At 39.1% G+C, this 270,539-nt stretch overlaps 12 protein-coding genes and 2 long non-coding RNA genes across 25 annotated transcripts; 7 read left to right on the forward strand and 7 right to left on the reverse strand.

The window, feature by feature from the left end:
* Positions 1 to 4,295: 4,295 nt before the first annotated feature.
* slc4a8 (solute carrier family 4 member 8) lies at positions 4,296 to 42,291 on the reverse strand. The gene is made up of 25 exons (XM_008410102.3): positions 41,934 to 42,291; positions 28,087 to 28,168; positions 26,511 to 26,663; positions 26,018 to 26,153; positions 24,014 to 24,174; positions 21,029 to 21,205; positions 19,851 to 19,939; positions 19,467 to 19,624; positions 19,278 to 19,365; positions 18,755 to 18,901; positions 18,548 to 18,648; positions 17,691 to 17,865; positions 17,454 to 17,587; positions 17,121 to 17,366; positions 16,843 to 16,948; positions 15,746 to 15,907; positions 14,908 to 15,021; positions 14,489 to 14,650; positions 14,151 to 14,402; positions 13,940 to 14,008; positions 12,152 to 12,325; positions 11,933 to 12,064; positions 11,752 to 11,849; positions 11,429 to 11,534; positions 4,296 to 11,269 (listed from the first exon to the last, which is right to left on the reverse strand). Exons 1-25 carry the CDS (start codon positions 41,976 to 41,978, stop codon positions 11,264 to 11,266), a joined length of 3,273 nt encoding a protein of 1,090 aa, XP_008408324.1. The 5' UTR covers positions 41,979 to 42,291; the 3' UTR covers positions 4,296 to 11,263.
* A 3,778-nt stretch (positions 42,292 to 46,069) lies between these two features.
* LOC103465356 (class E basic helix-loop-helix protein 40) lies at positions 46,070 to 49,606 on the reverse strand. Its single transcript, XM_008410101.3, has 5 exons — positions 49,186 to 49,606; positions 49,034 to 49,097; positions 48,688 to 48,795; positions 48,235 to 48,358; positions 46,070 to 48,065 (listed from the first exon to the last, which is right to left on the reverse strand). The coding sequence occupies exons 1-5, from the start codon at positions 49,254 to 49,256 to the stop codon at positions 47,146 to 47,148; spliced, it is 1,287 nt and encodes a 428-aa protein (XP_008408323.1). The 5' UTR covers positions 49,257 to 49,606; the 3' UTR covers positions 46,070 to 47,145.
* A 2,802-nt stretch (positions 49,607 to 52,408) lies between these two features.
* Positions 52,409 to 139,511, reverse strand: LOC103465353 (inositol 1,4,5-trisphosphate-gated calcium channel ITPR1-like). 6 transcript variants are annotated; one of them, XM_017304776.2, is made up of 61 exons: positions 139,267 to 139,511; positions 138,067 to 138,181; positions 134,283 to 134,353; positions 118,952 to 119,061; positions 118,300 to 118,386; positions 117,811 to 117,969; positions 116,862 to 116,960; positions 115,762 to 115,845; positions 114,995 to 115,141; positions 114,827 to 114,922; positions 114,706 to 114,750; positions 113,823 to 113,977; positions 111,397 to 111,496; positions 111,049 to 111,209; positions 110,806 to 110,947; positions 110,498 to 110,656; positions 109,607 to 109,779; positions 109,340 to 109,459; positions 108,359 to 108,553; positions 108,025 to 108,276; positions 107,766 to 107,907; positions 107,150 to 107,303; positions 106,874 to 107,064; positions 106,657 to 106,789; positions 106,521 to 106,575; positions 106,277 to 106,442; positions 105,512 to 105,685; positions 105,358 to 105,429; positions 105,110 to 105,247; positions 104,900 to 105,025; positions 104,605 to 104,805; positions 103,806 to 104,057; positions 103,596 to 103,721; positions 103,388 to 103,516; positions 102,683 to 102,709; positions 101,618 to 101,738; positions 101,332 to 101,525; positions 101,104 to 101,252; positions 100,906 to 101,017; positions 99,723 to 99,758; positions 91,706 to 91,753; positions 89,193 to 89,325; positions 87,733 to 87,920; positions 81,061 to 81,244; positions 80,692 to 80,942; positions 79,649 to 79,849; positions 79,448 to 79,558; positions 79,200 to 79,295; positions 78,831 to 78,974; positions 78,593 to 78,700; positions 78,316 to 78,508; positions 76,662 to 76,784; positions 72,010 to 72,185; positions 69,707 to 69,871; positions 67,128 to 67,317; positions 66,944 to 67,036; positions 63,463 to 63,602; positions 61,452 to 61,617; positions 55,468 to 55,628; positions 54,613 to 54,774; positions 52,409 to 53,642 (listed from the first exon to the last, which is right to left on the reverse strand). In XM_017304776.2, exons 2-61 carry the CDS (start codon positions 138,156 to 138,158, stop codon positions 53,556 to 53,558), a joined length of 8,265 nt encoding a protein of 2,754 aa, XP_017160265.1. In that variant the 5' UTR covers positions 138,159 to 138,181; positions 139,267 to 139,511; the 3' UTR covers positions 52,409 to 53,555. The 6 variants fall into 6 exon arrangements, with proteins under 6 accessions (XP_017160265.1, XP_017160268.1, XP_017160266.1 ...); XM_017304779.2 differs by lacking the exon at positions 114,706 to 114,750; XM_017304777.2 differs by lacking the exon at positions 102,683 to 102,709 and having other exon boundaries at positions 139,267 to 139,510.
* Positions 139,512 to 140,958: 1,447 nt separating this feature from the next.
* On the forward strand, positions 140,959 to 146,993 carry sumf1 (sulfatase modifying factor 1). The gene is made up of 9 exons (XM_008410100.3): positions 140,959 to 141,259; positions 141,850 to 142,023; positions 142,140 to 142,214; positions 143,936 to 144,018; positions 144,176 to 144,298; positions 144,383 to 144,497; positions 145,437 to 145,550; positions 145,645 to 145,704; positions 146,661 to 146,993. The coding sequence occupies exons 1-9, from the start codon at positions 141,038 to 141,040 to the stop codon at positions 146,760 to 146,762; spliced, it is 1,068 nt and encodes a 355-aa protein (XP_008408322.1). The 5' UTR covers positions 140,959 to 141,037; the 3' UTR covers positions 146,763 to 146,993.
* Positions 146,994 to 148,809: 1,816 nt separating this feature from the next.
* Positions 148,810 to 162,148, reverse strand: LOC103465352 (leucine-rich repeat neuronal protein 1-like). Its single transcript, XM_008410087.3, has 3 exons — positions 162,039 to 162,148; positions 161,840 to 161,946; positions 148,810 to 151,868 (listed from the first exon to the last, which is right to left on the reverse strand). Exon 3 carries the CDS (start codon positions 151,695 to 151,697, stop codon positions 149,553 to 149,555), a length of 2,145 nt encoding a protein of 714 aa, XP_008408309.1. The 5' UTR covers positions 151,698 to 151,868; positions 161,840 to 161,946; positions 162,039 to 162,148; the 3' UTR covers positions 148,810 to 149,552.
* An 8,553-nt stretch (positions 162,149 to 170,701) lies between these two features.
* On the reverse strand, positions 170,702 to 173,128 carry LOC103465351 (uncharacterized). Its single transcript, XR_533780.2, has 3 exons — positions 173,016 to 173,128; positions 171,441 to 171,491; positions 170,702 to 171,282 (listed from the first exon to the last, which is right to left on the reverse strand). It is a non-coding gene; the product is annotated as an uncharacterized LOC103465351 (long non-coding RNA).
* A 15,363-nt stretch (positions 173,129 to 188,491) lies between these two features.
* Positions 188,492 to 203,585, reverse strand: LOC103465350 (sorting nexin-6). 2 transcript variants are annotated; one of them, XM_081607237.1, is made up of 14 exons: positions 202,878 to 203,585; positions 202,581 to 202,691; positions 202,314 to 202,421; positions 201,703 to 201,763; positions 201,445 to 201,569; positions 200,810 to 200,893; positions 200,653 to 200,727; positions 200,529 to 200,559; positions 199,883 to 199,970; positions 191,031 to 191,070; positions 190,863 to 190,949; positions 190,698 to 190,787; positions 190,459 to 190,524; positions 188,492 to 190,332 (listed from the first exon to the last, which is right to left on the reverse strand). In XM_081607237.1, exons 1-14 carry the CDS (start codon positions 202,881 to 202,883, stop codon positions 190,195 to 190,197), a joined length of 1,110 nt encoding a protein of 369 aa, XP_081463363.1. In that variant the 5' UTR covers positions 202,884 to 203,585; the 3' UTR covers positions 188,492 to 190,194. The 2 variants fall into 2 exon arrangements, with proteins under 2 accessions (XP_081463363.1, XP_008408307.1); XM_008410085.3 differs by having other exon boundaries at positions 202,581 to 202,694.
* An 87-nt stretch (positions 203,586 to 203,672) lies between these two features.
* Positions 203,673 to 206,464, reverse strand: LOC103465349 (dnaJ homolog subfamily B member 9-like). 3 transcript variants are annotated; one of them, XM_008410084.3, is made up of 3 exons: positions 206,379 to 206,464; positions 205,819 to 206,071; positions 203,673 to 204,032 (listed from the first exon to the last, which is right to left on the reverse strand). In XM_008410084.3, exons 2-3 carry the CDS (start codon positions 206,060 to 206,062, stop codon positions 203,725 to 203,727), a joined length of 552 nt encoding a protein of 183 aa, XP_008408306.1. In that variant the 5' UTR covers positions 206,063 to 206,071; positions 206,379 to 206,464; the 3' UTR covers positions 203,673 to 203,724. The 3 variants fall into 3 exon arrangements, with proteins under 3 accessions (XP_008408306.1, XP_008408305.1, XP_017160534.1); XM_008410083.3 differs by lacking the exon at positions 206,379 to 206,464 and adding an exon at positions 206,227 to 206,365; XM_017305045.2 differs by lacking the exon at positions 206,379 to 206,464 and having other exon boundaries at positions 205,819 to 205,892; positions 205,967 to 206,077.
* zc3h10 (zinc finger CCCH-type containing 10) lies at positions 206,314 to 210,736 on the forward strand. 2 transcript variants are annotated; one of them, XM_081607236.1, is made up of 3 exons: positions 206,314 to 206,446; positions 207,711 to 209,002; positions 209,817 to 210,736. In XM_081607236.1, exons 2-3 carry the CDS (start codon positions 207,866 to 207,868, stop codon positions 210,327 to 210,329), a joined length of 1,650 nt encoding a protein of 549 aa, XP_081463362.1. In that variant the 5' UTR covers positions 206,314 to 206,446; positions 207,711 to 207,865; the 3' UTR covers positions 210,330 to 210,736. The 2 variants fall into 2 exon arrangements, with proteins under 2 accessions (XP_081463362.1, XP_008408303.1); XM_008410081.3 differs by having other exon boundaries at positions 206,372 to 206,600.
* A 1,974-nt stretch (positions 210,737 to 212,710) lies between these two features.
* esyt1b (extended synaptotagmin-like protein 1b) lies at positions 212,711 to 233,315 on the forward strand. The gene is made up of 52 exons (XM_008410156.3): positions 212,711 to 213,382; positions 214,711 to 214,752; positions 215,719 to 215,853; positions 216,710 to 216,783; positions 216,856 to 216,928; positions 217,025 to 217,114; positions 217,284 to 217,339; positions 217,483 to 217,603; positions 217,686 to 217,862; positions 218,579 to 218,661; positions 218,840 to 218,888; positions 218,984 to 219,073; positions 219,191 to 219,286; positions 220,490 to 220,561; positions 220,656 to 220,742; positions 220,965 to 221,114; positions 221,232 to 221,345; positions 221,418 to 221,594; positions 221,894 to 221,979; positions 222,063 to 222,111; positions 222,310 to 222,399; positions 222,485 to 222,580; positions 222,676 to 222,747; positions 222,861 to 222,947; positions 223,040 to 223,186; positions 223,792 to 223,898; positions 223,989 to 224,169; positions 224,284 to 224,460; positions 224,543 to 224,625; positions 225,226 to 225,274; positions 225,356 to 225,445; positions 225,968 to 226,063; positions 226,194 to 226,265; positions 226,625 to 226,711; positions 226,815 to 226,961; positions 227,041 to 227,177; positions 227,327 to 227,390; positions 227,471 to 227,565; positions 227,665 to 227,806; positions 228,430 to 228,606; positions 228,694 to 228,776; positions 229,356 to 229,404; positions 229,516 to 229,605; positions 229,691 to 229,786; positions 229,873 to 229,944; positions 230,028 to 230,114; positions 230,202 to 230,348; positions 230,430 to 230,572; positions 231,261 to 231,392; positions 231,473 to 231,575; positions 231,825 to 231,874; positions 232,139 to 233,315. Exons 1-52 carry the CDS (start codon positions 213,017 to 213,019, stop codon positions 232,164 to 232,166), a joined length of 5,463 nt encoding a protein of 1,820 aa, XP_008408378.2. The 5' UTR covers positions 212,711 to 213,016; the 3' UTR covers positions 232,167 to 233,315.
* An 8,238-nt stretch (positions 233,316 to 241,553) lies between these two features.
* LOC103465389 (E3 ubiquitin-protein ligase DTX3L-like) lies at positions 241,554 to 243,411 on the forward strand. The gene is made up of 3 exons (XM_081607239.1): positions 241,554 to 242,291; positions 242,378 to 242,595; positions 242,686 to 243,411. Exons 1-3 carry the CDS (start codon positions 241,569 to 241,571, stop codon positions 242,753 to 242,755), a joined length of 1,011 nt encoding a protein of 336 aa, XP_081463365.1. The 5' UTR covers positions 241,554 to 241,568; the 3' UTR covers positions 242,756 to 243,411.
* A 4,778-nt stretch (positions 243,412 to 248,189) lies between these two features.
* Positions 248,190 to 255,073, forward strand: LOC145551718 (uncharacterized). Of its 2 annotated transcripts, XR_014087605.1 has the most exons (3): positions 248,190 to 248,412; positions 249,170 to 250,034; positions 250,551 to 255,073. It is a non-coding gene; the product is annotated as an uncharacterized LOC145551718 (long non-coding RNA). The 2 variants fall into 2 exon arrangements; XR_014087604.1 differs by lacking the exon at positions 250,551 to 255,073 and having other exon boundaries at positions 249,170 to 250,426.
* Positions 255,074 to 256,279: 1,206 nt separating this feature from the next.
* Positions 256,280 to 261,041, forward strand: LOC103465388 (uncharacterized). Its single transcript, XM_081607238.1, has 5 exons — positions 256,280 to 256,789; positions 257,049 to 257,115; positions 257,930 to 259,309; positions 259,404 to 259,621; positions 259,716 to 261,041. Exons 1-5 carry the CDS (start codon positions 256,782 to 256,784, stop codon positions 259,783 to 259,785), a joined length of 1,743 nt encoding a protein of 580 aa, XP_081463364.1. The 5' UTR covers positions 256,280 to 256,781; the 3' UTR covers positions 259,786 to 261,041.
* LOC103465347 (uncharacterized) lies at positions 260,754 to 265,596 on the forward strand. 2 transcript variants are annotated; one of them, XM_008410079.3, is made up of 7 exons: positions 260,754 to 261,041; positions 261,282 to 261,389; positions 262,991 to 263,189; positions 263,362 to 263,552; positions 263,635 to 264,822; positions 264,909 to 265,126; positions 265,217 to 265,596. In XM_008410079.3, the coding sequence occupies exons 2-7, from the start codon at positions 261,324 to 261,326 to the stop codon at positions 265,284 to 265,286; spliced, it is 1,932 nt and encodes a 643-aa protein (XP_008408301.2). In that variant the 5' UTR covers positions 260,754 to 261,041; positions 261,282 to 261,323; the 3' UTR covers positions 265,287 to 265,596. The 2 variants fall into 2 exon arrangements, with proteins under 2 accessions (XP_008408301.2, XP_008408302.2); XM_008410080.3 differs by having other exon boundaries at positions 261,303 to 261,389.
* Positions 265,597 to 270,539: the final 4,943 nt, after the last annotated feature.

Genomic DNA, 270,539 nt, shown 5'->3' on the forward strand with positions numbered 1-270,539 from the left:
CAAATTCTTCCCTTTTATTCTTGCCTGGCATCATTTCACATCCTGATGTTCTGCATCTGAGTACCTCATTGTCCTCTGGCACTGAGGAAACAATATTCAACCCTTGTAATAGAGGTTAGATTAATTGCTGACAAATCTGTATTCAGCAGTTCCCTTTCTCTTGGCTAGATAGATTTATGACACAGATTGATGGGGAGGAGGGATGAATTCAGAGCCACCTCTGTTCTGCTTGAAAAAAAAAGAAAAGCAGTTCAGTGTTCAGTGAGGCAAAGGAAAATAAAGGGAATACTGGGTAAAATTAGTGGCCTGGAAGGTTGATGTAACAACCTTCCACGTCATGGAAATGCATATGCAGGCCCGTGCAGAGATCACTAAAGGGGCAGGTGCTCAACAACAAAAAAAGGGCCCATCTAACCTCATTCTAGGACAGAATATTAACAAAGCCACTCAGCTTTCAGAGTTTAACAAACAATGATAAATTACAAAAATGTGACATATACAATCAAAGCTAACTAACATCTCCATATAGCATACAACTATGCATATGCAAGATATTTTATTAGTAATTTCTTTCTGCAGGTTTATTTTGTTATAGGAAAGTATTGCAATATTCAAACCCGCAATTTAACAAGTTATGTAAATCAGAGCAAGACAACCAGACATATTTTGTCTTTACAGAATTACACTATTAAAAATATAAACAAGGGCACAATGCAACTTTTTAGTGGACTGTAATCTATAAAAAAGAGCTGCCTGTTTGCTGCACTTGCAGTGGAGATGAAGATGGTCCATTCAGGAAAGCAGAGTTGCATCAAACTTTAACGTGGAACTGCAGAAAAACGAAGAAAAAAAACCCAAAAGCAAATATTGAATTGTTAATGCATGTCACCATGAGAAAAGCCTGCTGAGTTTTGCTTAAAAAAACGTTAAAAAAAATGTAAATCACACATTTTTGACTCATGAATTCGAAGTTAACTTTCTTTTTTGCAAAACAAACTTATTTGCGCTTGTCAGAAATATTTTCTTGCTATTCTAAGTTTGTGACTCAACATTTTGCTTGTGATTCTCACATGATGTCGTGAGCAGGGCCTAAAATCACAAAAGATTTCTGATGTGTGCAAATAAATGTTTATGTTTGGTAAAAATGAGTTATTCAATTAAAAACAAGTCTTTTAAACAAACCTTTTTCTTTTAAAGGAATCATTACAATTCCAAAAGTTTTGATTACAATTTTATTTTACTTAACTGAGTTTTTTTTTTTTCATTGAATAATTGGGAAACAAATTTAACTTCACACTCTGCAAACCAGACCCTAAACTTAAAGTCTGGGTTGAGTTTTTTCCCTTCATTAATGACACTTTTATTACATTCATTATATTTATCATGGTAATTCAGGGTGAGTTATTTTTAATTCTAAATGAATATCCTTGTTGGACTTTTATTTAAGTGCTATTCTCCTTCAAGATACGTTTACCTAACGCTAGAATAAATGAAATGTACATTATGCAGCAAAGGAAATTAAAAGACATATATCCATTATGGTGTTGATCGGTTTTGGACGGGCGATGTGCCCTTATTGCATAAGCGATACTGAAGAATGACTGATATCATTAAAAACACAGGGGGGAAGCTTTTGTAGTTATCTGGCTTTGCTAGCAAAGTCGTTAGCTAGCAGCTAGCTAATAGCACATCAACAACAGCCTAATGTCTGTATGATAAAAATACTGAATTGATAGATAAGAACAGTTTTTCCTCCCCTGGCTGTCTCCTCCTGCTCAGTGGTTCTTCAGAGAAAGGCAGACACAGAGGCCTGTCAGTGTCTGTTGTATTTCATTACCTCTCTGCTTAAACCGCAACTCCAAGCTGAAGCAGAAACGATACTTCAACGTTTTCCGTCATCTGACAAGTAGAAAGTTTACTCCTCCTTCTGCACGTGCCTGTACGTATGCATTTATAGAAAGAGACATATTTTTTCTAACTGTCTGAAGTTTAATTAGTCCAAGTTTTTCTTGTTTTGCCTTAGGTAGAATTACCAAAACTTTCTCTATTTGCTAAATGTAAAGAAATTTGGCGGATTTTTTTTTTTGTTGCTTTTTGTAACTTTCCTCGTTTTGAAAAGTTTGGTCAATTTTTTCGGTATCTGGGTTAACTAACTGTCTTTCAAAATGTATGACTTTGGTCAATCATTTTTTTGGCTTCCTTTCCACAAACACATTTGAGTTAATTGGAGTCACAAGAGGGCTGCACAGTGGTGCAGTTGGTAGAGCAGTGGCGTCCTAGGTTCGATTCCTGGCCTGGGTTCTTTCTGCGTGGAGTTTGCATGTTCTCCCTGTGCATGCGTGGGTTCTCTCTGGGTACTCCGGCTTCCTCCCTGAGTCCAAAAACATGACTGTCAGGTTAATTGGTTTCTCTACAGACAGGCCAGGGTGTACCCCACCTCTTGCCTGGAATGGTAGCTGGAGACCAAAATGGATTCTGTGTACCAGAGATGAATGTCTTTTGGTCCAAAATGTGCAGATAGACAAAACAAAATTAGATGGGCTGGATACTCAGTGAGGAAGTAGCCTTTACTTCAAAAGAAACAAAGGAAGCCAGATTGCAGTTTACAAATCCACACATGGACAAAGACCTTCATTTTTGGAGACATGCCCGGTGGTCTGAAGAAACAAAAGTGTAAATGTTTGGTTATAATGACCATTGTCACATTTGGATGAAGAACAGGGATGCTTTCACCATTTTGTGAAGTATGGGGGTGGCAGTGTCATGTTGTAGGGCTGTTTTGCTGTAGGAGGAATTGGTACACTTCAATAACATAGATGCCATCCCGGGGAAGGAACATATGTTGAAGCACCATCTAAACGCATCAGCCAGGAAGTATTAGGTTTGGCACATATTGGTCTTCCAAATGGAGTACTACCCTAATCTTACAGCCAATGTGGTCATACAGTGACTTACGGACAAAGAAGTCATTGTTTTAGTGTGGCCATCACAAAGTCCTGACCTCAGTCCTATGGAGAAGTTGAAACATTCGTAAAGGTGTGCGCAGTAAGGCCGGCTACGAAATGGACTCAGTTCCACCGGTGCTGTCAGGAAGAATGGCAGGAACTCCAGCAAACTATTGTGAGAAGCTTGTGGAAGGAAATCCAAAAGGTTTGAGTCATATAGTTTAAAAAACAATTATCTCTAATACTGACCATGTAAGCTTTGAATTCGAGGGAAGTTATAAAAAAAATATATATAAAGATGTATAATAGCCTTACTTTTTCACTGATGAGAGTAACATCAGTGAATGTTTTGTAAAATTTTGTCTAGTGATTTGGTTTCATCTATGAAAAGCTTAAAACAGCCTTACTATGTTTTGCCTTTCCCTTATTTGACTTTATATTACTAAATAAAATGTTTCATTAAGTGAGAGCATTATAACGGTGTGTAATCTGGCGTTTGGATCACATGGCCCTTGAGGCATACACATGTCACAGCTCCATGCATTAGGGCAGAGTATGTTTGACCTCAAACCCCTATCCACAGGCTGTTCTTTGGCCATTGCCTCCAGATGTTCAGATTGTTTTCTAACCTCTGGAGAAAAAAACTGCTGAGTGAAGTGGTTCAGCACAAGCAGACCGGGACAATCTGACGGACATGAAGGTCGGAGTAAGGTAAGGAGAATAATGCTCCACCAGGTGAGGATGGTCTGATGAGTGTTTTATTTCAGTATGAGGAGCTTGACTGAATAAATGGGGAAAAGGTTTAATTAAAAGAAAACCATGGCAGTGCTGCCACCTAGTGGAGAAGCTCTTTTATTACATTAACACGCCGAAGAGCCAAACAACACGTTGTTGTGCAGAACCTCTCATAAATTTTAAAATCATTTATATCTGGTTATATATTTTAAGTTCAACTTACGATTAGAAAACGATCATCAATAGAGGATCAAAACTAAATATGTCAAAACAAACTAAGAAATTCACCAAATAAATGGAAATAAATAAAGGAACTGTATTAGGCAATCATTATAAAGCACAATGCAGTATAAATAAAACATTTACATTTTATACATATAAATATAAAGTTATATAACTTTACTTGCTTTTATTAACTAATTAATTTCTGTGAAATAACTGTTTGCGTTTTGCCCCTTTTGCTTTTAAATGTTTATATTTTATTCTTTTTTTTTTAGTGTTCATGAATTTGTTTTCTTCTCGTTTCCCTTTGGGTTGTGGTGGAATGTAGTTGAAGCAATAACGACAGTCATTTATTACTGCAACACCACAAACACTCAAACTCACACTCAGATATTCATATTGCAGTTTCAGTTTATTTTCCATTTTGCTGTAATTACAAATTAAATTACAGATACATAGAAAAACATTATTATTCCAACAGAAGACATCACGCTCGTTGTGGCTCAAATCACACAAGGTTACAGCAGAACAGGTGCTCCTCTTTCACTGCATCTTCTCACTTCTCATTTCTCTGTCGTCACCTTGTCCTCCTACTCAGCACGTCTATTCTCCAGAAGGTCACCGCCCTACATTGTGCAGGGATTTTTTCTTTTCTTTCTTCTTCTTCTGCTCAAAAACTATAGTGGCTACAGGATTGTGAATGAAGGTTTGGTTACAATAATCTGAAATGTGACTAAGGAGAAATGTTTTCTGAAAGCAGGTACTTCATTACTGACTGAAGCTGTACTTTTTGCTTGGATGTAAACACAACAGAAAACATCCATTACAGGCACAGATGTACTCAAAATAGATTTAAGCTCACGTCTATCTAAATGTGTTGTCTCCCTTGGTCACATGTCCTGTGCAGTCATGGTGAGTAGAAAGTAAACCGCCTTTAAACGGTTTAATGTGTTTTTAGATCCAGCTCAAAATAATGAAGTCTTACAAAGTATTTTATACGGCTCACCTTCCACAGTGGTTTATTTGTTTTTATTCATTTACAGCTGTGGCCAAATTTGATCAAAAACAAATAGCCATTGCTTCCTTCTCATTTAATGAATCAGCGTTTCCATGGCAACCAGGTGCAACAAGGGCCAAGAACAACTGATTGTGTTGAGGTTACGCTGCTGGCTCTAAAAGCAAGTCTGCCCAGACACTTCACTTAAAACAGAGATCATTTTATTATGTTAATAGTTGCAGGACAAAAAAAGTGAGAAATCAACATCTGTCTTTGTGTAGAGATTATGGTGTGATATTGTTTGACGAACTCAAAACAAAATGTTTTATAAGTTTGCCCAATTAGTTGTAGCTCTTTTATGATTATTCACTTGTTTTGGTTTTCTATTTTTTTTCCCTTCTTTCTTTTAAAGTAAAGACTGTTGAATCAGTTTTCTTTTGTTTTATGAAAGCTCAGACCCTCAGGAACAACTTTAATACTGTTTATTTAAAAATATGTGTGTCAATTTCATCTTGATGCAGCATAATAAAAAGTTATTCAGATGTAGAGAATTTCAAATAAATTGTAAATTGATAAACAGTGATTTCCTTCCTTTTTTCCTTTTAGCTGAATGAAAAATTTTGCCATCTTTAAAAAATTTAAAGATGGCAAAAATTTACAGTCAATGTGCAGTATGTATACCACTAATGCCTGATGATGCACATTTAGCACAAAACAAGCAACATGTTTAGTGATGCATTATGCATAATCTAGTGTGCGAAGTTATCTGTAGTCATGCTAAATACCTGTATGGGGTATTTTTTCATGACCAATCTCTCAAAAACGCAAATGTTTATTTTTTTAATAACTGTAAATAAATTCAGGCAATAAGAATAAAATGCTTACCCCAGTCAGAGGCAACCCCCCAAATTAGTTATTAATTATGACTTGGTAACATATCTTTCTAGCTCTGAACATTTCTGTTTGCATGTATGTAACTGGTTATTCAACATATCTTGTAAATTTTATTTCTCAAACTTAAGCAGAGGTCAAGTCTGCTTGTCTCAGGATTTCTCTGCCAGGGTTTTTAGGACTTACTTCAATTTTTGCAGTTTTTTCCATGTCTGTGTTTTCTAATGGAGAGTGATGTGGAGGGATCTTTAAGGTGTGCTTCAGGAAACTTAGACTTGGATTCAAAGAACTATCAAACCCATTAAAGGCCAGCTCATTTACACCCTGAAGCCTTAGAACTGACGGAGGGTGTACTTTCTTTCTACCATGACTGCATACATAGTTAACCAATAATATTCTAAAGGCAGTTTACTGTTTAATTCACCTTACATCCACATAATAATGAAATATGAGTCAAGTTTAAGACACATTGAAATTGCATTTTTCCTCATAGTTCTACTATTGAAGCACATTTACATCCTTTAAACTCAAAATGTTGAACTGCGATTTCACACTATTGCACATCTCATGGTTTAAGCTTGGGTAACAACTCTGTGGTTTTGTACATATATTTACACTTCGATGTTTCATTCATGCTTTTGATTAAGTTCGTTTTGGGTCATTGCTCGATAACCTTTCACATTCAGAAGTCTGACAGACTCAAAGCAGAGTTACATGAAAGCGCTGCACAAAATGCTCGTTAGTGCCTTTTTTGGAAGAGGTATTTTAATTAATTGCTTGTGCACTTTGCTTTAAAGAAAAAAGGAAGAATCCAAGGCGTGGTTGTATAATAATACATGGGATAATATTAATTTACATGTATTTTGTCAGCACACATACATTGCATTGTAGAGATTTTATGAAATAGTTTTAATATTAACACAGCAGTTCTTTGATAACGTGCGCCTTTATCTTTGTATTATCCATTTTAATTTTTTCTTAAGTGCAAACCTCGCGTTTCTTGTCTAGGTAATCTGGATTGCTTTAAGTCGCTCTACATTGACTTGCAAAAGTTTTCATAGCTTCACATTTTATCACTCAACAGTCACAAACTGCAGTATATTTTATTGGGCCTTTATGTTATATACCAACATAAATGGCTTTCAACATGTTTACAACTAAAAATCTGGGAAGTGTTACAAGAATTTGTGTTATAAATATTTGTTCTACAAATAGTCGATCTTTGTAGGACATCCGTCTTCCCATCTACTCTGACCAGTTCCTGGCATCAGCTCCAGAAAAAAGAAAAAACCACATTATGATGCTGCCACCACCATTCACTACACAGGGAGCGGTGTTTTCAAGGTGGTATGAAGTTTCAGTTTACCACCATAAACATAGTTTTGCATAAAGTCCCAAAAAGATTTGTTTAGGTCTCATCTGAGACAAACACATTATTCCATGTATTGCCTGTGTTCTCTATTACGTTGGGAGAAACGCCAAACAGCTTCCTTATCTGAGATCCCTGATGGTCTAGTGGTCAGGATTTGGTGCTCTCAACGCCACGGCCCGGATTTAATTCCCGGTCGGGGAAAGTCCATTTCCTTGAGATAGGCACCAGCAACCCTCCCGACTCCACTAGGGACAAAGGTGGGTGGATGGATGGCATCCATATCTATGGCATTTAGTTAGTTGACTCGTAAAGGCTGTTACATGCTGATTTTTTAGAGGTAGTTCGTAAAGAGGGCTGGATACATTCACAAGTCCCACTTCTCAGGCTTGCAATTGTAAAAAAAACAACAACAAAAAAAAACAACAACAACATTGCAACCATTTATCTCTTTGTTCCACTGTACTACTGCATTACTTTGTGTTGCTGTGTCACCTAAAATGTAAGTTTATGTTCTGCAAGGCAGTGTAGAGAAAAGTAAAGCCTCCATTTTTCTCAGCTGTTATCTTTGATCTCCATTAGATGAATACGTGCTTTCCTCAGCCTCTCTCCTCTTCCTTGTTACAGAATATACATAAAATATAAAGAATAACATATCATTTTACATCTAAAAATAAAGAGCTGTATTTTTTTGTAAAATAATTTGCTTAGAATATCATAAGAGAATAAATATATCGTCTTTATCTACAGAAAGTGCACATAAATAAGTATTACTGGAGATTATTGTTTCTACCAATAATCTGTCTGCTTATCTTAAGGTGCCAATAACATAGGCTAAATTGGGGGAACATAGCTTAAATAAAGTTAACTAATAAATTCAGAATATAAATTAACTAATAATAAAACAACAGATGGACATTTAGGTCAAATTGTATTATCTAGGTTTTAAATGTTTCAGGACATCCTGAAACAAATGCAACAGAAGCAGTAATGCCTCTTATCTCTGTGCAGCTGGCATTTCCTTTTTCAACTAAAAAACTTTTCTTTTGTATCCAACTTCTTACAGGAAGAAAGAAGAGAACACCAAAAATGGGAAAACCAAGACAGCACTCATGGAAAATGTACTTGATAGATCAAAAACTGAGTTTTGGCCAATTGAGGTCAAAACTAAGACTAAATTATTGCTCAAAATATTCTAAAGCACATTTTTTTTAAATCACACATCTTTAAAAACAACAGGGTACCTGACTCCATCTATGTGCCTTTCAGTTGCATTCATAATCTTGTCTGAGTTCAAATGAAAGTAAAATAAAATACATGACAAGACATTGTGCAGAGCATCCTCCAACCTTCATAGTCACTACTAAAAAGGCAACAAGAGGGAAAAAAATTAGATTTAAAAAAGAAGGTGAATTGCTACCACAGAGGTGGCTTTTTAACCTTGGCACCTTTCAGTTTCAACATCAAAAAACATTTTACAATTAAATGACAACAATAAAGAAGAAAAGAAAAGAGATCATGGCAGAATGGATGATCTGGCTTTGAATTGTTTTGACTGAAAACAAAGAGCAAAGTTTGTTTTAGTATTTCTACAAAAGGAAGTTGGATTTTGAGTCATTATTGTGATTTGTTGATTGAGTTAACATATTTGGGAAGAATGTCCTCAGTGCGGTCACATAGTGAATGAAAGCTTTGTACACTTCGAGCAGATCCATTTCAAGGTCAACCAGAGGTCATCCAGTTATTTTTCTGAGGCTTGAATGTGTTTTTGGTTAAGTTGTGTTTATTTAAGAGACTCCATGCTGTTGATGTCGATAACAAATCTTCCTCACACCAGTGTTTGTTAGGGAGATCCACAGGGCTCTGATCTTTCAATATTACTTTTTACTTATATTTTCTAATATTTATATAAAATCTTTTTCACTAATTGGACAAAACTTAGCATTTAACCAAGAAAAACACAATTTAGCTAGACTACATGACTAAGTAAAATCTAAATGATTCAAAGTTTTCTGCTTTAAAGGTTTGAACTGAGCATTCTTGGAACTCGCTTTCTGGTTGATCAATTGTCCATCAGGTACCAAGTTTGCCTTTGAAAGTCTACTTTTAAAGGGGCAGTATGATGTAAAATCAACTTTTTTTAGCTTTGCATCATCTTCTAATGTTATCCCTCATGAAAAACATACTTGGAGTGTTGCTTTGATTCTTTCATGGATGCTTGAAAAATCCTTTAATCTCTTTACATTTACAACCATTTGCCTGGGTGGACCTGGCTCCACCTCTGAGCTGCAGCTTTCAAACTCACACGTTTTCACATAACAGAGCACTTTTCCTCCACAACTCCCCCACTCAGCTCCTTCAGACTAGCCAAAAGCAATTAGCAAACAGCTGGTGGAACTGAGCACCTGTTGAACTGAAGCTATTTCTCAGTGCAACGCTGGTAAAAACATTGCTAAATGGTTAATATAGAAGCGATGCATTGACATCCTAAAGGGGGAGTGGCAGAAAGAGGAGTTTTTAGACAGAGGCCTAAATTAAATTTACAAAATCAGATTTCGGTAACACTTTAGTTGATGGGGTGTGCATAAGACTGACATAACATCTGCCATAAACATGAAGAAGTCTTTATGAATGTTTATGACTGTTGTCATGAAGTGTCATTCAGTAAATAATGACACTTTTAACCTGTTAAGTTGTTTTAGAAGTTGCATTAAGTCCATTAAAAGGGTCAACTTTGCATGATTTTGTAAATAATGACACATTAATGCAAAGCTGACATATTTAATGGAGTTTCAATGCAACTTTTAAAACAACTTAACAGGTTAAAAGTGTCATTATTCACTGAATGACACTTCATGACAACAGACATTTATAAAGACTCCTTCATCTTTATGGCAGATGTTATGTCATGTTTATGCATACCCCGTCAAATGAAGTGTTACCAAAATTTCTTTTCAGTCGTATCTGATATACATAATTTTTATAGCAACTGAAGTTGTCATAGTTGCTTGATTTTTTGTAAAAAGTGCCTGGAAAATACATAGTACTGCCCCTTTAAAAGGCGTACTGAAAGTTTCCCTTTGTCATGGAATATGGGATAATTTAGGTAATACTGACACATGTCTCTTCACTCTCTTACCTACCTATCTTTATTGTCTCTTGAAGCTACAAACCGGAAAGATAAATTGATCAATCAACTGTCAATCACTCAGTCAATCAATCTCTGGATATAATTTCTTAACTAATAATGTTTTATGGTCAGTTTTTTGACCATAAAAAACTCTCCTGCGTTTTGGATTTTGGTGACATCACAAAAGGCACAAGGCAACTGACCCCAGTCTGTTTGCACTTTCCTCATTTTTTCTATTTTACTGAACGTTTCTCATAAAAATGATGGCTCATTTGGCTCTTCTGCCATAAAGTTAATGTCAGTCTTGTACCTCTTGTGATGTCATCAACCCAAGGCAAAATTACCACTTTTTTTTTTCCAAAGGATGCTTCATAAAACAATGCATTTTGTAAAATCCTGCGGTGGAAATCTATAATTCAGCACATTTTGTGTTTTTTATTGTCGATTTATATTTATTGGTGAAATAAATTATTGCACATAATACACTACTGTGTAGTGTCTTTAACGGTATGAATGTAAACTATCATTCTGTCATTGCCTTGTATATCTTTTCTTTCCTGGTCTTGTCTTTTTATGTTTTTCCACCATCATCCTCTCAGATGTATCAGGAAAATTACATTACTGGGCTGAACTGTGCTGGACGGATACAATAATAGAATATTATGTTTTGCTGCGAGTTTAAGTGTGAAAATATCAACATTGTGATGCTTTCAACCATATATCAGTTAAATTTAGAGTATGGGAAAAAGACTTGAATCTCTATTGTATCTACAAACCTGAAACAGACAGAAGTACACGTGTGTACAGCTCAGCTGACTTTCTCTGTATGTTTGTGGCTGATGATGCGATTTTTTTTTCTTCTGTAAGCTCTGAAGAGGCTGCTTTCGTTTGGTCAACCTGTGGCCTCCGGTGGCCCAGAACTACAGCAAGGTGACACAGCTGAATGTCTTCACTCATCAATGAACGTGATCCCTTCAATCCTGCAGGACGAAGCACACAAACACAGAGTCAAAGCAGCTCACAGGACCAGCCAGCTGACTACAATGAAACAGAGAACAAACAGCAAATCATCAAACAGCAGAAGATGACAGTGTGCAGCAAGATTGTTTCCTCCAGGTCGGGACGAGGGATGGCCTTGCCTTTTTAGCAGCCAAAGGACGAATGTCCTTTTGATTGGAGTTGAGGGATTTCCACACAGTGGTTTTAGACATTTCATCAGATATGTTAATCTCAGAGGGATCACACCTGAGGGACAGGAGGAGGAAAAAGGGTAAAATTGAGGAGAGGCATTTGAGGAATATACAGGATTCACTGGGGGAACATGAAGACAGAGTCCCACACACCAGATAATAAAAAACACAGGCATGCAAGGAGATGGATGGGAAAGTGACAAATCTCTATATTAATCCTATTAATCAAGACCATATTCATCTTGTTTGTGTAGATGTGGTGTGTGTCTCACTTGGGATCGTGTGCTTTTTGAACAATTCTGCTTCCCTCCATATTAATCTGAACAGTAGCTGATTCATCTCTTTTCAAGCTCAGCATTTCTTGCGATTCCTACATGATGCAAACACAGGAGCGGCCATAAATAAGAGGAATTAACAAGACATTTGAAGATCTCCCCCCCCCACTCAGATTACCTCTTCCAATTTTTTGGAAGCATCATCCAGGTTTTTCTTCTTCCACTCAGGCATCAAGTCATCGAGGTAGCTCAGCTCTCGTTTCGAAAAGCACAAGTCCAGCAGCTTCCGGATGAAAACCAGAGCCAGGACCTGCAGGACCAGGAGTAAAACAAGATCCTGACTAGAGAGAAATTTCAAGAACAAATTAAGTGTTTTTTGGTCAGTGACAATAATTACCATCATGGGGAAGATGATCGCAGCAGGGGAGGTCTTAATGACCCAGAGTAGCACCAGACAGGTGAGCTGAGTCACAGTGAACAGATGCACCTTTCTCAAAGGGACGTGTCTCAGGTAGATGAAGTCTGGCTGGTGCTTTGCTGGCATACCAAAAAGCTTTAGGCGGTCAAAGAACTGAGACGAAAACAGTCAGAACACAGGGGGGGGAGGTTAGAAATAAATAAAAAAATCAGTAAGTGCAGAGGAAGAACACCACAGAATGATTAACACTGGTGAATTGCAGACTATATGAGAGATTGGAGATTACATGCTGGTTATTTTCTTTTTAAAACAAAGAAAACACACAAATCGTTAATTGAAAATTTAGTCACGAAAGACGTTCAAAAACTGACATCCAAACGCCATGGATACACAATGCCATTTAAAATCTAGTGCAACTAATTAGAAAACAAAGTCCACTGGTGTGTAATGAGGGATGAAATCCAAGTTGGTTTTTATTTACAGAGTTGCAGTTGAAATATATCAAAACCAAACATGATAACCAACATGCCAAACTGTTTGCAAAGTGGTATAACATTACCACAGCACATTACCCTCAACAAGCCATCAATTGTTATCAATAGAATTGATGACCTGTGTGAATATATTGAAACTGAAATGACAAAATAAGAAAGAGCTGATGTGTAATGAAAAATTCAGCACAAAATCCAGAAAGCTTTGGTTTTGGAATAAAGGGATGTTTCTAACGATGGAAAATACACGACCAAAGAAAGACGGGCAGAGGAACATTTACAGGAATAATCAAGACAAACAGAGCCAGCCTTCGCTCCACTAGTCGCTGTCAGAGTCCTGCTGAAATCCCAACGTAAGCAGTGTGCTACTTGCATAAATTAAAAAGAAATGTGCAAGTGCCTCAGGCTTGGCATGAGGTTTATCACAGTGTCTGTGACAGCTCAGAGTGAGAAACAGACTGCATAATGTCAGTGGACGAAGTCCAAGGGAATTAAAACCTTCCTCAATCTGAAAATAATCATCTGACATTAAGAGAAGAAGCAAAGACTGTTAAAGCACAGACCACAGACATTCATAATGAAAACATCAATATTATTCAAAACCAGTTTGGATGTGTTTATTGTATTATTATTGTATTATTTGTAAATCTATTTGTACCCAAATATGATTAATCTAACCCAGATTTAATTATTTAAGTGCCTTTGAATCGGATGTTCAAGACAACTCCCAACCGAAATTTTACTGAAATTTTATTGAAAATTTGCAAACTATGACACATAGTGTCATAGTTTGCCAAACTAAAACCAAACCCATTCAACCTTTAACAAAAACTATTGTAATGCATCATTAAAAGCCCTTAGATCAGTGGTTCATAAACTTTTTTGAGGTACCGAACCCCCCAGTTGCATATGCGCATTCACCGAACCAGAGATGCAGATGATGATTGTGCATACATTTTTTCCCTTGCCGTTGCTCTTGAGAAAGCAGCAAAATAATCTGGAGTCATTGTCTTTTTATTGAATTTTCTCAGCTTCCCTGACTTAAAAGGCGCAGTAGAAAAGTCAAATTAGGTGAACTGGGCAGAAAAACAGCTGGACACACTTTTAGATATGACATTTTTATAGGAAAGTAGAGATGAAAATCTTCGAGTTACTTTTTGTAAGTGTCATTAAACAAATGTTTTACAATTATTTAATGTTGTAATTTTACTACTTTGAAGAGCAAAAAAAAAAAAGCTATCATAGATGTGCGGTTCATAAAGAAATATAGTTTTACCTGAATGCCTTTTAATGAAGATGCTCCCATGTAAAGAAAAACTCCGTACAATACAGGCATAGGAATAAACTGAAATACGAAAAACGTTAGAGTTAGACATAAATTGTTGATATAATAAATAATTTGGCACCTAACAGTCAAGTCAAGTGTTGCCACTTTTCCATTCTTTCATTTCTTTACTCAACAGACCTGCATTGTGATTGTGACCCACCTGCAGGGCTCCAGTCATGAACACGGAGCATCCCATGAGCAGGAAGATCATCAGGCCCGTGAGCCGCTGCTCTCTGATGCCCAGGAAGCGCGGCTGCTCTCCTGGAGCTGCGCTCTCCGACTCCAGTTTCAGGCTGTTGACATGAGAGATGGACAGCACAGTGGCTGCCACGAACCAAGGCAGTCCCATGATGGAGCACACAGCCAGCATCACCCCCACCATCAGCAGGTCTAGGTGGTACCCACAGCCTTTCTGAAAAACAGAGAGCGGGTCAGATACGGGTTCAGAATCCAAGCCTGAAGCAGTATTTTTATTTAATGTTTTTATTTTCCTCTTGCCAGTAGTTTGTGCTCCTTGCGGTTGATGATGACAGCAGTTATCTGTTGGTCCATGAAGATGAGGATGGTGCAGAGAAGAGCGGGAATAGATGCGACCAGGGCTGTCCACCAGGGGTTGCGCCCGATCGGATTGATCAACCAACCTCTATCTTCTCTGGTAGGCTGCATGCAAAGAGGAAAGGTGCGCATGTTGACATTTGTATCGCTATTTCCCTGCAACAAGTTGTCCTTATTTAGCTCACAAATAAGTGCTGAAAACTGGGAAAAATGTTGAAGGTAAGGTGAATTTGCTTACTTCCAACTTATCATTACTTTAACAGCTTTTCATCTGCACTTACATATTGTTTAGATGGAAAGTAAAGTTTGCTTTATTTTCCATATATAAAACATTTATTTCTTGTACATTTCTCTGGAATTACCTGGAATTTGCTTGGCACCTTCAGCTTTTGGGATGGCACTCCAATGGCAAAGTCGAGCAGGACCATGACGACAATTGTAAGAAACACTGCAAAGTCACTGATCATGGACCGCACCTAGGAGAAACAGATTGCTGCATTTAGACGTCTGTAGCTATCAACTCAATTAAAGTTGAACGTAAACAATCTCAAACACTTTTATCTTCCTAAATTACTCATATCCCTTGAATCTCCACACATTTTGTCAACAACACAATTTTTTGCAGGATTTCATGTGACAGGCTACATAGAGCAAAATAAATAAAAAAAAAATGAAAAGAAAGCACAACTATTCAAAATTGTCAACATTGTAAAACAAATCGCAAAAACATTACATGTGTTTGTTTTTGGCCCTCTTTTCTCTGATACTCCAAAATAAAATTCAACACAACCAACCACTCGATTTTCTACTCCGGTGTTGATTTGCTACAATTGCACCTATAAATCTGTTGAGGTATGTCTCTGCCGGATTCGAACATCTAAAGAACAATATTTCCATTCCACTTTGAAAAATGGCAATAAATAATAATTTTCAAGTCAAGGACTTGGGCTAGACTTTGACTAGGTCATTCTAACTCAGAAGTATGCTTTGATCAAAACGCTTTCATTGCATCTCTGGCTGTGTGTTTAGAGTCATTGGCCTGCTGGAAGGTAAACCTCCAGTTTAACCTCAGATATTTCTTCCGTTTATTTACTCTATTTTCTTCCATTAAACTTCCTATCAACTTTGATGGGTCCCTGCTAAAAAAAAAAACTAAGAAAAAACATGATCCTGCCAACCATCAACAAGTTGGTGAGGTACCTTGGTGGGGAAATAACGACTTGTCTTAAACTGCTTAAGGAAGGCCGACATGAAGAACGTTGAAAAAAACAAGATGATGGACCAGAAGAGAACATCTGGGGTGAAGGGACCGTGGTGTCCACATGCTGTCCCAACAAAGTGTCCTTGCAGGCTCATACACTCCTGTGGGGACACAGACAGATTTCAGCCCAGACTCAAGAAAAAACAACATGGAGAACCCTTTATTTGAGCTGATTGGGTAAAAGAAAAATAATAATAAAAAAACTAAGTAATTACATGTTGCTGAAAATAAACACCTTTGTGTTGTCAAGATGAAATGCTAGAAATGTCAGCCTTACAGATGTCCTTCAGAGAGATTAACTGCTAAAGGGAAGATGAGGTTTTGTTGAATGTTAACCAAAAAAAAAAAAAAACATTCTGAAGCAAAGAACTATAAACAACAGAAGGATGTAGCCTCAGGTTCTGAACAGTGAAGTCCAGTAAAGGTTTTGTAGGAAAGCTACATATTGACTGAAAAGTTAATGACATGCCTTGGTAACAATGTGACAGCATATTTTTCTAGGTATTTTTTTGAGGATGCACTAAGTTACTTAACTTCCCTCATTTTCTCTTCTTTGGTCACAAATTGCTGTTTGTCATAAAAGCTAATATTTGTAATTGGTTTTTGTTATTTAAAACCCAAAGCACCGGATGGAGCTCAATAGCATTGAACTAGCATAGCTTCTTTCTCTCTTTAAAACGCCAAACAAATTAAAATTAGAATGTTATTTGGTCATTTCTTAGCAAACAGCATGTAGCTTCAAGTGATAATGAACAAAAACAAATAGGTTTTCCTGTCAATGATGCTCGATGAATGCCAAATGATTTGAAGGTAAAGTATCTGATTAAAAAAAATAAAATTTGAGGCTGTAAACTCATAAAACTAACATACTTTCCTCTTTAAATGTGAATTGTTTATTAAAAACACAAACATAAGTAAAATAGTGGCAGGATTATGTGTGTTTTTTTATTTTGGACAATCAAAAATATGGCCTAAATAAATCACAGCATGCAGGGATGATGAATGAATGGAAAGCATATAGATGTAACAAAATGACCTTGACAGTCAGGTTTTCCCAGGATACAGTCGAGGCCGTGATGTTTCTCTCGCTCCACAGATCTAAGGTTTTATTACTGGGATTATCAGGCTGTGAACACCTGCAGCTACACAGAGAGATGGACACAAAACAGGGAAATTAACATTTGCTGGCTGACTAAACAAATACGTTTAGGTTCTATTTATGTTTTTCTTTTTGTTTCTACAAGGGTTTGGAAAAAAGATGCAAATAAGCTACAAATACACAGAGGAAAATAAAAAAAGAAGCCGTTTACTCACTATGCTAGCGTGAGTTTGTCCAGCTCGCTGTTTGCATTGAAGGGGTACAGCTCTCCCAAGTGAAACAGTTTCTCCAAGGCCTCGTAGATGAAGATGAGGCAGATGAGGGCAGCGAATGCCTCCTCAGTGAACCGAGTGATGTAGCAAACCAGAGAGCTAGCGTCTGTGGCCACTAATATGAAACACAGCAGTGCCGTCCACAGGCCAATGCAAGCCCGGAGAGACAAATATGACAGTTTGTAGTCCCTGAGAAAGAAAAGAGAGGCGGGGGTCAGAGGAGGACGACAAAGGCCCGATTACCCCGCAAAGGAGCCGTTTAATTTCTCAACGTACTTGCAGAATTTGAAGAGTATCTTCTCAAAAACCAGTACAGGACCTGTGCTGCCCAGAATGGTGAGAGGCTGGCCGGCGAACAGAGAGTAGGCCACTCCAGTCATCGATGCACCAAACAACGACTCTATGGCGCTCTGCAACGGGTGGTGGTATTGCATTGTGTTTGATTCGTCTTCACTCACACATGATGAGAACAAACAGCACCGCATGGTGGCGTAAATACGGTTTTGCTCTTACAATACGCCCTTCAGTCGCTTCTCCTAGCAGTCCTCCAAAAGTGATGACAGGAGACATGCAGGCGCAGTAGAGGAAGAGGAAGGAGGCCACACACTGGAGGCTCAGGCCGTCCTTGAAGTCACTCACATAGAAAGGAACTTTCCTCTTAACGTCCAGTATGAGGCCGCCGAACAACCTGACGACAGGTTGTTCATTTTAGAGAGAAAACAAGCGCTGCTATATTTATATGTATTGAGGATGGGAAACGTATTGCCACTTTTTAAAAACAAGCCAAAGGAAACCAGGTAAATAATCACCAGTCTTTTTCAAACAGTACAAAATAGGCCACCATATGGCTCAGTGGTAGAGCAGATGCTGCGTATTTATAGGATGTGGTCCTTGACACAGCTGCTCTGGGTTCATTTCCTGACCCAAGGCCATTTACTGCGTGTCTCTCTGCCCCTCTCCATGTCAGGCTACTGATGAATAAAGGTCACTAGTGCCACAAAATCTTTAAAAAACATTTTTTGAGGAGCTAATAAGTGACATGCACGGCCTTGCAAATGTTTTGCAGATTGTGGCCACAAACTTCAATGTGTTTCACTGGGTTTCTGTGTGTTTGATATATATGAAGTGGTGCATAATTATCAAGCAGAAAGAAAAATACAAAACCTTTTACATAGTATCTGAGAAGTGCTTTAATCCTCTTTGGGCACTTAATATTGTCCCATCTCATTTCTTCAGAAATTCAGTTTTTGCCCATAGCAGCAACTAAGAAGCAGAATGCTAAAAGGTTTACACATTCAGTCAGAATCATCCATATTGATCATAAGTAAGCAACAAGTCTCTGTAATAAACCTGACTGGTCAGCTGCTTACCTTCCTGTCCTCTGCAGCTCCGGCCCGTGGTGTTCAGCATGCTGTGGTTCTTCTACCTGCAGGGCTGTGCCGTTGGGGACTCCAGGCATTTTCCTCTTCTCCTGCAGGTCAGAAGCAAGCAAAAAAACAAGTCACACATATTACATAAACAACTTTAAGTGCCTCTGATGAGGTCAAAATCCAGGGCTGAAAAGTAAGATGCATTACCTGAGAGGGGACGTTCTTTGGGGGCTCTATTCGGATTGAAGGGTCCCACTCTCCTGGCGGCAGGACAGTCACCTGGTCCAGAAACTCATCTATCCCTGCCAGCAGGTCACTTCTGTCCTTCGCCTTGTACGCTACGTTGTGGAAGATCTGATCCAATGAGAAATTAAAAAATAATTAAAGAAAAACGTTGCAAGAAAGATGTTCAGTTTTTCTATCATCGTTGGTTCAGTAGCTGCAATATTTTTGCAAAGTTATTTACACCTCTTTAACTTTTTCATTTTCTTTTGTAATGTACCAACACAAAGTAGTGCATTACAGGGGTGTGGGAGGAAAATAATAATAATAATAAAAATAAAAAAAACTGGCATGCATTTATTTTTACTCCGTTTTGCTATGATACCCAAAAATATGATCTGGTACAGAAAAGGGGGAAAAAAAGCACAAAAACTGTGATTATGTTGCAAAAAAATGCTAAAAAGTTCAATAGAGTGAATAGTTCTGAAAGATCTGAAAGGTTTCTCACCTCATCCGTCATAATGGTCGCCATCGAACGTCCAATTTCGTGGTACTGCTGAGTTTTTCCATCAGGGCCCAGAAGGATAAAGAGGAACCTGATTTGGACCAGCAGATAAACCATACTTCATAAACTCTCCTCTGAAAGCTGAATTAACATGACCTGCCAGCAGGGCCTGATGGACCTGTGTCTGTCTACCTGGTGGGGATGGGAACCTCAGTGAGTCCAGTGAGGAGAACAGCAGGGGAAAGGCGTACAAACGCAACAACGGGCCTCTCCAGGAAGTCCAGGACACCAACCAGCACATTTGAGGCCTCAGCGCCCTCTGGAATCTTCTTCATGAAGTGCAGGTCAACCTGTTGGAGGAAAAAGAGAAAACTACCAGAGTGAAGCACAGATTTAAAACATCCACCTCCTGCACTAGAGGTCAAAATAATTTGTAGCTCATCTCAATACAGATTACAGTATTGAGATGAGTTACAAATTATTTTTGGATGTGAATATTCATAAATAAATGATATATTTTCCATTACTCATCCATATTAATGAAATGGATGAGAAATCCTCAGCCGGTTTGCTTACCTTACTGAGGTCCACTTGACTGCTGTCCGGTCCTGCGCCGTTCTTGGCCGGTTCCATCGGCAGAGGAGGCTGGGGAGACGTGGCGGACCCTAATGGATGGTAAAGTGGGGGTGTGTGCATGTATGTGATTCACAGAAAACGCAGCTGAATCAGAGAAAATATCATTCCAAGAACAAAGTGTGTCTCTTTTTTCACACTTTGGTGAAATTGGCAAGAGATTCCCCTTGCCAATTTCTTAATTCTTGGAAGCAATGAAGTACTGGAGGGTCACTGCGTGAAGAGGATTATGTGGTGCCATTCAGAAAGTATTCATTCTTTTTAGACTAACACAAAGTAATCAACAACCACAACAATGAAGGGAAATTATAATTTCAATATCTGTTACAAATAAAAGGTGAAAAGTGTTGTATTCGTTTGCATTTGGCCCCTTTTAATCCGATAGATGAAATCTAGTGCATCCAGTTGGCTTCAGAAGTGACCTTAGTGGTAATTACAGTCCACCAGTGAGTAAGGAAGCCATAAAAACCATCCAAAGGTTTCCACAAACTGGGAAAAACACTGCACACCTCCCTGTACTCACTTCCATCAGCACCACGCTGTGGGAACGCTTTTCTTCAGTGGGTATAAAGAACCTGGTAGGATTGAATGGGATGGAGCTAAACACAAGACAATCCTGGACGAAAACTGTTTTAGAGAACGAAATGTAACAGCCAAAGTCCAACCCTAAACCAAACTGAGAGATGTGGCAAGACTTAAAAACTGCTGTGCACGCAGTGGCGCAACTACACATTATTCAGGTGGATGCAAAAACATAGATCGGCGCCCCCCCCCCCCCGACCGAGGGACGGAACGTCAGGGTGAAGGAGCGACGCTCACTCAGTACACTAAGGCGCGCATTAGTGTACGGGAAAACATCATCGGCGCGCCGCGCCCTCCAGACGGGGTTTTGGCGCCCCCTCTGGTGCTGCGCCCCTATGCGTTGCATACCCTGCATACCCACTTTTTGCGCCACTGTGTGCACGCACACTCCATGCAGTGTGTGGTTGTAATGTGATGAAACGTGAAAACATTTCAAGGGGTGTGAACACTTTTGCAAAGCAATGTAACTTGTGTGTCTGTTGCTTTAGTCCTGCAAAATTAAAACCGCTCTCCACTGATGAGTGTGTGATGAGTCGTACCTACTACCTGAGGCTCGGACTGTTTGCGTGCTCCCTCGGTGATGGAGCGTACCATTGGGATCAGGTTTTTCTTCTTCTCGTTTTGGTGATGGTGTCTCTTCAGCAGAGCCTCACGCACCCTAACTCTGACGGTGTCATCCAGCTCGTGCGACGCCTCCTGGTGATCCAGAACCATGTCTGCAACGCAATTTTAGACTCACACTGGGCTTGTGGGCAAAAGCAGCTGGGACTTGATAAAATAGTATTTATGTAGTTTGCTAAGCACGACTGCTTTTGTCTCCGTGGAGAAGGTTTGAGATCACATGTTAAAGCCTGAAATCTTCACAATTAGCCCATTAATTGTTTTCAAATCAAAAAGTTACTTTTAAAATGTCCATTTCTGACACAAAAATTAGTTTTTGGAGTTGCACCCCTGGGATCAAATACATAATTTCATATGGCTGACTGTCTAGAATCTGTTACGGCACTCTCTAAACAACTGCATCTGATTATGACTGTAAACAGAAAATAGACTTATAACAATGCGTTTTTTTTCAATAGCAGTTTGTCAAATGGAAGAGGATGCGCTGAGCATTTCTTCCAAAATGATCATCCATGCAGGAAATTCTAACAAACAATTTGCAATATTGTCACTTAACTTTAAGTAACTGTGTCAGGTCAAAAACACAGATGAACAGAGTTTGACAGATGATGCTCTTGGATTAACATTTTGACAGAGACATTGTCAAAACCTCATGTGAACTTTTTTGTGCTTTTAAATCTCCATGTGCAGTTCCAGTTGGTTAGTTCTCCAATTTACAGTCCCCACAACATTTCTCCTGTCCTTTTTCTCCTTTCTGGATACATCACCATAAGAAGACGGTTCCAAACGTAAGAAGACCACACTTCTTCCACTTTCACTGCATTTAGATATTTGTATATCTTTACACATTCCTTGATTCCAGAAGTTAACATGAATTATAACTAATTATGAACTTTTAGCTCATAAACAACTGAAATATAAAAGCTGAAAAAATATTAAATTGAACAAGAAATGTTGCAATAGTATAACTTCACTAATCTTTTTCCAGTGTTCTCATACATCTGTCTGTCTGCGCTAAGAGCAGCCTATGTGCTGCTGAATCAATGCTGCTGACATAAGAGACCATATGGGCCTGAAGAACAACATCTTCTGTCTGTCTCTTGTTTAGTCAGCACAAGACTGTGCATTAGTCTGCTTCCTTTCTTTACCCACAGCCACCGAGAGATTCTCTCGCACAAATTTTGTATGCAGTAAGTGAATTTATTCTGAGCGCACTTTAAGATCAGCGATAATGAGCTGACCTCAGTGAAACTTGTTAATAAGGACAACGACAGCAGAGCAACACAATGAAGCCTGCATGCAGTAAAGCCCAGGAAGCTTTAAGGGCTGCAGGGTTATGTGTGCTAACTAATTAAAACTAAAGCCAACATGCTCTTGCCTTATGTTATGAAGAAGTCTGTTGTTTTCTTGCTCTTTGTTTCTCCATTTCAATGTGTAACTTATGAAGAAAAGATAATAAAACGAACTCTTGCTATCTGTTTAGAAACTAGATTAGAAAGCAAAGTCAAGATAAATGCATGAATATAAAAAAAGTTAAGGCTTTACTTTTATCTGAGGCAAGACTATGTTTAGCATGGTGTAAAAATGCCTTTAACATTTTCATGAGTGACAATTCTTGAAGAACGTCCACTTGAAAATGTTTTTCTTAACATGACAAACTTTAAGACACTGCCTGCGTTGGAGTGAATCAAATCTAACATGAGAAACTTTAAGGAAATACTTATTTAAGCAAGAAAAGTTGTGAAAAAAATGCTCTGTGTGTGTGTGTATGTGTGTGTGGGCGTGTGTGTGTGTGTGTGTGCGTGCGTGTGTGTGCGTGCGCGCTTACTTGCAAGGTTTAGGTTGTTACACATATACGAGCCTCTGTAGGGACCCATAAGTGATATAGTATGCCTCCCTCCTTTGCCTTAAACTCAAGGCTTATGCCCTAAACGTGAACATGATAGATTATACTCATTTGTTTCTGCAGTTCATTTCTGCTTGTACTCTGCAAGAGCCTTCTGCAGGCAGGGGGTGAGTACAGGTTGTGGGTTTGCAGACGCAGCAGAGAGAGAGATAAAGTTGCATCCCAATGCATTCTGTCACTTCTAGCAGCGCTAGCTGGCCATTATACAAATTAAGTTAAGCCAAAATAACAACACAAAAAATGTAATTTGTCTTTGTGCATGATGATTTTGTTTGACAATATTTGGTCAAAGAGCAACACTAAGTTTGTAGTGGAATGAAAATGTTTTCCTGTCCAAATTGTTTCTGATTTTGGTGTCTGGCATCTAAAGCAGGAGATTGTGTAAATAAAAGAAAAATAATTATGTGAGAAAGACAAACCAGGAGAGAAAAAAAACTAAAGGAATTGAACTTTCAAATGTTCAAAATGTAAATGTTACATGACACCATTATTGATGTGCTAATTATGACATCTTAAAATTTTTTTAAGATTAGATGCAACAAACATTACAAACTAACAAAAAGCAAAAAGGGTTGTGACCTTAACCTTTTTTTTTTTACTGTATTTGTAAAAAAAAGATGAATGAATGCCAAGTAGTTTATGTTTTATATGAAGTCAGTTAAAATATTTATGTACAGAGTCATTAATGTGAATCAGCTCAGGTGTAACCTCTATGAAGAAAAGTTAGAATATTGACCATGGTTAAGTTCAGCTAATGTAAAACGTTAATGTTTGCTATAAATTATTTTGATCTTGAACTAAAGAGCTCATTGAATGTGCTGGCGTCCCACTTAATATCAATAAGTCTCATTTCTACAAAAGGAAAGCACATAAAAACGGATGTTGTCCATTATTACAATGAAAACTGACTTTTTGCAACATCCGTGACAACTTTTCATGTGTCTTTTAGCATTCTGACGTTGAGATGCTGGTTTACACGCGAGAGGAAATTTCTCACCTGCTATCTCCTCAATGGAGTTGGCTCGCATGTCCAGCAGCACGCTGCCATTGATGATGCAGCTCCGCAGCTCAAACAGGCTGTGGAGGGAAAGTGTGGCGACGTAAGGCTTGCTCCACCTCTCTCCACCGTCCTCCACGTCCTCCTCAAACTTCAGCCACCTGCGGCATACAAACAAGCAGCAGATCAGGAGCTTTGCCTCAATAGAGTCCAGTTTAAATATTTCTATTTTAACCCTTGTGTGGTGTTGATGTTTTATTTAAAGTAGTGCTATGTACACAAACTGAACTGATTACTGAATTGAATCTGAATTAAAGGAAGATGATGCACGAGAGAAGCTTTTGGCTTCTCTAGTTTTATTGCTACCATCAACTCCACTTTTGTTTAACAGTGAAAGTACTTCTAGATCCCTGCTTCTGTGTTTCGTTTTATTTGTTTTGTTCTGTTGCTTCGTCCAGGCTGCTCAGGGTCAGCCTGGACGTTTCTTCCTCATAAAGATACGTGCTCAGGGATTGCTGCAAAGCTGCTCACGTTCATTCAGGAGAAGTAAATGCTCAGCGACTTGTAAGCAAAGAATCAATTATTGACATGATAAAGTAAATCATTTCCTTTCTGATGATTAATATTTTGACGGGAAATTTTGCTTACACACCACACTTCATTTTATTTATGTTTTTGGTTGAGTGTGGCTTTTATTTCTGGTTTATTTGTAGTTTTTTGTTGAAATATCTTGCACTTGCACTGAGTTTGAAAGAGTGAGCTTGCATTATTGAAAATGGTCTCAAAACCAAAATATAATCACTTGTCACGATAATTACTGGGACAATTTATGATTTATTTTGATGCAGTCAGCTGGGTTTCCTCAGATAATAAAGGTTTTACCAATTTGAATAATAAACATTCATTGTTTTACAATGAGGACTAAACTGTACATAACGAACTTTGAATCCGTCTCTATTATTTTATTGATGAACGCGACGTGGATTTGTTGAATTGGTGCTGCCTAAGTGAACTGAAGCGATTTGAACTACGGTAATTAGTTTTGCGTCAGACCTGATTTTCTTCAACGAAAAACCGGACAATAAAACCAAACTCCAAAATTAATATCTCGATATGTAGGTGTTTGGACCTGGGGAATCATTTGCTTTTCCGTTTTGATCATTTCCTATAAGCTCTTGGCATTTTGGTTTATTCAGTTGTTTTAGTTATTTTATTCATCTGTCTTGCCCCTTTGTGCTCTAGATTGTAGTTTCTCACATTATTCTTTCCTCCTGTGTTTCTCCTTCCCTGCTGTCAGCCTGCTTAGCGGCACACCTGCTGTCCATCTCCTCTTCCTCACGTCTCTCTGATTAACTCCTTTGGTTCCCCTGCCATCAGTGTTTATATAACATTTCAGTGTTGTTCTCCTCCACTGGTTCTTTCTGTTATTCTTTGTGATGCCTCCATTATTTCACCGTCTTTGCTCCATGCCTCGTCTCTTCCTGCTTTTTCCTGCTGTAAATCACCCAATGTTTATGATCTATTTAAGCATCCTGCTTGAAAAGTTTCTCTGCGCTTGGGCTCATTGGACATTTTGCCTACATTGCTAAAATTATTTGACTGGATTATGACGCGTTTAGATTCAGAAGGCTTTTTCCTAAATTCAAAGTTGGCTTGCTTTTATTTTATTCTCAAAAGTTTGATCAGTGCAGACCAGCTTTTGACCAGCAGCAAACTGCAAGGAGAGATTACTTTTCCTCTCCCATTTTCAGCATCGTAACAGAAGATTTGCACAATTATTTTAGAGGGGCTCAAAGGCTTGACATTAGCATGTAAATCTGAAATTCTTCTCTTTTTGAAAGTAGTATTTTGTAATTCATCTTCACACCTGGAGCGATAAATGATTCCCTGAGCTGTAAATGTAATAACCAGCTGTACATGTATGGATCTTGTTCTGCCAGCCCTGCAGTGAGACACTTTATTACAGGCTGTGTTTTCAGCTTCTCCCAGCGGAGGCTTCCTGACCTGGCCGTTTCCTTCCACTCGGCATCTTTGCCATCCTTCACACAGATCTCATCCAGCTCGGTGAACAGCTCATGGGACACGTGCTCCGCATCCTCCTCTGTGCCCAGGATGAACTGGACCCGCTGGGACGGCGTATCTGACGGAGTGAAAGAATATGAGCGAGCGAGGGAGGGAGGAGGAACACAGAGGTGAAGCTTTGTTCTCAGAGACAACACAGTCTCTTACATATGTCCTGCCTTTAGATGGCAGCACATTCACTTTCACAAAAAGCTCTACACAGAAATCCAATCCTGTTCCTAATTGGGTCATTAGTGGCCTGTCAATTGTTGCCTGAAGTGCAGTGGTCGTACAACCATGTGATGAAAATCAGCAGGATTGATCTTAGTGGGAGGAGCCTGTGCGTACATGCATACGTGTGACAGTAACGAGTCATACAAAACAGTAAAAAGGAAAATCTTTATATTGACGGAGTGTGTGTGGCGATGTGTGTTACCATGACTGCTGCCAGCTGCCTCACTGTCCTCGCTCTGTTGTGTCGTGATGCTTCCTGCCCTTTTATCTTTCTTGCGGTGGCGGGATCCGTGGGGTTTGTGGTGCCGATGGCTCTGCCTCGGCATCCGAACCCCCACAAACAGAGTCCTGTGTCCTAAAGGGAGAGGTGAAGATTTTATTAACGTTTACTAAGAGATTTTTTTTACCTGACACCGTTAGGAATCAAAAACGCGGCATTCTGTAAATTGACAGGTTGGGCGAGAGAGCCAGCCTACGGGCTAAAAGTTAACTCTGGTTCAGGTTTAGAGGTGGGAGAAGTTGTTGACAGATGTGTGAAGCTCTCCATACATCTGACCTTTATGGGTAAATGACAGAAAGAAGCTAATGCTAACAGAAAGCCACATGAAGCTTCTTCAATGCAGACAGGAAGGCCGGTCAGCTTTTGGGCCATCGAACAAACAAGTTAAATACAGGAGAGATAGGCTGCAAAAAGTTTGAGATTGATGCCACGGTTTAACCTCAAACAGAATTAGAAAATGATGAATACCGCTTTAGTTTTTCTATTCCTTTTTTTTTTCCACGTTACTGGCATTAGTAGATGGCGTAGCTGATAATATCTGACAATATTCCACAACTGGTATCAAGGGAAGAGTCTTGAGATGAAGTTAATCCCCTAACACAGCTCAAATTACATATTATATATCTCTGCTGTTAGTTTTACATTAACAATTTTAGCTTAACCTCACTCTTCATAGTTGATTTCTTTAAATGGGTGCTTAAAAAAATCAAAACAAAACAAAAACCACAGCAGACCAGGAAAGGACTGAATAAAGAGGGAACAGATTAGAAGAACAATGTAAACACAGTATCTCCCATATTTATGTTTCCATCCTGCCGTTTTCATTCCTGCATTAATCTCAGCAATCCACTGGCATTTTTATCAGTGGATTTAATTTTGGATGCAACAACAAGCTGAATGTCACACTTAGTTTCATTACAGCATTAAGGAACATTTCTAAAAACAGAAATATCAGGAAAATTAATACTTAATTTTTTCATTGTAAGTTTTGTTTTGTCAGTTTAATAATTTACAATTATGAAAGACTGTGATAATTTAGTAATACAAATACTTATTTACATAATGCAATCTTTTATACACTTTAAGATCTGATTTATGTACCAATTGCCCTCATCCAAATTCAAAAAACACATTGGAGATTAGTCATGCACAAAAACATAACATTAAAGTTGTGAATTATGTCAATTTAATCATCTGAAAATAGTCAAATTTCACTGATTTGTAAGCATAAAAACAGACACAAGGCCTCATTCTCCATTTCAACACTGAAATATTAGCTTTCTTATTAAAAAGCACATACAGGCTAAAAGCATTTCTTCTTCTTCTCTGAACAAATGAATTTGTTTTACCAGACATGAAAATGCTTTTGTATGGCATCTTTATTTGTAGAATAATCTGCCAGATAGACCACAAAGAAAAACCAATGCATGCCCCCAGGAAGAGACAACCACCAGACATTTAAGATCAATGCAGTTTTCCAAATATAAATAGTTCTCACCTTCCAGCTCCTCTTTCTCATAGTGAATGTTCTTCACTGAGCTGGTTCCTCCCTGGTCCACCACCACTTCCTCATCGGGTCTCTGACAGACACAAACAGAACAGAAAGCATACAGCATGAAGTCAAAGTTCATATTTGTTCTTTCTGGAGCAGACAACACATTGCTTTTCTGCAGAATAACATCAAGTGGACATTGTTATAACTTCGAAAGAGTTATAAAGCTTTTCAAAGATGCCCTGAAAGGTCGAAACTCGATGCTTTGATCCGAACTGTTCCCTTGCAGCCTGCTTAGGTTTGTTGTTCTGCTGGAAGGTGAATGTCCACTTTAGTATAAAATCTTTACAGGCTCTAACGTGATTTTTTTTTTTCTCAAGGATTTAGCTCCATACATCAAGCAGCGTCAAGCAGCTTCTTCGTCTCTTTGAAGAGAAACAATGTGTTAGTTTTCCATTTCACATGTTTGGCATGCAGACCAAAACGCTGAAAATTTCATTTTGCCTTTTTCCAGATGTTGTCCCCTCTTGTTAAAAACAAAAATAACTTTGTACAGCTCTGTTTCAAAAGATGGGTAGACCGGAGCATTTGTGAAATGTTGAAGGCGTGACAGGATAATGTTTCATTACCTAACTCTGCTTTAATCTTCTCCATAACTTTATCCCTGACCTGTCTGCTGTGTTTTTTGGTCTTTACTAAGGTTCCCTAACAAACCTCTGAGGCATTTGCAGAACAGCTTCATTTATTCTGAGACTCAAACTTTATTTACTAATTAGATCATCTCTGAAGTCGATTGGTTTCCACAGAATTTTATTCAGAGTAAAGGGGACTGAATACAAATGTTGACCGCACTTTGTGATACAATGCATCACTTGCCTACTTATCAGTCGTGTGTTTGTGATTGTGGACGTCGCTGTCCAGAAGTTTCCTGACACCATTTTTTTTTTACACAAGCCTTTGAAATAGAAGAATCGTTTCCAGACAGTCTACGCTCCGTGTGTCTTGTGGACACGTATTAAAGTTCTTGCGGTAATTAGCAACAAACTACAGACAAATACATGTCATTTATAACGACAGGACGAGTCATTTGGAAAATGGACAGGACTCTGCTATCCAGGGGGAAACAAATCAAATTACCAGAACGCCACATCAATCAGCTGGACTGCTGTTGGCGAACTGCTGCAGGATGTTACTGCAGATGGTTTAACTATCTGGTGACAAGGATTTCTCAGAAATGCTGCAGTCTGCTCTGCTCGGTCTGCTGGAGTCCCGTCTTAACATCACAGGTCTTATGATAATCATAACAGGATGATATTAAAACATCATAGTGCCTGTGGAGTTGCTGTGTGACTGTGGTGACTCTGCACTGCCTTCGTGTATAATGTTCAAAAGAGTGAATATTTAAGCCAAATGTTTTAAAAATGGTTAGAGTTGTTACTAGTAGAGTTAATATGTACTAAGAAAAACAGGAGAAAGTATACCTGCATGCTAAAAAATGTAAATACAAGCAACGTCTTTAACTGCAGCCGATAATTCAATTAATGCTTAAAAGCTGCTCAGTTCACTGATCTTGCACTGCAGCTTCACATTCTTAAATCTCCAGAGTGGCGCTTTGCAGCTGGTTTGAGGTTTATCTCTTAAAACAGATTCCTGTGGTCTTTGCTTTCTCCATTCTTCACACATCAGGCCCTGAATTCTCACCTTTGACATCACATTTATGATGACATTTGATCTGATGTCTCCTTAGGAAGCAAACCACTCTCACAGTGTCTCATCTTTATATGTCAACTTATCTGAATACTCATGCTCCTTTTATAAGGTTTTACTTTACAAATCAAGAAATGCAACATTCATACACATGCACTTAAATAAACTGTGGTTGTTTACATACTTCTTTTTCTGGCTCTTCTCCTTTGTTGTAACATGCAGTTTTATAGCCAAGGGGCAGTCAGTTATCTACGTCATTCTGCACAATAATTGCTACACTGGTAAAGATACAAACTTCTTCAGATCCACATATGAATCCTGCAAAGACGCCACCATGTGCTGCAGCTATTAGACACAGTTTCAGATATTTGTTCTGCGTGTAGAAATGGTCAAGTTCAAGTGAAAAGTTAGCAATGCTTTTTTCATTTTGAGACTGCTTATATGGAGGACCAAAACTGACATAATAAAAAACAAAAGCATAAATATATATTTTGTTTTTCCTTTCCTCTATACATGCGCTGTCATCAAAAAAGAAAATGTATATCATAGGTGTACATGCATTTTTTCCATAGCTGTGCTATGCTAAATGACTGTGGACAAGGCACTAAACTTTAAGTCGCCTAGTGATTGATGGATGAGTAAATGAATCTGTGTTTGTGATTGTGTGAGTTTAGCTGTGGTGTAAAGTGTTTGAGTGATTAGACCAATATAAAGTTTTGTCTTTTTAAAAAATATGTAATCGACATGAAAACATGGACAGGATATGCAGTGATAAATTATTTGTCTAGAATATAAATTCCCAGAAGGAACAAACTGACTTTTAGGGTCAAAACTTTGTTTTAAGATTTTGGATAAGTGCTGGGTACTGTCTCTAAATATAGCAATTTTTGTTTTTGCTTTTGGACATCGCCCTCTATCATGAGCACATAATGTTTGTAAAATTTTCAAATCTAGCTCCACCTAATTTGCAGGCTTGTTCCATCTGGAGCCGGTTTCGTGCTTCCTTTCTCATTCACAAAGCACCATATAAGTGCATTGGGATTTCATTTTCTTTCCATGACTGAGCACTTCATTATCCCAAGAGAGTTCTGTCGTTTAAAAGAATAAAGCTTCTTAATTAGAAAGGCATACTTTGGCCGAAGTCTGAATCTGATTTGTGGTTTTATGCAGATGAGGAAAGTATGGCAGCAGGAAAAGAGTGCATTTCCAACTCTGCACAATGTAATAAATTTGAACAAACTACTTCCACGTGATATTCATGCGTCAGAATAACAGGCAGCAGTTAATGCTCAGGACACCACATAAACACAAACATTCTTACTTAATAATTTTAAGTCTTTTTGAAAGTAGTACACTAAAGTCTTAGTTATTTTAGTTTTCACATCTTTGTCAGGATCTGAGTTTTTTTGTCATGTTTTGAATTTAGGTTTTGTCTGTTTTTAGTTATTCTTGGATATTCCTCCTATAGTTTTTGGCTCATGGTGCCTTAGGCCTGGGCTACAAGGCAGGATTAGTGATTCATTGAGGTTAAACAGTGTTTGCAATAACTGCCAATGAGTCATTTGCATCATGGCTGAGGAATTTTGGTCCAGTCTAATCAGGAAAATGTCTTTATTTCGGCTCCATTGGCGGGTGTTTGAGCATGGTCAACTTTCTCCTTCAGTGTTTCCTGCAAGAAAGCAGAAGTCATGGTTCCATCATTTATGGTAGGTCGTCCAGGTTTTGAAGCAGAAAAGTAGACCATCACCATGTTTGACTGTCTAGGTGATGCTCTTATTTTGAAATGCTTTTAGGTTTATGTATGATGAACCAGGATGCATCTTCCTGAAGTTTGTGTTGCCAGGACACAGAATATTTTCCTCGATCTGTAACCTCAACACTGTACTGCAGAGACGTTTTTATGCAAATTTGAGTCCTGGAGTAATTTGGTAGGCCATCACTTCTGGGAAGGTTTGTCATTCTTCAATGTCTTATTCATTTGTGAATAATAAAAATAAAAATAAGTTTGCTTCGAACCTCCTAATTGATCGGTTCTTTTAATAAGCTTTCATAATCCAGGGTCAGTAACCGCCGGAGTCCTCTAGGGGACATGCAGGATTTTTTTCCCTTGCAAAACTTTTGCCATTTTCATGTGCAGTTCTAGCTCAAACTTACACAAACAGACATAAACATGCAGTGAATAAATACATTTTCAATCAATTTTTTGCACCAAAGAGTTAATAATGAACACGATTTCACTGAGGGTTATTTAAATGTGTATATATATTTGACATTTTAAATCGACATTTGTGACTCTATACAAAATAGATCAGAAAATATTGCAGGAAGCATATTGTGAGGGAACGCAAAAGAACGTTTTTTCCCCACGTCCCCTAGAGAGCTCAGCAGTAACCAAATGATGAAACCCACCTTTGTTTTAAAAGTTAAACATGATTTTCAACATTGAGCAGCCGCCCAACGGTTATCCATCTTGCCATGTTCGTTTATTGAAAAGTGCACGTTTATTCATACTTTTCTGCTGAATCAGGTCATTTACTTTAGTCATAATGTCACCATAGTGACATTATGACAAGCTGACCACCTGGGAATTAAATTTACATTATCTGGGAGTAATCTCAAATGGGTAAGTTGTAAAGTTTTAAGACAAATTAAAACTTTAGGGTTTAAAAGTTTTAATTTGTCTTAGGGTTAGGGCTTCTTGCATGTAAATTTTGCATTCACATGCATTTACATGCAAAATGGCTGCATGTAAATCGTAGCTTCATTTTCACTATTAAGCATTCAGCATCTCGGGTTGAGTGAACCATCTGCAAAGCGTAGCCGGAGAGTCGAAAATGTATTTATAAGCTCACTGCATTGATTCATAAGCCATCTGATGGTAAGTCTGCCTCATGGTGTTTTGTGTTGCTTTTAGATGAGTTATGCCTTTAACCACCATTTTACCTTGAGGTCACGTTCTTCATCGCTCAATCTTACTGAACTCACCATAATTAATTTAGAAAGGAACACATCTGTCACTCAAGTGTCACGGTGTAAGAAATATTTGATAACTGAATTGTGACAAGACAAGTAATGTCTTGCAATAATTATTTTACATAAACAGCAAGTTATCTTTAATTCTAGATCAGTAAAAGCATCACATTCTGATTTCGAGCAGTTTTACCAACCAGTTAAATCTCCCTGTACTCTGAAATTGTAGTTCAGATTCTCCTTCAGAAACACAACTGTGTTTATCAGTGTCTGCAGCTGTGCTGGTGAGCCCGGGCTCCTGCGTATTGTTTTTCAAATCAAGCTTGAGGCATCAGAATTAGAGCTTTACCAAGTTACACTGATGCTCTGCAGGAGGGAGCAGATAAAAAAAGCAACTCTAAAAGCTTTCTGTCCCAGAATGGGTGGCAGAGTATCACATCTGATCAATCTGGATCAATTTGGTCTAAATAAAGGGAAGAAAGAAATGGAGGAGGACGAAGGTTAACACTCTGTAACCATTAGGTAATGGAAAAGAAAACAAGACCATCACAATAAATGTAATTCCTTATGCCATTATCTAATTATGTGGTCCATATATCCATTCATCCGTCATTGTCAAGCTGGTTTTGTACTGACAAACTAAAAATAGTTAGTAAAGGAGAGGACTTTGGTCACTTTAAAGTAAATAAGTGTGGAATTTTCAAATGATAAATAGGAGCGCTGCTGGATGTTGCACTTTTCTTTACATGTTTGTTAAGACGGCCGCTGTTACACGGGTCACAGTTCAGTAACGACACCTTCTTAACCAGTTCATGCAACTGAGTGTATTTTTAGCAGGTTAATGGTTCCCTGTCATTCGTGTCTCACTTCCCCTTGTGTCACATTAAGTATTTTAGCTAATTTAAAAGCTCATGATGCACTTCTGAGATTGTGTTTGTCTCTGCTGCTGCTGAACACATCTGCGACCCTCAAAGCATGAACGCTCACAGGGAAAATAATCCGCGTGTCGCCACCAGATTCTATCACCTGGCAACCGTCCCTTTTGTCTTCCCTCTTGTCCTTAGCTGGGTATCAGCAGCAGCAGCAGCAACTTCTGGATGTGGTTTATGACTCATGCAGATTAGCGCCTCCGTGCCACAGAACTCACACAGAGCTGGACCCAAAATGGCTGCATGCCCTTGAGGTTCTGCCCTTTATGGGCATGCTGGAGCCAACAGGGGCACATGCACACAGGGGAATCCTTGTTTCCAGAGAAAATCATGTGATACAGGGAGGAACTGAAGACAAACTGTGATGTGGATTCAAAGAGTTTAAACTTAACTATATTCTCAACAAAGGGATCCTGCTCCGTCTATTTTTTTACCAGAACATTACATGCTGATTTTAATACTTGATTATTATTTGAAGATTATATAACTTTCATTGGTCTGAATTTAGCTAAATCAAAGGTTGCTCAACTCAAGCATTTGAACAATTGTAAGGAAGTCATGAAAGAAATAAGTTTCAAAAAATACTTAAAGGCGATTGGTGCTTTTCCATTGGAAGCTTTCATTCACATTTTTAACATAAGCTGTAATTTGGAGGGTATATCATAAGCATTTCAGTATTTATACAAACATACATGAGCTTTAAATTTTACTGTTTTTAATCGCATAGTCACATTTGGGTTGTTTGTGGTCTAATTTACTATGCCTGGCAAAAATGGTTGTCAGAAACTGAAGCTTTAATGTATTTGATTGGTATCTTTATGCAACAGCCCAACAAAAAGTAGTACATCGTTTTAACAAATTTAAACGCTACATGATTTCCATGTTGCTGTAGGAATATCTGAAATGTGTGGTGTGCAAAAAAACAAACAACAACTTGTGACTTTTAGCTTTCTGATTAAAACAACAGAATAAAACTGTTTTCCTTCAACTCCAGAGTTATGCACTGCTTTCTGTTTGTCTACATCATACAGTTTCAATAGAAACATGGTAGTTTGTGGTTGCGACATAATTAAATGTGAGAAGAATACAGCTAACTTTTCTGTTAGCCATATCCTAACCATCTTTCTTTTTGTATGATGCATCTTTGGGCCCACAACACTGACTCCTAGGATGGCTTTAGACTGTCTCATCTCAAGTCTCAGCATGTGAGAGCCAAAAATAGAGCAATGCCATCAATCACCAAGAGATTCAAAGATGCACAGTGTTTTCCAGTAAAGCACCAATGCACTAAAAATATGCTGGATTCCCAGAATGGTAATGAAAAGTAAAGTTACACAAGTGTCCTATTTTTGATGCCGAAAAATCTCCCATTCATGCAGAGAAAGCATGCATAACATTCACGCAGGGGTTTTGACAGAAGAACTAAAGAACTGATACACAGTAAGAAAAAGAGGAGCATTTGTTACATAATTCTCAAAAAATTCTCCCTTGTGAGTTTATGTTTTATTGTAAAAATGTTTTCTCGTCAATTTCCTTCCTACAGCCTCACTTCCTGGAATTTTATATTTGTTTAAAAACAACATTGCCGACAATGCAAACGGAGAGTCCGGCTGCGTTAAAGTAAAACACATTCAAACTGGTTGAGCAACAAGAATTTGCATCCCTGTGTCCCGACTAAGTGGGGCAATCGATGTGTTGTATCAAAATGTCCTCACGCTCTATATGCACCATGAGAGGAACCAGGCTCCACACAACACTGAATAATTATTTCTGCTATATCTATTTCCAATGTCAAACAGCAGGTAAAAAGCACTGAAATTAATATTTATCATTAACCAAGAAATCATTACTGATATCAATTTGTTATAAAAGTATTACTGATTGCACTTTAAAAATTAACTTTAAAAGTAACTTTATGTTATTAAAGGTAAAGTTTAAACAGTAATAATTTCTTGGTTAATGTCAAGTTGTCATAAAGACATTTTGAATAATGTCAACTTTGTATTAAAAGTGTCATGATTTACCGAATGACGCTTTATGACAACAGTCATAAATATTCAGGAAGGCCTATTAATGTTCATGACAGGTGTTATGTCATGTTTATGAAAGTGTCATGACAGTCTTATTCACCCCCCTTCAAATAAAGTGTTACCAAAAACTTTCACAATAAATCAGATGAGCGTATCTTCAAAACAGTAATTTTCCTTTGATCAAGCCGTTAAAATATTCAAATGCTCATAATTTGCCAAAAAAAAAAAAAAATCAGTGTAATATTCCTTGAAAGGGAATCCAGTTTCTAATAAACTTTGGTTCCCTAAGAAGAGGCTGCTTCATTCTGGAAAAGCACGAGAATTACAGCGCGGTGATCTACTTGATGCGTAGCTAACCCAAACCCACTGGGTGGAGGCGTCCAGAAGATCTGATTTCAAATAGCTGCACAACAGGATTTGCACACATAGTTAACTCACAGGGATAATAGTTTGATACAGTGGTATTTTGCAGGATTATTTAGATGTTACTGTAAAACATTTTTGGTAAATTTTAGATCTGAAACTTGGTGACCTAATGGTTCTGATAGCTGCTTTATTTTATTTTTTTAGTTTTTTCCAAAATTGTGATATGTATAAATGTTTACATTTTCTGGCTGAGCCGTAGCAATGCTGCTTCAATATTTTATGCAACGACCGAAGACTATAATCTTAGTTTCATTAGAGCGCAAGGCATTAATGTCTTTTGTCCCTGAGAGCATTTTCAGACGTGGATTTGTCTTTTTTTCTTTTTGGGTAATGGATTCTTTCAGCCAATATTGGCACAGGACTTGTTTTACTGTAGATAATGACCCTCTGTAGCCCGTTTCTGCCGGCATCTTCAAAACATCTTTTCATTTTATTGTGGGGTTGATACACTCATCTTTCACCAAAAACACATTCATCTCTTGGACACAGTGCCTGTCTCTTTAATGAACTGCATTGTACCTGGAGACTTCTGTATAGTTTACTCTTGATCATTATTGATTGAGCAGATCAATGCGTCACATTTGGGTGTCTAGAAATGTTACTCAAGGATGAATCAGACCTGTGAAGGACTACAGTTCTCTTCCTCATGCAGAGTTTGATTTCTTCACATTTTGTTCATGATGTCACATATTGAAGCAGTGCATGGTGCTCTTAAATACAAGGTTCTGCTATCGTCGTTTGAAGATTTTACCACATCATCTGTAAATGGGGGCAGAGATCATTTTTTAAGGCAAAAATGCAACCACCACTTCATATTGTGTCACATCTACAGTACCCAAGTTTCATCAGCTAATCTCCACCAAACGCCTCCTTATTTTCCTTCTCGAAGCCAAACCAGCTACTTGCTCCATCCTTGAAACTTCCTAAGCTGACAGCAGGAACACAGATCCTGACTCTAACAACTGGGCCTGTCACTTCCTGAACAGAGTTTGGCGTCTGAGATCCAAGACTGGCACTTCGTAACATGTCCTCGGGCAGCTGCTGCCCCCGCTCGCATCGCTGCAGTGTTTCCAGCTCACTGCTATAAGAGACACAAGAGACATATCTTCACTCCTAGGAGGGCTGAACATGAATGGATGAAAATAAGAGGTAATGGTATAAGTGAAGACAGGAGAGAAGGAGGCTGGAGAAGATGGAAGGAGAGGGGCGGCTGTTTTGACTGCTTCAGCCCACGGGTAGCATGAGTCACCTCATTCTGCTCCACACATACAAGTCTGCCTCCAATTGTTTTCTTTCTACAAATATTAGCAGGATTTATGGGTGGGGAAAACAGCAACACTCTTCACAATTAGAACTGCTGAGTTGTTAATCAAATTATGAAAATTAAAAACAACAAAAGCTGTGTCAAAGGTGGTCAGTGGTGCTGCTTAAAAGGTCTTGGTAACACTTTATTTGAAGGGGTGTGCATAAGACTGACATGTCACTGTCATAAACATGACATAACACCCGTCATGAACATAAAGAAGTCTTTATGAATGTTTATGACAGTTGTCATGAAGTGTCATTCGATAAATAATGACACTTTTAATGCAAAGTTGCTCTAAAAGTTGCATTAAAAGTCCATTTAAAATGCCAACTTTGCATTAAATTATCATAATTTACAAAATCTTTCAAAGTTGGCACTTTTAATGGACTTTCAAAGCAACTTTTAGAGCAACTTTGCATTAAAAGTGTCATTATTTATCGAATGACACTTCATGACAACTGTTATAAACATTCATAAAGACTCCTTAATGTTCGTGGCAGATGTTATGTCATGTTTTTAACAGCGTCATGTCAGTCTTATGCACATCCCTTCAAATAGTGTTACCAAGTTTTTTTTTTTGTTTTTTTTTAACAAATGCTGAGCAGATTTTTACACAGACTGTTTGATCATCACAGCACCGAGAAAGTCAGGAAAACAAGAAAAAAAGGAAAACTGAACTTCAGAAAAGAGTCACTGATGCTTATCAAGACAGAAATAGTTACAAAACCATCTTTCTTATTTATAAAGTGATTCTGTACAAATGGAGGAAATTCAGGGTCATTGTTACCCTCAGCTTGTGAGCTGCTTTAACAAAGATCACTTCAAGATCAAGGCTTTTATTGTGTGAAGCCTGAAAGAACTCGGTGTAACTTTTACATAACTGCGTCACATTGCCTAATGTTAATATTTGCAAGTTCACCAGTGGAAAGCGGAAACAATGGTGCGCATGACAAAGCCAGGGAATTTTTTTGTTTTTTATCATGCTCCCCAGACAGATTTCTGAAGTATTATAAGTTTGCAAGGGATCACATGGACAAGGCAGGATGCTGCTTTATTAAACAGTTTGTGATACGACCAAAACAGAACATTCTTTGGTTGAAATGTGACTTTTTTTTTTTTTTTAAATGGAGGGAAAACACGACGTTCCAGCTCAAGAACCACATGCTATCTGTTAACATCAGGCTGATGCCTCGGTCATGTAATGCTCCATCTGCTCCAGATCATATTATTATCATGGATAATAACAGGTGTAACTGGCCTAACATGATGCCAGGCAACATTATTGGTGCTGATGTGCACCAATAATTAATGTGTCAAATTAGATTTCTTTTTTTTTATCTACAGGATAATTTGCAGATAAAAGTCAGTGTCACTTCTAATTTGCCAAACTGGACTAATTTCACAAATAGAAAAAAAACATTATTTCATATAAGTGACATGTCCCAAATCTAAGAGACGTATGATCTTCTTGACATCCTTCAAAACATGTCAAAGTTTCTCTGAATGAGTAAGAAATTATCCTTTCTAAAACCAAACTCCAGTGATGAGATATAGAGCAACAAATTGTTTCTAAAATTCAGAATTTAAAACAAAAATTTTTTATGCACAATATTTTTGATATAGCACTATAATTTAACAAAAGTCTAACATTGTCTGGTTGATCTGTCCCTCCTGATGTCTCCCATCTGATAAATGATCCTACTGAGCTGGGCTCTGCTCTGGACAGAAGGAACCAAAAAACTTGAGAATAAAATATTCCCAACTGAGTTAGACCCAGACCTATAATCGCCTTGTAAGTTTGCAACGTAGCTTTGCTACACTTTACACTTTACACCTAATTTTGTGTAAATGTCCTGCAGGATTTCTGCTTTGTATTTGCTTCACGTGTTGAACATGAATTCTGTTTGACTTTGTTTCTAAATTGAAGAATAATCCCCTCATATTAAGACCAGATTTTAATCCATAGTGATGATCCACAAAGTCGAGCCCGTTTTGACATTTTCCCCTCGATATAAAACCTCCCTTTGATCTGTGGTTGTAGAGTAGAAAAAGTGTAGCGTCTTAATTTTGTCTTCTTAAAGCTTTGGGGGGAAAACCTTCTATTTTCAAGAAAACTTTTTCAGGAATTACAAGAAGCATTTAGTTTAGCCTCCTTTGAATGAATGAAGTTAGTGAAGTTTTATAAAGCAGCTGTAAACTCACATATGTAATATTAGATCATTTTCCTCTTTCGTTAAGCAACCAAATGTTTTATTTTCAACCTTTTACGGTAAGTTAATTGTTTACATAAATGTAACAAGTAGCAATCATCAAATTTAAAACAATATAAAGTTGTAAATTTTCAATCTTGTACAGCCTTATTTTTGCCTTCAGGTATGCCACATAACTACATTCATTTAATATATGGAGGGATATACTGAGTGCTACTTGCATACCAATGTGTACAGCTGTACTGTCCAGAGTTCACATTCAGTCAGACTTGCTTATGGAGCGCTCCAGCTAAATGGAAACTGTGCCAATAAACTGATTAAAACCAAAGTGCGGGACACATGCCAAATAACTGTAAATGCAGTAGAACTGTAAATGCAGTAAAACAGAGAAATGTAACAGCAAACACACACGGTATGTTAACGGTGCACGAGATATTTACACAAGTCCATTAAAAAGTCAATCTTTTTGTCTCTCTGATATTAAATCACTCAGCTTTTCTTGGTTTAAGTCAATTAGGATCAACAAAATGAATTATGTCAAAATGCTAGAGCTATGAGAACAATCTAATCTAATTCATCTGCATCTAATTCAGAGGTTTATACACTTCCATTTGTTTTTTTGTAGAATTGCGTTTGAACTCTATTACTCTGGTCAGAGGATTCGGATATGTTCCCACAGGCTTCGCACGGACAGTGTGCTGAAAATTTGACTCATTCCTTCTCACAGAACCGCTGCAACAGTCGGGTTTGTAAGCAGCTTTCCTCGCACGCACCTTTTCAGCTCAGCCCACAAAATTCTAGTTTTGTGACCAAAGACAATTATTTCCTTGTGCTGAGGCAAATTTTCAACTAATTTGGTGGTTTGTAGCGTTTGTCAAGTCATGGTCCAGATAGAAGACTCAGCTTCTTCAAATGTTGCTTCAATATCTCTGCATAATGCTCTTTCTTTGAAAACTGCAGCAATAGTTACACAGAAAGATTCCAGTATGTCAACACTTTTTAAAAACATTCACCACCAACAACTGTGCCACATTTAAAGTAACTGAGATTGCCATTCTTTTCATTTTGGTGCACAGTTTGAACTTTTAATGTTTTGGTGTCCTCTGGCTACAATTTCTACATGTCTGAGGGAAATTGAGAATAATAATATGCAAATAATAATAATGCACGTAATTGTTGGCATTTGTTCAAATAATAATATGCAGATAGAAGTCCCATGGGAAGACCAGTTTGTCACCTGGGTATCTCATTGGCTGTGGCCGTAGTAAGTGGGCATTACAGCATGTTCCAGGTGAAAAAGAGTTGCAGGAAAAGCAGACTGCACAACAGTCCAGGTGTTTCAGATAGGCAGCCTTACACACATAACAATAAGGTTGCATAATTTTCTTCAAGGGTGACGCTCAGAGGCCATTTCTCCCCCTGGTCTGAAAGCGCTCCATTGATATCTGAGACTCTCCAGCTCAGTTCTGGTTCTTCTCCGCCTGTTTCCTGCACACGGACAGGATGTTAGTCTAACACACCGTGATGACATGACTGTTGAGGTACAGCCTGCAACAAGTCCATTAAACTATTATGCAGCAGAGAAAAGTGGAAGGGGGACCTATAACAGGGTACTGGATGTCCCCGCTTCCCCAGTTTAAGTCACACTGTCTGTCATGCTCTCACTGAAAGTAGAGAGAGCTCCGTATGAAACACGGTGAAGGAATGGCGTCAAGGTCATTTGGGGGGTAATTACTAAATAAACACATCTCCAAAAGAAATAAATAAAAGGCCCAAATCCTATTCTCCTTCCTCACAGCACGTGACCCCCAGGGGACGAGCAGTTGACTTTTATTAATGCACAGAGAGCGTGCTCAGCGGACACCCTTCTGTCCCTAATCAATAACTCTCTGCGCTCTCCCAGTAATGTGGCCATGACGTCTCCATCCAGAGGACACGCGTTAATGTATGCCTGAGCCGTGGTCTCAGCAGCTGAGGTCCGCCTGTGCAATGCAACGTGACGCGATCTCAGAACCGATGCACGTGCTGGCACCTCGCAAAAAGACAACATCAACAATCCCCGTTCTGTCACGAGCGCGACACGGTTCAGCACATCACGGTCCTCGGTGACGTGCGGGAGCGTTCTCTAAGTTAACGCACAGTGGTGGGGGGGGAATAGTTAAGAAAATGTGAGAACTCTCCATTTCTGAGTTTGTTTCCGCTCAGATCAGTTCCAGCTGTTGGACGGTGCACCTGCTCGCTGCGCTGCACTTTATGAAGCAAAAATCCACTTTACCTGGTAGCACAGTAAACTCTGCGGGTCGTTCTCGGACACGCTCATGGCTCCCGACTTCACGCTGCCGGCGTTCACCGAGTGGAAAGGTGAGACTTTCACTGAGTCAGACTGCCGTCCGCCGCCGTCTTACAGGACGAGCAGAAGGAGCGGTCACGGGCAACTGGATGCGGCCGCAGCTTTTGTCACCCCACACATGCTGACAAATGACATCTCTTTCACATGACGAGGGAAATGATTATTTTGTCTCTCTCTGTTAAGTGATGATCTCCGAGCCGCGCCTCCAGCTCCCCTCCCCTCCTGTCCTGCCTGACAGAGCAGGATGCAGACAGCATCACTGCGCCCTGAGCCAATCAGAGCGCTGAGACACTGCTGCTAACCAGTAAAGCCAATGAGTCCATACAGCAGCTTCATCGTACACGGTGTTCGCTTTAAAAGCTTCAGCGTTTCCGCTGCTGGATGCAGTTACCACTGTGCGTAAGTTTCAGGGGCCGCCGGAAGAAAACGAAACGCTTTGCGTTCAGCAAAAGACTGTTCCATCCGCATAATCATCAAAAGAAACACACATTGAAACTAAAATCAAACTGTACCAAAAAAAGACAAACAAAAAAACGTTTTAATGAATAGACCGTGCACAAAGGTGATACTATTTTCTCCTTTTAAGGTTTCCTTTTATATATATTTTGTTTTCAAATGTTCAAGATTACTACAATTTAATACAGATAAAGATAACTTCAGCAAATTCCAACTGCTTTCAAATGATGGTTTTATTTATTGAGGGTGGGGGAAACAACTATTCAAACTTAACTTTAACTTGTGCAGAAATTAAATTGCCTCTTAAACCTAACAACGTAGAAACAAAGGCATTTATGTCCACGAATCTGAAATCAGTTGTCACAAAGCTAGGAGGCTTTGACCAAGTGAACTGCAGTGAGAGTTATCCAGATAAGGAGAAAACATTGAACACCATAAAGCCTTCCTAAGAGTTGCCTATTCCAGAACTACATTGATGGCTCATCACAGTTAAGCACTGTGTTCATAATTTCAGGAATCTGGGATAAAATGTCATCTATGATAAGGTCCCAAAGTCAAAACCACTTCAGATCAAAAAGAGTACAAACGCGCATACAGCCAAAAAAGTCTTGATGATCCCAAAGACTTTTGGGAAAAGATTCTGAGGACAAGATAAAAAATGTGAAATTATTTATAAGGTTTGTGTCCTGATAAGATATGGAGAATTACACATCACACAAAAAGAGCATCATACCAAACTTCAAACATGTTTGTGGCAGTGGGTTGTTCTGAGGCTGCTTTGCTGCTTCACCACCCTGGTTTGTAATCATGGCTGTAAAAATGTGATCAAAGTTCATGATGCACTCAAAGCTATAATTTTACTCAAAACCTCATGCCATTTTAGAGTTATCAGCTAAACTTTACCTTTAATAACATAAAGTTACCTAATTTTTAAAGTGCAATCAGCAAGTAAAAGTGTCATAATTTACCGAATGACGCTTTATGACAACAGTCATAAATATTCATGAAGACTTCTTCATGTTCATGACAGGTGTTATGTCATGTTCATGACAGTGTCATGTCAGTCTCATTCACCCCCCTTCAAATAAAGTGTTACCGAAATGTTCAAGACAAGACATTTGAAGAATGCACCAGCTTTACTCTAGATATGTTGCCGTATATTTATTAAAGCCTTCACTGTAAATAAAATATTACAGAAGATACTGATCTATGGTAACTGAGAATTTACACTGACAAGAAAATGGAAAGCAGTCAGCAAGATGTGAGTCATAGGTAAAAGATAATCTGATTTATCTTACTTCTTGAACGGAAATAATCATAACTCACATAAATGTATTTCAATATTTTCAAATTCCGTGGAGAGAAATTGATATCTAGCAGCTCAAACTGTGTTAAATCCTACCTCACAATGTCATGGGACACCCATAGAGGTTTTTGCCTGTCTGAACTGCTTGTTGCTCTGTCGGGGGAAATAAAGTCATAATATTCTGGCTTACTGCTCTACACAAAATGCTGTATATTTGGAAAAGGTAACGCAGCTTTAAGATGTGTGCAAGGCTAATTCCTTATGTTTCATAAATCTGCAATATATCATCTTAACCCATAAACTTAATTTTAGAAATCCTAATCAAAAAAGCTGTGTTTCTATGAAAAACATTTTAATGACATCAGTTATTAAGGGGATTAGCAGTACAGCTCAAAGTTATTTTTATATGCTATGAAAATATTTTATAAAACCTTGATTGTAGAAGTCAATTCAAGACTTAAAATTTCTATAAGAAGAAAAAAAAGGAAAAAAACAAAACCCCAACAATAATAATACTTTTCTGCGATATTTAACTAATAGACGTATAGAAACTGCGAGTTCATTCAGAAAAAATACTTGCCAAACAAGTTTTTTGTTCCAGAACAGGAAACTACACAGAACTCATTCTAAAGCCTCGATCGCCCCCTTGTGGTGAAATGCAACTTAGTTCAAAACACATTTATGTGTTAAAGAAAGAAAGCGTATTTTGCTTATATCGACGATGACGTCACGTTTTTTGAAACAGAAAAAAAAGATGAAATAATAAAATAAAAATAATAATTAAAAAAAAACATAAAAATATATTTAAAACAGGAATGCCAGCCTAATGTATCCATGTATTATTTTGCATTTGAGCTCAATACTTGGGTGGGCTTTCTATTGCATGAATTACTGCATCAGTGTTTTGTGACATGGAGGTGATCAGCTTCTGATTTTTCTGAGAGGTTACTTTAATCGCGACCTACAGGTGTTTCTCTTCTGGTTCAGGTCAGGCCAGTTCTCTGGTCAATAAAGTTTGGTCAATGAACCCGCATCTGGTACCTTTGGCAGTGAGGACAGGAGCCAAGTCCTCCTCTGAAAAACAAAATCAACATCTCCATAAAGCTTGAAATGGAAGATTGGGGATTCCCACTTCGATCTGGGCAGATTCCCTTTCTGTTTTTGCCTCAGTGTAATGGAAGGAAGTGTGCAATATTTCACAGGAGCCATTTACTGGTCCTTTGGATGTTGATGGTACTTTATTGACAGCTGATCAGATGCTGCTTGATGATGTTTTTATAAGAATGACTTTAACATATTCTATTCTATTCTGTTCTGTTCTATTATATTCTATTCTAGTATATGTTGTGATACCCTTAAATGCCCAGCAGATGGTAATAGAGGAAAAATAACACTTTTAGGTCAATCACCAGCTACTACAGGCAATAAATAAAATATGAAAGTTCTAAGAGGTTACACCAGCATCTTTATCACTCACTGATCTGCAATTGATTGATCATTTTTAAAATCAAAGAGTAAATGATAACAGGTACCTTAGCCACCTTTATAAGGGCTAGAGACATGGAAAAAATGTGCACTGGTCCAAGTTATGCATTGCTGGAGGTATTCAGTGTTTAAGTAGACAGGTCGGCAGAAACGGGTACAATTAGGGAAGACTTCAGTCATACAACAGGTGGATATCTTGATCATGACCCCTTACCTGTATTAAGTACTTTATTCCACCCATATTAAAAACAACTAATCTATAGCAGTTAAAGGTCACAGTGATCATCAACGGATCAATATCAGTCGAAGGAAAACTAATTCGAAGGTATATTCAAGTTGCTGGAATGACCTTTGACTTCAGATGACTTGACACTTTGAGAGTTCCTACTAAATGACAGTAGGAAAAACACCTTGAGATGAGATGTTATAAGTGGATACTTTCTACTGTTGTCAAATGCTTGCAAGGACAAGGAATAGCTGCGAAGTCAACAACTTGATGCATTCATCTGGGCCTGTGATTATTACAAATTATAGTGTTTAATCATTTTTTATTTAACTTGAGCATCTTTAATTAGATCTAAAACTGAGCACAAAATCTAAATTGTATTGGAGCGAATATAAAGTTGCTTGTTTTGCAAAGTGGCTTACGTTAACACTAATTTGGTTTTCCAAATAATTAGCACATAGGCTTAGTTAGCAGAGGAAGCTAAAAGTCAAGTTTTTCCAGGTGTGGCTTGTTGGAAAGTATCTAATTGTTTTATTGTCATCACCCACATCTTTAATTATTAAAAGATACACACAATAAAAACAAATATCCATGGGAAAAATACTTTATTAATACACTTATGATTTATATCAACATTTATAGACAAAATATGTACAACAAACATCTCTCTTTAGGTCCCAAAATATAAAACCTTAAGTACCTCACTTTCTATAGAAAACTAGTCTTCTGGTAAAACTTACATTCACTTCACCCCTTCCTCGTATCTTTGACTCCAGGTTTAATACATTGTACAGAGAATAAACATCTGCAGTTTATCAGCTTCTCACAAGTAAAAGGCAACAGCAAGAACAAACACCGGGTTTGACTTGAGCAGAAAACACGTCGAGTACGCAGACCAGGTCCAGCACAGTGCTACAGAATGTACACTTTCTGAGTACGCAACATTGTCCACACTCTGCAATCCCTCCAGCTGCCTGAGAGAGAGAGCAGAGTGCAAGCACAGGTATCAAAAATAGAAATATACAAGAAGTCTATGAACAATAATTACAGAAATCCCTCTCAGTTCATCAACACAAAAACAAGACATGTCACTCGTTTTGGCCGTCTAATGGCCTATCCCTTCATCCACTAAGGCCATCTCCTTACTCATTCTGTACATACTTCAGAACTTTTGGGTGTTTAAAGTCATCAATATCAAGTCGAGAAAGGGCATTTTAGTGAACAGAATGGTGAACAAAAGACATAGGCAACAAACTTTGGGTGATTAATTACCACTATTTTGGTGCAAAAAGTTTTTAAAGTAAAGTACAACATGGCAATTCTTTGTCACAACAGCTACATAGTGAGATGGATAGTTGTTGTAGGCTTTTACATTTCCACAGCAGCATCTTAAAGACTTCTTTCTTTACATTCAACCCATCTGTATGTATGTGCAGGGCAGTTTGGGGTTCAAACAGTACATTTGTAAATGAGGAAAACCACTGAGTTTTAAACATTCAGCCAGAGTTTTGCATTCCTCCAAGTGTGAATGGGTACTATCTGACGTCCGGATGAGGAAAAGAGAAGATGAATGATTATAGATTACAAACAGCTCAGTCATGTCGTCCACTTGTTGACGGTGGCCATTAGAAAAGGCATTGTCCCTTCGCCTGTTCCTTCATTTCTCATTCTTTGGTTTCCAGGTTGAGGGGTGGTACCTGCTTTAGTGCCTGAAGGAGAGCAGGGGAGTCCATGGGGGTCTGAGATAGGGCTGGGGCAGGAGAGCCTCCTCTGGGAGACAACACAAGTGGAGGTGGTGGTCTGTCGCCAGACATGGTGGGTGAGGAGCCTCCCATGCCAGGGTAGAGCATAGGCACTGCTCCAGGATACCAGCATTTCTCCAGCATTGGTAGGTAGGCCGCAGCTGAAGGGGGGATGAGGTAGAACGGCATGCAGAGAGGATGAGGAGGGGGAGGTGGGTGGGTGGGGGATGTGCTCATGTAACTACCATAACCACTGGACGATGACGAAATCGATGACTCTCCACTTGAGAGCACCTCATCCTCAGAAGACTCCACACGGAGTCGCTTGTGGCGCGGCTCATCGTCCTCCTGCTTGATGGCAGAGCTCTGCCTGTCTCCCAGCGGTCGCTTCTGCTGGCTGTCATGACCATAATAATCAGCGCGTCCCTGCAGTGCCCCCACTTCAGTCTTCTCCAGCTCCCCCCCATAGCCACTGTCTGTGTCTGTGTCACTTCCACTCTGCTCGCCACTCGCTGGCGCGTATGCCCGCTGGATAACTGGAACGCAGTTCCTCCCATAGCCCTCAGAGGGCTTAGGGGGCAAGGTGGTGGCCATTTCCTTGTGAGGCTGGCGCTGGTGGTAGGCCGGAACCTCTTCGGGTTGGGGGCTGTGAGGGGTGCGAGGTCTAGCCGGGCTCTGCAGCACTTCAGCAGCCAGTTTGTGAAGATGGCCGACGAGATGAGTTGGAGTCAGGTTTCCATCAGCCTCATGATTGGCTAGGTACTGGAGAATCTCCTTGGCACACATGTGGAAACCAGAGCGAAACATCTCCTCTGACTTCTCCTGGCTAACAGTGGGTTGCTCTGTAAAAAAAAATGTAATTCAAGAAAACCCATGTGAGCAAATCTGCAAGAAACTGTAATTTTCGTTCAGTTGGAAAATGATAAATTGTCGTAACATCTGCACAACGCCACCTTGATACATTTGTTTGACGCATTATTTTCTACATTTATGCAAATGTCTGTCGCTCACCGATTTGCATGCCACTCTGCAGAGAAAGGATCTTCTGCTGCTGCTGCTCCAGGAGAGAGGTGAGGGCTTTCACATGTTTGAGCGTGAGCTCTAAAACCACAGCCTTCTCCAGATGGCCCAGAGTCTGCGGAAGACACGCAAAGTCAGCACATCTTAACCGCTTATTCAAAACAGAGGCTAAGCTGCACAACCCCATAAAGGCTTCTTGTGCTCTCCAACTTTCACAGCAATTCAGCCATAAGGCGAAGGAAATTCTCAGGTCATTTACTGAACTTTGTTTAATAGCACACTGGCAGCATGTTAGGATAGGACAGAGCATAATCGGGCAGCAGCCAAATTGGTGCGCGCTGCTGACGCACAACTGTAATACCGCCGAACAACCACTAGATGGTGCATTCTACTCAACATTTGTGCATTCCATTCTCCCTTCCAGCCACTTCAGTGTGAACTTACGGTGAGTTTCAGATGTTCGGGTAATAAATCTTTCAACTGAGCGATGCATTCGTTTATCCGATCGCGCCTTTTCTTCTCGATGAGTCTGTGGGGCAGCTTGTAGGTGTCCTATGAGAAACAAAGGCGTTGCGTAAATCCTTTGTGTTAGCAGGGAGTTACACCCATAGGGAGGAATCCAGGAGTTATGTCATAGCAGAAATTGGGTCAACCATTTATGGGAACTGCTGCTACTCTTAATTCCTTCCTTGTAGATTACGTGCAACAAGCTCTGCGGTCGGGTCGTAACAAGTTTGCAACAAGTAATAAAGTGAATATAGATGTAACAGAAAAAAAAAAAAACACAAACCTTGCTCTCTTCTCCCCTTTTTATCCCTCTTCTAGGCTTATAAACATACATTTGGAAATCCATCCTAAAGAAACAAATAGAGCGAACCCGTAAGGAATCTGGGAACAATTTAAGGGTAAAGGTGTCACGGTTTAGGAAGGAGTGTAACTTACCCCTGCACGTCTGACAGATCGGGCTGGTGTTTGGAGAGAGAAGGCGGTTGCTCGCTTGGGACTCGCTCCATTCTTTGTTCGGCTCCAAATATATATATATATATGTATATAAATATATCACCAATTCAGCCACAAGCAAACGCGCATTTATTTACGAGCAGAGTGAAGTACGCTAAAGCGCATCAAAAATGTTTCAGAAAATTTTTTTAAGAATGTGTCATTTTTAGAGCGGCTCTTATTGGTAAGCGCTGTCTCAGGTGCGTTCAGGTTAAGTCCATATAAATTCCACGCTGTGGTCCCGCCGCAGGAGGAAGTCCACCCTCTCCTAGTGGCGCGTCGGGAAAGTGGGGGAGTACGGAGCGACGAGTTAAATAAACCCTCTGACTCTCCACTCGGTCTGACCTACCTCTGTCACATGAGGCTCACGTGTTAAGCGGTGCTGTATCCTCGGCGGGGAGGACGGCCCACCTTTCCCGGGCGAGGCGCCTGAGTGGCCCGGGCGCTGCGGACGTCAGAGTGGGAGGCGGCGCGCCGCGGATCCCGTGTACCACCATGCTGAAGTGTATGGAAACAAGGCTGCGCAGCAAAAAGGGAAGGGCGGCGATGGCGGAGTATTCAGCGGGAGTTTCTGCGTGAGCGAATAGGCTACCTACCGCCAAGAAACACGTACAGCAAATAAAAGACTCTCAGTGGGGATGTTCTCTGGGACTGTTGCTCAATGCATGATTGGGAAAGATAAGTGGGGAATGGTGAATTGTTTAGGAGGCCTTGTAGCACAATCAATGCAACAATTGCAGCAATAACAACAATATTTTCTTGAAACTGCACGGCTCAAATAGGGGCGGGAGGATCCACGTGGACCCGCGCATGGGCTGCTGCGTGTAGTCCGTGTGGATTGTCATGAGGCGGTGCAGACTGTCACGTTGATCTCCTCATGGCCCCAGGAGCCCGCTGACCCTGCCCATCCAGCTTATCCTGCACACGGTGGCTGCACCTGCCTGCTGCTGTCCCTGGATAACACCCCCCCGCCCCCGGCCCCACCACCCAATCCGTTCATCTAGTCCTTCATTTTTATGTTTTAAGACCTTATTTTTCTTACTTCAAAAATGCCTTACTTGTATTTCCCTTCTAGAAAATATTGTGTCACATAGACCCACAAAGATCAACATTATTCTAAATCTTTGAGGCTCCAGTCCTATTTAAAAAGGGCTAATTTGAATTTTCATATTGTTATAGGTGGCAGCCACACAAGCTGCCTCGTGTACATCTAACAATAGAATTGTTAAAAAAGATATCACAAGTCATTGTCTACTAATTTAGGTGTTTTTGCATCAAGGCAGCCAGATGATAGTTTTTCATGTCCAATCAATAAATTGCAACGCATAAAATTTTTTCTTTGCATGATGGGAACCTGCATTTGCATACATTTTTCACATTTGTGTCAATTTAAGTTTGACCAGTCTAGATATGGCTAAAGATTATATAATTATTGAAAAACTGTGAAAGAGCTCTTGAGGTTAGCCGTGAACTTAAATGTAATAAATTTCAGCAAATCCATCAGGTGGAAAAAACAGCAATCGAAAGCTTGGTTTGGGTGCAACTCACTTATCACTTATGACAAACGCGACTCATCACACTTTCTTGTGAATGTCATGCATAAATATTCATATACTATAAGGGCTAGATTTTAAAATGCATTGGTGTAAAATTTCAGAAAACGTCATCTTAATGGTGCACAGAGTCACAAGCCAAACCAAAGTCTAATTTTCCATTAAATCACAAGAGGCGGCCTTAAAATCCATCTTTTTAATCTGACACAAGCAGCTGTGAACCCCCCGCCCCCCCACAACTTTCAAATTGCACAACTCCAAACTTTTGTTTTCTATGACACCTCTTCTATGATTTTTGTGATCAAACATATGTATCCCCACTTCAATAAAAACTCTACAATAGTAACAAGATAGTGAAAATATCTATTTCCCTGTAAAACTTTCAAAAAACCCACCCCGCTGTAAGAACTCATCGGACGTCCGACTGATGGTGTTGCTGGAAAACCACCAGAGACTGAAATAGCAACAAGGCAGCCTGGGGGTGGGGGATTTGTTCTAGAAAGTTTTTTTTGTTGTTGTTGTTGCTATAATCAGATCACATCAGTGACAACGTTCCTTAGGCTAAAACAGCAACCTGGTGATATACCTTTAACTGTTATAATAAGACTGAAATTGTTTATTTGAACAACTTTAATCTGATGTAAAATATCTAGTAAAAACATCTGCAGGCAATAAAGTCTATACACACTACTTCTCATATAGTGGAATCATTTTGTCTTTACAGAAAAAATATTCTATTACGGAGAAATGTCTTTGATTGTGATGTTTGGATCGATACAAATTAGACATGAACTTATCTTTCAAATGAAAATCACTGTTGCAATCATTATATATGCATTAGTCCCATCTGTCTCAAAGATTTAGAAACAAATTAAAAGATATCTGAACTAACTATATGTATTAAGACACACACCACCAGACTAAGCCTGGCACTTTTCTCATGGAGATTAAAATGAATGTCTTGATTTTAATTGTTCTGTGCAATATTTAAGAAACATTTAGTCTTAGATATACAGTACTATAACTTTATGATGCCCAACACTCTAACAAGGTCCCCCAGAGTTTTTAGCAGTGATCCTGGATTTTTCTCTTTATTTAATTAAATCATTTACTAATTTTCTTGAATGAAACTGCCACCAGTTAAGAATAAAGATGATTTTCTGTAATATATTTTATGTTATACTAAATCAAAAGAAGTCCAAATAAAAAAGTAATTAATCAATTTAAATATTTTCTATATATGGACATCTTCTAAAGTCTTAAAATTTCATATACTCAAAAAGTACACACCAATAAATAAGCACGCCTTCTTTACACACAAGAGAGCACTTCCTCATTTGTAGAGCACAGCGCATATAATTTACAAACTGTACTTTTCCACAGACTTCTTGAGTCATTCCTGCCTTTAACGGCTTACAGAGAACCGTGGCACCTACACTGTCTACTGGTCAGCGGCTAAAATTTAACGACGCACTCAGAAGCATTAAAATAAACTGCGATGAAGCAACTTGTGGGGGGAAATACCAGCCAAACCTTAGTTTCCTTTTAGTATGACATTTAGTTTGGCATCCTCTTAATTTGTCAGAATGATTCAGAGATAGTTTTTCACAGAGTATTTTACACACTTTATTTATTTAAATAAACTCCAGGAATGGAATGTACAATTCAGACACAAACCGTCAATTAGTAGAAAAGCTTAGTTTGGTCAAGCAGCACGCCAAGTGACCTCATATACACTCAAACACTCAAGAAGGCATTTTCATGAGGATGTTTTACAAAGTAGTTGTGTGCTACAAAAATATCAGTGCTTTGGACTAAATAGTAAAAAAAGATACATAATTCAGTGTAGACACACTAAGGTTTGTGTTTTACTGGCTTCTATAAAGCCCCCATTAATAATCACAACATAGAGATATTTGTAAGGATTTTCACGGTCCCTACCGGGATGTTCGTACTAGACATAATTTAAAGTAAAAGCTATGGACAGGTTTTAAGAAGGCAAAGTAATTTTTTATTACAAAACGTTTCAATGTGAACTGCCCTACGACAAGCAGGGCCTCAGTTAGAGATACTAGGGAGTTCAGAAAGTGACAAATAACTACCTCGAAATTAAAAAAGGAAAAGACACTTAAGTTTTTATAAAAGAAAAAAAAACACAGTATGGATAAGCTATTGTGATTGTCGTGGATTCATGTTTTAAATACAAAATAAACTCTCAATTAACTCAAGTAACTCCAAAATAATTCATCTTTGTTTACACATTGCATATTATATAATCCTATTGCCGTCAGACGAAACCAATTCTTAAATAACGTGCCAAAACAAATCTTCAAATCAACCTATGGCCTGAGTTTGCTGGTGCAACACAGAGGATTTGATCCTCAACAAAAGGACACTTGATGAGAAAATCTCCTTCAGTAACAACGTGACTGAACTTTTGGCTTTCAGGAGGGACAAAAGGCACAAAACGGTCGGGGTCCTAAAGCTCAAGTCACCATGTTCATTTCCTTGACTTACAGGATCGACTTCGCAGATCTCCAGGCACTTTGTGCAAACTTAACCCACACAGACATACACACACACTGCTGAGGGTAACAACTTCTTTCACCGTACATAGACACAAACATGTCTGCTGAAGAGCAATATTTGATGAGGGTCAGGTGAACCATAAAGTCAGATATCCACCTGAAACAGTTGGACACATTGCCCTGCCAGGGAGTGCTGAGGCTCTGGTGAAAGGTGGACTCCCCTCCAGGGAAATCAGGCAGGCTGCTGGGGATTAATGTTCAGATGTGGGGGATGACCCAGAAGTCCCAGTCGTTGTTTTTGCTTCCTCTGCTCGGTCATCTGAATGGGGGGAAAAAAGAAGAAGAGCACAAAGGTGACATTTTAATTACAGGGACTTCTGTATTCTAGTGTTATGACCTTTGCCACCTCGCATTGCTGCTGTCAGACTGAGCTGTGTACACCGAGAGGGCAGCTGGTGGAAAAACTTTGTTAAACTAATAAACAGCAAAAAACGAAATGCTGGCTATTATAAGAGTGGTGCCTTCTTAAGATTTTGTCAGTGCACCAGGGAACATAAATAAATGTAAATGTCTCTGAGCAGGAAGTGGAAATGCATCAAAGATGGGCTTGTAACCAGAATAAGACTATTTTCATCTTCAAAACTCAAAAATCTAATGTTTTCTGATCAGAAAAGGAACCAAACTAAAACTGATTAGGTTAACTGACGAGTTTTATCTCTTTAAAATGAAGCTCAGTGTCACAAAGATATAGAAAAACACAGTTTTTACTGTTTACCTACAGAGTTTCTCAGAAGGGAAAGATGGTAAACAAGTAATGCTATAACTGCTCAAAATCTACTGATTTTTGGTATAGTTCACATCAACCTCATCAAAAAACCAATGGGGAGGAATAGATGTTTGTGGTTTATATTGTAAACTGAATGTGCAGATGCAGACATTTTCTTAAAAAAAGTGTTAATTTAAAACCAGCTATCCAGAGTAGTGTAGCTGAGAACTTGGAGTAACTATCTACAGTGTAGAATATACAGAGACTACTGGTTTAGTGTCAGTAGTTGTGCTAACTCCGCTACATGTAATAGTAAAAGCTCATTTCACAGTGACTGCCATATTACTGGTCTCTTGCTCACTCTAAGGGTTGTTTGTTGTTTATTGGTGTGGTATTTTGGGACGTACTGCTTCCCTACAATGACGACGGCTCTACCAAAAAGGAACCAAAAGACGGAAGACGTTTAAATCCGGGGAGGGTGAGTTACGTTACGAGCGAATCTGTAGCTCGGTAGCGCAGATACCTGCTCCTTGAGCTCCGTCAGCTGTCCAGACAGGTTGATTACTAGTCTCATGGTTGACTCCAGCTTCTCCTGCAGGCTCCTGATTTCATTCTGCTCCCCCTCTGAGTCGCTGCTCACCAGGGACATGGCGCGCATCCGAGGAAACCAGTCCAGGTTGTGCTCCTGTGGATACCCAAGAATATGACCGTTGTGTATTCACAACACCTGAGCAGTAACTTTAATCAGGATGTTTCCCTTGACTTTATGTCGTTTAGGGAAAAGGCTGAAATGTTAGAATCATAGTACGACCAATAAATCCTTGTAATGTTTTGCTTAGATTTAATGTTATAAACCGCAGGCTCGTGGTTTCTTCCTCTTTGGCTGCACCGGTAGGCTGGTATTGTTAAATGGTTATAACCAGCATGTCTGTCGGTTAAGATTAGAAAAGAGGAAGAGATTAGCACACTGGCATGAACGTGTTTTTGTGTTATGAGCCAGGACATGTTCGAAAGTGTGAATCAGTAACATTAACGGATGAAAAAACTTTTTTTGCCTAACTGCTGTTGCCAAAAACGTGACAGAACCTGGTTAGCTTTTGATTCACGACTGACGTCTGTGACTTAAGAAACTCCCTAGTTCCACAGAAAAACTTTAAAATAACTTTAAAAAAAAATAAAATCCTTGCAAAGTTAGCCAAGCATATGTTTCTGAAGAAAAGATATGACACAATCAACTGGTCCCTTTCAAGTAATTCAACCAGCAAATAATTTCCCAAAGTGCCTATATAAAACAGTAAGTGCAGCACGTTTCCAACAAATGAGCTTCCACCTTCTGCCAAGGAGGCACGGGTATTTCTGGGTGATTTGTTTCTTTTACCTTGATCATTTCTGCCACGTAGCTCTCGGGCCCTGTGTATTCTGTGGAATCTTTCACTTTCACCAACACTATGAAGTACAGGTAGTGCCACATGTTGTGCTCCTCTTTGATGTGCTCTTCAAACGTCACCGTCTTGTTGTCAAACTTGTCACGCTCCAAACCTGCAGTGCAGAAGGCACGGTGTTGGCAGTCGTGTGTGATTTAGAAATGCAGAAAGAGAAACAAGCAAAATTAACTGCTGCTGCTGCTGACGGCTTCTTATTCATTACTTTTCGTTTAACGGAGTCAAAATTGACTTTGTGCCTCACGTTTAATGAAACAGAATGAAATATTTACTGAAAATGAAATACAGATGTTTGAACTGAACAGTGGGGTATTGGTAACACTGCTGCCTTGCAGAAAGAAGATCCTGGGGGTCGAATTCAGGCCTGGAGTCTTTCTGCATGGAGTCTGCATGTTCTTTCTGTGCCTGTTTAGGTTTTCTGTAGGTGCTTTGGTTCTCTCTGATGGTAAAAAAAAAACGTTAATTGGTCTCTCTGAATTGAGTGTGTGAAGTGAGTGTGTGCAAGCTTGATTGTTTATCCCGTGTGTCTCTGTGTTTCCCTGCAACGGACCGGCGACCTCTCCAATGTGAACCTGCCTCTCTCCCTATGATAGCTGGAGATAGGCACCAGCTCCACCATGACCCTTCAAGGATAAACAGGTATAAATGATGGATGGATGAGTTTATCAGTAAAAATGATGCAATTTGTAGTAAACTGAGGTCCAGTTTGTACGGTTTGGGTGTAAACAAGCTCGATTGATTTAGGCACATTTTCAGTGTTGGCATCTACGACCCCAGAGTGTTTCTCCGTTGAGACCAGGACAGTCTGGGAGCAAGGCCATCTGGTGCAAAGCTCGTTGTTCTTTTCGTGATTACAGTTGTTGTTTATGACCCAAATCATATCACATTTAGTGTGAAATGACAAATCTGGGACTGTATTACCTAATGGCTCAGAGTGTGTATTTAGTGTGTGTATAAGTAATTAACTGCTATTTAGAGATGCAACAAGAAATCAACAAAAATAAAACAAGTTTTAGATAAATGTACATTAACCATTGACTAAAAAAAAAAAATTAAACCCTTTTCCAGATTTTGCCAGGTTTTCAGAAACAATGACAACAAAGTAGTTATTGTGTAGCAAAAGGCAGAAAACCTGTACATTTTAATAAAATTCAGCATCATTGCACTCAATAGTTTATTTAAAAATATCTAGAATGTGACATCATTAATAATTATTGGTGAATGGTTAACGTAGTGTTACTATGCAGGAGTATTGTAAAACAGTAATCCCAGTGCAACTTCACTTAAACACAGAGCGCCACAAAAAAACAAAACAAAACAACAACAAAAAACACAAGTCTGATTTACTCAAGAGTTAAGTCCTTTGCAGTCCCAATGGAACCTGGTTCTGGTCGGAATAAAATAAAGGACAACCAGATTCATTGTGACTTGAGGATTACAATGTATATCACTTGTCACATGTCTATAAATGCAATTAATAACCTATGGGACAACTATCTATCCATCTTATCAATCTATCCGTCTATTTTATTTATTTTTTCTCTCTATCTATCTAAAGTCTATATATTGTACTATTAACAGGAGTTTCAATAGAGGCTGTTGTTTTGAAGTTGAACAGGTTTTACATTGTGTTTGAGCTGGAAACTGTCAGTCAGATATGGCAACCCTGCTTGCAACCAATGACCTATCAATGCTTCGTTTAGTTGTTGAACAAGTTTATTATCTTGGAGCGTTAGCTTCTCTGTAGGGAATGCCAGTGTAATTTGATATAAAATAATAGAGACTTGTTTTTTTGAAGCTGCCCAGGAGTGTTGCCTCTCAGATTTCCTTAAAATATTGGTAATATCTCATTTTGTATTTTTCTCATGAACCCAATATTGTCTACCATTTCGGTAGACAATATTGTAGGATATACTTCTGAATGAAGAAGTATGTCCTCTGGCTGATTACACTTTTTGTTTAGGCAAGTCATGCCTGGATCCGTTTACTGGGTGATTTGTTTCTTTTACCTTGATCATTTCTGCCACGTAGCTCTCGGGCCCTGTGTATTCTGTGGAATACACAGGGCCCGAGAGCCCTGTGTATTCCACATTTTTGAAAAAAGGCCTCAGGAATGATCTGTTGGAGCCACAAATGTGCCACAATTTTTTATTTTGTTTTTTATTTTTTATCTGGTTGCACAGATGTCAGCCAAACATAACGGTTTTTTTTTTTTTTTGACTGAAAACTGTTTTCAGAAGAACTGTTTTCAGAAGAAGCAATCAGGTCTTCTTCCAGGGTGAGGGAATATCACAAATTACTGTCTCGAGGAGGAGGAGGAGGAGGAGGAGGAGGAGGAGGAGGAGGAGGAGGAGGAGGAGGAGGAGGAGGAGGAGGAGGAGGAGGAGGAGGAGGAGGAGGAGGAGGAGGAGGAGGAGGAGGAGGAGGAGGAGGAGTCAGGCGTTCCACTTCTGTGCTTCTTTCCTTTTGCCTTGAAACTCAAACCTTGGAATGATATAAGACTTTTATAACCTTGTTCCAGTTGCATGTTGGTAAACCAGTTAGATTAGCTAATTGTTGTACACATGGATCAAGCTAGCCTCCACTTGTAAGACAAGACAATCATTATATATTTTGCTAGATGTTACATGTTTGGTAACATATATTAGTCAGTGATTTGTGTGGGACTGGTACAAGTTGGAAATAAAATTGCGGCTAAAACCACGTTTTACCTGCTGAACTGCTATGTTGAGTTGTCAAACTCATTTTTATTTTGGTCCACATCAAGATCACGAATGTCCTCAAAGGGCCAGCTGGCAGAATGCATCGATAAAACTACTTATTAAAAAAACTGTTAAAATATTACAGAGTTCTCTGCATTTAATGAGTACTTCTTAAAAGGGCAGAATTCAAACACACTGTGCCTTTTTACAGCAAAATCAAGAAACTATGTTGCCTTCAGTTGTTATAAAATGTTGTATATCAAACATGACTTAAGAGAAAGAGAACTTTGTCTTCATAATTTGGATGCCTTAAAATTGGTCTCTGTCTCTTTAAGAAGCTCCTACTTTTTCAGATACTCTGCTTCCAGGATGTCATCACAACAATATGTCTCAAATAATAATACATATATTTTAACACTGATTTAATTCTAGAGTATAGAAGGCATATTATGTGCTATACAAATAAACTTAGATTTTGATTTGATTTGAGTTTTACACACGTCGTTTAGAGAACGTGTTCAGTATATTGCTTTAAAAAAAGCAGGGATAACTTTTCATGAAACTAAACAATGAAACAGTGTTAAAAAAAACACCAATTCTCAAATTGCAATGTTTAAAAAAACGCCAAAGGAAAAACTTGGTATGAGCAAGAATTGGTGAATCTCCAGTCATAAGGAAAACAAAGAGATATAAAGGTAAATAAGACATGTCTTAATTAATTGAAAGCTGAGATAGTAACATTATGATAATTAAACCAACAAAGTAGTTCTCATAAATAGGAGGAGAATTGGAGGACGGCGTGAAACATAAAGTGAAACTAGTCCTGTTTCCTAACTTTTTCCATGTAAGATGGAAGTGAGCTTGATCTGTTGCACAAAGACAAATTCGTCTACAGGTGAAAATCAGATCTGTGTGTGCAGGACGCACATGGAGTAATTCAATCATCCGCCACAAACCCCATGAGATCTACAAACTGAATAGCGCACACTGAGAGACAGAATGGCTTATAAAACCAAGCCGGAGGACGTCAGGCGACTTAATTCCTGCGGAGATCAGCTCCTAATCTCTGCATCTCCTGTTCTCTTGTGGTCCTTCTGGAAACCATAGAGACAGCAGCTCCCCCTGTGGCCTGGCCTTATTTAACGTGACTGACTCACAGCCGATGGCTGGCTGGCTGACATAATGCTGTTCTCCTTCCATATGCTTACCACTTGTTCTGACTGCCTGTCACAACATATGCATGCTCACACACACGGTCCCATACTGCGCTCACACTCATTATGGCTTGGATGCACACGCTGTGCGACATGTACTCCTTGGAAACATGTTTTGATCACATCAGGACATGCAGATAAACCCTGTTTAAAGCAGAAACGTAGTTTGGCTAATTGTTGGAGATGCGCAAAAACATATGGTAGGGAAATTAAGAGTATGCATGAGATTGAATGTGTAGGAGAGAATGTGTGTGCGTGTGAGACAGACATGAATTATGGAGGCGAACAGAGCGGTGGCAGGAAGCTCTCATGACTCAGCCTTCCTTGGAACGACAGTATAGTGAAAAAGAGGGAGGGGGAGACGAGGGGAACTTCAGCAAGCTACATAGACCTCTACAGACCTACTTACCAGAAACCACTAGCACAACCTGGAATCTGGTGCTCTAGGTTGGAAATTTGGGAATGTAAGGAGTCAAGTAGAAAGCCCTTCAAACAACAGAGAGTAGCCATATCACTCAGACATGAGTCTGCTCTTCAAAGTTACTGATAACACTACATGTGCAAAAGTGCAGTGAAAAGCCTTGAATATAATGGAAATTTCAATCTACTGCAGTAAATATATTTAACGTGGTTTTAACTTGTAGGTAATAAGGCCTAATTGCAGTTTCTCTAAAAATTAGAAGGCATAAGATCAATTAAATTTTTTTTTTTTTACTTTTGAAACGTTGAAATGTGATGAAGACTCTTGACATATTGGCTGCCCAATAGGAAGTTATTGATGACTTCTGTAAGAAGATAAACCCACAAAAACATATTGTTAAATGGCTGGCTGTCCACATAGAGCTGCATCCAAATATTTAAATGAAAGCTGAGAGAGAGGAAAAACTGGGGCAGAAAAAAGAGCACACATAGATGTCCCTGAGCAGGAACTGTAGCTTTCCTGTTGAAGTTGCAATATTGTTAGAAACTCCTTATCTTGGTAAAGGAAAAAAAAACTGAATTGTTGTTCAGTAGTCTAAAAGTCAAAATAGAAATATAATTTCAAAATTAGAGTCAGTTTCTCCAGAGTCTAGCACAAAACCCAAATTTCAGGTTCGGCGTGAGATTTCCACAGTCAGCGATGGTTTGGGGAAACTAGGTCAACTCCTGGTGTTTTCTGAAGTTCAAAGTCAGCAGGTCCATCTAAAGCGCATAGCATTTCATATTTTCTTTTGCTGACAAACTATTAAGATGTTGGTATTATTTTTAGCAGGACTTGGCACCTGCTCACACAGGCAAAAATGTCAGAAGCTGGTCTATTAACCAAGGTGTTATTGTGCTTGATTGGCCACTAAATCAAGCTGTTTGTCTCAGGACCCAAACTCCTGAGATAAACTGTGGAACATTGTCATAAAAACAATTTGTGACTCAGCATTTGGTCCTGAGTCTTAGCCCTTTAAATATTTGAGCTATGATGAAAATGCGCCCAAAAGAAAAAAAATCCTAAATAATTATTTATATCCGAACAGCAGCAGTCAAGGCGTAATTTTAAAAACTGCTTGTCACATACTTTTGAATCAGTTTCTTAAAAGCTAACTCTGTATCCTTACCCCGGCTATTTCATTGCTAATGGTAAACAGAATATTGTAGTTAATAATCGATTACCGAGGATAATGTATGCATACATACAAGCCAATCCTGAAATACAAGTCGTGAAAAACAAGGAGGAGTCAGTGTCGCTATGAGCTACCGACAGACAACAGTTTTTTTCTAAAAACATAATACATTTTATTAGGAAATCACACCAGTTTGTGAAAAAATGCACAATACTGCAAATTTCCTCTAAAGTCAGTAAATGCCAAGATATAGAAGAACTCGTCCAGACTTCGACACACCTGGTAAAAATGTGCGAAGCATAAACTCCCTTTAAAAAGTGGAAAAATCCAACCAACAGATTTATTCAATTGGGATTTTGCCAATAATTTACTCCATTCTGACCCAATACGAAAACCAGAACACACTCACCACAGATGAAGCAGGTAGTCTTCAAAATTTCTTCTTTCTTCTGTTTTTCACTTCTCAAATCGGCAAAGGTGTCGATGATGACACCAAAGATGAGGTTGAGAACGATGATGATGACCATGAAGAAGAAGAGCAGGTCATAAATCACTCTGGCTGCAAACAGTGGCTCCTAAGTGGGATAAGGAAAATAAGTGTGCAGTTTGTAAATCCTCAATGTAAAAGAGATATAAAAAGAAAATAAACTGATGTGGTTTCAGTGAGAAAAATAGGCCTGTGTTATAGATTCACATGTGGAGACGATTATTTGAGTTAAAAACGAGGTTAGGCTTGGTCGTCATGGATAGAAACGGGGCAACAGGTGCTAACAGAGGCTAACGTAACAGGTGACACCAGAGAGTTAATGTGATGCAGCCCGTCTTATGTCAACCTTATGTGTTCAGACTTGGATACGTGGGTCAAATTCAGACACTCATTTCAAATGGAGATGTCGAAAGGTTTTTTTTTTTTTTTTTACACCTGTGGGACAGACTTCTAAAGAAAAATACTAAATATGACATAAAATATTATTTTATTGCTGCAGCATAAAAAGCTAGCTCTTTACTTTTAGTGCATTCAATTTTGGGGGAAATATCCTATAAATAAGTTAAAATTTTTAAATTAGCCTGCCACTTATAAACAAGTGGCAGGCTAATTGGTACACCTGCTGTTAATACATTGTATCTTTTACCAACAGAGCATCACTTGGCTTATTTTTCTGACATTTAAAGAGATTAAAGTACACAGACAGAGGGATCATTCACCAACCCCCCTTTGTGCGGAGTCTACATCATCCAGAGTCCTCTTATGATTTATTTATTTTCTTCAGCTCACCAACACCGGGTTTTCATAAGATTTATGTCTAAGGACTGAGACGGCTGATTTTCTGTCTGACGGACCATTTCTGTATTGATTTGCCCCTATGCTTTGGATCATTACCAATTCCAAAATCCACATGAGCACAAGTTCAGTACCTGTGATAACATCTCCAGAACATCTTTGGTTTCTTAATAGCGACCCACTTTTGTGCTACCAGGAGGTTCACGCAACCTGACATGGTAGAGAGAGTCCCACCTAACAGTGGGAAATGCGGTGCTTTTCTACATTTTCATCCTTCATTTCAAAACCGATCCAGTGTGAGAGTTGTGGAAAAGCTCAATCTTAATGTTTTTCTACCAAAGAAAAGATTGTAGTTATAGTGCCAGAAGCATTTAGCAAACAATCATCACTAACAAAAATAAATATGGGATCTCGTTCAGGTCAGTAGCTAAAACAAATGGCCTTTGTTGTCATGGTGTGCTTGTAGTCCAATGTAACAGAAAGTTATGACTAATTAGAAACTCTGATCAACTCAAAAACAGAGAAAAAAGTCCTTCAGAAGAATATTTCTAAGCAACTGAAAGGGGCACCAACATGTTTGTCCCCCACTGAAAATATAGTTAAAAGGTGAATTTTCCCACATTTTCAGTAAGAAGAAATTCTTACTGGAGTGCAAGATTATTTTATTTTACTTCTTTAGCACGTCTTTATCAGCGGTGCCAACAAATTTGCATCCGCTTTTATTAAACACTCACCAATAAATTTCCCTACCCTGCAGAGTACTGACCAACTGTGCCTTTCTTCAAAAGTCTCAGCCGACATTTCACATTTCTGATCTGAGTAACAAGTGTGTTGCAAAGAGGGTGAGGGAGCAAGTCACATCCTCTTTTTGACGTCATTTGTGGTTCAAGTTGAATTCGGTGGAAATCTATTTTAAAGTTTCATTCCCTAACACAAGCCAGAGGCAGCTGTTGGGAAACATTGTGAAAGCGCCACGCTCTTGAAATAAAAACAAGTTTGGCTCACAATGAGCTCAGAGCCAACTCACATGACCTGTGCTGCAGAAGCAGCAGCGGCAGCAGCAGCAGCAGCAGATACAACGCCCTCCCAGGACACACGCACACGCACATGCCTGGAACCAATTCAGACTGGAGTTTACCTCCTTAGAAGGCTTGCGGAGAACATCTCCCACACCCCCTCCGCTCCTCAAGCCGTGACTCAGCACCGTAACAATACACATGAGAAGGGAATCGCACGTCCGCTCCATGTCGTTTTCATCCTCGCTGTCGATCCCAAACTCTGAGGAAGAAAAGAGAGCCGAGACATTTTAGTCAATCTAGAGCAAAAGGTTTTACAAGAACTACAAAGCAAAGCAATCGCAGTATAGGTTGGCATTGCTCTAGATTTTATTTCATGAACTGGTGTAACTGGACTATCAGGGAATTAAGGACTTTATGTAACATAAAAAAGCCATACGCAAAAGACTGTATATAAGCCTCACTAATTTCACTGAAGAAAGAGATGATCATTTTTTACATGCACCAAACATGAACTCCTGTTGTTTTTATGGCCAAATGTAGCTTTACTGGCAATATTTTAAGGAAAATAAGATCAAGCAAATATTATCTTTATTCAAAAACAGTCCATAAATCATCAGCTTGGTGGTGATAATAGGGCATAGTCTGGGCATGAGTCAGCAGCATAAGACTAATGGTAGGATCACTTGTGATTAAAAGGCTATAAACATAGGCACAGCATGTTTGCTATTATTGCAACCATATTAATTACTTCAGTTACAATAAGAGCATCTGTACAATGTATTTTTATTTTGATTTAAGTCCAAATTAGTCCATCAAAATGATTTTTAAATGAATCATGTCTTTGATAGAAACTGTTCTTGGCCTAATTTTCATGACTTGTTACAGTTCCCACAGGTTTAAAAGAAAACTCTTCCTTGTTGTCTTGCAACTGAAGTATTGCATAAACATGTAGTCAGTCCTGAAAATTGCAGTGGTCAAACGTCTTCTAAAGACGTCACAGGTCCAGACATAGCCTAACATTATTCCCAAAGGTATTTGAAAATACAGTTTACCAACACATCTACTTACATTTTTGATAAAAAAAATTCTTTAAGGTAGCATGCTGCATTACTGAGACTCTATCTGCAAAGTTTTAAATGGAGTACATCTTAAATATGATCGATCAAAAACTTTTGCCTGGGATTTAGTGGATCTCAGGGTTGAATACGACACAGTTTCGCTTGGCATAATGATTCATAGACAGGAAAAGGTCTGGTGTTGTCCTAATTATTTCAAAGTCTGGGAATAATTTGTGTTATTTGGAGAGATAATATCAGGAGTACCTTAAGACTCTGCGCTCGGGACACTTTTATTCAACATCTACATTTGACATACAACTTTATATTTTTGTGTCACAACTTGAAAATAGTCCATTACAATTGGTTAGTGTGTCCATAATGTTAATGAGATGATGGGTCAGAATTTCCAGCAGCTTAGCATCAGATAAAAGTGTTTTTGTTGCCAAGAATGCAAAGTTAGAAAAAAAAAATTCCCTAAACTGTATGAGGGTTAAAACAGCACATTATGCAAACAGTACTATGTGTCATTATAGACCGAGACCTCAATTTTTAAACTTTATTTTAAGGGTGTGAAGTGCTTTATGGACCAATAAAAATCTAGTCAGTTGAGGTCTGGTAAAATGTGGTAAAACTTTGACAGCAGCATTTGGGTCGAGTTGTAGCTGGTTGATAGTATTTCTGTTTTAATGGAAATGCTTTACTCTGGCTATATTTATAGGGTGGTAATCAGATGATTTTAAACAGACTTTATGTTCTTGTTTAAGGGTTTCTGGTCAGGTTTGAATCATGTAGGTCCTCCAGTCTTTAGAGACCCTGTCTCTAAAGGAGTTTAGAGACCCAAACTCCTTCGAAATGTTCAGAAACTGTGGGCTCCTTTAAATCATGACTGAACACATTATCGCTTACAACAGCTTTCTTACAATCAGCAAAGTCTACTTGGTCATGTTTTTTCTATCATATCTAAGCTATTTATTTGTCAAATTTGCATTTTAATGTCACCTTGTGAAGCATCAATTTTCAATCTTGTTCTTTTGATAAATTTTGTATTATAATGTAATTGTGATTTTTCTGTCCCATATCTCACATTGAATTACCTGGTGCTAACAAATAAGCTCACCTTTTTATACACAACCATGACATAGAATAGACACACCCACTAACATTAGCACTACTTTTCAAGGGTCCACTAAGCAAAATGTACTTACTTTCTACAGGTTATGAGAATACTTTCACAGTATGAATATGTGATGCACCAATTAAAACTGCACTTCATAAGAAAGCCTTTCGATGGGTCGGTACCTCACAACTCTTGTTTTTTCCACAACCAGAAACATTTCCAACTTGTCTTTCTTGTGAGTGAAAAGTGGAGCAGCCTTTCTTCAGCCAGCAAACAGGCAGTGTGCAGCAACACAATACCTGTACGGCATTACAATGATTTATATGGAAATGGAAATCTTTCCATATAAATACACATTTATATGGAATAGAAATGAATTCCCACTTTAAACTGATTTACAACAAGAATCCCTGACTTTGTTGCATAACTCCACATCAGTCGTGTTTACATGCTTTGGCTCCAAGTGTGACGCCTGTTAGTCAAAACAACAATGTTTTTGTTTTGCTGAAATGTGAGACGGTGAAATCTGAATCAAAGCTGTATGCAAGTTATCTTAACATTAGAGAAGGAGAGCAGTTTAATGCTCCAAAAACAAGACTTGTTTAAATTACACGTTTCTATGCCCAGTTTCAAGGTTGTGGGTTCAAAACCTTTTCTTGGCTTTTGGGAACATTTTCTGTCTTTTATGTAGGTAAAATATAGACATTACAGCTGTGGGTTAGTTCGTAGATAGTAGTTGTCACAATTTTCTTTGCAATAATTTTAGACCTCATAAACTTCGCTGCAAGTCTTCTTTTCAGTCTTAAGGTCACCGAACAGCCAGACTGATGGAAAGTTTTAGGGAATTTGTTGTTTTTCTCTGGGATGCAACAGTTAATCAATGTCACATGCAGGTCGACGAGGTCGCATGTGAACCCTTTGGATCAAATTGCAGTCACGTGACACTCGTATGAGTCACAAGCAGGTAGGTGTGCGTTGGTGCCAAAATGAAGAACAGAGGAAAACCAAACACATAAAAAACAAAATATCACAATATTATTTTCCTTTCTGTGGTCTGACAAGTCACTTCTCTGGTATCTTCCTCATAACACAAGCCGATTTTACAAACAACTACCCCTTTCTTTATAAAGTTATTCAACAGCCCGTTTAGAAAACACGGAACATGAAACCAAATCTGAACCAAAGCCATCTACCAATTCACTTGTAAGTGCTCAAATGAAAACCAACATTTCACCCTGAACAGGTCAACTCAGGGAACACAGGCCTTTGCTTCAAAAACTGATATGAAAACCATAATTTAGGCTTCTTGACTACCCTCAAACATTCAGAATTAGGTCCAATTTAGAACAGTACAGCCTTAAACCAGCAATGGCTAATAAAAACTCTTTAGACAGTCAGAATATGATGCATCACATTATTAAATACCTTCCTGCTGAGCAATGTTGCTGCAGTTCTCATTAAGGCCTCCTTGACACATTCCTGTGTTCAGAAACTCCCCAGCGAGACTGCCGCCACTCTCTATAAAGTAAAAACATAACAATGCACAGAATTTAGTGACATCTAAAACAACAAGGACAACTGTGACAAATGGACTGCGCTGTCCCCTTACTTTGGGTTGTGTTGGCAATGCGGTCCACCTCTAAGATGAAGTCGTCTTTGAAGAAGATGTAGCCGACGATGGAGAACAGATAGACCAGGATGAGAGCAAGCACAGCCGTCAAAACGATGGAGCGTCCGTTTCGGGTCACGCTCTTGATCACATTCAGCAGGGTCTCTTCTCTGTATACCAGGTCAAACAGCTGCAGAAAAACAGCATGAATTGAAAAGCAACAGAATTAAGAATCTGTAAAATGTAGAAAATTATAAGTTTGAGAATAAAAAAATGCTTTTTGTAAATTTTGTTTCCCTTCTCAGGAGACACAAAAAGCCAGTATGAATCTTGCGGCTTGATAAAAAATGTGTATGATCTATGTTCTTGATGTTCTGCAATTTATGGTAACAACGAGAATTTCACAGGCAGGTTGAGTAGTGAACCCTGCAGTCCGCTAATTATGTAATTATCTAATTGAATTATGTAAAATCAACTTTTTAATTTTTTTTTAGCTTTATAGCATGTTATAATGTTATGCACACCTAAAGTGTTGCTTTGATTTTTTCATTCATATCTGATAAATAATTGAATCACCTGTGGCAGCAGCCATTCGTTGGTGCCTAAGCACTTTCTCCCACAAAGCACCGCCTTGGAGCTCCAGTCTCAAAGCTCAGCTTCCACCCTAATGAGCAACTCCCCTCACTCAGCTCCTCTAGACTAGCAGCAGCGGTGATTAACAAACACCTGGTGGAACTGCACATCTGCTGACCCTGTCATATGAACTACTTGCTCAACGCTTCTAAGAACGGTTGTAAATGGCATCACGGAGAACCACTGTTGTGACGGCATACTTAAGGCAAGCCTCTTAAAGAGACAGAAGCCAATTTTAAGGTGTCAAATTGCAAAGTAAAATTTATTTTAAGTTATGTTTGATATATACAGCAGAATGTAACAACATTACTTTACTGTGCACCATGTGCTTGCAAAATACATAATCCCGCCTTTTTAGCATAAATGCAGTTTGTAATTTTCAAACAATCGTAGTTTATAAAAGTGATGAGTTTTGCTCCATTAGTTTCCAGATAACCGTCCTTGTTTTTTGTAAAATGTTTCCAAAATGTAGCAGACCAAATTCAACCAGCTGACCAGCAGTGCACAAGATTAGGTTGGGTAGGCGCTCTTTTCTACTCTATGCTCCAAACAGATAAAACTCCCAATCCATCTTAGACTTCCTCTGGCATCTCATTACTAGAAGTTTTTAAAGCATAACTTTACATTGGTACTGATAACTAGCCCTTGACTGCTGTGACTTTTAAAAACACTGGCATTGTCAGTCTGAAAGGTTATCAGATTGCTCTTACACCTTGAAAACTACAGCAGTAACATAAAAAACAACTTCCACATAAAACATTCCTCCATTCCAGAACAACTGTGCCTATTTTTAGAGACAACGGGTGAGAGGCAGATTATACTCTGCACTGTTGAGAATAAATCTGTGTTTTCCTCTCTGTCTTTTAGCTATTTGCATGTTCATATATGCATAGATGCCTTCACATAGATCACATGCGTGCAAAGCAGAAGCTAAAGGCAATGACATGTTAGGAAACACCTTCAAAGTTAAGGTTAAACAAAATGACACACTAGGGAACGCCCTCTTTAGCGTGTAGTTTAGACAGAGGCTAAAGAAAGAAATTACAAACTGTTGTTTGATGCCATTTTGCTCTGCTAGCCCATAAGGATAGCATGAACAATGGACCAGCTGTATTTTGGTATTAACAAATGAAATTCATGAATTCAACTCACTGACTCTTCTTCAACCTCATACATTAAGAACCTATCATGGAGAAAGGATAATTGTCCACAGCATATCAAAAGGACACACATGGATGCACTCACACCCATCAGCAGTTTATAATGGCAAAATAAACTGCTGATGGGTGTTTATCAGCAGTTTAAACACCCATCATTCTCATAGAATTCATTCTATGAGAATGAACTCATAGAATGAATTCATTCTCATTCTATGAGAATGAATTCTCATGGAATTCTATTCTCATAGAATTCATTCTATGAGAATGAATTCTCATAGAATGAATTCTATGAGAATTCATTCTCATAGAATTCATTCATTCTCATGGAATTCTATTCTCAGAATTCATTCATTCTCATGGAATTCTATTCTCATAGAATGAATTCTATGAGAATGAATTCTCATAGAATGAATTCTATGAGAATTCATTCTCATATAATTCATTCATTCTCATAGAGAATGAATTCATAGAGAATTCATTCTCTATGAATTCATTCATAGAGAATTAATTCTCTTTATTCTCTATGAATGAAGAGAATGTGCAATCTCAGCAGAAAAGCCATTAAAAAGTTCAGATTTTGAGGCAGAAATGCAAACAATGGCACAGATAAACAAACTTTTTGGTTTGAACCAAAATGAGCCTAAACTAAAAGGCTTTTAGTTTAGGCTCATTTGGAAAATTAATTTTCCATTTCAAAATTAAAAAGGAGAATGTGTACATGCCTATGAAAGTCGATGGATTTATATCCTGCAACAAACATCCTACGATTTACTGCTTCTGTCTTACCAGCAGGCTGTAGAAAAAGACATGACCAAACACTCCCAGGCAGCAGATGATGAGGTAGAGGAGATGATAGAGGAACTCGAAGTCCATCACCATGGCTTTGTATCCTCGTGTGAAAGTCCCTCGGTTTCCAACAAAGCTTATCAAGAAGATAATTTTATTACAAACCTAGAACAAAAAAGGTCATGTTTTGTTATTTTTAATGCCAATAAGGGATGATAAATCCTTAATACTTCTTAGAATGGCATCCTATTACCGGGGCCTTTACTATAGGAAAAAACGTGCCGACATCAGTGACGGTGAATTTTGAGCTAAATGAGGGCACACTGTTAGATTTATTCCATTTAAGAAGCTCAGTTTTCTGTGTAGATTAAGGGATTGACAAAAACCCGGTTAACACATCTTATGTATGGGTCCTGCTTGAGAAACCTCACTTCTTCGTCATATATCTGTATATAATGTAACCCACTTTCTTTCTAGGTGGTGTGGTGGTGTGTGTGGGAGGGTTTGGGTGATTACATCCTGGAAGGATTTTGATCAAAAACAAAAAGAAGATCTAAACAAATACGTAAAATGCTTAAGTTTGGGTGTAAATCTTTGGGTCTAATTCGAGAGTTCTGAATTTGTAAGAGAGAAAATTATAAACAGCAAAACAAAGGAGAAATCTGAAAACTTGCATAAAAACTAGATTTTAGAGTTACCAGGTTACTGCAGCACATAGCAACATCTCTGGTTTCTTGTTTCAACCTGGTTTTTTATCTCATAACCTGCTTTTGTTTGTACATGTCAACAAAGGAACCCAAAAGAAAGTAAATTAATTATTATTATTGTTATTTTAGAGCATTAGGTGCTTTTAGGAGCATAAAAAAAAAGAAAAAAAAAAAAAGAACTAGCAAAGCTGTAATGTCATTTCTGAGATCCAGCTTTGCATCTTACACCAGGCAACACGGCGCCGGCAGGAGGAGCTGGGAGGGCAGGAGGGGCAATGAGAGGGGCTTGTGTGGTTCTGGCTTGCCAAAAGACCGTTAGCATGGGAGGTGAAAGAAGAAGTGGAACTAGCTGGGAGGAGGTTTCTCAGTACTTGAAAGTGCATACACTGGTGACTTCGATTCCATTTCTCTGGGGAAAATTAATTTTAAACCACACAGAGACATTTTCTCACAGAAAGCATGAAGATGAAGAGTTTTAAATAGTTTCTATCAACGGTACTCAGTCATGTAGAGAGTTCTGCGAAACCAGCCAAGAAAATGGCCGTCCACGTAAACTGAGATACGGGGCACAGAGAGTGTTAACCAGAGAATCAGGTAAGAGGCCTTTGGCAACTTTGGATGAGCTGCAGAAAACCACAGCTGAATCTGTCAGTAGAACCAATATTGGTTGTATAAATCTTCTTTGGTGGAAGAACAGCAAGAAGGAAACCATTACTGAAAGACTTCAATAAGAAGTTCAGTTTTCCACAGTTCTGTATGTTCTTTGAACATACAGAACTGTTTAAAATACTTTTAAGACTCTTATGTATTGAGAAATGCCAACTTTCCATATTACCCTGAACACTCCCATCTCATGATGAAGCATGGTGGTGGCAGCATCATGTTTTAGGGATGCTTTTCTTCATAAGGGTCAAGGAAGATGGTCAAGGTTAATTGGAAGATTGGTCAACTAAATACAGAAGGTTCACCTCCCAGCAGGAACATGACTGTAGGCATGCAGTCAGCGTCACTGTGGACTGGTTGTGATTGAATGACCCAGTCAAACTCCAGAGCAAAATCCCACTGAGAGTCTGTGGTGAGACTGGGAAGCTGCTGTTTATGGATGTAAGTCATCCAGTATGACTGAGCCTGAGCTTTTTCAAAAAGAAGGATGGGGAAAACATGTCTACGTGCAAATAGCAGGCAAAGCAAAGACAAACTCAAAAAGTGATTATTTACTCAGCACTCCAAACTTTTAAGATAATCTGTGTAAAAAGTCTGAGAACTACGTACAACATCACACTTACCCACTAATTTTGGTTGCTCTATCACATGAAATATCAATAAATTATGTTGGTGTTTGTGGCACTTGCAGGACAACATTATGAAACAACAAAGGGTACAAATACTTTTTGCATAGCACTTATCCCACGAAGCAATTTTCCTCAAATGGAGTAATCAGTTACAGAGAAATTAGCTTAAGAACTAAAATGTATTTTTCCTTTTTTGTGTCTGAATAGTAACACAACCATACAAAAAAGTAACAATTTAAAAGCATCCAAATATAAACAGAAGTCCGTAGGCTAAGCAACATCGCAAGGTTTTAAGTCGACTCACATTGAAAGCACCCAAAAGGAAGAGCGTAGGCTCCAGGCCCACGGAGAAGATAAGACGGAGGATTGTGACAGCGACCAGGGCTAAGATACCCAGCGGCTTCGGCATGAGCAGAACAAGGACCAGCGCTGCAAAGAATCCCATCCACAGCAATGCAGACAGACGGGGCTCCAGGATTCCTGCAGAACACATACACACACACGCACACAAACACACACGCACAAAGGCAATTAAATGGGAAATGGCCAGACAGAACTCAGCCATATCTACCAAAGCCTCCACGATAAAATGTGATTTTAAAGAATCTAGCAAACAACCCCTATATTTTACCTGCACTCCTCATCAGGCTGAAAGTTGCTAATTATTTTCATAGAGTGAGTGTTAAAAGTTGAGATTACAGCTTTATAAATGTTCACACACTCACAAATACATACAAATATCACTAATATTTAGTCAAATGCCAATCAACAGGTTGCATAGTTTTTTATTGATTTTATTCATTTGCAGTTTAAAATGAACATGTCATAAGCGAAAGTTTTGAATAAAAAGGAGTAGTTAGAAGAGAAGAAAATCTTATATTTTATAGTTGATGCCTCTTTCTGGCAAAATCTGTGAACCTCATTTAAATCTCATTTCCAGCTATAAACCAAGTTTGTAGGCAAAGTTCATAAAGTTTTAAAAGGGTTGCGGTCGAGGCCTTTCCGGAGCATTAATACTGGTCTATTTTATCCATTTCAAAATCAGCTTAGATACATCTGGGTTTATTTTTCTGTTTGAACACCCAGTTGAGTCCAAGTTTAAACCTTCAAGCAAACGGAATTTGCAGGTTGTCCTCTTTTTTCCCCCTCTATCTACAAGGTGGAACACAGCAGTACTGGCGGCAGCCACATTCAGCATGATACTGCTACCACCATGTTTATAAGTTGGTATAAGAAAGCTTTATTTTGAAATCTCCAAGCATTCTTGTCTTTGGGAGTCAAACATCTTCATCTTTTAACAAGTCGCTTTTGAAGCAAGGGTTTCATTCTCGGCAGGTCGCCTGAAAGTCCCGGCTGTGGACAGTGAAGTCTGTTTTCTACCATCTATCAGTTTTGACAGCCTTGTCCTTTGGTGGTTTCTGGATTATTTCTGTATCCAAGGCATTTTAATTTCATCTTAGCGTTATAGTCTTGGTAACAAATGATTTAATGTTTGACACAATTCAAGTCAAGACAAAGGGCTAGTTAGTTAATTAATCAGGTGTTCCTAAAACAGATCAGAACTTTATGGACTATCCCTGGACTATCCCTATCCATACCTGGACACGAACACATTTAAATGAGCTGCTCTAACAAAGTGGTGTGAAATATCCAGCCATAATTACAGCAGAAGCTTGTTGAAAGCCACAAAATATGCCAAATATTACTGTGCATGTACAATATATTTTTGAGTCTGCATGTATAATTTTAATTATTTCCAATGTGTGCACCAAAATCTTGATTTTTTTATTTTCATTTTTTTAATTGTTGACGTTGTTCACTGTCTTAGTCCAGTTAAGGCCTAGAAGTAATTTGACATTATTACCCAGAATATGAGTTTTAGTTCAGTACCTTAAACCTCTCCTGCATTGGAAAGTATTTGATTTCAACATGAGTAAGTTACATAACACCAGAACGTGTATGACACAGTTTTGTTGGAACTGAGTGTGTACGTGTTCACACAAATCTTTAGAGGGAGCCAAACCGATGCTCCCTCTGATCCTGAACTAAATCCAGGATTAGAGCCTGAAACATGGCTTTCATTTGGCAATGTGCCCGTCAAGCTAAAATCTCCTACCGGGTTTGATTTGCTTAAAAGCCGAGGCCACGCTTTAGCATATCCTAAAAGATTACTCTACTCACTGCATGCTTGGTCACAATCAAGATTAAAACCAGAAACAGGCAAAGAAGGAGAAATCTTCAAGGAGAATGAGACAGACGGAGCGAGAGACTGCTGCGGTTAGTTTTTTTTTTTTCCTTCTCTTGCCCCCCCCTGTTTCATTCTGTCCTTCCCCGTCTCTGGTTTTCTCTCCTTTCCAATCCCAGTGGAGATCACATGACAGGTGCCACTTACATAACAGCCTCTAAAAATACCTCAGCTGAAAGATTCATGAGGAATGAGCGGGGAGCAGCACGTAGCTCCTGTGATGTCGGAGACAGAAAGAGGCGCACTTACGTGCGCTCTCAAACTCCCTTACGACTTCGTGCAAATATCTGCAGGACAACTGCAGAGCTGCACAGTTCGAAAGCTCGCGTGTGCTAAGAGTGTGGCATGCTAAGCAAACTTGCTCATCAAAAGCCAGTTAGTCATGCGTGCAGGCTGAACACACTGACCTAGATCTCTTGCTCCTATAACCTTCATTCTAAAGCCCTAAGTAACGGGGGAATGCGAGAGCACAGAGTGCATGTTTTCTCGAAGTCGGTGTGAGCAAAAGAGTAGACCCGGGGTCAGAAGTCATAAAAAGTGCCTGTTTCAGCAGGTCAAAGGTATGCAGGAGTCTCACGTGATGTCACGCACACAGACAGAGCTCCAGAGGGCATAGAGATACAGTCGGGCATTATTCGTGTTGTGTAACAATTATTTTTATGTATGGAAAACAGACAAGACATCATGGCTGCTTAGTTTTTATATCAGAACGTAGCAGTTTTTGTTTTCAACATTACAACAACTAAGTTATTCATTTAGTTTACTGGAAGTTTTATGATAGAGGTCTCTAAAGTTTCTGCTACAAAGACATCAACCTAAAAGTTCCCCTGAGCTGCTGCTGAGACCAAGCTGGCAATTAAATAAAGAAACTAGTTTGTTTTTTTAGATTAAAAACATAAAAACTTTTCTTCAGGTTTATCCCTCTAAAAAGTAGGTGTGCATTTTTACATGCTTTTTGATCTGGATGTTTTCTTTTCATATGATCAAAATAACTTTTAGACTGTTCTCAATAATAGTGGGTTACTCTTTTTGTTTTTGAAAATGAATTTAGCCACGCTTAATGAAGGGGTTTCTGGATTTTCCTGTTTCTGGTTCTGGTAAATTAAAATGAAAACAAAAGGATAAGCAAATAAAAGATGATAACATTGTACTGTACCTTAAATTCCCTTTTTCCTTTTTTATTTTTTTTATTTTGAAACCATGATTAATTTCCTACCTGGTTAAAAATTACACATTACTTTGAGTTCGTCTCAGAGATAAATTCCCAGTTAACGCTTTGAAGATCGGAGTTGAAAGGTGACAAAATGGGAAAACAAATTTCAAAGGGTACAGATAATTTTGCAGGATACTGTACATGAGTCATTTACCAATTTTATTTTTGTCACAACTGACAATTTAAAAAGGCTTAAACACAATACAGAAGTTTTACTTGTAGGTTTTAATGTGGTCAAAGACATATACATGATGAATAACTTTTCAGATCATCATCATATATCTGACCCGTATGAAAACCTTGAGGCGCTTTAGATTCTGTTTACAGTAAAGACGGCAGTGGCGCAGTGTTTATTTGTTGTTTCCATAGCACTGGAGGGGAAATATGACGGGAAGCAATGAAGGCTGTGGGTGTGTCTTAAACCAGGATAGTCCCGCTCCTAATCCTGATCAGGTGATTAGACGTCAGTAGATCTGAATGTGGTGAAGAAAAGAGATCAGTAGGTCACTGCTGAAAATCAGCCCTTTAAAGCCGGTTTTTGTGGGTGGAAACAATGCATGGTTTAAAATGGGATTGATGTGAGAAAACTTTGTTGCAGCTTCCGACTGAATTAGTTGACTTCACTGCTGCTGATTTAAAAAAACGGGCATGAAGCAGCAATGCTACAATCACTAACTTTAATGTCTTTTATTAGGATTTTATGTGAAAGTCTACCTGTAAAGTGTGCTTTGCATACAGAGATCCTGTACAACAGAGGGGCAAATTTTTTTTAAGATACGTCTTGACCAGCTTTGCACATCTACTGTCAGACTGAAAATAATCCACATTCTTTTTTGGAAAGTAGGCGTCATGAACACCGACTTTCACGTTTTGTCACATTCTGAAACAGACTGAGGCCTTGGCTTTAACTAGGACATTTTGACAAATGCTTATTTTCCTTTTCTGACAATTGTGAAGAGAAACATCGCACCAGCATAAATCTGTTATTTAGTGTTCAGAATGCTATGCAGAATGTGTTTTCTGCCTCCAATAGTGTTGTAAACGTAGTGCAAAAAGTTATGTTCTGGTATCACCTGACCAGTGAGCCTTCCTCCGCATGTTTGCTCGGCCCCCTAAGTGGCTTGAGGCGAAGCACAAACAGAACTTATAATGGCTTTATTTCAACAAAGGCGTTCATTTTGCAACTTTTCTATAAAGGTCTCCAACATCTTTGAAGTGTCCTCTTCATGTGCTCTTTGATGAAATATGAAAAACTTCAAAAAAGGCAATGCTCACTGCATTAGCCTTTTTCTGAACCTGGTTTTCTACAGAAGTCTGATTGCAATATCAAAAACGAAGAAAAACGGAACTCAAGTCTGAAAGCATGACTTCATCAAGACCTAGGCGTCTCCACTTCCCTTTCCCCTGCTTCTTAATTTATGTAAATATCTTTGAAATGAAATATTTCACAGTTGCACTTGCTTAACAACCTCTTGATGGTTAGATGAGCATGACTGACCTCCATGTACCCCCTCCAGGGGGTAGAAGAAGCAGACCAGCAGATTCATGAGCAGGGCCAGTTTAAAGGAGATGTTGCTCCACACCGACATGTTTCTGGAGCACCAGTATAGCACTGGCTCGGCTGGGGAGGAGAGGAAATACAGTCAGTCAAACTGAATTTAATTTTTAGTTCATTTAGATGCCAAAAAAATAATAATCTAAATGTACTGGTTTTCATAATCTATAATATACTTTAATGATCTAGAGATGGAATATGAGCGAATTAAGTTTGGACATCTGAACAGGAGAAAACTAAGAAATTGTGAGAAAATAAAAAAGAAATTTAAGCAACTTTGAACTCAGGTTCTTGAAATCCTGTCTTTCTTGACCTTTCTCCTCCAGCCTGACTTTTCAGACTTTGTAAACTTGGCTTTTATAGGAAAACAGAAACAGATGCAGGGACTTTTCAACGTCCATCCCCTCCTCTGAGTGAAAGACTAAATAAAGTTTGTGCGTGGGCACCAGAGTCTTGTATGTGGATTAGACTTGTCACAGGGAGTGGGTGTGGGTCTGCGTGTGTGTGTGCACGCACGATTGCGCACACTCTCACTTGTGATTCATAAGGTTACTGTACAAAACGCTTCACCGCTCAAATGAGTTTGGAAAGCCCCTGTCTGCTTTCACATAGCGGAAACATGCACTTGTACCACGAACATATAAAGGAGGGCAACAGTTGTCCCTGTACACTGGTACCTCAGCACAGCTGTCCACTTATCCTGCCCAGGCTTGCTTTCTGTCATCTATTAGTTCAGAAATAATCCACACATGCAGCAATTCACCACTATATAGTCACCTGACAAAATTAGGACACTCTAATAAACCCTTCACATATGGATGTCTGACCCAAAATTTTGCAAATCTGTAAAAAAAAAAAAATATTTAATTCAATTGCACTTAAAAACCAATAATTAAATAGTGTATCAGACAGCAAACTAAGGATAAATCGCATTTCCTGGGACTTGACGATATTTCAATGCTTTCTCAACCAGTCTTTGGTGGATTTTCTGGTAGGTTATGGGTAATGTTGCAAAGGCAGTTCCTTCTTTCTTTAGCTTTTCTTTTTTTTTTTTTTTTTACAGGTAGTGCCACATTTTCTTCAAGCACCCTCTGATAGAGTTCATGGTGGATTATATGATAATGAGCTGACCTGGTCCCGATGCAGCCAAGCATCCACAAACTATAACACTTCCACTTTTTTTTGTACAATTCACATAAAGTTATTTTACTTGAGTGATGTAATTAGGAAATACTAAACATTTAATTTTAGACTCATCTGTCCCAAGAACATTTCTCCAGAAGTCCTGGTCTTTGTGTACTAGATCTACAGCAAACCTTAGTCTGGCCTTCATGCTTTCTTAGACAGGAAAGCTGTTTCACTTTGACTTTCCATAAAAGTTAGATGTGTTTTGTGATTGAAAAAGCGCTTCCATATCCGCATCATCGGCAAAAACTTTAGGGTTTTTGATCTTGTGGATTTCTCTCAGGAAGGAAATATGTTAAAATGTGTTCAAAAAATGTTTAATCCCATTAGTACTACTGTGAGATACTTCTTTTTTACTTCTACTTTTACATGATCAAGATTTTTTAAACATGTTGGATATTCTTCACCCTACCTCTCAGCTTCTTCTGCCAGTTCATCTCATTGAAAAGGTCTTCTGCTCGCAGGAAGAAGTCATTAATCTTGCTGCCCTGCTCGTCTCTCTCGGTCGTGTAGTAGATCCGCAGCTTCGACTCCGAGGTCAGGAACTCGCAGATGTTGGGTACGGGGAATACTATCTCCTCCATGGTGCGATCCTGACGCACAATCTAAAACACAGAGGCTCAAACAGTCACCTTAGAGGGACTCCAATCCCTCTGCAACATTTAGCTTTAGGGTCGAGTGTGTCTGACCTCTATCTGAGCAGTATGCTTGGCATAAAACTCTAGGGCTTTGTCTCCATCGCCGCTGCCACCTCCAGGTTTTAACATTATGGAAAGCTCTTTATTATGGCGCGCCAACTGCAAAGTAGCCAACAAGAGCGATTTTTTTCACGAAAGCAGCAGAAAGAAGTATCTGTGTTTTCTCATATTTCGCATGAAGGCCAAAAAACATGATCTAATTAAGATTTTGCAAATACAAATATCCAACCTGGTGAGCCAGAATATAAATGTTGTGTCCAACGTTTCGAGGTGAAGCTGCATCATGTTCTTCTTCATCTCTAACATCCTCTTCCTCATTTATATCCACAAACTCTTCCTCACCCTGAAGATAGGCCTTCTTTATCACCTCCACCTGCAAAGACATATATTAATGCATCGGAAAACTATTCGCAAGTTTTACGTGTTTTGGCAAATTATAACCCCAAATTGAATTTATTTCCTTCCAATTTACACCTAGGCACTAGTTTTTGTCGGTTCATCGCACAAAAACCCAACAAATCATTGAAGTTTGAGGCTGTAACATGAACAAAAACGCAGTTATAGTATCAAAGCACAAGAAATAAGTTGAGTTTCCCACCAGCTCTTTAGGCTTCATGTTGTACAGGATCCTTTCTGCGTTCTCACTGTCATGTCGGCTCTCCATGATGGCGAGCAGCAACTTGGAGGCGTTGTTCTGGGAGGAGAATTAAAGAGACGCTTTGTGAGAAAATGCACAGAGGCATAGAAGCACATTATTTCTCACAAGGGTAGAAATGATCAATAACTGATGGCTAATAGCAACAACAAAGAAACAAAACTTAAGATTTAGTAAACTTCCAGCCTCACCTTGAGCTCTAACACTAGATCCATCCGTTTCTTTCCAAGCGGGTTGATGTCATTCAGAATCAGAGCAATAATGATGTCAATACCATTGGATTCATGAGTTGCTATACAGTTCTGGAGGAATTATAGACATAACATAAATAAATGCTGTATAGTGGGGTAGTGCAGTGAGAGAACCTCCTGTTTCTTTTGCATCTCCTGTACCTGGTTTTCATGACAGGGGCCTTGGCAGTACTCCGTCAGGCTCTCCAGCGTTTGGTTGATGAGGGCAACGTTGTCCTCATTGATGTACAGTCCCAGCAGCCCGAGGCCTCCGGTGGTGCTTCCACAGATGCAGTCCAAGAACTGCAAGGTCTCACAGACCAGGTTGTAGTTGTTCTTTTTGATCTGATTACGAAGGAAGTTCTAGCAGAACACAGAAATTACGCAGGGATACCGATTAAAGTCAAAAAGTTGGACCGGGAAATCCGGACTGATAACTATTTAGACTAAAAGCTAGTTTAATAATAAGACAATGACTGAACAGTTCAGATGAATAATTATGTTACTAACAACATAACTTCAAATGTAAAAGGTATGGGTCTGATACAGGTGCCTAGGAATACCACGGTATTTAGACTTATAGATGACTGATATGGACTTATGTTTTTATTATACTTTCTGGTATGGAGCATATAGTAGTTTGACTTTGTCTGTTGCTGTACACAAATAAATGTTATGAATTTGTGGCAATACACATACAAATTAAATTTTTACCCATTGTTATCTCAACTCATGCTGGAAGGTCTATACAAAAACTATTACTTCTGCAAAAACATGAATAAAGATAGTTCGCGGTCAAATGCGCTTCTTTACTTAATCTTGCAGCAATCATAAGGTATTTAATTAATAGATTTACCGTCATAAACAGAAGTAACTTTAGTTTATTATAAGGCTTGAGATAAGTAAATAAAAATTACACCCACAAAGACAAGGAGAGAATTTCTTTTTTCAACACTGGCCTGAATTACTGCTGGGTTTTATTTATGCTCCAAATGCCTTACTTTATTTTTTCAGAACATATCGAAAGACAAGAAATTAAATAAAGATTTTCAGTGTTTAGATCTATTCAAAAGCCGTGGATGTGTAAACCTGACATTTAACCCAAGCAATTATTGTGACAAAAGACAGCTTAAATATAATAGCAAAACTCATCTAAAACCCATGAATGATATACTGAAGCCTATCTGCTACGCAGTGTGTCCCACCTGCAGGTCGCGGTTGTGGTTCTCACAAAGCAGCTGCAGGAAGCGAAGAATCGGCTGCATGATAACGACCACAAAGCTCATCTTCTCCTCCTGGTTCTTGGCCCCGGCGCTGGGAATCCCGTCTGTTGAGGAACAGTGGTCCTCTGGCTCAGCTTCCCGTCGGTAAGAGTTGAACGCCTTCTTGGTGGCAGATGAGGCCTCTATCAATTGCTCTTTCACATCTTCTGTCATCGACACAGTTAAATCTCGGGCTGCAGCAAAGTTGTGAAACAAAAAGTCATCATTTAGTAGGTAACTATCAATTTACAAAGTCTGATATCTGACCTAAAAAATTAATGACCGTTTTCTGCTTTTAATTTTATGTCAGACCTTTTTTGCGAAGAGGGTCATCTCTGTCCTGGTTATCTTCGTCTCTTCTCTTGTTTCCTAAATCGCTGGTGTTTACCGTCACAGTCGCTTTGATTTCCTGCTGAGCCGACTTCATACGGTCGTAGAAAACCCGAAAGAACTTCTCTGAGTTCTTGTCATCGGTCAGACGGCAAAAGAAAGAGCGCTGGATACAAGGAAAAATATTGGACAATTTTATTAAATAGGAAAATGTCATCGTGTTTTAAAGCCAGAAACCCCAGAAATTTTCCAAACATGAAACAAAGTTGAATCACAACAAAAAATCGGAACTGATCACCAAGACGTTCTGTTTGAACATAGCTTACTTAGCTATACGGAAGCTCTGATCTTAACATGACAGAACACCTTTTTATAGTTTTAAAGCTGAGCAGGGCTTCCTGTCCAACATCAGTGTCTAACCTCACAAATGCACTTCTGGAAAAATGGCCAAAACCCCCATCAACATAAAAACACTCCTAAAGCTTGTGGAAAAACTTCCCAGAAGAACTGGAGGTGCTAAAGGATGAGCCAACAACACAACTCAAATTAAAGTTCATTTGTGTGTGAATTTAAATGAATGTATACTTTTTGGCAATATACTGTTTGCGTCAACTTTGGACTTAGAAATTAGCATGCCATCAAGATCTATAAGTTCAAACACATCTTAACAGGACAAACCTTATGTATTTATGGGTTTCAAACATGTTATCATGTAAAAGCTCTACAAAATGCATCAGCTATTGCCACAGCAAATGGTTTCACTTTCTGTCTAAGAAATCTTGAAAATAAAAGTTTCAAAGCACCTACAGCATTGTCCTACAAGAGATAAGGCAAGGAATTTAATTATTAACACAAATATTGCACTTTCGATATCAGTGAGAGCATGTTTTTATAATCAACACCATTCAAGAGTCATAACCAGTATCGCTTGATATGAGAAAACAGGTCTTATCAGGGCCTTCAGAAGATGTTATACAACGGCCATGAAGGAGGTCCAAGATATGAGCGGGTTTAACGCCATGGTTACGGCTGCAAAATGGGGTCACAGAGAATTAGAGCACTTTCAAGCTTGCCACGGACGATGTATACAGCGTGTCCCAGTCCAGAAGGCTGTTGTTTTGATTATGTAAGAGCTGTTACTGCTGCAGTATATGGAAAGGCTTTTTACCAGCCAAAGCAGCCTTGCCACACTTACAGGGTGAAAAAAATTACATAGGACAGACGGGAGGGAGAAATCTGGCCTACTTGCACAGATCGAATGGCAGAGACGGTGTGTGGGGAAAGCGAACGAGGAAGAAAAACTGACTATAAATGAAAAAGAGGGATGATTGAGTGAGGGGAAATGAGAGCAAGAGATAGGGAGGGACAGAATGTTATCAGGCAGTATTTAGGCCACTTCTCAAATTTTGTTACATAACCATCTGCCTTTCTAGGTTAGACGTAAGGCTGGAGAACAAAAGACACAAATTACAGTCATGATGTTTCCATTTCTCCTTCTCCAACAAAATACTTCCAGTGACTTTGAAATTAAAAAGGGCTGTATAGCTACAAAGCTACAAAAAAACAACAAAAAAAAAACAAGCGAGTCTAATCAGCTTTTTGACCAAAGTACCTTGAGGAAGAACAATGATATTAATCTGAACTCGCACTTCAAAAGGAGACCCGCAGCTCTGTGCCCCACCCCGGCCATCCTCCACTGAGCTGCAGACCTCCTGCACGTACACACTCTGCCAAGTCTCAAAGACAAGGAGATGGACAGCGTGAGGAGAGCGAGAGAAACCGCCGGCCAAGACAAGGCCATCGAGCAATAAACAACCTGATGATAGACGGGAAGCGCAGAGACGGGATTAGCTGCACCACTGACAGTCCAGCCAGGATTTTACAAGTCCAAGCACGCCTGTGGAGGGTATGAACATGAAGGAGGTGGGGGCTAGTTATTGTCGTGCTCATATAACTCTGTAGCAAGGGGTAAACAACGAGGCACGGCGCGAGTAACATACACCAACCCGACCGCGGGAAACACAGAGGAGCACTCATCCTTAAGCATTACATAACTAGCACCGCCGCACACAAACAAAAATCCTTGTACAGTTCAAGCACAAACAGACTGGAGATTGCACACACCAGTAGTACGCCCACTGACTTCTGCACTTGCGGAAAAAAAAAAAAATGGGTCAGCTGTCTCTGGCAATCAGCGCATGCCAGTTTTGAAAAGGACATGCCCACAATCGCACGCATGCCCTAAAGTTCAGTCTTCTCTATCGGCCATTTTTGTTCTTATGTAATCAAGCTGGTTTTCCACACTTTGTTTTATCAAAGCAGAATGGCTCCTCTGTAGGAAATGCCAGACACCACAGATATCCCAAACAGTGTGAGAGTGCAGCAGCACGCCAGAAGGGCCTTTTCATCTTTATTAGACGATCATGTTCCACGTTGGTAAAGGCTTGTTTGTTTCACTCCCATTTAAAGAAACCAAATGTGCTGGTCATCAAAAAAACATTTTCATATTCACCTGCAGCCTAGAAGCCCCAAAATGCAGCACTTTGTCAAAACTCAGTTACTAAGAACTACACTGTAGTGCGTCACCGAAACAAAGACAATGCCACAGCAAAGGCCAACAAAAAAAAAAAAAACAGAGCGACATAACTTTCATTTTTTGATTTCTTCAGAAATGTTTTTGACAATGAATCAGAAGTGAGAGCCTTAAGCTTTCATATCTAACCACGCTGCTGCCTCTGTAGTTTCGACGTTTTCCCTGAGAAGCTCATCGACAAAAAATCCGTGCCACTGCTTGCACGGCCCTCTGCGTGTTTTGGTAGGATGAAAAAAAAAAAAAAGGCGAGGACGAAAGCGTAGAGAGATGAGGTGGACGGAGAAGAGGGCCACGCATCTCAGGGGCCCCCCTGTAGTGTTGGGTAAACACAGAGCCTGTCTGTAACTATGAGACGGAGAGGAGCGGGGCCAGGAGGGGGCGGACAGTGCTGAAAAACAAGGTCATAGCGCTTTCCCTTCTCTCCTTCCGTTCCGCCACTTGGCATCAACAAAAGGATGTTATGTAACAGCTATTTATACTTGCGCTCCTCTTTTCCTCTCACCCTCCCTCTCACGTCAGCCAGCACCACATGTAGACCAAAACGGAGCTGCTGCTTAGCTCTGTTTTACCCCCTGAAGAAATGTTTCTCCTTTTTTTCTCTCATCCCTTTTCTTCCTCCCACAAACTATCCGAGTCTGTTAGGATTTTCAATTTTAAATCAACAGGGTTCTTCCCCCCCCCTCCATTCACAACACCTCGGCAGGGAAAGAGAGCAGCGTGGCGTGTAGTTAGACGGCAGATGGCGGATGAGTGAAATGTCACAAGTCACCATGTCACAACAGAATTTACAGTTGCGCTTGATTTGTCATAGCTCGTTGCAGCAAAGCTGACCGGAGACAGAGGAGAAGAGGAGAGGAAAAGAAGCTTTGTGTATGAGGTGTAAGATAGGGACTTTGGGAAAAAGCTACCACTTAAAAGTAAATAAGTGAGAATGCAATGACATTTTTTAACCATCAGAATTTTTTTGTGTTAAACCTAAAACACCACAGAGACTTTATGTAGAGCAAAAATGTTTTTGATCTGTTACTTTTGGAGAATAAAAGCCCACTCCAAAATGTTCTTCCATGACTAACTTCACCACTCTGACTGTATACTCTGGTAGTTGAGTTTTTCTAGTCTTGCCATGTTAAAAAACATATTTTTTATTTGTTTTTTTCCACATGTAAAAAAACCCCCATGCATTTGGCAATTTGGCAATTGATATGCAATAATTGTGCAAACTTTGAAAAGTATGGTTTGCATTTTATTTATCCTCTTTGCTCCAATCAATACTTTGTAGAACTGCTTTTTGTTTTGAGGCGTGTCTCTCTCCACTACTGTTCTACATTTAGATTATGGGTGCCCACGTCCAGAACCTTCATCTGTTATATCCATCCCTGACTCAGCACACCTGAATCAAATGGGTAAATTCCCTCATTAGAAATCAATCAGCTCTGGAGAGGTCTGGTAATGACACATTTATGAGATTTAGATGTGTTTGAGCTGCCCTCCAGGACTGGACTTGGACACCCCAGTTTAGACATTACATTTTGTAGTTATGCTACAGATTTTCTGTAACATTTACTCTGGACTTTGACTGGACCATTCTAACACACAAATATGCTTTGATCTAAGTCATGCTAATGTTTCTCTGGCTCGTGTTCAAGATCATTGTCCAGCTGGGAGGTGAACCTGCAATCCCTTCACAGGTGTTTTCAGCCTCTAACAGATTTTCTCACAGGATTTCCTGGCCTTTTCTTTGGTGAAGCAAAGCGTCCTGAGCCATGTGTTTGTGTGGGAACAGAGTTCATGAGGTGTTGTGTAATGTTATTCACAACATGCAATGTTTTGCTTGTTATTAGACACGTGAACGAGTTTCTTCTTTCTCCTGTCTGCAGTGTCCCTTACATGACTGGAAACAAGCTGCAAATTGGATTTTGTTCTTTTTTTTCTTGCCATCTCGTAAAATGCTCAGATTTGTGGAGCGTGTAGCTTATGGCTGAGCTGTCAGCTGTGGATCTCAGCACCTACTTCAACAGTAGCTTAGGTCTCGTGGACTGTTTCTCTAATTAATGTCCCCCAACAAGCCAGTCAGTTGACATGTGCAGCCATGTTTTATAACTTAATCATGTTTCAAAAACCTCCACAAAAGTATTGGTGACATGTCTATCGGTGCCTCGTGATGCCGTTTGTTCACTAATGTTCTTCAGGAAACCTCTGAGGAATTCACAGAACAGATACATTTGTACAGATATGTAATTACATAAAGGCACACAAATCCAGTCAACCATTAGGTTGACTGGATTTGAGTAAAAGGAGAATAAATAAAAATCCATGTCACACTTTCTACATTTAAAATTTCTGAAAACTTTGCATGATTTTCCAAACACTTATTATGGATTACTTTGTATGTTGCAATGAAACAACATTGAATTTTGTACTTGTAATATGAAAAAATGTGAAAAGGCTCATAAGGAATAACCCATTTCAAGAACTTCAAACTTATATTGTTGGCGTCATAAAACGTGCACATTATTCTTCCTCAGCAAGAGCGGTCATTTTCTTCAAAGATCCGCATCTTTTATTGCAACAAACATTTTAAATTTTACAGCATTATTTCCATCTGGAATTTACTGCCTGTCTTTGTTCTTCCAAATCCTGTTCCTGATCTTTTGGAAACTGATAATATTTTCAAACTGATAATTTTCTCAGAACTGCACATCTTTTATTTCCGTTTTGTATGAAAGCTCTAATGTGAGGTTAGAAGTCACATTAATATCAGACGTTGTATTCTTGAACACTGTCAAGACATTCTGGTTTAGTCTTGAAGTTCCTAAAATAATCAATTAAGTTTCTTACTGACACACTGAAGCATAGTTTGAAATATGCAATATTTTCTATCCAGTGTTCCTTGCTTGCTTTGTGCTTAGAAATATTTATTAATTATTGCATGTGGGCATTTATGCATTGGTCTTGCAGGTCCGATACAGTTTGAAGAGCTGAATGCCGGCGATTTACAGTACATAATTTGGCTATTTTTGTTCACCAAGTAGGGTAAGAGTAAATAGTTAACAGTGTTACGTGAAAACGAGATATGCGACACCCAACAGGTGTTCGGGAAGTAACAATGGATGATGAAGCTGTAAAAAAAAAATCTAAGCATGAGGTGATCTATGACTTATCACGGACTTGGCTTCCACTCACACTGCTGGAAACCTTTAGGATATTACCCAGTAACTTAAAGCAGACAAATGTTTCCATACTGTAGTATATTTCTATCTCAGCAGGATACATTTTCAAAATTTTTTCCCCAGGCAAACATGAGTTGGGAAGGGTTAGGAGATCTCCAGTTTTTCCTCAATCCCCTCTCTGTGTTTCCTCACCTCTCCACCCTCTCTCCCCACTGCCCCAGTTCCGGAGGCCCGGCATGACCCAGTTTGGGCGGCAGGAGAACCTAAGGGAGCGAGGCAGGAATGTTTTGAAGGCTGAGACATTCCTCATTGTTCATTCACACTGCCTTATGTAACACAGACTGATCACGTGACGCTGCTCTGCAGCAGCCGTGGGAAGCCGATGCATTATCTCCGCCTTAGTGGCTTCCTCGCTCTAATCTGATTATGCAAGCCCCGGCTTACACAACAGCACGCAGACTGACCGACAAGAATGGACAGACAAAGAGATAAACTGATTTAAAAAAGGAGAGAAACGGAGACAACATAAAGACCTACAGAGAGAGAAGGTCTGAAGGGCTACGGTTAAATCCAAGAGGGGGAAATGTTTAACGTAATTTCACAGCCTGATTTTTGTGGTTATCGACAGACTGGGAAAATGATTAACAGATGACCCGGTTTTTTGTCAACATAAAGTAGATTGAGAAATGGAGGGTGGGAATGTATATATGCACAACTGTGATGGCATACTGACCCACATGTAGTGCATTCTTTCCATTTTAGGCAAATAAAAAAATGTCAAAACTCTTCACTACTGACTGATGTTAAATACTCAGGCACTATTTAATAGTAAACACCATCCACAAAAACATGTAAACTCAAATGATGGAGTAAAAGACTTGTGTGACTGACCTGGATAGTTGTGTTTCCGCCTTCCAGCAATGCAATGGCCAAGAGGATGCTTTCTTGGAAGACTCTGTCACTGGTAGTGTTCATGATTAGATCAATAACGAGATCAGAAGCTCCTTCTTTGTCCAGATGACACTGAACCTCTGACAGAGTCATTTCCCCCCGACTGAGGCCGCCTGGACCCCCTAAAGCTGCAAGAGCAAGACAGAGCAGCAGTTAAACAAACGTAAATAAATTACATTTGACAAACTTTATTCACTTGTGTCACTTGTGACCGATTAATTATTTTTTTTAAGTTGGGGCTCCATTCACTTTTTTCAGTGTATGCTCCAACACTGTTGGACTAAGCACTGAGAGATTATGCATCAAGAAAATGAACTTATTCCTAATATCAACCTATGTGTTTGAACATACTGCGTTTGCACAGTAGAAGGACATGAAATCTTTTAGAATACCTAGAGGACCATTGATACCAATGTTTTGAATCTAATTCATAAATGCAGATTTTTAAAAAGAAAAAAAAAGTATTTCATTTTAAATAAATAAAAATTTTACAGTTTAGTATCTAGTCCCAAACAGCTCAGTTTTACAGCTGTGTAAGTCACTGCACCCAGCTTTTCCTGCACATTTCTCCCTCAGCGTGGGGCCCCAACCTCAGGCTGCATATTGAATTCCTTTCCTGGCTCTTGTTTCTGCAACAGGTGCACAGACTGTTTCCACAAGAAGCACCAGCCTGTCTCTTAGCAACAAAAAAAAGTTAATCATGGATGGGAGAGGGCATGCTTTCTGTGGTCTGGATGGTGTGCATGGGCAAGATGGGAAACTAGGATCCAGTATGATTGTGTTTATAAACTTAGTCAAATGCTGCTCATTACAGCAAGTTAGATAATGTGAATGAATTTTATGCCAGACAAATAATTTAATTTTAAATTCATAAAAATCATAGGCTCAGAGCAACTGTAGGTTGATAAAAAACACCTTATATAATTACAAATGTTAAAAATCAACCAATGACTCCAATAGCCATTGCGCATTGCTTCAGTATTTTGACTCCAGATAGTAACACATTGACCTCTTTATCGCGTATTGATAATAATGTTGTGCTCTGTGTGCTCAAAGGGCAGCTCGCAGCACAACCACAGGGCTGATAACCACCTCGGGGCCAGACAGATACAGCCACATTCTTGTGTTTCATCTCTTGTAAGGAGAAAAAAAAAAAGCAAAAGGTTCACAGAGGCTCTGCCATCTGATATCATCATTCCGGGCAGCAAGATGCCCTTTATGTTTTTTCCAAAGGCTTATTGCTTCACATCAGTATCGGGTCAGTTAAAGATGTTGCAACCAGTGTTCTCACAACCTTTTTTTTGCAAGCTGGGAAAAAAAATAAAATAAAATAAAAGGCACAGCAAAAAGATTTTACATTAAATGTTATGTTCAAGGCTGGAAATGAGCAAAACGGTCACCTGATTGACTCCTTCCCGGTCCTACCGGACTGAGCGGGCCATTGCCAAATGACGTCAGACTGTCCCTCCGCCCACTGCTCCGATGAAAGTTTCCATAGTAACGGCTCACCAGAATCTGTCTGAGCGCCTCGCCCTAAAAGTGGAAAAGAAAGGGCAGGATGTAATGGTGTGACGTCAGCGACTGGGGAGAGAAGGGAGATTATATAACACGAGTAATATATTCAGAAAAAAAACCTTGGAGAATATCTCAGACTGCCAACATGTTGGTAGCTTCCGAGACAGACAGGTCAAGGTAATCCTTGGTGTTTGCACACAAGTGCCACTGGACATGATTTTGGGTTTCGCCAATGCGACACCACAAGAATCAACAAGTCCAGCTCTCTTTAATTAAAGCACCAAAGAGCCTTTTCACCTTCTAACAATCATAACCAAACCCTGTAGCAGAGGTTCCTCCATGAGTGATTGTAAATATTTAAAACTTTCCCCCTGTCATAGTTCATCATGAAGTTTACATCATGTGTCTCCCATGCAACTGTTGTTTGTCATTGCTACAGTGACCCCATGCAATGACAATGGGAGGTCCTGGTTTTCACTCAGGCAGACCCGAGGGCAGCCCTCCCACACCGTGACTCATCCGCTGTCGAGCAGTCAGCGGCACGACTCTGCCGTTGCCGTAGCAACCGCAGCCCGTCGTTACCTGAAAGACCTCCCATGGGATAAAGTGAAGGAAATGAAAGAGTCTGTGATGCATGTGTTTGTGTGCGATTATGTGCAAATTATCGTGAGCTGTGGGTGGTCCTTGAAAGACGGCAGCGAAATTATATAAACTCTGCTGCCGGCGTCATGCTCTGGGGGTCACGATTACTTTTTGTAGGTGGTGTGAAGAACTCATTTTTTTATTGGCAGTAGGATATTCAGAAAGCGTGTATGTGCATAACGTTTATTTCCTGATAAGGTTTTAAATGATTTTTCTCTACTCTAAAGTCCTCAGGCGTGACTTTCCAACACGGACTTAAAAGTTAATCTCAAAAGTGTACACACCCCTAAAAAAAGGCCAGGATTATATGATGTAAATGGAGAGATTATGATGAATCATTTACAGACTATTCCCATCTTTAATTCAAAATTTGTCTTGTGTGTCTTCACTAATTAAGATGCATTTTGTTAAGAATACAAAATAGCCTGATTGCATAATCGTGCAGGAAGTTTTACTAATAACATATTGAAGTCTTGAGATGACACCTGTTGTTAATTTCAATGAAAATTAACAAACAAGACATAAAGCAGCCCTTTGTCAGTAGAATTTTCCTGACATTTGCATAAGTGTATTTCATTTTCTTCATAAACCAGGTAACAGCAAGTGTTTCTTAGCGCACTCCAGTATTTTATCGCTCACAAGTGGAGATGCTGTACAGCTGTGAGTCTTCAGAAATAAAGCCAGTAGTGTGGGATGACAGGAAGCGTCGGTGACTCATCATTGACGCAGTTCATGTTGAACGACTCTCCATACCACTAACAATATTTATGGACGAATTCAAGGTAGTGATTGATTTGAAGTGCTTCAAATTTCAACTATGCACCTCCTTCTCTTTGGAAATTATGTCTGATTCTTGTTTTTTCTACCGAATTGTACGCCAGCTGGCAGCACAATCCACATGACATCCTTACATCATTGCCTTCCAGGAGGGGGGCTGAGGTCAGAACCCCTCTGTTACAGCCCTGACAGCACAAGCAGTCACAGACTCTTGTGTTGGCTTCACTGGTTGAGGGAGTGATGCAATGTTTTACTGTTTGTCTATGAGTGCAAAAGTGTAAACAATTCTCAAAACAATATGTGTGACAAACTCTGCATATTGACAAGGTGCTTTTTACAGAGTATTAGTTTAGATGTTTTCAAAAACACGGACATTACAACACCTTTTTATTATTAACCTAACAGATTTGGGGTTTTTTTCATTAAAGATTAAGTTTGGAAATGATTTGTCACTCACTTGTTTTTTTACAGCACAGAAACCTGGCACATAAACACAGATGTGTAAACTTTTGAGATCCAAAATCTCAAATTGATGAACCAAACGCACATGACTCAGGGATTATCACCAACCGAAAACAGGATGTTGGTACTTCGATACGGTGTCATTTCTGAACGTTTTAAAGGCCAAACAATTGTGTCATAAAACTGGAGTGAAAGAGTCACCGATTTGTCAACGTGCTTCACTTTCAAAAATGGGAACAAAACAATGTAAAACGATAAAGACAATTTTTTTAGTCAGTAAATAATCTTGACATCAAAATCATGGAATTTTATTTGCAATGTTCCTGTCTAAGAGTGTAGTAAATTGATAATATAGATTTCACAGCTAATTTACTGTTTCACATGCATGTAATTAAAGTGATACTACTAAGATAAATGTAATACTTTTAAACCTTCATGTGAAGAAGGGTAACCACTAGTCTCTATTCGTCTCTATTAAAGATGTTAGTTAAGCTGCCATGCTGGTGTAAGTACCTACCCTTCTCTGGTCTGCCAACAGTTTCGGAGGCACGTTCTGATCCAGCTTCTGTATGCATTGAGTGGTTCAAGCATTGTAACACAAATACAGAGTTAATATTCATGCGGCACAGACACAACATTTCTCAGATTAATTACTACACAGTGCGCCTACCGGCTGTCACAAGTGGCCATGCAAAGATCTGCTGAGTACGCATTGCCATGCTTTTACAGCTAGATCAGAAACCAGGAAACGGCAAACATTCGAAACTATGAAAGGCGAGGTATTTATTGGATGCAAGATGCCCAATTAAACTATTTAATAAGGAAATGGTTAACCACATCTTTAGCTTGTTGAAATCAAGCCTCAGTTTCGGCCTAACATGGCAGTACGCACAGAATTAAATATACAAATGTAGGATCACAGGTTGACATGCTGAAAACAAAATATGAAGATGGAATGTAGAATAATATGTGAAGATGAAAATAGGACAGGGTGAACCATCAATGGGAAAAAGTTAGTCCCAATTCCAAAACAAATACTAACAGAGACAGTTGAGACAAAATCATGCACGTTTGGACAAACTCATCACTTCCACCATTTGACCTCACATGCATGCTTGTAGATTCTTCGAGGAGAACAATAATGAAAGCATTCAAAGAACGTACAGACTCCACACAGAAGGTTAACCAGGAAAAACAAGTCCTTAGATCTTGGCTTTCAGAAATATTTGTGCTGTCGTGTAAAGTATGTTCCCTAAAGGGAAAAGCAGTTTACAGCCATTTTGTCTTCCTCACTGGTTTCACATTCAAAGAACCTAAGTTTTGTTTTTCTTTTATTAAAGAATTTAACTCTTGTCATTAGCAAACATTAATCTTCCTGTCAGATTTTTAGATATATCTATTTTTTTTATTACACACCCGATATCCCACTTATCAGCTACATATAATAATTCATTTTGAACTCATGAAAGAAATAGTATGGATGATTAGTTAGTAATTTTCATCACAAAGCTCCTAAGTTAAAGTACCAATCAATGGAAAACAAGAATATGTAGATATCATTAAAAGATAATTCAATGACAAAATTTGCTATTGTACAAATGCATTTTTGGAGAGTATTTTGTTTTTTACTTAATTAACTTTGTCTTATATTAGTTAGTTACCTTAGTCTATATTTGCCACATTTGCTTATTTTTTTACACTTTATCTTATCTTTTAAAGTGCTATTTCTTTAGATTTATATGATTAATCCTCCCTTTTAGGAGCATCTCATTTATTTTTTAAGTATCTTATTTTGCTTGAGGTAATTTATCTTGATTTACATTAGTTTACTTTTAGCTTATTTTAGCTCATTAAGTTCACCAAATTCGATCTAATTCATATTATCTAATTTGCATAATTATAGCATTAAGACTAAATGCTTAATTAAGGCTTGGTGAAAAATTCACATCTTAAAAGTTTAAAAAATATATAACTTCATCATTTCATTGTTCATCACAAATAATAAAAAAAACATTATTGTTTTTAACTTTGAGGTTGCTTGTACAGACATACTGAAGCTACACAATTTAGCTAGTCCAAGAGACCTATAAACTACTTTTAAGGCTACAGAATTTATAATTAATGACAACAAAACAGATTATCACATAATCCAGCAGCTCAATTATATTTTGAAGACATGCAGAGTAATCATTTTAATTTACAGATTATATTCTGGGTGAAACTGCTACTTTGTCAAAGTTAGCATTGTTTTCTTGTCTTTTCTGTCTTCAGTGTTTTTACCACTCATTACTAAAGGCAGGCATTTTACCAAAATGTCAAATTCATCTTTTACAATTCAAGAACACAGCATCAACTGAGCAGAAACTGAAATCACACAGCAACTGTTAGGTAAGGTCATACATGAGTAATCAGAAAGTTAAGAAGTTTTGGTATGAGCCACGTTTCAGGGAATGTGCACAAACATCACATTTCAGAAGCATCAAATTAAGAGAATTTAGAGTTTTCTCATTTTAATTTTCCTCGCTTGCTCACCTGAAGACCGGTAACTTAGATTAAATATCATTTTAGCATATCCATATACCTGTATATTTATTGTACACCCACATGTCACTTGTAAAAGATGCTGCTTCTTATGCATTGTTATGTAAAATGCCGCATTAGGGGAGGCTAGAGAGGTGAGGGTAGAGGCAATGGGTGATTGGGTTAGAGTTACATAATCACGCCAAAAGAAACCAGGCCACGAAACCAATGACACAGAGCTGCTTACAGGGGCCATCTGTCACCAAAACACGGGATTATCACTGATGAAAGACAAAAAAATGCAGAAGAGTCACAGCAGAAGAGTCACAGAAGCCCAGTGTCCATGCTCTGACTAGATGGTGTCAGGGCCGCAATGTTTTGTAGGTTTTAGTGTTTACACCAAAGAGTCTTTGCACTGATAATTTCACTACACTAAGAACAGAAATGCAAGCAAAATGAAAGTGCAAGTATACAAAACACAACTGCAGTCAATATGTTAAGATGCGATAAGAGAGTCAAACCCAGCAAACATCACACAGCTGCTAAATTGTTCCAAAATCTAAAGTAATCCTAGTTACTCTCTCATTGGACATGTCCTAGCTTGACATTTGGTTACATTAATAAATATTATCCTCTAAAAGGTCTCAGAATCTTAAAGCATAGTGTCAGGACTGCCGTCACAATCCTTTTAACATTGCAGTTTGCGTGTAGTACAACGGTGAACTGCAAAAGCAGTCGTAAGCATACAACCACAAAGTTAGAAACTCTTCGAATTAATTAGTTTATAAACATTTGAAATGATAATCTGAGTATGATGCTGCAACTCCTCTAGTCGTGTATGTTTCTACGCTGCAAGTGTTGTTAAGACATTTGGCTGAACTGTTTTGCTCTGAGAAGCCCAGAGAAAAAGAAGAAGATATAATTAAGCTTTTGTTTTTAAATAAAGCATTGTTTTGTGGTACTACAATTATTCAAGAAAGAACCTCAAAAATGGAACTTGTCATTATGCTGGTGAATTAGACGAAATTATAACCAGAAGGGAACTCAGACAGCACAGTAATCCAACCCCAGACAGAAGACAGACAATTGTGCTTGCAAAAACATTTGTCTACACAGCCAACTAACATTTATTCACTTCCACTAAAGTTCAAAATAATAAAACTTAAACCTCAAAAACATCCTGTTTTTTTTTTGTTTTTTTTTTAGAGTTTATGCAACCATAACTGTTTTCAGTGTTGCTGCAATGTGATGTGACGCTTTTTAAAAATAGGTAGTAGTTACAAGATGGATTTTGTTGGCTCGTCTGTGTGGGTGGGGGCGCTAACGCAGACAGAGACAGAGCGAGAAAATGATAGTGAAGCAGGTGTAAAAGGCATTGAGGGAAACACGGAACATGCTCACATTAGGGCTTTTGAAGATATAAAATGCAAATGATGGCAATTTGAATTCTACACTATTATATTAATTTTGCTGGAATTTACCTCGGCTGACCATCAGTGTATCATGCAGTCTGACAATAAAATCAAACAAAGCTTTCTGTATTTTAGGTCAGTCAGGATTTCCAAAAATGTTTTATTTGTCAGATGCCAGAATAACTATGGCGATATCGTTTAACTTTCTTTAAATCTGTAAGTGTTCATAAATTGCAGTAATATCTGTAAAAGTTGCCTTTAAACTGTAAGACTTGGGTCAAACATTTTGGGTTTTCTTCCATGAGTTTCCAACAATAGTTTGCTAGAATATTGGCCAATTCCTACTGGAGTAACTGAGTCACTCCTAAACACACTTTTGTAACAAATTTGTTTGCATGGTTACAGTCATTGTCCGTTTGGAAGACCCATCTGTGACCATTCCTTAACTTCCTGGCTGATTTCTTTAGATGTTGCTTCAATATCTCCTTTCATCTTTCGTTAGGATGCCATTTTATGCAGTGCAAAACTCCCTCCTGTAGCAAAGCACCCACAAAACATGATGCTATCTCACTTATACTTTGCAGTTGGGATGTTGTTCTCAGTCCTGCAAGCTTTCCCCTCTTTCCTGCAAACGTAACAATGGTCATTGTGGCAAAATGCAGTAATTTTAGCTTAATCTGACCAAAAGAATAATATTTTTTTCCTTTAGTTCATCTGTGAGCTGAAATAAGGCTTTTTATGTTGCTTTTTGAGAAATGGCTGAGAGGTCTTTTAGCCCATCGTCATTATCATCTGGTCTCTGCTAGAGCTTTACCAAATTGTTTAAAGTTGCAGTAATCTTTTAATAAACCCCTGAATTTACAGAAAGTAACAAAAACTCCTGTTATTATAGCATTTAGCAAATAAAAACTTTTGGTAATTCTGTGAATTTCTAAGTATCTGGTTTCAACTATAGTTCACAACCTACTACAATTTTCTGTGTATAAACTAACACAGAATTTGACTAAAGCTTATCTAAAAAAATACAGACTTGCATTAAATTAATCAATTTAAGACTCTGCACATGTTCCAGTGAATGACGGCAAAATGAGACGTTGCACTGATGAAGAAAGTCAAACTTACACACAAATAACTGAAGCACACAGATCAGCTTTCAGCTGTTATTGCTCAAACAACACAAAGTTTGCACAAAAGAAAGCTTAAAAACTAATCAGTGAGCACCAGCTCTTTTAGAATCCAGAAGTTTATTATTAAGTCCTAAAGGAACAAGTTCAACGTAACCAGATCTTTAACACTGAGGACACAGAGTGCCATAGTTCAGCAGCAAAGATAAGGAGCTGATACACTATAATTTCTTACCAATCTATGGACATTATCTCTGTGTGACCACATCAAACTGCAGAGCAACATGTGGATCACAGCCGATATATGCAGCTAATCAACCCGGGCTTGACCACAAACACCACAGGGCAACCTCTCACAGCTCCCACATCCGCTGCAGCTAGTGAATTTTACTGAACTGGAATCTCCCCACGGCAAACCCCTGAGCAGTCTCACACCTTTCAGTTCCACTCTAGAGGAAACAAACGAGCGCACGCACACATTAACACGAAGAGCGCCTTCCACTTTGTTTCTTCTGAAAGTGCAAAAATAAACATATCTCTGCATCTCCGCAGCGTGAGACTGAGTCATCTTTAAAGCGGGGATCAATGACGCAAAGAACTGGGGTTTACCACTCTTTTTGCTTGTTTTATGCGTATAAAAACAGCGGCTAAATTAAAAGACCGCGGTCTCTCGTTTTCATTTCAGCTGACCTACTTTGTCGAACCAGAGTTGTAAAAATTTTTTTGTCCTGACCAGAGAGGCTGCGGCCCAGCTGCGAGCGTGCATGAGGGTAAATTTACTGGCTGGATGAATATAAAAAAAATAAAAATAAAGCCAACAATGAACAACGTGAGGCATGAAATGGATCAGAAATAGTTGCTGTTAACATAAAAGGCCTGCACAATTACTTTGGGAGCAACAAAGCCATGTGAGGAGGGCATCTTGAGAGGAAGAACGAGTCCTGAGTCCTTCTGGTTCTTGCGTAACTCAGAGAGCAGCAAGTCTAACTGCTAATCGCCTCACTGACATTTAGCAGCGGTGTGGGACACACGAAAACAAGGTCAAAAATACATCTACAGTACGAGGTAGAAAATAATGACTGAATCATTTGTTGCCAGGCAGGGCCTAATTACAGTGCCTCCCAAAAGTATTTACACCCCCTTGTTTCCCACATTGTCATGTTACAAAGACAGATGGGATGTTACAACTATAATGTTTAATCTGGTTTTTATTTTATTTTATATGATCACACAACACAAAGTAATGCGTAATTGTGAAGTGCCAAAAATGACAGAAGTCTGGTATGCCTTTGTATTCAACTCTATATTAGTCTGACACCCAAAAATAAAATCCATTACAACCAATTGAACTCCAATTGAACTGCTTCGTGATGGCATTAGAGGTTAGAGAGCATTTAGGCAAGGATAAAGTTGTAGAAGCAGTTACGGTTTAAAACAACGTCCCAATGTCTGAACCTCTCGGCGGACACTGTTCGATCAGTCACCCAAAGAGGGAAACGCTACCCGACTGCTGTTTACTTAAACCGGAAGGCCTGGTGACTCAGAATTAATCAAATACGTAGGAGTACTCTGAAGCATCTGTAGAGATAGACAGCTCAGGTTTAACTTTGAGTCATGCACTCTTCAAATCTATTTTTTACAGAGAGGATAATGAAAAAGAGTTATTGAAAGGAAAGCCATATGAAAACACATGGACATCCCTAAGGCACCATGCCTTAGGGATGTTTACCTCAGAGAAGCCAGTCAGAGTTGATAAAAAAAGGTGGATTAACAAATTTGAGCTGAACAAAAGATTTTGCAGTCCAAGACAAAAGAAAAGCATGCAAACACCTCACACACCCCACACCTAAAAGATCAGCAGGGGAGACAAAAGCTAAGTATGCATTTTCATATCACACCCACAGAAACATTCACAGCCAACTTAATTAGGTTTAGACAAAGTAGGTGTTGTTGAAACGGCATGAAGAAGGGTGTGAATGGAAGCGAAGTAGTATTTCAGGTAGTTCGAAAACTGTGTTAGAGAGATGTATTGGGGGCAAAAGGGCAAAACAGAATAAGGGGGGTTTAGCTCATTGAGAGGTAAAGTGTTGTCTTACATCACATTGAGTTTTCTTCTAAGGACAATGAATGCAACGCTTGACAGGAAAGACTCCTGCAAACACTTCTCTATCCCACCCCTAACCCTGCCTTTATATACACAGGTGTGCACACACTTGCACACATACAACAAGTGGGTAAACAGCTCCTCCACACTTTTATTGGCAATTACTGTTGAAGGTCGCACATCAGCGGCGGGGCTGAGTTCCAGGAAAAAAAAAAAAAAAAAAAAAGCCTGGTTCTTATGTAACCTCAGCCCAGAGTTGGCAGACACCCAGGAATCGTGCAGCTTGCAGGAAAGGGAAACTAGGACACAGCCTCAATGACTGCAACAGTCCCTCACATTCATTACTTTCAGGCATACATATGTGCACAGTCACAGTGCCCCCTGCTGGCACCGTAAGTGGATAAAGAGGAAACGCCACACACACACACGCACACACACACACACACACACACACACACACACCCCCCCCCACACACACACACACACACACAGATGGGATGTTGGTAAAACCGCCTTTTTAGAGGATAAAAATGGGATATGGTTTCTGTGGTTTTACTTTCTCTCCTGTAGTTTCTGCAGGAACAGGCGTCAGGTTATGTGATGACGTGCAAATGCAAATTGTAAAAAATGCAAAACCAGGCAAAAGTATTCACAACCCTTGGATTTTTCCACACTTAAGTAGGATTTTTTTGTGAGCGCAAAATTGTGCATAGATGCAAAGTGGAAGAAAACTGAAGAAAAACGAAAAAGTTTTCTATGAATAAAATGCCAGTGTGCAAAGTGCTTTTGTATTTGACCCAGAAGGGAGAGTGTCAGAGAACAACGTGAATAAAAAGCTCCGTCTGTTCTGGAGAAGAGAAAAAGGAGAAGTGTCGCAGGGCGGAAGTATTTTAACAGAAAATATGTTAAAACTGGTTTAAAACTCTCTTGATTATGTTTTAAATTGACTTACCTTTGAAACCTAAGCACCAAGTATCACAAATTGCATTTCCATAATATGATAAACAATTTCAGACACATCAGCCGTCAGTGTGAAAACAGTGAACAGACACATATGCACCTCTGCCACCTGGCCCAGCTAAACAGAGCTCCACCTCAGTGTTTGTAATAACCCAGCTTTACTGAGCAACACACACATCAGCCACAACACACACCTAACACCTCCAGCACACAGTTCTTTTTTTCTTTTTTTTGGTAAAGGCTGCAGCAGGTGTCAATACCAGAGCTGCTCTGCCCCATATTTGCTACCATCTGTGCCCAGAGAACCACCACTAACAACAGTGCAGCTACAGAACAGCTGAAGATGTTGCACAGACACAACAGACAGAGGCTCAGGGGGAACAGGGGCAGGACTTAAAGAAAAAGAATGACAACCTTAGGCATTTCCATCTCATCATCAAAGGCCCTGAGCTGAAAGAGAACAGAAGGTTTAAAGAGTTATATAACAATGCAGGAAAGAGGAAGTTTGCACTGAGGGCAATAATACAGCATGGCGTGCTTGTTAGGTGAGCTAAGGGTTGCTGAAAAGATCCAGAAGCTCACAGAGGTTTGGAGGGTTTTCTAAGTGGACATTAACTAAAAGAAGTCACTTCTTTTCATATTATTAACTGCTTAAGAGAAATGTGATGAAATATGTTTGTGTTTCTTAATCCATTCCATAATTCAATTGTATGAAGGTGTCACGCCACAGTTTGCTGCCTCATATTGCCGCTTCCGTGCAAAGCCCTGTGGAAGAAATGGTCTCTTTCATGTCTCTTTCATGTGAGTCTGCAGAGAAACCTTGGGCCCAAGAAATAAACTTAAGTTGGAAGAAAATCAAATCATCATTTATTATCACGATAAAGTGTGAAAAACTAAAGAATTATGTCAACAATAAAAACTGACATTGTCTTCCAATATTAAAGCCTCAAACAGGAAGACCTTGAAAAATACACAACACTTAAAGCTGTATCTATAGACTGATTAGGCATAACATTATGACCACTGCCTGTCAAAGCAAAGGAACCTTCTTTTATCTCATTCAGCATCGTGTCACTTCCTTCTCCTGACATGATGAGCGGAGAAAGCAGACAACTTAAGGGGCCATTTAGTGTAATATGAACACATAATAATCAAACTGATGTGATGTGTTTTGTTAGCTTTATGCCAGCAAATAATTTGCATTGCAAAGAACTGATCATGTTACCGACTTCTGATACGAAGTTTGTCAAACCAGTTTAGCCAAGTTTCTGTCATGATAATCAAACATCGACAGTAATTGTGTTGAAGCACAAGCAATGAAATATGCAGGATATAGGCTCTTGAGGACTGGAGTCGGACAACCTTGACTTATTATTTGCACCCATGAGAGTCATGCCACAGTAAAGCTGCAGAGACATTTGTGTATCCAGTGCTTTGTCAGAGACAGTTGTTGTGATGGAAAATAGGGAACCGAATAAATGCAAGGTGAATGGTCATAATTTGGAGAGGACCATCAGTGTATAAATAATCTAAAGTAGATGGTGAGTAATAAGGTTTATGATTGCAAACCATTTTACTTCAGAGAAGAGTATGTTACCTTCTCTCCATAACCTCGGTCCTTTGTCATCATTTCTCGAAGCGTTTGCAGAACTTTGATGCACAGTTTCTCTTCATTTTCTTCCAACAGTTGTTTGGTATGTTTGATCAGCCTGCACACACACACACATCAGATATAAGGTCTCAGCAGCACTTCACAAATCATGTTATAAATCACAAAGCTGACTGCACTGCTTACTTGCATATAAACCCTCCGCTCTCACACTTTTTGCGTGAGTCGGTGTTCTCAGGGAAGAGCAGCTCAGGCCGATGCAGCACATCCACCAGGACGGACAGCTCAGCCTGGACGAGTGGACGCAGGCGGTCCTCAAGAGCCGATACAATGTCCTACAAAAGAGACAAGCGCATGTCCTTAATGTCTGTCCTTAACTGGTGTGAGTTAAATTCAAACATCCCCAGATGTTACCTGCAGCCTCTCAATAATATTCCTGTAGTCCCTCGACACAGTCACCACCGATTCTCTGCGAGCCGACAGGTGCGAGTTGCGAACAGAGAGCCTCCAGCTAATGGCGGTCCTCTGCACGATGTTGTTGGATCTCACAAACAGGTTGTTGACCTGGTTGTCCAGGTCCACTGGGATGGCTATGGCTCTGCTTTTGGCTGGTCGGTACAGAGAAATGCATTTTATGTCTGCTACCAGTTGTGCATTCAAATAATTTAAGGTAAGCCTCGAAAAAGAGAGAAAATCTCACCAACGTCAGAGAGCACCTTGATGCAGGTTTCAACAGAGCCCTTCTGGCCTGAGCCCAACCAGTAGCAATGGTAGACTCTGAAGACCGCCTGCAACAGCTGCACAAAGACAGGCTGTCTGGTCTGAAAGGAAAACACCAGAGAATACAAAAAAACAGCTCAGTGTCTTCATGTCCTTTTTAATGAGCTTGTCTGGAGCAAAAGAAATAGATCCCCATCAACATAAAAGTCTCCCACGTTTCCTCGTGTACAGTGGTTCCCAAACATTTCAACTTCTGAAGTAATTACAACAAAAACAGCCAAATGATACACCAATACATTGGCTTTAAACCAGAATCAGTGATTTTATTAAAAAAAATAATTATATGAAGACAATAAAAACATTTTTTTAAAAAACAGAAAAGCAGATTTGAAAAGTGTGTTTATTACCTGCCTAAATGTTATTTTCAAAATATACCTTTAATCTGATAAAGAAAAAAAAAGCCTCCTTGAAACACATTCTAATTTAGTGAATATGACTAGTATTTGTAGATTTTTTTGTGAGGAAGGGAAAGATTTATGCAGAAGACAGTTCAAACATCAATCTAACCCTAAAACAGAGCTTTATTGTGCTTATTAAAGAAATCTGTAGCAGGTGGCCAGAGCTTTGCAAAATCGGTGATTGGAAATTATCTACAAAATCTCTGATCGGTGATGCTATTATTTCCTCTCAAAAGAAATCAGAGTTTATTTTCAAATGATTTCTTGAGATCCTCTCCAAGTTTGGGAACCACTGCTTCATTGCACCAACAGTGTTTTAATATCCAACACCCCTTTTCAAAAGTCAATAAGCAAGAGTGAGAGAAGTTATGGTTAGGTCGGCATGCTGACACAGTTTGAAGTAAATTTATTTTCCTGGACACACACGAATCCCACAGCAGACACTTATTCATATTTCACCCAGTGACAGTAAAGCTGTACTGTACTTCACAAAACCAATTAATGACAAGGAAAATATTTTTTGTTTTGCATCCCACAAAAAAGTTTTGCACTTTTCGTTATTTCCCTGCTAAAGAAATTTACTATACCTGCAAACTTTTCTTCAGACGTGTATCCTGTAGCAAAGGTAAACAATTCATGAAGAAGCAAACAAAAAATAAACTAAGGGGGAAAAAAATAAATAAATAAGGTTCTGTGGACACACAAGGCATCCCACAGACTGGAGGGCCAATTTATTAAAATAGAATATGGAAGTAAAAAAAAAAACATCATCAATTAAAGCAGAAAAGTTTTCAAACTATTTCATCTGCGAAAGACCTTGGAACCAGGTGCAACTTGCCACCATTCACTGTGGGTCTCAAGTGTAAGTCAGACAGTCAGGCAGGCAGTCAAAAAGGTGCTCTGGCCTGACTTTCTTCAATAGCAACATCAAGATTATTTAACCAGATTTCTTATTGAGTTTGGAACACACTGCATTTGGAGAACTAAATGAACATATATTTGCAAAGCAGAGTATCGCAAGCATAAGTTTTTTTAAATTTTTTTAATCAATAATCAATGTTTTAGTGACAGTTTAAAGTTTCAACTAAAATACAAATTTGATTAGCCTTCCTCTGATCCATGTATGGTAACCCGAGTCTACGACTCTAAATGGCTTCCTAAAAAAATGAAATTTAAAACCAAGTATATGGTACTTTAATCATCTTAAATACTTATTTATTTAAATATTTTCTCTGCAGTGTGACATTTTCTGAACAGGTGTGGTGTTGGAGTAGCCAGTGCAACTTGATTACCTGCAGGCTTGTACTCTGGTCAGAGAAAGGAGAACTGAAGAAAGTAGTTACGATGCTCATAACCGTCTCAGTCACGTAGCGCTCCAGAACGTTGTCTGCATGCTTACGGTCGCTCGTATTGTTGCACACCTGAACACCCATTTCAATGTTTAAGTGACACATAATTTAATTCTTATTTTCTACGTAAAGAAGGCGTATTGCTCCTTACTCTGCAAATGTCAACCAGAAAGTTATCAAAGAGCTTCCACATGTGGTTGGAGGTATAGATCTCCTTCATTTCCACCTCGGTGTCCACATAGCAGTGGTTCAGAAAGTTGATGTATGCAATCTTGATCTGAAGGATTACAGCAAGGAAACAAAATTAGTGAGAAAACATGTTTCCAAATACGCCCCAAATGCAACTTGCTACTCCCGTCACCTCAGGGATGCAGTCGTCATGGGTTACGACCCGCACTATGTCGTCCAGCGGTAACAGGGAGTTGCACTTTATCTCAGTGTAGACGTTCTTGCCCTCAGTGCAGACGGCCAACAGCTCCACCAGGTGTATGTGGTACCTGAGCGGGCTGTTCTCATCCATCCGATCTCGCTCCGACCGCATCATGCCGACCAAAGTCTGGAAGGAGGCCCGATCGTTGTAGAAGACCAGAACATCTTCTCCTGCATTCACCAGCTGTTTGAGAAACATAGCATAATACCAAAAGAAAAACAGTGACATACAGAACTTTGCAAATGTATCCCTGCCTGTTTATTTCCACAATTTCTCATGTCACGTAATGTGACAGGCCAACAAGGATTAGTGAATCACTTAAGTGTTAAAATAATTTGTAGTTTTCAAAATGGGGTTTGCATTTCACCCTGGGGTCAATACTTCACAGAAACAATAGCCGTTTAGGGCATGTCTCCACAACCCTTGCCCACTTAGAAAAATTTTTGCTAGAAATAAATATTGCCCATTCTGCTTCACAAAATTGTGCAAACTCAATCAGACTGAATTGAGAACATCAGTTTTGGATTGTTTGTGTATTTAAATTTGACTTAACAGGGTCATTGCAACAAATGAACATCCTCATATTTAAAATCACCCGGACCTGATCTGCATGATGTTGGTCTCTTACAAAAACATCAACATAATTACATAAACCCAGGTTGTGTTTGTCACATGACAAAATGTGGACAAATTCAGAGAGCGAGTATTTTATTTAGAAAACAGGCACAACCTCTGCCATGACGATATCCTGACACTTTTTGATGAACTTGTTCTCCGCCTTGACGATCGTCTGTAAGAATTTGAGGTACTGCACGTTGCGGCCGTGCGTTTCGATGCAGTGGACGAAGTGCTGGACCACGCGATCGTTGATCTCGCTGCACAGCTGGAAGTTGTTCATGAAGATGTGCTGCATAGTGATGGCTTCTAAGATCTGGATGACAGGAAGCACAAAGGAGCAGTGAGTCGTAATCTAAGGTTTATATCACCGCTGTGGGTTGGAGGCCAGGTGAGGAAGGACAGCTGACCCCTGGATTGAGGAAAAGATTGATGTGTTTATGGAGCAGGGCCTGGTTCTGCTGGTTTCCTGCACAGAAGTTCTGCAGAAACTGATGGGCTAGTTTCATGTTGTCCTGCATGCGTACATCTTCCCCCTGAAAGATTAAAATAACCAAGTTATGATCACTTTTATGCACACACACACAATCAATAAATATGTAATTTGAAACGGTTTCTACCTTTTCATAAGGTATCTGCAGCAGCTCCAGAACCACAGCGTGAGCCCCCATGTTTCTTAGCAGCCTCTGCTGCTGTTTTCGGCTCTTTCTACCCGACAGACCTTCTTGGATGCACAATCTGCTGAGACGAAGCAGGACCTGTGGGGGAAGCATGACGTAGGAGGAAAACACAAGCAATATTAAACATCTGGAAAAAAATATCTTATTTATGTCGCAAATTCTTTCATTTTGGCAATAACTTTTATCACCTCTTTTATCACCCTGTAGTTTTTGCTGCTGGAGCTTTCTGCCTTCCTTGGTTTGTCTGTGGCCGCTGAGCCCTGCAGAAACCAGCATCGGGTGTTAAGGAACATGACCTTACAGTGTTTACCCTCAGTTTGCATGATGTAAAACAAAGCGCACCTTTTGAGGTTCTGGTTCAGCTGGCATTCCCTCTCCTCCATCCAAGCCCTCATCTGGTCCCTGCCTCTTGTACACCCACAGCTCAGATTTCTCAACTATAGACCGCAGCTTGTCCAGATCTTCCTTTATCTGCTTGTAATTGTCCACATCTTGGCTGGTGACCAGTAACTGCACCTGTTATCAAAGTTATGGGGATATAGAGATCATTGCAGAATCCAATAGAGGGAAATGATCCAACAAGTAATTACTGTAGAAGAAATGTGTGTTTACTGGAGGTATAAAGGCTTTATTTTTCCAGGAAGTAAATTATCTTTATTTTCCACCCATCCATCCATTTTTTTACATCCTTGTCCCTTAGTGGGGTCGGGAGGGTTGTTGGTGCCTATTTTTTCAGCTTTATCTTTATTTTATATATCTTAATGTTTTCAAAATGTGACAGTAGCTGATTTGCTCACTTTAAAAGTCCTAAAAATAAGTGTTAAACTTACAGTGTTTTTCAGAGTTTTTCCATGTTGCAAATAGGAATCTGAATCTCTTTTACGGGGATTTTATTGACTAACACAAAGTAGTGCAGTGAAGTGCAGTGGGAATAATACATGGCTGTTATCTTTTTTTTTTTTTTTTTTTACAAAAAGAAATTGAACAAATGTGGTGTGGGTTTGTTTTCCCTCCCTAAGTCAATAATCTGTGGGATCACCTTTGGTTTTGCTCTTTTGCGATATGTCTCTATGTATGGTGATAAGACATGTCCAGCAGCAGGGTCACCTGTTTGAATGCCTGTAGGACCTCCTGCCTCTGGCTGAAATGTCTGAAGAGCAGGTGCAGGGCTCTGGACACCAGTGGAGGATACTCATGCATGGTTAAGTGGAGCAAGACCCTTAAGAAGGTTCGACCGCCATGATCGTCCAAGTCGAGAGGTGTATTCTCCTCACTGTACACACAGAAAAACCCTGCTTTCAGAGAAATACATCTTATTTAACTGTATGTTCTCAGCATAGTCCAACTTTACCTTCCACCAAAGATCGCCTCCGCCTGCTCCTCTATGTTTTCAAAATCCAAAGCTCCTGGATTTTTAGGAAGACATTCAAAATCAGTTTCTAGTGGACCCAACTTTGGTGTATAATGCATCTCAGGATAAACCTAACCTGGGATATTATTTGGCCCGTCTACTGATCCACTTATAGACAACTCGTTCTGGGAAGTACTCTCGTCAAACTCCCTTTTAAAGATCGACAGAAGACAGGAGATCCTGTAGTCCAGGCGGACATTCAGGATAAACTGCAGGAAAAAGGATGAAATACAATCCAGAAATACTGGCCGTGAAACACTCAGATTTCATTTCCTAAGCGATGTGTATTTCACCTGCAGGATCTCTATAATCTTGAGCTTAGTGTCCATGACCAATATGTCCTGTTTCTCAGGCTCAATCTGCGTCTTCACCGTGTCGCCATTCGAGCCGCTGTTTGTATTTATAGGAAGGAACCCGCCTCCTCTCAGTACTACTTGGGACATCAGTTCTCCTACGCCATGAATGGACCTCATCACATTACTGCCTGAAAGCACATAAACACGCAAACACAAATCAACCTCACGGCCACCGGATTCACGTCCTCAACTCGGCGCTCCGGGCTGCTCTACCTCTGCCTCCATCTCCTTTTTCCAGCTTGGTGAACGGGAGAACGGTGCTCACATGGACACAATCCAGAATAGCCAGTAGGATCTTGGTTAGTCTGAGCAGGTCGCTGAAGTTGTAGAAGCCAAAATAGATGAGATTTCTGGCCAGATTCACCACCTGAAATAAGGACAACAGGTGCAAGTTTGAAAACTAAAAGTTCAAAGTATTTTATCATAAATTTATGTAACATTTTAACACACCGTATTACATAATTGTGAAGTAGAAAAAATAAGCAGCAGATTATTTGAGATTTTTTTTTTTTACATTTACAATTCTGAAAAGTTTGACATGAAAATGTTCACTTTCGTGCCTCCCATTGCTTTCTCAAGTCACAATGCAAATCCAGATGTTTTGAAAAGGCCTCACATGTTTGTTAAAAATTATTACAGCAAACAGCATCATAAAAAACAAGTAAAACAACAGACAAGCATAATTTTCTTTGCACTTCACAGTTAGGGACTGCCAGGTGTCGGCCAAACACATAAAATATACAGAAGTATGTAGTTTAAAGGGACAAAATGTGAAAAAAGTTCAAACAAAGTGAATCCTTTTACAAGGAGCCATATGGGAAGTACTGACCTCAGAGGTGAGCTTGTTCTTTTCCTTGTCTGCAAACGGGAAGTTCTGACACACCACGTCCCTAAGGTAGTTTTCAACAAACTCCATAGTCTGCCAGAATCGCTCCTTAATATTATCTTTGGTCGTTCCATCATTGTCGTAGCTTCAAGTTAAAGAATAAACACAGCTTTAAAAAGACAACTAAATACAAACAGATTCCACACTGAAGACAAAGGACAACTGAAGTAACAAAGGATTTTGTTTGCGGTCCATTTCTCACTCGTTAATGGAGATTTTCGACGGGATCTCAGACCAAAGTCGTGCATATTTGACTGGTGTGACTTGCTCCTGTGGGTCCCGATCCACGTGCATGTGCAGCATCAGCCGACAGAAAGAGGCTCGAAGGTCAAAGGGCAAGTCCTCATCCGACATGCATCGTAAGATCAGGTCGACATCTAGCTGAACGGAAATCTTGTTGATTGCTAGATACTGGCGATCCAAGCACATCCTGGCAAACAGGTTGAGCTGATACCTGTCCAAAATGAATCAGACTAATCAGTGATTCAAACTATAAGGGTTACTCAGCCCAGCTAAGACAAGATCCAGAAATGTACCTGTAGTAACTGATCACTTCTTTATCCTCCTTCTGGCCGTCTTTGGCATCTTGGGCCATCTCCCTGACGCTCTTGCTGCGCATCTCCTTGTCGCTGTTGTTCCAGAACAACCAGACTTCCTCCTCATCCTCCTCTACCTCCACAGAGTTCTCCCCCAGTTGCGATCCCTCGATCTCAAACCTCGAGAGCACCAGTCTGACAAAAAGTTATTCAAAAAAGGAAAAATAACAGATTTATTTTTTGTATTCAATTTAATTTATGGCTTGCTAATTTTAAATAAATTAATAATCTTTGCCTGTTCACTAGTGCTCTCCGTATAAAATGTTAATGCATGCACGTTTCAGTCACTCAACATTAGCACAGACAATGATGTTTACAAATATGAATTCAATGCAAAAGATCAACTTGACATGCTAATAAGATCAAATACTTATGGTACTTTGAAAAAATATTTGTCCCCATAAAATATTCAGTTTTTTTCTCTACACTTAAGTGCTTTGGATCAAACTATATTTAAATAAGGAATCAGATATTTTATATCAAATATAATCTGAATTAATACAAACGAAAGTTGTCATGTGCTTATTTTAATTTTTACTTTAAAAAAAAAAAAAAAAGTTATCCAAAACAACCAGACTATTTGTGAAAAAGTAATTTCTGCGGCCAATTTTTGGCTTCTGAAAAGACTCAATTTTTTAACCCTATGGAAAATTTGAGGACTGAGCTTAATGGCCATTTGCTTGTCTGGAAACTGACAAATCTAAGTGAAGTATATTAATTTCTGATAAGACTGGATGAAGATTCTGTCACATAATTCCTTTAAAGTCTTGATCAAACTGTCATTTATAAATGCATCTGTATTTATTTAGAGCATTAACCAATGTTTTTTTTCCCTAATTACTGCTATGTTTGGATGGGAATAAGACCAATAAAGTTGGTCCATGAAGTAGCAACCTGAGGTGCAACAGAAAAACGTGTTACTTTGTTTCTATGAGGATGTCTGCATTGGCTGGATCCAACACTGCAGTACAGATGAGCTCCTGTGTCACAGGGATGGACTTGTTCATCGACACACACAGGTCTGACAGATAGTCCAAGAACCTGGACACAAACACAGGGATCACAAAACTCAATTGCACACCACCCTGAGGGTCAAAGAACAACTGATATATCTTATGAGTTGCTCAACAATTTAAAAAAAAAAAAAAAAAAAACACAGGTCAGATAATCAAACAAACAGTGTCACACCTGGGTTCCCGGTTTTTGCGGACCAAGCTCACAAACGTGTCGATCTCTGCAGCAGTGATGTGCTTCTCCAGTAACTTGCGGTTGTTATGGAGCAAAGCTGTGATGGTGTCCTCAGCCAGTACATCGTAGCCGATCTGTTTCTGCATGAAGCGAAACTGTTTGGCGATGTATTCCTGCAAGAAACAAAAAAGAAAAAAAAAATACATTGATTATGTGCAGATGCAACAAGGTATGTCCATAGGTTTTCATGACATGGAGCATTTAAATGAGCATGGTACATTAGCAGCTCAAACTGCAGACTGGACTGGATGTTCAGCTGCATTATATATATTTTTATTGCTTTAATGTTACTACATAACAATGATATTTTTCGGTAACACTTTATTTGAAGGGGGTGAATAAGACTGTCTTGACACTTTCATAAACATGATTATAACACATGTCATGAACATGAATAAGCTTTCCTGAATATTTATGACTGTTGTCATAAAGCGTCATTCAGTAAATTATGACACTTTTAATACAAAGTTGACATTACTCAAAATGTCTTTGTTATGACAACTTGACATTAACCAATAAATCATTACTGTTTAAACTTTACCTTTAATAACATAAAGATACCTCATTTTTAAAGTGCAATCAGTAATACTTTTATAACAAATTTATATCAGTAACGATATCAGTCATAAATATTCATGAAGACTTCTTCATGTTCATGACAGGTGTTATGTCATGTTTATGACTGTGTCATGTCAGACTTATTCACCACCCTTCAAAATAAAGTGTTTTTACCCATTTTTTACCCATTTTTCCTCAGAAAAACAAGCCCCTACGCCCCTCTCATATTGCAGTGGTGAGTATTAAATAATGTTCTCGGTTGACCAATTGTACCTGATTCTTGCGATAATCCTGTTGCGAGTGACGTAGGACCCTGTAACACAAGCGGCAGATGTGTCTGAAGGGGGCATGGCGCTGGTCAGCCAGCTCCTCCAGGCGCAGCATGGGCCCATCCCCGCTGTCTGTGAAAGGCGCCTGCAGCAGCTTGAAGATCTACAAGCAGGAAGGAGATTGTGATAACTGCCACCATGCAAAAAGTCCACTTTTTATCCCACTTTCATACAAAACTATAAAAATCAGAGGAGGAGAAAGAGGTCAGGGGAGTTTTACAAGAATTGCCCATTCTTCCATTATTGCATTACCTGTTTGAGAATATTCTGTTCTCTCATGAGTTTCTGTCGCTCCCTATTGGGTTTGTTCACCATAATTTCCAGAACATCCTGTCCGTTGTTGGGAATGTCCACCACAAAGAACACCAAATCCTCCAGGAGCTTTGTAACTGCCCTGAATTTATTCATTACAAAAAAAAAAAGACACAGACACAAATTAACAACACAACCATCATCTTCAAGGAAACAACTCCACAGTGCTGCTGTGTTTTCAACCTCCTCTCGTTTTGTGTGATGGTGCCTTTTTCCAGCTTTCCTGCAATAGAGGCCAGGACTTTACTGGCATCATTGGCAAAATCAAGGTCCCTCACTTCAGCTGGGGAGACGGGCACGATGGCGAAAGCCTCTTTGTCCTCTTTATATGCAGATGTGCCAATCTTGAATCAGAAAGAAAATCCAATTTGTTTTTTACTTGTCAGAGGAAATCTGATTCGTTTTGGGGCTTAAGGGTTAAAATATAAATGCAAATTCACTATTAAATATTCCATAAACATTTCTTCAACAAAAATAAGTTTTGATGGGAAAAAAGCCAAATAAAAGTTAGAAGAGAGGTCAGTCACTTACTCGCAGCATGACAGGCTTTTCTTCTTCCTTGTCAATCGGCTGGTTAGTACTGTGAACCCACGTGTTGGTGCAGAGGTGTCGGAGGCGTACATACGAGTTTCTGAAAGGATATTTGTTTTAAATAGTTTTTTTTTTCAATTTAAAGTACACATGGTTGATTCTTTTTAAGGCTGTCTGTGTAACCAGCAACACAAAAGTTTCCCCTGACTGGCGCTCATAAACATGGAGAAACAGGCAAGAGTTTCTGTCTTAAGGTAAAAGACTTTCATTTGTGGTGGTAGAGCAGGTTAAAAATTGTGTCAAAAATTTAAATTTTAGTTTAATTTGACCAGAACCTTCTTATAATTGTTTGCTTCTGGAAAACAGCAAATATAACTTGTTATGGCTTTCTTTAAACAATGGTTTTCAAAGTCAGATTTGTGCACGGCTAGTAGTTATCATGTCGATAAATTCTACCACCTGAGCAGTGGAGCTTTGCAACTCCTCCAGAGTTACCATGCCCCTCTTAGCCGTTTCCCTGACTAACGCTCTCCTTGCCTGACCTGGTAATTAAGGTGGAAAGTTATATTGTGATATTGTCTGCAGTTGGGCCACACCCTTACCACTTCCAGATAAGGGATTAAATGTTTTAATTGGAGGATTTTAGAGTAAATACAACAAACGAACACAACACCTTTTATTATTATTATTATACAGATTATTTGTAAAATTTGTAAAAAATAATTTCTAGTTTTTTTTCCACTTGACCGTTATGCTTGTCCGGCATAACTGTTTATGTTTATCTATTATATACGATCTAAATTTTTGCCATTTCTCTAACTGTTCTAGTCAATACTGGGAGTTTGTGCTGCATTTGTTTCATAGTCATTGAACACATAAGGACTACAGCCATTAATAGCACCATGAAAGACAGACCAATATTTTTCACATTCAGGTGCCAAAATTAAAATTATCTGCATGACGAGCAGAAGGTGCATGATCTTTATCAGTCGTTAGACTGGAAAGTACCACCGCACACTCAATCCAGGCTCTATTTCAGAAACACATCGCAGTGATGTAATATACTTTGGAAGTCCCCAAACTACAACATGTCTGTTGTTTGATTTCCCAAAAAAAATGTGGCAGATAGTTACTCAGATGAATACCTTTCCAATTGGGTAAATGTCAGACCACAAAAGTTAGTAGAAGCCAACTCACAATATTTCGTACTAGAGGTGTGCCGATCGATCGGTCACCGATCATAATCGGCCGATTTTTGTGAAAAAATGCATGATCGGTGATCGGCGATCATTGGCTCTTGTTGCCGATACCGATCACCTGCATCTCATTTTGCAGCCTGCCTGTGCAGCTGGTCTCCTCTTTCCTTCACTCTGCACAAACGCACAGCAACAAATCCTAAGCGATGTGGAACTATAACGCACTGAGTGACTGGGGAAGTTTGCTGTTGCGGCGGAAAATTGAAGCACGTCAAAATGCATCAACACAACGAAGCTAATACGACATAAAAACAATGCTATACTTGACGGAGTTTGGCTACATCGAGGCTCACTGCAGTAAAAAAGACATATGGAGGATCAGATAGCAGGTAAAACAGCGCACAGCTACAAACACTCACCCGGATTAGCATGGTGGTCAGAAAGCTAAACAAATAACCTGCAAAATTATTTAAGTCTTTGAGCAGCGATGTAAGACGCTGATTCTGCTCTCGCTGTTGAACCGCTGCTACGCGTCTGTGAATATCGGTAATATTTCACAGACGGAGCGCCGCTTCTGCTCCACCTGGTAGTGACTCTCACACCGAACCTCTGCTTAAAGCTGCAGCATCTAACCTAAAAATATACATTTTACAAACGTATTAAAACTTTCGCTGTCCTAACATGAGACAGATAATCTCTAAAAAAATAATCGATCTCCTCCCTGTTCTGCATAATTACTCCGCTCAGTCAGAAACAGCCACTCAGAACTAGCAGTAATCAGCTAGCCGCCATGCTATCAGGAAGTTTTCATTCAGTAACTCTGGATTGTTTATTGTAATGGAACCTGTATTTGTCTTTGAATGCTAAGTTTAATACTAGAATTTTTTTGGCAATGTTTTATTTAGCCTCTTCAGAGCCTTCATATGTTATCAGTCTGTTAAAGATAGTATTAGTGATAGCAGTACAATTTGCACAACGCCTGTTTTGTTTAGTTTTCTTCTTGGAAAAAGTTATTAAAAACAAGTTTTTGTCTAAATTAAGGTGAATTCATGGTTCCTTTTTCCACATAATGTAACCAGTAGTGTTTATGATTCAAAAAAAATTAATTAATTATGTGATCGGTATCGGTAATTGGTATCGGTGAGCGGCCCTCATGGGTGATCGGTATCGGTTTCAGCAGGAAAAAACCTGATCGGCACATCTCTATTTGGTACTATACGTCTTTCCTACCTGGGTACCAGAGAGTCCCCCCCTCTTAAGGTGGTCGGGTCCAGCTCGAATATGGAGGAGATGTCGTTTCCATCAGGAACCGATATGAGAGTGTACAAGACTTTATCTTGGACAGTTTTCAAGCGGGCTCTCAAGGGGTCTTGGTCTGAGTCCAGCTATAAAAAAAAATTAAAAATCTGAATTTAGAAACTGAATGAAAAATTAGAAACCCCTTCAAGGGCAAATTAGCAAGTGTCTGGTGAAACGCATGCCAATAATCACTAAGATAACATGGATGCTAGGAACTAAAATCTACTGGCACTAAAACAAGGTCTTAAAATTACTAAAAATTTATAAAGAGCGCAATCGGAGTTGTATACACTTACATAAGTTGCGATTTGTCTTTACAAAGCTGCAATCCTGAAATGATGGATGAATGTATAGCTGTATGGATGAAATTTTACTTTTCTTCTTATTTTTAAAATTTTTTTTAAACTGAGAAAAAGTGAACTGCAGCCGAACAGTTCATTCATCTTCTTCTGCTTTGGCCAGCAAATGTTTGAAACTTCATAATAACAACAATAACATGAATCATTCAATCATTCATTAACAAGAGATGAACACTGATGGATAAAGACTGCCATCTGCTGTTCAACAAAGCACAGCACATTCACTTTGCAACCAGAGCAACCAGAGACTGTTACTTGTGTCAATAAAGTATAAAATATATTCTCCATTACAGCAGCTATAAAATAGGCTTGAGATGTTCATAAATACAACAGTGTGAGATTTGAAGTGGGTTATTTTTGTATTAATGGGCAAGCAAATAAAAAGCAGTGTTTTTATTTCAGTGGCAACTCTACGCTAGTGATGAAAAGTCAGGCCTTCAGCAAGACTTTCTCACCGGAGAGCGGAAATCGAGGCCCTCCTCTTCGTACTCTGGGTTTACCTGCACAAATTCAAGAGTGGTTGACTTTCTATTGCTCACAAGCAAACAAGCGGGGCCTGGAGACAGACAGACTGACCTCTGCAGCCAAGTAGTGTCCTGTGGCCAGGTGTTTGAACCTGAACAGGCTGTTCCAGTAGCCAGCGCCACCTCGACATGGATCGTGCTGTACGACCTAAAATAAAGGAAATCATTTTGAGCTCAAAGCACATCCAGCAGAAGCAGGTTTGAATTGATTGCCGCTCACCTCGATCTCCCAGAGGGCTTTGCTGCTAGTGGCCGAGGTAGCCGACTGCCGCCCAGTAGTGCGAAGGAAAACGTATTGCTTTTTTCTGTGATCGTCGCATGTGAGGAACTTCTCCTGCTCTGCATGGAACAACCGTACAACATCACCCTGCAGAGAGGAGTTACAGCAAATTACGGCTAAAAATGGCTCATTTTAAAATAGAACACCTTGTTAGTGATCTCTGATGGCCAACATTTGATCAACGTGAATGGATAGCATTCCCACTTAATCAGTTTTGGGAAAGTAACCAAATGCTATTAAATAATTTTGGGGCTTTGGGGCCAGTACTTTATTCTAGAAAGGTTAACCAGCAGGCTAAATAGTCCACTTGATTTTTCTCAGTAATAACGGAAAGTCTGTAACATTGAGCTTTTAAAGTGATTTAAAGTCTCATTTACAAGCATGTACTGCTGACTGATGATACTGTTTGTTTGTCAGAAACAAACAAACCAAGCAACCCACTCAGATTAGACGAGCAACATTATGTAACATTTTTAAAGAAAAAGAAAAAAACCTTAGAAACCCGTCAACATTATTTAACTGAGACTGTTTTAAGCTTTTACGCAAAGTAAATACCATGTTGAAAAAATGAATTATATATCCAAATACACATGTAACTTATTGTACATGTATATTATTTAAGGATGAAAAAAGGTTCTGTCCCAAAAAGAGCTGTTTGAAATAAATCATCAGAGAAAGAGTTATCTGGCATTCGCTGAGAAACGCACTCCTTTCAGGACACGCTCCTGGTTGTCGCTCCATTTCATAAACAGGACGATCTTCCAGCTGGTGCTGCAATTTACAGAGTTCACCTGAAAAATAAAGAGACATGATGTGACTGAAGCTTTGGTTCCAGACACAGAACTACAACTCATAAAGAAAAAATAGATATTTGTTAAATTCTTTGTAAAGAAACAAGTATAAGTGGAGAAATTGTTTTCCTCAATCCTGTGTACAATCACACAACTAAAGAAAACAATTTCCATTTCCAATTGGCAACTTGAAAGCAACATTTTAACTGCCTTCAAAATTTTATTTTAACATCAGAGCAACTTAAAAATCCATTGAATGGGTTCTCTGCAAAGTCAATTGTACCATTTAAGTCTTACAGAAGTTTATGTGTCAAAGCAGATCACATAATAAACAGTAGTGTTAGGTAAGGAATGGGTTTATCCACTAATGTTGCATAGATGGAAATATAAACAATGAGAGATTTTTTGAAAATTTAAAATCTTGTCAAAAAACACATATTAGGTCTTACCTTTCGGTAAAGGAAAGAGTAAAGAACTATGGAAACTTATGCAGAACATATTAAATTCCTTCCAAAAAAACCCTCTTATGCCACTATGCAGTTTTTAAAGGTTAGAAGACAACCATCCTTTAATTTACCACAGATGATCAGTGACAAAAGAAGAAGGCACAAAGAAATCCAGTGTTGTAGAAGAAAAATGGATGACTTATTTGCCAAAAATGTGAGAAGGAAAAAGATTGATAATAAACAGAATGAGACCCGATACAGAGCCCTTAGGAAAAGCACAGACAACTGATGCAGCTTGTAATCTAAAATGTTTTAACTGCACAAGCTGATTTTGATCCAATAAAGATAATTTAAACAAGGCTTTGAGGAGCCAATTCCACCAACTTTAATGTTCATAGGAGAATGTCATGAAAGATTCTCTAAAAGGCAAAAAATAAACACAACTATGGCTGAAAGCTCAGAGCGAGACACAATGCGTGGCTCACATGAAACTTTAACCAGACCTGTTTCTGTCCTGAGAAGAGGCTGGTGGATCTGATCAGGCAGATTAAAAGGTAAACTAAAGCAAACCTCATTGCATCCTGGGTTATCCACAAGCTGATGTGTGCTAGCATGCAGCGGCTGACCGGCGTTGACTGGGTTCAGGACCACTTTATCCCCGATCACTACCTGCAGTCACACAGAACAACAGGCAACACATGTAAAAGTCTGGCAAAGAAAGTTTCTTTACTGAATATCTGACGCGAACACTGCTGCAAGGTAAAGCAGGTTGAAGAGCGACTTTGTTTTCAAATATGGAAAACTGAGGAATTAGTTATATTTACACAGAATGTAATAACCAAAAACACACATATGAGTCATATAAGTCAAGATGGGCACAAACTTTGGTCTAAGATGTTGTATGCATGTAAATCAACTTCTTGCCATAATATTTCTGCAAAATATACAGTTTTTATAGTTAAAGAACAAATTTTGTGTCTAAAAACATTTAGATTTAGATTATGATTCAATTTAGTTTTTAATCTGAACACAGACATAAACTGCTTCAGCTGTACCAGCCTTAATTTGTCAAGCTTTTTATCGATCAATGTTAAGTTTAATTTACATATGTACTTTTAGCCCAAACTCATGACATGGTCAGTTTGCACCTAATTGATTCTTAGAGAAGACCAAACATGAGCAGGACCTGGCTGCTGCAACTATCTACAACCGCCACTGCTGAATAATTAACAATATTAATATTTTTTATATTAATTATTTGCAAAAATGTTCTCCATCCAATCGACATCAAATATTTTTCAAAGGACATGTGCAACTCTGTATGAGATACCAAAACGGAACTGCAGCTGTAATTTCAGTGGAACCTGATTCTGCAGAACAAAGAGTCGACCATGACAATTAAATAATAAGCATCACATCTCTGGTATTGATTAGACGTTTTTGTTTTAATGCAGGTTGTTGATTTACATGGAGCACAGCGCTCCCGCACAGAACTCGTCCCATGGCCTGAAATACTCACGCTGTCCCCGATAGAGCGGAGTTTGTAGAAAGGCTGAATGTAGAACCAGGAGCCTTCATTTCCTGCAGTGTCCAACATCACCCTCATGGCGTTTTTCTCCAACAGCGCTGGCAGCCGTTTGTTCACCGTCAGGTATTTATTGCTCTTCAGATGAAGCAGCTGTGCAGGAACAAAGAGCAGTGAAAGTTTGCACACACTCATCACATGCCTGGCATTATTTTGGGGCTTCTAATGATTCATCTGAACTGATCTCTTTTTAAAATAAAAAAATAAATAAAATAAAAAAACTGGATGCAAAACTTAAAATTTATTGCAGATGAAGGGTTTAAATTACATAAATGGGGTCAAATATATACAGTTTTAGAAATTGCCTGATTGGGGCATTTGAAGAAATTAGACTAGTATATTTTTACCATATTGGCACAGGATTTAATTTCCATTTCAGGAGACTCACTGTGCTTACCTACACAAAAACAGACAGATACAAACCTGAATGACATTTCCATACTGTATCACAGTTCCCAGGAGTTTTTTGTTTTCAGAGTCATTTTGTTTCTTCTCCAAGTCAGCTGCATGCTGGGGTTCAAAGAGAGAGGAGGACAAAATTAATTTCACCAACAAGTTCATAGCTCATCCTGTCCTGCAAAAATGTGCTCTAAGAAGCGGCTGTGTTTGTTCCAAACAAAAAGTCCTGGAAGAAAAGCCATAACTAAAATTTGGATCTTGAACAGAAACGACTTAAGTGAATCCCGGCCTCACCTATCCACGGGGAAGATGGCCAGCTTCCATTTTATGACTGTTTGGTCAGAAAGATTTGCTTTAAATGGTATTAGACTTCAGAGGAGAGAAAGAAAGGAGAGCCTCTTGGACAGATAGGTAAATGTCTATAAAAGGACTTACAAGGATTACACCAAATATATAATAATAATTGATGTCTTAAAGTCCTACAATTGAGACTTTTGTAAATTCAGTTCATAAACAATCAATGAATAATCAATAATCAATATTTTTATTGATATCCCAACCTGTGAAGAAATTTATATTCAAGACCTATTGAAATCTGCCTGGATGTTTATTGCCATGAGGACAGAGCTGTGTGTTGTGGTAGCTGTGAGATACTCGTGTTGTTTTCATAGCTTACATGTAGCTTGTTGAGCAGCACCGTGTCTGTGTTCCCCCCAGGCTTCGCTGCTTTCCAGAACTGCTTCTGGGCTGAGTAGCGGTTCATGGGGCAAAGTTTAAACAGACAGTCTGCACAGAAAGAAAAAAAAAAGGCACAAAGCAATCAGTTCCGCTTCATTAACATCAAATAAAGAAAACAGACAGGACAAAGGGAAATAACATGAAAATACACATAGCCTCTTCTCCACAATAACCAGCAATCCTGGTAAAGATGTGCAGAAACAATTACTGCATCATCGTTTCACAGAGGAAGAACAACGATCAACAAAGATTTATTCAAACCTCATTTAAAATCCTCCTCACACTGTGTGGTGGCAAAGCAGACTTAGGTTTAGCCTTATTTATCACAGTTATGTTGTTATGAAATGATTACATGTGCACAATTAAACCTCAGTTTAAATCCAGCTGTTCTGTGAAGGCTTCAAAGATTTGACAGCGAATGAACAGCATCATGACGGTTCAGAGAGAAAGTTCAGGAGGAGTCCAAAGCAAGGTTGGGTTGAAGTGACGGGCCACTTCAACCAAACACTGGTGACACCTCCAGTGTCATCATGGTAACACTGGAGGTGCTGCAGAGATAAACCGCTCAGGTGGAAGAATGGCTTCATAGGAGAAGTATTAGCTGTACATCCAGTTAACTATGCTCTATTGTAGCTTAATCCTTGCAGTGCATGATCCCAAAAGTCTATAGGAAAAAGGCAGAGCGCACCATATAACCAATTCCCAAAATGAAACCAAAGATTATTGATTATTCATTGACCGTTCTTTGACACTAAAAGACATAAAGTAAAGGTGTCCCACTAAAAAGGCTTCCATTAGATTATTGCATATCATTAAACTGAACAAAATGTAAAAGGGCCTCCCTTCTGGAGCTGCTGTCCCCGCGACTCGACCCCGGATAAGCGGCAGAAAATGGATGGACGGACGGACGGACGGACGGACGGACGGACGGACGGACGGACGGACGGACGGACGGACGGACGGACGGAAATGTAAAAGCTAAAAGCTGCATTTAAAAAAAATATGTCAATGTGAGAATATGACACTGAAATTAAAGTCGCAATCTTTTTAAAAGCTTTTCACAAATCTTCAGAGGTGGCTTTAAATGTGAAAGGGAGTTTGAATGTATCCAAACTTCAAAGGCCTTCCCAAAACAACACAGCATAAAACATCAACATTATAAGTCAGAAATGAAACTAGTAAACTATCTTTATTCTCTGTGCGCACCGATGTGGCCAAGCGTGTGTCTGCACTTCAAACACGTATTAATAATTCTCCTAAATGGAGATCAAAGGCCTTTCTCTGCTCTGGGGAGGAGCAACGGATGCAGAGACGGCCTGCATCTGCGTGTGGGATCAACCTACACCACCTCCTCAAAATGTGGTCACGGTTAGACGGTTAGACGGCGATAATAACACCACGTAAAACATCAGCGCTTCTGTTTGCATTACGAAAGGGTATGGTAAGGGGGCGTGGTCAGCCGGTGTGGGTAACCACGGGCAACGAGGAGATGCTGCCGTTATCAATAGCACCAAATTGTGGAGTTAATTTTCATATGCTGCGCAGAAACCCGCCAAAAGGGAAACCAGGCCTTTAATTTGCATGTGGACTGACTAGTAGAGAAGTTCCTCTTCTGTCCCAGGAGAGTTCCTCTTCTGCAGCTCGCCAGGACTGAGGGAGACTTTAGCAGTGGATTCAAGTTAGGTTTTGTTTAGCAGGACCAGATGAACTACTTTCTCCTGCAGAGCTAGGTTTGTCTCCTCCCTCTAAGTTCTGGCTTTCCTCTCATTTTTATCTCCTATCAGATCCCTGCTCCTTCTTTACAGAGAGGGCAAAAAAAGGAGGAAAAGAACAATCTGTCCATCCTTCCCCCCATTCTATGTCTCTGAACTTCATTTGGAGTCGCAGTAACATGACCAAATAAGGCCAGCCAAGAGAAGGGGAGTTAGACGACTTTAAGAGAGAGGGAGAGGGTGGGGACTCCCTGTTTTTCCCCCTTCACATATTCTGTCATCCCTCCTTCTTCTCTTTCTCTCTGAATTCCTCTAACTATTTCACACACACCATTTGTTCCCTCATGACTAAAAAGGTCGCAACATCCTAAATCTTCTCCAGCCATCCAAACCCCACTGGTCTTGCTCATCAGTCATGTTTGACTTCAGCTTGATGCATAATTCAGTGAGGACAACAATTAAAGGGAAGTGAAAGACAAATGAGGAAGACGAGGGGAGAGTGAAAGAATGTAAAACAGAGCGTAGAGGGTTACAGTGGAGAAAATGAGAAACTCCGGCATCTGAATGTTGGATGCTTCATTTACAGTTGAAACCACATATTTACATGCATCGAATTAAAAACACGTGCACCCTCTTTTTTTTACGGTCTTGAAACCTTTCCACCTTTAGATAAGTTAGAATTACAGAATAATTTATGCTAACTTGATGCCAGAATACTTTCTTCAGATTCAGAGGTTTACATACTAACAATATGTGTTAACAATATAATAAATTTGAACAGTCCAGATGATGATAACATGTCTTTGTCATTTTAGGATAACTTATTTCATAACACTTAAGTTAATTGGAAGCAAACGAGTGAACATATTTTCAACCAACACCTCAAACGTACCACTTTCTTGTGTGAAATTTTGGCAAAATCTCCCAAAAAAAAAGTCAGCCAATATGACAGGAAGTGGATTGTTTCATCTTTGTGAAAACCTCCAGATGCTTAAAGGTGCCACGCACATCTATTCGAACATTTATACACAAGCATGAAGACGAAGGGAAGGCATCTTCAGCCATCACAACGTTCAGGAAGGAGACAGTTTCTGTGTCTCAGATGTGGATGAATAATAGTGTGAAAAGTGCAAATGACCTTGTCATTTGTGTGTCGATATCACTTGGATTAAGGGTGATAGTGAAAGAAGAACTACGTAGGTTGAGACGTCAGTCACAGAGGAAGAGGCCATTCGTATATAAGCAATATAAAAAGGTAGATTACAGCTTGCAAATGTATGCAGGGAGAAAATCCCGGGTTTTTGGCCACATTTTGCTGCACTTAACCAGAAATATAACATCATGAGAAAAAATATTATGTGGAAATAATAAAACAAACTCTCAAGACATTAGTCAGGAAATTAAAGCTTAGGCACAAATGGATCTGCCATATGAATAAAGACCCTGAGCATTGTAACAAATCAGTTACAAACTAGCTTACGGACAGTAAAGTCAATGTTTTAGATCAGCTATCACAAAAGCTGAGATCTTTGTCTCAAAGACACTTTGTGGGCAAAGTTGAAAAGGTGCATGTGAGCAAGTTGGTCTGCAAACAAAACTCAGTTATGTGAGCTCTGTCAGGAGGAATGGGCTAAACAGTATTTTTCTAAGTTTGAGGTAAAAAAACACCTTTTAAACTCTATGACAGAATCCATAAGGCATTTCTTAAAAATATGAAATGTATGTATACTTCTGAATTTAAAGAAAATGAAGGGGGAAAAACTACAATTATCTCCTTCTCTCATTATTATGGAATTTAGAAAATAAAACTAATCTTAATATTTTAAGTGAAACTTTAGTCTGATTTATTGTCAGACAGAGAGACAAAAAAAGTGTATCTGTATGTTTTATAAAGAGTAATTAAACTTATGTTTTAAAATGTGTAGTAGCTCATGATGTGATTAAAAGAAGAGTAAAATTATTGTTGCTCTCATTTTTTCTTGAAATCTTTTCATCAAATTGCAGATAATTAACCACAGAATACATAATGACTGCTGTTTGTAATAAATTGTTAAGCTAATACTAATAAGGAGGGACAAACTGAACATAACTCGGTTAATATTAGAATAGCAACATTAAACCTCTTTCAACAAGGTTTGCTGAATGAAAGCATAGAAAATTTGCAGTTTCATCCAAATGGCAATCACAGCTTTTAAATGGATTCCAAATTCAACTAAAAAATTTCATTAAATTTGACATTTCCAACAATCGTCAGACAGTGGATGAAACCTTTTCCCAGAGAAAAGTAACAAAAGTTTCCATCAAGCCTCCATTCATGTCCACAGTTTGCAGCTTACGTAATAGAGTCATAAAAGCTCTCAGAAAGCAGAAGAGACTCCTGACATGTTTTACCTTGTATATTAAAAACCAAGCAACCACCACTAAGAGTTGGTCACACCTCTGGTCCAGATCTAACCAAGCTCTGCTCTTAAGTACAACACACACACTGACCAAGGACTTAGAAACAAGCGCTGCACTTCCTGAGATTTCGATCTTGATGCTAATGTAGAGGAAGCAACAAATCACTACTAATTCAAAAGCTGGACTTTTTCTGCAAGACTTTGACAGAACAAGGGAGGGTAGTCGTGTGCGATAATAACGAAAGCATTGAACAACAGAACAGTTTCTGCCGTTTGTCTCAGTTAAAACTCTCAGCTTTTCTCCTGTGTGTCTCTGACAGAGGCAATGCTTTACATGTACAACAGAAATGAGTCGCTAAGGTGGGCCTGAGGGGAAGGTTAATTATTTCAGAGCTGACGCAAGTGGTATGAGTTAAACACTGTAAATTAGACAGGAGATGACATGAGCATAAGTGGTTAAACACACAAGACAGTCAGTATTACCCATAAACGCTTTCACATGCTGCTAGTTTAGCAATGAAAATGCTGGAGTAATCAGATCTTGGTTTTGTTTTCCATCAATTTTGGTGAATTATGGAGCTGGGGCAAAAGGGAAGGAAAAGGTTTTAAAAGGGTATTTGGTTGTGAATCTAAGTTTTCAATGAATCAACATTGTGGCCCTTAATCCAAGTGAAATCTAAAATGAAAAATAAAAATAAATAAACAGCAAGAAAGTAAACTGATAAATTATCACTAACGGCATACAATGATATGTAATATCTTTAGATATTAACTTGCACTTTTAAAGAAATCTCATTAGATTAATATTTAAAATTTTAATTTAAAGTATGATTCGTGATTAATTGAAATATGTGTAATTATTTTTAAGAAGCAGAACCAACAAAGCATTTGGGGCTGAACTGAAAACAAAGCAGTGATTTATTTATTTAATTTTTTTAACTGACTATTGTTAGGTTCCAGTTGTTCACATTAGAGATTTCTTCAGGCATTGTTTTGCTGTTGTTGTTACACTTAAATGTTTCAGATCATAGGATGTTTTATTATTTGACAATTATGACATGAGTAAATACAAGATGCTGTTTTAAAGAGATATTTATTGAAGGGAACAAAGATGTGTAAGCCATCCTGGAACTGTGAGAAAAAGCAACAATTCACTAAACCTGATGAGTGCACCACTTCTGTAATCACTGCCATCAAGTGTTAGACAAAATCGATCAGAAAGTCATAAATTGATCAGAAAGTCATCTCTGTGGAGGCTTTTCCTTGCAGAATGGTTCAAATTCAGCCAAATTAGGTGGATTTCAAGTACGAACATCCTGTTTAAGATTATGTCACAGCAGCTCAACAGGATTGAAGTCCAGACTTTGACTACACCACTCTAATAATTTACTCTACAACAGTTTTATTTTGTGCCAAGATGTCGAATTACTGGTGAACTTTGGATCACTGATCTACAGCACTTGACCTATTGGCTGGATATTTTTTCCATCACTATTTCCACCACCTTGTGTGACTAAAAGTATAATGTTCTTTACCTGGAATGAGGTGTCAGCTGCTCTGCTGCTTTAACGGGATGAGTAACTTCCAAAAAGTCCAAATGTAACACCGGACTTTGTCTTCTGCTTGGTCAGCAGCAAATCTGAATTTGGAAATGAGGCCTGCAGTGGTTCTTGTAGATTCTTCTGTGATCTCCTGAATGAATCATTCTCAAGTTTACAGCTGTGTCATGTTTTCTCCATTTGTAGTTAATTCCTTGGTTTGCAAGACTCCCTACTACTTAGAAATGGCTTTGTATTTCCTTCTTGTTCGCGTAATTCTTTATTTCATGGCATTATGTGTTGCTTTTAGACATCTTTGTGGCCTACTGCATTCTGTCAGTCAGGTTCAGTCAGACTGATTTCTTGTTTCTGCATCTCTAGCATTAATCTCACATGGGTGTGTATAGTGAACCAGATCAACAATATTACAGGTAGCAAACACATTAATGAAACTGTACATTTTGCAGCAAATTACCAGAAGTTCAAGGTTCCTTTATGTTATTATGTAAGAATGACAACTCATTATTTAAAAGGATCACATTAAAATCGTAGCATAATAACATGACCACAAAGAGCTGCCCCCATAAAACCTTCCTTCATACAAGTAATGTGACATTTAAAACAGTGGGAATCACAACAAGTAGATAATACAAAGCAGCGCTGAAGAGTTATCTCTGCATTTCACCATCTCTGCATTTGAGCACCGCTAATGAGTTTGTTTGTTACTCAGTGGTCTGACTTCAGCAATCAGCATGTGGATTGCAGAACAAGAAAATAAGGCAATATTGGACAAGAAAATATGAGTTACTTTTCAAATAAAAAAATCAACATATTCATAATTTCAGTTTGAAGCAATGAAACATCTGGAACATCAGGCAAGACTGTATCCAATTAGCATTGATAATGTGATACATTCTAGAAAATCTCATTAAACAAAAGCTGCAAGATTGCAATGGTAAATATTTACATTTTGCACATTTTGGAGGAAAGATGCACTTTTTTCTCAATTTAAGCCAAAGGCATAATTTGTATACACCTGACTATTAATGTTTAGAGCTATATATATATATATATATATATATATATATATATATATATATATATATATATATATATATATATATAACTGTTTTTTGCTTAATTTGATGAAGTCAAATTAATTAATTCGTAGGACCACTGAGAGGAGGCAGAGGAGCTTGATTTTTTCACAGATTATATGTCTCATATTATACTGTAACATAGTGAGAGTTTTAATAAATGTGTAAAAATCATATCTTCATAAAAATTACCTACTGCAGCTTTAAGTAGACCTTATCAAGTACAGTTTATATATGCACTGATGCACACAGCAGCAGCAGACATCCAGACGTTCAGTGTCTTGCCTAGGGAACAAATGCAGTTTTTGGCATTTGCCCAGGGAGGCATTAGAAAATGAGGGGCAAATGCAATATTAATAAAAAATATATAAATTGTTTTATCTCACAGTTCAGCAGTATTCAGTATTGCACACCGAGTAAGTTTAATATTGCTTATTTACTTTGTAGTAAAGGTCCCATATGGACCTGAATGATAGGCCTTTATAGGTCCCATCATTCTTTAATGTGGCCTATTCAACAGTTTGAGACATGAAACATTGGTGGTTTCCCCATTAAAGCTTCTCTGCTGAGGTTCAAAAGCAGCATAATAAGCATCAGAGTAACATAACCCTAGATCAGAAAAAAGATGACTGAAAAATGTGACGGATGCATGCCGAAGCAAGTTAGATTTGTCTGGAAAACCAATTAGTTGAGATTAAAGAGTGCATTACATGTTCCTTTTAGTCAGTTTCAAAGACCATAAAATGGTACTAATAAAATATAATAATAGAGTGACTGAAAAGGCTGCTAATGTGAGCCAAATGAAAGAGCACTAACAAAGCATTAATGGAAACTACAGAAAGTTGATTTGGTTTTAGCATCGTCAGTAGGTGTGTTTGCTTGATCTGTTTGGAGAGGAATTAATTCACTTCACTGATTCACTTTTAATGCATAGTTTTAATAATTTACAAATCAAGATGGTGCAGGACACGGTGTTAGACTCTGCAATGTTCAAGAGGGATTTTTGCCCGACAAGTCTACTGAGGTAAAAACTTTAACTAATTACTTATTAACGAAGATGAAGTTGTTGATAGTTAATGACAGATTGAGGGCTAAAATAAAATCCCGAAGGAGCTTTCAAGTTTCTGTTTTACTCTGTATCTAATATTCAAATAAGTATGACTGAAAATGTAATCAATATTTTCGCATTTATATTTAATTTTAAATAGAAATGTTTTTTTTATACCTAGCTTTTTGGCAGGACGTAACTTTAGGAGATGTCACAACAGGGTGCAGCACGGCTCCACTCATGAATGAGCTGGTGATGATTTCTGTCCCATAATATTTTAGCACAATGTAACCAAAGCAGATGTTTCAGAGTGCAGATACAGGCTTCATGTGAGAGATTATAATGGTGAGGAGAGAGCTGTGTTTACGTTAGGAGGAAATGTTAAGCATACCTCAGCAGTGACAGTAACGCCAAGAGGACCTAGCAAAGGAATTATTTTGAGGGGATTAATGTATTATTTTTACCAAAGCTTCAAAGAAGCACCAGCTTCGAATCAGTTATCAGTTGACAAAAATGACTATTGGTCTGGTGAATCCTTGCTTACTGCAGTCAATTGCTCTGGAAATTGCCTAATTGGAGTAATTCCAGTGTCATGTGCAAACATTTTCTGTTTCCCTGCAGGACTCTCATCTAAAATGAGCTAATCAGAGCAGGACCAGCCAAAACAGAAAAGCAGCTTTTCAACAAGCAGCACATACAGCGTGTTTGCTGAACATGCTCTATGAACTATAAAGGGTAATAATATAGGATTGGAGAACAAGTGCGACAAAATGATGGGAAACAAAGAAAAGACAACAGGAGAGAAAGCGAAGACACTGGATCTGAAAACCACGATGAGCGACAGAATCTGACGCATATATTATGTTGACATGCTCGAATAAAACAAACAAAACTATTGCTTATATTCAAAGCACTTAATGAACTTGGACAGCTGGAGGATTGTGACAAACTGAATCTCAGTTAACTCAATGAAGTTTTATAGTACTGCATTTCTCAGTTACTATAAATCAAATAAAATAGAGTAGAAGGCTTTGCCCGACATTGCAATATTTATTCCTAGATATACTGGTTTGCAGCAGAGACATGCCAACACATGCAGGTCCCATGCAGCTTGTGCCTGAATGCACAAACATTTGGAGCTGCAGGCGTTCTTTTATGAAATGTTGGTTAGAGATTTGCAGTCGAGGAACACGAGCACATATGTTTTGTTTTTTTTCTTTTTAAGAATCGTGGTTGTCATACATTTGTCAAAGCTTGCTTCTTCGTTTAATGACATCACTCTGGAAATGTTGCTTAGTTGTCATCTTATTTGTTTATATTTTTAAAACACATCTTATCTTCACACGTGAAGATATAACCATAGCAGTCTATGATCCTAAAAAAAACCCTTCAAACTTATTATTGTGAAAGCTATGATCTTTGGGAAAGTTGTGTTTTTCTGTCAAACCTTTTAAAATGAATCATGATTAAGAGAATAAGGACATCCTAATTAGTGAAATAATTTCTACAACTAACTAAGCTGCCACTGGACTTACAAACAATTATAGTTCCTCTACCAGGGTGGAAGTCTGACTGCAGTTTGGTTCGCATGCTTCTCTATCAGCAAGATCACGCAAACCTCTGGTTGAATTTCATAACATCTGGTAGAAAAGAGTGTGGGAAAAAGAAAACAACAATACATTTTTGTGTAGATTCTCATCAGATTTTCAGTACGATGACATGATGGCCTGATGTTCTCCTTCGGGATTTTCTTACAGTGTGAGGCTCTTTTTCTGATGTGTTGTGCAGTCAAGTCAAAGTTTATTTGTACAGCACAGTTACAACAGCCTCAGCTGACCAAAGTGCTTCACAATAAACACAACATCACAAGTGGATAAATGACAAAATAGAAAATTTAATTTAGTAAAAATGTAGGTTAAACAACAGATGTAGCCGAATGCACACCTTCCTAAACATTTCACTTTTGTCTCCAAAGTTCACAAAATACTTCTCCAATACTCTTGGGGACCATCAAGCTGTTTTCTGTCAAATGTGAAATTGGCATTTGTGTTCCTGGATAAATAATGTCACTAAATATGATTCAGAGGCGTTATATAACTCTGTGTTTTGAGATCTTCTAGCCTATTTCACATTGTCAGAGTGGTTCTATTTAAGCCACTTCTTTATTTTAAATAAACTAATTGATCACTATTATGTTGTCAGGTTTCTTTGGTTACATTAACATTTATTTAACAATCTGAAACGTTCTGGTGAGACAAAAAATAAACACAAACAGTACAAACCTTTGTAGGTAACACTTCGCACACATACAAAGTGTTAGTATAGCCACGTGGCAAAAGACTTTTTCACAAGACTGTACATGCACATCTCCCTGCAGCTGAAGATCTTTGCATTGAGGGAAGTTTTCTGAAGCACCAGGCTAAAGCTAGCTCACTCACTTCCTCTGTGTTTGATATGCTTCTATGACCTTTTAGGTGCTCAGGTCACTCCCACCAGACTGCCTGAAGGATCGATGAGCCTGAGTGGGTCACATCTAACACAAGGGAGCTGCAGCTGCTAATATAGTCTTTCGTACTAACAGCCAAACCCTGTTAATAAAGTGACACCTGTTAACAACTTAATATTTCACTTTGGCTGGAAGCGTAACTGCTGTGGCAGTGATGCATCTTCAGATCCAGAGCATTAAAATCCCAATTTAAAATAATTTTATTCTTTCTTTTTCTTTTCTTATTTTGTCTCCATATAATGCATGCAGACCAAACGCGCTTCAAAATGCATCCAACACCTGTGCTGTGATGTTTGTGTACTTTGATTTTGAGCATCAAAATTGCTCGAGACGTGCATTGGGAGGAGCCTCTTGCCATTTTCCCCCTCTCTTGATCTCTTTGTGCAATGGTTGATGAAATATTGAGTACATACAGTAGAAACAAAATCAGAAGTGGTTAAAAGCAAGAAGAATCGAATGGGGCTAAACTTCTTCCATGCAGTTAACGTCACTGATGACAAAATACAAAAAAAAAAATCTCCAAAAACAAGCAAAGAAATTAAAAATTAAAAGCATACTCTGCAGTTTTGTACCAGGCGCCACTAAGAAAAATAAGAATACATATTGTATAGTCAGAGGACAATGCATGTGATAATAATGATATTGCTTTTTTTTCCCCAATGCAATACTTCCAACGTTCAGATATTGGAAAAAAAAAATCTCAATCTACTCTTTGTATAAAAAAAAAGCTTTTAAGTGAACAAGGATCAAAGAAAAAAAAAATTTTCTTTAAAAATGTCTTGTTTTTTGCACAGAAAAGGTAGGCTTTATTTTGCTTTATTTACTGAAAGAAAGAGAATATCGTCGTCAGGTTCCTCTGTGTTTGAATTCACCAGATAATTCAGAGGTGTTGTTCATTTGGTGAGTTTCACAATCTAGATGCATGTGTCGGATGCGCGTCGAACTCTCAAAACACTTCAAACACGCAGCACTAGATCTGCGAGACGTCTCACGTCCACATAGACTTTGAATGTAAACCAGACGCCCCTGACGCTCAACCCGCCTTCGGTCTGAACACAGCATTGCTCACAGTAGCTGTAGATATTAAAAATCTACCCATTGTGTCTCTGGCATTGCCTTGGTAAAATTGGATAAACATTTGCAGTCACTTTTTATATTTTACTTTTTTCCTGCCTCCTTTAACACCCCCCCAAGGGTGACACACTCCATACTTTGAAAATCCCTAATTTAATACCAATTGTCTTTACTGTGCTGTTTACTAAAAATAAGTCTTTACATGACTGGTGATTAATAATAACTTGGCTGCTCTTTTATAGTGAGCAGCAGAGTAGAGGGTGAGAAATGAGTCGACAGCTAGTTAGAATAGATTCATTAGATTAAATGGGATCAGTTCTTGTCATGCAATGCCAAAGTTTTGGGTTCAATTCTAGCTTCCTCTGTTATTCCATAACTGTGTGCATATAGGCAAGGCAATTAATCCCAGGCTGCCTACTGATCGGTGTATTATTTGTGATAATCAGTGAATGTGGCTGGGTGAATTTGCTTCTATGGCAAAAGTGGTGGGTGTGACTAGAAAAGCACAATTTAAATTCAGATAAATGTCAATTACCTCTCTCATCTGTTCTTGAATTTCTTTAGAGCATGAAGTATAACTTCTTTTTTTTTAATTGAGTTTGCTTCTTGTCAAACCACATATTTAATTATTCTCAATTCTACACCTCAATCAGTAATCAAGTCTGGGTGTGGCCAGTGAAACTAAATCAAAACTATGTGGTTACGCAAATCATTACAACAGGTTGGTTTGGAAACCTTTTTTATACTCTTTTAAAAAAAATCTTCAATAGATGTTTTTCATTTACTCAGGTTATTGTTGTTTATAACAAATGTAGAATGCCACTTCCAAGACAAAAAAAACCTCAAAGATCTGTAAGAATGCATCGATATTAATATATGTAACTATGCTAGTTACCACTTTAAACTAGCCATTAAAAGGATGTTTCTCAGCCAATGAATGCCGTTTACACAAAAACAGGATGTGTTCTCAGAATAAATATCTAAATGGATGTCCACATGAACAGTTTCCTTTCAAGGTTAGCACCATTTTGACTATTTTAGGATTCCTCACAGGACGTGACACCCACGGGTAATCTGCTCTTTAATTAGTCAACAGCCCACGTTACTGTGCTGGCAACTTGCATGAATCAAGAGAGAAATTGGTTTTGTTTGATAATAAAAATGTTTCAGCTAACTTTATTTCAGCTACTTTAAACTGAATATGCATTTGTTAGGAGACAAAGGTGCAACTGTAATTATGCAACATATGTAAAATGTATAAGTAGCTAATTCTTAATGGCACGGCTTTAAAAACAACAAGTGCAGTAATGGAGATGAAAAATCTATGGCAACTAATGTAGATGTGTGACAAAGTCTGTTGCAGCTACAGATGCTCTGGTCTATAAAAGAGAAGCATTACAAGGATTGTAAGTATGCAAACACTGTAGGTAAATCATTTTAAACATGGAGTGTTAAGCACAGTGCATACATTTTTTTATAATCATTTCCTCATGCAAATTATTTCTATTTAGGAGTTTCCTCATACATTCCCTTTTTAATGCATCAAATCCCAACTTATTTGAAAAACCGTTGACTGTATTCCACCTCTTGTTACTTAAAGTTTTACTTTTAACAAGCAAATGTTATTTTAAATTTGTAAAATAATCTTGATTACATTTTGTCCTTGTTTTCAATTGATTTTTTTTCCTTTCAACCTTTGCTGCTTTTTATTCCTTTTGTTGTTCATAAGCTAACCGTTTTTAGAGACAGGATTTTTATTTATAAGTTGTTTCTTTTCTTCCTTAAAATGCTCCTCAATTCAAAGGGTGTACCAAGCAGACAGCTAGTCAGAAACATATTTAAAACATAGTCTTTGGCTCTTTATTGGACATACCACTTTTTCCCACAGCTTTAGCTGAATTTATAAATGACACAAAACTTTTGATATAGAGAGAAGTTTGCTCTTGACAGAAAAGTAAAGATTTTCTGTTTGACTGGACCTAAAAAGCCTATTGAGATTCAATAAATCAGTAAACTTGCAAACTCCTATTAAACACCTTTTTCTATCCAATCGGTTATTCCAAAAAAAGTCAACAGATTAGTCCTACACTATATTGATGTTAACTCAAGCAGAAAGGCCTGGGGTTTCCACTGTTAAAGGTTTTTAAGCTGCAGATGTATCCTTTACTGCAAATGAAAAGGTGTAGACTTATGCGATGTTGATGCATTTTAGGCAATCAAATATTTATTTTCATGTTTCAAAAAGGAAATTCTTTGTTTAATATACATCATCTTAATCTGCAGAATGCTCAATTTTTTATTGGAACATTAAAAAACATTTTTATTGTGATGAATAATCAATTATTCATCATAATAAATTGATTAGTAAAATAATCGTTAGTTGCTGCCCTAGTCTAGATAAACATTTTCCACAGCACTGGATCTCAAGTAAGGAACTAATATTAGAGCTACACTGATGCTTTCCAAAGATTCATTTCAAAAGCCGCTTTCAGACTGTTGAAAAAAGCTTCTATGAATAAAAACAACCAGAAAAATGTTATATTTTACATATTTAAATGAAATAAGACTAAACCAAATTACTTTTATAGTCAGCAGGCACCAATCAGGCAAAATCTGATTAGTCCGTATATTAAGTTGCTTTGACCCAACGTTGCTGGTGCCTAAAGAAGGCATTTCAAGAGTGTGTGTAAAGTAACATGCTGACCTGAGAGAGAAAACTTGAAAGCATGTTCTTCAGTTTTCTTCTACATATTTGTATGAGACTTCCTCTTCTGCAAGAACTGTTCATAACAAAACCAAACCAGCCTGAAACTAAAAAGGGGACTTGATTACATCATCTGCCTCCAACAGTGACAAAAATCAAGAGTATTGAAATCTAGTTTGATGCAGCAATATAAGTTGTGCAAAATTATTCCTAATCATTTTGTATTTGCAGGATATTAGTAAAACCCCATTTCCGGTGATTCCTCTGTTAACTGCACACACTCCAAATAATTAACGACTGCTCATGGGAACAAGAAAAAAAAAATTTCTGAATGGTGTTCTTGTACTTCATCTGTCTCCAAGCGAAAGCAGAATTGGTCAAAATCAGAAGCGGGTCAAAGCTTCACAAAGACCAGAGATCAGAAATCAGCCACAAAATTTAAATCTGACAAATAAAGTGCAATTTTAGAGCGTTTGATAGAAAATGTGTGAGAAATAAGATTGAGAAAAAAAGACCTGCTGATAACCATTTTTTTAGAGCTTAATTTGCTGTTTGGAAGCAAATTAAAGATAAATGAGGAGATTGTGATCTAAAGCTTTTGCACAGTGATGCATTTGTGGAAAAAGCTGCTCTGCTGCAGTTCTCCTGTGTTGTCGTAACCCCATATGCTCATAGTAGGACACTGTGCCGTGCCTCTATTGAGTGACGTTTCCAGTCTGAGAATTGAGTGACGTTTCCAGTCTGAGAATTGTGGGTCACAAGCTTTGCTTCCTGTATATTAATAGGAAACTACTATTAATAGGAAGTTCAGCAAAAGTATCAACTCAAGGCTTTTACCAATACAGCAACTTTGTTGTTTCAACTAATCACCATCAGTGCTGATTCTCCCTATCTGGCCTTACTTGGACAGATGTGTGCAAGCAAGCACACAAGCAGGGAATGAACACATGCACAAATATGTTGGCACATATACGTGAGCACATGCACACGCACAAGCACACGTAGTCACATCATTAACACGGACAAAGGCAGGTCTGTTTGAAGTCCAGTGGGCAGAGACATTGTGGCCATCACCAAAGAGACACAGCACAACACATTCAGCGTTGTCTCCAACACACTCTGCAGTATCAACAGACTGCAGATAGGGTTATAACACCAGAGCACCAGAGAATACAAAGGGCTGCTTCTTACCTCTAAACTTCTTTGGGGGATTACCGAGGTCTCCGGCATCAGGCTGGACAACGCAGCGGTCATCCACCAAGCTGTAAAAATAAAACAAGTAATAAAGGTAAAACAGTGTAATACATAGCTGACTCACAAAAAAGAGGAAATCTGTGTTTTAGGGTTTTAGGAGATGCAAAGAGAGCTGTTGAGAAAATTGTACCATTTTCATCATAATTGGCCCATGTCAGTCTGGATCCTAGTGAACAAAGTATATGCTAGTTTTACCAGGTTGCACCGACAACAACCCTGTTCAGGACAGATGCTGTTACTGTGTGAAGACTCAACGCTAGCTAATTTTAGTCAGGCAGAGGTGTGAGAATGTATATAAAACAATCTGTATTTTCCAAAAACAGACAAAAGACATGTCTTTGATTGGTTCAGGCTGCAAGAAAGTGAGAGAGAGCATAAATTGTAGCAGGTAAAAATAAAACTGAGCAGGGCAAAATTGCTCTTTTTTAAAATCATTTTCAGGTTTTAATCTCGATCCACTATCAAACATGGTGTGTTTGGAAATGCAGGGTTTTGGAAATCTCAGCGATAAAGTTGGGAATACACCCAGGAACTGCTATGTTTGAAATGCTCTTTGTGTTAGTCAATAAACAGGTAATGAATATGCTAAAGACAGAATAAAATGGGCAGTCTGTTACCATTTTTCTTTGTCTTAGGACAACAGAAAAAAACAACATTTTACAGCAACTGCTCACTCAACAAGGCTGGACTGTCACTCTTAATATAAATTCTTAACAACTACACAGCAGGGAGGAACAAAACAAAACACATAATGTCTTTAATTATAGATCTTAAGGAAAGAGACAATTCAAAAACTTTAGAAAATACATCAAAATATTAGGCACAAAATTCTGACTGGTGCAACTCTTCCTGACATTTTTAGCTACAGTGTGAGGATCGGCATGTGACTGCTCTGGAGGAATGGAAGGCTGCACAGGTGATCTTAGTGCTCACATGCAGTCAACATCGATGGTCTCTGTGCTTACAGGAGGTTTTTGGACTGCTGCCCATGTTATTTTCACCAGAATTTTCTAAAATGGTTGCTGCTTACGTTCCAAAATGTGCAAATTCAATAAACACAGAGAAGAATCTGTCTGGTATCTTCAGTGGACAAAAAACAACAACAAACAAATGTCATTTAATTCATACCTCTAAATGGAATTACCACTTAGAGGTATTTGAGGGTAGCGGTTATCTTTGGCCTATTCCAATGTTGTACATTTATACTGCGACAACAACATTTTGTATGCTGTGGTCCAGCCATAGAAACAGTCTTTCAGTCTCTAAACCAAAGCTTATCGGGTGTTCAAAACACCTTTGCGAATGCGTGTGAACAGCATGAAATTTATGTCGTAGGTGTGCAGCAATTGTGTGATGTGATCATGTTCAATATGGACAAAAATCTCAGAACAAACCTTGATAACATAGATTTTATCTATGTTATCAAAAACTGAGGCATTTCTGAAGACCCTGCACTCGCGGTGTGTACATAATCAAGAGGATGGTGAGTGTAGTTTACAATGACAATTTCAATTTGAGATTTTGTCCAGCTGCAAAACCAGAGTGTCCAAACATCTGTATGTGGAAGCCAGATTTAACCATACACACTTAAACAGAGCATTTACAGTCATATCCAATGAAGTTTATTCATCAGATTAAAAGTACCTTTTGACCATTTTTCAGCAGGTATAAAACCTACTTTTCATTAAGGCTATATTTCTGTATAATATTTGTTTTTATTGCTCTCATGTAATATCCTAATTTTAAATTTCATGTTTTCTTAACAGTATGCAGAAAGACATAATTATTAATGGAAATAAAGGCATTCAAACATCCTTCTCTGTGTAATTTATCTATATAATGTGTTTTACTAAGTGTAAAAAATTTCTGAAATGAACGGACTTTTCAAGAATATTCTAAGTTTATTCAATGGGTCTCTATGTTTTATACCTGCAATCTGCAAATACCTGCAATCCTGAACTCAGCAGTTGCTGTTGCTGAATTCAGGATCTGCTACATTGGGCCTTTTAAATCATGTATATGTTTTCCATCTTTCCTTTCAAAAAACAAACAAACCAATAAGCAGCCTTGAATGTTCTGTGACAGATTTATCTTTGGCCTATTGCAACACAAGCTGGGACAGAGGCCAAATCCCACATCCCATTTAGCAGAATATGTACAACAGAAGGAAAAAAACTCCTCCTTCGTATTTTGAAGGAAAAGGAACGAGCAGATGAAGCCTGGATATAAAGTGAAGATGATTTGCCGACACGTAAAACTTCACAATTCACCTCAGAGGTTTGTGGTTGGTTCTTAACACCTAGCAGATTAGTATGACCTCTAAACATCTCAAACCTTTCCAGCTGCTGGGTCTACCTTGTCTCACAGAACCCGTTCTGCAGTTTGATGCAGGAAACATCTCAGAAGGAAAACACTGTGATATTAAGAGCTCTCTCTCCTCTCTGTGTAACTTCTTCCTGGAGGGCAGATGACCTAAAGAATCCAGTGAAGTTGGATTTGTTTGTGGAGTGGGTGGCTTCTGGCCAAAGCTCTCATGACAGTTTTTGCAGATAAGTGGGTTTCACTGCGTGAGCGTGTGTATAACTCTACGTGGGAAGTGCCTGCATGTAAGAATGGCCACGATGTCTTTATAATGACTCAGTCTTTGCAGTGGGTCGTTCCCTTTTTCATGAGCCGGCAGAGGGGGTGTGGGTAGGACCAGGACTCTTGAGCTGTCAGATCGGATTCCATTACAAACTGTAGATGCCTTTCATCTTTTGAGGATGAATTGTATCCACTAGTGCAGGGGAGCCCAAACTTTTTGAGACCAAGATCTACTTTTTCTGTCACCAGCCGGCTGAGATCTCCCTCATGACACGGAGATATAAAAATTGTATATGAAACTCTACTGACTTATTTTATGTGCAAATATCCATCAGCTATAGCAGAAATATTAAAGTGATAGAAAACCGGATGCAGTTTCTTCCTCAGTGAGATTCTGACTCTGGGAAGAGGTTACTGCTTTCAGAAGCTGGTTGAAAACCTGAGGCCAGCAGGTATAATTATGGCAGGTCTGAACTTTGGTTTGATGACGTCAACATGAGAAATTTCAGACTAATAGGAGGAACCACAGAGCTGTTAAGATAAAAGCACATCTTGTGAAGTTGGGATATTTTTCCTCCAGCAGGTTCCAGAGGAATCACCTCAAACCAAACGTTGGTTTGAGGTGGATTTTATTTCAATGTCATTTGTGAATGTCAGCTCCTCATTTTCACAGTGGAGCTATAAAGGTTTATAACTCGACTAGTAACTAGTACATAGAGGATATATCAGGTATATTTTATTCACTATATTTCCTGTTCAGAAAATGTAAAATATTATTTATTAAATAGGTTGAGCAATACAATGAGATGCCAGGGAGACTGCTGGACTGACTAGAGTTTTGTCTGATAGTATTTGCCCTAAACACCTACCATCCTGCTGCTACATTCTCAAACACAAACTTCATTATTTGCGTCTCCTGCCCATACATTCCCTTTCTCCTCACACTTTCAGAGACGATAAAGGTGGAAGCTTATTCAGCCTGCAGTCCTTATTCTTGCCCCTACACAACTAATTAGAAAGGTGTGCTTTTCATCTTCATTAATAATATCAAACCTCTGGTGCAAAAGAACAGAGAAAAGTGTAAAAAGCAGACTGATACACATTATATATAATATGTGACCAGTCTGAGGAAACATACCCCAGAGTACTGATGAAGCCATTGGTGGATCCCTCTGCATACAGGGAGCAAATGTCCCCGATATGCAAGAAGCTGGACATCTTATCCGACATGATTGACACCAATTACAGAGCACCTGGAAAAGATGACAAGAAGATAAACGATGAAATTGAAAAAATAAATAATAAAATCTGCTACTTTTTTTATGTATAACTTTTACAAAGTTTGACCAAGATCAAGCTCACCTACAGTGTTTTGCAAAAGTACTTACACCCTTGTCATATTTTCTCACATTAAAGCCAAAAACGTCAATGTTTTTAATGTGGTTCTCAAAGAAAAAGTGGTGCATAACCATAAAAACAAAGGGGAAAAAACAATGCAAATAAAACATTTTTTATTTGTTGGGCTTTAAACTTATACTGCTGAATAAAATCCTATGCTTGAAATTCACTTCAGAAGTCATCTCAGTGTAAACATCAAATTACATTTTTGACATTATTGGGGAGGGGTGTAGATAATAATTGAATGAATATTCATTTGTCCTTCCAATTCACAATTATATATTATTTTGTGTTAGCCTACAAAATAAACCACATCTTCCAGTTCGAGGTAATAACACGCAGTAAGAGTGGCTTTTCCAGGAAGCTGACCCAGCCCTACCGGTCAGGTTGGCTGGCTGGATTTGCATAGAACCGGTTGGAAATGAAAATGTTACAGTAACCTGTCGATGTCGCTTTGCGGCTTTAAGGGGCTGCAGGCTGCAGCCACCTACCAGGGAGGTTTCTGCACCTGCAGCTGGTCATCCCCGCCGAGGCTCCCTGCAGGAAGCTTTAATTTCACCATGTCAGAGACGCTGAGCAGTGTTGGGAATAAAATTTCACCAAACAATTTACAGCGAACAATGGGGGCGGAACAGTCGCGCATCAGGCTGATGTGATTGTTTATCCACGCACCAAAAAAGAAAAACTCAACTCTAAAACTTTTAGAACCGCTGCCCCGTGACTCATAATGGTTCCTATTGTCAAAGTTGGTCTTCGCGGATTACTTGCGAGCGTATAAATCTACCTGCATTCAGCTGTGAGTTTTAATAACCATGTAAGGAAGAAACAAATCTTTTTTTTTTTCTCCGCTGAGAAAGGGAGAGAGAGAGAGAAGGGGGAGAGGATTGGAGGTAGGAAGAAGAGGATGGCAAAACTGTGAGAGTTGTGCGCTCAACTTTACCTCGGTGGTGCTGCACTCAGCTCAGACGATCAGCTTTCTCCGAACCAGAAGAGCCAGCATGACTGTGGCCGTCCTCTCCGCCGGACCAAGTGCTGAGATCCAGCCGTCAGCGGCTCCGATAATCCTGTTTCTGACAGCTTTCCGTGGCTGCGTTCGCTGAGGCAGCAGGCGGGCAGCAGGCACTGACTGAGCTGAGCTGCCTGGCTTGCTGCCACTTCTTTCTCTTCTTCTTCTTTTAGGCGCCTGCTGTGTTGATAGCTGGGAAATGTGGTTTCATTTTACCCCGAGGAAATCGGAGCCGCAGCAGCGTCAAAAAACATTGAAAAAATAAAAATCTGTATTTGTGATTAAATTGTAGCATCTTAAATCAAACAGATAAGATTGGTGTATTGTTATTTTTATCACCTAAACTGTTTGTCTGCACAGGGGCGGTTGCAGAGAGTTTTTATACGGGATGCCAGATGGGGATCCCTAATAACTTTGGGTGGCAAAGCAAAACAAATATCCAGAACAAAAATTAAATAATTTTGTAATCCTGTTTCATTGGTGGGAATAGTAATAGCCATAGGCAGGAACAGCAAAAATATAGAATGGGATAAAAAAAGCTTCAACTCCTTAAAACTTACAGGTCTTTGAGAAATGAATAGTTCATATTAGTTCATATTAGCCACCCTAAAGCAACTTAAGAGTGAACTGGAAAGGTTGTTGTCGCAGTAGCATATTTGGTTTGGTAGCTGTGGATCCATAAGAAAACATCTGTATAGCCGTTAAAACATTAAAATGTACTATGTGGAGAGGAAAAGAATCAATGATTAAAAAACTTTATTTAAACCACTACTGAAGCGATTCAGTTACCAGAAGGAGCTTTTATCATCGAGACCCGGCTTTTATTTTTGTCAGCATTCTAATTTTCATATTATCTAAATATTTATAAAGACATCTAAATATTTATAAAGACATCTAAATATCTAGCTAGCCAGCAAAATATTTATTTAGCAACTTAAATATTTTGTTATTAGTTTGGTGTGCTAACCAACAAGCTACAATGTTAGCTTGTTAGCTATGCTTAGCAAACAAGCTAAATCTAGCTTGTTCAAATTTTGTTAGCAAGCTAGATATTTTTAGCTAGCAAGCTAAATATAGCTAGCAAGCATCACCCCTCCCAAGCTTGGAAAATAATAAATAGTTTGGAAAACAATTATTTTGGAAAATAAATATTTACTTTGACTATATAATCAGTTTTAAAATCAGAAATATTTAATTTGGGGTGAAATATTTGCTTTGGACACTAGATAGCTTCCTTACTAAATATTTATTTTTGTAAGCTACATTTAGTTTGTAAAGTAAATATTTAGCTTGTGAAGTAAATATTTAGTTTGGAACTACGCCATTTCTAAATGTATGAATAGCACGTTGAAAATAAGACTTTGAAAAATGAGCACTCCTTTCTTTCTCTCTTATGACAGGCTAACAAATAGTTTTGTGTGACTTTACAAACAGTACCCCATACTGCTTTGTTGCAATGTGTGGAACTTTACTGACCTTCTTAGTTCTGACCATCATCTCCGGGGCCTTCTACAGTCATTTAGTCATTTTAAGAAATAAAACAAGCAACATCTACTCAGGTTTTGATCCAAGAGAGATATATAGAAACCACCGTCAGTAAAGAGTTAAAAATGTTCTTCCAGTCAGATCAGCTGACTTCCCACGTGACTTTGCGGAAGTAAGAGTATCAACATGAGCACATCCCGACTGGAGGGAACTTGCCAGAATGGGACGCAATTCTCTCTTGCTTTTAGCGGTAGTGCTCGTCAATGTAGAAGTTTGTCTTCAGAGTTCATGCGGAGGAGAGCAAGAGGCCGCCTCCACGGAGGGAGCAGCGGGCTGCGGCTGCGAAAAGCTGAGGAGAACCGCCTCTGGTGCTGTGGACTCGAAGGAGGAGCGAGCATCGAGTGTAAAATACACAGCAGCAGCTAATGAGAAAATCTCTCAGGTTAGAAGGGTTGACACCAAATTAACCCGGTCAAATACAATGTGTCCATATGGGTGGTGGCGGGGGATAACCTGGATTTGTATGTATGAATAAAAATCTGAAAAGTGTGTTGTGTAGTTGTATTCAGCTCATTTTACAAAGATGAAATAAATGCCTTCAAAGGCGCCTCATCAGTAAATAGAATTCACTTTGGTGTAATTCAGTCAAAATACGGCTTTGTTAAATAACAGCATAATGCACAGCAGACGTGATAAAGTTGTTGAGAAATGCAGTTAAAAACTTTTGAAAGCTGATACCACTTGCAAGTCATTTTTGCTTTATCCCTTTGCCAGTAGAATGCTTAATATTTCAGTGTGACTTTTATTGTTGCTTCATAACAAACTAGAAGTTTCAGCTTGTGATGGATTGCAAACTGATGTCGGTCATTTTTGAGACGTTCTTTATAGTCAGTTCTGGATGTTGCAGTTGAAACTGCTGCTTACGTCTGTTGTGTGTGTGCGTGGGGGGGGGGGCTGTGTGTGTGTGTGTAACATTTCTGATAAGTTTACAGTTTGGTTTGAGTGTAGCTGAAGTTTTTCCTCTCCATTCAGTTGGTGTTCATACCTGGAGGAGAGTTTCTCATGGGAACGGATGACCCAGGTATCCCCCAGGATGGCGAGGCGCCACAGAGACCGGTGCACGTCGACTCTTTCTACATGGACGTACTGGAAGTAACTACCCAACAGTTCCAGAGCTTCATCAAAGCCACAGGTTATGTTACTGAGGTATCAAGTAATTCTGTTTTGAGATATTCAAATGTAGTGGGGTTTTTTTTTTTTAGATGCTTCTGTAGTTCTGCAGTATTCTCTGGGTATAAACGTGTTTTTTCTCCTGATTTTAGGCAGAGAAACTTGGAGACTCGTTTGTGTTTGAGGGAATCTTGAGTGAATCTGTCAAAAGCCAAATCACACAAGCAGTGAGTATATTAATGCAGATATGAGTAAGGTCACTCTAAGTTTCTTATGCCGACGGAGGCAACAAAATGAGGGACACTTGGCACATGTGACGTTGAACCTTAGTAAGTGGTGAGAAAAGATTATTCATTCAGAACTGTTATCGTTGAAACACGACCAGCTGAAGACGTTCACACACACACACACTTTATCAAAGTTGGACACAACTTCAGCCTCTTGCTTTTTGGGTCTGTTTGAACATTAAGAGTAAAGGATATATAGATATTACGATGCTCACAACTTCCTGAGACGACTCCTTCCAATTAACAATGTTTGTCCCCTGACAGATTTCTAATGTTTTTGGTTCTTTTCTTTTTTTCTTTTTTTTTTTTTGTCACATGTAAATGTTTCAGAGCATCACGAAAATTTTTGAAGAAAAAGATAACGTGGGAAAAACAATAAGATAAAAGTAACCCTAATTAGCATTATCTTCATTTACAATAGCTTGTAATGAGGTTTTTTTTTTTTAAGTTTGGAAAAAATTTTGGGCTCATCTTTGCAGAATTATTTTAAATGAGCCACACGGTCAGATTTAAGTTCAGGCTTTCATTTTGCTAGTGTTCTTTTATTGAAACATTGTGTTGGTTTTACTCCATGTATAAAAAACACTGCACCCCTTCCACTAGTTTCACTCTGAACGGAATAATTTTTCAGGAGTCTTGGAGATCATTTAGATATTTTTTTGGTAAATGTGAGAAAGACCTTATGTTCAGCAGTAGCTCTCGGCATCAAACTATTTTATAGATGCCATTTTATCTCAGTTTTTTTTTTCAGTGCCGTCTTGGAGTTGTTTTGTTTCACCAGCCAATCCTGGGAAGGTTTATCACTGTTACATATTTTATTAATTTGTGAATAATGGCTTTCACTGTGGTTCATTTGGGGTCTCAAACCATTACAAATGGCTGTGTAATTTTTCACAGACCAATAAATGTCAGTGATTTTTTTTTTCATTTGTTCTTGATTTCCTTCAGGTTTTTCAGTTTGAGATCATTTAGTCTGCATCATGTTGTTGCAGCATCACCCTTTCAATAAACCATGGGAATGAAAAATAAAAAAGTAAGGTGGGGAAGAACTAGAATAACATACTTTAAAGCCAAAAGCTAAATAAAATCTCAAATTTACATCTGTTTGTTCATAAGGACAATGTAAAAAGGTTGCATTAGAAACCAGAAACAGTTTGCACCTTTATGACGGTGAAAAACTGGAACCTCAGCTGAAATGTCCTGTCTTTCAAACATCTTTCATTGTTGTGTAGCTTTGTTCACAGTGTTCTAACTTTGGACTAACTCATCCACAGTTCAATTTCCTGCTGCTCCACATTCAGGTAATAGTTTTTATGACTTTAAGTAGGCAGGGTGACACACTCCATGTTCCTGCTGTGAGAGATATTTCAGAAGGTTCACATGTTAGCTGTAGGAGGCCTGAGTCCAGCGGGGCTCTCAAAGACGAAAGCCAGACAGCCACGTGTTTACTGCTTCGTCCTGTGCAGCCTGATCGTAAGGCTGAGGCGATACCCGGGGCACACGGGCGGCGCACCTCTGGAAACCAGTAGAGACATTTGTACTCTGCAAAGACAGTTCCTGACAAACTTTGGCAGGAATTCATGAGCAGAAAAACAAGTCGAAGAGATAATGGATGAAAGAAGTTTAACCAGTTACGACTGTTGCCATCTCTTTGCTGTCAGGTGGCTGCTGCCCCCTGGTGGCTCCCAGTCAAAGGGGCCAACTGGAATCACCCTGAGGGCCAAGACTCGAACATCACAGACAGGTAGGCAAAACATTACTACGTGCCTGGTAAAATAACATTTCAATGCACAGACCCTCAATCTGAAAACGCATTATCGTAATATTATTATTTTTTATTTAATGGGGTCTGAGTAGCAATCAATGAAAATATACTTGGAAAACACACCTGTTTTCTGCAGACTGGATCATCCAGTTGTACACGTCTCTTGGGCTGACGCCGTCGCCTTCTGCTCTTGGGCCAACAAGAGACTCCCTACTGAGGCTGAGTGGGAGTACGCCTGCAGGGGGGGCTTGCGAGACAGGTGGGACGTGAGTTATGACTGTACAGTAACGCATGCATGAGTGTGCCTGAACTTAACCTGCTGGTGCACTTTATCTCCTCTTAGACTTTACCCATGGGGGAATAAACTGAACCCAAAGGGACAACATTATGCCAACTTGTGGCAAGGGGATTTCCCCGTGCACAATTCCGGAGAGGACGGATACGTCAAAACGTCTCCTGTAAGTGGGACAAGAGGTGAAGGGGAAAGTTTTTTTGTAGTTGTGGGCGTGACAAAGATTTCATATTCCAGATTAGGTAGGAGAAGACTCTGTCTCAGAAATATACTCCAGTTACAAATTTACTCCAACACCTCAAAGTTTTCAGGACGAAGGCAAATTCCTTTACGATGTAAAACAGATTTATATCTTCTCTAGTAGGGGAGAAGACGTATCTTATACCTTAGACCTTCAAAATTCATCATATTAGAACAATTATTGATTAGTTGTCTGGCAAGGGCAAATGTGAGGTAGATAGACATATCAAACAAACATCTACATCAAATTTAGATAAACTTTTTAACTGGTGCTGGACGAATACCCAAAATAACTCTGAATGAGTTTGCTCTGTACTTCAATAATATGATTTGGGCGTTGTTTCAAAATTAGACCACTCATTTCTCAAAAGAAAAAAAAATTGAATCTGCAAACTTATGCTCTGGATTGTTTAAGGAGGAACTTGAAAAAGTTGCATCATTGCAACTTGCAAGTTCTGCATGTGAGATTTATTGTAAGATAACCAAATATGGCAATATGGAGTGGTGAACAATGTTTCTTAAGCCTAGTAACTTGAGCTTGAACACATAAGTTAAAACATGCATGCTTTTAGGAGCACATTTAATTATTTTCTTGAGTAGCATCGATACCAACAAAATAGCAAAATTCTGCAAAGAAGCTGTTGCTATGTACGGAAAATTGTTTCTATAAATAGCCTAGATTTACATTTTAATATATTAGTCTGAGATTTTGACAGGAGGAAACAGGAAATACCTCACCAGCAGAAAACCTATGTGGAAAAAGTTACAAGAAGATACTTTGCCATACTTGTGCCTTGCTTCAGATTAAATTATATTTCTATTTTTTTCAAAAATCGTATATTTTCTGCACACCCATATTTTGCAGGTTATGTCTTTTCCTGCCAACTCGTTCGGTCTACATGATATGGTGGGTAATGTTTGGGAGTGGACCTCAGACTGGTGGACCGTTCATCACACCACAGACCACCAACACAATCCGGTAAAAGCAAAAGTGTGGATTTTCTCTATCTTACTGTCATTGAGTTCAGTTTTGGAAGACATTAGCAACAACAATACCTTGACTTGTCTTTCAGACCGGTCCCCCTTCAGGCAAAGACAAGGTGAAAAAAGGAGGGTCATACATGTGCCACAAGGTAAAGATGGCAAACTGTATGTAATTATTATTGTTCTGTCTTATACTTTCTTAACTTGGACATTATAAATGCTGGCCCTTGCAGATTTATTCTGTTTGTACATTTTTGTCTTTTTTAAAATGTCACAGATCATTATGCAAATTTCATCAGTTTGCTGCATAATTTGGAAAGATTTATTCAATGTCAGCATCTACACCAGGCCTGGTTACTGACTGAGCTGCAAAGTGAAGACTTGGACTTGATACTGTGCAGTCCTGCTTTGCAGCTATTATCTCTTCCTTGTTATTAACAAAGGGGGGGGGAGGATCCAGCTTGGTCTTTCTTCCTGGTGTGTAAGGTTTGATGCTGCTAGCTGCTGTGTAACCTGTTCTCCTGCTTATTCAGACAACCTTTTCATTTTTGAGTTTAAAGTATATTGGTGTATACATTTAATGAAATTATATAAAAATACTAAAAGCTAAAAAGAGAGTATTTGAACATTACTGAAACATAGTGTAGCCCGAAAGCTAACCAGATCTTGTAAAGTTGACCATTTATTTCACAGTGATAAGAGATAAACAGGACAGGTGTAAATTAGATGAGTGGTTATGCAAACGATTGTCCTCATATCTATGATCAGCCTAGCAGGATGTTGCTGCAATTTAAATGAACGTTAACTTAAAATAAATACATGATGAATTATGTATTGTCAAAGTTATGAAATCCATGTTTAGACTCATCAGCACTGGATGCAATGGGACTGTAGTTAGCTGTATAATAAAAATTCACAGCACACATTTCTGCTTGTTTTCTGCATGACACAAGTGTAAGAAAACAGTTTGTGCTCTAGAGTTGTGCAAAAAAAAAAGTTCTGCAGAAGAAAAACAAAGCAGCAAGCCTAATTTAAAATCATCCCCACTGCAGTTTTAGGATTATAGTCTGACTGAGAGTAATCTTCTTTCCTCTCTCTCCGTCAGTCTTACTGCTACAGATACCGATGTGCGGCTCGGAGCCAGAACACCCCTGACAGCTCAGCCTCCAACCTGGGGTTTCGCTGTGTTTCTCAGGAGAAACAATAACCTGAGCTGCTTGTTTAATGAAGACTTCCCTGTTATCTGTAACCCAAGTGTTTACTAGGATTTGAACTGGATAGCACAGTTTTGTGTTTTATTTGTTGGGGGTTTTTTTTTCTGCCATATTATTCTGACTTTAGAGTCAAAAATGAAAATGTAGGAAATGTCTGGTTATTGTAAATATCCTATTTCACTCTGAGAGTGTTTTTCACTTTTTATAATAAAATATAAAAAGATTAGATTTGTAGTCTTTGTTATATCAGCTTCTTTTTATTATTGTAGCTGTCATTTTTTTTAAGTTTAGGACCATTTACAACAAAGACTACAACTTTGGTTTTGTTATGCTGCAATATGGTTGCTGTAAAATTATTACAAGAACTTATTTTTTGTCTCTTTCTAAGGTTTGCAAAGAGGTCATGATAAAAAATTCTCATCAGAAAAATGACATTTTGTCTTGATTTTGGGTTTTGTAAGATTGTCCTTTTTTATGCATTACAAATATAAACCTCTAGGGGGCAGTAGCTCTACATATGTATCTACTGTTCCACCCACAAACTCAAGCTGTCCAAATCTTCTGGGCTGAGTAGCTAATTGTTAGAGCATTTTTAACATGCGGGTGCTTGATATTAAATTGAAATCAATGTTTATTATTATTACTTTAGCAAATCAGTTTAAATAAAACTTATGTACATTACACACAGTGATATGTGTGTATATTATTTATTTCTGGGGGGGGGGGTTCTGATGACTATTGCTTACAGCTAATGCAAACAAAAAAGAAATCAGTTGCCCAGATAGTTAGACTACTATATAAAACATGACTTTCTAAATTGAGACTCAGTCCAACATCAGAGCTTCATTGAATTAAGACATTTTGGAGAACTTCATCCTGAGAAGCTATTCTGAAATTTTATTTTTCAGCAGACCGTGGGGCATCCAAAAGTACCAATGCCTGACCAAAGTTATTAATAAAGTGGAGGACAGGGGAAAAAAACTCCTTGGTCAAGAAGAAGCTGAGAGACGCCAAAATAAAGCTGGCACTATAAACGAAGTGTTTGGTGCATATATGTTTGGTGGACGGGTTTCTGTGGGTAACATTTCATTTCTGTTTATCATGTGGAGAGGAAACCCTCCATCAGAACCAGGCTCAGTGTGAAAGGCCATCTGTCTCAACCAACTGAGTCTTTCTATGTTAACATTTTTAGTTGTCTTATGTAAGACCTTTATTTTTGATTTTTATTAGTTGGAAGCTGTCAAAATTAACAGAAATAAAAGTTTTAAATATACCACTGCAATAAATAAATGTAATTAATGAGTTTTGCTTATTGAATTTAACCTCTAAGACGAGTGGTTTATCATTTTAATTTATTCAGACAAACATTAGCTTCAAGCGCTTAATAATTGGTGAACAGTCGATCGGCTTTCTGAAAATACATGTCATTGTGGCAAATATTCATTAAGGTAATATCTCACACCTTTAATTATAATTAAGCTGTAAAGCAGTGCTAAATACTGGATTAAGATATTTCTTGACATAAATGATTTAAAGTCTTTGGATCAAATTAGACTTTTAGCCAAAATCTTCATATCAAAAAATGAGACAACAGCAGTGGATCTAAGGGTAGCTTTGAGTGGCCAGGGCACCTATGACTCATATTTTTGGCGTTAGGACCCACTCATGCAGAATGGTTCTGTTAAGGATTCGAACACAGGACCTTCTTGCTTCGTCCACTGCCGGCCACGTTGTGAGAAAGGCAACAGGGCAGCCCCTCCGATAGGTTTTTCCATCCTCTTGTTTTCTTTTTTCCATACTTATCCACTTTCGATGATACCACAGGAACCCTGACCCTGTCTGTGTAGCTGATCTATGTGCCGAACTAATATAGTTTGAGCTTTGACTATTAAAATGGATCAGTGTAGCAAGTAAAGTAGCTTCCTTCAGAGCAATACAGAATCCGTCATAAAACCAATAGCTATATTACAATGGGGAAACTTGGTGTTAAACCTTAAGATCGGGTTGGGACAGAAAACTGGCGAAGAACTCCCAAACATCTGCAAAAGAACAAAATCTTTATTTGTCAGTAAGTTTACATATTACATGTGGGGATGATAGACTAAGCAATTAGTAAACAAAAACTCTAGTCTAAAGCATAAGTAAATGGAGAAAAATGTCAAAAAAAAATTCTAGTGCACCTTATTGAGAAAATTCCAAAAGAAACATTTATTTCTAGAATTATTAGTGTTACACGTTTAGCAAACTAAAGTCCTACTTTGTCACAGCGAAAATCAAAAGGTTCAAATTCATAGTTGATACAACATTACTGCACAACCGCTAACATCCATTAGACAGTTTACCGAGTCTAAACCCTGCAGTCAGCTTTTAATTGAAGTTCTCATAAAACCTCTTTATCTATCAGTGCACAACAGATTAACTGTTTTACAAAACAAAAAAATAACAACTTATTCCTACAAATAGCTCAACCCCCTGCTGCTGTATGATCAACTCAAAAACAATGTGAGTTCAAAATGCACCACAGAAACAGAGCAGAGCAACTATGACAACCTGGAGGCTAAATACAGCTGCCGTCTTGGAGAGTAAAGAACAAACAGTGATATAGATAAAACAAAGGCGATACGCTGTACTAATATAAATCCTTCACTCGATCACTCTGCCTCTTAATAGCAAAGCCAAAAATACAAAAAACACTTGCAACCTTATTTTACTTTTGCACCAAAATGGCAAAAGAGTGTCTTATTGTGCTGCTAGAGAGGCGCTAAGCCTCATTAAGAATACCCTCACCACATATAATAACTGCGTGTGGTGTCGACTGGGGACGGTTTCCCCTCTGTGCTGTCTTTGTCCTTCTCTCCATCAGCCTCCCACAGGTTAATAAGCGGAGGGTAGAGCTCGTTAAGAGGGATGGAAGAGGTCTTCAGCATGTACTTCTTCAGCGAGTGGTGGTAGTTTTTCCTCTTCCACCTGCGGGCCACGTAGACACCCACAGTGGCAAGGCTGAGGAAGGCCAGGGCCGTCGACATGACCGCCAGCACAGCCACGCTCGGGTGCTGGTCCGACAGGTCCAGTGCGAAGGTGGTGCCCTGTGTTGTGACATTGACGCAGGACTTGTGTGTCTGCAAGTGGATGTTGGAAACCGTGAGGCATACTTCATACTCCGTGGCAGGCTGAAGGTGTGTGAGGTTGTACTCGTGGACGTCTACGGGCACGCGGGCCGTGTACGTGATGTGGGGGTTGTCGATTTTCATGGTGGCAGAGGCCCATTTCAGGTTGGAGGACAGGACGTTTGAGTTGACTTTCCAGGAGACCAGAATGGAATGGGACTCCGTCTGCTTGACGTAGATCTTCATCACCTGAGTGCTGTCGAGCAGGGTCCCGTTTACACGGACTGTGGAGACCCACGTGTCGGCACCTTCTGGGTTCTGTGCCACGCAGGTGTACCGGCCAGAGTCTTCCACTTGCACGTGAGACAGCCGGAGAGTCCCCTCGCTGCTTAGGTGGTACCGCTCTGACATGGTGTCGGTTGTGATTTTGGCTCCAAGAGGGGTCACCCAGTAAATTTCAGGTTCTGGTTCAGCCATTGCCCGACAGTCTAGGCTGACGCTCATTCCTAGCTCGAGGTTCAGGTGGCTGGGGAAAGTGTCATGGGAAATGAGGGGAAGACACTGCTCTGTGGAGTCCAGCAGCCTCATCTCTCGGACTCGTTGGCCTCTGAGTTCTGTTGGGGTGGTGCAGAGCATGGCCAGAGGCTCCATAAACCGCACTGTGGATCTGTTCGAACTCATCCACTGAATCACACAGTCGCAGCGCAGTGGATTGCTGTGAATGCTGACCTCCCGTAGGTTTGGCAGCACCTCCACAATGTGCTGATAAAGGGCAGTCAGGGCATTATTGTTGAGCATCAGACTCTCCAAAGAGGGCATGTCCCTAAATGCTAATCTGTGGATATAAGAAAGCTTTGGGTTGTTGGTAGCCTCTAGTTTCGTCAGTTCTGGCAGGTTGTCCAAAGCGTAGCGATCAATGGACACTAACTCCATCATGTTGTTGATGCCCAGCTCCTTAAGGCTTAGCATGTTTCTGAAGTCGCCTTCCTGAATTTTTTTAACCGGATTTTTGTTCAAATCCAGGAATTTCAAGTTGGGAACTTTTTGCAGGGCCAATTGGGGGATTCTGACCAGTTTGTTGTCATAGAATGATATGCTCTCCAAATTGTCCAAGCCCACAAATGCATTTGGTGGAACATCAGTGAGGTCCATCCCAGCCAGAACCAGACTTCTCAACCTTCCCAGTGGCGTAAAGTTCATATCCAGAAGGCCAATAACTGGGTTTTCCCCAATCATGAGGATCTCAAGGTTAGGAGTTTCCTCAAACCAGCGGCTGTCTATCACATGGAGCCTGTTTGAGTTGAGGTGGAGCCGCAACAGACTGCGTAGGCCTGAAAATGCGTAGGGGGAGATGGAGCTTATCTGGTTGTGGTTAATGTAGAGTTCCTGGAGACTGGAGAGGTTTCCCAAGCAGTGATCTGGCAACTCTTTGATCTGGTTCTCCTCCAGATGCAGAGTAGTCAGATGATTCATGTTTCTCAGACCCACAGCTTCGACATTGGTAAAGTTGTTCTGGGACAGATCCAGCTCCGTCAGGTTCACCAGGACCTGTAGCTCTCCAATGGTGCGAGAGATGACGTTGCTTTGCAGCAGCAACACCTGCGTGTCTGCTGACAGGTTTGTGGGGATGTGTGTCAGTCTCAAGTCATTGCAGTCCACTGTCGTTGCCTCCTTGTATGTTGACTGGGGGGTAAACCAGGGGCGGATCTCGCACACACACAAACGTGGGCATTCTTTGCTGCGCACTGGTGACAGACAGGCAAGAAGAAATCCCATGCACAGCAAGACCGGAGGTGGCCAAAGCTGAGAGCCGATTGCCATGTTGGCTACTCTCTCTAAGAGGGCTTAGTAGAGAAGCAGTGTTTGCAAGAAGGGTATGAAGGAACGCCTCACAAACATCAGTGTACTTTGCTGCTGTTATAGTTGCTGTAGGTTCAGTACGGTGATTCCTGAGCCAGATGGACGAGTTGGTAAAGAAAGGTCACTCCTAACCTAAAAAAGAAAAAAAAAAGAAAGCAAAAATAATTAAGTGACGGCAATAAAACAGAGATTAAATAAAGTAAAAATCTAAGAAAGCATGAGTTGAATATTCATTATGTCTTACCACAGCTTTGGTTTTACCATCTTCTATTTACCAAACATAATGAGGCAGCATGTATCTAGCATTGGTTTGTTTGACAGTATCCAAGATAATCTGTTTAATTTTAGCTTCCTTGATGAGTTTGTCTCCTTGGAGATTCAGAACAAGTTTTTTTTCTCTCTCTCTCTCGTTTGATTTGATTGTATTCATACCAGCTTAGTATCGGTTATCTGCTTGAACAAGTGTGTGTGCGCGCATGTGTGTGTGGGGAGGGGGGGGGGGGACACAGCCTGCAGCCCTGGCTGTGACCCCATTATGCAACAAGCTTAAAAAGCAGGGGGTTTGGGGACTTTTAATCAACCACAGCCACATAGATGTGGTTGTGGTTGATTAGGAGAAAGGCAGAGATTTTTGAAAGAAACTCAGAGATTTATTAAATGAATATCTCTTTACCAGTTTATGACATCACCTATAGCCCTTTGGGTACATGTTCAGGTTCTAAAATAAGGAGAAGTGAAAATGATGCAACATTGCAGCCATTATTCTTCAGAGATGTTTTTCTAATCCTACATTTTTGTGTTCATTTGTCAGTACTACGCTACCTAGATCTGTCAAGGGGGTAGGATAGGGTACCTTCAGCTGAAGAAATGTTCACTTAAAGGACACAAAACATTGTAGTTTAACTTTACCTATCTGTGGATCTTATTTCCACAACTAATTCTTCATTTAGTACGTTGCAAAAGTATATATACCCCTTAAAGTTTCTCACATTTTTTCATGCTGCAACCAAAATCTTACGACCCACACAAGGCTACCATTGCATAATAAAGTGGAAGAAAAAGAAAAAAAGATCTTAAAAATAAGCACATATGAAAAAGTTTTAGGCATTTATACTCAATCCCCTTTAGTCTGACGCCTTCAAGTAAAAAATTCAGTCCAGTGCAATGAATGGCCTTAGGATTTAATCTAAATTGTAAATTTGATCAATGCATGTGTAATTTTATACTAGTATAAATCTAGGTGTTCTGCAGGGGTATCAGAAAGCCAAGGAGTTGCAGAGAACTTTCTAATGCTGCATAAAACAGCATCACAACCTTTAAAAATCTCTCTTTGACGAAACTATAATCTCAACCTGACTGTCACGCTATGGCGGCTGTACCAAGGTGTACTCAGGTCCAGTGTTTGAGAGCTGCTGTGCTGCAGCTTTAAATGCGGCCCTTCTCTAACTCTCCTGAATCAAATAAATGCACGTCAGGAGGCCTTTGCAGAGCTGAATGACATACTGATGAGGGAATTCAGCAACTTGATGCAGCTGTGTTGTGGCACCCCTGTGCTATGGAGATGCTTTTCTTCAGCAGCGGATGAGGAAGTAAAACTCTGTTGCAAGACTTGAGTTTTGATGCTTTTAGATGTTCTGCATCCAGGCTGACTGAAACTGACCTTTTCCAAAAGAAAAAATTTTCAAAGGTTCCACTGTAGGTGTGCATGGTTAGAACAGATGCAACTCCCAAAAAATATGCAACTGTAACTATCCAAAAACCTTCCTTTGATGTATATTCTTTTAAGATTCCCTTTTTCTCCCACTTGACAAGCATCAGCTGCTCTGTGTTGGAATATCACATAAAATCCCTAAGAACACAGTGAAGTTTTGGGTTGTAATGTGACAAAAAAGGGGGTGTGAATACTTTGGTAAGGCACGATGGAGGGTTATGTGGGGATGTAGGGGATGTAGGGTCTTCACAATGCACCACCCCTCCAAAATGTAATAGATCTCCCCCAGAGATCTCCCGAAAACACAGAAAACTTTCAAGAGTAACAAATCTTTTCCACAAAATGTTGTGGAATAACAGACGCTTGGCTCAGCTTGTAGCACCTTGGGATGGAGTGGGTGAAGAAGACTAAAAATAATTTGGTGACTGCTGCTCTACAGAGAAACAGGACTGAGTGCAGCAAGTCATCATCTCTTTCTGCCAGAAAAGCAGTCAGTTATGGAGAGGTCAACGAGATTCTGACATCTCCATTTGTCAAGAAACAAGATACTAACATCCATTAAAAACATGACAACAAGGAGGGTCTGGGTGCAGCACACGTCCTAAACCTCAGATAGCAGCTTTTTTTTTCTTTTTTTTTTTACAAAATGGTAAGTCAAAATCGCTGCTGAGCAATCTGACACCAAAGTTATGGCTGGATCTGGCTGGGCCACATTACTGAGGGTGTTGGTTCTTAAAAGCACAGAAAACAGCTGAAGTCCTGCGATCATGACTGAAGACATGATTGTCTTCAGTTAACTCAGACGCTCACCTACTGGCCATCTGTCAGTTTCTACCAGCCATTCGATGTTTCATTACCGCTTTGACACCTGGTGGTTTAAAGTAATTTTCTATGATCTAATCATAGTCTACCATAGAGAAATTTAATTATGCCACCTGAATGACTATTATCCAGCAGCAGTGGGTTATTTTGCTTGAAACCAGAGTCATATTTTAACACGCCTAAAGGCGGATTCAGAAGCAAAAACACATGCAAACAGTTTCAAAAAAATAATATACAATTAGATTAAATCATAAGAGTGCTTCAATGACTATGCATCTCCATCATTTCTGAAAAATACGTAACTACAAAGAAAAATTAACTAATAAATAAGTAGATGGGTATACAACAGTGCAGAATAAGGCAACAAATTAGCTTTATCATAAACATAAACAGCAGGTTGTTTGTTCCTCCAATGCTATGATCAACTACAAAGCTATTTTTTGAGCTCCTGTTGTAACCTCCTTTTATTTCAAGCTTCGTTTCTGACCACTGAGCTTCAGTGTCTTGAAGAGCCAAAATGTTTGCATGTGGAAACATTTATTTTATCACAAATATTTAACAGAGCAAAAAATAATACACCGAGTGCACATTCTTCTTGCACATTTGCAGAAGAATGTGCAAAATATATATATATAAATCTGAGCACATTTAATTTCAAACATTGATGATGGACCATGCTTCTATTCCAAACAGGCTCAGGAGAATGTTGATTATAGCTTCCTGTCAAAAGCTCCTACTGATATTCTGATGAAGAAAACACAGATTGTTTTCCTCATCCATGTGCTCTGGAGTGATTTATTGGCTGCTCTTCACAAACGGTTCTCCTGCACGTTTGAATGAACAGATGTCCAAAAGCAGCCCGAGAGTTACACAAAGGAACAACACTTGCTCTACAGAAAAATGTTGCCATGGTAAAACAACCAGCACAAATATTCGGGTCTTATTTTAGCTGCGCTGCCATTTTTCTGAGTGAGAGTGATGCCTGCTGTCGGCGGCTGGACTCTGCAGAGACCCAGTCACAAACAAACTGAGCTAATTCCCTCAGTAGGACTTAATGGCACCTTCGGCTCCTCTTTCATTTCTCTGTCGGGTTTTTGATTAAGAATTATTTCTTCCGACGTACCACCCACCTCTGTTTTAATTGCCCATCATCCAGTTTTCCAGATGATCCAGCCATGTGTTATTTATCTTAATTACCCATAAATATAGCGCTTTCATACGCAATTTTTTCCCGTTCAGATGACTTTATCTCGTCCTCCCTTTCTGCATGTGTTGCGCTGCTCAGATATTAAATCCGAAGAGGCAGGCAGATTAATCCCCGCTTTCAATCGGAAGCAATAAAACTCAGACACCTGGCAGCAGGTTCTTTTGGCAGGCTGGTAGAACTGTGGGGGTCTGCATCTGCTCCCAGGGATCCCTCACTGCGCTATGTTTTGACCTTATTGACTGCAGGAAGGTTTGCTTAGCACATATGGTTGTTTTCACTGAGGGGCTGTTTGATAATCACTGCAGTGCACAAATTCTCTCTCAGATGCCCTCCTGTGCACACTTAGACACCACAGACAGCTCCGCTGAGAGTGGCTCCCTGCCTCTACATTACCTTTGGCTTACAAAATTACAAAAGACTCCCTACATCTTTACAACATCAGTGAACATGGACGGTACATTTATAAACTCGAAGGAAGGTTACTGAGTACACTAGCAGGAATAGTACCGGAGTCACACCAGATATGTTCCGGCACAGGAGTCAGGGAAATCTGCATCATCTTTCATCCCGTGCACATTATGTTGGCATCAACACGACACCATTATCTACACTTCTCAAGAAGTACACTGCCTTCTCTGAGTCACTTTGGCATGCGACTGCACACAGAATCCTTAAAAAAAAAAAAAAAAGAAAAGGCAGAAAAATCCTCCAACAGTTCCTGTCGGTATTATCCAATTGACAGTGCGAGCAGGAAGCTCAGCAGCGAGATTTATCTCCTTTTCTCACCAAATCCCTGAGAAGTTTAACTCTACAAATACATTATCCATGGTAGAGTTTGCATGCATCTGTCTACAGCTACTTCTACACAGTGTCAAGCAGAAGTAATGCATTTTTCTATTCTGCCACAAACTTCTACTTATGCCATAAAAATCCAAAAATAATTTATGTGCATTTGTGTTCAAACGTTCGGAATCAAAAGTTCAGTGCTGCAAGAACAGTTTCAAGTATTCATGAGCAGGTCTACATTTTTCTATTCTTAAAAAAAATAGTTAATGTTTAGTCTATCTGAATGGAAATTGTCTGTGGTAATCAATTTTCAATTCTGGCCACAGATTCTGATTTAGGTTTAGGTCTGGACTTTGACTGGGCCATTCTAACCAATGAATATGCATCGATAAATCACGCCACTGAGCTCCATCCATTTTACGTCAAATTTGATCAGGTTTTCTTTTACTAGTGAAAAAAAAACACCCTCCCATCATGACAGTGTGTTCGGTGTTATGAGCAGTTTTAGCTTCATGCTGAGTGTTTTGGCCTTTAGTCTCATATGAACAGATAAACCTTCTTTTACATGTTTTCTTTTGTTTCTTTGTTTTGTGAAAACACAAACTTTTTAAGAGTTTCTTCTTACTTGCCGTTTCATAAAAAGTCAGATTTGTGGAGTGCACAACTGAAGGTCCTGTTGACAGATTCCTCCATCATCACCTCCACTGGATGCTTGGCTGGTTCTCAGTAGGGGGAATGGTTGTATGGAAATCCAAAAGTTGGGGGAATAAATTCCAGTTTCCCCTTGCACCATATTAGCGTAACCCTGAGCAGGACACTGTACCCCATCTTGCCCACTGATCTTTGCATTAGTGTATAAACGTGTGTGCTGCGATGGCTGAATTACTTTGATAAAGTCAAAGTAACGACTTAAGAGGTTGGTATGACAAGAAAAGCAGTTCCGTTTGTTTACCATTAATGCTAACTTTCCCCAGCCTGTCAGTTCAGGTTTTGGTAGGTTTGGAGATGTGCTACATTTATTTAGATAAGATTTTATAGCCTTACTTTAAAACTTCTCCACAACATTTTATCTGACCTGTTTGACGTGTCTCTTTGTCTTTGTGATGCCGGTCGATCACAAATGTTCTCAAGTAAACCGCTGAGAGCCACCTGTTCACTAACTAGATAAATTATGACTTTTACAAATTGCACTCAGTTTCATTTAGGGGCCTCAGAGTAGAGTAGCGAACTACAAATGAGCTCCATAGCTTTCACATTTATATTTGTAAAAATGTATTTAAAAAAACATGCGATACTTTCCTTCCAGCTAAAAATTTTTTTTATAAAAATCACAGTTTGTCTTTGCAATATGACAAATTATGTCCAAAGGATGTGAATAATTTTCCGAGGTTCTTTGCAGGTAATATTTGTGCTCAGTTCAGGCCTGCTGCCATGCTGTTGCAACGAGGCTCATAACAAGGACAGCAGAATACGATTGCGGGAGACGCTAATGAGGCCCGTCTGCTTCATAACATGCTGCATCTGATAAACACAGTTATCAGGCAACGGGGCGACTCAGAGGTCTGCTTAACAATACAGAGAGCAGGAACAATCAGAGAGACTGGAGAAGCTCTGGACCTGCTGTCAGACCCAGAAGCACTTCTGTTCAGATTGAAGGATCAGAGTAGAAAAACCTTCTGTGCGGAGCCCAGACACAACACAGCAACAATCAAACTACACCAACACAGGCAGGGGAGACCTGGGATGACGGCACTTAATATTCCTCACAGGAGGAGCAAGCTTTCTCCCATCTGTTTCTGGGGTTTGTTGTCATACTGGGTGCTAAGTGAAAGTGAATCAGCAGCTCCCAGGCCTGACATTGTCATGGTAACAGCTATGCCACCGGCTTTAATGTTTGGTAACCAAATAAGAAGCTGACATGAGGAGCTCATATGGTGCCATCACTTCTGCAAGAAGGTGACTTGCAGCAGTACTCGCGCAAAACACATCGAGACCCAAACCAGTAAATGTCGCAGGGTCTTTCAGAAGGTGCCGTATTTTTCAGCTGTGGTTACATGACAATAAATTACAGCGAAGAAGTAAAAAAAAAAACAAAAAAACATTCCATGATGTTCCTTGCTGCCCTGCCTGGGCAGTAGCCTGCTTCTGCTCCATTAGTATGCAGGCGTCTCACTTCACATCACAGACGGCTTTGCTGCAGCTGCTGATAGCGGAGGCACAAAGCCGAGGAGGAGGAGACGGACGCGTGTCCACTCTGTCAGAAAAAAAAAGAAGAAGGATGGGAGAGCTCTATTTCAGCCGGAAGGTCGCGAGAACGAAAGTGATTAACTGAAGGAAGAACGACAAAGAAAGTCCTCTAGCTGTATTTGTAGTGAAAGGGAACAAATTATCCCGCAAACTTGAACAAAGCCTCTCAAGACTCCGCTGAGGTTTAAAAGTTGCAGGGCAGCAAATTGTCTCAGGATTTTCTATTTACTGCAAATCCATATGGTCGCCTTATTTCCCCGCGGATCCAAGATGGATCTTGACACAATTTTTCCTTCTCTGGCTTTAATCTTTTTTTTTTCTCTTCACTTTCTTGCCCTCATCCTCTCCACCCACTTTAAAGGTCCCTTTTCAGTCACAATGTCTGTGAATACTCAATATGTTGTCAGAGTTGCACTGATCAATCATGCTACAGTGCCGGTTTCCAGTCTCTGGAGGATCCAGGCAGAGTTAGTATGCATGGAGGTAATCAGCCAGTGTACAATAGATCATCCAAGAGCATGAAAGTCATGCTTTTTCATGACTTTCATGCTTTTACCAAGCATTTTACTTCAGATGTAAAGCTTACCAATAAAGAAACTATCAAGTGATGTGTTTTTTGTTGTCATTAACAAAACCACAGTAACACTAAAAAAAACACGGGTATTAAAATATGGATTTCCATTTCTGGGTTTCACAAAATAAAACATTTTTGAAAAGTACTTTTGCAGAAAAAAAAGAATAAATTTGCTTTGATCACATAACAAGAGGCGTACAGAAGTGACTTTTTTCAGACTTACACATGAGTTGTATTTCAGTTTCAAATCAACACATTTGGGCCACATGACCGTATTTTCTAAATTTACCTATAATTGCACATTATTCGTTGCTGCTATACATAACGCAAATAATTAATTTTGAAGGGGGAATTTGGTGAAATCTATCTTTATTAAATAACTATATACAGTAAAAAAATAAATAAATAAAAATAAACAGAAAAATGTGACAAACTATGTAAAGTTAGCTTGGCTCAGTGTTAGCCTTGACATCAGCTCATAACTGATCATCCATCTTTAAAACTTAATCAAAAACGTGCATTAGTCGTGCCTAAGACGAAACAATGCAATGCAGAAGAATTGCACAAAATCAGGAAACCATGTAAGTGCAATGATATTGCTGCATACTGGACTGATGATTTCTGCTATGCTTAAGCCACATTTTAATAATCCCTATTTGTCTTTTTTTTTTAAATCACATTATTGTCCTCACCACTTCGTGTGAGTTTTATCATCTTAGCTACTATAAAATATGCATCATGTGTGGGCAATGATGGCATTTAAAGCCTATCCAAGAAGCCAAAGATATTAAAGCAAGCAGAACTTGCATGCATGTCACTTAGATTAAAATGTCACATTCAAAACGGGTTATGATATTGCACCTATCGATGGTGTGATGTCAACTGCAATTCCTGCAATGCTTTTCAGCTCTATTTCTCTGGATCAATTTCATAAAGGAAAATCTACAATGGCAAAGCAAGCAGAGCCCAGAAGTATGGAATTGCACAGCGGGAGATACCAACATACCAAGTTGTTTTTAAAGCACACTGAAGAAATCTGTGCAAGTTCTGCTGCTTTGAGTGCCGATGACGTCACGAGAGGATCAAGAATCAAACTGTTAACTCACATTGGGGAAAAAGGTATGGTCAAAATACAAGTAAACACGTTTGATTGGGAAATTCAAGTTAAAACATGCAAACAAAGGGTAAAAATAAAACCCAAGAACAATATAAATGCACGTACTCAGTTGCCTTTTGTGATGTCACCACAGGTATGTGTCTGTATGATTGTTTGTGTAGAGGTAGATTTTGTAAACAATATTTCTTAACAAACAGAAAAAGAAGAATATGCCATATGGTTTCGTAGGTTCTAAAATGTAGCCAGAGTGACTTTGGTAGATTTTACTAAAGAGGTTTGATATTGCTAATCCTCAACTTGTAGAAGTCAATAAAATAATAATAATAATAATAATAATTTTAAAAAACCCAGAAACGTCTCACTTATCGTTACAGAAACACAAACTTCTACATCAGTGATGTCAGCCTCACAACAACAACAAACAAAAAAAATCAATCACATCCAAGCTCTCCCTCTCAGCCGGGGGGAGGTCAGCCTGTTGCAGCCTCTCCTCTCCTCTGCTGTGGGAACCCAGACAGGAGAACATGCTGCAGAGTTTGGCCTATTGCGCACAATGGCTCCGATCCAAAACACACTCAGACACACCAGGTTGTGTCTTTGTTTGGGAATTTTCTCACACTCCTCCCCACGGCCGGAGGAGCTACGTCACAGAACAGTGAGCTCTCAGCCTGGGGGAAGGTGGCAGAACCTTGTGAACTATTGTGAGTCCGGGCCACTGGGTGACATCTGCATCAGCTGTGTCAAAAACAAAACAACAAAAAGCAGGACGCAAAGTCGAACTCTTGATGTGCTGGCCTGACACATCTACTCTTGACTATGTGGGGAAAATAAACAGCCATGGTATTGATGTTGGTAACAGGTGCCTCTCGGGGAATTAGAACCAATCAAAGTCTTCTATAATGAAAAGTGTGAGCCAAAATATACAAACGTCTACATTTCTGTCAAACTTCTGCAGAATAAACAACATTTCTATTAAGTTTCCGCTCCCTCTGTGCCTCAGAATTTGACATCTGCCGACTTCTTTACTAAGAGATAAGCTGCTGCACAGCTGTTCCAGCAGAGCTCTGCACCGGGAACTGATGCTGTGGTTTATCTGCATGGATGGACCTATGCTGGTAATGATAGTGAGCTGTGAGGAAACGCATTCTCACACTCTCATAGTCTATCATTTGTGCTTTTTTTCTTTCTTTCTTTCTTTATGGCAAGCTCCAACATTTTACACCCCAACGTAGCGCACTGATTTGCTCCACGTTTTTCTTTGTTTCCTTCTTCTCATCTCGGCACAATGAGAAATAAGAATCCACTACAGGGCGCAGCATGATTACAAACTGTGTGTTCAAATTTACAAGAACAAGCAGACGCACATGTTGCTGAGAAATTATGCGCAATTATACATGCGTAAAAATGTGTTTTTTTCCCCTTTTTTATATAAATAAATATAGACATTCGCTTTAAAACACAATGACTTATTGTTTGATTTCAGCTTTGCTGATCAGTGCACTTATCCAAACGCATAAATCAAGTGTCTATCTTTAAAAAAAAAAAAAAAAAAAAAAAGCAAGAGGAAATTCACAAACGCAGAAAATGTTCCGAACAAAAACATCTGAGCACATGCACAGAGCGAACAGATGGCACTCACCTGTGAAGCGCCGTATCCTCTGTAAATACGCAGGAATGCTGCAGGCTACTGTATGTGACACCAGTCAGCCTCCACGGCGTACGGAGGATGCGCGAAATGTGCAGTTGCTGCTGGTTCGGAGAGTAAATAGTCGGGATGGTTTAAAACAAAACACACACACAACCCAAAAAATGACAAAAAAAAAACGTTTAAAAAAAACCTGTAAAAGTGGATGCAGCAAAATCCGTCCCACTTCAGGCACGATGTTGCAAACACAACGATGCCCCAGCAGTTTCCAGAAAACGCACAGATGCCCCCCCACCTTCCCCCACCTCCCTTCTCCTCCTCCTCCTCCTCCCTGCACGCCCACCCTGCGCAGGTCAGCTGGACTAAAAACCGCCTGACACTCGCTGCTAAGTCCGAACCTCACCATCTGTTGTGACACCGCTGCCATGGGAACAAACGTCCCACCCTGTGGCGTTGCAAATGAAGGAGTCATTGACTTTCTGAGCGCTCTGACAGGCTGACCCGGGTTCCGAGCTGCTCACTTTTAGGCTGGGTTCGCGCAGCGGGTCAACATCACTGACATGTTTTTTTATTTTATTTTTTTTTGTCTTCTTTTTCCTTTAAGCTTGAAAGAGGATGCTGCGGAGGATATCAACAGACATCTGGCGCCAAGAGGCCAAACTTGATCTAAATTTAATGACCTGCTATTTAATGATTCGCAATTATTATGGGATGGAATGGACTTCAAAGTGGATCTCATGCATATTTCTCACTCTAAGAAGAACAGACACACGCACTCATTAGGACCTGGCTTTAGATGGACTGCTTTCCCTCTGTGGCAATCATGAACCTCACTCTGAAGTCAATACATGCTTACCTTTTTTTTTTTTTTTTAAACATTTAAATGCAGCATATAACGACTTTATTATAAAATGTGCACAGGACATTAAGAGTTGTCTCTTGTCTGTGCATATTTTTATCTAAATTTACCATGCAGCACTTTGAGCATCAGCTCACACAGCTAATTACAGTGTCATCTAGTTCTCGATCCAGTCAAAGCAATCAGGAATCAGCTGCTCTGATAATGTTTGAGCTGGTTCCTGAACTCCGTGCATGACGTATGTAGATTTTTACACATTCAGCCTTGATATATCTGACAGGCGAGGAGGGAAATGAAAAGAAACCGGTGCAGTTGTAAAAACGGGTAAACTGCCCAGCTTTATGTCTGTCAGCAAGAAAACTTTGATGATCTGAAACACTCTGAACATTTAAGAGTGACACAATTAAAGACAGAAGCAGAAGAAATCTGGAGTGGGGGACAAAGACATTTTCTCAGCACTGGATGTTTTGCGGCAAATATTTAGTACGTATAAATCGCATCTTGGTAAAACAGCAGGGTGGGCCTGCTATAATTTGACCACAGCAAAGACCTTATACAGTTGATTCAGCATTCACTGTGCGTGCGTGCGTGCGTGCGTGCGTGCGTGTGTGTTCCAGCTGGCAAAATCATAATTTCCCATCATTAACCTGCAGCTCTTGTGGTGTGGTTGCCGTGGCAACTCCTCCCTCTCAGGGAGAGGCGATGCAGCACATCCGCACCGGTTTATTAGATTTCTGATCACACAGCTCCTTCCACATGGCCATCTGGGGGGAAAAACAAAGTGAACGAAGAAACGTGTGCCCTCCGCTTTACCTTCTGCAAGTCTTTGCGTTGTGGCGCTGCGGACGAGCTTTGTATTGTGTGTGTGTTTTTTTTTTTTTTTTTTTTTTTGGTTTTGTTTTTTGGCAGCGTTTGTTTTCAGTCACACTGGCGTGGAATGTAAAGTACGAAGCGAGAAGATGAATGGTGGGATGAAAATACAGCACGCAGTGAAAAGCAGATAAAGACGCACTGAGACGCTCTCCTCTCTGCAGCAGCTGAGCTGATGAACGCCTCCTCCGCCTTTTAGCAGGAAAGTCTCCGTCTGAGTTCACCCACAGTTTATTCGCAGCACATGCTCGACATGGAAGGAGTTGGACTCGCTGAGATTAAAGTAGAATCCAGTAGATGCTAATTAAATGTTCTCGATCAAATTGGCAGCTTGGTGCAACTGGAACAAGATGACTGCGGGCAAACATGTAGCAGCACATTTGCAACCTTGTTGTACATCGCAGTTACACCATTTTAACCAGCACCGCCTTCTGCCAGGCCGCCGGCAAACACTGTTGACGGAGCGCGCGCGGCGCCACGTTCCCCCACAACAACCGCACGCACGCACGCACGCACGCATTTTCGCGCGCACTAATCCGAGTCCGTGTTCGGCATGGTTCACGGTGTCTAATCTGCAGAACTGATGAAATGTAGACAGGCGTTAGACACAGACTATCTGATGCACTCTTGATACAAATGAAAGCTGTCTGAGAAGCTCAGCACTAGGCTGGCTCAGCACCTTTCAGCATTATCATAAATTTAGCATAATACGCTCCAGTAAATTTCATGGAGGGAGGTTTATATTTAATTGCTTACATCCGGTGTTTAGGAGAAGGCTTTGGTGCAGTGTTTTATTTATTTATTTATTTATTTTGCTGAAAGGCTCCTCAGACTTAGAGCGTATAACAATCTGAGATGACTGGGTGTGCATTTGTATTTTAACAATTTTCTTCTGATATTCCAATGGGCACACGGGTCAGGAGTGAAGTTGTGAAGAGCTTTAAAGCAGTGGTAGCTTAGAAAACAATATCACATGCTCTCAGTGTGGCTCATTGTTCAGTCTTTGTCCACAACTGGAAATTTGCAAAGACCTGATTGTCTTGATCTAACACAGGATGTGTGCAGCAATAATCTGAGAAGTAGCCAAGGGCCCAGTGGTCATCATTTACTTAATGGAAGTTTGGTATGATTGTTGAAAAAACGTCAGGGGGGGGACAAGAGAAAGTCCAGCTTGAAGTTTGCTAGAAGTCAACTCAAAATGGTGAAAAACTAACCCTGAACGTGTTTCTTTAGCAGCACAGGAAAGCTGGTTCAAGTTGATGAGATAATGGGTGGATCTGAATACACTGTTTTTCTGGAACAAAACCCGTTTGAGGCTGCAAAAGACTGAAGACCAGTCAGAGGTTCAGTAGACTGGCTAATTACTTTTTTTTTTTTTTTTTTTTTTCCCCCAATTCAAAAATGGCCCCGTCATTTCTGCTGGTCTGTGTGCGGAGCAGAGCGTGTCTGTGCTTGTTTTCTACTCAGGTACAGCTGGCAGGTTTGATTATCCTCAGCTGTAGCTCATCAGAGCAACTGCTGAAAAGACTGGAGAGAGTTTGCTCTCTGGGTTTTGTTGAGAATGGGCGTCTTCTCACTAGTTAACTGTTGCTCTTGCTCCCCAAACATCTTTTGGACGTTTGCTCAAATCAAGCCCTCGCCGGCTTCTGAGAAAACGACAGAAGAAAAAACTGTAATGTTCTCTGAGCTACTGATCCCCGCTTTGGCTGCAATAACTTCAGTGAAATGTTTCTTGCCGCCATCTACCAGTCTCTTCCTGTAGATGCATGCACTTTCATATTAACAGTAGCGGGGCACTGCTGTTGGCTCAGCTGTGAGTGATTCTTTTATCGTCTTACCCGATGCTCCAGAGGCAGAGCTTTGAGCAAATAGGAGGCACAACGCACAAGCAGGCTACGAGAGATTTAAGGCTTTCTTAATAAACGTACATGAATAATGTAAACAATGCTGAGTTTGATATATATATGACTATAATTATGACCCATAAACATAATTTAGTGGCGGGTCATAGATTAAAGGACATATCTGAGCGGGTCGGTGCTTCTGCAGTGCTGAGGCGAGCGTCTTACTGCTGATGCTTTACTCCACTTGTCTCCTTGGAGATGATGGTCACTGCAGTTCAATGCCAAGATTTTTATAGGCTGTTACTGATGTAGCTGGTTCAGTTGAGATGGCTTGCAGATTGGCAATGCTTGAAGATAAAGAGTTTTTGGCTTTGAACAGTATAAAAACTAATTACCCATCAACCCAAAGACTTACCACATCTGAGCTTCATTAAGATCTTAAATGGACACAGATGAGGTGACATTCTAGTATATTTAAAGGAAAACCTGCTTTAATCTGGTAAAGCAGTCAAAACGAAGGATATTGATCGGTGATTGAAGAATGTGTTGCGCTTCCGCAGGTTCTTGGATTCTTTGTTTTTTGTTTCCACCTGTCAGTCAATAAAATCCATCCGAGTCTTTCTCGTCTGGGTTGAAAACGTGCTCGGCTTTGTCCGACATTACAGGGAGAACTGAAAATGTGACTTTCACCGTGTGATCATTGCAGGGGGAAAAAAAAAAAGAAGAAAAAGATCTCTTTAGCTTCACATGTTCATTCTGGAAAAGGAAAATCTCCCCCATCCTCCATCCTTCTGCCTCCCTGCTCGCCCCCCCCTCTCTCTCCTGCACCAGCTGAACAAAGACAACTGCTCTTTGTTGGCTTCATGCTCTGTGTGAGACTGAGGGCCAGCAGCTTTTCACTGATACAAGAAGCAAAGATAGGAGCATTCAGCAGAAAAGAAAAAAAAAAAAGTAATACTCCAAAACATTTTTGGCCTTGAGTCTCTATTTAGATCCCAGGTGCCTTTTTCAGATGTTTTCAAAAGAGATAAGAGTTATGAGAGCTGAAGCAGCTGTCTGAATGAAAGCGCTCCAACCAGCACCTTTTCTTGTTTAAACCACTCCATTTTTTTTTACATATTCTGCCACTTTCAGTCCTTCAGCTTAAAAACATCACAGGTTTTCAAAGAAATGCTGCTTTTTTTCTCTACTCAGAAAGCTGAGAACTTGTCAGAATCAAACTACGAAGCACTTCATCCTTACATCCTAACATTTTTTTTATTACTATTGAACTTTTCAAATGGACTTTTTGTAAATCTTGTTTCTCTCTCCCTCTCTCCTTCTCTTTTACTTGTTTTTCTTTCTTTCCCTCAATTTTTTGTGGTTCAAAAATAAGTAAACATTCATTCATTCAAAGAAGAGAGAAATTGCTGCCTGTGTAACTATGGGGGGAAAAAATCACAGAGGGCAAACGCATATTACGAAGGGGAAATGGATTTTGCTTAGGAGGAAAAATGAAGAGTGATGGAATTTTTCCCCTCTGTTGCCACACCCAGTTGGGAACCAGTTTGCTCCGGGCTGGTGGGCTGCTTTACCAGGCTGGTTACTCCAGGAGGGGGCTGTGCAATATGTTTTTGTCTACATTTGCAAGAAGAAAAAAAAAGCAGATTTTGTCTTTTCTTGTTGGTTTATCCTACCAGTTACCCTATATATGTATATATTGCCTTGTTTGTTTGGAAGAATAAAAAGGGGCTTTTATAATTAATCATTTCCATTACACATGGAGAATGCATTATTAATTGCAGATGTCAGATTGGGTTCTCTGCATAAACGTTGCACAGTACAACAGAGGCTCTCTGACAGAGGATAAATCCTGCAGAGTGTTTCAAGTCTTGTGGTGAACGGGATAATTTAGCCCCATTTCCAGGCCAGCTTAATGCTAATAGATGAAGGGTGAGAGAGCAAGAGGAGAGAGGGCGGCCATTAGCACTTATAAATCAAGATGATTTCGGAGGAGGACGAGGAAGATGATGTCAAGAACGGGGAAACTTGTGCATGAAAGCGCTTCGCCGAATGGCCAGTCTTCACATGTCCAGTTGTTCAGTTATAAAACTAGCAGAGACACATTCAGATGTCCTCCAAGTCAACACTGATGTCGTTTACAGGGATCAATCAGCAGGTGATCCCTTCAAAGTCCGCAACGCAGCATCGCGTTTGGAGCTAATTGCAAACTCAAGATCCAGCAGACTAATTGGCACACATTTGGAATTTTCTTTAAAAAAAAAAAAGCTTCATTAGGTTAGATCAATACAGGCATGTCTTCAAAGAGACACAGTCCAGCAGCATTTCAACCCTTCTGAGCCTCATTAGGTATGAATAATTAACAGATTTTAAGTAAACAAACAGCGTGGCCCTGCTTCTGTCCTCGATGTGTGGACAAGACACATTGTTCTGTCTTTGTAAGAGAGTGGCTCTAATGTGCAAAAAAGCAACCAAGCGCAGCCTAAGCTCACTGTCAAGTCTCCACTCATACAAAAAATTAGGACATCCATTAAATTTTTAGTTTTTATCAAGGAATGTTCAAATATGAATGTACGTTATTGATTTGTTTTATTCACATCTGAAAAAGAAAGTGATTTAAAAATATATATATGTATACCTCCCTTCAACAATTAAAGATTACCAATAAACCAATAATCAACAAAGGTTAAAACTTTGGCTCTTTTCACTTGTCAATAACAACTCAAATGTCAATTGATTTGAGCTTAAAAACTGAACAAAAGACGTTCTGGATCCGTGTTATGCGTATATGTATTCAGATGTGCTCCATTTTTCTTTCTTTTTTTTACAGATGGTCTCTAATTCTAAACAAGCATCCCCCGATGCTCTGACGTATACTCTCTGATGAAAAGGATGAATCATTCTGGGTTTCCATAGGTGTACATCTGCAGTATTTCTGGGGTTTTCAGCTGCAATAAAATCATTTGCCTTTAAAGCTCACATAAGGAACCAGATTCTGCCTCCACCACCAGTTGGGTAATCGTAATCTGCTGTATCTGAAGCTGACACCAACACTGGCAGCAGTGCAGGGAGCTTTGGGGGTCAGTCGGTGTCATCAAGCTTGTTCAGGTGCTGTTCGACATGCAAGTACACGACCTTTTCACTCGTGACCCCGACACTGAGGCTGAGTCAGCTTTTCTGCCGAGATACAGAAGGAAAAAGCAAATTCGCTCGTATCGGTGTCGGCCTCCTACCTTCCTCCACCTCGTCTCCCCTCAGCTGCAATTCCCACATCCCACCCTCCCTGTGTCCCAATGCCGCTGTTCTTGTCACTCATCGCATCGAGGTAGACATGAATTTAAGATATTAATGAGCTCATCTGACAAGAACAGACACACACTGTGGGACAATGTGGGACAGCTGGAAACAAGCCATAATGTTCAATTTACAATCTTCTTATGAGCAACGTGAACGGCTGTGCGACCTAAATCCTCTGGACAGAAATTAAAATTGTTTTGATTTTTTTCCTATGCTCTCCCCTTTAGAGGAAGACAAAATGAGTGATAACCTATATTTTATTTGAAATCTTACTTAGCTTACATCACAGGTAATGTCCCAACTGAAGCACTGTTGTTTTCACTTTAGCCACGGATCGAACGAAGGAAGAAATCCACAAGCAAATAGCTATTTGAAACTTAATTAAACCCATAAAATACTATTAAAATCTTATGTTTGCTTTTAAAAATAAACTTTTCTGTTTCCTACAATCAGTTTCAGCATCTAAAGATGTGATATTATCGACTCTGTGACAAAAAGAGGTCATTTGCATGATTGCTGCTCTTCAACAGTGCGACTACATGCACACGCACATACACAGGCACACACACACACATGTTCTTGTACTTATATGGGAAGTGAGGACTTTTATTTTGACTTTCTTTCATTTTAGTAACTGCATTCAAGTCTAACCCACACTTTTTTCCAAACAGTAACCATTACTAGTCTATTCCTAACTTACACCACAGCTCTAAATCTAACCAGTAGATCATAGATGGAAAAAAACTTCAGAATAAGACAATTTGAAAATATGTATTTTCAAATATTATTGTCTAATTGAGCAATTTGCTTTTCCATCTGTCTCAAACCCGCATTCACATTAACATTTATTAAAGTCTATAGATCTGGTACGAAATATTCAATATTATTGCACTATTAAACAACTTTTATTATGCAACTGCAGGTTGAAAACTATTTTGGCCAAGTTTTAAGATCCAACAACTGCTCAGATTAAAGTTAAAGTTATGTTAGGTGACGAAGGAGATAGATGAACAGAAACCTCCATTAGCTGATATGTGTAACTCCAAAATGAATAATATGGAGGAGAAAATTATAGATACCGAGGCACGGAGAAACAGTAAAGGACAACAAATGGAGGACATCCACTCAATCACATCAGATGAGATGATCTGAGATATCATATGGCTTAGTCAGCAGAATTATAGTGCTATTAAGTATTATCACACACTCCACTGCCTTCCACCTCAGGATGCAACTGGGGACACATTTCTGCTATTCGACTCGGAGCCAAAAACTCTGCACTCATGCCAGACGACGTACTTGAGTCTGTCAACCAATGGAAACGAGGCAGTTTGTTCATGCATCCCTCTAGTTCCCTGGTGGAGAATATGGTTCCATTTGGTATTTAAATGGGTCAAACTGTGGTGATTTATTCATGTTCTGAGTCTTTAGTGCCACTCCTCTCGACAGGCAAGCTGCGGGCTCACTGCCTCTGAACGGCAAAGCTTCTTGATTTTCAGCCTTTCATCACCCAAATGCAAATATTCTTACAATTTAAAATATATCACCAGCAATTCTTAGGGGTCTTTGAAAAATATTAATACATCAAGAGTTTTTTTTTGTTTGTTTTTTTACAGTGTCATATTATAACTGTGATTGAGTGCTTTATCGTGTTTAACTGTGATGAACCAACACTGTGTTTTGAGTTATTGAAAGCTGGAAGGAAAAATATGTTTTTAAATAGTTTTAAAACTAAAATCTGAACAGTGTGGCCTCATGAGTCAAAACTTTATTAAACCATCTTTTGCTAAGCTATAGTAGATCTGACTGAACATTTAGGGTTGTTGTCCTCTCTAGAAACAAGTTTTTTTCAGATATTAACATTTCTTTTAGGACCGCCCTGTATTTAACTCCACTTATCCTTTCCATTAAGTTTCTCTCTGTCTGCTGAACAAACGCATAATACTTCCACCACCACGTTACCATTAAATCGATGTGTCACAGATGTATTTTTCCCCCCACTCCACATAGTGCATAAAACTATGTGTAGTTTATGTTTATTTGCAAGTTGCACTTGAATGCACCCCTGCTGCACAGTCATAGAAAGCTCTGTGGGGAGCAAAAGATGATGAATCAGCACAGTACATAAGTGATTCTGAAGGATTAAACTGAATAGAAGACAAAAAGCTATTTTTTTTAGAGTGTAATCCGTCTCTGAGCATTTTCCCCAAGCAATTATTTTATTATCAATAGAGAACAACTGTCATTATCTCAAGATAGAGATTCAAATTATATACAGCAGACCGCTGATGAATTTGGTACAATGTAAAACACTGGACAGGAATACATTCTGGAAAAGAATAGCTGATTCTTGGAGAGCTAAGAGCACTTAGCAATGAAGAACAAAAGAATAGAAAACTGATGCAAACATAATCCTTGAACACCATGCTGCCAAAGCTCTGTTGTTCTCCCTCTATCAGCAAGCTTTCCTGGCAGTGCAGTTGGATGTGACTGGTGTCCAAGGCGTCACAGTACCTCTCTTTGTAATCTTCAGGCAGATATTTCTGCTTTCATGGACTCCAGGTCACCTGTAGCAGTGAGAGAGACGAGAGAGAGCTGCAGTTCTCACTGTCCTCAACCATGCAGCCGCTAAACTGCACAGCACTGCAGGTCAACATTTTTTGGTAAATAGTTCTCCAACATTTCACCTGGTAAAATAAAGGTTATGAAAACGTTCCAAACTTACTTTCCCCGCCGTAGACAATCTTTAGAAAATCGAATCCCTGAAAGAGTAAGCCTGAAAGAACAAATTACAAATCACAAAAAATGAGATTCGTTTTGACCCAGAAGAACACAAATCATTTTCTCAGTGATTAATTTATGGAAGCCTTGTCTGGTTTTTCTTGTTTCACTTTGGTTTAATCCACATTCTGCATCAGTATGCAAAAAAAAAGAAAAAAGAAAACCAGTAAGCCCTGCCAGAGGCATGTTTAAGGCCTGGGAAGTCCACAGTAATTACACTAATATGCCCCCTCTCAGCAGGATCATTTGTTTGGTTTCCAAAAGGGCCGACCAGATGGTCCCCTGAGCCCAGTGTTTCTCCATATTCATGAGCTAAAGTTTGACCCTGACACCCCTGAAGGGCTGACCTCTAGCCTGGACTCTTTAGGGCATCAATAGGACATAGAAGACAGCTGAGGGAGAAGCATTGCACCAGGCATAACAAAACCCCACCTCCAGCATGGATGAGTGCCAGACCCCTCTGAGTGAAGACATTTGGAAATGTGTGAACACCAGAGTGAGCCAAAGCCTGGCAAGCTTTTCTCAGGGGCTGATGGGACGTTGTCTCTGGAAGTGGACATCTGTCCCAGCCACGTAAAGTCCCACACAGAGACGGTTTGATGGATGGAGTTCACAGGGAAAACACGAATGACGTTGCAACATGTCATCGATGTTCAGGATAGTGTTTGTGAACTGGATGATGATGCTTTTGTAAGCAAGAGTCCATCTGGATCACCACATGACACAAACAAAAAGTTTTTCTATCAAGCTAAACAGATTTACACTTAAGATAAGAGTTTGTTTTTTTTCTTCAAATTCAGAAGTTACTTTATTATTTACTCGCCTACTTTAAGCAATCTGGGAAAGTATCCTAGGCACACCCGTGGATGTATTTTATTGAGAAAAACTTTTGCCTGCATCTGTGATATCATGGAAAAATTTTTAAAAACCAGGCGCGATGTTAGGAGAGGGAGTTGTGAACCTCCATCTTCTAATCAGCAGGTGTAAATGCCAGAACCTTTGAGGTTTATGACTCTTTGGTTCTTAAGCTGAGGCATCGTCTTAGATAAAATACGTTTTTATATATAAAAAATATTATAAATTACCCATCAGATACCGTTTCCTCAGAGGTAAACTGGGGAATTGTATGTAACGCGCTGCTGTGAACTAGATATAATCCGCGGGAGAGTAATCTGTATTACTAATATTAACTCCTTACAATACTCAGGTTAATTGCGTGCGCTAACGTTACTAATACATGTGCGAGAGAGATAAGATAAAAAACAGTTGAGTCACCCTACCCTCAAACCTCAGCAAAAAAGACCAGAATACAACCATTGGCATATTATGTGTGAAAAATATTATCAACTGAACTAAAAAGCACTTGTGTTGCACATAATGCTAGCTGAGAAATAACCAAAGTTAGCTTGAGCAAACAACGTGATAGAACCGAGAGTAGCTCAATATAAACACATAAAATATATTTTTGTCCACAAACAAACATAAAACTGCAATAAAAGTGTTTTTAAAAATTACTTACCCGGTGAAAGTCATTGCTGGCCCTGTTCTTTAGCCCGCGAACATTAGCCTCCAGCCGGTAAATATCCCACAATGCAACTGTACATTTAAAATTTACGGTACAGCTGTGCTCCTTGATCCAGCGGTCCAATCACATACCATAACTTTCCATACGCATTTCAGATCACAGTAAAGAGCTGTAATTTCAAAATCCAGCCACTTTACTGTATTTTCATAATATAGTTTTAATAGCCATTTGTTCTATAAGTGTTTTCATTCCCTTTCTTTCAATTTCTGATCTAATTTATAGTCACTTATGCTGCCAAAAAATGCCATGGCTTGTATCTAAAAGGACTCACAACGAGTTTAGTAGATACATTTTAATGGTGCGCGTTTCAAACTTCCTGCAGTACCCTCATGAGAAATTGTGTCCAAGTGCCTCTTCACCACGTCCATCTGATAAAAATAGCTGAAAATAGCTTGTTATCTCTATTCTACAGTGAGTGTAACATGAAAACAATGATTGTGTTTTTGCTGCAGGCCAGAACAGTGTAAACAGTGGAGGCTCCGAATGAATGTAAGTGAATTCATGAAGTGATGACAAATATGTTACTCTGTGACAGTATCATTTCTCCTTCAAATGTGACGATAGCAAAATAAGCCATGCAGTGTTTTTATTATTATTATTATTATTATTATTATTATTATTATTATTATTATTATTATTATTATTATATTTTCTGGCAGTGTTTGCCCATAAGAGCTTATAGGAGCTGTGTGACTGGTAACAGAAGATCCATGTGTACATCCATCTGACTAACTGGTTCTACTTTGGAGGCAGAAGAAGAGCTCCGTGTTTGTCTTTAAAATATATTTTATTAGTGTAAACTCATTTAGAGACCATTTACCATTTAAAAAGGGTAATTTATGCAATTTAGGATACTATGTTCTAGTAACCTTTTTGGGCATATGTTGCATTGTGGGTGAATCCAAAAAATGAACAGAAATGTGCGGCCTCAGGGAGATGGCACCTTCGACTGGCTAAAAGCCCTCTGGATGGGTTTGTGTAAGCCGATTATCCCCCACTCAGAGATAATCACGTAACATTTTATTTTGGATGACCATAAATTAACCGCTAATTATGGGCTTGTACAAAAGGCTTGTAGATTCAGGATTTTTTCCACAATATGCACTCTGTTTTTTTATTGGGTTTGTTTTTTTGCGACAGCAGGGATTTGCGAGTGTCTTTTCCTCAAGCTTTGCCCCAGAGGTAATGTCATGCACATTGCTGACATATTATATTTATGAAACAGGTTAGACGGTCTTGTATGGGTCATTTAGACTGCGCTACTCTGCTGCTTTGGAAACGTTTCACAAATTCCTCACCACAGCTGTCATACCTTGTCCTGATCTGACCTTGATAGCAGATTAAATGCGTGGCTGAAATGGATGTCTGATATTGACAGCAGCTAATGCAGGCATGAATATTTCTTTGCAAAATTTCAATTCAAATCAAATGAAAGGTCACTGAATTCATTCAGTCTTATCTCATGTGCATTGGTGGTGTGCTGGCGAGGCCTGCAGGGACAAATACCTGTGCATGGTTATTGAACAGCTTCACCAGTTGCAGGTACAGCTGGCAGAAAAGAGGGACACGGTGCATCCAGAAAGTATTCAGATGGCGCTTCACTCTTTTCACATTTTTATGTTGCAACCTTATTTTAAATTGTATTAAATTAATTGTCTACCTAAAAATTTTACAGTTATTACAATGTGGAACATTTCTTTAGAGTGTTTTGAAAACGTATTAAAAATATAAAACCAAGAAATCACATTTACTTAAGTATCGGCAACTATTAGGTGGATCAGCAAAGTATTAATCAAAATCCTAATTCTTAAGTAAACAGGATTTCTCGGTTATGTGTCCCCGGTATTCCCTTGACCAAGAACTCATTCATCACCTTTGTCTCTACAATAAACCTTTTAAAATCTTATAGTTCTCCTGGGAACTTTTGTGTGAGTCCAACACAACAAAACCATGACTCCTCCACCTTTAACCCTGATTTTAAACCAGAGATTTAGCCATGTTCATGTTCTGTGGGGATGCGAATATGAATCTAAAAATAGCTATTAAAACCTGTTTTGTCCTCCATCAAACAAATCTGTTGTTGTTAAAAAAATAGCCTCGATCAGATGTACACCTTAGATCAGCGTACATGAGACATCTTCTAAACAACTATTATCCACGCTCACATTTAAATTCTGACTAAATCTTTTCAGGAATTATGGGCTACACACTTGTAGCCACAGATTCTAGTTAAAATGCTGCCATTGAGTTTCAAGCTGTTCATTCCCTGGAAGGGGAACCCTGGGCTTAATGAGGAGAACAAGGTCAGGAAGCGGCAAATGACCCCTCAGGTGTCGGTACAAGTGATGCTGCATTAGCCTGGAAATTAACCACTCAAAGCTTAAACCTGCGTCTGGCATTTCGTTTAAATGTTGTAGATTCCTGAGCGACGTTGAAAGCTCCAGGTGAAACGATCCAGAATTGCAACAATAGCTTTTGTCTTCATTCTTGCTTTAATGAAAGTAATAATAGAAAAACTCTGCTCCACTCACGAGATGTCATTAGCGTAACTCATTAGGCTTTTACAGAGTTTCAATCAGCATAACAAGGATAAAAATGAAAGCGCTTGTTTTGCACGTAATCCCTCGTTCAGAAAGCCTCTCTGCTGTTCAGCTTCCAACATCTTTTTTTAAACGAAACTCCTCAAGTGCAGGTGCTTATTAATAACATCTGTGGGACGTTACAGCATCTTTTCATAAATACATCTTTGCACCCCGTTCTGCTGCAACACAAAAGTCTCAAGCCTCGCTGCAAAAGTGGTCACACTTGAATAGACCGATGGGCCATCCTGCCAATCACGAGTCCTCTCTCTGTGGTGATGAATTGGTTCCACTCCACGTTCCCACATCATCACTTGGAAGGGAGGAGAAACTGTCTTCATCAATATTCATTTGCTTCTTTTCCTCATCTGCTGTCATATGTTCATTCATATTCATCACTGGCTGCACAAAGCAGATCAGCGAGCTTTGTGTCCATTCCTGCAGATCATCATCCGAGATAATGAGCTGACTGTCACTGTTTATACGCCGCGTTATGTTAGAGTGAGCTCTAAAGAGAAACCGAGCAGAATAAGAGGCAATTACCACATCCTGATACTGTACTGCTGGTAATGATCTCCAGATGACGGCAGTACACCGTTAGATACAGGGACAGATTAGTCTCAAGAAAGCTGATATGGTTTATTCTCAGTAAATCCAGAAACAAACGACAAAAAAAAAAAAAAAAAAAAGCTGAGATGAACTTCAGAGAAAGTTCAAAGACGACAGTTTGATGAAACAGCCAGAAATTATAGGTCGTAGAATGAGATACGCAAGATCAGACAGCGGAGAAGGAGCCAGGCCATTTCCAATTTTATAAACATGATATAAATTATAAGCTTGTATTACTCTACTATCCTACAGTGATGGTAGTGCTCTGGCTTTTTGTCCAGAGCTCGTTTGTACATAATTGGGTGATAGATTATTATTATTATCACCTGTCTGAACCCAACAGGTGACACAGCAGGACATAGGACAAAGCAATGGCACGCATAAATATCTTAGCTGCATCAAGTTAGAGACAATGACTAACAGGGTTAAAATGAATAAGGTTTAGTTTAATAACTTTAGTCATAATCTTAGCATGCTTCTTAATTTGGATTCAGGGTCATCTGGATTATTCTTCACTGAACCGCTCAAATTTAATGAGATTAGATTGAGATTATATGTGAATAGTGATTTTTAAACCTCGCCACATATTATCAGTTATATTGAAGTCTGGACTTTGACCAGATCCGTCTATGTTTTGATCAAAGCTGTTCCACTGTAGGTCTGAATGTCAGTTTTCTACCGAGTATAGTTTTCTGTATCTAGACTAAAAATATCAGTTTCAGAATGCGTCAAAGTTTGTGCTTGTAACATGACAAAAATGTGGAAAACAGGTGTGAATATTTTTTCCCGAGGCACCGTAGCAGCAAGATTTGTGCAAGGAGAAGGATAAACCAAGAAACGGATCGCTCAAACTAATGAAGCAGTTCTGCAGCTGAGGACAAATGACCTGCTGTGACACAGCCAGAGTGTGATAGAGAGGTGTTGCAGGATGGTTAGTCCTTGAAGCATTTAACATCCATTGCAGGACAGCAAATAGATAGTTAGAAAACTCAACAGCAAGAACAAGGACGGATATGGATTGTTCAACCCCTCTGCACCCCGCTGAGCCGGCCGTGGCGCATAAACAGCCTTTGGAAAGTGGAAGGACTCATTATCCAACCTGTCCACATCTGAGAAGATAAAAGGCAATTTAAGGAGCCTTGACTTCGGGTCGATTCCTTTCTGTTGCTGTTTTTGAAGCTGCTAACTCATTCTTTGATATGAATAATTGAGTAAATGTGAGCACTGAAATTTCATATGGAAACCACAAAGACCTTCAGCAAACACAATAACAAATACACACAGTACATTCAAGCCAAAGCAGATTTACAAAGATAAGATCAATTCAAATTAAGCTGAAATTAACTCGTGGTGTTTTGTGTTCGGAGGGCTGATCAATGACGGACCGCTGCTGTGAAGCAAACCAAAATCTCTCCTGCCTCGGCTGGAGGACGGGCTTTTAAGTTGAAAGACCCAGCAGCCCTCATAAACCTGAGACAGACCCTCTGACGCAGCGTCCAATCACCTGAGAATACATCAATAAAGTAAACACATCATAAGTTATCTTGTGGGTGTAGTGATGATGGCTCCCATCAGTAATTTGGGTCTGACTCATCCAGATGCTCTATTTCTGTATTCCTCAGAGCACCAGGGTGGACGCGCTCTGCAACACCGTTCATCATTTCTCTAAGACAATGATTCAATTCTGAGTTTTTATTAACATCTTCTCACAAAGAACATCTTTAGCTCTTTCATTTCCCGAAGCAAGTCTGTGAATTTATTTTTTTTGCTTCTCTTTTGTTTAATTTCCCCTGACCTCTGATAATTTCTTCTCTGTGAGTGGTTGCTTAACAATACGAAGATGACAGAGACATAACGGCAGCATAACGTTTTATGGCAGAGGGGAAAATGAAAGAGGCTGGTATCGAACTGTAAAACCCAGTAGGCAATTATAGTGGTGTGTGTGCGTGCGTGTGTGTGTGTGTGTGTGTGTGTGTGTGTGTGTGTGTGTGTGTGTGTGTGTGTGTGTGTGTGTGTGTGTGTGTGTGTGTGTGTAAAAATTTGGACTCTCAGAAATCAGACTTTTTGCAGATATTTGAAACTCTAACCAAGACTTTTGCATAAGGCCTTCCTCGTGACACTAGACGAGGCTACAGCAATCTTTACCCCCCAGCTGTTCCTGGGATTTTCAAATCATTTGATCCAATATTTATGATCCTGAGAACATTTTGAATTTCGGGATGCTTCCCACTATGGTATTTCATCAAATGAATGATTCAGTATGTTTATGAGATGGTCTATAAATAAGTAATATACTTGTATTTATTTTGAATATAGGATTATACTCTTTGAATGAATCCAAGTTTTTGTTTTTCTCCTTAGAATATTGCAGTGCATGTTGGTAGCCATGACGACAAATCGACCGCAGGCAGAAAGATATATTTATACAATTTTTAAGTGCGTTTGAGCAGCTTCTCCCATAGAGTTTGAAAAAATAATCTGCTACTCTTAACACATTTCTTAAAGTGACACGAGAAACCTTCCAGCTCCAAAGCAGTTCTTTGACAATATTCTACAAAGGATTGAAGATTCAGTTGGCTTTGTTTTTTGTTTTATCTCCTCACACGTCCAGCAGGACTGTGCAGTGGTAGAACTGCTGAGATCTCATTCTGGCTTCCTCCCACGGTCCAAAAACATTACTGTGAGGTTAAGTGGTGTCTCTAAATTGTCCTTAGGTGTGAGTGTGTGTGCGTGGTTGCTTTTTCTTGTGTGTCTCTGTGTTGGTCTGTGATAGACTGGGGTCTTGTCCCAGGTGTACTATACCTCTTACCCAGGCAGACGCCTGCTCTCCTGCAACCCCACTCTGACAACCCAAAGTACATGATGGATATGTGACACCTGCAGAAGAAGAAGTCCCTCAAGCTTCATCAAGCTTACTTTATATACTATTATGAAATTGTTTGGAACCGATCAGTCCAAACGTAGTGCAACTATTTAGCCCACTTACTTCAAGCTGAGTGGGAGGGAGCTGATGGACAGAAGTTGGAAGTTGGTTCAGGAAAAATGTACGCATTCTTCAGACCCAAAGTAAGACACTTCTTATTAAATCCGACCCTTGTAGTTCTGGTTCTTGGAAAAAAAAAACAACCTAAAGGTGTAGTTTCCTTTGAATCTCTTTTTTTCCTTCCTCCAAACTTTAGTCAACCAAAATACACATGAAATGTTTGCGCTGACATTTCTGGTTCAGGTTAGCTAGTTAACGTTTTGTTTTTGTCTCTTGCTCAATTAAGCTTTAGAATATACGTGTGCGCGTGTGTGTGTGTGTGTGTGCGTGCGTGCGTGTGTGTAATTCTCAGCGGCCTCGGCACCTGCCTGATAAACCACAAAGGATGCAACTTGATCTGCTGAGAAGTGTTTTTATTATGTTCGTCTTTGAATTTATCGCTCTCGCGAAAGCACATACTTCGCCTCAAGGAGAGTGTGTTTACATCAGTGGGGGGTTTCTTGTGGAAAGAGCGGATGCGTTGTTCCTATTGTTTCTCTGCGATAACACAAAGACGTTTCAGGCTCTCTCCTCAACGCCTCCCTTTCCCGTAGACGGGCCCGCAACTGCTGTAATCAGCAGAAAATCAGTTTTTTAATGCGCGCAGCCCCAGAGCCCTATGTCTTTCTGACGGTTAGTGGAAACAGATATAGAACTGTGCAGAGACATTAGGGAAAAGATGACTCATTGTGTTTTAGTGCAGCTTTCTTTGTCTGAACACACTGCAAAGTTTATGAAAAAAAAAAATAACGACACTTTTTTTTCGAAGAGCAAGATAAACTCTAATGACTCATAAACTTGACCATATCCCTTCAGCTTAAGTCTTTACATAATAAGCTTTATAATCCGGCAGCCAGGCCTTGATATTTCAGAGAATTAAGAAAATCCTCAGGAGAAAGAGCTCTTTCCTTACTTCGCCCCCATTTCTTAACTTGCATCCTTTCTTGAGGAAACTGCCAACTTGTGATTTTTTTCCAAATACAGACTTAAAACTTTTAATTTATGGGGAGTTTTACAGTGTAAAACTTTGTTGTGAGTCTTTAAATTTAATAGAATTCAAGTGTTTACAATTCAGCTCATGCTTTGCTTACACACACACAGCTTTACGAAGACTCTTAGCGCATGCTGCAGAGCAAACGTTTCTCAGTGTTCAGAAAAGTTGCTAAGGCAAGTAAAAATGCATTCTCTTTCCCATCAACATTTACTGTCATCGTTTAGAAAGACGCAAACTTCCTGCAAATAAGTAAAATAAACTGATTACGTTGAAGGGAGTTTAGTATCATGCTAGAAGTATTTGTATTTTACACCCGTGCAGATTTTTTCATATTTCTGCTTTTTGTCAGGCTTCATGTGATCAAACACAGACTGTCCTGATTAAATACAAATAGCAGTTTTCAAAGGATGGTCTCATTTATTAAAACAGAAATGCTGTTGAAAAATACCAGGCCTTGCGTTTTAGGGCTGGTTGTTCTCCCACAATGAATCTTTTATTTCACTGTGGATGAAAATCGGCCCTATCTATTTTTTTTTTTTGCACAATTGTTTTTGATTTTGGTCCTATTCAATTTTAAGCTTGAAGGGACTTTTTTCAACATCAGGTTAAAGATTTAAGACCTGACGTTAAATAGGCTGCTTCCTTTGAGCTGTTCAGAGGTGGACTTGCTAGTTTCATGATCAGCGGCTGTTTGGGTTTTGGTTTTCGTTCGTGTTTATTTCAGCTCTCTTCATGTTTTCCGTGTGAGTTTGTCCTCCTTCTTTAATCTCCCTTCACTCTCTCTGCCGCAGCAGTTCTACATTCTCTCTTATTAAGCTCACCTGGTTTCAATGTCATTCTCCACACACATTTCCACAAATCACCCTTTGATAACCACAGCATGTTGTCCAGTGTGAGTTTACAGTAAAATATTCATTTTTAAAGGGTCTTTTAGCAATAAACGTGGACGGCGCCGTAAATGTAAACGTTCCCTTTTCTCGACTTTACTTGAAAATCTGTTCTCATCGAGTGATGACAGGTGTGAAGCTGGTTTTTACAAACTGTAAGAGGAAAAATAATTTTAAAAAGCGTGCACACACCAAGCCTGATTGTTGTTTGAAGACTTGTAACTTCCAAGATAAAATAGTTGTTTGAGAAAACGGTGTGACTGTTTTTAATTCAAGGGCATTCCAGCGGGGTGTTGAGTTCTGCCGGGGGGGCTTCTACAGTAGCTGAAGGACAGCCTCTCTGCTCACTTTTCCCACCTTCGTGTTCCAAGCATTCAAGGACAAACAGAGCAGACGGGATAGTCGTCCGAGGCAAACAGCATGCAGAGTTTGAACATCTGCTGCAGGGAGGCTTCCGTGTAACACTGGGTTCACCTTCCCTTCCCTCTTGTTGTTTCCTGACTGATTTACTGGCAACAGGATGAGAGGCCCAGTCACGACAGCTCCTCCAATCCTGCTATGACATTTGGCATTGAGATAATGCATGCTTCAATCCCATTCTGATTTGATTTGAAGACATGTGAGCCTTGAATCCATTCTGACGACTGTTTGGCAAACAAACAATAAAGACAGAAGAACACAGAGACGATCGCAACTTCATCCTCCTCTCCGTTGACTTTGCAAGAAGGGAGCTAAACAGATGCTTGGATTCTTTTCACTTCTGTTAGAAAGTGTTATATTTTCTTCAGCAGTTCTCCAGTGTTAGTTTCTCTATGGATGTTTCTTTAATCCACACCTTTACATCCTTCCCAGGTCACATTCTTTCAACACAACCCTCCGTTGGATCTCACCTCATCTCTCTTCTTCTTCACCCCCTCACCCTCATCCTTTCCTCTGTTCTTTAGTCTCCTTCATCATCTCTATCCACTCCTCTTCGTTACAGCTTCGACCGGCGGGGCAAACTGAGTTGCCTCGGGAAAATCCATTTCCACAAAACTGAGTCACCTCCTCCCAAACCTCCATCAGCAAGTCTCCCCAGACGACTTGCTGAGTTTAATGCGTGACGTTTGAACAGGGTTGAAGCCGGGTCATTGTAGAAGCTTGACGCTGTCTTAATTCAAGCTAAGGTTCCCAAACAGGATAACATCTTCTGTGAGAATATGCTAGCAGCTGATGAACCCCACAAACAGAATCAGTGGCAAGTTTCGCTAGGTTTTATTTGCAAGGCAAATAAATTTGATTTTGAAGCTGGTGTCAGTGGGGCACCTCCAGTTTTCCCAGTTGGAATTCTGGCTTCAGTGGATCTTTTTGTGATTTTATTTTTTGTAGCTTTTCAGCATGAAACAACAAAGCCGAGTCCCATGAAAGCAAAAAAAAACAAAAAAAAAAAAAAAACAAGTGAATCCCACTTGACATCGCAAAACACGATGTCAAGTGGGATTTTGAGATTTTGCGAATGACATCGCAAAATCTCAAAAAAATGTTCCAGCTTGCATCAAGAGAGAACATTGGGAGAGTCTCCAACAGTAAGACATAACTTCTAACCTCACAAGTGGAAAATTATGATCTTCACCACCAAACACTTTTGAACTTCATATGTTTACTTTAGTTGTTTGTTTCCAGTTTTTTGAAATACATGAGATCTAAACAAAAAGGAACACGCACAAAAATTAAATATCATATGCGGCCTCTTTTGCCTGACTCAAAAGAGCAGAGCAGTAGAGCAACACAAAGAGCACAACTGTATCGGTGCTTTTCTACCCAGAGCAACACAGTAGCAGAAAGAAAACAATGCACAATTGATTTTACTCTAATTGCTGCACTTGTCTGTGTTTGTTTAGTTTTGCTCTCGTTAATGATCTCTGCACCTTTGCACGGCAAAAAAAAAAAAGGGATTATTGCAGTTTTGCAGAAATCCTCTGACGAGTTTCCGTTTTTTAAATATTTAATTGAGCAGTGAATAAATGATAATGTTGTACATCCAGAAGACGGACAGCCCCCACCCTGCTCCGCCGTCTCCCGGGAGACGACGCTCGGCGTCGGAACGCGTTCGACGAATATCCGGAAAGTCGTCGCCTCGGTGTGTCAGCCCCTCTGTAGGCTCGCTGCTAACATCATTCCTGCAAAACTAATTAACAATATAATACCATCACCCATAATCCCTTGAATGCACGACAAGCTGCCAGGAGGGTAGTGCGAATATATTAATATTTATAGATCCATTCAGAGCCGAACACGAAAGTGGACTAGATTAGCAAGTCTAATGCTTTGCGGTGGAAGGGGAATTGAGACTACATCCAAAACATCAGTCCAGTGCTGCCGTCAGAGGTAAGTCACAGACAGGGAGGCTCTATTTTATTGAACCTCTTACATACTGTCAACACAATAAATGAGACGTGAGGAACGAAGCTGCGTTCGAGAAATCATGTTCACGGCAACGGTTCAGCTCTGAAAGGCTCCCAACAACTTCTGGATTTATTCACCTCCATCTAAGATTTATGAAAAAAAAAAAAGTACTTCTCAGATAAATATAGGATTAAAGCTCTTGGTTTCCATTTGCTTGTTTTGATGTCAGAGCTCGCGTAATTGGAACGAATGTCAAGTCTCATCTGCAAAGTTGAAAGCAGCAAACTTTAGATCTTCAAACTTTGTTCTTTTCACTTCCCTGTGGTGGAATATTCTCAGAGATATATCAAAGACTGCTGGGGAGACGGAGCAATGGAGGGGCTGCTGGAAAATAGGACAACCAGCTCTGGATATACTCTTGGATGTTATTTTGTTTTGCTTTGTTTTTCTGCTGTTTATCTTTAAGTTTAATATGTAATGAAGCAAAATGCCAATGGATTCTCAGAGCAGAGCATAAACCAAAAAAACAAGATTAACTTGTGTTTCAGAGTCATCGATGATATGGCTAAGCTAAACTGCAGAAGGCACTGATATGCCTTCATATTGTCCTCTACAACTCAGGTCAGAAGTTTAAAAAGTCAGATTTAGATTAGAAAATCACACCAGACACCTTATATTGTTTCAAAAATCAAAAAATTGGATGCAAAAGAATTTTGGTGAACAATCTCCAAGGCCACAATTTTTCATACAAGCTTGAATACATGCATACATACCATCTTTTATTTGGCATAAAATGTTAATAAAAAGTGTGTTTATAGACGATTGTACTGGAAAAACACACTAAAACGTTTCAGCCATCTAGATGCTGAGTTAAAAGGGGGTTGAAAAAGTAGACTTGTATATGTCCTAGACTGTCCCACCAATGAGACAGGTTTGTTTGACCCAAAATGGACCCTGAGCATGATGCTGCCACCACCATGTTTGACAGGTGACATGGCGTTGTGTGTTTTGAAAGCCTCGCTTTTATTCCTCCTGGCGTATCTCTCGTCTTTGTCACCAAACATCTCATTCTCTGTCTTGTCTGACCTTTAAACTTTTCTCCAGAAGGGATTGGGTCTGTCCATGTGTAGGCGCAGGCTCTTCTTCGTTGGTACTGAGCGAGCACTTCGCTGTTGATGAGGAGGACACTGGTGTTCCAGCAACGATCGTTTTATCTGTGCTGGTTTCTGGATTGTTTTTAACACCCTAGGTGATTTTCTTTCCTTTGGGCTTAGTGTTCTTAGAGAACCAAACACACAAAAACTGGTTTTCTAAGGGTAAACCTTAATAGCATCCCTTTGGAATGGCACTGACTTCAAACCTACCGAAAATGTATGGACTTTGCTTAATAAAGGGGCAATGACTGGAAAGTGACTAAATGCCACAATAGGTCACAATCTACAGATTTGTTAAATATCCAACCAGAATTATACCAGAAGTTTGTTGTTGGCCAAACAAGGTATGTTGTTTCTCTGACTTTGACTTGATAAGAGTCATTTATCCAGAGATTGTATATATTGAAGCCTATATGTCTGATGTGGGCCCTATTTAGCTTGCAAAAAACATGCACCATAAATTCACATTTGTGCAAAATAAAACCAACAGTTCAGATGCATGAACTGTTCTAAGCATGTTTATCCTAACATGTTTAGAACATGTTAGGATAATCTAAGCACGTTTATCCTTGCAGGGTGGTCGGGGGGGGCTGCCACCATCTCCAGAGGTCACCGGGCGAGAGGTGGGCTACACCACGGACAGGTCGCCAGTCCATTTCAATTAAAAGATTAATTTTAATTTCACAGTTTATACGTCAGAGAAAAATGTTCCTTTCTCAGCTGAACTGATTTTCAGACTAACGGTGGAATTTTTTTGAGGGAGATTAGAGATGAAACATAATTAATTAACATTCTTTGTGCTCATTAGATCTTACTCAAAAATTGAGGGCTGCACACTCACATTTTATTGTCACACTAACTCACTCGTTCGGACGGTTAAACTGTGGCTGAGAATGCCTCGTCACAGACTGCGTTCAGACCAGCTTCTGCCTTCACTTTTCACCGGATAAGCCAGGCGGGGTCACACGATGATGTGCGCTGTGCTGCCGTTTCACCAATAATGAGCCACTTTGGCAAATCAGTTTTAAGTGCCTGTTTTTAATGAGGTTCACACACACATGAGCGGAGCGTTGCTACGAGCCCCCTCTCCGTCCTCGATCTGGGTCATGCTCCCGGTAGCTTGAGAAGGGCTCTCATGACTGAGTCTGCACCCACCATGTGCACTAGATAGCTACTGCATCAGCGAGATGAAAGCAGCAGAAATGAGGCTCCCCTGTTGTGAATTTTGTCTCTTTTTAAATGTTTCTGTAAACTGCAGGGACTGGCATCACTGAAAGGAACTGAGAACAATGCTGCGATGTGACGAATCCTGCAGAAATGTGCATCGTCTTTTCTCTTTGTAATGCTCGTGGTGAGAGCTGCTGCAGAGGCGGGGAGTATTTTTTATTTTTTTTCTCTATGGGAGACAAAAGTAAAGCCATTAAAATTAAAAATGAGCTCAACAACTTTGAAAGCATTGATGTGCTTCTTGCAAGGAGTACGGCACAAACAGGAAGGAGGAAGCATTGGGAGTGAGGAAAATACCTGATTACTTCCTCTTAATTACAGAGCTGAGTGGCTCAGGATAAAGTTGAGCTGTCATCGCTCCTCTCCTCTCCTCTCCTCTCCTCTCCTCTCCTCTCCTCTCCTCTCCTCTCCTCTCCTCTCCTCTCCTCTCCTCTCCTCTCCTCTCCTCTCCTCTCCTCTCCTCTCCTCTCCTCTCCTCTCCTCTCCTCTCCTCTCCTCTCCTCTCCTCTCCTCTCCTCTCCTCTCCTCTCTCGTCTCACGTATCTCATTATCGCGGTCAAATGCTATCACACCGTTTTCCCTCTAAATCGCTTTCCGTGTAACTGTTCTCACAAAGGAGTGGATCTCAGTCTAACCAGCAGCTGAAGGCCATAAGCAGGATCATCAAATCATCAGACTCTGAGGTGTTTGGACAGCATACAGTGTTCTTAATTACAAAATTATGTCTAAGCTTATTAATGCAGAACTTCCTTCTCTTAGCTGAAATACTTAATGTTTCCTCCTCCATTCAGTGTGAAGGGAACATGCTCTGCATAAGTAGAACTGTACTCCCTGCATGTGTTCATGATAGAGGACTTGGTTTGAATCACAAAACTGCTTATTTGATGACAGCCTGGCAGCAGCAAGAAAGCTCTGACAGATTATTCTGTTTTCCTGATAAATAAACATTTGCCTCCTGGTATTTCTTATTGTTTGCTTAGCCAGGGTTTTTAAATCATCTGGTTTTAACAGGTTGTAACCCACGATGTACGATAGTGCAACGACAATTTAGTCTGTGATACAAAACTATCAACCTACTGTATTTAACACTGGCGCTATGAACTAAGAAAAGTTAACTTATCTCTGGGATATTGCATGGAAAGCTTGATGGGGCCCCAGGGTAACTTAATCAACAGCTCTTGTGCATTATTTTTACCATGGCAAAATAACAAATTTTATCATAGCTTATCTCTATATTTGGACATTAATCATGTTTTTGAATTAATTAATTGAATGAATTAATATTATGTAAAAAAAACTGTAAGTTTATTCAATATAAATAGTCTTTATGAGGCATCACAGCTTACCAAATGCACCAACTGGAGGATTACAAACTGACTTTGCGTCATTAACTCGCAGTAAAATGTTAGGTTGTCTTATTAATGTTGCCATTTTTGAGGACCGTTAAATTCGGTTTTACAATGGACATTACGACGGTGACATCTTCACAATGTTGATTTCAAGATACTAAACATGTCTTGCTCGATCCCTGGCAACAGGCTAAAGTGTGAACTTGTTCCTACCACCAGGGTGCGACATCTCGACATCAGATTATTGATGCAGATTAATTTATGATAGTAATAATTAGTCCGTGTTCTCAAAATAAAATGTGAATGTGCAACGAAGAGACAACTTGTTCTGATCTGTTATGCTCCAAACAAGACAATCTTTTGTCCTTCCCATGTTTGTTTTTATTTTTCCTCTTTGGTAGTTTGGTTTCCTTTCTTGTGGAAAGACGTGACTTTTTTCCTGCCACCTGCTCCTCAACCCGCCTGGGGCAGATCACTCTACAGATAACTCAGTTAAACCAGCAGGGGGGCCGGGGGGTGCGTGGACTGGACAATTTTTAAAGGGGAGCTGAGGCTTTGAGGAGAACCCAACAATGTCGCTGATGCAAAATCAGGAGCCGTTCCGTTCAGCCAGGATGAATTTCATTGTGTCGTTATTTGAGAACTTTGCTGTGAGCTCCCATCCCTGGACTGGGACCGGATTGTAGCCAAGGGATAAGTTTCAATTTTCAATCAAAACAGTATTTCTGTGAGCTCACAGAAGGTATTTTGACACTGTTTATTTTAAATATAAATGATAAATATGCTGAACGGAGAAATGATGGTAGTAGTGATTAAAAAAAAAGAAGAAAAAAACCCCACCAAAACTGACTTCAAGGTGCAGAATCAGGAGGGAAGCGTGGAAAGAACCAAAGAAGTTGTTTTTCAGTGGATGCAGCCATGAGGTTTCTTTATGTTTGCCCCACAGCCAGACACACTTTACATCCCTCCTTGAACTGCCGGCCTGTTTGTGACATCCTCAAAGTGCTGCTCTCACCTCAGTCGGGGAACTGAACTGCATTTAAGTGAATTATATAACATTGCCAGCAGCTACTAAAATAATTCTGTCAGAGGATAAAATGGACAAAGAATATCAGCTGACAGACAGAGTCCAAGGTACAGAAAGGCTCCTTCACAGCAACAGAATATGCTTTTATATCCATGTAGAAATATTAAACGACATTCCTCAGATTTCTTGTGTCGGCAGCATTTAATTTCTCACAAGCAAACAACTTCTCCTTACTTTTTTTAGGGTTTTGAAAGATTATTCTTAGAATTATTTGTAAAACTCAATTTCAAACAACTTTACAGATATATCACAAGCACAGATGCACATTAAAAAAAGTAAAAACAAAAAATATGCATCATTTTCTTCCATTTTTAAATAAGAAAATACTTTTCATTGTCAGCTTCTGATTGTCGCTTGTTGGGTATGAATATTTTTTACAACATACTGTTATTTATAACGCCTGGTTTTTCAAGGTTTTAATCTAATATGTTAGGAATTATTTGGGCTTAAGAAACTCAAATAGCTTTCCCCGACTGGCAGATAATACAAGTTCATTACAAGCACAGCGGTTTATATTAAAAAGTAATAAAACTATAAGTCACTACAGCCAAAAAACCCCCCAAAAAACAGCAGCCAATTATGGAATCACAGCATACCCGCTCTTATTTTCGTGAATTTTTCCCAGCATATTATAACAATACAAAACAATGACATTAGTTTGTCTCAAAGTAGGCTTCAAATCTTGTTCCCACACTGTGCAGCAACGCTTATTGTTTTTTTTTTCAAGTCAATGTTGCTCATGTTGCATTCTGAAAGTAGGATTTAAAAAAAGATTTCATAAAGTTTCATGTTGAGTAAATATATAATCATATCAATCTGCATGTCATAGTAAATAATTGCTGCTAACGAATGTTACGAACAAAAACCGAGGTCACGTTTCACAAACTCTTAGTCCTACAGCATCAGCCACTAAATTACATCTGTAGGTGATTTAAATACAACATCAACCTGTTTCCCTGCTCTCAGTGTTGTTTCTTTGGACTTTTGTCAAACATCCCCTCTGCTATCGCCACACATGAGAGCAGTCATCAATCTCTCGCCGACTCATTCCATTAAATGTTAGCTTCTTCTTTTCTCACTCACTGGTTGGAGGAGGTTAGATGAAGCGCACAGCGACGCTCTGACTAGAAGGTTCGGTCTAGAGCTGGTAGCACTCTCTTACGAGGTTATGCGCTGAAACTTCAGCAAAGCACAGCTTAATTTTGACCCAGATGTAAAAAAGAAAAAGAAAAGAAAGGGTATTTTACTAATATCAATAGCAGTGGAATTAGCAGGTAGGGATGATCGACCTTGCAGCCATGTCCTTGCAGGAGTGGTCAAATAAACTGATTCATGACCCAGGGGTGGAGAGGAAAGTAGGTGCTTTAGGAATCAATTCATCACACTTTATTTTATGTTACCCCCCTCCCACACACACACACACGCACACACACACATACACACACACAGCTGATGTAGCAGCTAGAAAGCAGCAGAATACAATCTCAGCACATTCAAGCAGTGTTGTATAAAGCACAGGTACAATCACAGCTCCGCAGATAATCAGTCTCAGAGCGGTCATTTTCACCCGAGTTTTATAGACGTTAGTGTGATTACATGTGGGATTTCAGTGCTAATTTGTAGAGTCTATTTACACAACCCCATGACGGGGCCTCGGGTAAAGTTAGGTAGAGACGACAGATGATCTTTAGGCAGCAGTAGTGCAGGTTCAGTGTAGAACATATGTCCAGTAATGCGTCAGACAAGTACGAGACATTAAATGACACACTGGTTATAACTCATAGTGGGTTTGAAGGCAGTCGTGGCTCCAGCGAGGTCAATTAGACCATCGCTTTGAAGGCTTGCAGGTGCTGGTTGAAAACGTCAGCACCTTCTCTGGCTGTCTGAAGCTGCTGCTCGCACCACTGAGTCAGACTTTTCTGCACCATTCCCACCCGGTCCTGACTCAGATGGACAATCTGCAAAGAGTAAAGGATGATAAATATGCTTTTTGACTGCTTAAATATCTAAATAATGTTTTTATTAGCGAGGTGTTCACAGTTTTACGGCAGTATGGGTTCTGGTTTGCTTATTTACTATTTTACCTCTTGCTTTGCAACCTTACAGATCTGCTCAAACTCTCCCTGTGCTGCTTTCTTCACCTCCTCCATCTGAAACACAACACTGTCAACATCACTCCATGCTTCGCTGGGGGGTCTTTCCTCTCGTCTTCTAAGGCTGGATTACACAAGCAGAATGTTGCTGCCATCTGCTGTTCACTTTAAGGATGTGCGTCTACCGCCATGATAATCCTTTCACGTATAAAAAAGGTGAAGGCACTCACAGCGTTCTTCTTCACAGGTTTGGCTTTCTCAGCGTTCTTGCGGGCGTTTTCCAGCTCCACCAGTTTGCAGGTTCTTCTGAAGAGCATCTCCTTCAGGTAGAACAATGTATTTCACACACATCAATACGATTCGGTCAGAGTCGACTCTACGACCAGAGAGCTCACCTTTTCTGCCTCTTGGTACCGCGAGTCCAGGTCCAGGCCCAGTCCGAGAGTGTTCATGTCATTCACGGCGACGCTGATTATATTTTTCTGCTCACACAGAAACGCATTGGTTAGTCTGGTACTAATGCATTAAGCATACTTCTACTGAAAAGATGACAAAATAGCTACCTTTATAGAGTCGAATACTTCTGATAATTTCACACAAACCCTGCAAGCAGAAAGTGTGTTTAATGAACATGTCAGATTGTCTAAGAGGAAAATGCCTCACATCATATTGACGTGTTATAACAATTGTATTTTACTGGGAGGTGTTGTGTTAGATCAACACATTTCATAATTTTGAGGTGGTGGAAAAGCTTACAAGAAAAAAACATATGTCTTCGCATGTATGCAGTTGTGCTATATGCTTTTAATTTTTCAGATGACAGATTAAAGTTTGTGATACTGTTTTATAACCTAACTGCTTTAAACTTTTCCATAACATCCCTGACCTGCGTCTTTTGTTCCTCAGTCTGTCTTATGCTGTTTGTTCAATAATATTTAACATTTTCCTCCCAATTATTGACTACCTATTGTTGGTCCGTCTCATAAAATCGAAATCAAATTCAAGAAATGTGTTGCTACTAAGCACTTTTGTTACAAGCACGTTGCATCACATCTTTTTGTAACAACACTTTTAAATGCTTGGGAATGGAGCTCTTGGGGTTTGGCGCTAGATTTGTCCTAAGATTTGTAATTGTAAGTGGCACCGAAAGAACCTTTTAACTTTATCGAGACTAAACAAAGAAATGTACGATGTATGACTGTGTGACTAAAGAAGGGATTTTATATTCTTAGCTTTCTTCACATTTATTGAATGTATTGACGAAGAAATCCTTCATGTGTGACCATCCATTAAGATTTGTTTACAAGTTAGATGAGACATTACATATATACAGTGATTCTTGAGAATAGGGACTAAACAGGTTCTATGGATAAAGCACAAAATTTGAATAAAATATACACAAAATATAATTTTTTCAAATATCTGACTAAACTAACCTGGGTCATGTGAGCACAACAATATATATTTTCCACATATTTGCTGAATATTTTTTTTATTTTAAACATTGCAGTCAGTGGATGATGCCTGTAAAAGCCCTTGTCCAGGAGCAGAACTCAATACATTATAATAGTTTAAAACAATTAAAGAAATACTAAAATTATATATTATGACAATTAAGTATAAGTAGTCATATAAATAATTATAAAAGTATCAATAAATTGAATTTAAAATAATTTTTATATATTTTCCAACGCCATTGAAATTTGTCCCTACTTTTTGTCAACACCGTCAGAAATGAAAAGAATGTCAAAAAAAATCAGGCATTATTGGGAGGCACCAAAACTTCTGAGGACCTCATGACCACTTCCTTTCTCTTCCTTTGCTCAGAGGGCTAGTTAGCTCTGGTTAGCTTAAGTTATTCTTTAGTTTTTTCTTCTTTTTATTCCTAAGTTTTTTGTCACAACCATGTTTGTCAACACCATAACTGACAGTTTACAAAACTTTTATGAAATTTTGTGAAATAAAATCTTAATTTGGCTTTTTGTCAACTCCATCAGTTTTTGTGACTTTCAGTGAAATTGTTGTCAAATCTCACTTAAATGTGCAATTAATTCATTTTAATGTATTTTACATAAATTGCATTACTTCATATGCATCAAGTTTTTCTTTTTACTCACTAGTTTTTCATCACCTTCAGTTCTGTGTCAACTCCTTCATGCAGTGTCAACTCTGTCAGATGGACTTTTTGTAGTTTTTTGTTTTAAATAATATTTATTTTGTTTTTTTAGAAGCATTTGTCTGCAAAATGAGTAAAAATATTACTAATAGGGTCATTAAAAATTATTTTTATTTATTTTTGTCAGACGGTGATGACAGCGATCTAGGTCACTTCGATTAAAAATGTAATTTTATATATATACAGTGGTGGGACTGTGCTTAAGTACAATTTTCGTGTATCTGTACTTTACTTAAGTAGATTTAATAATGGATACTTTCTACTTTTACTCCACTACATTTTACAGTAAGTATCTGTAGGAGCCATTTTCCCCTTTTTTCTTTTGGTTAAATCTTAGAATTTAAATTGTTTTATTCTTTATTTCCTAGTTGATTTATCATTAGAAATTTTTGTTTAATTTGCTGTTTAGAATAAGTTGTTTTGATTAGGAATTCACTTAATTAGTTAATTAATTTCAGGTTGGGATGTGGGTATTTCACGGTATAAATAGGTGGGTCTTGGGTAGCATATTATGCACGTGGGTGGTCATAAGGTTTTTTACCAGCCTACAGAATCAGCCAAAGAATAAAACCAAAGAACTATATTTTGACTTTTGATCCTTCTTTGCTGCGTAAACCAGAATCCACGGTGCATCAGGTGACTATTTGAGTTTGATTCACCTTTTCTTTAGATCACCTTTTGAGTTTTGAGTTTTTTGATTTTTGATAGAGACAAATGGTCACTACAGTATCTGTACTTTCTACATCACTACATTTCTACAAAACTGTCGCGTTACTCGTTACATCCAAGTCGCGTTGAGCTTTTTTTTTCGTTAAAATGTGAAGTTCAGGAACTTAAGGTGGCGCCGTAAAATCCAAGCAATAACGTGACATACGTTTCTGTTGTCACCCATCGCTTCCCCCTTTATTCGCACAGGGAGCTCCAGACATGCGCAGTGGTTTCCTCTGAGCGGGAGAATATGTCTGTCTAATCGCCAGTAATATAATAGCGCTGCATAAATCATAGATATGGCGACATGTAAAATCAGCAGCGCTTCGCTTTCACAGACGGTGGGAACTTCATCCAACTTTTAGCGTCACTTGCAAGGAAAGCTTAAAGAAAGGTAAGCTCTGTGGACGTGATGCTAGCAAAGCTAGCTGTACTGAGAGATGTTGCATCTGCGATTAAAGAAGTTTGTCACTCATTCGCTGAATTATTGTGTGGACTGAGGTGTCGCAAATAAGGGATAACGCTGCGACCAAAGTGCAATATAGTAATATGACATTCGGGAACGATCCGATTCTTCTGGACGAATCTTCACTAAGGTTAATAGGACTGAAGCCTCACTGTGTGCGTACACTGTAGTTATTATTTTATTTCACATTGGCGAATAAGTAAAACAAGAACGTAAGAACACAGAGCATGCTCACTCTTCTTTGTTTCAGCCACCTGTCATGGCGGCAGACATTGCAGCGGGAGGGAGGATGAGAACAGTCACCTCCTTCTGCTCGGTTACTTTTTGAGCCTTAGACAGTGTTCATAGATGAGCGTTGTTTAGTGTTAATTGCTATGTTTAATAGTGCAGACAGTAGTGGTTTCTGACATTGGCAATATGGGCAACCGCCAAAGGGCTTTACATTTTTTAGGGTGGCAGAAGACCTCTGTGGATCGTAGCAGAGAGATGAAAGCAAAACAGAATGAAGAAGAGTTTGAATTGATAGGTTTAAATTTATTTCAGCTCCAAGTATTTAATATCTAGGTGTTTTTATGGGAAAGTGGATCTTTCAGATCAATTTGAGAAGCAATTTTGATAGGTGCACTTAATTTTATTGTGTCATGTAGCGCGGGGTGCTGATTTGGTCTGGGGTTCCCTGGTCTAGATGACAACTTTGCTACATGGCTCCTTGGTTCCATGTCCTCCCCTGCCAGTTGTATTTCTTTCAAAATAAAAGCCACTGGTGGCAAAAAAAAGTGAAGTTCATGCTATGTTAGGACAGGAGACAAGATGCTTCCATCCCTGAAATTATGATGCATAGAATCACATATCTAAGTCTAAACTATGTTACAGAGTAAACACAATAAAAACATGCTTTATCTGTGGCATTGTTCATTAAAATGGCACATTTCTGATGTATTAAAATTAAATATGATCGGTACACTTACTGATATTAGTGATTAGGTAAAGCCAGTACTTTTTTACTTTTACTTAAGTACAATGTTAATGTGGTACTTTTACTTTTACTTGAGTACATTTTTGTCTGTTCATTTCTTTCTGCATGGAGTTTGCATGTTCTCCCTGTGCATGCGTGGGTTTTCTCCTGGTACTCCGGTTTCCTCCCACAGTCCAAAAACATGACTGTCAGGTTAATTGGCCTCTCCAAATTGCCCCTAGGTGTGAGTGTGTGTGTGCATGGTTGTTTGTCCTGTCTGTCTCTGTGTTGCCCTGTGACAGACTGGCGACCTGTCCAGGGTGACCCCGGCTCTCGCCCGGAACGTTAGCTGGAGATATGCACCAGCAACCCTCCCGACCCCACTGAGGGACAAGGGTGTAAAGAAGATGGATGGATGGATGGATGGGTGTGTATATATATATATATATATATATATATATATATATATATATATAAATATACAGGGGTGAAAGAAGTTTTAAATTCTTGGGGGTACTATGACAAAAAAAAAAACTAAATTATTTGCTTCTTTGTGTGCTTTGGAGTTTCTGTGCTGATTAAATTTTTGCGAAGTGATAAAAGCTGCGTACCTCTTGAATTGCTACAAAATAAAGCCGTACTTCCTTCAGCCCACTGGCTGCAATGTTGACACCTTGAGATGTCATGAGACCTAAATTATGAACATTTAGCTTTTAAACTGGTTCTATTGATCCTGTGTCCAGACAGAGGGATAATCAGTAGCCCAGCATCATGACCTGTTTGTTCTGAAGATCCTGCAGCTTCCACTTCTCTTCCTAACATGGCGCCTCCTCACCCTGACTCTCATACTGATAGGAGGAACCACAGAGCTCTGTTAGGTTAAAGCTCATCTTCTGAAGTTGGGATATTTTTCCTCCAACAGGTTCCAGAGGAATCACCTCAAACCAGATGTTGGACTGGATTTAATTTCACTGTCATTTGTGAATGTTAGAGCCTCATTTTCAACAATTTAGCTATAAAGGTTGAAAAAGGTTATTATTTTGGAGAAAATCTCATCAACATCAATATTTCCACTAAATAAAAGGCAAAAACAATTTTTGGATAGAGGAAAAGCCTCTCAGACTCTTGAGTCCGACAGCACCTAACTATTTTTTTAATATTAGACAATTAATTTAATTTCACATAATTATCGTGGTAGAAGCCATTTGTTTGTTAAATACTTAATTAAACATATTTACCTTGTTTGATGTTTGTTGTGATTGACGTATAGTCACAAAGAACGAGGTAATTAGTCCAAGTTTGTCATTTATTGAATGTTCAGAAACTACAGCGGCTGTGATGCGCCAAGAGAAAAATAAAACAATCCGAACAGGTGATCAACTCCAAACCACTCACACATCTTTACTCTCCTTCTCTGTCATTTAAGCACACCCGTTGCCATGGCAACCTCATGCGCTCCACAAGCTGACCAGAGATTTAAAAAAAAAACATAACATTTAGTCCGATACGATATTAGGTTTGCATTTATTTATTTTGCGATTATTAATAAGCGCTCCCCTCCCCTGAACACAGCGGTGGTTGATTAGTTAATTTTAAACTCCTGCTCTGCTAGTTATTTTGGTAATGGAACCAAAACGCACAGAATTGCGCAACACCTTGTAGAACCTTCCACGATCGACATATTGCACCGCTGCTCTAGCAAAGCATGAACAGTTCAGAAACTATGAAATTAGAAAAAAGGTATTCGTTAACTGATTAAGTCGTGTTTTAGATTGTTCTTGAAAAACTAATCAGTCACGGCTAATTAGTGAAATGGATGGATGGATGGATGGATCTACATATAGATTTATATATGTATAGAGAGATAGAGATATCAATATGTAGATATATAGCTATCTACATATAGATTTATATATGTATAGAGAGATATCGATATGTAGATATATATAGATATCGATATATCTTGCCCAATTTGTGTAGGTTTAGACTTCTAAAATGCTCTTTTTGTTCCATTTTGATAAAATTTTATTTTTCTAAATCTCCCTTTAATTAATAAATGTGGTTGTCTTTTTTCTGTTTAGAATTAGAAATACAAATTGTATAATGGATAAACATGAGTTCTCATGTCCTTGCTTTTTAATATAATTTAAAATGTCCAATTAACATCTATAGTAGCTCTCTTTCCAAATCCTGCCAATCACTCATCCCACTCATGGCCCCACCCCATTGACCTCCTGTCTTGTCTTTGCTCTGACAGTACTTTCCTCAACAGATCTTTCTGGTATTTGAGTTTAGCATTCAGTTTACGATTTATGTCGAACATCTCATCAAGCTGTCTCATTAGGTATTTCTGTAGTTCGATACTTCCCAATTCAGGTTCCTTAGATTTGGCCTGACGCGTACACTTTGCTTGACTTGTGGTGGAAATCAATGTGTCCTTGGAATAACATTGCTTTTCCAAGGATGCTACCTGCTCACCGTCTTTTGCCAGAACTGAAACATCGTGCTCTTCGATATGTTCAGCGAAGAAATTTAGGTCAATGCAAGGTTCTGGTTCAGGTAACACCTTCCAAAATGTCTTCTTCACCCTCGTGGGCAAAACTGACTGAGGACCATTATTGATGTCACTATTTTCTGCCAAAAATGTTAGATCTACGCAAGCGTCTGACTCGGGGAAAGATTTCCATAACAGTGGCGTCTTCTTGATACGCTTCGTCATTGAGGTCTGTTTCTCCCCTTTCTGATCCACTTTCTTCTGTGATTTCTTTTTGGTGACCAGCTCTGTCTTAGAAATCACAGGTGCTTCTGTACAAGAGTCCTTTTTCAAGGAATCTCCCTGATGAGCTTTTTCTTCTGGCAGAGAAGTGTCCTGCTTATTAAGATTTTCAGCGCAAGACTTAAAAGGACTGTTCCTTCTCTACCAGATCAATTGTCTCCTGGGGTACAGAGATCGATTCCTGTTTTTTAACTGGTGAAACGTCTTGCGTTCCAGTGCTTTCAAATGAAGTCCTTATTTCAGCGGGGGCATGTTTCTCCAACCAGATATGAAACGGTATCTTTTTCTTCTTGATACGCCTGGTGGTTGGTGGCTGTGCCTCCTCTCGTTGATCCAGTGTCTCCTGTGTTTTGGAGACACTGAAATCCTGTTTGGTGACCAGTGGTGTTTCCTCAACGCAAATCTCCTTTTTCAAGGAAACTGCCTGATCACCTTTTACTTCAGGCAGAGAAGTGTCCTGCTTATTAAGATTTTCAGCGCAAGACTTAAAGGACTCTTCCTTCTCTACCAGATCGATTGTCTCCTGCAGTACGGAGATCGATTCCTGTTTTTCAACTGGTGAAACGTCTTGCGTTCCAGTGCTTTCAGATGAAGTCCTTATTTCAGCGGGGGCATGTTTCTCCAACCAGATATGAAACTATCTTTTTCTTCTTGTTGCGCCTGGTGGTTGGTGGCTGCTCCTCAGACTCAGAGGGCTGTTCCTTCTCAATAGTCTCCTGCACTCCAATGATGGACTGTTCTTTATTGACCAGTGATTCGTTCTGCTGTTCAATAGTTCCTGCAGAAACCTCTTGGTCAGCGGGGACATGTTCCTCCGACCAGGTTTTAAACAGTAAGAAGGGTTCGGTGAATGCGCATATGAAACTGGGGGGTTCGGTACCTCAAAAAAGGTTAAGAACCACTGGATTAGACATGGATTAGAAGATGTCTGTCTAATCGTCAGTAATATAATAGCGTTGCATAAATCATAAGATATGGCGACATGTAAAATAAGCAGCGCTTCGCTTTCACAGGCGGTGGGTACTTCATCCAACTTTTATCGTCACTTGGAAGGAAAGCTTAAAGAAAGGTAAGCTCCGTGGACGTGTTGCTAGCAAAGCTAGCTGTACAGAAACACATGTTGCATCTGTGATGAAAAAGGTTTGTCACTCATGTGCTGAATTATTATGTGGCGGTGTTGACTGAGGTGTCGCAAATATGGGACAACGCTGTGACCAAAGTGCAATATAGTGATATGACATTCAGGAACGATCCGATTCTCCTGGACGGATCTTTACTGATTAAATTTATTTCATATTTAATATCTAGGTGTTTTATGGAAATGTGGGTCTTTCAGATCAATTTGAGAAGCAATTTTGATAGGTAAACTTCAATTTTTTGTGTCACGTAGCGCGGGTGCTGGTCTTGGGTATGTGGTCTTGACTACAACTCTGCTACTGGCTCCTTGGTTGCCTGTCCTCTCCCACCCACCTTCTTTCCAATCCCCTTTCTGTTGGATTTCTTTCAAAATAAAAGCCACCAGTGGCATAAAAAAAGGTGAAGTTCATGCTATGGTAGGACAGGAGACAAAATGTTTCCATCCCTGAAATTATGATGTATAGAATCACATATCTAAATATAAACTGTTACAGAGTAAACACAATAAAAACATGCTTTATCTGTGGCATTGTTCATTAAAATGGCACATTACTGATGTTTTAAAATTAAATACAATCGGTACACTTGATGATATTAGCGATTATGTAATGCATTCAGCAAGTACTTTTACTTTTAATACTTAAGTATTTTTAAAAGCCAGTACTTTTTTACATTTACTTAAGTACAAATGTTAATGTGGTAGTTTTACTTTTACTTGAGTACATTTTTGTCTGTGTATTTGTACTTTTACTTAAGTCAATTTTTGAGTACTTTCTCCACCACTGAATGTATGCAGGAGTTCTTCACTTTTGTAGAAATCTCCACAAAGCACTAGCTGCAGTCCTGTGTTTTATGAAGGCTGCGTTTGATGCAGGATGTGAGCGTCTAACCCCAAAGTTTACAAGCCTGTGATTTTACTATCTTTTATGGGAATGGAGCAAGATATAAGATTTTAAAAGATATGACGTGATTAGGAGTTCAGACATTTTGTTTACTGATAAACTGGCCTGCCCTTGGTTCTGCTCTATAACTGTTGAAATAAAAGCAAAATCTAAAACAAAGGAACAAACGAGAGATCTGAACATCAAGAAAGAACATAAACATATTCCCCTTTAAGTCACACTACAACTCGTGTATTTTATTAATATACACAGCGTTTCACTAACTGTAACTATAAGAAAACATTTGTTTTCTCACCTAGAAAAAGCCCTTTTTTCTGGATCCTCTCCGTTTTCAACACAGAGGTGCAGAGCAGCAGCAAAGTGCCCACAGGCCACAGCTATTTCTGAAAAGGAAGTACAATGGATGCTATTTGTTTACATCGTTTTCCTTTTTTGTGTCTTTGCAGTTTCAGACAATGTAAGCACATCCTTTTGCTGCTAAATGAGCACTCTGTTCTGAATGTTTCATGAAATTCTACTTGAGCTTTGAGCATTTTTATGATGAGCATCTCTATAATTCATCAATATTTTCAACTGAATGGGGTTGCTGTGGTGGCGCAGTGCTAAAGCACAACCCAACCCTCTTTTATTACCTAGTTTGGTGTCTCACCACTCTCAAATAAAGGTAAGGTAAGGCAATTTTATTTATATAGCACATTTTCAGCAACAAGGCAATTCAAAGGCCGTCTGAGAAAAAAGAAAAACCTTTAAAAAATGTATCTAAATAAACTGATGCACAATGGTTAGGTTCATGAGAAACTATAGAAAAAATTGTTTGTTTATATGACAAGAAAGTATTAAGGGACAAAATGCAGGCTTGAGATGTCGTAGGTGAATGTGTGGTTGACTGCATTAACTGGTGTTGAACATGTTGCTGCCACGCATCCAAACAAGTCTCTTACTTTGCTCAGTCAGCACCACGTCGAGGAATTTCTGGAAAAAAAAAAAAAAAAGGTCAAGTTAAAAGGAACAATGTTAGTAAGTGGGAGAAGGTAGGGAGGAGGTCAAAGACAGAGATAAACTCACTTCCCCCGCCATCCTGGTATGTCCAGTCAGAACGAGGTTATGATCACGTTCCGTCTGAAAAAACTCATCTACGTCCTGCAGGCAGATTTTTAAAGCGTTCACACTTTCTACCACCAACCTTGCATGCCTTCCATCAGTACAAGTTAATGTTGCACACCTTATGTCCTTCTTTCCTCATTTCTTCCACAGCTTGACTCAGACGGTTGAAAATGTTTCTCCTGACTTTCTGTCTGCCTGGAGGCTGGACACATATAAGAGACCAATAAGTGTGTTCAAACAGATGTTCCAGTAAAACTACTAACACTATATGGACCACTCCACGCAAGGCAGCACTCAGCCAGACAGGAAACAGATTCTGTTATTTTCTGTGCTAAATCTCATCCTTCACCTGTACATCAAACCCCCTAAAGCTAATCTTTCCGCTTTGGTTGAGTGAGCTGCTCCTTATACACGTCTACCAGTGTCTAAAATCAGTCTGAGGAAAGTCTGGCCCTCTCCTCATTTTCAGCTGTGAGAAGGATTGAATAAAGAACCTTTCTTCATCAGAAATGCTTATAACCACACAAACACAGGGTTACAAAGCAAAAGCTTAGCATTTTCTGAGAGTGCCACGTTGGTCACATGAGATTTTCCCCTTTGAAACAATCTTGGTGAAAGTTTAACCATTTAATGTGAGTTTGTCTCATATAAAGCTTCTTCGGTGAACTCTATTAAAACCAGCATTGCTTGTCGGAGATAAAAGTTTGACAGTCCAAAATATAGACAGGTGTCGATGTGCCTGTGGCCACTCACTTCAGTGCTTGTCAAGAAGACCTCCACAGCTTTGTTTTTGCTGAGTATGCTGTGAGCAGCAACCTGCCTGAGGAAAGTTTCCAGAGCTTTGCAGTACGGCTGCCACTCTCCTAAACCAAGAAAACCTGCAGGAAAAACAAGTGTTTTTTTACTTCACACAGAAAAAATAGCAGGAAAAGAAAAAAAAACACATAACTGGAAACTCATTAAATGTATTGCATTGCTCTTTTGTGCTCAGAGATGTTCGGGCGCACTTACCGAGCTGTTTCATGGCCTTCGCAGATGCATTCACCTGAGGCCTCGCCGGGAGAGGGGGGAACTTAAAAACAAGAAAGCAATGTCTCACTTATTTATGTTCACAATTTCTCCAATTAAAAAAAGCTAAGTGTAAGCGCGTTTAACACAAAAAACCTGGCATTGTTTTTGCTAGAAAGCATGAAGTCGTGTATCAACATAACATCAGTAGCATGACCTTTGATGAACACAAGCAGTACCATGTTGAAAAATATATTCAGAATTTTATTGGGAAGTTCACAATTTTATAAAGGTCTTCAGGTAATCCTTATAGCCAACACTGGGAAAAATGGGATATAGCAAGACAGCAAATCAGACAAGTATTACTGATCATTTCAAATTTGTTTTGTTTACAATTATGACTTACAGAAAACTTTCCAAGCACGTCAGCATATTATAATAAAAACCTACGTTTTTAAAGACTAGCTAACTGCATAATTAGCATTTTACAGATGTTTGCAGGTTTGTCCTCATAACTGTTTCTTGATGCTCCATTCAGGGACAAAAAAGTAACTAGCAAATTCTGACTTTTGCAACAATAGACACAGAATGAGTGAAAATGAAAAAGCATTTACAATAACTCCTTGTATCCCGGGTACATCCTCCTGAGCGAACAGATGCTGCTGAAGCCATTCAAAGTCATCGTAGGTCCGGTCCACATGGTACTCTCCTGTCCCAGACAGCTTGAATGGACACCAGAGACCACAAGTCACTTCAGCAGTTAGTCCTTTCAACTTCACTTATCAAACCAATCAGCAGGTGCAGTTTATGCCAAAATAACAAAGAGCTGTTCAGCAACCGTCTGAAGCCGATGCAGTCAGAAATGATTTTTCCGTTCCCACCTTTTGAGAAACGATTATAAAGGTAAGTGTGTCCCCGTCCTGCGAGACTTCTGTAACTTTGACGGTATGTCCATAGACGCTCAGAACAGAAGTCGCCTCGTTCACCTCTTCCTGCTTAAAAATAAAATAAAAGGATAAACTCAGGACTTGCAGTCAATCTTAGCCAAAACAAAATAAAAACCTACATTCCAGGTTTTTATTACAAAATAAACTTACATTGCAGTGATTGATGTTTGCATCAAGTAAAATACTGTCACATGACACAAGTTTCCGAAAACAAACTAATCCATTACTTACCATCATCTTCAAACCTTTAATCTTTAAGGCTCAATTTTTCTCTGCTTTTGTAAAAATAAAACCCCCCCACTATTTTAATCTTCTTTCTTTGCACTACAAAAAGCACAAAAACTAAGACGATCCTTTGTCTGCTTCTGTTTCAGTCCTCTGCTGCTGAGACGGCACAGGATATCCTCTGGGTCAAAGTGCACTCTGTCCTTGAGAGACATGAAAAAAAAAAAAAAGCAAAACTGTTGCAAATATAAAAGTGCTGTTGAAGGGAAACAGATGAGTAAACGACGTGTTAGTATTTAACTCTGGACCGTTGGCACACCCACGCAGGAAAACTGCCCCAACGGTCCGCTCACTTATCAGGACGTCAGCTTTACAACCTCGTAGCCACTGAATTTACAATTTATCTTGCAACGGAAGCACAAAAGGACATGCAGCGCCGCTTCTAAAATAGTCCTGCTCATTGATCCTTATGCATTTCATCACACTGCAACCACAAACTTCAATTAATTTTAGCGGAATATTACCGAAACGTGGGGTTTGTTATTGTGAAGAGGATTGTAGGGTGGATTTTTTTCTCTTGCCACTCTACCATGAAGGCCAGATTTGTTGATCTTATCGGATGTTTGTCAAGCCAACATCCTGTCCATTGAACAGAAGAAATATGCACCTCCTCCAGAGTTACCATGGCAGTTATCTTGGCAGCTTCTCAAAGTAAGACTACTCATCTTTCCCCTTCACAACTGTGTGCCATTTTGTGCTGGTTTATCTGATAAATCTCAGCATAATGAATGCAGGATACAATTTGTTTGAAAAACTTTATTATAAATAAAAGAGAGTATATTAAAACTATAAATCAGTAGTAATGCTCCTCCTCATTTCCATCATCAAAATAGAAGCTGAAGGTAGACTCTTCAGAGCTGTAATGTCTGTCATGAATGTACTCCTCTTCCTCTTCCTCTTCCTCTTCCTGGAAGAAGCTCCAGTGAACTTGTGGTTCGTCCATAAAGGCACTGTCATGGAAATTCTGGAAGAAGTCTGAGAAACTAAAGTGGAAGCTGGTCTCATCCTCATCCTCAAACGAGGCCTGGTTTTCCAAGAAGGCCTCATGACCCACGCTGTCATACAGACGCCTTTTCTTCTCATCTGACAGCACTGCATAGGCTAGAGGAAAACAAAACAGGGAAAATAAACATGTTTTTAACTTCTATGACACATTCAAATTTTTATTTTTAAGATTACGAAACATTAGACCGAGGCATAACTAAATTTGACCACTGCTTAGCTTACTTAGGCCGGCAGGTGGGGCTCAAGGGCAACAACTATGAAACACAACATAGATATCAAAATTACTCATTTCGAGTTACATTTATTAAAAACACTTGCTTCAAATGTTTAGCAATGGCATATTAAAAGGAATTCAAAATGAAAATGAATTTGGGGGATCTAAAAGAACTGAAAAAATATCTAATCGTACAAGTGAAAGTATTCATAGTACTTCATACTTAAGATAAAAGTCAGAATTAGAGATGCACTGATCAAAATTTGGGGGAGTTTTGCGATCTTGAGTTTTTGTAAAGCTTTGAGCTGTCGATGCAGATTTTCAGACATGCCTGATTTCCGATTCACTTAATATACTACGAGGTGAACATATTATCATTAACGTATATTCCCACCTTCTTGCCATGAATAGTCAGTAACTATTTGCATTATGAACCGAGGTGACCTCGTCCTCTGTGTGTAAGAGCAGAATTGCTGTAAAGCAGGGTTTTGCTAATGTTTTAAATCAAAGAAAAGATTTTTGAGTTCACAATTTAACCTTAAACTTGTATTTTGAATTTCAAACTGAAAGCTCGGTTTTTATGATATTTTAACTATCAAGAAAATCTAGACCGTTCCTTTAGCTCTGAGGTTTTCAAAAGGCTGCCAACAGTTCATGCTAAACAGAGGCTGAAACCATAAAAGGACAAAAGAGAGTGACTTTGCTGTGCTACATTTAGGCTTCCTGATATGAGCTCAATCTCTCTAATTCCTTAACAGTAACAACATGTGGTTGAAAGCACATTTCACCTTATGGCAGCTTTTACATTTCACTCATATTGAAAAGGTTAAAATTTACATTACTTCACACAGCAACAACATCCATCCTGAAGAGTTTTTTTTTTGGCAGTGTTACCAACAGCATGTCTGGTGCTGCTTCAAGTGTCAATTTCACCTGTTCACCACTGCAGTTCCAAACATGCACCAGTTCATACCCTTTTCTATATTCTATTTTAGACAACTTTAAGGAAGTGTGATTTTTTTAAATTGTTTTTTACTCCAATAAGACTAATAAGCAACAACTGGCTTAGACTTAATTTGGTTAAAATCGGGGGTCATAAAAACAGGTATACAGCTACATTCAATACCTGAATTTGCAGTACATCCATGACCGTTTAATTACCATAGTTCATAAAAATACTTCACTGCAAGCAGAAATAAACTGATGTAATGGTTCCAGCATAGGTGTGAGACTGTTTTCTTACAGCGTAAAGTGGATTTAGGCCTAAATGGCGCCATGTAGGTTTGAAATAGATCCAAAACTTCTGTTCATTGAACCAAAATAGGTCAGCAGCAATTTCTTATGACTTGTTGCTGATATAATCATATCTGCTGTTTGTTTCAGTTGGAGTCACATATCATGGACACTGTAACTGTAAGTGAACTGTTAGATAAAGGACAAAATGTCTTTTGTTCCCAAACTGTCCTCTAGATAAAACTGGCAGAGGCAGACTGAATGAGCAAGTCAGAGAAATGACGTTGCTGCCACAATTCAAAAAAAAAAAAATTGTATGAAGTAGAACTTGTGCCCCAAATTAAATTCTCACACACAATCGTTCTGCTCTGATACTTTTGCTGTAAAGGAGAAAACCATTACATATTAATGCCAGTGTGTTGCAGCATCGTTTACCTTCTGCAATCTCCCTAAAAGTGGTTTCAGCTTGGGCGCTCTTGTTCTTATCAGGATGGTACCTCGCTGCCAGGCTGCGAAAAGACTTTTTTATCTGGGTGTCCGAGGCTGTCCGCTCAACATTCAGGGTGTCATAGAAACTTCTCACCGTCTCCGAGGCTGAGGCTTGCTGGTCTTCATTCAGACACAGGAGCAACAAGACCAAACCGGCTCGCATCCTGTGGAAAACACCTCGTCCTGCCATGCTGAACGCCTGAAAGATAATGGAGAAGCTCGAAACAAAGTTTATCTAGGAGATTAGAGCGGGGGCTGTCTGGCTTTTTGACAGCTTAATTTCCATATGCATACAACGCTATCTAGGTTACGTGTGAACGGCAGAAGCGGAGGATAACGAACGTTTTGACTCACCAGAAAGGGCGTTTAAAAATAGCTAAATCCAAGTAAAGTAGCGCACAGCAGCTTCTAAACTCTATGAAAACATCTTGATACCAAAAGAGTGCTATTTCCTTGTTAAAAGCGAGCACACCACAGCACAATTGTGTGACAGTTCACTAACCTACCGCTAGAGGCCAGTGAAAAACAATAAAAGTCTTCTTCGTTGGTAGTTAAAGATGCATCAAGAGAGGAGGTAAACAGCACTCTTTGGTCAGGTCCTGAGGTATTTCTAAATACCTCTTGTTAATAGCACGCCTCTTGTTAATAGCGATATTATTGTTAAACTGGTCGCAGAGCTCTTGAACACCCTTTCTGACTGTCAACCACTCGGCTGCTATTTCCGTCTGGTAAGGAACTGTTAGCATTTAGCCAGTTAGCAAAGTTTGCTAGCGGTTAGCTCTGCAGCGAGGTCGGCCAAATCTTTTAAACCGTTTTAGTGCAGGATCTGATGGATTATAATGATGATTATTTACAGATAAAGACTACAGCAATTAAATCCACTTGCCATTTCCTGTTGTTTCCCAGTATATTAACTTTTGACCATCATTAGCGAGTAACAATGGTGGTACGAACCATTTTCTGTGGTTTGTCACGTGTATTTAATCTAAAGTCTTATTTATTTGTATCGGTCTCTCGTCAGGTCATGCCTTGCAAATTAATAAATAAACGTAGCTTAAGCAACGAACGCAATTTATACAGTATTTAAATAAAACTGAAGCTGTTTAAATGTATGGACTAGCGTAAAGACACTTTCCCCAAGGTTTCTAGAAGTTTTGAGAAATGCCTCGTATCTTTTAGATTCTGGCTAATTGTTTAAGATTGGTTTTCTTAAAAGCATGCTAATTTACCTGAAGCCATAATGTGTATTACTAAATAAACAGTTACATAATGTTAAATTAAGTTTACTCCAAAAATCATATGATTTAGATTATTAATCTGTTTTAATTCCAGGTTCAATAAAAAATTAAACAATCGTTATTTAAAGATTAACTACAATGTTTGCATTTTACAATATGCACATTTTTTTTAAAAGACAGAATACTTCTCTTTCACTGTTTTAATAGTGAATATACACTATTTTGATCATCTACCTTCACATACATTAATTTAAGTGATCCCCCTTTCTTAATCCAATTAAGGTGGTGACAACTATTCAGGTTGCAATAAAAATTCATTAACACAATTGATGACATAAGTGATCTTTATATCACTTGAATGTTATTTTAAATAACTTTTGGATGAAATATGTTTTTACACAACTTCTTTGATACTTTGCTTGGCAAACCTTTTGTAACCACTTCTTATCTATACACTGGACAAACTGAAAATCAAAAACATTCATTTAAACATCATGTTTGGACCTGTAAAATCTTCTTTGGCATCTACAACATCAACATTTGTTGTGTTTGACTTCCAACTCTGTTTATTTAAATTATTTCTATAATCTTGTCTTGCAGATTAATGAGTACTGGATTGCGTCACTCCAAAGGAGAAAAACAGAAGGCAGTCCATCATCTGTTGAACTGTGTATGTGCAAATTTGGCAGGTCACTTCGGTCAATCCCCTCCTACACACATGAGTCCAATTTTCTCTTGGAGCAGGGCCAAGCGCCATGCCTGACCGGGACAGTTCCTACCTGTCAGGTGGTGGTGGGAGTGGCGGTGCTCTGGGTGAGGAAGGAGGACCTGGGTCTAGTTTGGTGGGGGGCTCGGCGGACTGCAGAGGCGGTTCTGGGGGAGGTGTCGGTGGGAACATCTCTGGCTCAGGGGGCATGGGTGGAGGGGCGGCGCCCGGAAACAGCAATGGTTTTGGGAATGGTGGAGGAGGGGGGCCAGGTGCGGGACTGGCTCTAGACGGTGTTTGCAGGGACTTCATCCGCAACGTCTGCAAGAGAGGGAAGCGCTGCCGCTTCAAACACCCAGACTTTAATGAAGTCCCAGACCTGGGAGTGCAAAAGAATGAGTTCATCTTCTGTCACGACTACCAGAACAAGGACTGCATGCGCTCCAACTGCCGCTTTGTGCACGGGTCCAAAGAGGATGAGGACTATTACAAAAAATCAGGAGAGTTGCCCCCCAGACTACGAGGGAAGGTTGCGGCGCGACTTGGCCTCTCCCTGATGGATCTGCCTCTCAGCCGAGGCGAGGTTCCGATCTGCAGAGACTTCCTTAAGGGGGAATGCCAGCGAGGAAACAAATGTAAATTTCGCCACGTCAAAAAAGACTACGAATATGAACCTTCAAGAGCTGGGGTGGGTGGGGTCGTGGGGCAGGGAGCCATCGGGATGGTGAACCCGGGCGGAGGGATGGGTGGAGGAGGAGGAGGCGTCTGTGGAGGAATGCAAGGGCTTGTTGGAGGTGGGGGAAACATGATGGGGACGGGTTGCCCCAGCCTGGGCAGCTGCAGAGATGCGGGTCTGTCTGGGGTAGGGGGCATGGGCGGAGGTGGAATGAGCGGTTGTCTGTCCATCGGTTCTTCGGGACAGCGGCGGTATGACAGAAGCTCCGTGTACGACCCGCTGCTCGAAAGTGGGCTGTTTGATGCCGGTTCTTTGGAGGCGTCTATGGATCACACTGCTCTGCAGCTGAAGAGGCGGCGGTTGGAGGGGCTTCGGCTGACCGATGGGAGCGGAGGAGGGCACTACGAGTTCGGGATTCAAGCCGCGCTGCCACCTCGTCCTCTGGAGTACAGATTCCTGGAGGAAGAAAATTCCCTGCTGAGGAAGAGAGTGGAAGAGTTGAAGAAACAGGTTAGATCAGGGGTGTCAAACTCCAGTCCTCGAGGGCCGGTGTCCTGCAACTTTTAGAAGTGCCTCTGCTGCACCACACCTGAATAGAATAATTAGGTCATTAGCAAGGCTCTGGAGAACTGAGGAGGTAATTAAGCCATTTGATTCAGGTGTTTTGTACCTGTGGCACATCTAAAAACTGCAGGACAGCGGCCCTTCAGGACTGGAGTTTGACACCCCTGGGTTAGATGAACTGATTTATATCACTTCAATGTTGTATAGCTTGAACAAAAGGTAGGGACAGATCAGTGTTTTTTTGTTGTATTTAATTTGGGTTTGTTCAATTTAGATTTTTTTTTTTTTTTACTATTTAGAATTTAAAACATTTAGAAATGCCCAGATGCCTAAAATAATGACCTTTTATTGAATATCAAATCTTCATGCAACTTTGATATTCCACAACTTGTGCAGAGCAGTTTCAACTGTTTGAATGTTTTTTAGTATGTCATGGAAATAAAACCTAGAAAAATAAATCTAGAATATTTTAAAATGAGAACATCATGAGCAAATCTGTAAAAGGTGACATGAAAGTTTCTCCTGAAGTGATTGGTAACATGTGAAAAGAAATATATTGATTATTGAGATTTTAGAGCAGAGCATTCAGAGTTGCATAGGAATATATTTGCTGTTGAGGAGAACTGTCAGAAAAAGACAAAACATTTGCAAACCTCAGGGATAAATTCCTTAAAAAGTCTAAAGAATGAACTTATTGGATCTTATGCTTGTACTGCTTTGATCACAGTATTTTCTAAGTCATGTTTTGTGTGTTCCTCAGGTCTCCAATCTCATTGCCACCAACGAGGTTCTCCTGGAGCAGAACGCCCAGTTTCGGAGCCAAGCCAAGGTGATGACTCTGTCCTCCACACCTGCTCCCACCGAGCAGAATCTGGCGCCCCCTGTGGGCGCAGTGAGCTCCTACAATCACAGCATCGCTCAGACCCACACCACCCTCAGCAGTGCCGGGCTGCAGCCTCGGCCCGTCACTCAGCAAGACCTGGTGGCTCCCACCGGCGCCCCTGCTGCTCCGCCCACCAATGCGGCCCCACCCAGCGCTCCCCCGCCGCACCTGAACCCGGAAATCACGCCGCTCTCGGCTGCCCTCGCGCAGACCATCGCTCAGGGAATGGCGCCGCCCGTTTCCATGGCCCAGGTGGCGGTATCCGTGGCACCGGTGGCCGTGTCCATGACCCAGCCTATACCTGGCATCACTATGAGCCACGCCACCACCCCGATGGTATCGTACCCCATCGCAAGTCAAAGCATGAGGATCACAACCCTGCCTCACTGAATACCTTCAGTCAGACTCTAGCGTCATAAAGGGGAATTTTTAACATGAATGATCTTTTTTTTGTGTGTGTTTGTGACTAAAGTTATGAAAAAAACAGGGAAATGTGAGATGTGGACACATTTATTTCCCAACAGGAAGACAATATGAAGAGTTATTTCTGTGTTGCATGGCAACATTATAAGTATCAGTTTCCTGCAGACTGACTGATCTGTGAGCTGTCACAAAGTGGGATTTTCTCCCAGAGACGTCAACAAACTCAAAGTGTGAACTTTCCCTCAGTCTAAGAAGATTCCCATTCCTCCATGTTTCCACTCACAGGAAAACAGTCTGTGTTTATATTTTTGTGGCTTGAACTGTTGTAAATTAATTTTGGTACTTTAAAAAAAAAATCTTTAACAACCACTTAATGATGAGTGCTGTTTTATTTCTTTATGTTGATCATTTTTAATGCTCATAGAAACTTTAATTTCTTTAATTGGTAGGTGCAGACAGCCAGGTCAACTGTAGGCAGACATGGTTTCAAATAGCAAATGCTTCCAACATCCTCTTGCCTCAGTTGTTTGGGTGGAGTCATGCTGTGTAAACTTAAACATAATCTCTTTTTCTTCAGGAGCTCGAGCTCCGTCTCGCCTTCAAAAAGCTGTTACGTTTATCCGTGTCCTCTGAGTGTCTTCATGACCACGGGAAATTGTGAGATCCATCAGATTCTGCAGACTTTGTAGGGTTTCACTTTGCTTTTGTGGATGAAATTTTATTTATAAATGTGTTTTAATCACTGCTCTAAAAGAGTATGAGCAGCTTTTTAGGCCACCGAAAAAGCTTGAATTCATAGAAAACAAGTTTTTAAAAGCAGTAATGCACAGTGAAAACACGTTTAAATGTTACACTCACAGAGTTAAGTTAAAAACAAATCTTAATAGTTGAGCTGGGAAATTTGTCATGCACACTATGGATGGGGGCAGAAAGATTAGCAAGTAACAGCTGTTTTTTTTTTTTTACCATAATTGCTTGTAAACACACTAAACTTGGCTCTTCCTTCCTGAATCGTCTCGTGTTTAGTGAATGCTCACCAGATGTGACTGCCAAAGAGCAAATGAGTAAGTATGAGTTGTCATCTCCCTGTTTGTTTTTCTTGCATTGGGTAAACTACTCAACTGAAAAGACTTTTTTTTTTATGTTGATGGTATAGGGTGTATATTCATTCACCCAGCTTTACCGTTAGGTGCAACAAGTTGTGCTTCAGTGTAATTTAATCTTGGTGTAAATATACTGCTCAAAAAAATAAAGGGAACACTTAAATAACACAATATAACTCCAAGTAAATCAAACTTCTGTGAAATCAAACTGTCCACTTAGGAAGCAACACTGATTGACCCGACGAGGGTCCCCGTTGTCAATCAGTGTTGCTTCCTAAGTGGACAGTTTGATTTCACAGAAGTTTGATTTACTTGGAGTTATATTGTGTTGTTTAAGTGTTCCCTTTATTTTTTTGAGCAGTGTATATCTGTGCATTTGTTAAAAGGACATCTAAATTAATTGGTCTTTATGAAAGAGTTGCCAAAAGAAAAGTATTGCCAAGAGAAAGTCAAATTAAGTCCCTTCAGCTTGCCACAATTGTAGTGGCTGCAGAAAACACAGAAGAAAGTCAGACGAGACAAAACTTGAAACTTTTTCCTAGATGCAAAATGTAGTGTGTGGTGGAAACTTAAAACTGTGAACCACCCTGATATGACAGTGGCAGCATCATGCTGTGCGGTTTATTTTACTCTTAATAGGGACAGAAAAGCTGATCAGAGTTGATGAGAATATGGATGAAGTGTAATTTGTGGTTATCTGGAAAGTAATCCTCCTAGAGACTGCAAAAGACCTGAGAATGAGGTGTTGGTTTGCCTTCCGGAAGCAAATGATACTAAATACACACAACATATGATGACATATTATGTCTTACAATTACATATTCAGAGGTTTGACTGGCACTTACAATGACCTAACAAATTTAACTGAGATTCTGTGGGAAGTCCTAAGCTATTACATGTAAAGAGACTAACTACTTGTAGCAAAACATAGTTTTAAAGTACTGCTAAATGGGGGCTGAATACATGAAAAGTAAAATATTTTACTTTTTAATCTTTTAAGATTTTACTTTCATCATTGTTCGCAATTTTTGTTGGTCTGACACAAAAAAGCCCAATGAAATTCATGTTTCTTATATACCATGCCAAAACATTAATGGGCTATAAATACTTTTGCAAGGCTCTACAGTGGCTCTTGGGCCCCGGGCTCCCAAATGACACTCTACTTTGTGCCCCTTAAGTGGGTAGCGTGACGCAGCATCGAAAAAGTCAATGATGCATTTTTTTTTGGTTGCCGTGGGCGTGTTTTCATCCAGCTAACGGGACGTGGGTGGGGCACGGAACTTGGTACTTTCTCTGGTCTCGTGTTCATCCAGAACAACGTTATACAACCGATAATAAGCATGTCTTAATGCGAATGTTCTGGTGTACTGATAATAATGTCCGCTGGTGGTTTAGCTAGCTGCGGAATCTGAAGTTCACGTGCAGCCGTCAGTTTGTTCCAACGGTCTCTGACTGTGGAGATGAAACTTTAGCCGTCAGGCTCGTTCCCTCACCGTCCTAACCGAGTACTCCTCATTCAGCTCGTTAATAGGAATACATCAGAAAAAAAAAATGCAGGACGACAAGCCGGAGTCGACCGAAGCCAAGGGCGCCGAGGGTCCGGGCGCAAGCGGCGCCGGGGACAAAGCGTTAAGTAACGTGAGAGAAGCAGAAACCACCAAACCCAAAGGGATCAGCGCCGTGGCTGTGCTGTGGACCTTCGGGAAATGTCTGAGCGCCTTGCTCCCCGTCTATCTGGCCGGTTACTATCGAGTCAGCACCAGCCTGCTGGTGTGCGGCATGATGGTGTACACGGGATGGAAACATGCTCGAGAGGCGAAGGAAGAGCGTCTGAGGTCGGCTATGCAGTTGTTGGACGACGAGGAGGAGTACACGTCCATGAAATCGTCCAAAATCAGGAGAGACCTCCCTGCGTGGGTAAGAAACAACATCAAAACCTCTCAACAGCTGTCAACAGTAATAAATCCCCCCCCACCCCTCGGTTCACTTTGACCTGGAGTAACCTCTGTTTGAAGGCATAAGACCTAAAACGAGACTCTAAAATAATATCATTGAGAATATCATTGTCACATGATGATTTCCTAGATAAATAACCAAATCAGAGCCTTTTGTATACCGTGTTACACCATAAATCACTTATTTTTTTATAACATGTTCCATCAATTATCTTTTTTTAAATAAATAAATGCATGCAAACAATGTGCAAAATAATTGTTTCCACATTTTTTATCAAATTGCTTCTGCAGAGGTTTTTGTTTGCATTGCATAGCATCTGTATGTTAGAACAACAACAACAACACAACACATGGAAGTTTTAATGACCAGGTTTCACTATCAAATATCTTTATGGAAAATATGAAGCACTTCAACTGAAAACCTTTGCAACTCCTATGTGACTTGGGCAATTCTGAATAAATGTTAAAATCGCTCTAAAGTCACCCATCCTGTTTTCTAATGTTAACTGATCAGAATGATTCTTGTGCCTCTAACCAAACAAAAGGCAGTATTATCAGTCTATTCTTTAATGCATTTTTTTTTTTTACTTTTTTAAAAATCCTACAGTGGAACTTCATATTTAACTACCTAGCTGAGCTGTTCTCATCAGTGTACATTTTTAGGGGTAAAAACAAACAGCTCTCGATGGTATCTATAAACACTTTAATCGTTCCGCGGCTGTATTTAAACTCGTCTTGGAGATTTCTGCTGCAGGCGATGCAGATTCATACTTGCTCCTTCTGAGTACTTGGAGGCAGAGCTATAATGCAGAACCCACATGTGCCCGATTTCGACTCAAAGCATGGTGCTACACCCAGATGAGGTTGCTGCGGGTTCCTTTCGTGATTTCCGTGATTGCTTGCGCGACCAGGCACCCTGCCACTTTCCACTAAAGTATTAAATAAGTTCTTCTCCAGATTGATTTCTACTCAACTAACATCATAAATTCAGATTCACCTGAAAACAAAAACACAATGAAATATTAATAGCAAAAACATTACATACACTTAAAGTGGCCAAACAGTCCTCCTGTCTCTTAGTAGAGATAATGCACATCTTTTGTGCTGGGAGCTGTTTTACCAACATTCTCCATGTTGTTTTGAAACAGTTTGCTTTCAGGCGTGTCTGCGGGCACCTGGTGAGATTTCCTGACATTCTCTCTTACTGAATCGTTTCCCCATTCTGGAATGTGTTTTTTTGTGTGTGCTCTAGGAAATTAAAGTAGGTTTCTGCATTGTTTTTGTTTTCAGGTCAACTTTCCAGATGTGGAGAAGGTTGAATGGCTCAATAAGGTGAGACAATGTTTTTCTTCATATTTTTAAGGTCCTTTTTCCAAGTTCGACAAGCACGTTTGTCTCTATCCAGTAGACCAGCTGCCCTGCTGATTGAAAGATGACAGCATGTGGTAGGTTATTAGATGGTGCTAGCTGACAGACTGTAGCAGAGCTCCTGCTGCTGCTGCCATGTCCCTGTGAAGGCCACGCCCAGGGTATAGGTACTGTACTGCAGAGAGCAGGCCCTGCTCCAGGCAGCCCTCTCAATATTTCCATTTCATTGCAGCCAAGCAGGCTGACAGGAAGGGGGAGGAGTTTTTCATTCCCTTGAAACTAAAAAAAGAAAAGCTGCAGCCCCTTTGTGCTTTCAACCCAGAGAAACTAAGGCCACTTGTATGCACATTGGAAAAAATAACATTTTTTCCAGCTAAATGAACCACGGGATCTGAGTGTCTCACAACAGACAAAGCTCTGGTTTGAGACTGCTTATTTGAGGACCGGTCAGCAGATTCTCTTTGTCCTCCACAGGAGCCGGCTGCTGATGACTCACTCCCTACATATGCCAGACTATAACTATCTGCATTTTTTTCCTGAGCCACGGGGGCATAAAGCCAAACACTGCCTCTGCCTTTTTGATTCTTTCCTTGGAGGAACTGAACAAAACTAACAAAACTTTTAACAACTTTGTAAATCTGCCACCTGCAGGGCATTTACTGTTAATGTTAAAATCAGTTCCTACATGCGTGTAGGAACTGCATGTCATAAGTGGGTTAGCAGTTGGGAAGGCTCTGTGCTTGTCAGCTGCCGCCCGTCATTCTTCTATTATTGCTTGTGGCCATTGAAGCATTTGACAAATAGTTTTGTTATTGGATAGCCAAACCCCAAAAGCTCGCTTATCACAACGGAGGCAGCAGTGTGAGGATATGTATGGCTGATTTTCACATGTAAATCACATTTCTGCCACATGCTCATTTTCCTGTCCAGGTACTGCAGCAGGTGTGGCCGTTTGTGGGCCAATACCTCGAGAAGCTGCTGATGGAAACGATCGCTCCGTCCATCCGAGCTTCAAGTGCTCACCTCCAGACGCTCAGCTTCACCAAAGTGGACATGGGAGACAAGGTGATGGCATCGAGAGAATAGAGCATCCGGCAAAAGGATTCATAGCACTTTGAAGGGTTTGATATTATCAGCAGTTAAGAAGCCCATGGTAGCTCGTGAGTCATCCAACAGCTCAGGTTGGATAATTTGTTGACAGTTCAACTATGAGTTGTTGGGAAAAAAAACTCAAATGGGGTTTTGTTTGACATAAACCATGTAGAGGACAGAGCAAGCACTGAAGAAAGTGATCTGTTCAGATGAGACGAGCAACTAACACTTCATAAAACTCTGACTACACTAATCACACAGTGAAACATGGTAATTGGCAGCATCATTCTGTGGGGGTGCTGTTCTTTATCAGAGACAGGAAAACTAGATGGAATAGATGGGAAAATGAATTGAGCTAGAGTGGACTATGACCCTAAAGAAGCACACGTTTATGTAATCCATTTGTGCCAAAGGTTGAAAAGCGCTGTTCAGAGATGCTCTCCTTCTTACGTGACTGAGCTTGAGCTACTTTGGATATGAAGAATGGGCAACGAATCCAGTCTCTAAATAATCAACGCTGGTATAGACAAACACCAAATCCTTGCATCCGTAATTAAAGCAGAAGGTTTTTGTACAATACAAGGCATTGGCTGAATGAAGATGCAAGCAACAATTGTCATATTTTGACTTGTGAAACACCATGTGTCAGTCTTCTGCATTAAGTCCCAGTAAAAAAAAAAATTGCCTTTGTGGTTACGATGTGACAAAATGTGAAAAGTTGAAGGCGTATAAATGATTTTGCAAGTCACCGTAAAAACTCTATGACAAGATTTTATTCACTAATGAAACATTTGATTAAAAACACATCTGTGCTCCCTGTTTGCTCCAGGCCATGAAGGTGGTGGGCATCAAGGCACACACAGAGAACGACAAAGGACAAGTCTTGCTGGACCTCTACATCAGGTAACTGCTTCTCCTTTCTTCTCGTGCCTGGCAGCTCGTTGTAGCTAACGCCAGTGGTTCCCCTTTTCTCAGTTACGTTGGAAATGTGGAGATCAATGTCGAAGTGAAAAGATACTTCTGCAAGGCGGGAGTCAAAGGAATACAGGTTTGTCGTTTTGTCCAGCCCTGAAATAAATTCATGCAACCTAACAACGTGGAGTAAAAGGTTTCCAATTAAACCTTTGTGTTTATCTGCCACTAGCTACATGGGATGATGCGAGTGATTCTGGAGCCTCTGATTGGAGATGTGCCCATAGTTGGTGCCGTCACCATGTTTTTCATCCGCCGGCCTGTAGGTCTACTTAAAGTCACCTCTATTTGTCCTTTTCATGCTGCTCAATAACCTCGCTTTGACGTGACTATCATGTGTCCCTGTGTAGCCTTAAAGCTTTATCTTGCTATTGATTCTCTGTCAGTTCTGATTGACTTACTCTTTGCTCAGCATTCTCATTTCTTCCCAGAAACTGGACATCAATTGGACTGGGTTGACCAATTTATTGGACGTTCCTGGACTGAAGTAAGTCATGCTGAGAAAGACCTTTTTGGATTTTACTCAGCAATAAGGAGTTGTTGTTTGTTTTTTTTAAGAAACATTTCAACTTTTGAAACATTTCTTCTTTTTCCTCTGCTAATGAAATACCAAACTGTAATCTGTTACAGTGTTATGTCGGACAGCATGATTATGGACGCCATTGCTTCGTTCTTGGTGCTGCCCAATCGTCTCGTTGTCCCACTCGTCCCTGGTTTGCACGTGGCTCAGCTACGCTGTCCGCTACCCAGGGTAACGCCTCGCATCCTGCATGTTTCACATCAGTTCACATCCCAGGATAAAAATATAATTTTGCTCTTGTTTTCATTCTCAGGGTGTGGTGCGCATCCACCTGCTGGAGGCACAGAACCTTGTTGCCAAAGATAACTATGTGAAAGGGGTCATGGCGGGCTTATCTGACCCATATGCCATATTAAGGGTGGGACCTCAGACCTTTACCTCCAAACACATCGATAACACAGATTGCCCCAAATGGGGAGAGATGTATGAGGTGAGAAAAAGGACACGCTTTTGAGACATGTAAGATTTGTGCAATACCCCTTCAGCGTACAACAGGGTTGAGTTTAGGGTCATTCTGGAGGTTAATTCCTGCTTTATTCCAAAATCTGTTCTGTCGTGTTTGAGATTATATATCTATTGATTTGAGATGAAATTGAAGAATTTGGAAGTAGCTTTCCTTTGTCATTATTGAATCCAACTTGTGCAAAGTATTAGCAAGATTTTATGGCTCGGCTCACTAAAGAGATGCAGCTCTTTCAGCTCTTTCAACAAATAACTATGAAACAGACACGCAGGATGATGCTACCACCACCATGCTTGACAACTAGTATGGTTTCGCTTTTAAAACCCGTTACTTAGTCCTCCTGTCATTCTGTCAAACTATCCAAAAAAAGATCTAATCTGACCATCAAATCTATCTATAACAGCATTTTGGTTTGTTCATGTGGGCCGCTTTAAATTTTAGTCAGGCAAAGCAGACACTTCCTTTCTTCTTCTGCAACCTGAATTTCTTTCCCAAAGTTGTTCAAATCTTGTGGACTTCACTTGAAACTTCACTTCAAATGAAGTGAAGTTTCATAGAACTTCACTTCACTTGGACTCGCTCTGTGTTGAAAATGTTCATTTTTCATTCATATGTCACACCGACAGCTCCCAAGCAAATCCCTCTGTCAGTCCTCATGCCGTTATGTGTGTGTTGTATGTAAGGTTATTGTCCATGAAGTGCCGGGTCAAGAGCTGGAGGTGGAGGTTTATGACAAAGACACAGACAAGGATGATTTCTTGGGAAGGTACATGCAGATAATTCATGTCTTTGTCTTGCTTTGTTAAATTTGTCATGCTCACTTTTCACCATTCATTTGTCACCATTTGCAAACAGTGGGGGGAGGGAGCCCTAAATATTAGCTCGGCTGTTGTTAGCGGTAATGAATTGTTAGCGGTATTATGTTACGCCTTATTTTTCTGCAGGACCAAATTAGATCTGGGTATTGTGAAGAAGTCCATTGCGGTTGATGATGTAAGTGATATGCTTTTATAACTTCCAACTAAATTGTCTATAAACAGCTTTCATATGATCAGAATGCAAACATGTGAGTGCACTCCTGTTTCTAGTGGTTCACTTTGAAAGACACTCCATCTGGACGCGTTCACTTCAAGCTGGAGTGGTTGGCCTTGCAGCCTAACACTGAACAACTTGAGCAGGTTGGAGCCTTTCTATTTAAACAAAAAAAAGTTGCAAAAATGAATCATCTGTTCCCAGGCTGTATTTTCCTTCTTGGAGTCTTAACAATTCAAAAAATGTTTGTGAAATTCACCCAGGTCCTAAAAAGGAATGAAAGCGTCACCAGCAAGAACTCCAACCCCCCCTCTTCAGCTATCTTGGTTGTGTATCTCGACAAAGCTGAGGCACTTCCCGTGAGTCAAATATCTCTGCCCTCTCTGCCCACATGTGTGCGTCGCTCAGAGCTGCTTCCTGTGTGGTTAAACCGGGGCAGAACTGGAGCTGCCATCTGTCTTACATTCCACATCTTGTATTGTGTTGGTTTGGTCTCCGGCTGCTGTATCTCTCTGTTTAGCTGTGAAAGAATGAACCTAACATAGGTCAGGACTGCTGCACACACTATTTGAGTTCATGTTAATATGTGGTGGCAAAGGGAGCAGCTATGAGAGTCACACCTCATCATTGTGTGTGTGTGTGTGTGTGTGTGTGTGTGTGTGTGTGTGTGTGTGTGTGTGTGTGTGTGTGTGTGTGTGTGTGTGTGTGTGTGTGTGTGTGTGTGTGTGTGTGTTGGGGGGGAGGGGGGGATGCTGTTAAGCACACTTCCTTTTTTTACCATGGACAATAACTTGTTTCTGTTACTATGGTAGCCTCAAAAACACACAAAACCATAGACATGCCCATATTTTCAGATGTATGTGATCTGGATGCATCTTAATAAAGTAGGATGTCATTTAGAAAAAAAAATTCAATATATTTAAAACACATAAATTAATAAGCACGTTTTTTATTTTCATTTTGTTTGTCAATGAAAATGAAAACACAAAAGTCTGTTTCTCAGCAAAAGATTTTGCATTGGTTAAGTAAAAAGGGTTTTTAATGCAAAAATCCGGGTCTGTTGAAAGATATGCTCATATTCTGCACAAAATATGAACTCATACTTTTGGGGGAAGAGGAAGCCCAAGTTGCTCTGTCCTTCAGCTCATTTATTGTTGGGTATTGTGTCACTCATCCTCCTCTTGACAAGTGATGGTGACAATCTTATCAACTGGATAGATGTCAAGTCAACGCTCTTCCCCCATGATTGATGAGGCCAAAATACCACAATATCACATTTCTGTTCTGAAAATCTCAATGTAATAATCTAATTTATCACAAACTAAATTAGTGTTTTTATTAGGTGATTTCTATAAATATAAAAATGACCAGAAATCAGAATTCTATTTGTAATGTTTCCATATAAGAGAATCACTTTTTGATTTCAGCTTATGAAGCATATCAACTTATTGAAGATATTTTAATTTAGTGGGTTTTGTTTCTTTTTTGTCTCTTTGTTGCTGCGCTCTTGCTCAAAATCTCTTTATGTATCTTACCGTGTTCCTATTTTGCTTAAACTTTAGATGAAGAAGGGAAATAAGGAGCCCAACCCCATGGTGCAGATATCTGTGCGGGGAACCACCAGAGACAGCAAGGTGAAACTGTTTCAAGAACTAACTGAACTACTGTAACTGGGATCCTGTTTCTGCATTGTAAATATAGTTTTTTTTTTTTTTTTTGTCCTTTTAGATTTGCTACACCACGGTCAACCCAGAGTGGGAGGAAGCTTTTACTTTCTTTATCCCAGATCCTCGCACTCAGGACATAAACATTCAGGTAAGAGCGATTTTATTTTGTCGTGAATGTTTTGTAAAGTCTGCTGCTGCCTTTCTTGGTCAGGATTTTTTTTGTAAAATAATATTTTAATCTCAGTAAGAATTTCCAGGCAAAATAAAGGTTGTTAAATAAATAAATAAATAAATAAAAATTGGATATGAAGCAAGTGTAGTCTGATATCAGTGGATTGGTCATGATCGTAATTTGGTCTTCTTTTATCAGGTGAAGGATGCTGACCGCGTGCAGACGTTGGGCAGTTTGACCATCCCTCTCTCCCGCGTACTGGAAACTTCCCATCTTTCTCTAGACCAGTGGTTCCAGTTGGAAAACGCCGGATCTGCGAGTCGCATCTACATCAACGCAGTTCTCAGGGTGAATAGTTGGACTGCTTGTTGTTTATCCTGCTCTTTGTTCCACAAAATGTCAATCTCACTCTTGACATTTTGTGCCATCTCTCTGTTTCACCTTTTGTTTCCCTGCGCAACACAGGTCCTGTGGTTAGACGAGGATCGTATTTCAGCTGAGGTCTCTTCTAATTTGGCAACTGGACTTTCGAAACAGTTGGCCCATCAGTCCTCCCCTCATCCCAGCTTTGCTACCGAGGTAATGAAATACAATGCAATTGAATATCATTTTCCAAGCGAACAAAACAGCTTATGTCGTGTTTGTCTTCAGGGACTGCTTCGAATTCACCTTCTGGCAGGTCAGAATCTTGTTCCCAAAGACAACCTGATGGGTGGAATGGTGAAAGGCAAGAGCGACCCGTATGTCAAGCTCAACATCGGAGGCGAAACATTCACAAGTCAAGTAATAAAAGGCAATCTGAACCCAACCTGGAATGAGATGTATGAGGTAAGTGTCTGTTAACTAAGGTTGGCCTGATTAGGACTTTTTTCTTTTTTGTTCCATGTGTCTCAATCCACTACTTGAAAATGGTAGACTTATATACAGAAGAACAACACGTAATGTTTCATTAGCTTTACAGGTTCCACGTTTAGTATTGTGGATGTGCTCCACTTAGCACTTATGTTCAGTCGCAGAAGTCTGATTTGAACATCCATACTGTCAGCTAGTGTTCATTTAAAAGAGTTTGCATGAAGCAATAATTTTCATGTTGAGAGCATTTTGATTTATTTATTTTTTCTGTGTAGGTTATTCTGACGCAGCTCCCTGGTCAGGAGCTGCATGTGGAGGTGTTTGACAAAGACATGGATATGAAAGATGACTTCATGGGAAGGTAACGTTGCGTCTTTCAGTTATATTGGTTTCTAATTAGATTTCAAATGATCCCTTTTTAATAATTAATTTTATGATTTGCAGGCTGAAGATGAGTCTAAAGGATATCACTGACTCTCAGTACATGGACCAGGTGGGAGTTTAGTTTTAATTTAAAAAGCTGAAATTAAAAGCTAAAGCACAACAGTTCATCAATATTCTTATCTCCAGATTTATTATGTACTTTAGTAAAAAAACAAAGCATGTCATTTCTTACATGTCCACATGAAGGAGTTTGTTGTAAACAGACCCATTTGTTCCCATATTGAAGTGTTTTGTCTCTGTTCATCAGTGGTACACTCTCAGTGATGTGAAGACTGGTCGAGTTCACCTGGTCCTGGAATGGGTTCCAACTTCTTCAGAACCAAATGGTTTGGACCAGGTTAGTATGTTCTCAGTTCTCAGTTAAAAATCACTTCACTGCAAGCTCTTTTTTTTTCAAGTAATAATATTTTCTGTGGCTTCAGGTCCTTCAGTTCTACTCCAGGCAGTCCTACCAAAACAAGACAGTGCCTTCAGCCGGTCTCCTGTTTGTGTATGTTGAACAAGCAGACGGCTTACCGGTGAGTCACTTAGCAATGTTTTGGTGAATAATTGGTTAAATAGGCAGTTGGCTTAGGAACTGCTGTAGAGAGTCATTATTTTTCTCTGTCTTTAGGTGAAGAAAAGTGGAAAGGATCCAAAAGTGGGAGTGGAGTTAAGTCTTGGAAATATGTCACGTAAAACTACAGTAAGATCAAAAACCCCAATCATATATATCTCTATTTTGGCTTGGTTGGTTGGTTTGGCTCATTGCTTTATTTGTTGGTCATTCCTTGCTGATTCTTTCCATCTCTTCTGAAGGTGTGTGATCGTACAACCTCACCTAAATGGAACGAGGCATTCTGCTTCCCTGTTCGTGATCCAAGACAGGAAATTCTTATTCTCAAGGTGAGAAGTGAGACACACAGCTGGACAAAGAGTTTTCTGATAGATTAATACTTCTAAGCTAACATGGGACATTATGAATTGTCTTCTTTTAGCTCTCTCACAGCTGGACCCTTCCTGTTGGCTCTCTGATTGTCCCTGTCAGAGAGCTGTTGGCTGAACCAGACCTGGTCTTGGATCAGTGGTTCCATTTGGATGGAGCCTCACCTGAGAGTCAAATCCTGTTAAGAACTGAACTCAAGGTAGGATAGTCTGAATTCATTTTGTCTAAATCTTTTGTCTTTTTCCACCTCTCTGTCTTTAATTAATCTTCCGTTTTGCGGTGGTAGCTAATGCTCCTATCATACTGGTGCCCACCTAGCTTGCATTTCTGTGGTGTGGTCCGATGCTCAAGCATAAAGTAAAATGGCACTACATGAATAGAAAATACATAATACTGCCCCTTTAAATATGAAATGAGTAAAAAAAAACAAGAAGTAACATTACAGCAAAAGTATCTTACCCCATCCGGACATACTACAACACAGACAACATGGTGAATGCTATCTCAATACACTGGTTTCATTAATAGCAACATGCATGCGTACTTCAAATAAGTCATAAAGCTCGATGTTTCCCAAGATGCACTTCATTTCTTCATGTTTAGAACTACTAAATGTGTGTTTTTCAGCTTACATGACGTGATATTGAACAGTAAGTATGACAGGGTTGAGAAAATAATTTCTCAGGCTTTTAAAGAACTTTTTTTTTTTTTAGCTCTTGCTTCTTCAGTTGAGAAATGTTTGTTTTTCTTCTGGGGCTCCAGTAAATCTAATTAGCAAAATATTTTTACTCAACCTAATTACAGATGTTGGTTCCTACCAAGTGTCCTGTTGCTACTGAAAAGACTAAAGTCTCTGTAGCGTCAGACCCCACTCCAGCGAAACGCCAGCCAGAGACAGACACAATCCTCAGGTAAAATAATTCAGAAAAGTTTATTTTTCACTTATTTTACTTAAGTGCCTCTTGAATTTGATTCAGTTTTGCTGCTTCTTTGTTATATAGGTCAGCTTCAGTGGACACCCCTCCTGTGGAAACTATTGTTCCCTCGCTGCCTTTGGATGAGGAGATTCATGAAGTAAAGGAAACTGCAGCCGATGTGAAGGAAGATAAAGTGGAAGAATCGCAGAGCCCGGCTGTAACACAGCCCCCTCACACATCCCCAGACCTCACCTTTGCCAGTGAGGTAACATATATAAATAGAGCTCAGTAGCATTGTATTACTGCATTTAAAACAAAGGACGCAGCAAGCTTTAATTTAATATAAATCAATACACAGCAATGTATGTCATTCATGCAGGGACTCCTGAGACTCATCCTGTTGGAGGCTCAGAGTCTGGTCGCTAAAGATAACATTATGGGTGGCCTGAAGAAGGGCAAAAGCGATCCATACGCAAAGATCAGCGTTGGTGAGGTCATGTTTAAAAGCGCTGTGGTGAAGGAGAATCTCAACCCGGTCTGGAATGAGATGTATGAGGTCTGTCTTAAACAGCAGTGCATGTTTTGACTTTACAATGACCCTCACACACCCACTCAAACTGCTGTGTGTGTGTCCTCAGGTGGTGCTGAGGCCTCAGTCAGGGCAGGAGGTGCAGGTGGAAATGTTTGATAAAGATATGGACAAAGACGACTTCTTGGGCAGGTGAGGCTGATGGTCTTATCTGCATTTTTATGAAGCTCAATCATAAAACATGTAGAAGATGAGAATTCAAACAAAATATTAACAGAACTTGGAGTGTGATGTCTTATTAGAAGATAGCATTTTTTCTTCTATTTATAGACTAACATTTCCTGGTTTGCCTGAAAGAAGTTACATTTGCAATAGAGTTGCACAACGTATCGATGAGTAATCATCATCGCAGTCTTGCAAATGCAAAGGACTGATTTGATGCAGTCATATTTTCTGCTAATCTGATTGCTAAGACTAGACTAATTACCCTCAATGGCTACACTGAACGTGTATTTTTAGTGGTTGAGATGATAAAGTCAACAGAGAATTGAATAGATGGTAAATAATCATAATTAACATCAATCAGTATGTCTGGATTAATTATAATCCAATCATTTGGTTATCTTTTCTCAGCAAGAGTATCAGAATTACATATTTTATCTCACATATGTCTGACATTGTGCAGTGAATAACTTCTCTTCTTTCATGTTATTAAGAAGATGGCTTTATTTTTTATATATATATATGTGTTTATATTATCACATTATACATTATGCTCTTCATTCTCAACAGGTTCAAAATTAGCGTTTCAGACATCATCCGCTCTCAGTTCATAGATCAGGTTGGTGTTTTCCTTCTTTGTACATTGTTAATAAATCTTCCTGGATGCATTTATGGATGTAAATAAATGATTCTGTTTCAGTGGTACACCCTGAACGATGTGAAGTCCGGTCGCGTTCGTCTCATTCTGGAGTGGGTCCCAACAGTGTCCTGTAATGACAATCTTGAACAGGTTAATATAATATTTATTTATTCCAAAAAATGTTCTATTATTATAATTCTATTTAATGATTTTTTTTAGTTCATTTAAGTACAGCTCCACTAGTCAGTGGACTAGAAATCAGAATGGCCTAATTTTTCCTTGATTAGCTCTGATTAATATTTGACAAATTGGATACTGAAAATGTTGTTGCTTTCCTCTTCACTTAATCTGTCAAATAAAAATGTTTGCTATTTTTGCAAACATTAACTGACAGCACATGCCTTGATGCATAATTTAGGGTTTCAGTAAAACATTAAATAAAAGAGAGGGACATGCGATTTCATGCCTAAACGAGGATAATGTTGTAATTCCTTCATATTCTGATGGATTCAAAACTGCTCCGTCCGCCGAGGAGCCTGCTTCACGCTCTTCCCTTTTATGCTTTGGTCAAGACACGGCTGGTCAGACTTCAGAGAAAAGCTTCAAATGATTTTGTTATTGTATTTCGTCCCGAGTGCTGAGTCACTGTGATGCATTTCTATTTGGTTTCAGGTGATGCAGCTGCAGTCTCTCCAGTCTTACCAGAACAAGGCTGTTCCCGCTGCAGCGCTGCTTTTTGTTTACATGGACAGAGCACACTCGTTGCCTGTGAGTCATGAAAAACTTCTTAGGAGGAGCTACTGATTAAGGAACAGTTTTGAGGTTTTTGTGTTCGATCTGAAACCATAATTACTGAGAGGGAATACAAGCTCTTCTCAATTTGGGATGTGTGTTGCAGTTTAAGAAGAGTGGTAAGGAGCCCAAAGCTGGAGCTGAGCTTATATTTGGGAACACAACTCACAGAACCAAGGTATGAAACAACAAAGTCGTGGAATAATCTACAATGTTCTATGACATGAATTTATGTGCTGTGTGTGTTATATACTTTATCTCTACTTTAGTCAAATGTAATCAATTTTAGTAACCAAAGTACTACATTTCATTAATGTCTTTATCAAAATTAGGGTTAGGGTTAGTAATGGTAAGCAAAAGCTAAACAAAAGCCTGTATTTTTCAGCATATAACAGTAAGTTGCTTTACAAAAATAATACCAGACTTGATAGGAGTTGGGTACAATTATAGTAAAGTTTCAAATATATTTTGAGAACAATGAGTTTATGGGGTATTTTATTCAACTCTCTGCCTTCGTCTCCACTTTACTGTCTGAAGGTCTGCGAACGCTCCGGATCACCGCAGTGGAGTGAGGCGTTCCACTTCTCGGTTCATGACCCCAACCAAGAGATGCTCATCGTGAAGGTGGATGTCCTAAATGTTCCACAACACTAATAAAGTTTCTCCCACTATCAAGTGAACGGTCAAAGATCTAAGTTGTGCTGCTAATGTGTCCTGTTATCTAAAGTTATCCAGTGCATGGGACCAGCCAATGGGATCGCTGGTGCTCCCTGTGAGGCAGCTGCTCTCTGAGCCTCAGCTGGTCCTGGACCAGTGGATGCATCTGGACGGAGCTTTACCTGAAAGTGAAATCCTCCTCAGGGCTGAGCTGAAGGTATGACAACATTTACACGCCTAGATCTGCTCCAGTCAGCTCACATGGTAGAGACCAAGTGGATATTTGTTGTTGGCAGATCCTTGACACACGGTTGACGGAAGTCCCTCAGACGTCGGCCGCTGCTTCAAAAGAAGAGGATGCCCCCGTTCCCACTAAAAAGACACTCAAACCAGCTGAAGGAGAGAAAAAAAGCCCAAACTTGGCAACAAATGAGTGAGTTATTCATATTTGCTTTGAAGAATTTTAAACTTTTACTGATGAACTTTATAATGTAGTGAGAGTCAGAAATTTTATAGTTCAGCATTCATGTAGTTTTCCTGCAGATTGGCTTTCATATTTTCAACGGTTCAATGTGTTTTCAGCTCTCCTGTTGTAGTACAGCCTGCACACCCTGAATCCACACATGACACATCCCATCCTCCTGCAGTAAGGCACACCACAGAAAAGGCAACAGTAACTATGTCCTAAATGTTTACGCTGTTGTAACTGAAATCATTTTCTGTCAGCCGGTGGAGGAACCAGCATATGCAGAAGAGCCTCTGGTTGAGTCACACTCTCAGGTTGACAGAGACGTGAAGCCAAAGCCAGTCAAGACTGAGGAGTGAGTTGAATTTGACTCACAAGTATTTAGAGAAATATGAGCTACAAGCAAAACACACTGGAATAACTAATGTGTTTTTGTGTTTATCTGTGAGTGCAGGACAGGTTTAGGAGGTCTGGCTCAGGCCACAGTTACAGGTCTACCCACTGACCCAGCACCACCTCCAAGGGTCACAGAAATCCCCAAAGTGGCTCCAAGTCTTCCACCACACACGGTGCCGGGTCAGGACTTTGGAAAACAGGTGGGTTTGCTGATTATCTGAAGTGTGGAGTGACAGAATTAGCTTTCAACGGCTAATACTTAATGCATGCTGATGTTTTTAAACAAAAACACAAACCTCCATTAGCTGCCAGAAATGTTGATGAATTCATGTCTGGTGAATATAAAGGAAGTTGAAGAAAGGTCTTCATACATCTTTAACTGTCTATAAATATAATCTTTAGCACAATGAAAAGACCCACCACCCAATTAGCCTAATGAATTTTACAGCAGGATTTTTCTAAGATACTTTAGGTTGCAGTGTGTTGTGAATTGGTGCTTTACAAGGAAACTGAATTAAAGTGATAATAGTATAATTGTAAAACTCATTTGTCCTTTCAAATATCCTGCTGTACCATCTGTTGGAGCTGGTTTTGCCTTCTTATCTTGTGCAGATATTATTGTGCCATGTTAGCTAGTAAAAACTCCAGACACTTAAAATAAGCATGAGCATTGAACAAGGGATTTGTTTGTAACAGTCGAGTAACCATCCTATGTCAGTGACGTGTAATGCACTCTTAAATGAAGATGAATTTCAGATTTTTTTTGTTTCTAATAATGAGCAACATTGTGCCTGTTTTAATAATTTACATCTTTCTCCTGTAGGGGGTGCTGAGGATCCACCTGCTGGAAGCCCAGAATCTCGTGGCAAAAGACAACCTAATGGGGGGCATGGTGAAGGGCAAGAGCGATCCTTACGTCAAAATCAATATCGGTGACATTGCTTTTAGAAGTCATGTCATCAAAGAGAATCTAAACCCAACGTGGAACGAAATGTATGAGGTGGGCAGTTTTGTGATTCAAATATTGCAACTTTTTTTCTTCTTTTGCTGTTTTTCTGAGGATGTGCATCTCTGCTTATGTAAACAGGTGGTCTTGAGTGGCCGCAACGATCAGGACATCAAGTTCGAAGCATTTGATAAGGATATAGATTCAGATGACTTCTTAGGAAGGTGTGTGGCATGTAAAGTTATGGAGAAATGACCAAAAGTATCCATATCTTCTGCACTTCTCCATATTATACACTTATACTGTTACAACACCAAGCTTCTATTTTGGCAGAATTTCTATGTTTGGATAATACAAAGTCGTACTTAGCTGAAGAGAGGAAGTTGTGCAGAACTTTAACTTACTTACAACACACCAAGCTGAGCACTGTTCAGTCCATCATTAGAAAAATTGAAAGAGTGGCACAACTGCAGCGCTACCAAGACATGAGTTTATCTCAACATCCTAACCCGATGAGATAAACAGCCAAGAGGCCCATTATAGTGCCAAGTATTTTGCAGCATCTTTTCTTCCAGAATTGCCCTGTGGTTCTACAAGCTATGGATTCAGGAGAGTTTTAGATTTTTACTTGTAAAATAGAAAAAATATATATAATTCTCCTTTTACTTCATAGTTACAAATCACTTTGTGTTCTATCACATAAAATATAACTAAAATACAATGAAGTTGATGGTTGTAGCATTTCTAAATATGAGAAAGTCGTATTACGGCACTGTAAAATCTTGCTAATCATATTTTGACAGATTCTCTGTGAAGCTGAATGAGGTCATCAGATCTCAGTACACAGATCAGGTTAGTCAGTAACTCATGATCCTGAGTCTCATCTTATGACTTCTGAACTTTGTGTTGTTACATTGCTTAATGAAGGGTCTGGCTGTTTATCTCTGAATGTCTCTGCTGCAGTGGTTCACTCTGAACGATGTGAAATCTGGACGAGTTCACCTGATTCTGGAATGGGTTCCTACTGTGTCAAACGCAGCAAGACTAGAACAGGTCAGCCCTCACAAATGGCTTTTTAGAGATTAGTGCCAAAGAGCCATGCCAACAACATAAATGGATCTCTGGTTAATGTTTACAGGTACTGCAGCTTCAAACCCTCCAGTCCTATCAGAACAAAGCCGTTCCCTCTGCGGCTCTACTCTTTGTCTACGTAGAGGCGGCACACTCACTTCCAGTGAGTCAGCTGTTGTTTTTTGTCATCACTGCTAGATAGACGTGATTTCATGTAAAACATAACATCAATCTGTCTTTCTGATGCAGTTTAAGAAGAGTGGAAAAGAACCCAAAGCAGGAGTTGAGCTTGTTCTGGGTGAAACAACCTACAAAACTAAAGTGAGACTCCTAATACCTTCGACTCCCTCTGCTTGGAATGATACATGTTCATCCAATAACACGTGTTTGTCGTCGTTCCTCAGCTGTGTGACCGGAGCGCCAGCCCTAAGTGGAACGAATCTTTCTACTTCATGATCCATGACCCTAAGCATCAGATGCTTGTGGCTAAGGCAAGACGGTTTCTGTATGTCTTGGTGTTGTGTAGTAAAGAGGCTTACATTCAGCTGAAACTAACAATCCCTCTCACTACATTGTAGTTGTCCAGCGGCTGGGACCAGCCAATGGGATCGCTGGTGATCACAGTCAAAGAGCTGCTCGCGGCTCCACAGCTGGTCCTGGATCAGTGGTTTCATTTAGATGGAGCCTTACCTGACAGTCAGATCCTGCTGAGGGCTGAACTCAAGGTAAAATTATCTTGGCATACTTCATCTGAATGCTTTTAGACATGATGTTTACTACTGGTTGTCTCATTCTGTGTCTAACAGATTCTGAGCTCCAAGATGGTGGAAATGATTGGTTCAGGGACGCTGCCCTGTGCTGCTCCTGCCCCTGGAAATGGCCAGGTGAAGTTGTCTCTGTCACACACCTCAAAGGAGAGAAAGCTCGTTGTGATCGTCCATGCCTGCAGGTGTGTGCCGAAACACTTACAGTCATAATGTTTTTATAATGTTTTTATAATGTTTTTACGCGCAGGCCAGTTTTTTTTTAGAGGTTACAAGAATTAAGCATCATGTTATAAACAAAAACATTTACAGATTGGTCAGCCTCAGTTTGTGAATGAGAATGTGGACAAAAGAAATTAATAACAAAGTGAAAGACTAATTTTTTCTTACTAAACAGACACTCAAAAACATACAGTTACATTCTTTCCAGAAATTAAAAGCCTCTTCATTTAAAAACCAAAAATATTAAAAATTAAGCTCTAAAAAAATCATTGTTAAACATTTATTGAAACTGGAATTGTCCAGTTTTAATGTTTGGCTGTAAACAAGCCCCAACAGTGATTGTTCACCAGATACTAATCGAGTAATTTAATAGCAACCATCAGACCCCAAGTTCTAGTCAGATACATCTTTAAATTTAAGGAAATCAATCTCATGTATGGTAAATGTGTCCCATCTAGGTAAACTTAGTAGTTTTGACATGCAGTGAAATCACACTATACAATTTGTGATTGTTAAAAATTGTGTGCATACAATAAGCCAGAACATGGGTCTGAGTCAGGACATCCCAAATCATCAGGTTTGGATAGATAAACCTGATGATTTATCAGGTTTACCTGATAAACCTGATAAATGTTGTTTCTTTGTACACAGAGGTCTGGTGTCTCAAAGTAAGGATGCTGTTGATAGCTACGTCTCCCTCATGCTGCTGCCTGACAAAAGTAAAGCCACTAAGAAAAAGACAGCCGTGAAGAAAAGAGACCTCAACCCGGAGTACAATGAAAGGTAAAAGCATTTTCTGTATTTATTTTTGAAGCTGTTATTATATCTTAACTGTTTCTTCATGCTTTTTAATATTTGTTAAGGTTCGAGTATGATCTGCCTGAAGACGAGGCCAGATTCAGGCGCCTCAGTGTGTCGGTGAAGAACAACTCCGCCTCCTTCAGGAGCCGGGATGTTATTGGGCAGGTCAGTGTGAAACTGCACCCACACACAGTTTTATCACCTTGTTTGTAGGGCAACTTGAGCTCAAGAGTTTACAGACAATGCTGTGTGAATTTTCCACAAAACATGGAAAAAACTACAAATAAAAACAGGAAGAATGTTCAGCATGCAGCCTGGCTCGGGACTTATTCTACATTTGACATGCGTGTCACACTGAAAATAACTAAACATATGAAGAATCGCCCCTTACAGTTGCTGATTTTATTCCTTTAGGTGCAGATTGAGTTGGCCCAGATTGACCTGAAGTCTGGAATCACTGACTGGTGAGCAGAGCCTGTTGAATGAAACCCAAACTCTCATGTGTTCTGTATAAAATCGCATACAAGCTACAAATGATTTGTAGATCATATCATGCTGGTATTTTTATGAAAATATCAACATTTTACTTTATGTTGTAGCCTAGATGTTTTGCTCATAGAGAGACTAGACTTGGTGGTAGATGATAGTAGATAGTTTATCTAATCCTTTGGATGATGTAAGATGTTTGGTCTTCTTTGCTTTTCATTAAATGTCTATTTTTATTGCAGGTTCACTTTGGCTGATGATGCTGAATAGCTGCCTTGCTCACCCACCTGGAGAGTTTAATGACTGAACTCTGCTGTTACGCTCACTGATGCCTTCTCTTTCCCACCACTGTTGCAGTTGTAACTGCATCCGCCCAGCTTATTGTGTATTAATATAAAGTATAAATGGACTGCACTGCAAATAGGTTCCTGCACCACAGATAAGATGACAAAGCTGTTAAGTAGAAGGAAAGTAATTAAGTTTAAAGATGGAGCTGAGAAAGTGGATGATGAAAAACCCTTTGAAGGACTTTGTTTATTTTTTATTCTTTTTTTTTGGTGGATAATGGTAAAGTAGGAGAGTTTCCTGCTTGAAGGCCAAATATATTTTATATGTATCCGTTAATCAATGTCTTGATGCCATTTCAATATTCAAAACTTTATCTTAAAGGGGCAGTATTATGTAAAATCATCTTTTCTGAGCTTTACATCATGTTATACTCTCATCAAAAACATACTGGGAGTGTTGCCTTAATTCTTTCATGCATGTTTGAGAAATCCTTTAATCTCCCATGGCAATGATTCTGAGGTGCCTAACACTTGGTCTAACCGAACCCTGCCTTGTCCACAAAGGTCTTCTTCAGAGCTGCAGTCTCCAAGGTGAGCCTTCACCTCATACCCCGACTCACCCTCTCAGTTCCTTCAGACTAGCAGCAGCAGTAATTCGTGAACACCTGATGGAACTGCGCATCAGCTGAGCTCATTATATGAGCTGCTGCTTCTCAGTGCAAATGTGGTGAAAATGCTAAAAGCTTACCAGAGAAACAATGCTGAAGAAGACAGTGTATTTATATATATATATATATATATATATATATACATACACACACATATGTGTGTGTGTGTGACTTTTATAACACCTCAAGGAAACACTTATTTGGTTGAGCTATAAAATGGCACATTGTGCCTGGAAAACACATAATATTGGCCCTTTAAGACAAATTTAAACTAGAAATTATAATCATGTTACTGCACTTTGCCATCTGTCTTAATTATTTTTCTACACTTGTTTTTTACAGTTTAGCATGTTTGCTTCACATGTTTCTTTTTATAAGTTTGTATATTTGCAACGATTTCAGATTAGATGGAATCTTGTTTGCTGAAATATGGTAAAGAATAATAAATTTGTTTTGCAGCTTCACATTTGTGTTTGAATTCAGAAGGGTTGATAACTGATCGATGAAAAATATGTTTCTATACATTTATGAAAGGAAATAAGAACTTACCTACAAATTGAAGATTATGTGAGGGAAAATAGAAACATACAGTATAGTCCGCAAAGGGAAAATTAAATATTAAAAAGAAAAATAACATCTTAAGCTACTTTTCATTTTTGATCAAATTTAAAAATAATTTTTTTAAATTTGTCATAAAAAATATTGTATTTTTTTCTAAAAGGAAAATAATTACATATTACTTTGCATTTCATTTTCATTCAGTTGGTACAAGAATACTTGCAGTATACTTCATATATTTATAGGTAGTACACTTAATACTTAGTATTTAACAAACTGAACAAAGAATCCATATTGCACCACATATATTGAACGCAAAATCATTTATTCCTAATACAAGCTAATTAAATGTCACTTATTACTGCACGGAAGAGATATAATATTTGAGTTTGATAGTATATGTAAGAGAGTTTGCAGGTTTTGGATTATGGGGCCTCTCATACGGAATATTTGCGCAGACTTGGAGTGACGCTGTTTCTGACATGCAGCTGCTTTCACTTTCATTTACAAAGAAGAGTCGTTTGCAGCGAACAAGCGAAGGTAAGCTCGTCACAACATTTAATTGGTGTTTATTTGTTGGATGAACGCTTAAACTGTGAGAGCTCTCAGAAAATAACATCGTCCATTCATCCATCCATTTTCTAACACCCTGTCCCTTAGGGGTCGAGCGGGTTGATTGTGCCTATGATATCTCCAGCGAACGTGTCAGGCCATAGGCGGGGTTCACCCTGGACAGGTCGCCATGTCTGTCGCAGAAAATAACATCGTGTTAAATCAATTAATCAATCAATCAAATCTTATTTGTATAGCACATTTAAGAAGCAAGACATTTCAAAGTGCTTTACATTATAAAAACAAAGTCATGCAACATAGAATCAACAATCGAAACATTACATTAAGTCGAGTGCCATTATTAAGTTCTTAATCGAATGCATCAAAGACGACTCCAAGCAGGTGAGTTTTTAGTCTAGATTTAAATTTACTGAGTGTTTAATCAGTTTCGCAGTTTTCTGGAAATTTGTTCCAGATTTGTGGTGCATAGAAGCATAATGCTGATCCTACTCGTTTGGTTCTGGGGATGCAGAGCAAACCAAAACCAGAAGACATGAGAGGTCTAGGAGGTTGATACAACAACAGCAGATCTTTAATGAATTGTGGTGCTAAGCTGTTCAGTGATTTATAAACTAACAACAGTATTTTAAATTTAAAGTATGTAAGGAATTTAGAACTAGAGTGATGTGCTTTATCTTATCAGTTTTAGTGAGAGAGTGGTTGTGCTAACAAACTTCTATATCAGTGGTCCCCAAACTACGGCACGTGGGGCTCCACATTTGGTCCAGCCCCCTGAACAATACCAGAGAGCATTTAGATTTTTTTTCCACATACCATAATTTTTTCCTAAGCTTTGAACCTTGTGGCTTATCGTCCGGTGCGGCTTATATGTGGATTTTTCTTTAACCACTAGGGGGCTCTTTAGCAGGAAGTGAATCATTGGAAGTCAAAATTGGAAATAAAAGAAGAAAGCACCTATTAAAACGGAATTAGGTTTTAATAGGGAATTGAAATTTGAGAATGTTGTTGATGAAATAGCATTAAAGGGAAAAAGAAGGTTTTTCGTTTTTTTTAAAATAATACTGGGATCATTATGAGAATTTGAGGCATAGATATTAGGATCCAGTAGATGGCAGTAGTGCAACAATAATGGATGCAAGCTGCCGTTGAAATCTAAAGAAGAAGAACGAAGAATGTGCTCATTTTCATTTAGTACTTGCTAGTAGCAACACGAAGAATCAGCACTTTTACTGTTACAGTTACTGTTCGGAAACTACCGTAATCAGTTCAGTTAAATCTAAATTTGGCAACTTTTTCTTTTTTCAACCGTAATAAATGTGATATTCAATTGACCTGTTATGACTCAAATTTTGGGTGTCCGCCCCCCTCTGCTGCTGCATTGTTGTGGAAAACCTGGAGCGGCAGAGATATATGTGGCTTACAGTCCGAAAAATATGGTATTTATTTCATAAATAGTGTTATTTCCTGGATTTATTTCTGTGAAGAACCCAGAGTGGGCTATTTGTGCTTTCTGGAAAACAATAAATTTTTACGTTTTGGCACTCCTGTAATCGTCACACTTTTTCTGTTACAAACTGACTCTAACTAGTGCATGCTAGCACTAGTTAGTGTGCTAGCATGCTTCAACGTACTTTTTTGGGACAAACTTAAGTACTTTAAGTGTACTTATTTCTATGTACAAAAAATGTGCTTGGTTAGTATATTTTGAGTGTACTATTTTAGTGATTGAATTAGATTCAACATATACAGATTGTATTTTAAGTATATTGTAAATACATATTTAATATATTAGTGTGATTACAGCATGCTACGATTACACTTTTGATTTATTATAATTGCTAATGAAGTACACTTTTTTGTTACTTAATGTCTTATTATTCTTTTTTGCCACTTTGTACACTACATGCTTCATACACACTACAGTACTGCAAACATATCAGGTTACCAGAACACATAAGGATCCATTACAATACACTTCACAGGTGAAAAAAATTACATTGTGCTTTCAATATATTACCATTTTGGTAAGTGTCATTATTTACTGAATGGCACTTCACGACACTGTTAGTATGGTCCTAACAGGTGTTATGTCATGTTTATGACAGCATCATATCAGTCTTATGCACACCCTGTCAAATACAGTCTTACCCACATTTTTTCCAAGAGCCAATATACTATAACAAAATTGTACAAATTGTCAATACATTCAAAGTTTACAGATAACATGGTTACGAAAATTAGCACAATGGATACACTTTAGAGGAAATGTGAAAACTTTTTCACCAAGAACAGAGTATTGTTTTAATACAATGTCACAGTATTCCAGATAAACTGACATTTCTCCTTCCTACGAACAGTGAGGATCAATGACAGAACATTCCCGTTTGCTGCACTTTACAGAAACTTACAAAAAAGAACAATAGAGCAATTAAACAGAGAAAGCATTTGTATTTTAAAGAGTACAGAAAAATGGCAACGAAAAAATAAGACTTACAATTTGAAGATGTTGTGAACTCGCTATGTATGTGGCATCAGAACTGATGATGATTACACTTGGGTAAATACATATTTTGTTCACTTAAAGTATACTTTTATTTAATATTTCTTAATAGGGTGGAAAAACATTTCTGGGTTTCTTCTTTGCCTGTTTATGTTAGAAGTAGAAAAAATAGCCAGCAATATCATAGAATCAGTTGATGTTAACATCAAAGAAGAGTATTTATGAGTATTGTGAGTATTTGCTGCTTCATAGTTGGCATCAACTATGAATTGGCATCAACTATGAAGCTGTTTTAAGTGTGGACTTAAGGAGACAAACTACCTTAAAATCTTTCCATCCATGATCTGAACACACTGATCCTTGCAGGGTGGCGAGGGGGGCTGGTGGTGCCCATCTCCAGCAGCCATCAGATGAGAGGCAGGGTTCACCCTGGACAGGTCACCAGTCCATCACAGGGCTCTGAAAGCCAACAACAAATAAAATGTATGAAAGATAAATGTTAGATTAACAAGGGGGGGAATTCTGTAATAACTGGAAATTCCAGAATTTCTGGAATAACTGGAAATTCTGTCCAGTTATTTTAAAATCAAATCATGTTTATTATTAAGCACTTAGTGTTGACACCAGTTTTTGTTGTTGAAAATGTAGCTAGTTCCTCATTAAAAAAAAAAAAACTTACATCATGAAGACAATGTGAAGGTTCATCTTCAGAACTGGTTGGTGATCTGGTGGAGTCAGAGCCTCTTCTGAGACAGAAAAGTCTTTAGGTTTTCTAACACCTGATTTCTCTGGCTTCCTCTTTCATCTTCATTTGCTTAGTTAGACTGCAAACATATGTTGAAGATAAAAACATTGATGAACAAGTTATAACATCCTCACAATATCAAAGTCATACGGAGCTTAATTAAAACGGTAACACTTTATTTGAAGGGGTGTGCATAAGACTGACAAAAACTGTCATAAACATGACATAACACCTGTCATGAACATGAAGAAGTCTTTATGAATGTTTATGACAGTTGTCATGAAGTGTCATTCGGTAAATAATGACACTTTTAATGCACAGTTGCTCTAAAAGTTTCATTAGAAGTCTAGAAGTATAATCATACAAGTCACAATAAAATTTATAAAATTATTATTTATAAAACCAACGTAAGTTATATATCTTTACTGCACTGTTTATAATTAAATGGAGGTAATTAAGACCAGCTAGCAACACTTAGCAGCCTTTGTCCCTTCGGGCTCCTTTTGTGACACACATTTCATTTCCATCGGTTGTTGTCCCGATGTGTTGTCGTAGGACGTCACCAGCTTGAATTTACCAAAATTAGTAACTATTATCAAGGCCCTCTGTACTTTTCAGGCAATATTATGAGAGTAAAAATGGCGAATTTGAACAGCGTCTGTTACTGGCTTTCAAGGCTTTACTTCTTTTTATGGAGTTTTTCAAAAAAGACGTGCAATACAAATGTGCAATACCGCCACCATCTGGTCTGGAATGTGAACTGAAGCTAATGCCATTCACGAACAGATCTTGCATCATATCTGAAAATGGATTGGGTACTTTGTTAAACATTAAGTATAATTTTTTTTATTTTTTGCAATTTTAACTAAAATAGTAAAAGAGGGACACTTTTTAAGTGCCTAAAAAGTACTTTTTAGATGCCTAAAAGGCATACTTGTGCATATGTATTAATTAGTATTATTTTATAATCAGGTTGTTGCGTGTTGCAGACTTCTGCCAAGGTCCCTCTTGAAAATGAGATCTGGATCTCAACGGGGTTCACCTGGTTAAATAAAGGAAATAAAAAAGGCAAAAAGGCTGTGAATTTTAAAAAATTCTATACATTTTAAAATATACACAATATCTTTGACAGATAATGCAAATATCTTTTAAATATACACTTGAGCAAGTGTATATTTACACTTGGGTAAATACATATTTTGTTCACTTAAAGTATACTTTTATTTAATATTTCTTAAAAGTGTATTTTGGTACAATTATATTTAAGTGTGATTGAAGATACAATTTCAAAATTGGTACAAGAATACTTGCAGTATACTTCATATATTTATAGGTAGTACACTTAATACTTAGTATACTTAAAGTGTACTTTCATAAATGTAAATATGTTTGAAATATACTAAAGTATACTTTTTTTTCACCTGGGCTGTGAACTTTAGCATCTCATCCACTCCAGATTGTCATGGTGGTGTCGAGTTTCCTAACCCACATGCAGAGAACACTCCAAAGACAGGAAATACAATGATGTGATTTATTTACAGTGAATGCGAAAAAATGTTAAATCTAATCCAAGGTTCGTCTGGCAGGTCTCGAGGCAACTAGGGGGGGACAGAGATGGTTAGTCAGGATCCAGGAAATCTTGCTGTTTGGGTGGAGGTTGGTAACTATACCTGCTTGGGGGGAGTTTTGGGACCGGGGGAGGACCTAGAGAATCGGAGGCTGGTCAGGGGTTTCAGGTTGAAGGCTGAGGTCAGCGGCGGCAGCAGAGGACGGACAGGTCGGAGGCGGCGGCGGAGGACGGACAAGTAAGCCCCTGGGTGGTGAGGGTTCCGTCTCAAGGACTGGTTGTTGACCTGATAATTCAGGACCAGGGCAGCTGTGAAGGCAGAGACAAGAAGGGTCAGAATCAGCGATCAGATCGAGGCAGACGTAGCTCGAGGTAAGCCTGTACCATTACTGGCTAACACTCTGGCAGAGGAGTGTCCGCATCCTCCTCCACTTATACGCCTCCAAATGGTTAGATGGGGAACAGGTGTGCAGGCGCCGGCCCACGCCCTCAGGAGGAAGGTCACAGGCTCCCTCTAGTGGAAAAGAAAACTGACAAACTTCCGGATCCCAACACAGATAAACATCGAGTGAGAGCATTAAATGCTATTGGAATCAAAAATATGATCAGAATTCAAAGCCTGAAATGTGAAGTTGTATGCTACCAAATATTGAATTCAGTCAGTCCTGTGAATTGTGCAGCTTTATCACACAATTTGAATAAAATGTCATATATATTGCACAATTGCGGAAATTTAGTTGCAATATTATTTGCAGTAACAAAACACCAGAAATGTAAATAAACTTTGAACTAATAGAATATTATGGCATTTAAATAAATACAGAAAAATATAAAATACAATTTTACTGCTGATGAAATAAGAAAAATAAAAGCTATCAAGATTAAATGAAGACAAATTGAAAAATGACAGAGGCATTGATATTTGTTTAGAAAACATGGACATATTATGAGCAGTTCTTGTGTTCATGCAGTATCCATACAATGCCCAGGTTGTAATGTACTGTAACAGTAAAATATTAAATGGTACAACTGGTCAGGGGAGTTAATCATTTATATTTACATTTAGGTTTGAAGTAATCATCTGGAAGTCATATTCACATTGTAACAAATCCCCATCAAAACAGGGATTTGCTACAACGTTTAGGATCGACCCAACTAGATTCCTGTTCTGAATCTGATGGAGAATCTGAGAAGAGGGGTAAAGATTAGGGTGATGGCAAAGAGACCTTACCATTTTAAAGAGTTGGAGCTCATTATCACAGATAAATAATAGGGAACATGGAAAAAGATGGTCAGAAATGATGAAGATTTGATTGATGAAATGCCAATAAACATTTGTCATTGATTATTAGGAAGAATGTTAACCATTTTGACCCAACATTGAAAAATATAGAACTCTTACCCTAAAAATATAGAATCGGATAACTATAACTAACCCTAACCCTAATTAATCCTTTGGTTTGGCTAATTTTCTTAACCCTAATTATTACAGGCTCCTATGGATCCCCCAACAGATCGAGAAAAAGTCCTACTGACTCTCTCGTTGAAGTGGTTAGATAAAAACAAAAAGAAGTCAGATCTACAAAAATCCCTCCAGGCTTGGTTCAGCAAATTCAAAACTGAAATAGACTGCACAGTTCAAGAGGTCTTACCAGATGGACGAGCTGTGATTCTAGTTTCTCCTCCTCCAGGTATTGTATAACTTTATTTTCATATACAGCATTTTAAAGACTCACCAACTTTGTTAATCTAACCCCATAAAAAGGAATATCTATTTTGAATACACTGATATACCGCAATAATGGCTTCTCAAACTATTGACAACTAAATTTATTTTGCTTTTTTTGTTTGTTTATTTTAAAGGCCTCACAGAGCTTCAGAAGCTGAGTGGTAAAAATCTTCACACAAAAGATAAGAAAGAATTTGTCACCATTCTGTCTGTAATGGTGGGAAAACCAAAGCAGGAACCACAAACAGCAGAAGATGCTTCAGTGACTCCGACTCCTCCAGCTGCTTCAGTAAACACGGAAGATGCTGATTCCGACCCGCCAGCTGTATGAACTCTAAACACTGATACATACATTATAAAATATATCATGTTTGTTCTTTTCAACAAAAGAGAGTGGGCTGAAATTCCTCAGTGGTGATGTTAAAGACTGTCCTGGGAACATCTTGAGATTCCATAGAATAAGATGGAAAGTATTGCTGGAGAGAGATATGTTTTATTTCCATGTTAATTTACGGCACCATCGAATCAAGATGTTCAACTAACTTGACAAGAGTTGTCAAAGAATAAATCTTTTGCAGGTGACATGAACACAGATAGTAATAGCTTTGCAACCGTTTGGTGAATAAATTCAGTTGTGTACTTTTCTGTTTCAAAACCTTTAAGTAATTATCAGAAATTGAATGATTAAACATATTGTCGAAAGAAACTAGTGAGCATTAGTTTTTGGGAACACCAAAACATGAAATAACTCATGAATCCTCCCCTTATCTTATTAAAGAAAAATTCTTCCATGTCAAAGCATATATTGTCAGATAACTCAAATAATTAAGAATAATCCGTGAATGAATAAATTAATTTGCTGTGTGTTTTATTGTAGGACATGGTCCTCCCAGGGAAACAGAGGGATTCATTCACCCCGAGAGCAGCAAACTTTCCTGCTATAAAGGTTGAAGAAAGTTGTATTCTGCCACTGAATTACTTCTGGTACATGAGTCACATCTACAAGGAAGTAATTAAACAGATTGAGAGGAAGAATAAAATTAAGATGGTGGCACAGGCCCACGTGACATTTGAAGCTGAGCAGGAAGATGGAAACCCTCATGAAGCTCTCAATGAGTTCATTGATCTCTCACAGAGCTGCTCTGCTGATCCAGGTGAGGCAGTGATTCCTCTCAAGTTTGTAGATCCAGATCAGTGGAGCGATGCATTAAGAGTCATCAAGAGAAACAAGGACAAGATTTTGATCACCATGTCATCAGAAGAAGTTATTGTTAGTGGTCCAAAGCAAAGCCAAGATAAATTCAGTGCAGTCCTGAATGCGATGCAGAAAATAAACACACCGGCTGAACAGCACAAACCTACATCAGATTCTGCAACACTGAGGACAAACTTGATCGACAAATATCCATTGGAACTACCAATCCCAAAATTCAGCAGAAATTTATTTAATACACCAAAAACAACAAGCATAAGAGGATTTTCAAGTAAGGAGTTTAGAATTCCAAGTGACAGATGTTCAATTTGTTTGTCTGATTTTACTAATAAGAAACAACTGAAGTGTAAACATGCATTTTGTAAGGAGTGCCTGAAAAATGCAGTGAAAGTATGTGGACCCATCTGTCCAATTTGTAAGGATGTTTTTGGTGAGATGAAGGGAAACCAACCTGATGGAAAAATGACTTGGAATAAAATTTCCTACCCTTTACCTGGATTCCCAGATTGTGGCCATATATGCATCACCTATCACATTCCAAGTGGAAAACAGACGGTAATGTCTAAGCACATATATCTGTAATTTAACATTTGGTTTAAGACAGCTACCATTAACCTGATTTTTTTCTTTCTATCTGGCAGGAAAAGCATCCCAAACCTGGTCAATACTATGGAGGAACTATCAGAACAGCGTATCTTCCTGACAACAAAGAGGGCAATGAAGTTCTGCTACTGCTGAAAAAAGCTTTTGACCAGAAGCTGATTTTCACTGTTGGAGCTTCCAGGACAACTGGGGCGGATAACATGGTGACCTGGAATGACATCCACCACAAGACGTCCATGACAGGAGGACCAGAGTGGTAATGTTCCCTAATTTAACACCTTTGTATTCACTGTGCTTCAGCTTTTGGTTTCATGTATTAAACCTTCTATATTTTCGTCTTTCACAGTTATGGATATCCAGATGAGAACTACCTGAGCAGAGTCAAGGAGGAGCTGAAGGCCAAGGGCATCCAGTGAAGTTTTTCTTTTACATTTAGTGAAACTTTAATTCAAAAAATCTGACTAATTGGATCTAAATTTCCACATTTTGTTCCATCATGTTAGATGTTTTATAATAAATAAAACTTAATGGTTACTTTGAAGTTCACTGAAAGCTGAAGACTTTCTCTCATCTATCAAAAATAACTAAACAAATCACAGCGTTTTGAAAGATTTACCTACTTGTTTATTTGTTCTTTACATTTATTATGTGAATCACAGGTGTAATTTATAACTAATAAAATGTAATATGATTATTGGGTTGGGTCTTTCTCAAATAAATTAATATATTTTCATTCAACAGAATTTGCTTTATTTATTTAAAGTGGACATTTAACATGGTTCAACCTGAAAACCTTGGTAGTAAATATCGCCGTCAGAAACTGGTGCACAAATGTTGATGGTTATGTTGTGTTTTTGTTCGATTACAAATGTTTCACTATGGAAGCCAAAAAACAGACGTGGAATAAAATGTAAGTTCAGCAGAACAAAACAGTAGTGTAATAATAATGTCATTTATCTGAAGCTGATCTATCAGCAAGAAAACCAGTTTGGTTTCCCAGTTTGTTCCCTTTGTATTCACTGTCACCCTTCAGATTCATGTATTAATCCTTTTACATTTTCTGCTTTCTCAGCTTTGGCTCTCCTGATGAGAACTACCTGAGCGTGGTGTCAGGTAGTTCTGGGTAACACAGACCGTGGTGACAGGTACCTGAGAAGAGTCAAAGAGCAGCTGAAAGCTAAAGGCATTGAGTGAAGTCTTTACATTAGCAAAATGTTTAGAAAGCAATTAAAAGAAGATTTTCTTAAAATCTGATTAATTTTATTTTTAAGAAATGTTTTATAATAAGAATTTGAGAGCAACTAAAAGCTGATTAGTTGCTCTTATTTATCAACATGTACAGTAGCAAAACAAATCACATAATTCAAGTTTTTACCCACCAGTTTATTTTTCTTCACATTTATATAATATGATTCACATGTGAAATGTACATGGAAAACTGTCATTTTATGACGTGTCAGTTAAGATGATTGGATTAGGTATTTAACAAATAAATGATTAATTAACATATAATTTAGTTTATTTAAATCAAAAATAGTTTTATAATTTAAATGAATGTCATTAAAGGACAATGCCCTTTTAGTGAACATGAGTATCTTTTTCTATTGCTGTTCTTAGTAGGTGTGACAAAGTGGTTCAGTTTGTGTTCACCACTTGTCCCTTATTCTTTCTCATTCACTTATTTTTATATTTGGTTATAATAATTAATTCAAACATTGCCATTTTGCTTCACTTACTATCCCGGGTTTGTTTGTGTTAGCATTATGTTGCAGGATCTATCTGTTTAGGTTAAAGTTATTATTTCTGGATTATGGGTTGAATTTGTTTCAAGGTGTATTTACTTTTCTTTGTACTCACCATCATTTGTCCTTGTAGATCTGCAGGAGTATGGGAGGGGCCGGCCCAGTACTTCCTGGTTAAATGGCTGGATGATGTCAGTGATTACCTTATTGGGTTCTACCAATTAGAGGGTTTTTCTTTTGTGTATTGTTTGTTTGTTTTCCTTTAAAAATAACCTTTTGAGTTATCTTGTATTATGTAATTTATTTTGCAGATAACTTCATTATGTAGGAGTTTGTAAATTGATTTGTAGTTTTTTGTGTTTCTCTGTTTAAATGTTTGTTTGACCTGTTCCTTGGTGGCTGTGACCAATCAAGCACAGGTGTGGTGCCAATTTTGTATAAAAACAGTGAGCTTTTGGATGCTGGGGGAGAAGTCTGAGTAAAGACTGAAGAAACAACAACAACAACAACAACAACAACAACAACAACAACAACAACAACAACAACAACAACAACAACAACAACAACAACAACAACAACAACAACAACAACAACAACAACAACAAACGTAATTGGAAGAAACTGAAGCGGTGGCTGGTCCTGATTTTCTGCTCACCTCTGATCCTTGAGCCTAAACTACCTTACATTAGGTTAATAGTATTTTTTTATGTCATTGTTTTACACAACATTTAATATTTTGGGAGAAAGAAACTTGGTATGTAATAGTTTTTATACAGAATTGATTAGCTTTGAATTGCTGTTTAATAGATTCAACTATGCCTGTAAGAAGTGTTGTTTCTCAGATCTGTGGGAATAAACTTTCAATTTATGACTCATATTTTTGTGACATTTTGGGGTTTTTATCATGAAAGGACTTAGAAATGCCTTGATGCTAAAATATGCTGCACAAATTTCATGGATTGATTGATTGATTGATGGCAGAATCAGTTGTGAAATTGATTGACAATATTGTATTAAGGTCAGTATGAAAACAATGGCATAATAAGGTTGCTGTCATGACAAATGTCGTTTCTTACGGCATGGAATATTTGCGCAGACTGAGTGACGCTGTTTCTCGCTGTTTTTTGTTTTATTTTTCTTATTTAATTCCAAGTAAGACAGGAAGAAATGTGGATTGGTCTACTTTCTATAAGTATAGGGGCCTGGTGAAGGACTAGCAGGCATTTGGGTTTGGGGCCGATGTTTTTTACCAGAGCAAGAGAGGTATGAACAAAGGAAAGTTTGAACTCTGTAATTGCTTACTGAAATGGGAAAATAAATCATCCAGAACAATCAAGAAGTTTGGACATTGAGCCTTCTTTTCCCTGCATAAAAACTTGACTCCAGTGCCTTAGTAGTGGCTTGATGGAACTTTTATTGGATGTTTGGCTCGTCAAACAATTGCCACTACAACAAGGAAGTGTAATTTGCAGCGAACAGGCGAAGGTAAGCACGTCACAAGATTGAATTTGTGTTTTTTGTTATATTAACGCTTAAACTGTGAGAGCCCAGAAAATAACATGTTAAAGGTGTCACCAAAATTTTAACAAAAACCTAGAGAAATGTTTTAGTTCAGGTTTGCCTTTATAGTCGAAAGTGAAGCAGAGCAAAAACCCGTCAGCCTTTTTTGAGGCTGAGTTTGATGTTGATTAACTAAACAAGTTTGTGATCTGAGCTAAATTTATGTCTCTTAAAAGTTCACTTTGTTTTCAAGAAGGAAAGATCATCAAAATAGGGAGTAACCAAGGAGAAGATGAATGCATGAGCTTTGAAGACCAGGATAAGTCAAACAACTTCTCTCAGGTGGGTTACAGACATTTAATATGTCTGGTCAATAGTCTTCTAAACAACTCTTGTTTGTTTTGTATATATTTAAATATAACTTAAATCAATTCATTATAAAACAATATAGCCTAAGATTTATTCTCAAGTTTGTTTGTTTGCTTTCGTTTTAGGAGATTGCTCCTGTTCATAAAATAAAACGCAGCACTGTCCACTGTTTAGACTCACTGACATATTTAGAGAAAATGCTTCGTTTTGATATGATCTAACAGCTAAAGAAACTTGGAACTTTGAGAGCAAATGTCAAGGTTTTTTTTTTTTTTCCAGGCTGGAGGTTTTAGAACAACAAACTTTGAGGCAAAGTCCATAAAGTTTATAAGCTGTAAATGGGTGGATACACTCTTAATGCAGAGGTCAAAGTTAAGGAGACACAAAAACAATGAAATACACATGATGTACACACCAGAGATCCAGAAATAAGATGATCACAGTTTATTTATAGAGGACTTCTCATACCGATAATTGTAGCACAAAGTGCTCTGTTGACTAGTGATGGGCCATCTAAAGCCAGGCTTTGAGGCGTGTACTGAGTAAAAAGGGGGCGTGTCAGATGAATCACCACTTTGATACTTGTGTCTCTTGCTGAAAACCACGTGACTGACAACAAACGATGTCTCGCATTGCATGCGTCACATGACTGCTTCATTTTGCGCATCGGTTTTCACAATAAAAGCGTGATGAGCTTTTGCTGCTTCATGGGTTAAACCATTTTGACCCAAAATACAGAACTGAAAAGCTCTGAGTCTTGTGGTCTATTTTTAATTATTTTTTTCTTAGTCTCCTATGGTCCTTCAAAAGATCAAGAATCCTACTGACACTGTAGTTGAAGTGGTTGGATAAAAACAAAAAGACAGAGCTACAAAACTCTCTCCAGACTTGGTTCAGCAAATGCTAACCTAAAATTGACTGAACAGTTGGACGAGCTGCGATTCTGGTTTCACCTCCTCCAAGTATTGTAGAACTGCATTTTCTTATACAGCATGTTAAAGACTCACCAACGTCCTATTAATCTAACTATAACAAAAGAGAAAATTATTTTGAATACATTGATATACTACAGTGATGGCTTTGCAAACTACAGTATTGACAATTATGTTATGTTCTCTTCTTTTAAAGGTATCAGACCTTCAGAAACTGAATCTTTTGTGTGAAACACTTCACACAAACGATAAAGAATTGGCCACCATTCTGTCTGTAATGCTGGGAAAACCAAAGTAGGATCCACAAACGGCAGAAGATGCTTCAGTGACTCCGACTCCTCCAGCTGCTTCAATAAACACAAGACTGCTGATTCCGAGCCTCCAGCTGTATGAACTCTAACACAGATACAGACATTCTGAAATTAATCTTGTTTGTTCTTTAATAATGGAACTTTGTTTTTTATCCAGGATAAAATTCAAGTTGGAGAGAATCAAACGATGGATGAAAGTTGTGTTCTGTCAGTGAATCAATTCTTGTATGTGAGCCACATCTTCAAGGAGAAGCTGCAGCGCATACAGGATGAGAATGAAGTTGAAATCAAGCCAGAGGTCGTTGTGAAATTTGAATCCAAGCATAAAAACGGAAAACCAAATGAAGCAAAGGCAGAGTTCGTAGATGTTGTCCAGGAATGCTTGGCTGATTTCAGTGGTTCAGTTTTTTCTCCGAGTTCTGCAGAGCCAGATCAGTTGAACAGATCGTTGAAAGTCATCATGAACAAGGAAAACAAACTTTTAGCCACCGTGTCCTCTGAAGAAATGTTTTTTGGACCAAGTGGACAACGGATGGTTCTTGATTCAATGTTAAAAACATCACATAAAACCAGCAGTGGTTATGAAGAGTATGATCGTCAGTCTTCGACTCCAAACTTCAATAGTGATCTCCTGTTGAAAATCAACATGACAATCAAAGATGATCTTGCTAATAAAGGTCTGACCATAGATGAGGACCAGTGGAAAAGCCTGAAGTCGTCTTATGATAACCACCTTACAGTGATCAAAGATAAGTTCAATGTGGATTTTAAAGAATCCAGCATCAAGGAGGGCAAAGTTAATGTCCAACCATCATATAAAGGACATGGAGGAAACGCAGCAATGGAGAGCCATGCTGTCAGAGCTCTGCTGCGTCTGTACCAGAAGATGAGGGCGTCATCCAGGCCACTTCCTCCACCTTATCGTGCCACTAGGCTCAGTGGTTCTGAAGAGGCGTCCAAAGGAGCTGGGATAAACAGTCATTTAACTAAAAACAGAGAAGAATCAGCAGCAGAGGGCACCAGAGAGGACAACAAAGATGACAAATATTCTGTAGGTTTTAACCAGCTTACCAAGAAGCAACTGAAGTGGAAGCATGAATCTTTCGTGGCGATCCTGCAAACAGCAGATGATTCTTCAACAATGCTGTCAGCTCCTCTGACAGCTTCAGCAAATACCAAAGCTGCTGTTTCAGAGCTCCCAGCATTTACTGTAATACAGGTAAAGTATTGTGTAAAGTTATTTGATTCCTCTCTGATCTCTTTAGTTTTTCACTTCTCTTTGACATTTCAATATTTTTGGATCATCAAGCAAGTTTTCATGTTGGATAAACATAACCTATGTAAAAACAAAAAGTAGTTCTCAAATGATGATTTCATTTTTTAAGGGGAAAGGTTATCCAACCTGGCAATCTGGTAAAAAATTTATTGCCTCCATTGTTAAATCATAAAAAAACTGATTACAGCAAATTTTTTAGAAATCTCTGCTGGGGATATTGCTGGTGAGAGATCTGTCTGGGACATATGGACCTGTCATGCCCATCCATCCTGGGTGGATTATTGTTTTATTTCTATGTTAATTTAAGGCGGCATCTTTCCAGAATCAAGATGTTCAACTAACTTGATAGAGTTGTCAAAGAATAAATCTCTTCCAGGTGACATGAACACACATAATAATGGCTTTGCAACTGTTTGGTGAATAAATTCAGTTGTGTACCTTTCTGTTTTAAAACTATTACATAATTATCACAAACTAAGTGATTAAACATATTACTGTGAAGAAACTAGCATACTGTGAACTCTGGGAACACCAAAACATTCCCAGATTTGTTTAAAGACACACAAATCCTCCCCTTGAATTCTCTTATGATATTAAAGGGCAACTCTTCTATGTCAGAGCTATCAATTGCATATGTTGTCAGAAAATTCAAATAATGAGAATGAATAGATTAATTTATTTGCTGTGTGTTTTATTGTAGGACAAGGTCCTCCCCAGGAAACAGAGTAATCCATTCCCCCCGACAGCAGCAACCCTTCCTGCTATAAGGGATAAAGGTCCAGATGAAGAAAGTTGTCTTCTTCCACTGAATTACTTCTGGTACATGAGTCACATCTACAAGGAAGTAATTAAACAGATTGAGAGGAAGAATAAAATTAAAATGGTGTCCCAGGCCCATGTGACATTTGAAGCTGAGCAGGAAGATGGAAACCCTCACGAAGCTCTCAATGAGTTCATTGATCTCTCACAGAGCTGCTCTGCTGATTCAGGCGAGGCAGTGATTCCTCTCAAGTTCGTAGATCCAGATCAGTGGAGCGATGCGTTAAAAGTCATCAAGAGAAACGAGGACAATATTTTGCTCACCATATCGTCAGAAGAAGTTATTGTTAGTGGTCCAAAGCAAAGCCAAGATGAATTCAGTGCAGTCCTGAATGCAATACAGAAAAACACTCCTGTTGAACAACACAAACCTGCTACAGATGGTACATTACTAAGGATGGCAAGCATGACCAAAAAAGATCCACAAGTTGAGACAAAACTGCCAACAGAACATTAAACCCAAGAGAAGAAATGTAGTGGTCATCTCCTCTCAGAACCGTTAGTTTACACTCCAACAAATCAAATCATTAATGGGGTATATGCCACGGACCTCCGTTTTAGCACTTACACATTTTTATGCCACATAGAATGCTTCCGGTGCACAGGCAACAGTATGTTAACAGTGGCTCCTCAGTCTCTGCCGGACTATTAATGATGCCTATATAATTATTCAAACGTCCCGAAACGCTCCAACAACAACCGAGGATTTAAGCTGGATGTGTCAAAACTTCACAATAACTTCGAAGGTAAGCTATTAAATCGTTTGTATTCACCATAATGCCTCATATGTCTGACGTAGCTAACAGGGACAAGCTTACAAAGGTGCTATGTAAACGTTAAGTGTTTTGATTATCTGTGCAGTGTCCAATCTACATATTTATTATAGATATAAATGTATATCTATATAAACATATATAGAACTGTCTATATTGTGCCCAAGCTATCAGTCAAAGCTGAAGTTAGCTTCTGAATGTAGCATATAATTCCGGAAATAGCTAAGGGGCGATTACTCTTAATTTTTCACTATCTTGAGCTTTTTTAATGTGTTGTACTTTAAAAACTACAACACCTAGACTTTTTGAACCTAACTAGATTATTCTGTACTAACAGCAGAATAAATAAAACATTTGTGAAACCTTCCAATTGATTTGTGAAATTTGTAAAATGTCAATATATTCCAGAACGCATTAAATCTGAATTACTAAATTATTTGTTATTTTAACTTTCTGTTTTCTTTCTCTTTTTTTTTATCTTTATTATAGCTGGAGTTGGACAGGAGTTCTAAATTTACCATTTTAAAAACAAAGCAGCGGGAGGATGTAACTTCATAAGCTCATTTTCTAAGCAGAATCTCAGAGGGGGAAAAAAAAAGGAGAAATTACGTTGTGTAAAGGAAGAACAGATTATAGCAGCTAAGTGGAAAAATTCACTAACGTGGATTATAATTATGAAACAGCAAAGGTAGATGTCATATTTTCGGGAAATACGAGATTTGTACCATTTGTTCTGTGAGTTTTTTGTGTGGATTGGTGCCACTTAAACGGCTGTAAAGCAAAGGTTTTGGACCTTAGTCTGACTACTTGTGTGGTTCGGATCGGGCTGAAGCGTTGCTGCTCTTGGCTGTTCTTAAATTACTGTGCTCGGTATCAGAGGAGCTCGTCGCTCCGACTGCATGTTAAATGTATTTTGTATAATTGTCATATGAACAAAAGCCAAGGAGTTGCCTAAAAATAATTTCATACTCCACAAACGCATACATAAACACACACGTATTGACTTACCTTGTGCCGAATCGCTGCCTCTGTTCTCAGTCTGTTCTTGTAGCAGTGGATTTCCTCCGGCATTATTTTCCTCGAACAAATTATTCCACTGAACGAAGCGCTTACAGCTCCCTTTTAACCTCCGTCTTCCCATTTCTGAAGCTGGATCTTTAATATCCTAATGCTTTGAAATAGCAGGCAGCTACAAACCGTGTGTTAGCTGTAGTGGTTTTGGCCTTTGATATCAGCAGGAAAATGAAAAAACTATACCACAAAACTCAATTATTGTACCAGTAGCTCGCAGATGTTTTAAGTTTTGCGTCTTTTTCATGGTACAGATCTTGCAGCTTTGGCTAAAAACAATAGGAGCAAGCAGGACCCGGAACCAATCTATGTGGCATAAATTCAAACGGAAATGCATCCCCACCTCTTGTGGCATATACCCCATTATCAGACGAAGAACAACACTCTTAAACTTCCAACAACTGCTGGACAAATGCAAAACAGTTAAAACATCAACCAAGCAGATGTTCTGGAACAAAAAAATCAACAAATGTTTTTTTTTTTTTTATTTAATTTTTTATATAGTTTTATTAGGAGGAAAAGGAGACATTACAAGCAAGATTTACCTATTAACAACATAGTATGCCATATGGTAACCAGCTTCTTAGTGGCATCATTATAAAAGAACCAAACACAGGTACAGAAGTGGTATAAAGATGAAAAAAGGCAAACAATTTACCTCCTATGAGTATTTTTCTTACATAAGTGAACAAGACACACCATGTACAAACCTTGTGAAGAAAAAATTAATTAATGAAAACAGAAGAAGAAAAAAATTAAATAAATTAAAAATAATAATAAAGGAAGGAAAAAAATTTAAATAAAAATAAGGAAAGGTGTGGGTTGAGATGTATCACTCAGTCCAGGAGCAGAGACTGGAGAGAGTGAAAGTATGTCATGAAAGGGCGCCATAAGTTATAGAATTTAGCTGAGTTGGCTTTCACTGAATATCTAATTCTTTCCAAATTTAGAAAAAACATGGTGTCTTTAAGCCACTGATCGCTAGAGGGTGGTTTAGTTAGTTTCCAATGGAAAAGAAGATGGCGTCTTGCCAGTAGGGAAGTAAATGCTATAATATCCAATTGATTAGAAGTGAACTGTTTGTAGTTAACTGGAAGCCCAAATATGGCAACATGGGGAGAGGGTTTAATGACCACTGAAAGTATCTTTGACATTGTATCAAAGTAGGTCTGCCAAAAACTATGGAGTGATGAACAGGAATAAAACATGTGAGTTAAATTACAGGAAGGTGCATGACATTTCTCAAAATTGTCAGAAACGGAGGAGAATTGCAACAATCGATTTTTAGAGAGATGAACCCTGAAGAGAACTTTAAACTGTATAAGAGAAAGTCGAGCACAGATTGAACTTGAATTGATTTTCTTAAGAGTATTATTCCACCAGTCCTCTCCCAAATTTAGACCGAGTTCGAGCTCCCAGGCCGCCTTAACCCTGGCAATGGGAGAAGAATCAAAAGATAGAATTTCATTGTAAACTTTAGAGATATATGATCTTTGAAGGGTATCCCAGCTCAGAAACATCTCCCAACGCAAGTTCGGCGGCCTGGAAGGGAAACTGGGGAACAGAGCCCTGGCACAGTGTCTACTTTGAAAGTACCAGAATAGGTGAGAAGGAGGAAGATAAAATTCTGATGAAAGATCTGTAAAGCTGCGAAAGATACCTTCCTTGTAAAAATCATTAAAACATGTCAACCCCATGACAAGAAGGTTGGATCTGTGAGTGCTGGTCGAAACAAGTGGTTCTTCATTAAAGGAGCAAGTGTAGATGCTGAGTTAAATTTGAAGTGCCTCCTAAACTGGCACCAAATTTTTAAGATAGAGCGAACTACTGGATTGTTTGTAAAGCCAGAGGGGTTGGATGTAATGGGGGAAGTGAGAAGAAGAACAAATGTTCAATATGTTTTTGTATTAACCAATAAGAAGTATGTGCTTAAATTTTGTGAGGAGTGCCTGCAAAGCTCAGTGAAACATGACGGACCCATTTGTTCAATTCATAAGGATGTTTTTGGTGAAATGAAAGGAGACCAATCTGATAGAACAATGACTTGAATAAAATTTCCTACCCCCTAGTTGGATTCCCGGTTTGTTCCCTTTGTATTCACTGTCAGCCTTCAGTTTCATGTATTAATCCTTTTACATTTTCTGCTTTCTCAGCTTTGGCTCTCCTGATGAGAACTACCTGAGCAGAGTCAAAGAGGAGCTGAAAGCTAAAGGCATTAAGTGAAGTCTTTACATTAACTTATGTAAAAAAGCAATTAAAGGAAGATTTTAACATTTGGTTGATTAGATTTATATATTTTTCTTTCTTTCATTAAGAAATGTTTTATAATTAAGAGTTTGAGGGCAACTAAAAGTTGATTAGTTCTTATTTATCAAAATGTAATTAAACAAATCACAATTATAGTTTTTATCCACCTGTTTATTTTTCTGCACATAGTGAAATGTACGAATAACTGTCATTAAATGTCAATTAAGATGATTGGACAAGGTATTTGTCAAATATTAAAATGATTGGATTGTGAATTTACCAAATAAATGATTAATTAACATATAATTTAGTTTATCTATTTTAAAGGGACGGTGCTCATTAATGAACATCAGAAGTATGTTTCCTGTTGCTGTTCTTAGTAGGTTGATATTTATTTCTTTTTAAAACTCATAGAATTACAAAACATGTAATATTCCAGGGAAAATTAAAAACTTACTCAATATATACAGTAATGGTCTTTATACAGAATTGATTAACTCTGAATTGCTGTTTAATAGATTCAAATATGTCTGTATTGTATGAAGTGTTGTTTCTCAGATCTGTGGGAACAAAGTTCCAATTTGTGACTATATTGTGTTTTTATGATGTAAAGCACTTTGAAATGCCTTATTGCTAAAATGTTGCATATTTGACTGATTGATTGATTAATCATCCATCCACCTATTGATTACACCTTTTTGGCCTTACAGTCCTGGGTTGGCTGTTTTTGTTCAATCATCTTCACTGGACTGCCATTACAAATAAAGACAGTTTGTGATTTGTGACACCTTTGATTTAAATTAAAAAAAGCCAAAAGATTCATTTGACAGTTTGTAGTTCATCTTTTTCATATGTGAAATTATACTATATTTCCAAAGGTATTTGCATATCTGCTGTCACACAAGTACCAACAGTGCGTTATCAATCTTAATCTACAGGGTTCAATATAATATTTGCCCACCCATTGCAGCTAAAGCTTTACATTTTTCCAATGTTTAGAAGTGGGTTTCTGGGATTATTTGACCAATTTTCCAAGAACGCATTCATGAGGTCAGACACTGATGTTGGGTTGGGCCTGCTTCACAGTTTCTGCTCCAATTCATTAAGCTGAAGTGATTATTGTGCAACTAAGTCAAGTCTACTGAAGTGAAACTCACTCATACATATCTTTATGGACCCTGCATTGTGCTCTGGTGATGTTGGAATAGGAAAGAACTGTTCACAAGCAATTCATTGTCCAATTTGTCTTGTATCTCGAAGCACTCTGAGTTTTACTTCCTGGAATAAGAAATGAAGAACAACCTCTTACTGATTACCAGACAGTGAGGCATACTTGGTCACTTTACATTACTACATCCAAAACTTTGCCTTGCACTTAGTGTTGTGGTACTTAGATGGGGCTGCTTGGTGATAGAAAACCTTAAAGCTCTTTATTAATTGTATACTTAATCTGAATGACATGCAGTTTGGAGGTCAGCAGCTAATGAAAGTTGGTGAGCTGTATGAACGTTAGGATCCATTGTCTGTCGGTAATCCATGGCCAGTTTTCTGTTCTGGTGTTAAAAATCTGTTGTATTCATTGTAAAGAGAGAAATACATCCACTGGATGATTTACAGGTTACAAATAGTATTATTGCCCCTTAATACTATATGACTGTAACAAAAATATTCCAAAAGTACTCAGCCATTTGGGTGGACACAATATATATTTAATTAGGTATCTCTCTCTCTCTCTCTCTATATATATATATATATATATATAAAAAAAAAAAAAATTCCCTTCTCACCCTCCGCGGGTGGTCTGTTTCATCCTCTGAGCTCGGGTCCTCTACCAGAGGCCTGGGAGCTTGAGGGTTCTGCGCAGTATCTTGGCTGTGCCTAGAACTGCACATTTCTGGACTGAGATGTCTGATGTTGTTCCTGGGATCTGTTTGAGCCACTGCTCCAGTTTGGGGGTGACTGCCCCGAGGGCCCCGATGACTACAGGCACCACTGTGGTCTTCACCTTCCAGGTCTTTTCCAGTTCCTCCCTGAGGCCCTGGTACTTCTCCAATTTCTCATGCTCCTTTTTCCTGATGTTGTAGTCATTTGGTATTGCTACATCCACCACAACGGCTTTCCTCTGTTCTTTATCCACCACCACAATGTCCGGTTGGTTCGCCATTACCATCTTGTCTGTCTGGATCTGGAAGTCCCACAGGATCTTAGCTCGGTCATTCTCCACCACTTTTGGGGGTGTTCCCCACTTTGATCTTGGGGCTTCCAGTCCATATTCTGCACAGATGTTCCTGTACACTATGCCCGCCACTTGGTTATGTCGTTCCATGTACGCTTTCCCTGCCAGCATCTTGCACCCTGCTATTATGTGCTGGACTGTCTCAGGGGCCTCCTTGCACAACCTACACCTTGGGTCTTGTCTGGTGTGGTAGATCTGAGCCTCTATTGCTCTGGTGTTTAGGGCCTGTTCCTGGGCGGCCAGGATGAGAGCCTCTGTGCTGTCCTTGAGTCCAGCTTTCTCCAGCCATTGGTAGGTTTTCCTGACATCAGCCACTTCAGTTATTTGTCGGTGGTACATCCCATGTAGGGGCTTGTCCTCCCATGATGGTACTTCCAGCACCTTGTCTTCTGTTCCCCATTGCCTGAGACATTCGCTGAGCACATCGTCTGTTGAGGCTTTGTCCTTGATGTATTTATGGATCTTGGATGTTTCATCCTGGACAGTGGCTCTCACACTCACTAGTCCTCTGCCTCTCTCTGCCTATATATATATATATATATATATATCTCTGCCTATATATATATATATATATATATATATATATATATATATATATATATATATATATATATATATATATATATATATATATACATATTTTAGACTCTTTTTAAAAGCAAAGAAAAAAATATCTCAAGCCAAACAAAAGCTAATTCCTTTCAATATATTACAATAAAAGGTTATACCAGCCATCACAACTAAAAATCTGAGATTTCTTATTTTCTTTCAAATAAAGTGTGAGGACCTACAACAATCCTAGTAAAGGATTGCTGTAGGTCTAAGTACAGTCCAACTCTTCTGCTGCTGCGTTTATGTTCTGGATCTCGTTCTGCCAGATTGTTAGAATACCAACGCCCCATGACTGGAAGTGTTTTCAGCTTTTACAGTCATGGTGAATAGTTTTCTGTAAGAACTTTTTTTGAAATCTGCTTCCTCTGCATTATTTGGTTTCAGTTCAGGGTGGATCTTCCCTGATCTTATTACTGTTTGCTGCTGAGAAAACACTTTCAATACTGTCCTGTCGAACCTCCGGTTTATCCTCTCAGCTTATGTTTCTCTAGAGTTTTTTAGTTGTTGTTGTTGAATTGTGTGAGGCATTGCTTGGCAGTCTGGTATCCTCTGGTATGGACAGGTATTGTGTTGGATTTTCTTATTTCATGGCACTTTCTTTGTTGCTCTGTCAGTTTGCTAATTTCTCTACATATAACCTTGATCTTAGCATCCAGCCTTCATCTTAATTGAGGACATTGTTTTTTTTAATATAATTTCCATTGTACATTTTGTAAAAAAGCATCTCAAGGAGCAATGTAATAACATTAACATGTCTGCATAACCTTTAACACAGATAATGTTGTTTTTCACTCTACAATTAATATTTTCTGTTTTTGAAGGACAAAGACATTTGGAATTTCATCAAAGTTTCAGGACAAAGACCAGGCCAAGGAGGTTGAAACCAATGTATGTTTTATCATTGATAATTATAGACCAACAAAGTAGTATATTTACCTCATCTTTGTTAATGTATTAATGACTTTAATTGTGTTTTAAAGTTTCATTCCCCATAGTGTAGTGATTCTATTTGATTTCTTTATTAAAAAGTTAAGAGTTCAACTGAACTCGACAATTCATCATTTACCATCCATCAGACTTAATAACAAAAAAAAACACTGAAGTAGGTCCCATTGCACAACATGATCTCAAAAAGCAACACTTAATGATCGAAAGAAAGTGAAGAAAAGATGAGAAATAATGTTAAGGCCGTTTCTAAGGTGCAGGGACTGCATTGATGCCCAGTGAGAGCCATTATCCACAAATGGGGAAACATGGGGCAGTGGTGAAGCGACTATAGCAAGGAGAGCAATGTAAATAATATTTTCTTAAAAAAAAACAACATAACTGTGAGTTAAAGGGAAAACCCTGAAGGCTTTGAATATGATAAAAAAGGGAGGAATTGATCCATAACTTCAACAGAAAAGACATCTCCAACTCTCATCCAGTCACCAGCCAGGCTGCAAAACTTTAACCATATTCCCAGATGTCCTACAATTAAAAGCGCCTCAATCTAGAACAGACCTCACTTTAGTACACGTCTCACTGCACAAGGTAAACCAAATCAATTTACCAATGTATTCTTTCTTTATCCAAGGTGTAGTGGAACCAGCTCCTGGCAGCAGGCAGCCAATAGCAGCAACATAAAATAAACTAAGCGAGAGAAGAAATCACTTGTGTAGACACTGCTCCATATTTACTGTTTGTTTGTTTTTTATTTTAGAACATGGTCCTCCCTGTCAAACAGAGTAATCCATTCACCTCGACAACAGAAACCTTTCATTCTAGAAAAACTGAAGGAGCAGCTCAAGAAAGTTGTCTTCTGCCTCTGAATCACTTCTGGTACATGAGCCATGTGTACAAGGAAGGAATTAAACAGATAGAGAGGAAGAATAAAATTAAAATGGTGGCACAGGCCCATGTGACATTTGAAGCTGAGCAGGAAGATGGAAACCCTCATGAAGCTCTCAATGAGTTCATTGATCTCTCACAGAGCTGCTCTGCTGATCCAGGTGAGGCAGTGATTCCTCTCAAGTTTGTAGATCCAGATCAGTGGAGCGATGCGTTAAAAGTCATCAAGAGAAACAAGGACAATATTTTGCTCACCATGTCATCAGAAGAAGTTATTGTTAGTGGTCCAAAGCAAAGCCAAGATGAATTCAGTGCAGTCCTGAATGCAATGCAGAAAATAAACACACCGGCTGAACAGCACAAACCTACATCAGATGGTACATTACAGAGGATGAACATGACAACCAACCAACAGACAAAAACAACAACAGTGGAAAACAATAAGGAACTGGAAAACAGCAATGGAAAACAGCAGGGAACAACCAACCAACAGACAAAAACACCAACAATGGAAAGCAATAAGGAACTGGAAAACAGCAGTGGAAAACAGCAGGGAACAACCAACCAACAGACAAAAACAACAACAGTGGAAAGCAATAAGGAACTGGAAAACAGCAATGGAAAACAGCAGGGAACAACCAACCAACAGACAAAAACAACAGTGGAAAACAACAGTGAACCGGTTATTACTTTTGTTGAAGATGCTAACATCAAAGCTAAATCTGATTTGAATGTTGAATCCAGCAGGAGCAAAAACAAACAATCCCTCAAACCTTCCTTCAAAAACCTCTGGCTCAAAAAGAAGCCTATCACACGTCCCCCACGCCCACCCCGACATAAAGATGCCACTTTGTTGGGTGATTTGCCAAAGAAATCCAGCTGTGAGACTGAGAGGAAAGAGGACTCCAAACAACCTTCACTGATTCCACCAACAGCACAGCAAAATGCTGAAGCATCAACTAAGAAAGGAGCATCAGGGGACAGTAAAGATGATTTCTGCCCAATATGCTTGGATCGGTTAATCAAACAGAAGCAGCTGAGGTGTAAACACACATTTTGTGATGAGTGCCTCCAAGCATCAGTAAAACACACTGGACCCATGTGTCCTGTATGCAAAGATGTTTTTGGTGTGATGGAGGGAGACCAGCCTGATGGAGTGATGACATGGAGCTCTAACTCTTCATCCCTCCCTGGATTCTCAGGCTGTGGCTGCATAGTGATCACATACACTTTTCCTAATGGAAAACAGGCGGTAAAAAAACTTGATGAATACATTACAAGTCATAAAACAATTGTTGTCTTTATTATTTCTGGCTCCTAGTTAACGCTTTCTTCCTACCTCACAGGAAAAGCATCCTAATCCTGGACAACCGTATCAGGGAACTACCAGAACTGCATATCTTCCAGACAACGAAGAGGGCCAAGAAGTTCTGAAACTGCTGAAAAAAGCTTTCGACCAGAAAATGATTTTCACCGTTGGGACGTCCAGAACAAGCGGGTTGGACAACCAGGTGATCTGGAACGATATTTCTCACAAGACGTCAAAGACAGGAGGACCACAGAGGTGCAGTCACCCAGTTTGTGTTACGTTAATATCTATTTCTTGTCATTGTTGCCTTTGGTTTAACACTTTATGTCCTTCTTTCATGTGCTTTCAGTTTTGGATATCCTGACCCGAATTACCTGAGAAAAGTAAAGGAGGACCTGAAAGCTAAAGGCATAGAGTGACTCTGAGAGCGAGTCATGGTTTATTTTACTATGGAAATTAACAATTTTAAAAAATACTGGAATATTTGGATGCTTTGCTTTTATTTGAGCAGTAAAGGTTCTTTTATTATTATTATTATTATTATTATTATTATTATTATTATTATTATTATTATTATTATTATTTATTCATTAATAAGAATTACTTTAAAGAATATTTCACAAATTTTCACATGTATTATAGCCTGGTAAAAACCAGCCTATGCTTTGCTTCATTCAGAGGTTGTAGCATCTTGATTCTCTGTTATTGTGAAACAGTTTTTATTTGGGGACGTGAACTCTACTGAAGTTTTAAATGATTATTTAATCCAATTGCTTGTAAATGTAAATATGACTTGGTGTCACTTGAAAAATATCTTAATTGATTTTATAATAAAAGAATACTGAAGGATTTATTTATCACTTGACATAGAATGCACAAACACTGCTGTTTTCTAAAGGCAATATAGTAAATTATGTCGTATGTTGATAAACCAATATGAAAATGTTTCCATGAATTCTGTATCCTTTAATAAATTCAAATACAACACTGGATCATAACGTAGAGGTTTTGTAATGTATTATTTGTTTTAGAGATAAAGGTAGACTATACCTTTAAGAGTCATAAGGAAAATGAGTCACAAGACCCGGTTTATACAATTTCTTTATTTACATACATGATAAAGAAGTTAACTATTTTCAGTCGCTGTCATACAAACATGTTTGAATTTCTTGAGCAAAGTGTGGACACAGCTGGGTAACTCCAAAAGTTGCTACACTCAGTTTAAAAAAGAAGCTGTAACACAGAATCGCCCCATCTACTGGTATACTGGTTGTTTCAGACTGCTGTCCTCGCGAGAATTCCCACGAGAATTTGATGTTCTGCTCTGAGTTGATTTTAGTTCTGAAAAAACGTCTCTGTGCTGTAACTCTCAGCAGGCGAAGTTGTTATGTGTTAAGTCGTGAGACAAAACCCAGTTTGTGAACGGGTTAGTTAATATCCTATTAATATTTGAGACAAGGTATTTCTACCCGTTGCTGCGACAATATTGCATCTATCACTGTAAAAACAGCAGCCTAATTAGACTGTTGTCATGAGATGAATATTGACAAGTTACTTAAATGTCGCTTCTTGGGCACGGAATATTTGCGCAGTCTTTGGAGTGACGCGGCTTCTGACATGCAGCTGCTTTCACTTTCATTTACAAGGAAGTGTCGTTTGCAGCGAACAGGCGAAGGTAAGCGCGTCACATTTAATTGGTGTTTATTTGATGTTTTAACGCTTAAACTGAGAGTCCTCAGAAAATAACATCGAGTTAAAGCATGTGCTAATAAAATTTTAACACAAACGTAAAAAAAAATGTTTCAGTTCAGGTTTGCATTTATAATCGAAAACCCGTCAGCCTTTTTTTTCGCCTGCGTAGTTTGCTTTTGCCTGAACAAGTTTGTGACTTGAGCTAAATTTCTATCATTTAAAGGTTCACTTTGTTTTCAACAAGAAAGACAGAAAGATCATCAAAATGGCGAGTAACCAAGAGGAACCCATGGACTATGACGACCAGGGTCAGTCAGCCAACCAAGCTCAGGTTCGTTGTATTTAATCTGCCTGGTTGAAAATTGTGACCTCTTCTCAACGACATTATCATTTTTTTATTTGTATTTATTCTTATTTTATTTATAATTTAATTTAATTAATACATTATCAAGCCGTACAAATAGCCGAAGCTCGCAGGTTTGCTTTCGTTTTAGGAGATTGCTCCTGTTCATAAAATAAAACTCGCACTGTAACTATTTAGACTTATTAACATATTTAGAGAAAATGACGAACAATGTTTTGTGATTATCCTTTGTTTTGATATAATCTGTGTAACAGCTAAAGAAACTTGGAACTGTGAGAACAAATGTCAAGGTTTTGTTTTCAGGCTGGAGGTTTGCATTGAGGCAAAGTCCATAAAGTTTATAAGCTGTAAATGGGTGGAGACGGATACACTCACTTGCTAATGCAGAGATCAAAGTTTAGGAGCCACAGAAACAATAAAATACACACGATATCCACACCAGAGATCGAGAAATTAGTTGATTACAATTTATTTATAGAGGACTTCTCGTACTGATAATTATAACAAAGGACTTTACTGAGAATAAAAGCAAAGTTACAAGCATGAAAACAATCAGAACAGATTCAATAAAATCATAATTACTCAAGCAAGCCTGCACATTGTAAGAGAAAATATCTAATTGTGATACTGTTGTTAAATTGCAATAATGTAATTATTGTAAGCTAACTGTAACCCATATTTTTCTGACACTTATGTCTTTACAATCACACAATGTCCCCACCATTTTCTGTGAACTTTAGCATCTCGGCCACTAATATAAACATCCAGTGAGAGCATTAAATGCTACTAGAATCCATCCAGCCAAATATGATCAGTATTCAAATATGACATACAACCAAATATTGCATCCAATCAGTCCTGTGAATTGTCCAGCTCTATCACACAATTTGAATAAAATGTCATCTAAAATGTAAAATTGTGAAAATGTAATTCTAATTTGCAGTAAGAAAACTCCAGATATGTAAAACATTAAAATTCATAACTAACAATATTATGGCTTTTAAATAAATACAGATAAATCTAAAATCATATTTTATTGCTGATGAAATCCAAAAAGTTGAAAAATCTGATTCATTTAAATTTAATTGCTGAAAAATATAAATATTCTGCCTGCTTTTTAGAAAACATGGAAATATTATGAGCAGTTCTTGTGTTCATACAGTGTCCATATGTTGTATGAACTGTAACAGTACAATGTTAGATTGTACAACTGGGCAGGGAGTTAAGATTTTATATTTAGGTTTGTAGTAATCTTCTGGAAATATTTACATTTTGAAGCGACCCAACTAGATTCCTGATCTGAATCTGATGGAGAATCTGTGAAGAGAGGTAAAGATTAGGGTGATGGCAAAGAGACCTTCCATTTGGAGCTCATTACCACAGATAAATAATATAAGTATCAGTATGGTGGAAAAAGATGGTCAGAATTTATAAGGATTTGATTGATGAAATGCCAGTAAACATTTCTCATTGATTATTAGGAAGGGTGTAAACCATTTTTACCCAATAGTAAAAAATACATAAGTGAAAAGCTCTAGTGAATCTTTTGGTCTTTTTTTTTCTTGCAGGCTCCTATGGATCCTCCAACAGATCGAGAAAAAGTCCTACTGACTCTCTCGTTGAAGTGGTTGGATAAAAACAAAAAGAAGGCAGATCTACAAAAATCCCTCCAGACTTGGTTCAATAAATTCAAAACTAAAATAGACTGCACAGTTAAAGTGGTCTTACCAGATGGACGAGCTGTGATTGTGGTTTCACCTCCTCCAGGTATAGAACTGTATTTTCATATACAGCATGTGACAGACTCACCAATTTCCTGTTAATCTAACTCCAATAAAAGGAAAACTTTATTTTGAACAACCTGATATGCCACAATGATGGCTTTGCAAACTATTGACAACTAAATTTATTTTGCTTTTTTTGTTTGTTTATTTTAAAGGCCTCACAGAGATTCAGAAGCTGAGTGGTAAAAATCTTCACACAAAAGATAAGAAAGAATTTGTCACCATTCTGTCTGTAATGGTGGGAAAACCAAAGCAGGATCCACAAACAGCAAACGATGCTTCAGTGACTCCGACTCCTCCAGCTGCTTCAGTAAACACCAAAGATGCTGATTCTGAGCCGCCAGCTGTACGAACTCTAAACACTGATGCATACATTATAAAATATATCATGTTTGTTCTTTAATGGTGGAATTTTGCTTTTTATCCAGGATAAAGCACATGTTGACGGTCAGAAGAAACCAGTTTCTACACCAGGAGACCCTCCTGCTGAGAATCAAACGATGGATGAAAGTTGTGTTCTGTCAGTGAATCAATTCTTGTATGTGAGCCACATCTTCAAGGAGAAGCTGCAGCGCATACAGGATGAGAATGAAGTTGAAATCAGGCCAGAGGTCACTGTGAAATTTGAATCCAAGCGTAAAGATGGAAAACCAAATGAAGCAAAGACAAAGTTCACAGATGTTGTCCAGGAATGCTTGGCTGATTTCAATGGTTCAGTTTTTTCTCTGAGTTCTGCAGAGCCAGATCAGTTGAACAGAGCGTTGAAAGTCATCATGAACAAGGAAAACAAACTTTTAGCCAACATATCCTCTGAGGAAATGACAGTTTTTGGACCAAGTGGACAACGGATGGTTCTTGATTCAATGTTAAAAACATCACATAAAACCAGCAGTGGTTATGAAGAGTATGATCGTCAGTCTTCGACTCCAAACTTCAATAGTGATCTCCTGGTGAAAATCAACATGACAATCAAAGATGATCTTGCTAATAAAGGTCTGACCATAGATAAGGACCAGTGGAAAAGCCTGAAGTCGTCTTATGATAATCACCTTACAGTGATCAAAGATAAGTTCAATGTGGATTTTAAAGAATCCAGCATCAGGGACGGCAAAGTTAATGTCCAACCATCATATAAAGGACATGGAGGAAACCCAGCAATGGAGAGCCATGCTGTCAGAGCTCTGCTGCGTCTGTACCAGAAGATGAGGGCGTCACCCAGGCCACTTCCTCCACCTTATCGTGCCACTAGGCTCAGTGGTTCTGAAGATAATTTCACTGGAGCTGGAGTTAATGATCATTCAACACAAAACAATAAAAAATCAGCAGCAGAGGGCGCAACAGGGGACAACAAAGATGATAAATGTTCAATTTGTTTGTCTGATTTTACTAATAAGAAGCAGCTGAAGTGTAAACATGCATTTTGTAAGGAGTGCCTCCAAAATGCATTGAAACACAGTGGACCCATCTGTCCAATTTGTAAGGATGTTTTTGGTGAGATGAAAGGAAACCAACCTGATGGAACAATGAGTTGGAGTACAAATCCCTACCCTTTACCTGGATTCCCAAAATGTGGCCATATATGCATCACCTATCACATTCCAAGTGGAAAACAGAAGGTAATGTCTAAGAACGTATATCTGTAATTTGACATTTGGTTTAAGACAGCTACCCTTAACCTGAATTTTTTCTTTCTACCTGGCAGGAAAATCATCCCAAGCCTGGCCAACACCATGGAGGAGCTATCAGAACTGCATATCTTCCTGACAACACAGAGGGAAATGAAGTTCTGCTACTACTGAAAAAAGCTTTTGACCAGAAGCTGATTTTCACTGTTGGAGCTTCGAGGACAACTGGGGCGGATAACATGGTGACCTGGAATGACATCCACCACAAGACGTCCATGACAGGAGGACCAGAGTGGTACGGTTCCCTAATTTAACACCTTTGTATTCACTGTGCTTCAGCTTTTGGTTTCATGTATTAAACCTTCTATGTTTTCTGCTTTCACAGTTATGGATATCCTGATGAGAACTACCTGAGCAGAGTCAAGGAGGAGCTGAAGGCCAAGGGCATCCAGTGAAGTTTTTCTTTTACATTAAGTGAAACTTTAATTCAAAAATCTGACTAATTGAATTTCCACATTTTGTTCCATCATGTTAGATGTTTTATAATAAATAAAACTTAATGGTTACTTTGAAGTTCACTGAAAGCTGAAGACTTTACCTATCAAAACAAAACTAAACAAATCACATCCTTTTGAAAGATTTACCTACTTGTTTATTTTTTTCTTTAGATTTATTATGTGAATCACAGTGTAATTTGCATATAACTAATCAAATGTAATATGATTATTGGGTTGGGTCTTTCAAAAATAAATGAATACATTTATATTCAACAGAATTTGCTTTATTTATTTAAAACAATTAACATGGTTCAACCTGAGAACTTTGTAAATGGTGTGAAAATGTTGATGGGTATGTTGCATTTTTGTGTGATTTTTACTATGGAAGCCAATAAACAAGACATGTAAGAAGATCAAAAACCAGTTTCAGCAGATCGAAGAATAGCTAGAATGGCAAAAACAGTGGTGTAATAATATATGTGAAGCTGACCTAGCAGCAAGAAAACCATTCGATGTCTGAAACAAAAAAGAAAATGACTGGGCTGAAATCATTAAATAAATTAAAACTCACCCATAAGAGAGGAACATATTTGCTCCAGACCAACATGCTTCATGTTATAGAGGGGTCAGACCAATTCCTGGACCTTGATGTGATAGAAAACCTGTTGGGTGATATGAAACATGCCATTTCTGAGGCCAAGTTAAGACGTGCAGGAAATGTGGACTGATCCAGTCTGCTTACAGGTACCAGATGGTGGTCAAGTCCATGTGACACATAAAGCAGTTCTCAGAACCAGTGTTTGTGCAACTAATTATTACTTTGATAATTAACAGCAAAGCATTTCTAAATTTAAACAGTCTGCATCCAAAAAATCAAAGACCTCATTTATAAACACTAATATTAATATAATATTCGTTGGCGCCGCGTGAGTGGCAGCGTGTTACAGCAGCTCTTGCTCTCTGTGAGCTTTTTTCTCTTATTTTTCCTCTTTTTTATAGCGCTTTCTAATTCTAAGTACATTTCATATTGTCCTTTCACCATGAACATTAAACTTGCGAAGTTTGTAGTATTTTTTTTGTTTTTCTCGCGAGTTCGGTCCCAGCGAGCAGCGTGCAGGAACTCTTTGCTTACACCAGGGAGCAGCTGTTAGCATCCCCAGCGAGTTGAGGAGGAAGCGACGGGGGACTCGCGCGGGGGTACAGCGCCGTGCGAGAAGGAGACGCTACAAACCCGTTTTTTCCTCTGTCATCATGGGAAACGTGAGATCTCTTCCAAATAAGGTGGATGAGTTATCGGTGCTGACCCGACACGAGAGGGAATTCCGTGAGTGTAGCGTCATGCTGTTTACGGAGACATGGCTAACTCCGCTAACTACGGACACGCTCGTCTCTGGAGCGGCTTTCATCTCATACGGGCGGACAGGACAGCGGAGAGTGGTAAGAGGAAAGGCGGAGGACTGGCAATATTTGTGAATAATAGATGGTGCAATTCTGGGCACATCACCATTAAAGAGAAAATCTGCTGTAAAGACATTGAACAGTTAGCCGTTAGTATGATACCTTACTACCTACCACGGGAATTCTCGCATGCTATCGTGATAGCTGCGTACCTCTCCCCCATCTGCTAATGTTGACGCTGCCTGTGATATCCTACACTCAGCTGTGAGCAGGATCCAGAGCCAGCACCCACAGGCCCTCCTTCTGATCTCGGGGGATTTCAACCATTCTTCTCCATCCTCAACGCTGTCTATCTTCACCCAGTATGTCACCTGACACACCAGAGAAACTAAAATATTGGATCCGTTTTATGCCAATACCAAGGAGGCATATAACTCATTACCCCTTCCTCCCCTGGGAAGATCTGATCACAACGTAGTTCATCTTTTGTCTGTGTACAAACCACTTGTACACAGAGAACCAGCCGTCATCCGCACAGTGAAGAAATGGAGTGCAGAGACTGAGGAGGCTTTGAAAGACTGTTTCAGCACAACTTTGTGGGAGGAAATGTGCAATCCTTATGGGGAAGATATTGATGGACTCGCACATTTCACAACGGATTACGTCAATTTCTGTGTGGAGAACACCGTACCCACAAAGACTGTTCGGTGTTTCTCCAACAACAAACCCTGGATTAATCCTGATATAAAGGCCCTCTTGAAGGAGAACAAGAGGGCTTTTAGGTCAGGAAACAAAGAGGAGATGAAAGCTGTGCAGAGAGAGCTGAGGAGAAAGATCCGAGAGGGCAAGGAGAGCTACAGAGAGAAAATGGAGGTCCAGCTGCAACAGAATAATGTCAGCGGAGTCTGGAACAGCCTTAAAGCTATTTCTGGCCACAAGAAGCCCGACTCCCACGATTGTGGGGAGCAGAAGTGGGTGAATGAACTCAATCTATTCTTCAATAGGTTTGATCACTCTCCTGCTCCCCCCACTACTCAGGCACCACTGCTGACACCTTCCTGTCTGGAAAGACCGTCACGCTTTCCTCTCCCCTCTCCCACACTCATCCCCCTTCCTCTCCATACACAACTGCCTCCAAACATCTCTTATGCTGACAAGCATTCCAGCACAACCACCCCACCCCTCCAATCCAGCCTGGCATTCACAGCACTTCAGGTGAGAAGTGAGCTCAGGAAGATAAAGACCAGGAAGGCTGCAGATCCAGATGACATCAGCTCAAGGCTTCTCAAGTGGTGTGCAGATGAGTTGTGTGATGTGACCGAGTACATCTTTAATCTCAGCTTGAGGTTAGGGAAAGTCCCACAGCTGTGGAAGACATCCTGCGTGGTACCAGTGCCAAAGACCCCACACCCACAAGACCTCAACAGCTACAGGCCGGTTGCATTGACATCTCACCTGATGAAGACCTTGGAGAGACTGCTTCTTGCCCACCTCCGCCCCTTGGTGAGTCCATTTATGTACCCACTTCAGTTTGCCTACCAACCTGGCATTGGAGTGGAGGATGCCATCATTCACCTTCTACACAGCTCTCTTTCTCACCTGGAGAATACTGGGAGCACAGTGAGAATCATGTTTTTTGATTTCTCAAGTGCTTTTAACACCATCCAACCCATGATACTGAAGGACAAGCTGGAGTACACGGGTCTGGACCACTACCTCATCGCCTGGATCCTGGATTACCTCACAAAACGGCCACAGTATGCGAGGACCCAAGGCTGTCAGTCAGACATGGTTGCCTGTAGCACGGGGGCTCCACAAGGAACAGTCCTTGGCCCCTTCCTCTTCACCCTCTACACTGCTGACTTCCGGTACATTTCCGGTAAAGTTCTCGGATGACTCTGCTATCGTCGGTCTCTTCAAGGATGGTGATGATGAGGAGTACAGAGAACTGACTCAGAACTTTGTGGAATGGTGCCAGAGGAACTGTCTGCAGATCAACACAGGTAAAACAAAAGAACTCGTGGTGGACTTCCGCAGGTCCAAACACTCTCCTTCTGTGCCAGTGAACATTCAGGGAATGGACATTGAAATCGTGAGGTCCTACAAGTACCTGGGTGTTCACCTTAACAACAAGCTGGACTGGACTGACCACACAGCTGCCCTCTACAAGAAAGGACTGAGCAGACTACATCTCCTGAGGAGACTCCGGTCCTTTGGTGTGCGGGGGGCTCTTCTCAGGACCTTTTTTGATGCTGTGGTGGCATCAGCCATCTTCTACGGAGTGGTCTGTTGGGACAGCAGCATCTCCACTGCTGACAGAAAGAGACTGAACAAGATCCTCAGGAAATCCAGCTCTGTCCTGGGGTGTCATGTTGACCCAGTGGAGATGGTGGCAGACAGGAGAACTAAGCCCAAAACTTTTTCTGTTTAGAGCCTAACATGCATTTTAAAAGAAAGCGCTTAATCATATATTACAGCCTCTACACATCTACAGGTCCTTCTCAAAAAATTAGCATATTGTGATAAAGTTAATTATTTTCCATAATGATAAAAATTAAACTGTCACATATTTTAGATTCATTGCACACCAACTGAAATATTTCAGGTCTTTTACTGTTTTAATACTGATGATTTTGGCACACAGCTCATGAAAACCCAAAATCCCTGTCTCAAAAAAATTAGCATATCATGAAAAGGTTCTCTGAACGAGCAGTAAACCTAATTATCTGAATCAACAAAGTAACTCTAAACACCTGCAAAAGATTCCTGAGGCTTTTAAAAACTCCCAGCCTGGTTCATTACTCAAAACCGCAATCATGGGTAAGACTGCCGACCTAACTGCTGTCCAGATGGCCATCATTAATGCCCTCAAGCAAGAGGGTAAGACACAGAAAGACATTTCTGAATGAATAGGCTGTTCCCAGAGTGCTGTATCAAGGCACCTCAGTGGGAAGAAAAAAGTGTGGCAGAAAACGCTGCACAACAAGAAGAGGTGACCGAACCCTGAGGAAGATTGTGGAGAAGGGCTGATTCCAGACCTTGGGGGACCTGCGGAAGCAGTGGACTGAGTCTGAAGTAGAAACATCCAGAGCCACCGTGCACAAGCGTGTGCAGGAAATGGGCTACAGGTGCCGCATTCCCCAGGTCAAAGGTCAAGCCACTTTTGAACTAGAAACGGCGGCAGAAGTGCCTGACCTGGGCTACAGAGATGCAGCACTGGACTGTTGCTCAGTGGTCCAAAGTACTTTTTTCGGATGAAAGCAAATTTTGCATGTCATTCTGAAATCAAGGTGCCAGAGTCTGGAGGAAGACTGGGGAGAAGGAAATGCCAAAAGGCCAGAAGTCCAGTGTCCAGTACCCACAGTCAGTGATGGTCTGGGGAGCCATGTCAGCTGCTGGTGTTGGTCCACTGTGTTTTATCAAGGGCAGGGTCAATGCACCAGCTATCAGGAGATTTTGGAGCACTTCATACTTCCATCTGCTGAAAAGCTTTATGGAGATGAAGATTTCATTTCTCAGCATGACCTGCCACCTGCTCACAGTGCCAAAACCACTGGTATTACTGACCATGGTATTACTGTGCTCAATTGACCTGCCAACTCTCCTGACCTGAACCCCATAGAGAATCTGTGGGATATTGTGAAGAGAAAGTTGAGAGACCAAGACCCAAAACTCTGGATGAGCTTAAGGCCATCGAAGCATCCTGGGCTCCATAACACCTCAGCAGAGCCACAGGCTGATTGCCTCCATGCCGCATTGAAGGCTGCAGAAGGATTCCTGACCAAGTATTGAGTGCATAACTGAACATAATTA

This window comes from Poecilia reticulata, chromosome 5 (assembly GCF_904066995.2).
Source record: "Poecilia reticulata chromosome 5, P_reticulata-male-v2, whole genome shotgun sequence".
NCBI classification, from domain to species: domain Eukaryota; kingdom Metazoa; phylum Chordata; class Actinopteri; order Cyprinodontiformes; family Poeciliidae; genus Poecilia; species Poecilia reticulata.

Coding starts and splice junctions, on each gene's coding strand:
- esyt1b (XM_008410156.3), top strand. CDS start 213,017: ATGCAGGACGACAAGCCGGAGTCGACCGAAGCCAAGGGCGCCGAGGGT. Junction 216,784..216,855: donor TTGCTGGACCTCTACATCAG/GTAACTGCTTCT, acceptor CCCTTTTCTCAG/TTACGTTGGAAATGTGGAGA. Junction 216,929..217,024: donor CGGGAGTCAAAGGAATACAG/GTTTGTCGTTTT, acceptor ATCTGCCACTAG/CTACATGGGATGATGCGAGT.
- LOC103465388 (XM_081607238.1), top strand. Junction 257,116..257,929: donor CCAAGGAGGTTGAAACCAAT/GTATGTTTTATC, acceptor TTTTTATTTTAG/AACATGGTCCTCCCTGTCAA. Junction 259,622..259,715: donor AAGACAGGAGGACCACAGAG/GTGCAGTCACCC, acceptor ATGTGCTTTCAG/TTTTGGATATCCTGACCCGA.
- LOC103465347 (XM_008410079.3), top strand. CDS start 261,324: ATGGCGAGTAACCAAGAGGAACCCATGGACTATGACGACCAGGGTCAG. Junction 261,390..262,990: donor AGTCAGCCAACCAAGCTCAG/GTTCGTTGTATT, acceptor TTTTTCTTGCAG/GCTCCTATGGATCCTCCAAC. Junction 264,823..264,908: donor TTCCAAGTGGAAAACAGAAG/GTAATGTCTAAG, acceptor TCTACCTGGCAG/GAAAATCATCCCAAGCCTGG.
- sumf1 (XM_008410100.3), top strand. CDS start 141,038: ATGGGACGCAATTCTCTCTTGCTTTTAGCGGTAGTGCTCGTCAATGTA. Junction 141,260..141,849: donor CTAATGAGAAAATCTCTCAG/GTTAGAAGGGTT, acceptor CTCTCCATTCAG/TTGGTGTTCATACCTGGAGG. Junction 145,551..145,644: donor CAGACCACCAACACAATCCG/GTAAAAGCAAAA, acceptor CTTGTCTTTCAG/ACCGGTCCCCCTTCAGGCAA.
- LOC103465389 (XM_081607239.1), top strand. CDS start 241,569: ATGGTGGCACAGGCCCACGTGACATTTGAAGCTGAGCAGGAAGATGGA. Junction 242,292..242,377: donor TTCCAAGTGGAAAACAGACG/GTAATGTCTAAG, acceptor TCTATCTGGCAG/GAAAAGCATCCCAAACCTGG. Junction 242,596..242,685: donor ATGACAGGAGGACCAGAGTG/GTAATGTTCCCT, acceptor CGTCTTTCACAG/TTATGGATATCCAGATGAGA.
- LOC103465349 (XM_008410084.3), bottom strand. CDS start 206,062: ATGGCAGGACGAGGTGTTTTCCACAGGATGCGAGCCGGTTTGGTCTTG. Junction 204,033..205,818: donor TTTTAGGGAGATTGCAGAAG/GTAAACGATGCT, acceptor GTTTTCCTCTAG/CCTATGCAGTGCTGTCAGAT.
- LOC103465353 (XM_017304776.2), bottom strand. CDS start 138,158: ATGTCGGATAAGATGTCCAGCTTCTTGCATATCGGGGACATTTGCTCC. Junction 79,850..80,691: donor ACCACAACCGCGACCTGCAG/GTGGGACACACT, acceptor GTGTTCTGCTAG/AACTTCCTTCGTAATCAGAT. Junction 79,559..79,648: donor GCCCCTGTCATGAAAACCAG/GTACAGGAGATG, acceptor TAATTCCTCCAG/AACTGTATAGCAACTCATGA.
- LOC103465350 (XM_008410085.3), bottom strand. Junction 191,071..199,882: donor GAAAAAAGGGCTTTTTCTAG/GTGAGAAAACAA, acceptor TTCTGCTTGCAG/GGTTTGTGTGAAATTATCAG. Junction 190,788..190,862: donor GGTACCAAGAGGCAGAAAAG/GTGAGCTCTCTG, acceptor TTCTACCTGAAG/GAGATGCTCTTCAGAAGAAC.
- LOC103465356 (XM_008410101.3), bottom strand. CDS start 49,256: ATGGAGCGAGTCCCAAGCGAGCAACCGCCTTCTCTCTCCAAACACCAG. Junction 49,098..49,185: donor GATCTGTCAGACGTGCAGGG/GTAAGTTACACT, acceptor TTGTTTCTTTAG/GATGGATTTCCAAATGTATG. Junction 48,066..48,234: donor GCAGAGTGGCATGCAAATCG/GTGAGCGACAGA, acceptor TTTTTTTTACAG/AGCAACCCACTGTTAGCCAG.
- slc4a8 (XM_008410102.3), bottom strand. CDS start 41,978: ATGAGCGTGTCCGAGAACGACCCGCAGAGTTTACTGTGCTACCAG. Junction 19,940..21,028: donor GTCCGAGCCTCAGGTAGTAG/GTACGACTCATC, acceptor ACCATCCATTAG/GGTCCGCCACGTCTCCCCAG. Junction 12,326..13,939: donor CTTCATTAAAAGGCATTCAG/GTAAAACTATAT, acceptor TTTTCGTCTCAG/TTCTTTGACCGCCTAAAGCT.
- zc3h10 (XM_081607236.1), top strand. CDS start 207,866: ATGCCTGACCGGGACAGTTCCTACCTGTCAGGTGGTGGTGGGAGTGGC. Junction 209,003..209,816: donor TGGAAGAGTTGAAGAAACAG/GTTAGATCAGGG, acceptor TGTGTTCCTCAG/GTCTCCAATCTCATTGCCAC.
- LOC103465352 (XM_008410087.3), bottom strand. CDS start 151,697: ATGGCAATCGGCTCTCAGCTTTGGCCACCTCCGGTCTTGCTGTGCATG.